This window comes from Neovison vison, chromosome 10 (genome assembly GCF_020171115.1).
Source record: "Neovison vison isolate M4711 chromosome 10, ASM_NN_V1, whole genome shotgun sequence".
Taxonomy (NCBI): domain Eukaryota; kingdom Metazoa; phylum Chordata; class Mammalia; order Carnivora; family Mustelidae; genus Neogale; species Neogale vison.
In genome coordinates, this window is record NC_058100.1 from 67,925,369 (window position 1) to 68,197,539 (window position 272,171).

The 272,171-nt window shown below is 36.7% G+C and overlaps 1 protein-coding gene across 4 annotated transcripts; it reads left to right on the forward strand.

The window, feature by feature from the left end:
- The first annotated feature begins 41,181 nt into the window (after nt 1-41,181).
- PTPRC (protein tyrosine phosphatase receptor type C) lies at nt 41,182-166,822 on the forward strand. Of its 4 annotated transcripts, XM_044267547.1 has the most exons (33): nt 41,182-41,282; nt 41,364-41,479; nt 98,998-99,021; nt 103,146-103,343; nt 105,770-105,904; nt 108,621-108,764; nt 109,536-109,601; nt 110,766-110,792; nt 112,590-112,802; nt 114,768-114,896; nt 116,044-116,184; nt 123,416-123,532; nt 128,229-128,381; nt 129,777-129,988; nt 134,447-134,507; nt 139,083-139,191; nt 139,885-139,919; nt 142,419-142,528; nt 143,097-143,187; nt 143,278-143,354; nt 147,255-147,291; nt 147,388-147,485; nt 148,209-148,334; nt 150,618-150,775; nt 150,981-151,116; nt 152,848-152,997; nt 157,400-157,490; nt 158,761-158,894; nt 159,860-159,994; nt 161,625-161,747; nt 161,969-162,144; nt 163,894-164,029; nt 165,731-166,822. In XM_044267547.1, the coding sequence occupies exons 2-33, from the start codon at nt 41,407-41,409 to the stop codon at nt 166,004-166,006; spliced, it is 3,891 nt and encodes a 1,296-aa protein (XP_044123482.1). In that variant the 5' UTR covers nt 41,182-41,282; nt 41,364-41,406; the 3' UTR covers nt 166,007-166,822. The 4 variants fall into 4 exon arrangements, with proteins under 4 accessions (XP_044123482.1, XP_044123483.1, XP_044123484.1 ...); XM_044267548.1 differs by lacking the exon at nt 108,621-108,764; XM_044267549.1 differs by lacking the exon at nt 103,146-103,343.
- Nucleotides 166,823-272,171: the final 105,349 nt, after the last annotated feature.

Here is a 272,171-nt window from a genome sequence, read left to right on the forward strand (position 1 = left end):
ACAATTCACAGGGATGGTAATTTACCTCAGAAAGCATACACTCATTAAAGATGATCTCTTGTCTCTCCATACTTACTCCAAAGTCAGTCATTTAAAGTACAGAGTCTTAATTAACCTTGAACTCTACTGTTATAGTTCTGCTGTTTCTGTTCATATTTGGTACCTCACAGATCCAGGCAATAGAACGCTGCCAATGGCAGTCACTAGGTACATAATGCTAATAAGCAAGCTTGCTTTCTTTCTTAAATCTGCACAGTAAAAGATCTTTTACAGAGATAAACTTTTGTTTCTGACATCACCCAGAAAATTCCCTCCGATATTACTCAGAAGCCCCTCATTCTACTTAATTTCACCTATCGCATGATGAAATTTATACTCCATATCACACTCCAGTTCCTAGAAAAGGTAACAATAATTAAAAACTATCTGCTTACTCTATAATTTTTACACTTTATTGCATACTAACAAAAATGTCCTTTACAATGAAAAGTTATTAAATGTAAAATATTGTATTTTTCAATGTCACTATTTCCTTTGATTCTGTATTATTCTATTTTTGTAATTATTCCACTTATTACATATCAATGCTGATTCTTTCCACCATAACTTTTCTTATGATTGATATATAGCAAATGGCCCTAGTTTAAGGTTTATGTGTCAAGAATAACGCTTGTAAAGTGCAATAGGTAAGCTCTATTTTAATCCTTTACTTGAATTAGATCGGAAATTACTAGTTGCATTGATAATGACACCATTTTATAGCATCAAAATGCACTTAGTGAAAAATACTTTGGGGGGATGTCTGGGTGTCTCAATTGGTTGAGCGTCCGCCTCTTGGTTCAGCTCAGGTCATGATTTCATGGGTCATGAGATTAAGCCCTGTGCAGGGCTCTGTGCTCAGTGGGGAGTCTGCTTGAAGTTTCTCTCCCTCTGCCCCTCCTTTCTCAAATAAATAAATAAATCTTTACAAAGAATATATTTTTAATGTATCGTATGTATTAGTGATGTAAAAACCACATTAATTAATTTAATTTTGGAGAATTTTATGTGGTATTGTTTGACAGTTGTTGCCCTGGAAATATTTTATATTTAGATCTTAAGTCATCTGGCTCCCTATTGTCCAATCACAAATGTATGATTGACGAGTTCACCTCATTTCCTGGTGCAGCTTTCCTCTGAAGCTCTCTGAAACACAGAGGTCCTGGACCTGATCAGGGAAAAATGAGAGAAGTATGTGTATCGAGTCTGTAACGACCAGAGAGAATTGTTATTTCTCCACTTATTGTTTAAATCACTCACAAAAAATGAAAACCTCTGATGTCCTACTGCATGGGTTTCTCTCCATTTCCTATCTCTCGGGATATTTGACAAAACTTTAAAATTAAGCCTATAAGAATTTTCCTTTCGGGGGCAAAAAGAAAAGCCATCTGATTTTGTGGTTATCATTGTTTATAGTAGTAAATGTGTAACAATCCTAAAGTTCCAGTACATAATCCAACGACAAGTACTCACTCTGAGCTGCCTCAGATCCGTGGTTCTCAATATTACCCGCAGACAACACTGGGCAATATCTGGAGAGAATTTTGGTTGTCACCCTTGGGGGTGAGGGGAGAGGTACTACCGGAGTCTAGTGGGGAGAGGCCAGCGGTTCTACTGAACATCCTTCGTGCCCAGAAACGTCTCCACAACAAAGAAAAGCAGACCATAATGTAAATAATGTAAAAAGCCCTTGTTGGATTGAAGGAAATCTATCGTTTTTTAAAAGTCATCAGAATGTGAAATTTCTGTGGAAGAAGTTAATTCTAAGAATACATCTTTTCTTTTTTAGAAATATCTCAAATTCCCATTGTTGAGATCCAGATGAAAGCTGCTCAGTGACCCACTCTGACAGATAGGGAATAATTTGGTGGAGGTGACAGAGTAGGGGGTATTTGTGGTGACTTTGGTAGGGCACAAACACAAAGCACCCCTATGAGCTGCCTTTTGAAGAAGGAAAAAAAACTGTCTCTCAAGCAGAGTGTATGTAGCTCATTAGTTACCTAACTGGACTCTCTGTTCTTTTTAAGAGAAACTTCCTCTGGGGTTGAGAGTGGGGGGAGGGGGGCACTCAAGGCATGGGAGGGGGTGGGCAGTTTGCAAGTCTGAGGAATACAAATCTTTGAGGTGACTAAATTAAAAACATGCTATGAAGCTATAAACTCACTACCGAAAACTGTGGCCTCGGGTCAGAGTCCCTGCAGGAGAGCGGTTTCCTCAATGCCTGCGCTTGTTAACATTTTCTGTAAGGAGCAGCCCAGGGCTAAGTCAGCTCTAAGCAGGACTCTGGAAGCCCACATCAAAAATGACAACAGGCGGGCCAGTGTGATGAGGCCTCGGTGGGAGGTTCACCCTGTGTGAGGATTCTGTCCTGGCACACCCCGGGAGGGTAGCAAGGACAAATGTAAATGTTCTGTTTCATTGAAAATCACTTTGGATTATACAAAGCCTATTCTTTTTCACTTGAAAAGCTACCCATTTTTGCATTCATATGTGCAAGAGATGATTGTCCTTGGGCCACAGAACTACCCAGTGACAATTCCTGGGCGTGTTTTCTCCCCGCAGTTGAGATGGCGTGATTTCACAGCGCTGCGTCCCGGTTATCGCGGATAACCGGGCGTCCTTCGTTTCTCCGGGGACTACGCTTCCTAGCTCTGGGAAAAGAAGACAAAGAATGGCATCATTTACCTATGTGAATAGAAAAATGGTTTTAAAGCAATGCCCGGTAAAAGACAATGTTCTCTTCCCGGTGTATTTTATTTATTTTAAAAAATTCCTAACACAATTCCTGGATTTCAACAGGGGGAAGGGAGGGACGATGGCTGTTTTACCTCCTCCCTGCCCCCTCTGCCCCACTCGAGCACAATCGGCACTATTTGGAGACATTTTTTGGTTATTGGGATTGGGGTTCTTACTGGGTTCTAGCAGGAAGAAGCCAGGAGTGCAGTTGAATATGCTGCAATGCTCAGAACAGACTTTCCCAACAAAGAATTATCCGACCACAGTATTGACAGGACAAGACTGAGAAAGCCAGGCCTAATCCAATGTCAAGGACATAAATGGAACTCAATGCTAAATATTCCAATTACTTATGAAGGAAACTCAGTAAGACTGTTGGGAGTGAAAAGATTTTGCATCAAAATCTCTGGACCTTTTAAAGATAATCATGTAGATTTTGAGCCTGGAGTAAGTTGAAAAATATTTTCAACTCACACCTACTCAGCCACACCACTTCAAGAACCATGAGAGACTATGGACTCTGAAAAACAATCTGAGGGGTTTGAAGTGGCGGGGGGTGGGAGGTTGGGGTACCAGGTGGTGGGTATTATAGAGGGCACGGCTTGCATGAAGCACTGGGTGTGGTGAAAAAATAATGAATAATGTTTTTCTGAAAATAAATAAATTGAAGAAAGAAAAAAAAAAAAAGAACACCTCTCTGTCCAAAAAAGAAAATTAGTTTAATTATAATTAAGTTATGAGTAATAAAGTCCTAGAATATCAACCTCAATATAAAGAAATATCAGGAGTTCATAAATGAATGAGTTATCTCTTTCATGTAACTGGATATGGCAGGTTTACCCATACTGCCAGCAATGCCACATTTAAATCCCTTTAGTCAGGTGCCTGGGTGGCTCTGTCACTTAAGTGGCTGCCTTTGGCTCAGGTCATGACCCCCAGGGTCCTGGGATTGAGTCTTGTGCTGGGCTCCTTGCTCAGCAGAGACCCTGTTTCTCCCTCTCCTCTGCTGTTCCCCTTGCTTATGATCTCTCTCTCTCTCTCTGTGTCAAATAAATAAATAAAATCTTAAAAAAATAAATATATCCCTTTATGTCATAATTATTGCATTAAAATTGAAAGTCACAAAGGCTCCAAACAGACCTAGACTATTATAATTTCAGCACACCTAGGTCAAAACTCAAAACAATAAATACTAACTTACAAATATAAGGGAATATCACATATTTGTTGTTTTCTTTTTAATATCTGCCTGCATTTTCACATTGCAAGACTGAGTATAGAAAAGCCAGAGGCCTGCGATGAAAATCATTTTCGAAAATACTCATTCTAAATCATTTTGACTTCAGGCCTGTGCACTGTTTTCTTGCACCAAATTGTTGGTCTTGATCCTATAAAATATAAAACTCACCGTCCACGGCTGGATTCATTATGAATTATGTAAATGCTCTATTGTTGCAATCACTTAGGTGGTCAGCATTGGTTATATGACACAGTGTTCAAAATATGTACTTTATGTAATTCATCATGCACTTGGCATTTTCTTGCCTTTAAGTGTTTATATTTTCTTTTATATTTGGAAGTGCTAAAATAAATGAGGCACATTTTCTGCCAAATTTAGCAAGCTCCCAACTAACAGCTTCTTATACACTGTATAAATAAAGTCTTTGTGCCAATGGGAGATGTATTTCACAACTTTCAGATTTCTAAAGGTAGAAGCACATGACTTAATGCTTGAAGCCCTCATGCCTGTCAAATCAACCTGTGCCATGTTGGGTAAAACACATGACAGCACTTGCTGTGAAATTTGAAGAACTATTTTTAATATTGTTCTCACTAAAACCCCTTTCAAGATGCATTGTTTTATTAGATGAATTTAGGAGCAGCCTTTGAGCTATGATCATGGGCCATCTCTATTTGGAGATGGGTTAACATCGTAACCACCTCCACACCAACTGCTCGCACCATCCACAAAGAGACAAGGGCCACTCCAATGAAGTCTGATTAAATGAAAAAGACAATTACAAAACCTTTCTTTTAGATAGTACCTGGAAATGGCACTCTCAAAATGTGATTCAACATCCACCTTGGACAATAATTAGTCATTAGCCATTGGCCTATGGGGATACGATCACTGGGCCTCAGTTGCCTCCCATGTAAAATGAACGTGCTGCATGAAACTGTCAACTCATCTCATTAAGCATATCCCTTAGAAAATCTTATCCTTTTAAAATAGTTGAGTTTTTGGAAGAGCTATTTTAAATTTGATGAACTATTGCCATTCTTGATGTCATTATATGCACAGCTGAATGTCTAATAGATAATCTTAACACTTAAAGCTCTTAAAATGGTTAGTGTTTTTAAAGTTACTATTTGAAATTTTAAGGCCTCTGTTATATTTTTAAGAGATCGAGAAAATATTTTAGATGTACTATTATAGACATTATTTGTGTTCATTTCTAAAAGGAAAACTGCATTGATTTCTTTACTCATAAAACGTGAGCAACTTAGTTCAGGCTTCCCGCAGAGCAAGGAGCCAGATTTGGACTCCAATCCCAAGATCCTGGGATCATGACCTGAGCAGAAGGTGGAAGCTTAACCGACTGAGCCACCCAGGCATCCCTTGAACAAGAATTCTTGTGATTATTATGATATTATTGATTTACAATGAACTACTTGTTATTATCAAACACAACACTGCTATTTGAGAATCATTGTATGGCATTGTCATAAAGAAAGAGAGAGCCGAAAATAAAAAGCAAAACAAAACCAACCAACCAACCAACCAACCAAACAAACAAACAAAAAAAGGCAGAGACTCTTAGGAGCTTTCGGTCTAGATGAGAAAAGCTCTTATTGCAGCAAATATTGAAATGTGTTTAATCACTAAGTTTCGTTGTATTTGCAGAAGGACATAAAAAAGTGAACACATGGTTTGTTGAAGTCCCTTCCCTCCATCTTATAAGTCTTTGTACCTCTCTCCACCATACATGTACCCAAGAAGAATTGTTAGCTAACCGAAATCACCTTACTGTCAAGTGCACACCATGGCCGAATGGTGTCTGTACTTCAGGGGACCCGACCTCTACCTTCAGTGTGCGCTGCTCTCTGTTATCACCGCTCATTGGAATTTAGGTGGCAGGCTGAGGGTTGGCCCAAGTTTCTTCTCAACCGGAACCTGAAAAATAACAGGATCGGAGGAGATTTTTTCAGCTTCTACAGCACATTTATTTTGTAAAGGGCAAAAGAAATCTCTGAGGGAATTTGGAATGAAGAAAAGACAGAGGTTAAAGCTCTAGCCAATATCAACAACCTCAAAGCTCTCACAGAGTAAGTCTGAAAAACTTAAGGCCCGCAGAGGGGGATGGAGGTGGGGGGTGATGGTAAACTAGCCCAGGTCACACGGTCCCCCATTCACATCTGGGCACACCCTGATCTATTCCTTTCCAGTCTTTGGGTCCGAAGTCTACTCACTCTTCTACTATCAGGAAAACTCTTTGTCTTCACAAAGGAAGAGATCTCAGTCTCAGGGACCTTTATGATTCTGGCATTAGAGGATTTTCTTTATGTTCCTTTTCATATTGAATATTCGTGCCCATTACAAATTAACTAAATTCTCTTTTGCTGGCTGTTCTTTCTCTATCTTCCCCATACTTAAACCCACATGGGCCTGTGCTTAGTGAATGTTGTCCTTTTTTTAATTGAGAGTCTTTTAAAAATAAGGATGATTGGGGAAGACTTGTCATTATCTTCTGCACATGGCTAATATATTTATAATAATATGAACAAACTGCATGCAAATAGGGACTTGTGCATTTTTGCCAAAATAATTTTAGTATAAAAAACAAAAAGAATATTCACTTGTACTCTCATAATTTAAACTCCTAAAATTAGCCATTTTAAAAAATAGTCTATTTTCCAAAGATTGCACTATTCTAATGTTCATGCTATTTTATGTTTAGCTGGCACTATTTAAATGTGTGAAGTAAATTATGTGGAAGAAAAGCAGATGTATTGGTGAACTGTTTTCTGACAAGCTTTTCATTTGGATGTCAAGAATTCAGGTCATTTGGGGAGCTGACGATTCTGTTACTTGGCAGCAATTTAAAAAAATATTTTTCTCCTATGAAATTGTAGTAGCTATTTTTGGAAAGTGCCCACGTTCTTAGAGAAAGCCTGTCTTTGGAACATACGTAAATTCAGTGTGACCCTCCCACTTTTCTTGATTTTTCTTTTTCTTATTTTTCTTTTTTCTTATTTTTTCTTATTTTTCTTTTTCTTATTTTTTTTCTTTTTCTTCTTATTTTTCTTTTTCCTTTCATGGTAGGAGCCTAAAGCTTTTTATGATCTGGTGGCTCTTCTTTATCAAAAGAAATACAGAAAGATCTTAACTTTGCAAATGTTACTAAAGTATACAAGCATGTAAACACCTTGCTAGGACCCTGAAGGGGACCTGTATAGGCCAGGAGCCCTGAAACCCACTTTAGTAGTTTCAACATAATTTCATTGTTTCTTTATTCCTGGACTTATGCACAGTGGGATTTAATACTTGCCTTTATTTCTTCCAGGTGGCAGAATGCTCATGAACAGGATACTTACCCGACTCCACAAAATTATTGTGAGATAAACACAAGGATTCTGATATAAGAAACTCTCTTCCTGGGGTGTCTGGGTGCCTCAGTCAGTTAAGACTCTGGCTTGGGCTCAGGTCATGATCCCTGCATGGGGTCGGGCTCTCTGTTCAACAGGGAGCCTGCTTCTCTCTCTCCCTCTACCGGCTGCTCTGCCTACTTGTGCGCTCTCTTTCTCTCTCTGTCAAATGAATAAATAAAAAAATCTTAAAAAAAAAAGAAAGAAAGAAAGAAAGAAAGAAAGAAAGAAAGAAAGAAAGAAACTGACTTCCTGATGTCTAGACTGTATATGACTCTTCCTATCTCCCTTTTCCCTCCCAGCACAATCCACATCTAGCCAAGTGATCTACTTGTTTTGTTGCGGGCATATATCAAAGGGGTCAGCTTGGGTGGGAAGTTTCTTTATCTCGGAGTATGCTCTCAAGTCTCAGCTGATTCAGTTCTGGATTCAACCCTGATATGTGTTTGGGAAGTATAAGTAAAAACAAAATCATCTTTGAACCCAGAAATCCTCTACACAAATGTAGTAGAACCCTCCCCCTCCGACTTTTATTAATGAATAAGCATTAAACCAGACTGTGACGTGTGTCACAAACAATCCACTAAGAGATTGTGATGACAGAAAGAAATCTCATTCCCTAATAGAAGCATACAGATATAATCCATTACATATACGTTTTCAAGATTCAAGATAAAAAATAACTAGTCCTCATGTAAGAGAAATTTGAAGTCGGGGCGCCTGGGTGGCTCAGTGGGTTAAAGCCTCTGCCTTCAGCTCAGGTCATGATCTCAGGGTCTTGGGATGGAGCCCCGCATCGAGCTCTCTGCTCAGCAGGGAGCCTGCTCCCCCCAACCCCCGCCAGCCTTTCTGCCTACTTGTGATCTCTATCTGTCAAATAAATAAATAAAATATTTTAAAAAAAGAGAGAGAACTTTGATAGTCACACATAGTTCATCCTAACTTTACCACAATTGAAGTCACTATCTATGGCAACTGTTTTGTTTTATTCAGAGGAGAAACAAACTCCTACTACCTTTATGACAGGAGGTAGTTTTGCAACTTGGAGGAGGATACCAATCACAGTTAGGTTATTACCCTCCCACAAAAACTGAAGATAGAGATACAATCTCCCTTAATGTTTACATTTCCAAATGATGGCTCCCAGGTCTGTAGGAGGGTCCTGGGTCATAAAGTTAACAAAAGGCCCATCTACTTTTCAAAAGGATATGTATGTGCATTTTAAGGAGAAAGTACTAAAAATGACAAGATTTCTAGGGTAAATACTCTAGGAAAAACGATGGGAGAAAATTGTTTTTCTTATTTTCAGTAGGAAAGATTAAGCCTTATATATTTAATGCATATTTGCTCTTACAATGTCTGACAAAAAATATAGGTCAATGATAGAGGATTTTGTTAGAAGTATCTCATAAATCCTCTGTTGCAAAGACTTGTCCTATTGAAGCTTCCCTTGTCTAGATGTTGTTTTTCTTAGAGGTTTTTTAAATTTTTTTTATTTTTTTGAGAAACAGAGATTATGAGTGGGGTGGGGAGCAGAAAGAGAGAGAGAGAGAGAATCTTAAGCAGGCCCCATGCCCAGTGTAGAGCCAAACACAGGGCTTGATCTCATCACCTGAACTGAATTCAAGAGTTGGACATCAAACCAACTGAGCCCCTTCTTAGATTTTTTTATACCAATTATTTTCAAGGATTTTTTGATATTAAAAACCAAAGTAATGTATTTATTTTTTGCTATACGCAATGATCTTTTTTGACCCTGTACCATGTCTGTATCTCTGTAGTTCTATAATTCTATAGTTATCTATAGTTATAAAAAAGAGGACTTAGTACACCAAGTGTCAGTACTTGGTGACAAAGGTTTGTAGTTCCTACCCCTGCTATGACATTCTCCAACTATACAATGCCATTGAAGATGTCTTGCTGCACAGAGTTCCCTATCTACTTGAGAAAAGCATAGAATCCATTTAAAACTATTCAAAAAACTATTGTAATTTGGCTCTCACCTTCAGTAATATAATGCTACTTGATTAAAAAATGTGTCACCCTTTTCTTAAGCTATACATTTTTAAGCTTTTTATAACATTTCATAATATTGATCATCATTTACTCTTTGAAACTTTGTTGTCAGAATAGAGAGGAACACTGGAAATAATCAGACCTTGTTTCTTGTGTTAGAGATGAGGAAAAAGTGGCCACAGAAGATGAAGAGTCTTGTCCAAGTTCACATACTTAGTAAGTATCAAGACACAACTTTCCCAGTTCTAGTCTCTTCTTAATCTCCTCCAGAAGATGCTTTTTACTTGGCAAGAAATAAGTGTCAGTCAAGTTTCTTTCTTTCACCTTTGCTTATCTATTACCTCATTCTACCAAAAGGCTTCTATGATCAACCCTATGTGACTACAAAAGACCATAGATAAAAGAATAAGACAGCTTGGATTTTAATCTTTGTTCTGTTATTTCTATTAACTTGTAAATGTGTCACACTGACTTGAACAAGTTTAGGGCCACTTAAAGGATTTGTAAACTCAAATTCTGTCAGTGATGAAGAAGGCAATATAAATGAATTAAGTTGGTGGTATAAGACAATATTAGATATTAAAAATCAATATCTAAGTTTCCATTTCAAGAAAATAGAAATGGATTGGCAAGTTAAATTGAAGTAAAGTACAAGAAACGAAAAATAATATATACATAAGAGCAAAACCAGGCCAACTAAATACAAAATAATTGTATGTGAGAAAATAAACAGAACACCCAAAACTGGTTCTTTGAAAAGATTAATATATATTTAGTAAAACTAATCAAGAAAAAAGGCAAAAAAGATAAAATATTAACACTGATAATATGAGTATCACTACAGATCTTACAAATTTTAAATTTTTTTCCGGTTCCACTGAAATACAGTTTAACATATAACACATTAGTTTGAAGTGTACAACATAATGATTTAATGTATGTATATGTTGTGAAATAATTACCGCAGTAAGTTTAGTTAACATACATCACCTTACATAGTTATAATTTTGTTTTCTTGTGATGACAACTGTTAAGATCTATTTTGGTAACAACTTTAAAATATACAATACTGTGCTGTTACCTATAGTCACCATTCTGGACATTATATCTCCAGAACTTACTACCTTATCACAGGAAGATTGTACCTTTTGATCACCTTACCCATTTCACCCACCATCACACCCATCCTTCACCATTCTATGTCATAACCACCAATATCTTTTCTGTATCTGTGAATTCAAAGGTTTGTGTGTGTTTGTGTGTGTGTGTGTCCATGCACATGTGTTTAGATTCTACATACAAATGAGATCATTTGGTATTGTTCTCTTCTGTCTGGCTTGTTTCACTTAGCATAATGACCTCAAAGTTCATCCATGCTGTTGCAAATGGCTAGATTTCCTTCTTTTTCATAGCTGAGTATGTACATACATTTTGTATGTATGTGTGTGTATACAGACACACACACACACACACACACACACACAAACATACCACATTTTTTTTTTAATCCATTCATCCACTGATGGACACTTAGGTTGTTTCCATGTCTTGGTTATTGTAAATAATGCTGTCATAAACATGAGTTTGTAAATATCTTTTTAGAAACAGTGAGGTTGTTTCTTTCAGATATGTATCCAAAAGTAGAATTGCTGGATTATATAGTAGCTCTATTTTTAATTTCTTGAGGAAACTTCATACTGTTTTTCATAGTGGTTGCACCAAATAGATCTTATGAACTTTAAAGAGATAGTAAAAGAGGGGCAGCTGGGTGGCTCAGTGGGTTAAGCCTCTGCCTTCAGCTCAGGTCACGATCTCAGGGTCCTGGGATTGAGCCCCGCATCGGGCTCTGCTCAGCGGGGAGCTTACTTCTGCATCTCTCTTTCTGCCTGCCTCTCTGCTTACTTGTGATCTCTGTCTGGAAAATAGGTTTTTTAAAGAAAAAGATAGTAAAAGAAAATTAAGTGCAATTTTGTATGAAGGTTGTCATAATGTCATAAAGTTGTCAATTTATATTAAATAAACAAATTTCTTGAAAACACTATGTATCAAAACTTCCTCTACAAGAATTAGACGATCTGAAAGTTTTTTTTTTTAATTTTATTTTTTTAATTGACAGAGAGATCACAGGCAGGCAGAGAGGCAGGCAGAGAGAGAGGGGGATTCAGGCTCTCTGCTGAGCAGAGAGTCCAATGAGGGGCTCGATCCTAGGACCCTGGAATCACAACCTGAGCCAAAGGCAGAGGCTTAACCCACTGAGCCACCCAGGTGCCCCGAAAAGTTTTTTTTTTTAAACAACAAGTTTATTCCATTATTAAAATCTTTGCTCTCCACTCCCTCAAATTCCTCTAGCCAAAGAAGTTCTCGTAAGTGGCACCAATCTTACACACAAACTCTTCAAGGAAATAGAAGAAAGAGAACAATTCCCATTTTATTTTAAGAAAAAAGCAAAATCTTGCTATCAAAGGCTTACTCTGGCATTACAAGAAAGGAAAAGTGAAAAAGAATGTAAAAATATTAAATAAAATATTAGCACACAAGCATAAAGAAATATAAAGAGGGAAATGTATATCATAATCATGTACACTTTAGCCCAAGAATGCAAGGGAAGTTTAGCATTCAAAAAACAATCAATGTATTCTACCACATAATTAAGAGAGACAAAGAGAGAGGGATCCCATAATCATCTCCTTAGATGCAGGAAAAATAAACACACTGTGACACAAAAAACTCAGTGAACTATGAAGAGAGAAGCACTTCCTTAATTTAAATATAGAACTTCTATAAAAAACCACAGCAGATACCATAGTTAATTGTACATTAATGAAAGACTTTCTCCTGAGTTTGGAGCTAAGAAACTTTTGCCCAGTATTATCAACAAGGTACTGGAGATCCAACCTAGTACAAAAGACAAGAAATGGAATAAAAGTGAATGAACTCAAGAATTGCTAAAATTCACAAGTGGATTTAACAACATGGAACTATAATTGCCTAATATGAGGTCATTGTAGAAAAACCAATTGCATTTCTACATATCAGAAGCAAACAAATAGAAAATGAAAGTAAAAACTCAATGTAACTTACAATAGTATCAAATAACATTAAATTTCTAAGAATGCAATAATAAAAATGTGCAAGACATCTACAATTAAAACACAGAACATTCCTGAGAAAAATTAAGCAATATCTAAATAAATGGAGGTATATACCATATTATTCATGATTTGGAAGACAAATAATGTAAAGATATAAATTATCACAAAATTGATTTATGCGATATAATGTAAGTCAAAATCCCACAATATATTTTGAGAAAATTGCCAAGCTATTTCTAAAATTTATGTGGAAATACAAATGACCAAAATTAGTCAAGGCAGGGGCACCTGGGTGGCTCAGCTAGTAATGCCTTCTGCTCAGGTCATGATCCCAGGGTCCTGGGATTGAGCCCTACATTGGGACTCCCCACTCAGCTGGAAGTCTGCTTCTCCCTCTCCCTGTCACTCTCTTTGCTGTACTCTCTCTGTTGAATAAAGAAACAAAATCTTTAAAAGAATTAATCAAGGCAATCTTATAGATCAACAGTGAAAGGCTTATATTTTCATATATCAATTTTTTCAATAAAGTTACAGTATTGAAGATACTGTAGTATAGAGAATATGCAAATAGTCAATAGACTTATGAAAAATACTCAGTTTTATTCTTTATCAACAGAATGCAGATTAAAAGAATGAATGATATTATTATACTCCTGTTGGAATAACTAAAAGGGAAAGGTAGGGGGAGGAAAAAAAAAAGAAAAAGAAGACAGCTCCAAGTATTGGTGAGAACTGGGAGCAGCTGCAATACTCACACACTTCTGATGGGAGTGTAAATTGGTACAATCATTTTGGAAATAGTTTTGACACCATCTAACAAAGCTGAATACATGCATAACATACGACCCAGAAATTCTAGTTTGAGATTAATTCTCACAAGAAATTGCGTGTATGTTCACCAAAAGATAGGCACCAGGATATTACAGCAGCATTATTTGCAATAGCCAGTAACCGGAAAAGAGCCAGATGTCTATCAATAATTGAATGAAGAGACACAACTGATAAACTCTGAATGAAATTGTAGAACACAGCTAGAATGAACAAGGTACAAAGATAGTGCAACAGGAACGAATCTCAAAAATACAATGATGAGGAGCGCCTGGGTGGCTCAGTGGGTTAAAGCCTCTGCCTTTGGCTCTGGTCACGACCTGGGATTGAGCCCCTCGTTGGGCTCTCTGCTCAGCGGGGAGCCTGCTTCCCTCTGTCTGTCTGCCTGCCTCTCTGCCTACTTGTGATCTCTGTCTGTCAAATAAATAAATAAAATCTTAAAAAAAAAATACATGATGAGTGATAGAAACCATACACACACACACACACACACACACACACACACACACCCCAAATGGCATATTATTTACGTAAAATTTAAAAACAAGAAAAGTAATCTATTGTGCTAGAGTTAAGACAGTGACCTTTGGGGTGGAGACCCAAATTTGGAGGGGGGGATTACTAGGAAGAAAATCAAGGGGGGATTGGAAATGTTGCTAATGATCTATTTATTTTATCTTGGTTTTCTAAAAATTAATTTTGCACTAACTTTCCAAAAATTCATCAAGCTGTGATTTTTGTGTGTGTTTTTCTAAAAAATATATTGGTGGGCAGCTGGATGCTTGAGTTACAGCAGGTATCAGTCACTCAGCTTTAACATATGATTCTTATGCAAAAATTAGACTCCAGTGAAGTACAGTTTTCTAGGTTTCCAAGAAAAAATTAAAATGTGAATTTTAAGTAAATCCTCCTTTTCTTTTAATTCCAATATAGCTAATGTAATTAAATATTTTTAAATGTAAGCAACCAATTCAGATCAAAACAACCACAAAACCAGCAATGTGGGTCAAAAGATAATAATAACAGCCACAAGTTTATAGTGTTTGCTTTGAGATCCATCTCTCAGTTTTGTAACAGGGATAATACCACACTACACAATAGTGATTTCAACATTTGAACGAAAAATTGTGTGGAGGGGTTTATTAAAATGTCTGGTGTATAACAAGTGATTGATATATGGTGGCTATAGACATGTTGTTGTTTGAAACCATAACGTGTCTCTTAAAATTTATCTTAATGATCCTTTATTTTGGTGGACCTTTTACTGAAATGCCACACCTTTACTGTAGTAGCTTTGCATCAACCACAGAGTAGATATTCAATACAAATTTGTGGCTTAAATATATGTGAATTGATTGATTAATAATGATGTATATTTACATAATTGAGAGTTTCAGCATAGTTGACATTATTTCTATAGCATATGTCATATCATGGAATGTTGTAATAATGTTAGGATTCTGGAGATCATGGGAAATGTAAAGACTAATTATAGATGGTTTAGACTAGTTATAGACAATTTTCAGGTAGCTGGAGTTAAATAAGTATATCTTAAAACACATGTAAAAGTGTTTCCTACTCTATCCTAGGCAGGTGGTAAGAATTGGTTCACAATATCCCCCTTTTGCCATTTGTGAGCTCCGTCTCGCATTCTTCATACTCTTTTCAAATGGTTCTGAGCTTGGGGCAGGAAAGGCATGTACCGCCACTGCCATTGACTCATTCATTTACACCACCCCTCCACCATCGTTGGTCTTGGTTATTTTCCGCTCTTCACTCCAGTCCCTGCTGAAAGTTCTGATGCTGCTAGGACCTGTCGCTGCTGCTGAAATCCACAGACATACACATCGGGACAGCCAACGTACACCACTGAGGGTGTCCATATCTATGTCAAGGGCCAATGAGTCTTATCACAGTAGAAGCTATCAGCATCATATCCTATTGCTGTAGAAGCAGCCAGAAGCATTCTCTGACACCTAGTACCATAGCACGTTTAGATTTCAGTTGCATGTTTGCTGTAATCCTCTTTCCAATAAAGGAATCCAAGGCAGTTGAACTGGTGCTAGATCTTAGCAAGCAACATCCAGTATTATGCAGGGAAGAGGGAATGGCTGGAGGGAGATGTCAAGTTAAAAACAAAACAAAACAAAACAAAGAGACAAAGAGGGATGGAAAAAACCTTTAGCCACAGGGAGGAAAAAAAATGGCTTCAAAAGAGAATCGAAGTCATACTCTAATGTTAGGATTTCAACCAGTTTACCTACTGTCCCTGACACAAACAACCAAGAGAGGGGATCCTTGAGTTAGGGGCTTAGAACTCAGTTGCCTTGAACTGATATAGAAGAGACCTGCCAGCATCTGATTTACCCGCTGGGGCTGGACGCAGCTCCAGAACCTGGTTGTGCTGAATTGTCCTTGTGCACCATGTTCCTCTACTCAGGGGAAATTGACCCTTCCACTTTAACAGTGTTTTCCAGATTTGAACATTGGCACAGAAGAACTTGAGAAACCCACAAGTCCAAAGCATCCATCTTGTCAATTACAAAGTTGCCAGTCACTCAGAGAAGTTAACTAATTTGTAGAAATCATTCAGCTAATTATAGCAGAAATAGAACTAGATTCTAGATCTTTGATTTTCAGTGGAGGACTCCACCACTCTGTCACTATGACAGAATTTTTCTGATCCTTTCTTGAGAATGGGTTTACTCAGAAGAATGACTAGAACAAACTAGAAAGAAAGGCACTAGGAATGGTGTCATTTCACTGTTTCTTGCTTGAACTACACTGCATATATTTCCATGAACAACACTGCACACATTCTAATCCACTGAGGAAGAAAGTAGAGAAAGTGATCTCTCTCCTTTTCAAGCAAAAACCAGTATTTGTTTGTTGCACGTTGCTAACTTTTTAGATATGTAAGTGTGTTACTTTCTAAATGGGGTCCAAGGGGAGCCACGGTGAGTATCTAATAAATATGACAGCAGATGTTAAAATTTAAGAATAAATTTCTTCACCTCAATTAACATGATGAAAGAAAGTATTGGGGCACCTGGGTGGCTCAATAGGTTAAAGCCTCTGCCTTTGGCTCAGGTAATGATCTCAGGGTCCTGGGATCGAGCCCCGCATCGGGCTCTCTGCTCAGCAGGGAGCCTGCTTCCCCCTCTCTCTCTGCCTGTCTCTCTGCCTGCTTGTGATCTCTGTCTGTCAAATAAATAAATAAAATCTTAAAAAAAAAAAAAGAAAGTATCAACTAGGCAATCGTGTGATTTTGAATTTATTCAATTTCATATTTAGGTACACCTCTATGAAAGCAATTCATGTGTCATTCATTTGTAAGATATGCCTTGAGGTGGGAGTGGAAGGCAAATGTCAGCTCTCTGGTTAAGCTTAGGCTAGCTTCGCTAATGATACTTCAAATGAGCAGAAAGAGATTTTCCCTTGAAAATGTAAGAGTCAGCTTGACTTAACTTCTCTTATGATTAAGCCTGCCTCCAGTATCTGAATAATTCTTTCCTTAGATAGGGAAGAAAATACAGTGTTAAGGAAGTTATTTATTTAGAATGTCAAATTCTTTGAAATAAAAACCACACTGTTAAATGCCATCCTGAGTGAAAAAGGGAAAGAAATGTGAGCATACGCACAACCTTAAAAAGAGCTTAATGTCATTGTGTTTTTCTTGAGAAAGTCAACATCATGCATGTGCGTGGTGCATAGAATATGTTGTTGGCCAATAAGTTCATGCATGTTACAAATAGGACCGCATTAAAGTCAATGTCTTCTCGATGTGCCATAAGCCCTTTTAAAAGTTGTGTCTTTTAAAATGATATAACTCTCATTATCAAAAAAATGAATGAGACTAAAATGTACAAAAAAGAGAATACAGGCCCTCAACAATCTGACGTTCAGAGATAATCAGTGTTTTCCTCTTGGGACATGGACCTCTGGACATCTCTCCACGCACACGTTTGTGTTCACACACACACACACACACACACACACATACGCACACACACTCTTATATGAATGCAATCTTACAAAATACGCTCTGCAGAACCTACTTTCCCCAACCATGAATAAACTTGCCCATTTCACAGGAAGATGGATAAAGTCTCCATGAATGTGTGTTTGAAAGTGTCCTCTTTCTTTGTTTTTAAAGATTTTGACAGAGATCACAAGAAGGCAGAGAGGCAGGCAGAGAGAGAGAGAGGAGGAAGCAGGCTCCCTGCTGAGCAGAAAGCCGCATGCGGGACTCACATCCCAGGACCCTGAGATCTGAAGGCAGAGGCTTTAACGCACTGAGCCACCCAGGCGTCCCAGAAAGTGTCCTCTTTCTTAACGGAGCGTCAGCACACAGGAGCCCCGTGAGTACTACTGCATTATGCAACACTGATAATATTTTAGAGGGTGAATATCATATAGTTTTGATAAGATACTATTAGCTGAAAGCCCCACCTGTGAGCTAAATTTGCATGTTTCTTACACTTACTCTTTTTTAGGATTTTTATTATGAAAATTTAAGCAAAAAGAAAAGAATTCTACAGTGACCATCCACACACCTGTACTTTGATTCACCCATTGCTCACAGGTTGCTGTGTTTTCTTTGCGTACTGATGAAACTCTCAGCTTAATCTCTTTGATTTTTTTTCTGAAGCATTATAAAACAACATGACACTTTGCTATTAAAGACTTCAGCCCGAGTAAACAAAAAATTATCAACATTCTCTTACATTTACATTCATATTATCATACTATTACGTGTAGAACAGTAAGATTTTTTTATAATGTCATGATGAACTTTCGTCAAGCGAAAATTGGGTGATGTGAATTTTGCACAAAGTTTACTTTGCACTTTATTTTTTATACACATAGAGAACCCACAGGGTGTCAACATTGATTAACTAGAAAAGAGCTGTTTATATCCTTTGACATGGAAGCATTATGTTTGCCTAATTAGCCCCTCTTGTATTCAGAAAACCTAGATTCACTTACATCCCTTTAAAACTATTACCACAGAACATCAGGTCACCATCTTCAAACACAGTACAACGTGCACCTGGTTCTTATAAAGCTAAGAAACAAAGATTAAAGCCATAGACAGCAAATATGAGCTGGCTTCCAGGGATTTTATTCACCTGAATCCTTTGGGATCATAAGGATAAATGTGATAGAAGGGAGTTCCTTCAGCAGTCCTGAATCAACTCATGAGGATCAAAGTATGTATTTTTCTTCATAATACACTTGAGGAGATAGAGTCACTTTCGTCATTGATATGATCTTCTCCCCCACACTTTTTCTCTTTTCCGTCTTTCGTTTACCATTGCAGTGACGATCCACAACGTGGTTACAAGGAAAGAGGTCTTTCCTTATTGATGGATTTCTAGGCATCGAAGCCATTTGCCACTCATCCTAGGTGTTCTCCAATCATGCATTATTAGTTTAATAATAATAAACTATTATTAGTTGTCAGGCAGCTGTCTCGAGTTAGGATGGATTTATTAGCCGGGGTCAGGGACTGCAGGAGCTTTATATGGGTGTGATGGGAGGGAAGCGGGTCTGTCCTGTTGAAGAGGGGCTGCTTGGAACAGCTGTATGAATGCTCATCTGCCATCCTGAGAAAGGACGATGGCTTGTGCTGCTCTCCTCTACAGCGACATGGGGACTCTTAACCGGGGCATTGAACTCAGCTCTGCTAGCTGTGAGATTGGAGCTCTGCCTCACCCTTGAGCAAACCTATGCTGTGACACTCCGATGACTGCTTCCTGCCCCACAACCCGTCCTGCACTCAGCCATTGGAAAGAAGTTCCACGGGAGGGCAGGGCAAAGACAACAGCTCCTGAGCACGTCCAATGCAGAGGAGTTGTATGAGGCAGTAGCTGCAGACGAAACTGCCAGCAGGTATGGTTAAAAAGGGAACCACTGACTTCCTGTGAGCACGCGTTCCAGTCTGCAAAGTTGAGGCTGTTTAGTTCATCACAAAGGAAGTGCTCTCAGCACCCTGGAGGTGCAGCTCCCAGGGGTTTTGAGTTGTGGGTGGAGGAAGGCATGCTGAGATGAAAGGCTACCTTCCCATTGTTAAGGTCACCGTGCCTCTGGTTGGGTTTGTCCCTGACTTACGGCCGTAAGTCATGGATGTGTGGCCCTCAGAGTCTTGCTTACAAGGTTCACAGCACACACTCTGCAGCTGCACCACCCAGCGAGGAGGAGTGAAACCAGTGGAGCCTTGTCGGCTGAGCTCATTTCCGCCCACATCAGAAACAACAGAGCAGTTTGTGGAGAGCTACACTTGAGCCCTCCATTAGCTGTTTTACATCTTCTAGACCAAGATGCCACTTCCTATACCCTGTGTAAGCGGGGAACCATGTGGACACAAAGTCGTAGGAGGACCTAGCCCTAAATGTGCTAAGGCATTGAGAAGGCTTTCCTTATTCACACTTGCTTTCCAGCGACACTCTTCACAAATAAACTCCACTCCCTTCTCCCTCCTGGGATTTTATGACACTAGACACATTTTGAGTGCATGGAGAAAAGAAGAGGAGAGGAGAGGAGGGGAAGCCAGAAGACGAGGGAAAGACAGGGGGAGAGACAGGAGAGAATGTGCCAACCGAAGGTTTAGGGGTGCCTGGGTGGTTCAGTAGGTTGAGCATCTTACTCTTGGTTTCAACTCAGGTCATGATCTCCTGGGTCCTGAGATCAAGTCCTTTCTGGGGCTCTGAGCACAGCAGGGAGTCTGCTCGCAGATTCTCTCCCTCTGCTGCTCCCTTTACTCTCTCTCTCACACTCTCAAATAAATAAGTAAATCTTAAAAAAAGAAGATAGAATTTTTAAAACGATATGTTACAAAGTCACACATTCTTTTTTGAATGAAAATAAAAATGAGTTGGTAGTGAAAAAGCAAAAAGGAAGCATTTAAAACATACAAAACAGCGGAAGATGGGATAGAGTGAGAAAGGGAGATCTTTACTTTTACCCAATTTACCATACCTTATAGGTCTGACCAGTATAAATACTGGTGAATACTCGGTTTTTCATCCCATTGAAATCGACACTCTCAAATGCATTGATGAGACCTCTTTAAGACCTTCCACTTCTGGTTCCTGCCATCAGCTCCATAGCTTTTCCTTTGGTTCTGGCCCTCACCATGGTGTTGTGATTATGGTCCCTTCACTCAGTCAGATCTACTCTATGCTATTGACAAGAAGATTTAGTAAAAATAAATTTTATTATATCCCTCCCCTCCTTAGATGGCTTTGATTCTTCTTTACCCACAGACTGAGATCCAAACTACTAGTAAAACAGCCAAGGCTTTTCCTGGTCCAGGAATGGCCTACCTCCCCATATTCCCACCTTTGCATACCCATGATTCTGTGAATTGAAGAGTTTGTTGGAAACCTCTGTGCAGTACATTTGTACCTGTTGTTCCTCTAACCCTCCCCCGCAGCTCAATAACCTTGTCTGTGCACCTTCTACTCCCCACTCAAGCATAATTGATCACTTCCTCCTTCATGCCACAGTGCCATACTTTATCACTCCGTGTTTTAATTATTTGTTTATAAGTCTGTTTGCCTACTAGATAGTAAGCTGCTGGTGGGTATAAGCTTTGTTCCTACTTATTTTTGTGTTCTTATATCCTATTGGTAATAAGATATTGCCTGGAACATACTAGATATAATTCTAAAAGTATTTGTAGAAGAGTAAATCATTGAACATTCCACTGTAAGAAAGTCTTGTTCCATGTGGTTATTCAGGGCACTTTCTGTTGCAAGTGACACAAAATTGGACTTTATCTCATTTAAGCAAAGAGGTAAATTATTAGTTAATGTTAGATAAAACACTTAGGGTAATTATTAGATTAGAAATAACTAGACTTGACACATGAAAATATCGTGTTTTTCACACATCTTGGTTCTCCTACCCATGGTTGCATTTAGGCTGTTTTGGCTTTAGCTTTAGAAATGGTATGGTAGCAAGAGAAGGTCCAAACTCCAGCCTTTTTAATTTTTTCAATTTTCAGTGCAGCAGGGGAAAAAGGGGGGGGGTGGGTAGAGTTCTTTCCCAGAAATACCAGTTAAATTCACCTGAGCCAAATGTACTCTAATTGGGTTATGTGCCCATTATGGAGCCAGTTTCTCTGGCAAGAAGACAGCTCTACCCTGATGGACTTAAGGCCAAATGGTGTGCTCTACCATTTGGTTTTGGTGTTTCTTCAGGGTCACAGGGGGCTGACAGTGGAGAGGGGAACATAGTCACAGAGTCACCAGAAGGAGGAAGAATGAAACTGGGTGGCAAAAACAATGGGTCAATTATAGGGTTATGAAGGAAATATTTGGTTCCTTTAAACCAAGATTTGGGAAGTTGGGAGCTTCATTTCTTGCTTAATTTCTAATGAGAAAATCCAAAAAGTCATCTCCTACTTGATTTTTGTGTAACTCTTACCACTCAGTGTAGATCTTTTAAATGGAAACTTTGTTCATTTTGATATTGGAGTTGAATTTATGGCACAAGAAAACTAATTATTTTGATCAACACAGTCAAAATTGTTGATTCACATGGCCCGGTGGGGAAAGACATTTGTAAGGGATAAACCTAGTGAAATAGTCACAGTTGTTTCTTTTTTTTTTTTTTTTAATTAAATGTGACTTTTCGCCATCATGTTGAAGAGCTGCCCTGGTTGTCCATTATTGTCTAACAAACTATGCCAAAAATTACAGCTTAAAACAATTTATTATTATCATATCTCATGATTCTGGGGACCAAGAATTTAGATAGGACATGGTACAGATGACTCATTGTGCCCTGCTATCTGCGGCCTCAGCTGAGGTCACACAAATGTCTGAGGGCTAGAAATATTGAAGACTGCTGAGTGTCTCTTTTTCTCTCAAGATCTCACTCTGCCAAACCCAGTCTGCAGCCTATTGTATAGCCCATGAGCTAAGATTTTAAAATGTTTTAATATTTAAAAAATCTGAAAAAAATCTGAAGAACAATGTACCTTTCAAGTCTAAAGCATTTTTGTATCTCTAAATAAAGCTTTATTAGAACACAGCAACACATATCTGTTTAAATATTGTCTATTCTCTGCAACCATATATCCTATGGTTTAGCAAAACCGAAGATATCTATTTGACCCTTAAAAGGAATAATTTGCTGACTTCTACTTTAAATGACTTCTACATGTGGCTGCCTTAGGAGTAAGGCATCAAGAGCAAGTAGTCACAGGACAGGAAATGGAAGGGGCCATTTTCTTCAAGTCTTTTCTGTTGTTCAAGTAATGTCACAGAATGAGTAGCTGGGGCTCCTGTGTGCTGTCTGTCAAGCGGCCAACTTCTGATTTTTGGTTCATGTCATCTCAGGGTCCTGAGATCAAGCTCCACCCCTCATCAGGCATAGAACCTACTTAAGATTTTCTCTCTCCCTCTCCTTTTGTCCCCCTTTCCCCATGGATTATCCAGTCATTAGCTGAGGAAGCTAAGGTTTGACAGATAATTTTATAAATAGGAAGAGATGAATAATTTTCCTAAGCAGGGAAATTTAAAAAAAGAATGGCTACATGGTCAGAGAGCAAATGAGTGGGAAACGCAAGAACAGAAAGAAGGTCTTGTTCGTGGATCAATGCTTAGATCACAAGCTGTGTTCTCTAAAGAACTAACAGTAGCTGAGCCCTTTCCATGTATAAGGCATTATGCTAGATGCTTGGCATATCATTTCATTTAGTTCACATTCTAATGCTAGAAAGTAGTAACTACCATTTTATATTGAGGAAACTGTGCTAAGGAAAAGGTGCCAGTAAATGCAGATAACAAAATAACTTTCCATAAAGTCTCAAAACTTGGCAGCAGCATTTAAATTTTTAGGAAAGAAAGCTGACTCGAAAGCACAAGCTACCGATGTATTACACCAAATCTCTATCTAATGAAGTTACTTGTATGTTAAAGTTTCCTCATGTGGGAAGAAGAAATGCACATTTTTCATGTATTCATGTGTTAATCTACTTGTTCATTTAGACCATTATTCTCTGCTTTACTGACAGATATGTACTGGGCATCTTCTAGAAGACAGGCCCTGTTCCTGGCACCATGACTTAATGGTGGGCAAGACAAGTAGGCCCTTTGCCCTTATGGAGTTTACATTTGAGTGGAACACTAGCCAGATGAAAGGCTAGTAAATAAAATAAACATATACATAAAATATCACAATTACTGAAAAATGTTACAAAGGGAAAGACTGAGAGGTTGAGATGAAGGAGAGAATGAGAGTTGGTCATCCTCTTCAGAACCTTCTTCTTCAGTGACCTAAATCCTTTCTGATAGTTAAGCCATGATGTAAAATTGAGAAGGATTTGATGATGGGAGGTCAGAGGAAAAGAGCATTGTTCAAGGAAGCAGCATATGTAACCACCAAAGTGGGACCAAAATAAATCCTGGAGAACAAAGTGAGAGTCTGGAGGGTCAAGTGGGAGAACCAGGCTGGAGCTAAAATTTACAATCTAGCTGTCCTCCAAAAGTTACTTTCCATAGTAAGCTGGCTGGTAGATGTTCAGCTGGAGACTGGATTTTACCATTTCTCCTTTTCCTGTATGGAGGCCTGACAATGCGGCAAGTTATTGTCAAAAGAGTGGATGGTAAAGTGGTATGTGTCAATTGCCGGCTTTGTGGGTTCTGATAAGGAGTTTGGATTTTATTTGAATTGCAAATAGAACCCATTGACAGTTCTTAGGACACAACAGCGGCATATATACATTTTAAGAAACTCTTGTTGCCTTGTGGAGAAGGAAGAACAGAAGCGGAAGGTTAAGATGCTGTATTAGGGTTCTAGGAAAGGAGTGGTGTCCTATAGACATAGTCGCAGAAGTGGGAAGAAGGAGATGAGACAGATATGCATCATAGACCCTCAACTGAGAAAATGTGTTTCTGGATTGGGCTTGCTAGCTCGACGTGAAGATGAAGAATGAAGAAAAAGATGAGGATACAAGGTGATCTGCAGGTATCTGACTCGAGAGTGACAGGTAGATGGCTGTACCCTACATCAAGGTAGGGAAGGATGCTGGGCCAGGAGAGCAGCAGGGTGGCATGGTGAAGTCAAGGGTTCAGATTCAACATGGTTGTCTATGGAACACACATGTGCCTTGACATTTCAGGCAATAGGAAACAGGGACACAGAGGTAAGGTTTGGACTGAGCATAGAAAGTATGAATGGATCTCTGAATCCATGGAAATCCCCGGTTTTTCAGTTCAGGGCACTGAACTATAATATTTAAAAGCTGGATAGAAGAGCTTAAGGAGGAGACCCTTGAAAAATTGCTTTTTTGGTATTACATGCATTAACCCTGTTGATTACTTCTAAGAGACAGGTAGGTAGGTTTGATTAAAAATGTTACTTGAGTCGGGGTCATTTCTGTTTCCATCTGAGTTACATAGATGTATATTTATTCGTAGAATTTGGGGGAGTTGGGTGCAGCTTCAGATTTATAAATTCAGAACTTGGGTTCGAATTTAGAATCTGTCTCTTATAAATGAACGAAGGAAAGTTTCTTTCCTAATCCGGGCCTGTTCACTCATCTAAGGAAATGACACAATACTCCCTCATACAGGTGCAAAGATCAAAAGGGTAAATTCACATTAGTGCTTAGCACAATGCTCTGTACATAGTAGGTACTGAATCTATCACCACCTTACCACCATGACTCTGTCCAAGCAGGATGCTGTGGTTAGTAGTAGCAGTATTTGAGAAAACATAACTAATTAGAGCTGAAACTTCCCCCTTGGTACTTTAATTTATATTCTTGTTCTATCGACTTGCACAGGTACATGATATGTTTCCATTTTTGCTTTAGTTCGCTCACTACTATGGTGTCCTTGTTATGGTGCTTAGTTTACATTTGTTTTGCTTAAAATATTTGTTTCTTTTAAAAAAAATTTTTTTTTAATTTTAATTCAGCTAATTAACATATATTATTAGTTTCAAAGGTAGGGGTTAGTGATCCATTAGTCTTTTTTTTTTTTCCCCAATTTATTTATTTTCAGAAAAACAGTATTCATTATTTTTTCACCACACCCAGTGCTCCATGCAAGCTGTACCCTCTATAATACCCACCACCTGGTACCCCAACCTCCCACCCCCCCCCCACTTCAAACCCCTCAGACTGTTTTTCAGAGTCCATAGTCTCTCATGGTTCACCTCCCCTTCCAATTTACCCAAATTCCCTACTCCTCTCTAACGCCCCTTGTCCTCCATGCTATTGGTTATGCTCCACAAATGAGTGAAACCATATGATAATTGACTCTCTCTGCTTGACTGATTTCACTCAGCATAATCTCTTCCAGTCCCGTCCATGTTGCTACAAAAGTTGGATATTCGTCCTTTCTGATGGAGGCATAATACTCCATAGTGTATATGGACCACATCTTCCTTATCCATTCATCCGTTGAAGGGCATCTTGGTTCTTTCCATAGTTTGGCGACTGTGGCCATTGCTGCTATAAACATTGGGGTACAGATGGCCCTTCTTTTCACGACATCTGTATCTTTGGGGTAAATACCCAGGAGTGCAATTGCAGGGTCGTAGGGAAGCTCTATTTTTAATTTCTTGAGGAATCTCCACACTGTTCTCCAAAGAGGCTGCACCAACTTGCATTCCCACCAACAGTGGAAGAGGGTTCCCCTTTCTCCACATCCTCTCCAACACATGTTGTTTCCTGTTTTGTTAATTTTGGCCATTCTAACTGGTGTAAGGTGATATCTCAATGTGGTTTTAATTTGAATCTCCCTGAGGGCTAATGATGATGAGCATTTTTTCATGTGTCTGATAGCCATTTGTATGTCTTGATTGGAGAAGTGTCTGTTCATATCTTCTGTTCATATCTTATTTTTTGATGTGTTTGTCTGTTTCGTGTGGGTTGAGTTTGAGGAGTTCATTATAGATCCTGGATATCAACCTTTTGTCTGTACTGTCATTTGCAAATATCTTCTCCCATTCCGTGGGTTGCCTCTTTGTTTTTTTGACTGTTTCCTTTGCTGTGCAGAAGCTTTTGATTTTGATGAAGTCCCAGAAGTCTATTTTCGCTTTTGTTTCCTTTGCCTTTGGAGACGTATCTTGAAAGAAGTTGCTGTGGCTGATATCGAAGAGATTACTGCCTATGTTCTCCTCTAAGATTCTGATAGATTCCTGTCTCACGTTGAGGTCTTTTATCCATTTTGAGTTGATCTTTGTGTACGGTGTAAGAGAATGGTCGAGTTTCATTCTTCTACATATAGCTGTCCAGTTTTCCCAGCACCATTTATTGAAGAGACTGTCTTTTTTCCACTGTATATTTTTTCCTGTTTTGTCGAAGATTAATTGACCATAGAGTTGAGGGTCCATATCAGGGCTCTCTACTCTGTTCCACTGGTCTATGTGTCTGTTTTTATGCCAGTACCATGCTGTCTTGGTGATCACAGCTTTGTAATAAAGCTTGAAATCAGGTAAGGTGATGCCGCCAGCTTTATTTTTGTTTTTCAATGTTTCCTTAGCGATTCGGGGTCTCTTCTGATTCCATACAAATTTTTGGATTATTTGCTCCAGCTCTTTGAAGAATGCCGGTGGAATTTTGATCGGAATGGCATTAAAAGTATAGATTGCTCTAGGCAGTATAGACATTTTAACGATGTTTATTCTTCCGATCCAAGAGCATGGAATGGTCTTCCATCTTTTTGTGTCTTCTTCAATTTCTTTCATGAGTGTTCTATAGTTCCTCAAGTATAGATCCTTTACCTCTTTAGTTAGGTTTATTCCCAGGTATCTTATGGTTCTTGGTGCTATAGTAAATGGAATCGATTCTCTAATTTCCCTTTCTGTATTTTCATTGTTAGTGTATAAGAAAGCCACTGATTTCTGCACATTGACTTTGTATCCTGCCACGCTGCTGAATTGCTCTATGAGTTCTAGTAGTTTGGGGGTGGAGTCTTTTGGGTTTTCCATATAAAGAATCATGTCATCTGCGAAGAGAGAGAGTTTGACTTCTTCATTACCAATTTGGATACCTTTTATTTCTCTCTGTTGTCTGATTGCTGTTGCTAGGACTTCTAATACTATGTTGAACAAGAGTGGTGAAAGTGGGCATCCTTGTCTTGTTCCTGATCTCAACGGGAAGGCTGCAAGCTTTTTCCCATTGAGGATGATATTTGCTGTGGGTCTTTCATAGATAGATTTGATGAGGTTCAGGAATGTTCCCTCTATCCCTATACTTTGAAGCGTTTTAATCAGGAACGGATGTTGGATTTTGTCAAATGCTTTTTCTGCATCAATTGAGAGGACCATGTGGTTCTTCTCTCTTCTCCTATTAATTTGTTGTATCACATTGATTGATTTACGAATGTTGAACCATCCTTGTAGCCCAGGGATGAATCCCACCTGATCATGGTGGATAATCTTTTTAATGTGTTGTTGGATCCTGTTGGCTAGGATCTTGTTGAGAATCTTAGCATCCATATTCATCAGTGATATTGGTCTGAAATTCTCCTTTTTGGTATGGTCCTTGCCTGGTTTGGGGATCAGGGTAATGCTGGCTTCATAGAAAGAGTCTGGAAGTTTTCCTTCTGCTTCAATTTTTTGAAACAGCTTCAGGAGAATAGGTGTTATTTCTTCTTGGAAGGTTTGGTAGAATTCCCCAGGGAATCCGTCAGGTCCTGGGCTCTTGTTTTTTGGGAGATTTTTGATCACTGCTTCAATCTCGTTATTAGATATCGGTCTATTCAGGTTGTCGATTTCTTCCTGGTTCAATTTTGGTAGTTTATATTTTTCCAGGAATGCATCCATTTCATCAAGGTTGCTAAGCTTATTGGCATATAACTGTTCGTAGTAACTTCTGATGATTGTTTCTACTTCCTTGGTGTTAGTTGTGATCTCTCCCCTTTCATTCATAATTTTATGAATTTGGGATTTCTCTCTTTTCTTTTGGATTAGTGTAGCCAGTGGCTTATCGATCTTATTGATTCTTTCAAAAAACCAGCTTCTAGTTTCATTGATACGTTCTACTGTATCTCTGGTTTCTCCCTCATTGATCTCAGCTCTAATCTTGATGATTTCCCTTCTTATGTGTGGAGTTGGTTTGATTTGTTGTTGATCCTCCAGTTCTTTAAGGTGTAGAGACAGCTGGTGTGTTCTGGATTTTTCAATTTTTTTGAGCAAGGCTTGGATGGCTATATATTTTCCCCTTAGGACCGCCTTTGCTGTATCCCATAGGTTTTGGACCGAAGTGTCTTCATTCTCATTGGTTTCCATGAATTGTTTCAGTTCTTCTTTGATCTCCTGGTTGATCCAAGCATTCTTAAGCAAGGTGGTCTTTAGCTTCCAGGTGTTTGAGTTCCTTCGGAACTTTTCCTTGTGATTGAGCTCCAGTTTCAAAGCATTGTGATCTGAGAATATGCAGGGAATAATCTCAGTCTTTTGGTATCGGCTGAGTCCTGATTTGTGACCCAGTATGTGGTCTATTCTGGAGAAGGTTCCGTGTGCACTTGAGAAGAATGAGTATTCTGCTGTTTTAGGGTGGAATGTTCTGTATATATCTATGAGGTCCATCTGGTCCAATGTGTCGTTCAATGCTCTTGTTTCTTTATTGATTTTCTGCTTCGATGATCTGTCTAATTCTGAAAGAGGCGTGTTAAGATCACCTACGATTAGTGTATTCATATCAATATGACTCTTTATCTTGATTAACAGTTTTCTTAAGTAATTGGCTGCTCCCATATTGGGAGCATAGATATTTACAATTGTTAGATCATCTTGGTGGATAGTCCCTTTAAGGATTATGTAGTGTCCTTCTGTATCTCTGACTACAGTCTTTAGTTTGAAGTCTAATTTATCTGATATGAGAATCGCTACCCCAGCCTTCTTTTGAGTCCCATTGGCATGAAAGATGCTTCTCCACCCCTTCACTTTCAGTCTGCGTGTATCTTTAGGTTCAAAATGGGTCTCTTGTAGACAGCATATGGATGGGTCCTGTCGTTTTATCCAATCTGCAACCCTGTGCCGTTTTATGGGTGCATTGAGGCCATTCACATTGAGAGTGATTATTGATAGATACGTTTTTATTGACATCGAGTTACCTTTGAAGTCTTTCTTTCTGTAGACTGTCTCTATATTTCTGTTCAATGCTATTCTTGGGATTTTTCCTCTTTTATAGAACCCCCCTTAATATTTCCTGCAGTATCGGCTTGGTGGTTGCATAGTCTTTTAAGTCTTGCCGGTCTTGGAAACTCTTTATCTCTCCATCCATTTTGAATGTCAGTCTTGCTGGATAAAGTATTCTTGGCTGCATGTTCTTCTCATTTAGTGCCCTGAATATATCTTGCCAGCCTCTTCTGGCTTGCCAGGTCTCTGTGGACAGGTCTGACGTTATTCTGATGGGCTTCCCTCTGTAAGTAAGGAGCCTCTTTGCCCTGGCAGCTTTCAAGAGATTATACCTACAATTATAATTTCTCAATTTGACTATCAGGTGTCGTGATGTTTTTTTGGAGTGTATAATCTTGGGTGGAGACCGTTCAGCCTCTAGTACATGAACGCTGGTTTCATTCGCGAGATTCGGAAAGTTTTCATGAAGGACTTGTTCCACGACATCTTCTAGACTTCTTTCTTTCTCCTCCCCTTCAGGAATTCCAATAATTCTGACGTTGGAACGCTTCATGGCATCACTTATTTCCCTAATTCTGCTTTCGTGGGATCTAAGCTGTTTGTTCCAGGCTTCCTCCTGATCCTTTCTCTCTATCTGTTTGTCTTCCAGATCACTAATTCTATCTTCTGTCTCAGTTACCCTAGCTTTGAGAGAGTTTAGATTGGATTGGAACTCATTGAGAGCATTGTGGACCTCCTCCCTGGTAGCTTTAAGCTCCGCCCTAACATTGTGAACATCCTGTCTGGTCGCTTTCAGTTCGGCTCTAATCAATTCTGTTTGGTCATCCATGGCTTTCTCCAACCTAGCTATTGCCTGGATAATTGTTAGCCTGAATTCTCTTTCCGACATATTGTCTATGTTGATAGCCGTTAGCTCTGTTGCGGAAGGTCCATCCTCTGTATTTTTCTTCTGTTGGGCATTCCTCCTCCTAGTCATTTTGGTGGGAGAAGACTGAACAGATGTAGCTGGATGTATCAACTCTGGTGCAGTCAAGGTGCACCCTGGAACACTTCCTGATCTCCGTCTCAGAAGCCTCAGTCTGGGTGCAGAAGCTGAATAAATTCCCCCTTGGATGCTGGCAGTGCAGGTTCCAAGTTAAAGACCCTGGGGGCGCAGGATCTTTTGCTCGTCCCCAAAGCCAAGGCAGTGGCGGCTGTCTGGGAGCTCCTGACCGCCAGAGAGGTTCCAAGCAGCGATCGCACACTGAGATTTTGCCGCTGGCCGGGGCTGGGAGTGCTCGGCTTGCGCGCACCTCTTTTCAGAGGCGGCTGTGTGATCCATTAGTCTTACATGAGACCCAGTGCCCATTACATCACGTGTTCTCCCCAATGTCCATCACCCAGTTATCCCATCCCCCCACACCCTTCCCTCCAGCAACCTACAATTTTTTTAAGCATGAAAATTTGTTACTTTACATATTAAATAGGTCAGCAATCCTTAAAAATGGCAGTACCAAGATTACCTGACAAGTAATAAGTATTCACAAATACTATGCTTCTCCTGTAAAACAAGTAACTTTTTAAAGATAATATTCCTTCAGTACCAAAAAACCCCAATGCTTGACAATCATCTGAAAGAAAACTAAGCAATTCTTAAGACCGAAGTATGCCCTGAAGATTTGAACTGTCTTATATTCATCAAAAAATTGAACCCCACACAGACACACACATTTGTTCATACATATATCACCTACATACATCATATTATATTACACTATAGTTAGTTGTGCATTTGTCATTTTTCTCCCTGACCTGAATTCCTACAGGGTGTGGATAATATTTTACTTATTTCTTATAAGCACTGTATTCCACACATTGTACAATGTTTTGGCACTCTTGTTTCTGCTCCTTTAAGTTTTCACGGGAATTTTTTTCTTATCCAAAGTCAGAGTATTTTTGGTAGAAATGTCTAGCTGTCCTCCAAAAGTTACATTCCATGGTAAGCTGGCTGGTAGATGTTCAGCCCGAGACCGGATTTTCCCATTTCTCCTTTCCCCCTGTATGGGGTTCTGACAATGTGGCAAGTTACCGTCAAAAGAGTGGTAGGCAAAGTGGTATGTGTCAATTGCAGGCTAGGTTTTTAAAACTTGGTGTGTGCCTTACTCATGCTTTCTCTCCCCTTCTGCCACTTAACGAAGATAATAGCAAGGCCCAGAAACTGTGAAGGCTCAAGGTAGAAAGGACCCATTCCCTGAATCACTACATGGAGAAGACCAACAGCCGACCTCGGAACGGTAGCCTGGTCTGTTTTGTGAAAAATAAGCTCCGTCTGTGTTTGAGCTTTTATCACTGTGTGTTGCTATTAGTTCCAGGAGGTAGCATTAACCCGAACAAGCCCAGGACTCAGAAGACTTGCATTAAGACAGAGCTACATCTTTGGAAGCTGAGTTTGGCTTTACATGCTTATTCTATTTCCTTCTACATAGAGTGCAGAAAAATGAATTTGTCTTTGTAAACAGGAAGAATAAAGGTGCCCAACTAAGCAAGTATAGCAGATATTATTTTGTAACCTTAATCCAGGTGTTCAAAACTTGTCACACTTCTGTATTTCCTGTAACTCAATCTAGCTCTAAACCTCTGCCAATTTTATTACCAAAAAGGACAGCACATTTCATTTCCATGTCAGGGCTGCAAAAGAGTTCTGTCCATCTTGGGCTACCCAGACACATTAAGAAGGATGCTGTGGCTATTTATGCATTTTAACAGTGAATTACAGTACACCTCTGCCCATGGGCTCAGGTGGCCATCCTTATTAAACATAAGTTTTGGTGGGAAAAACAGACAGAAATTAAATAATTACCCAAACAATGAGTCTTCTTATACACAAGAAAAATAGATTCTACCTATAGGACTGGGAGAATATTGCCAGATAGGAGAGTTTTTAAAGTAGAGAGGGCACTGTATATAAAGTCTCTTACGTGATAAGGCTAAGGTAAACAGGAAGGAGTGAGCCAGTGCCTCCTGACTGGGGAGAAGTGAAATGGTAAAAAACGGGCTTATAGAGGAAGGAAAACATTGGGCCTGGTAGGGCCTTGGGGGGTTCTCTTAAGCATTTTTCTTTAAATCCAGATTCAGTGGAGAAGTATTGACAGGATGAGACAAAGGTGCACAAGATACAATTTTGTTGAGGAAAGACCTCTCCGACTAAAGAGCCGAGAAGGGATTGGGGAGTGAGAAACCATATCAGGGCAGATATAGGCAAAAGTGTTAGAAGGCCATTTTAGTTGTTTATTCAACTTATGTTAGTAGTTGGACAAAGATGGTGGTGGTGTACATGGCGACACGTTGACAAATCGAAGATATATTTAGGAAGTAATGTGGAGAGAAGCTTGTGATGGATTGGAGCAATTAAGTTTTGAGAGTGACCCGAGGTCTCTATTTTCACAATGGAATGGCTGGTGGTACCACAGCCTGAGTTAGAGAACCCTAGAACAAAATTTTATTGGGGGAAGAAAGATGACGAATTTAATTTTAACCTCCTCTCTTCCACGGTTCTCTCCCAGTGTGTCCACTGCGTCCGTTTTCTAAGCCTGTCCGGTCCCTGGAATTGTAGCTACATGGCTAGAGTTCTAATTATTTTACCAGATGCTCTCGTGACCTCGTGGGGCACTCTCCCTTTAACTACAGTGGCCAGAGTAAAGCATACGAAAGCAGAGTCAGAAACGAAACTCCCAGAAGACCAGACCAAATGGAGAGCTGAACGTGGGTCTCTGCACACGTGACTCACAAGGGTATGCACCACACATCTCTTCTCACTCTCCAGAGGAGTTTGGGTTCTCAGAAATCACACCAAGAAGTAATTTGCCCGATTCAGTGGCCCAAGCAGCAGGTTTTCTCACCTTTTTATTCTCAGAAGCAGCAGCTCTGATGCCTAGTGAGGCAGTCGTACAGCCATTGAACTCTCTCTTTACTGGTTTGTAAAATAATACGTGGACCCTCGAAGCCCATGGCATTGGCCTGGCTCCTTCTGGGCGGAGTTACCCCTAGAGGGTTTGTTATGAAGCACTCCATCTTGGCGTGGGCACAAGCCTAACGTGACCATCACCCTGCACACAGGGCTTAGCAGGCAGGGGCTGGGTGACCAGGATTTTCTTAGAGGAAGTGGCATATTTATGTTTTCCAATTTTTTAAAAAAAAATAATACAGAATCCCCCCCCCCTCCATTGCATGTTGTATCCCATGTTGTCAACCTGAGGAAGAATTTAAGATTGCGTCTAACTAAACCTGCCTAACCAGAGCTAATGTGTTAAAGACTTCCAACAAATCAGAGTAGAGAATGAATCTTTTTTAATGTGTTTCAGTGATTGGCCAAAGCAATCTGCAATGGCTTTAAGATGCCAAGAACATGACGGTTAAGAATTGTACCAGATTGAAGTTCTAAGAACTCATTACATCCAACTTGCGTATTTCCTCATGTATTTCGCCCTTGTTTTACTTAATTTAGTTTTATTTAATTTAATTTTGCAGAGTCCAATCCATAGCTCATCTAACACTGTTTACTCTGACTCTGTACTAAAATTTGGGAACGTCGGCGCCGATCTTCTTTGAAATATAAATCTGCTATTAGCTTTTTTTGAAAAAGCATTTTTGTTGTTTTGTTTGTTTTTGCAGTCTGTTATCTATATGCACCACTTTCAAGCTGGATGCAGAAATTGTAACTTAAAATAGCATGTTTTACCACTTTGTTTCGTTTATGACACTGTCTACTGGCTATTTATTGATAGTGTTATGCTGCTATTCCACAGTGCTGCTTGAACCACCATGGGATTCACAGATGGGCTTCCAGAAATGTTTTATAAAAATAGGAAAAAACAAAACAAAACAAAACAAAAAAACAAAAAAAAAACCTAGACTACTGCTTTACATCACTTTCAAGTAATCCCAGCTACCAAGAAAGACGCTACCACCAACCCCCACTTCCTATTAAATTGATGAAAAATTGGAGGGTTGTTTAAACGATAGACACCTGTATGTAAGGACAAACACATCCATGCCCATCCCCTCCATGTGCAGGACTCCAGCTGGATACACAGAGTGTGAGGGAGGCATCAGTCATGATTAAGATACAACAAAGTGTGTATCATCTTCCTTTTTTATTTTCTGTTGAGAAAGTAATAATACTATTTGAATGTTGTTGTGGAAGAAAGTTAACTAATTAAGCAAGCATGCGATAATTATTACAATTACTTTACCAGATGCTCTCGTGATGTCTCAGTGAGCCTGTTCTAATTAAAGCATACGCCAAAGGTCATACATGGAGTCATGACTGCCATTGTACCTCATCGTCCTATTTTCCAACATTTTATTTCATCATAAATTCAAAAGCTGATACATCTCCTGTGCTATATTTGGTACGTGTGATATGTATGTGTCTAGCAATGCAATTGGAATAGTCCAGAAAAGAAAGTCATCCATTGCCAGGAGCCAGTATAGAAAGAAGTGTGGAGTGAGAGTTCAGCTTCCTGACATCTTCAAAGAAATCTACCAATGTTAAGCATGTCTTGTAATCAGTAATGTGGGGCCTGAAGTAAAACATACACATCTCAGCTTAGTCCTTTTGGAATAAGAACAATGTGGAATCCATGGAAGATCAGGTCAGAATGGAATATTCTCTTAGTTTGTTAAAGGTTACAAATATTTTGGAGGCAGATTTGGAAATCGGTATGAGAACTCATTGCCTGTATCATAGTTCTTCATATACCTGTTCATTAAACAGTCTGAGCTCACTTGGATATAAACAAAATCTTTATATTTTTTCCCCTGCCACTGGTCAGCTATCCTGCCACATTCCATTGATTTTAAGATGCACCTTTTATAAAATATATTTTAACACCACTGAAATCAAGATGCATCTTGCAATTAACAGTGCCTTTAAGCCAATGAAAGAAAACAGAATAGTGAATTTCATTTTTTTATGTCTTAACAATAAATAGGGCAGTTCTCATAACTTTCTAATTACTTTTTGGTATAAAAAAAGATTTGTTCCAGCATATCAAACTCTGTCATTTCATATTCAATTCAATATTCATATTCAATTCAATATCATATTTCAAATTCAAAAATCCTTCACCTCTGTCAGAATGCTGCCTGTATGATTTGCAGAAGGGAACTGGTAGGGGCAGGTCCTAGGGGCGCTCCTCCGTCCTTTGGGTCTCTATTTCTCTTTTTTGCTGGGGCTGAAAAGAGGGCTGGAATACATATTCTATTGTATATTCTTTAAATTCTAACCCAGTGTGTTTACTCTGCAATGTTAGTTGGTTGTTTTCTTCATTAATTAATTTCGTTCTGAAAGCAACACTGAGGTAGTACGATTAGTTCCGTATTGGAGAGATTAAATATTTGTAAGAACTCAGGTTTAATTCTGTTTCTTGACCACTAGGAAAAAATACATAGACCTCAGTATTGTATTTTGTGCATCAGTTGGCATTGATGTATAGGAATGCATGGGTCAGGTTTACCTACACTCACCAGGAGAGTTAAAGTTCTGGTGCTCAGAGTGAGAACACCTGTCAAGACAGTGCCACCTCTCCCTTTACACAGCTTGATGTTAGTGAGACTTATTTTTGTCTGGATTTGCATTTTACATAAAGACAGAGGGGCAGATATATCAAATAATATGGATTTCTCTGCTCCATACCCAAGTTTTCAAAAGGCAAAAATGGCAGAACACAAGAATGTATTTTTAGAGCAAATCATAAAAATGTAGTATGCCCTCCTTTGTGCCCTTAAAATATTTTGTTAATTGATCACAGTAGATACTAAGTTTTATAATTGCTGGTGTTCAGTAATTCAGTCATTTATTTCACTGGTAAACATTTCTGCTGCCATCACGCCTTTCCTGTGATACAGCAAACTTCCCCACACTTTTGATGGCTCTAGTCTTGCCAACTCTCAATATGTTGACCACATCACAGCTTCATATGTAAGTCTTTTCACTCATTCTTTCAACAAATATCATTTATGGCAACCACTGTAATAAGCACCCCTTATCCGTCATAGTTTACCATCCAGAACATAGGTTTATGTTCTAGTGGGGAAGGTGGCTATGAATAAACAAATATGTCCCCAGATTTGGAAAAAACAAACATGATTTTGAAATAGAGAAGAACATGGAAGGGCCAATTTAGTGTAAACAAGGTGGAAAGGGGCATTACATGAGTTGAGAATGTGTACCAAAGCTGGATTTTATTCAACATGTAAAGTGAAAACCATTGAGAGGTGTTAAGGATCTATCATAATTTAACTTGTATTTAGAAAAGATAAAATCTATTTCTTGTGGAGGAAATACTGAAGGGATATAAGATAGAAGCTCAAAGATCAGTTAAAAGCCTGTTTCAACAGTGATGGCGGCTTGTTCCCAAATGATATAACTGGAAATGGAGCACAGTTAAGATGGTAGAGATAGAATAAATTGAATGCAATTGTGACAGAACAAGAGAAGTAAAAAATAATACTGATGTTTCTGGCATAAGTTATTTGATATATATTGGCATGTTTGCATATATGGATAAGATCAGGAGCTAGGGAAGGTTTAAAAAGACTTTCACATTCAATTGAGTTGGTCATGAGGCAATGTAGTGTACATGTCAAGAAGGCAGGACCAAATGTGAATCCAGAGACCTGAATGGCAGATCTGGCTGGAGGTATATATCTGTGAGTCATCAGCATGAAAGAGCTTACCCAGGAAGAGAGAAGTAGACCCAGAACTGGGCTTCAATGTATCACAATCCTTAGAAGTCAGGTAGAGGAACAGGGCTCAACATGGCAGCTGCTAGGGATATTACAGTGAGGGTCAAGAAAAATCAGGAGGCGATGGTATTTTGGAAACTGGCAAAAGATAAGGATTAGGGGAGAGTTAACCATATTTAGTGCTCCTGAGAAATCATGTAAGATAAAAACAGAGAAATAAGTGATGGTATAAGATCTGGCAAAGTGAATTTCATTGGCAAGAAGATTCATTCTTAAAAAGTTTCAATAGCTCCCCGTATCTCTTAAGTAAGCTTAAATTCTTAGAACCACAAAGCCTAGCACAGCTTGGCTATCATCTCCCTCAGAACCCATATGTGTTTTGTTTGTTTGTTTGTTTCTTTCTTTTATGTCTCCTTTTTAAAAAATTGAGATATAATTGATATTGTGGAAGTTTAAGGTATATAATGTGTTGATTTGATATATTCATATATTGCAACATTCCAAGCTCTGCTTCTCTTTATCCTAGCAACACATGTCTTGTTCAGTTCCTTGAACACACTCTCCTTCTTTCAATATATGGTTCTTTCTGCCCGGAATGCTCTTTTGTTTTTCTCCCCATGCCCACTCAACTTCCATTACTTTTTTAGGTCTACTTTCATTGCTGTTTATTTCAGGAAAATGTCACCTTACAACTAATCCAAATACCTTATTATTCGCTTAAATCAAGTATGTCCTGTGTGTTGAATTTGTCACTAGAATTAGTTAATGAATTACTGTCTCTTCCACTAAAATGGAATAGAGTGGGAGCACGTCTGTTCTGCTTACCATTCTTTCCTTGTATTAGAGAAAATAAATGTCTTATATGCTAGGAAATAACTACATATTTGTTGAATGCATGAATGGATAATGTCTGCTTCTGCTGTTAATCTCATGTAATCTGTTTCTATTCTTTCTTTAAAAAAGTATTTATTTGAGAGAAAGAGCATGTGCGAGAGAGGAAGAGGGAGTTGGGGGAGGAAATGGCAGAAGGACAAGGAGAGAAACTCTTAAGTGGATTCCGTACTAAGCTTGGAGCTTGACAGTAAGCTTGGAGCCTGACACGGAGCTTGATCTCACCACCCTGAGATCAGACTTGAGCTGAAACCAAGAGTCCAGTGCTCAACCTATTGTGCCACCCAGGTGCCCCTCTGTTCTTTACAAAACCTTTATTATATGTGACTGAAAGGTTTAGGAAATGATGATTAATTTAAATAAAATATTATTTACTTATTTACTATTACGGCTTTTAGACTCTCTTGTGAGTCAGATAGGATTATTTGAAAATTTTATTGATCAAGCTTTGTGGCCATTCTGGCTACAGACTATTTCAACCACTCAAGAAGTACCACTGTCTTTACTACATTTAAATTCTGATGTTCCCTGGTCCCTTCCCAGCCTCAGTTGTTCTCAGTCGTTCTTAAATACACACGTTTATCAGCAGCCTGCCCACTCTCCCAGAATCAAGAGAGTAGATCACATCAGTTTGTCACAAAGAGTCCTATTTCTGTAAGAGAGTTCTGCTTCTCCTGTCTAGGGTTTGGATGCTAGACCCATACATGATAGAGTTCCTCACTACTAACCAGACTTCTGCTAGATAATCCAGTCTGGAGCTGTCCACTCTCAAAGAGAGGCTGTGCTCTTTCCCCCAGCAAACTGCTAGGGTCTTCCTTGTTGTCTCCCTCCTTGCTCTTTGCATCTCAAGGAGTATCAATCCTCTGGCTCACCATGGCCATTCCGAGAATATGTGAACTGAGTGCAAATCTATCCATTGCTTTCGGTCTACATTAGGCTCTATTTCTGTATACCTTTGCAGTATACAATATAAATTTTGCTACTCGAAGTCTAATATTTCCTATAGACAGTAGATTCATTTTTAATACATTAAAACAAAATGTATAACTCAACTCGGGTATTCCTAATTAATCTCAGTGTTTGCTGGGCAGAATCTCTCTGCCCATTTGTCTAAAATGGAATTTAATCTAAGTTCTTACTGTTTCTTCAAACTCATGATCTACAAAGCTCCATTAAAAATCTCTCTTTAAGGCTTCTAAACGCCTCCTTGCTTTAGCTTGTTGGAGAGCGTACTTCTTATACTTAACTCCCTTGAGCGTCATACAAGGGACATGTCTTCCTGGCCTCTAGTTTTGCCAAATAGCTGCCATAGGAGCAAGCTAAGAGAACACAAGTATTTGCTTACAGGTAGATAAAGCTAACTCCTGGAGAGTTTTCCATTGCAAATGTATTTGGAGAAATAAATTTGCAAGCTGAGCACTTGAACTTGTGCCTCCTGACACATGTTTCTCACGAAGCTTACCTCCTGAAGAGCAGTGTTTATATTCGCAGCAATTTTATTTGAAAAGACACTTGCAAAAAGAGAAGAGCATCCTTTTTATGGAATCAATGTTCTAACTCTGAGAGATTAAAATTTTTAAAAATACATAGTAAAAGAGACTGGAGAAAGAAGTGAGAAAAACAAAGAAGGTTAGTAAAGCAAGAAAGGAAAGTAACATGAAACTTAGAAATTTCAAAACACAACTTTTCTACTTTTTAGCTGTGAGAACGTGGACATACCACCTAAACCCTCTGAACCAGATGGGTAAAATGGGGAGTAATAACATTATTTGTCTCAAGCATTGTTGTACAAATAGATTATGCAGTTAAAGTGTTAAGCATATTTCGGGACGTAGTAAAAACCCAGTAAGTTAACTATGGTATGGTAATAATCAAAATAAAATAAAAATCATACCAAAAATCTCATTATGATGTTAGTATTCAGAATTTCAGATGTGGGATTATTTTCATTTGCTCAAAGGGTATACAAATTTGGCTGTGTAAGTTCCCAGTAGCCAGTGACGAGTAAAATAATGAGTTTGTAAATATGAAAAGATCTATTCACTGAAATACAAGAACCCTTAAATTGTGCTTTCTACCTGAGGATTGTACAGTTACTGCAAGGGTTCTGTTTGTAAGTCCCTTACTTACTGTATATGGCTCAAATCAGTGTCTTGTGCACATGCGCACTATTGGTTTTAAATGAACCGGATATTGTGATAATGATACCAATTTATTTAATTGTGTGACTGAATTCACTGTAGCTTTTTGCCAGTCTGCATTTTCCTAATTGATGGACTTGCTAAGAGTACCATCAGAATCATGAAGAAGGCTATATATTAATTTGCTGTCTTTTCATCAAAAAGATTGGGAGTATATTGCTGAGGAGGAAAAAAAAAAGGGTTAGCTTTGTGAAAACAACAACAAAACCAGCAACAACGTCCCAGCTCTTGATTCATTGCCCTTCATACCCTCATCAACAGCCTAAAGACCTCTCAAGTCACAGAAGCATTCTTTTTTTGAAGCAGGATTTGCTGCTGTAGACGTGACTTTCTGATTCCATTGCTAACCCCATGAGGATGTCTATGAAAGATCTGGGGCAAAGCTGTTAAGCTTTCTGAGGGTGCTTTTGCATAGAGAATGGGTTTGACTGCTAAAACTGTTATATTGGTAGGGTTTGAATGTCTGCCTAGTAAATGATACTGGTTGCAAAAAATAACCATATAGGTAATTTTTCCTTGCTCCTTTGGTCATTTTGAATCAAATACAGGTATTTTCTACTAATTCAATCCTTGTGTCATCTTGCCAACCCCGTTTTGGTATACCCACCCTGGATCTGATTTATCAACTCTTAGGTGAGAGAATTATTGAATTTTTTGGGATGGGGATAGGACTTTTTTTTTTTTTTAAGTTGTAATGAAATATTGTAAGAGAGTATTATTTAAAGCTTTAGAAAACATCTTCCTTGAAGGAAAAAAAATCTTTTAAAAGGCCTACTAACTTGGCCTAATTACTTGAATTAAGGAAGTAAGACACTTTTGCACTGACTTTGAACAACTTTCTTGACTTCCTGCAAAGAGGAGTCTTGACAGTATTTTTGGAGAAGTTAGTAAAACCGAATCTGACATCACTACCTAGCAGTTTCTGTAGCTACCAGAGTGGTTTGTTCTTAGGGTAACAGAGGAGGAAATTGCTCCCTGTGTGATAAGACAACAGCAAAGAGTATGCATTCATTTCTTTTATTTTTGACTCAATTTCACAAAGAAAACCTTTTGCAGAGATAACTATTATTTTGCCTTTCAGAAGGACGCATGCTGTTTCATAGGAATATAGCTGATTTCCAGATATGACCATGTACTTGTGGCTTAAACTTTGGGCATTTGCCTTTGCCTTTCTGGATGCAGGAGTGTTTGTTACCGGTAAGTACAAGTATGTTAATGTATTCTTAGTAATATTTTTTTTTTCCTTATGGAGAGACATGGGTTTGAAGTAGACATAAAAATAAGTTAAGTGTTGGTGATTGAAAATGAGGAAGCTCACTCTAAAATGATCAAGGCTATTGTAGTTCAGAGAGACAAGTCTTGCTATGTGACAGAATACATTGTTACTGTTTTAAAAGGCATAAATGTTTTGGGGGAAAATCACAATTTAAAAGAAACGTTGTCTATCTGTATCTTTGTTTATAAACTATTCAAGGATATTACAAAAGCAATGTTGTTACTTAACCCTCAAATATGTGAATATAAGTTTATGAAAGTCTGAGGAAATCTTAATGACAAAGTAAGTGAATTTTCATCCTTTTAACAAAAAATGATTTTTTTAAAGTCATAATATAGCTTTGGTTGCATATAAGCCATTCTTTTTTGAACTGGAGTTTGCTTCCTCAAAAGTAAATTACTACTGAAATAGTTTTATTAAATACTTAGCTATATGATAGCTTAAAATAATATACTTGGGAATTTACAAAATATTAATTTTATGCATATTCTTAGCACAGAATGTATTTTAAAACAAGTTTTTGGTTTCCTCCTAATAGTTTTAATGGTCATTTGCTTCGGAAATTTTTACAGGGCCACCGCCCTTCCTGGGTGTGGGTAAATAGTAGAGCCTTGATGAGATTAAAAATGCTTAAATTCTTAAGAGTCATGCAAATGCTGTATTCTATAGGAAAATGTAATGGGAATCTCAAGTACTCATTTAATTTGAAGATCTTGGCATATTTATTATCTATTTAATGGACATTTATTGAACAGTTTCGGTTTGGGTCATGAGTGCATCTCCGTTGATTGTTAAATGTAACTAATAAATTGATATTTAATATTACTCCTTATGATGTAGTATCTAAAAGCTGTTATTCATTATTGAAAGGATATTAAAAATGGCATTTTTGTAGACATTTCAAATAAGTTTTTAAAAAGGGGGAAAAATTTTTTTTGAAAGTGTCGCTTACTGGAAGTCACTCTGAAATCTGTTTTTGACTTTCCGCTACTCTTCTTTCCTCTAAAAGGCAGGATAGTAGCTACCTCTAGAGCTTGTTATATTGTCAGTTGATATTTTGTGTAACCGAGAAGAGTGGAAAGCGCTGTAAGATACTGTTTTGTTTTTAACTGCAAAGATGGGTTAAAATTTGTTTATAGAGAAACAACATTTTGTCTTAATACAGAAAATGTTTTTCAAGTTACCTTTTCTATAAAGTTAGTTATCATGACCAAGACCAAATTATAACAAATAATGATTTTAACCAGGCGATACTATGTATATTATCATAAATCAGAGTGAATATTCATTGAAAATTCCCACTTAAGAACTGTTGCAAAGCATTTTTAAATAAGCACAAAGAAACACTGAAGTATTTTGTAGGACACAGAACAAATCAACATAAAAATTTCAACTCACTCTATTAGGGATTTTTACCATAAGAAATTTCTTTCAATTTATGATCAAAATAAAAATATAAAACTATCCAGAAACATTTAAATCAATTGTGCTGAATAATTTGTCCTAAATAAATGGATAGGTATACATAGATTTATTTTGAAGGATCAAGTTTTTCTACACTTGTTTGTACAAATATCAAGAGCTAATACTTTTTCTAAAAGGCATTGAAATGTGTACATATTTTTGGAAAAAACAAAAGAATCATATTATCTGTGTCTACAAACCTTATTTAACATATAAGTATAATTATCTGTGTCTGCAAATCTTACATTCCATCCTTTTAAGTTCAGAGAGACATTTTGTGATTCAATGTATGATTTGGGAAGTTATTAATCTTTTAAATTATATATATTTCCTTATTATCAGCTAATGAGTTTGATTGTATGCTTGATTTTAATGTGTTACAATTGAGTTCAGTGAGCATAGGAAGTATGCTCTTTAAGGGAATAAAAACCAGAGCCAAATGTAGAGAGACATCAATTAATAGATAAATATATGTACAACTCAGATGTGTTATTTAATACCTAAAATAAAAATAGTGGCAAGGCAAAATGAAGCTTTGCCATGGCAACAATGCTGGGTTGGGTTTTACACAAAAGTTTGTAATCTCTGTGCCTCTTTGCCATGATAACTGGAAAACTTAGTTGAACATTTCTAAATAATTCTAGGGAATGATGATTGTTTTTAGAACTCAGGTAGGGATGAGTGTTTTCTGACTTTAAAAAAGGAGTAAAGCTAGGTAAATCTATCAGTCTATAACATACCAGCCAGGGTATACAAGTTATATTATGTGAGTCATAACAGTTTAGATTCATTTCCTGCTCATAATTCTCCATTTTCCCAGCTACATTAAAATAAATATCTCACATTATAAACATGTATTATGCTTGCACATCTCAGACTTTCAGTGCAAATTGAATTTAATAAGCAACCTTACTAAGATCTAAATACTCCACAATTTAGAGATTTAAGGATATGAAAGTTATTTTTTATGAATCTTGTACATGTATTTATTTTTTATAAAAATCTGTCTGTGATCCTTATCATTGCTAGAATTTGAAATGCATTTTTTGATGGGGGGAGGGAAAGGGTAAGATGGACTTAAGGGTCTGTCTTTCCTTTTCCTATCTTTTTCTATATAAGTAAGTAGAAGGGCAGTGTGGTTAGTCTGAGCTAGGTCTTTTCTCTGTTCTGGGGTACCTACATATTGATATACAAGCACATATCTATTCTAGTGTTTATCTGTGAATCATAAAGTACACACATACACATATCTACTTATCTACCTTCTGGTTCTTCATATTTGTCTACTTTTAAACATTGGGTTTTTATGGGCTTTAATCCTTGGCCAGTTTTATTCTTATTTTCTTGTTTTCTGTTCTCAGAGTTTGATATCATTACCTGCTAAATATTGGTGATCCTGATTTCCCATTTCCAGACTCATTCCTCTGAGGGGCAAAAAAAAAGGGGGGGGAAGAGAAAAATGAAAAAAAACTGAGATATATTTAAATGCTCCTCAAGTCTTATAATTTTGCTTTTTAATAATCTCTAAAATCTTTTCCCCCTTCTTCATCTCCATTGACATCACCTTAATTCATGCCTTTATCACTTTTTGCTTGGAGTATTATAGTTTCCTAATCTATCTGCAGTCTCATCCATTTCTTTCTATACTCTACACCTTAAAAATATAAAATGAAAGGAAGAAAAAAAACCCTCTGATATCTTCTTATTGTCTTTGGCATACATGCTAAACTCCTCGTCAGAGCCACTGGGTTCGGTGAACTAGGAGCTGGGCCTGGACTTGGGCCTGGAGCTGGGCAGAGAGTATTTTGTCTTTTTTTTTTTTTGTATGATTCATTAGCCCACAGGAGGCAGTTTCAACACTCTGTTTCACTCATCTACACTTCCTCAGGACCTGGAAGGCTCTGTGCAAGTCCTATTTCCTCTTGAATGTTTTCTTCGGTCACTCATGCCAGAAAATCTCTCTACCGAAATTGTACATGTTTTGCCAACTTTCCGTGGCATTTTTTCAAATACTATTTCAATTTTGTTGTTGGTGGTGGTGTTAGCGTTATTATTTACCAATCAGTGATTACCATTACTTCCATTGTAACTGGTGTGTAAGCACAGACTATGTCTTATGCCTTTTTCTGTATCCTCTGTACCTGATTTCTTACCAGACACTAAAAAGTTATGGATGTTTTTTGAAAAGACCAAAGATTATAATAATGAAGGGGAAAGAGGAAGAATACAAAAAAAAAAAAAAATTCCAAAACAAAGGATCAAGGAAGAGAGAAATGAGAAAAAAAAAAACAAAACAAAACATTGAGCGGAAGGATAGAGGGAGTTAGACAATGTCATCAAGGTTAAATAAAATCATTTTGGATCTGGATTTTTATAGGTTTTGATTTTTAAAAATTTGATTTATTCTTATTATTATTATTTTGCTATTTCCTTCATTCATCTCCCTATTTTCCCTCTTATCTGGAAGACCTTCCTAATTTCTCAAAAATCCATAGCTCAAGAATGTTATTCCTAAATACTTCTTGGCCTACTCTTGGACATTTTTAGTAATGGCATTTCATTTGGTGGGTTAATTTTGTTCTTCAGATAGAGATGACTGTAAGAAGAGAAGTAAGGAATCAGGTGGGAGAGGAGATACTTCTCTACCATGGGGACCAAAACCCAGGGAGTCAGGTCCAGTCCTTGCAGATAGAGTCGTGGACACTGGTAGTGTTTTGGGACTGCTTTCGAGGGCTCACTCTATGCACTGCATTCTGGGCACACAAAAAGCTTGTTGGGAGTTTGGGCATCATTTCTTACTAAGATAACATGATAGTGAATTTAAGTTTGAGTAGGTAAAAAGCAAATATTTATAATTAGGTTGATTAATTTTGTAGGTGAAAGCATAGTGTTAACACACACACACAGCATTCTGATCAGATCATGTATGTGTCCGTCACCTTGGTGCAGAGAAAAAGATTTGTCATCACTGAACACCTTTGATCTTTTTCAGTCATCTTATAAATTTATGGGAATATTTACACAGGAGAAAATTGGAATGGAAATTGAACTTAATCTCAATTTAAACTTAGTTTCATTCTAGTCTTAATATCTGTGTCTGTATTAGATACCCAGCTCTATACTAATTGCCTATTATTAAAGGATTAATGCTCTAGTTTTATATACATAAAGATAATACTCTGTAGGGAAGGATGAGGAAAAAAATGAAATAAGACAAATCATAAGTGACTCTTAATCTCACAAAACAAACTGAGGGTTGCTGGGGGAGGGGGATTGGGAGAAGGGGGGTGGGGTTATGGACATTGGGGAGGGTATGTGCTTTGGTGAGTGCTGTGAAGTATGTAAACCTGGCGATTCACAGACCTGTACCCCTGGGGATAAAAATATATGTTTATAAAAAATTAAAAAATTTAATAAAAAATATAATTTATAATTATAAATTATTAAAAAATATAAATTTTTTTGGAAAAAAAAGAAATATTGCAAGCTATTCATTCAGCCATATGATGTGATATCTATTTCTCCATAATACTGAACTATATAGATCTATTTTGTATACAAGGTCATAACCAATATTTAGATAAGAAATATCTAATCATTGCTTAAAAATTTTAATTTGCATTCATTTTTATATGTCTAGGTGCTACCTCAGTTTCGGTCTGTCAAGAGTCTGGGGGAGGACTACTGTAAGCAGAGTATTGTGGGTTCAGGAATAACAGCAAAAACAAGAAAAGATAAACAGAACTTGGACATAAATACAAAATATAAAGTCAGTGTTAGTGAACTACATAAGCACCTTCCATGTGCGTTCATATCTTTAACTGACTGAAAAAATAATCAGTAAGATTATCAATGCTTTTATTAGATTCTTTTTTAAAAATATTTTATTTATTTATTTGACAGAGAGAGAGAGCGCGATCACAAGTAGGCAAAGAGGCAGGCAGAGAGAGAAAAGGCTCCCTGCTGGGCAGAGAGCCCCATGTGGGGCTCGATCCCAGGACCCTGGGATCATGACCTGAGCCAAAGGCAGAGGCTTAACCCACTGAGCCACCCAGGCACCCCCTTTTATTAGATTCTTTACTGAAGACCCACTCAAACAACTTTAACATCTTCCATGGTGCTTAGCTATATATACAGTGTTTAAAGATTCAACATCTATTTCCTAGTAAAAATGAGCCACAAATACCTGAAATGAAAAAGTTATTTTACTAAAACTTCAATTTCTCTTATATATACTGCATGTGTAATAAAATTATAACTACATGCAATGATATTCCAATGAAAATGATTGCCATTCATATATTTAAAAAACTACTTCCAACCCAAATGTGAACAACTGCAGGAAAATCATCAGCCCTCAAAAGAGGTGATCTGCTAATAGTGAGGCACAAATCAAGAACAAAGGGCAACTCAGCATCAACACATATGTATTAGAAAATGAACAGCTACTCTAGCAAACATAACAAAAAGCTCTAATGTGCTAGAAGAAATGCGGCATTGTAAATATTAATAATAATTAATTGTCCTGATAGTCATAGAAAATAGATTAGAGAATCCTATATAAATAATAATGATGTTAAGAGATAACAAAGGGATGAAATCATGGCAATAAAATGTGGTTACCATATTTTAAATATCTCCATTTAAAGAAAAAAAACAGTAATTTGTTTAGTGATAAAATCATCACTAAGCATCATAGGAAATGAGGTAGGTGCCATTCTGTGTTGGAGATGGCATTTAGATCGAGAAGCATTTTAAAAATCAAATTAAATGAATTGTATGATCTCAGTTCAAATCACTTTCCATCTCTGATACACAGTGTCCTCATCTATAAAGTCCTATAAGCATTAACATTGAGAATATTTGTGAAATGCTTTGAAAACTATGAGATGTCCTGCAGAGTTACGTATTATATTTACACAATCCCATAAAATCACAGCAGTAGCTATTTATTATTGACACAGGATTCCAAATTACATCTCTTTCCTTGAATGGCTCGGAGGAGATACAGTTTAAGGCTATGAGGTAAAGGAATAAACCCTTAGAGATCTTTGAATTCTTTGAACTTTCCATCCCGTTTTAGGGATTTTTCAGGCTATTCTGGATGTCACCTCTTAAATAGTTTGTAAATCCAACTTTTTGCTAGAGATTCTTAAGTTTTCTTATTGTGACAATAGCCTGCAATTTTGCCTCCCTTCAATCCCTAGTGTGTTCTTACTTACTTGTACTAGGATAATCTCTGTAAAAGGCGAAACTTACCTTTGTATAATTTTCATTCAGTGGCTCCCTATTGGATAGAGAATAACTGATCCCATGATTTTGATCCCAAGGATGTTTAAGAAAGTAAACATTTTATTAGAATATACCTATATTTATGAGTTTTCCTTGAGAACTGCTTTCAGAGAAAACAAAACAAAACAAAACAAACTCATTAAGCGAAACTAATTCCCTGAGCATTTTTATATAACCTGATTAAATCATTACCAATTTTTTCATTAAAAGAATTTTACTGAACTTATGTTCCATAGCATGACTTTTCATTCAATTTTTATAATTAATATTAAATTCATGAATCAATTTTTTTAATCCACATCCAATTTTACTGATTATAGACATGCCTCTGATAATTTTCCTTTATGCTTATGATATTTCTACGTGAATTTTTTTTGGTCAAATAATGCAGATCTAAATTTCCTAAAAAGTTTTAATTCTTCTATTTAGCCAGAAACAGCATTACTTCTGCACAATTTTAGCCATTGCTTCTTTCTTTTTTTTATTTACATTTCAATATGACACAAAATGTAATTGATCTAATGTATTTACCTCCATCAAATCTTAAGTTGTGCAGTATTAGACATTTTCTAATTTATATTGTGCTGATATAGCTATCATTAACAATCATTTTGTGATTGAGAGCTACATTTTGAGATTTCAAGTGTTTTGATTACTTCTCAAGTAACCAGTGCAAACTTCAGAAGTACTTACAAGACTGCTGTATAGTCTAGAATCGCATTTTAACTCTCATTCATTTGCATAGCATTCTTCTTATTAGCTTACACACCTTATGCCAACTTCTTACTGGTTGGTACAGCAAAAATTAGAGAGATTAATTAATGTTTTCAATATACATAGTAGGTGAGATCAAAATAAGGTGTCAAATCATCCTACTCTTGTCTCTGCATTTAGAAAAAATAAAGCTATTAGCATGGTATACACAACTTTAATTTAATCCCGCCAGATTTTTATAGCTTTATCTGTAACTTTGTGACATGTACTATACAGTTGACCCTAAACAATGGAGATTAGAGAGACTGATGCCCTACACAGTCAAAACTCTATGTATAATTTTGATTCCCCCAGAATTTAACTACTAATAGTCTACTATTGACCATAAGACTTCCTGATAACATAAAAGTTGATTAATGCATATTTTGTATGTCATATGTATTATATATTGTATTCTTGTGATAAAGTAAACTTGAGAAAAGAAATGTTAAGAAAATCATAAGGAAAAAAAATCAGTAATACTGTATTTATCAGAAAAAGTCCACATCAGAAATAGACCTACACAGTTCAAATCAGTGTTGTTCAAAGGTCAACTGTATACTCCTGTTGTAACTTGGATTTTCCTAAAAATATAATGTTTTCTTTTCTTCAAACTGCTGACCAGGCTGTTTCTTTTTACCTCCACTTTTTTTCTTTTTTTTAAACTGGGCAAATTATAATGCTCTTTAAACTTTAATTCAAGGGTCACTTCCAATGGGCAGCCCTCTTGCATGTTGCCTGCTTTTCCAGTCCTTTCACACCTGGGCAGGTGTTCATGATGATCCCATGAATAACCCTCTTGGAGATCTCTTTACCTGGCTTTCTCTCATATAGCTGGTGAGCTTGTGTAGATCATCATTGGGTCTCTGCTTATTTATCAGTAAGCCCCTGCAGGTCCTTGAAACTTGTTTGTTAAATGAGTGGATAGGTGTGAGTATAATCTAACCCTGTATGAAGAAAGCACTTAACAACCCACAAAAGTGATTTTAAATCTGTCCTTTTGTTGTCATTATTACAGTATTTATAGTAAAGTTTCTACATGATGGAAAAGTTCAGGAAATAGAAGGAAGAAAAAATTGCTTAAAATCCTTGCTCACCCTTTTTCTTTCCTTCTTGCCTTCTATCTCTGTTTTGATTAGTTCTGTGTGTAAAATGATTAAGTGCTATTTGTAGAATTGCACATTACATTTTTTTCTCTAAGTGAACCATGATTATTCTAGGCAACTTGAGAAACACAGAAATGAATAAATAGGAAAGTAAAAATCTCAGGATTCTTGAAACCCATCACTAAAAACTTTCTGAATATTTTATTTCACCAGTCTAGCTAAATCTGTTTATTTGCTCATTCATTAATTCATATCATGAACAAATATTTTATGAGTACTTTCCCTGTACCTTCAGCTGGGAATGCCATATTCTATGCCCATCTTTGGGAAGTCTATACTCTCATTGTGGCAGTGGCTGCTTGAAGATGGGGTTTTAAATCTTCCAACTTTTCCATAAGCTTTCTCCTCAAAGTAATAACATACCTTGCAACAGATGATTAATTCTTTTTTTTTTAAAGATTTTATTTATTTATTTGACAGAGAGAGAGAGATCACAAGTAGGCAGAGAGAGAGAGAGAGAGAGAGAGGAGGGGAAGCAGGTTCCCTGCTGAACAGAGAGCCCAACGCAGTGTTCGATCCCAGGACCCTGGGATCATGACCTGAGCCGAAGGCAGAGGGTTAACCCACTGAGCCACCCAAGCGCCCCCAGATGATTAATTCTTTTCTCAATCTATACAAATTATAGATTAAAAATTATTATTTAAAATCTGCATATAATACACTCTTTAAATAAAAACTCTTTTCTTACCAGACCACATCTAGGCCCCTGTTTTAGATTTCTTCTGCAGGCTTTCAGTTATAGAAGTTCTGAATCTGCCAGAGTTGTGCAGGTTATTATTAGATATTTAATAAATAAAGGTGATAGATGTGAAGACAAAAGTCCCAATTCTCTTTGGTTTGTTTGCTTTATGATTTGGCCTGAAAATAAAAGCTTTATTTAGAGAGACATGTTAAAACATACACATGTGCATAGCATGCAAATAAACACTTAAATTATTTTGGTGCTCTTCCCTAACGGTTTTCCAAGGTTTTCGGCTAATAAGGGCTGATATTTCATCCTGGGTCAGTCTGATTCTTGGTCCATTCTTTTTCGACTGGGTTACTCAGACTTCTTTGTGGTTAGCCTAGTGACCAGGTGATTGAGGACATGACCATTTGATGGTAGGCAAATCACACCAAGACTGCACAGTGGTTGGTAGTTTCTCAGAGGTCATTTGTGTGAAACATACATTTCAGCCCCATGCAGTTTAGTTAGCTACATAGGTAAAACACTGGGCACCCAGCCACTTCAATATTTTTAGCAAGATCTAAGTCACCTAAGATTTTGTCTCTTATTAAAAAACAAAAGACATCTTTGATTAATTCATATTTACTATGAATGTTGATGCTGCATTAATAATACAAAAGTAATGTTGCCATCATCTTGAAATGGAGCTTAAGAAGGTACACCACTGAGTCTGTCTGAGGGTGAGTGATATGATGGAAAGAATGGATTTTCCCCAAACTAATTTGTTTTTTATATTACATAAAGTGAAAGCCATTGAATAATTTACCAAAGTATCTAGAATTTTTTTTGTTTTTGAAGTGCAGGGGAAGTAACTTGACCTTTGTTAAATACTTTGATCATGGAAAACACATGAGGTTCTCATCTTATTCCAGGAAGTGTAGACACTAGATAAGCTTTTTATGGTTATCCAAGAGGCATATTAAATGAATCTGGTAAAGCTGTCTTATAGTTTTCTACTCCAGGGACAGGTTGGCTAAAACTCAAGGGAGAGGAAAGAATAAAAAAATATGTTTATTGTTTGGTTACTGTGATAAATGTGGGCTGTCAATGAAATGACTTAGGTCAAGTATTCTACCTTGAATTCTTAGACTTAGGTTTCCAAATCCCTTTTTTAGTTTCTAACCTAAGATTTTTAACTTATGCCCTAATAAGTCCTAAGTCTTTCTATTTTTTTAGTGACCATGTTTTTATTTTCTGAATTTACTGATGGAAGCTTTAGGTATGTTCAAAGTACATTGTAGCTAAGAAAAATTAATTAAGCAAAAGATACCAGTTCAAAGCATTGACTGTGGGAGAGAGTGATGATATGTAGGAGGTAGGTAAGCAAAAGAAAAGGGCCAGGGAGCTGATGAAAATAATTTAAAGAAATAATACTAGAAATATTGGATTCAAATCAGCTCTGACCTTCAATGTGCTTAAGAAATCAGTCTTTGAAATGTTGCTTGGATTCCATTCTGAGCTGTCCAATTAGAAACATTACCTTTTAAATCCTCAGTTCCTTATCTGTATAATAGGAACAATGGCAGTAGCTATTAGATGAGATAATTTACTCATTGATTTAGCCATTTTTAAAATAGAATCCCTATTATGTACTAGGAACTATTCTAAGTGGTGACACAGTGATAAATAAAACAGAAAAGGTACCAACTTTCAAGGAGCTTAATCTTAGTAAAAGAGATAACAAAACTAAGTAAATAACTGAGAAAGTTTCAGATATTGATAAGTGCTGTGAAATAAAACAGTGTAACATGATAGAGACAGGCCAAATTGGGGAGTGACTGGTCTTTTAGACAGTGATCAAAGAAGACCTCTTAAAAGTAGTGTCATTGGGCTGCTGATATTGGGTGATAAGATTTGTAAAGATTTTTGTAAAGAAGAACGGGCAGGTGCAAAGTTTCTTCATAAAAAGCAAAAACTTGGTGGGTTCAAAGCAAGGAAAGGAGGTCAGGTGCTTGCAGTATGGTGGGTAAAGACTGAGTGGTTTGTGGTGAAGCTGGAGAGATATGTAGAAGGGGCAGGTCCTACAGGGCCTTGTTGGCAATGGAAAGACTTTGGATTTTTACCTTAAGCATAAAGAGAGTAAGCTATTTAGAAGTTTTAAGTGGAGAATGAGATAATCTTTCATCCATGTTAAAGAGACTATTCTGGCTTCTGTGAGAATAGATTGGATGTGAGTTATAACCTGGAGACAAGTTAGGAGCCAGTTGAATTGGCGGAAAGAAGAAAAGGGGTGGTATCTGGACTAGGTGCTGACAGTGGTGGTGGAAAGAAAGGACACATGTATATAGAATCAAGAGAAGTTGCTGTGTGGAAAAAAAAAATAGGAAGTTATATAGAACGCCTCATCTTTTCCTCATGAGCAATTAAGATGAGAAACACCCCAGTTGGGGTAGGCAATCAAGGGTTCTGTTTTATCCATATTAATGTTTGAATTCTCATTAGACACTCAACTAGAGATATTAGAAATTGATTGGAATTAAGAGTGTGGGACTCACTAGGACTAGATTGTAGTCAGACATTTGGAAGTCACTATATAGAGATGGAATTTAAAGCCAAGGAACTGAGGACCTAATTCTGAGCCCTGGGACACATCATATTTGGAGGAGTTAAGAGCAGGGATTAGGAAAAGAAAAAGTGAGAAGGGGTAGCCAAAGTGAAAAAGGGAAAAAAAATTTGCTATGGATATTGAGAAAAAAAGCTGATGATTTAATGAGAATCCTGCCAATTTCACATAAAAGTCGAAATTTGTGTCTTTTGAAAGTTTGGTTGAATAGTAATTATAAGCATACTAATTATTGTCAAATATCCTTATTTAACTTTAATACTGGCACAAAAGTAAGTTATGAAAATAATTTGTAACAATATTCATAAGAATTAAATATATATGTATATTTGTGTGTGTGTGTGTATATATATATATTTACATGTATAATATTTATCTCCCTTGCTAGCTCAGCTATTCGAAAAAAGGGGTATCACTTAAAATAATATTTTAATAAAATTTGTGTAAAACATATTGAAAGACTAATATGAATTATTAATTTAATTGAAAATGTCTTGAAAAGGTAACACTATTGAATTTCTTGTTTGGTATATTTTGTTTTGGTACACCTTGATAAAAATCTTTAAAGATCCTATTTAAGCTAATAGATGGACAGGTTAGGAGGTTTGTTGAATATTAATTATTTCATAAAAGGCTTATTTCTAAAACAAATTTTAAATCTTTCATTTCTTTGAGAAATTTGAAAAACAATTGCTTATTACTTAGGCTTATATTCAGTAGGACCAAAGAGCCTTGATAAAGAGTTTACAAATCAGAATTTGTCCTTTTGGGGACATATCTATGTTTCTGAATATGTTTATATATTTATATACATATATATGCTTATATAAATATATATATTTAATAAGATGAATTGTTAATAAGGAAAATAGTGCTACCATGTGCCATGTGTTTTCAACACTGTATAAATGTGATCTCATTTAACTTAAGTATACATATACAAATCATTATGGAGTCTAGCTTATACGTATCTTATATCAGTAAAGTTGTTAATTTGTTTCCAGATATTTTATCATAAAACTTACTGATTATAATATCCCCAAAGGGAATAGCTAAGCTTAATTTTTCTCATTCTAATTTTAAACACTAAAATTGAGAAAGAAGGAGTGAAGAAAGGAAAGTACTAATGAGCTCCTCCCATGTGCTTGGTACTAAGATGCTTCACCTGCATTGTGCTGTTCAACCTTATCTTTCTTTCTGTATTTTGTTTCTAATGGTTTGGAATATTAAATAAATGTTCAGATAAACCTCAGTCACCAGTGTGAACAGAGGAAAACAGAATTATGGTTAAACCCAAAGAATAAGCGATCTAAATATTATTGACATTTGTTGTTCTATTAGGGTATTTTGTTCAAGTTCAAAAATGGGCACATCAGATGTTTGGGTAGTTTACTCTGAGTTCAAAAATGAGCTCATATTGAAAAGGCTTAGCACGGGAGAAAGTTGTGCAGCTTTCTCTTTCTGCCTGGCTTCATTTTCACAAGGATATAAAGCCATCGTTTAAGTCCATCTGCCTCAAAGCTTGTGAGAGACAAAGAGAGAAGAGAAGGGTGGGGGGCAGAGAGAATGAATGAGAGAAGGTGAATCCATTTATTGCAAACAATATTTTAGTGTGTGGAAAATAGATAATCATGTATGCAGGCACTAACATCAGTGAGTTCGAGAGCATAATTTGCTGTAATGCAGAAAATCTAGCTGTATGTAAATAGGGACATAAAAAGCCTAGTAAACCTAAGTAATCCATTTTAAGATGTGTGAGCTCAATTATGCAAGAAAATGTCACTATTTCTCTGCCCCCTACTTTGAGGATAAAAGTTGGAATGATGGAAATAACTTACAATCAAAAAAAAAAAAAAAAGAAGAGAAAAGAGAGGAGTCAGTATCATTTCAGTGTGCAGAGTTGTGATACCACATGGCAACTTAAGAACAAATGGAACCCACAAGTCCATCTTCAGGTTCAAGAAGGAGAGGTTCTCACACAGAGGAAGATTAAACATATTTTCAGGGTGATCTAAAACAGAAAATCACCAAAGCCTTTGAAATAAAAAATTATCCCTGTTCTAAGAATAGAAGGTGGTTTTATGTTGAGGGCAGCTAGAAGGCATGGTGGAAGAACTATAGAGAATGGCTAGTGGGAGATCAAAGGCAAGTAGAAGCTCAAAATTCTGGAAGTGGAACAAGTCAGATACAACAGAAGGAGTACTTCAAAGACAAGGAAGCAAGAATAATAAAAATATCTTTAGTTGTCAAATGTAAAATTTGTGCCAGTTTTGTCACATTTTATTTTTCAAGAGCACTGTAAAACCAAAGACATTTTCTGTTCACATCAATCTGATGATACATATTTTTCTCATCTATCTGAATTAGTCAATTTTCCAAAAGAAAAAAAATGCATCTTGCTCAGAGTCCAAAATGTCTTTTCTTGGTTATCCTTAATAGAATGCCTTTTCTTAAACTAAATTTTAATATTTACATTTCTAAGTATAGGGTGGCCATAGAAAATGAATGAGAAATCACTTCTTGTAGTAGAATGAAATGGAATGAAAAAGGGATGGTTGTATTCTTTAAGCATCTGCAAAACTATACAGGAGTGCCCGAGTTCTGTTATTACTATTATAATTAGCTTCTCTTTTGGTGTTTCGCTTTAAGAGTTGGAATCTTGAGATAAGGAATAAGAAATAGTTTGCATATTAATCTAGAAATCAAAGTACAGAAATATAGAATGTTCAAACCACCGTCATGTGGATTCTTATTTTGTAACTAAGTCACCCTACAAAGATCTGTATTTGTTAAAGAGGTGATAGACTAAAGAGAAGAATCAGTGCAATCTACGATGCCTTGATTTTGTAGAATCTTTGTTCTGGTATATGTTTTGTCAATTTATGAAAGACAGTGCTTACCATGGACTTGTTTTTTGCTAAAATATGACCTTTATCACCTATTTAGATTTTAAACAAAAAATATGTACATAATGGTGTTTCTGAAAAAAAAACAAACAAACCATGAATATATTTCTATAATTCCTTTAAAACTAAAACATGATTCATTTAAAAATTTATTCTGGCTTTCCTTATCCATGATTTTTCTCTGAATTTACACTTCTGAAAGATATCTGATACCATAACTTGTCCTTCTTCGAGGTCTCCATTTTATGAGTTAATATCTGGATTTGATGGCCAAGAAAACATTTCCTTCCACTGACTTTTCTAATAATCTTCTCTAACAGATACACATGCTTCATGTTTGTCAGTAAAACTGATATAATTTTCATGCCCAATATTTTACTACATGATTAGGGAATTTTTTTGGCTAGTTTTTAAAATACATTTTAATTTTGTATGAAAACAATATTAAGAGCCAATCTAAAAAATATTAGAACCACAGATGTTTTCCTTTACTGTGTTCATTGATTTAAGATCCACCAGCATGTTGTTAAAATGTCCAGAGGTTAACAATAATGATGGCAAATGGGGCAGATTAAAATTCTTTTTTGTAAAAAAAAAAAATTTTTTTTGTTTAAATTTTATTTAAATACCTTATTTTAATTTATTTTCTTCTGACTGAAAAAAAATGGAAGGAAACACTCTGACACCTAAAATTTCTCTCTCGCGTTTTATAATAAGAGGGAATTTGAAATTAGGATTTGGGGGTTATAAGGCACCCCCAAAATTTATTCACACAAGTTACAAGTACTAGTTTTGTTTTCAGTGAGGAGAGGACAAGGATACATTTTCTCTTAATGTCTATTGTCCTATTTTACAACTGTAGCAATTGATCTTACTGAACACTTCAGTAAGTAAAATACAACAGGTAATAAACAACTTTGGTCCCTCTCTCCCTCTAAATACAGGAGTATAAAAATGAAAAATTTTAAAAACTGATCAATGTTTCTTATCTATAATATTTAAATTGCTAAGAATGAATTTACAGATCCATAAATACTTTGGAGAATTTTATCTCAGAAAATATATCAGTGGGTATCAGTGAATTAATTAACCCATTCAGTGAGTTAATTAACAACACTGCTGTTTACATGACATATTTTTTTATTTTTATAGTCTTTGTGTTGCAGATATATAGTCAAAATCATTTAATATATACACAGGATATAAAAGGACAATAAAAACTTGTCTTCACATTAAAAAATAGTGAAGTTGTTTTTAATTTTTTGATAATGCATTTAAATTTTATTATGTTCTTCACTGTTTACTGAGAGTCAAGCATAGTTCAAGACACAGGATTCTATCGAAGTAGCAACAATATTTCCTGCCTTTATTTGGGTTTGTATTCCTAGAGAAGAAATTTTAAAGAAAGAGAAGGAGAATTTGGAAATTCGGAGACCACAGTAACACAAGCCATCAGTAATGACACAATAGTACAGTTTTAGAGAAAAAGGAGACTGGAAATCATCTAGTTTAACTCATCTATTTTATAAAAAATGTGAAACTGAAACTCAAAAACATTTAATGACTTGCCCCATGTTTTACTGAAAATGAAGGAACGTGGTCCAGCATTCCTCTAGTGTACCACGAGGTTTTACCCACTTATCAGGTTTGCCTGATATAATGAAATGAGATTCAGATTGGACATTCAGGGACAAGTTTTGAATCCTTCATCTATCACTAATTCATTTTCACTAGACTTAGACTTTGGAGGTGTTTGATAAATTATTTAACTTACTTAAACCTCAATGAAATTTTTTCAGTGAAATTAATTGCTTAGTTCAATTTCTCAGTCTCAACTTGATTGATAGGTTGGCTTGGATAAATGAGCCATCCCAGTGCATCGAAGGATGTCCGTATCCCTGACCTTTACAAACTGGAGGCAGTAGCTCACCTTCGTCCTCTCCTCCCGCAACAGTCATGACGAGCAACAAAAATGTCTGCAGGCAATCAGTGTCTCTTGAAGACAAAATTGTCAGCCCGCACCAGCTTTCTTTAGAAATACTAATTCATTTGAAATCATTTCTTTAGGACTTACCCACCTGTAACACTGTGCTGTTCTAGACCACATCTTTAACTCTTGGATGCTTCATTAGAAAGCACTCTCTACTAAGCATTATTCCCTGAAGTTTGTTGTATACTTGTTACAGTGACCAAAGGGAGCATGATATAAAATTTGGAAACAAACAAACAAAAAAAACTGGAAACAAAATAAAAGAGCAGGGACTCCAGTATGAAGCATGGGGCCTACTTAAAAAAAAAAAAAAAAAAAAAAAAGAGAGAGAGATCAGAGATCAGAAATATTCACAAGTAAGAAATTTATAATAGTAATGAAATATTAAATATTAGAAAGGTTTAGGAAGACTTAACAAATGATATTAAGGTTTTCAAGGTAATTGGAAAAATTTTTTTTCATGTAAGTATTAATCTATGTATTTACCAGTTGTACTGAAAGGTACAATGACAATTTAGTCATCCTAGAGACTCATTCCAAATCTTAGGTGTCCACTATGCATATTTCCTTCTAAGACCGCTTTAGCTGTGTGGGGCAGTGATTTCTGGTAAGATTTGCTAGAATAAATATGAAGTATTTCATAGTGAAAAAGGTCACATCCTTTCTTCCTTTGCACAGGGAAGAAATAGATTCCTATTACCCTCAGTTTTAAATTACCAGATTTGGTTGCTTCCTCTTCTTTCTCTCCTCCACCCACATTTTTCCCCCAAGTGGGTCCAGACACCTGCCAACAGAAGATGAGAGCCTCCTACAGAAACAGTGTATGCAGGGGTGCCTGGGTGGCTCAGTGGGTTAAGCCTCTGCCTTCGGCTCATGTCATGATCCCAGGGTCTTGGGATTGAGCCCCACATTGGGCTCTCTGCTCAGCAGGGAGTCTGCTTCCCCCACCTCCCTGCCTGCCTCCCTGCCTACTTATGGTCTCTGTCTGTCAAATAAATAATCTTCAAAAAAAAAAAAAAAAAAGGAAACGAAAAGAGAAGACAAGAAAAGAAACAGTGTATGCACAGGAGATACAAAGGGACATTGGGAATTTGTGTCTAGCAGTTGATACCTGAACAGAGAGCTAGTCTGATGAGCTGGGCTTTGCACCACAGAGTGACTCTGTCATACCTTGCTACAAATTGCCCCCAAGGAGGTTTACCCACTTGTTTTGGGAGAAATACGCGTCATGGCAGTGGTGTGGAGGGTGGGTGCACAAGGAAAATTTAGTTGTTAAAAAACGAGAGCTGAGAGCTCAAATAGGTTGGTTATGTTTTGCCAGATGAAGATAAAACTTGAGGCAGCCACATCCTGTGACTAGAAATTGTTAAAGTAGGCAGACTTTTATCCAGAAGTAATAGTGAAGTGCCCAAGAGAAGGAGACTAAATTAGAGAGAGGAAATCAATTTTTTTAAATTGGAAGATCTTTTTCTTGGTTTTATGGAATATTTTAACACCATGAGGGAATCAAGATCAGGTCTCGCTTATCATATGTATGTGTATTCCTATCTAAAATAAATATTGCAATTTGTCTTTTTTCCAGTAAAGCAAAGTTTGGACTAAAGTCCAAAATATTTCATTACTGTAGCAGAGAGAATGAGCTTAGTCTTTTTACCAATTACAGGGTTGATAATTAATATTTCAGGAATGTAATTCTTCTAATTTTATTAGTTGATAAAAAATGAATGGAGAAAAAAATCTTTTTCTGATATCCAATACTGTCATCGGGTTACTGGTGTTTTAGATTTTTTTTTCCATTAAAGAAATTCAACTTTTATAAGCCTTACTATTTTCTGTTTTTACTGGTGCCAAACAGTAGAGATTTAATTTTCCTCCCAAGCTAAAATAAAGGATGGCATGAATAAACTACTTTTTAATTTTAAATAAAATAGATTCAATATAGATATTCACCTAAAATCCCAAACATACCTGAATTAAATTATAGTCAGTTTTATGGATGAAAATCAACTGTCATTTAAAAAAATAAACAATATTTTCATTTTTATCTCTGTTGCTACTTCTGGGTTCTGACTGAGTCCGGAAGCAGAAGTTGCAAAACATTGTGAGAAAATTTTTGCCTTTTTTTTTTTTTCTCCACCCAAATGGAAATACCAGAAGTCTAAGAGGAAAGTCCATTTTTGCTAAACACCCAATTCAGTGTTGCATCTCTGTTGCCGTCTTCAGTTACCTCTTTACAACTACCCTCTATCCATTCAGAATTGCTGCTCATGTTTTAACATCCCCGTCCTCATTCTGAGAGAATTCTTTTGGGTTTCTTGTTGCCATTGGCTACCTCTGTACCCCATGAAAAACAAATGCACTGGTAGCATCTTTTCCATAATTATACAGAAATATTCTAATTATAGTTACCCGATGAATGTGTTAAACTGAGCTTATCCACATAATCAGCTTTGTGGAATAGCACAGTTTTTTGTTTTGTTTTGTTTTTGTTTTTTCCTTTTTCCAGGGAAGAGTTGTAAAGTCATATGGATTGCTGTCATCCTATGTGCCCACAGGGGTGTCTTTCTGATCCCTGTCTCACTGGGATGCCCTTCTACTTACTTTTTAGTTACTCTGTATGATATTATAAGCTCCACTGAGACAGAAACTTTTCTTTTGAGAGAGAAACTTTTCTTTATTTGCTTCTGTATCCTCAGTGCCTGACATTGGAGAGTAGTTTTTAAACACGTATTTACTGAATTAATAATGAAATGGATGAGTGAATGAATGAATGAATGAATGAAGCCCTATAACTCTTTGAGACAATTTGGTATCATGGGAATATTTTGGACTGTTTTGTGTAGATAGACCGATAGTCATGACTGACTGATATTCTGATAGAAGAACGGCAAACTACTGAATTTGAATATTATTTTATTATGTTACTTTCTTATATAAGGAGGGGATAAAATAAGGGAATATATGGATAATGGTATTCATGAAAGAAACACAGTACCACAAATGCTTCACTTCCTTGAGACAGAATGACATGGATAGCCTAGAAAGTTCACTCTGATTTATCAATCTTTGGTATATGAAAAAAAAATTCTATGTAAAGTGGTACAAGTTGTGACACTTTTTTGCTTGACCTTTTACAGATGAAGATAACACATTTTCTATGCGTCTTCCACACTTTCCTGTCCCTCTCACCCCCCAAAAAGGTGGTTAACACTTTGGTATTTGTGATACTGAGTGGAACATATCACACACACACACACACACACACACACGTGCACACACAAACATACACACACATAAATACCTATGGCAACATGACAAGACTTAAAAGAATTGCCTTTATGTTCTTCTTATTCTACTTTTTGGAAAATTGTGATAATTTGGGCCTCCAGTGAAGACTTTAGAGAGACTAGCCAGTTTTCTGATTGTTTTTCATAATAATCAGAAAAGAATACTAGTTCTCCCTTCCCTTTGAAGTAAAAGTCTTTAGAAGAAGAAGTAATTTTTACCCCAACCATTGGAGAATGTTAAGTTGAATACATGATATGGTCCTACCTTCCAAAAGCATATAGCAGATACCTACCCTGGCAGCCAGCATTCTGCCTTTGGTGTGGTACATGAACAAAAATTTTTCTTTTCTTCCAGATAAGATTTTTCAAAATTAACATTTTTTAAAAATTCATAATGATGAATTTAAATCAAGGACCAAGTTACTTCAAGTACAACGAAACTTTCAGAGACGTGACATTATATTTCATTAAGGTTAGAAACTTGGAGGCTAATTAAGATGGACCAATGACACTGGGGCCTAAAGTAGGATCCAAGTTAAGTCTTTAAGAAAGAGGTAGAAGCTTCTTCATAATTTGACTTCTGCTTGTCACCACCAGGCACAGGCTATGTCATAGTAAATCATTTGCTTATTTCGTAGGAAAGACATCTTTCCTACAAACCGTCAATATACGTATCACTTGATGCCAGGGAACCGAATACAAAGCAGTGATAAGACACGTGCCCCTCCCCATGTGCAACTTCTTGTGTAGGCTCCCCCCACCCCCAGACCGTGGAGGTGTTCCACTGTGGAGAAACGGAAGAGACCCACGCTTACTCCTAGGCCACCGTAGGTGGGGACTATCTGAAGGAATGAACAACGTATGTTTGATGACCAAGCCAATTTGGGCCTGAAGGATATTTTGCTTAATTTTTCTGTGGAACTAGTGCATTAGTTTCCAGGCAAAAAAGAATATTTTGGCAGTTTTTCCTTAAAATGCATATAATTATATGGAACCCCTGTCCGTAGACATATGACCGTTTCTTTAAGAGAGGGTCCTGGACTTGGAATGACTGTGCCAAAGACCAGGAACATTTTAAGTCTCTTCATGCATATTAATAAATGGCTCTTCAGAATATTTTTCTTGCCTTGCAATATCTGAGTTTCCTTTTGCACGTACTTGCTAGAGTTTAATTCATCATTTTAAAACGTATGTTAATTTTATAAGTGCAACTGGTCTTTCTGAAAGTTTCTGCCTTATGTTTAATTTGACTTCTATTGTTTTTTCATATACCTGTCATCACGTGCATCCCTTCTGTGAATCACATTCATGTGGTTTACATGTTTGTCTTTTGTGCAGCGGTGTTTAATTTTTTTATCCCAAGTTTTATAGAAGAGGAGAGGAATAGATGTTTTCTGAGTTGATACAAATGTTAGAACCGTAAGTCGAGGTTGTCAGCTGTGATGGAGTCTAGGGGAGGAATCGTACGTGCTTCTGTCAATGTTCCTTTTTGAAAAACTCTTGACTATTAGTTTCTGGAATGTTCAGGGAATACTTGGAAACCATGATGGAGAACAGCATCCATCTGCCTAGGAAGAGATCCCCTTATGAATTCTAGGTGACCTTGGCAGTAGCCCTTGAACCTTCTTATCTTCTTCAGAGAACTTAGCAATAGCACAATGACTCAAAGTGCACTGGGTCTTGCACTGGGATTCTTCACTTTTGGCTTCACTCCAAAACTCCCACCCCTAACCACATGCCTATCTACCAACTTTCACAGCAGCCTTATGAGGACAATATTCTCTGTAAGCTCCTTTCTCAATTCCTGTTGGAGGGGCATTGTACCATCTGGATGAAAGAAATCTTAGAGGCCACAAATGCCAATGTGTGCAATCCCTTTTACTGCAAACCCTCACTGTTTGAATATAAATCTAACTACTTTTTAAAATGAAAAGCATAGTTTAATGGTGACGAGCTCAAATTACTTGAAATTTGTGGCTTCCATATCTCCTATGCCATGACTGAAACTGATGGTTCTCAAACATTTGAATCTCAATATACTGTAAATGGTTTTAAAAAGAAAATAAACTCCATTCTTAAACATAATTATAGACCCTGAGGAATTTTTCTTGATTTGGGTTATATGTTTATTTATTGTAATGAATATTAAAATGGAAAAATTTTAAAATACTTATTTACTATTTAATAATAGTAAACTTGATACATGTTAATATAAATGGCATATTTTTATAAAAGATAATGACATCACAAAGCAAAGGTTTGATAAGAATTGTGGCACTAGTATACATTTTTACAAGTCTCTTTAATGTCTGTCTCAGTAGAAGGATATCTGGAGTCTCATATCTGCTTTTACATTCTGTCTGATGCAATATCATATGCCATGCAGCCTCTAAAAGGACCCATTTTCTACTAGTAAGGGGAAAAAAGGTCTATAGTATCTTAGTATAAAAATAACTTGAGGGGCACCTGGGTGGCTCAGTGGGTTAAAGCCTCTGCCTTTGACTCAGATCATGATCCCAGGGTCCTGGGATCGAGCCCCACTTCGGGCTCTCTGTTCAGCAGGGAGCCTGCTTCCTCCTCTCTCTCTCTGCCTGCTTCTCTGCCTACTTGTGATTTCTGTCTGTCAAATAAATAAATAAAATATTTTAAAAAAATTTTGACCTTGAAATCACCTTGGGGAGATCACAAGGTGATCTTCACAAGGGGAGAACCCCTTTTGTTTCCAGAATACATTTTGAGAGCCAATGACTTAAACCAATTAGATAAAACTCTTTCCCTCACAGCTGCATAGACTAGGATTATACCTTCTGCCATGTAATACTATTTGAAGTGTTCAAATGTATTTCTTGTATCCTCACACACCTCTTTTTTAGAAAAAGATATCTTACATTTTCATATAAATTACATATGGCATGTTATACATCATCCCTTCCTACCTCCTGCCCTCGGGTTAACCTCTTCTAAGTATTCCTAGATTTCAATTCCATTCTTAAAGTAAGAGATCCTAGACTGAACATAGCAATTCAAGGATCTGTGATTGATTCAACAAACACATGCATTCCAAAAACTGGCTGTCGAGAAGCTACCATGTCCATCTGGTTAGCCAACTTTTTATATTGTATTAAATACTAACAATCTCAGAGTCAGACCTTATTAGGTTCGAGTAGTGTGTTTCTTCCATACTGTATTGGTTACTTTAAGAATAACATCAATAAGACTAATCATTAAAATTATTAGACAAAAGTTAGTACTTGACACGTGCTGGATGCTGTACTTAATGCATATATTCATTCACTCATCTAAATCTTACAATAATCCCATGTACATATATTTATTTCTCCCCTTTTATAGATAAAGAATGAGAGGTACAGAGAAATTAGATAAATTGTTTAAGATTACATAGCTAATAGAAAACAAAGCCAGGATTTGATCCCAAACAACTCAATCCCAGAGTCATTTCAGGTAGAAATTTTCTGGGAGCTATGTGTTTAGATAAACATATAAAATTATAAACCTACATTAGTATAAACACAAATATCAGTATTTATTTAAAGATTTATTTATTATTTTAGAGGGAGAGAGAGAATGCAAGCAGGGGGAGGAACAGAAGGGAGGGAGAGGGGCAGAAGGGAGGGAAGGAAACAAGCAGACTGCCCACTGAGCAGGAGCCCTACACCTGATTTGGGGTCTCCATCTCAGGACTCTGAAATTATGACCTGAGCCGAAATCAAGAGTCAGCCACCTAACCGGCTGCACCGGTCAGGCACCCATTATTTTAAACTGGAATGTCATACCTAAGAGTGGCTTATTTGGCAGCAATGAGACAAACAGAAGTGGTTGGAAAGAGAGAAAGAGAAAGAGGAAAGAAAAAAGGAATTATGAAGACTGCTAAACCTAAAAAAGCATCCTCTCCTTATTCTGGATACTCTTGCCTTCCCCCCGCTTCCCCCGCCCAGCTCTAAATCCAGAGTGATTCTCCCCACATTGACCAGTTTCCCTCCCTCGCTTGTAAGGACGACCTTCCAGATTGCAGATATTCTTAGCTATTCGACAGCTGCATTTGTGTTCTTTAAGCATACCTGCATCTGTAAATGTCGCATTTAGATGTTTTCACAGGAATCATGAATATTGTGGTTTCTCCTTTAACGTTGAGGACTTTGTTCTGGACTAACCACTCCTTTTGCGCAGTTGCTATAACTATGCCCTGTGCCCATTGTGCAAATGTGGGAGAGAGGAGCCACATTACCATGGTCCCAGCTTGAGCAGTAAGCCCTTTGCCATGAGAGATATGGAGCATGTGTGCCTTACTTCCCAGGTCTCTGCACCTAGGAAATGCAACAGACTCCCAAGTCTGCGATCACTCCATTGTCGACTGAAGATATTCTCCCAATACAATAGCACTGCAGGCAGGATTGAATTTACAGTGGCTTCTTCTGTGTAATTCTGAATTCCCTAGACCTGAGACATGCTGAGTACACCTGCTCCCCTCTCTACCTTGCGTCATTTCATTCTTTTCAGTCCATTAATGGAGCCAACCCAAGCTGGAAGTGGTAACAATTTGAATAATAATGGTCTTTAACTTTTTATCTTTCCTTATAAAACACACACACACACACACACACACACACACACAATTCTGAGAGCACTTTTAGCTATAAGGTTTTTCTATCTCATTAAATGAGCTTAAACTTCTTGTGAAGTGTAAAACGGCACAGGTGGGTTTGTGGAAGTAGAAGGAAATAATCCTGAGTCTGAACAACTTGAGGGACTGGTAGGCTTCTGGAATCAGTCAAAGGAAACTTCGCTTCAGAACTTCCTTAGTCTAACAGATAATGCCCTGACCTGGACACTGAGGACATGGTTGATTAAAATGCTGGACTTTATTTTTAATTTTTTAATTTTTTTTAAAGATTTTTAAATTTATTCATGGGAGACAGAAAGAGAGAGAGATTGGCAGAGAGAGAGAAGCAGGCTCCCCGTGGAGCCAGTACCCCGACGCAGGACTGGATCCCAGGACCCTGGGATCATGACCTGGACCCAAGGTAGATGCTTAACTGACTGAGCCACCCAGGAGCCCCTATTTTTCATTTTTTTTTAGAGGGTGGACTTTAAAATCTAGACTTCCTGGGTTTAAAATGCAGCTCTACCACTCTGTATTTCTTTGGAAAAGGTGCTTAACCTCTATGCCTCATCAGTAAGTGGCGATAATCTGAGTAGCTACCTCACAGGTACTAAGGAATAAATGATGAGCACAAAGAAAGTCTTAAATTTATGTTAGTAATTATTATGATCATTGCTATGCTATTATTATTTTCATTTTTATTCCTTTTTGCATGACAGCATGTTACCTCTCTACCAACAGGAGAATACAAATGAAATAACTTTTCAATATTAGTAATAGCAATAAACACATTCAGTGCTTTGGAACTATGCCTCTCCCTCCCCCACCCCCCTTCACATGCCTTAAGGTCATCTAAGGAATAGGATGTGAAATAACCAGATGATACCCAGGCAACAAGGAAGGAAATTGTATCATTTAAGGCAGTGTCTACTATCACTTTTGTATATCCAGTTAGGCTTACATGTTTTAAGAGAGTTGTTCTGGGGATAATTGAGGTGAAAGTGTGAGTTTTCAGTTTGTTTCTTTAAGATAGTGCCTGTGGCCTGAGAAATAAGGAAGAGACCATCTTCCCACAATTGAAAGGGAAATGTGTAACAATGGGAAAATATTTATTCAAAACAAAACAGCTGTTTGACATGAAGTTTGCTGTAATTGTGAAGTATTTTGACAGCATCAAAAATTATTTGGTTGGTGAGAAAAGATTTAAAGTTGCTATGTGTGTAGAAAAATCAAGTCCCTACATCTATTTCTGAGAACAGGTTCCAGAGAACATGGTTTTTTTCCTTGTACCTTATAACTATCTCATTGAGACCTACTGTAGGAGCTGTTTCCCTTTAGAAAACAACTGTTTTTTCCCCTTTGTCAACTAACAATTTTTTAAAAGATTTTATTTATTTATTTGATAGACAGAGATTACAAGTAGGCAGAGAGGCAGGCAGAGAGAGAGGAGGAAGCAGGTTTCCTGCTGAGCAGAGAGCCCGATGCGAGGCTTGATCCCAGGACCCTGAGACCACGACCTGAGCCGAAGGCAGAGGCTTCAACCTACTGAGCCACCCAGGCGCCCCTCAACTAATAATTTTTAATAGTCATGTTACTTGATGACAACATCAAGTAGAATGGTAATACTTTTTGAAAATTTTGAAAATTCCAACTCAGATATGCCATGAGCTGTTTTCCATCTTTGTCTCAGGAATTTATGTCAGGCTTGTGTGTGCAAAGCTCTGGAACAGGCTGTTGGGAAAAGAACACAAAATCTCCTTTCTGAAGCCAACTTGACCCTGAGGGTTGCCAGATTGTAGGAGAAGGTCTTACTCTCCCACTGGCCTGGCTCTCCTCTGCATGTTCTGTATAGTTATAACACCGGCTGAAGTGCTTGCACAGCCTTTTCCTTTTGACCCCGCGATACTCACATGGCAACAGTGGTTAATGATAAGAGGAAGAAAAAGTACAATCTTTATCCTCTTGAAGCTGATGTTCTGGGAGACCCATGATAAAAAACTCAGGTCTCCCAATTTGGAGAATATCTTTGGATTCTGAATGGGATTGAAGCCAGTACAATGGGGACTCTCTTGGAGTATTCTTGCAGCCTTTTAGGGCAATCTGATAGATCATAGGAATATATTTCATAAGGGAATGCATTCTATTATTTATTATAATTTTGATGGACATGTTTTGGCATCAGGATGGGCCAAAGTATGCAAGTTAATCACGAGTGGAGTGAGAGCCAGGTAGAGGCAAAGACAGTATGCAGTGCCAGGATCCAAACCCCCAGAGCACATGCAGAGACATTCTGCAGCGGCCACTTCTCACGGCAGTGTGAGCCAGATTCCCATCTTAAGGTAACGAGAGCAACTATAATGATATATTCATGCCAATGTCTCCAACCCCTATGTGTCTCTAAGAACAGAAAAACTCTGAACCTAGTTCATGTGTCCCCCTTCCTTGGTTCCTTATCATTTGATAAACACGGGAGAAACGTTCAAGTATGTCCCGTAGATGCACAGCAATAAATACCATGGCACAGACTGAGAGGCGTATTTGGCAAAGTGTTGCATTGCTGGCAAATAAAATTGGGTTGACCCACTTAGGATAAAATGAGAAGACGGAGACATCCGAGTGATTCTCTTCGCAGTCCTGGAAAGAAGGCTCAAGTGCACACACTTTATTTTGCCATTAGCCATCTTTATCTACAAAGGACAGCTCATTATCTCTCAATCTGCTCAAATGTTCACACTGAAAGATGTAGGGAGAGTTGTGGACATCCACTCATAGATGTCTGAACAGTAGGAGACAAACGTGTGTCTGGAGTAGTAGGTTTTTCTACTCGTGTCAGAAAGAGAGGTCAAGAACAAGGAAAAGGTCCTTCTGGTGATCATGGTGGTTTCAAAACAGGTTCTTGGGACTTAGCAGATCTTTTCAGGGCCAAGATTTTTTAAGAAACTATTTGTAAGACTGCTCTATTTTATGAAGCAAAGGAATTAATTAAAGCATTTGCTAAACATGTCTAGATACTGAAGTAAAGGTAAGACTAACAGTTCTGTTAATCTATGAAAATTAGTTTTTTTGTGTTCTTTTCCCAAAATTAGTTTAAGAGATGATGTAAGAGTGGGTTTTACACATGCAGGGGTCTGTAACAGAGACAGTAGTGAACAGATTTTACCCAGCCTTAGTGAGACCAGACACAGACGTTAACAGCATAGTATATCCCACGAGCAAAGTGATCTTAACATACCACTATTTTCAAAATAGACTATAAATACTTCTACCATGGATCTACTTTTTAAAATAGTAGCTTCATTTTTATTTATCTTTATAAGTTAAATGCATTCTATCTTGAAAACAGATGACTGCAAGAACTTCAGTAATAATCCTATAGGTTACTGTATCAGTCAGCCTTGTATTCATTTAGCATACAACATAAACTCATGGTTTAAATAAAGAGGAGCTATACAACTAGAGATCTGGAGAAATGTAATCCCTGAGTGGCACAGAGGCATCAGGATGACTTAAACAGCCCACCCCCTTTCATGTTTCGCTTCTCCATCCTGTTCTATAGGCTTTTGTCCTTGTGCTATCTATCTCATGTCTCTTGATGGCTGCTGGGAATCCACACCTTTCATCTGCATTCCAGGCAGGAAGAAAGAGAAGGACAAAGTGGCAAGAGAATTTTCCTAATGAGCTTCTTTCTGCCTTTTTATTCAGGGATGAAAACTTTCCCCCAAAACTTCGTGTACTCTTACTGGCCAGAAATACATCATTTGGTCATCCATTACTGTAATGGATGGGAAGGAAGCCTTGAGAAAGAAAAATGTTAGCTTTTTCTTTAGAAAATGTTAGCTTTTTCTTTTTCTGTAGAGTTAGACAAAAAAAGAATGGGGTTATGAATAGCTTTTGAGTACTTGAGTGCAGTTGCTGTAGCTGGTAGTCACTGCATATGATTGAACCTATATTATGCCTTTTTATCAGACAAGCTTCTCATTGTACAAGATCAAAGAAAAGTAGTAAGCTTGCTTAAGATGGGAACAATTCTATTTTACAATTAGTAATGATGTAAGATCCCAGCTTCTTCAGCCAAATGAGTTTGCAAAGCCAAGAGTTTGGCCTGCTTGCATTACCAATGGACTACAGAAAATGGGGCCATTTATCCGTTCATTCAGTCAGTCTAGCTGTGTTTTTGAATTCTCACTAACCACAAAGCAGTGAGCTCAATTCTAGGAAGAGCACAGAGGAAAAAAAGTCACAGTGTCTGCCTTGAAAATGCATTTCTATTTGTTGGACAAGACACATACACATGTATGCAAACCAGCAGTTCACAACATGCCACAGAAATATAGAAAAAGATGCCAACAAAAGCTGGAATGTTCAGAGAAATATTCAAGTAACTGATAGAATTTAAATCTTAAGATGTCATAGGCATTGTAGGCAGTAAACGGCATGAGAAAATACGCTAATAAAAGCAAACTCAAGGGAGAGTGAACAAACTGGTATTATATTTGTTTGCAGAGTAAATGAGGAAATGTTAGAAAATTACTCATGGATTTAGCCTGTAGCAAACCCTGGATGCAGAATTCAGAATTAGAAGGTGCTTTCAAAACAGTGGACCATTAATTGTAACTTGGTCAGCATGACCTTACAGAAGGAGACACTGGACAAAGAACAGAAGCATAGAAGGTCAACCATGTGGTTAGCTGGGGGAAAAGGATTCCAGTACTCAAATCGAAGGTTAAAACACAGTGTGGTGAGTTTTATGTAAGCATATGCACAGAGTGACACCATAGCATAATACAGTATCCTCTAACTTAGGGTTTTACAGACCATACAGGAATTAAGTCGATAAAGAGGACGGGGAGGACATAGCACACAGAAGAAAGAGACATCACTAAGACATCTGAAGTATGGACTCGCTTACAGACTGAGTAATTCAGTTTTGCTAAGCACCTCCCAGAACGCTACTGAGAATGGACAGTATTCAGAAAAAGGAAGTAAGGGGACCTAAGGGCTTACAAGAGGCCCCTTGCTTTGGGCAAGCAAATACCAAATGAGGGTAATAATCCCAATAGCATGGTTTGAAGGAAAGACAGATGATTATGGTTAAGGTGAGAATGGGTGAGATGGCATTAGGTAGATTCTGTAGCAGGAAAAATGATTTTTTAAAAAGATTTTATTTATTTATTTGACAGAGAGAGTGATAGAGGACAAGCAGGGGAAGCAGTAGAGGGAGAGGGAGAAGCAGGCTTCCCGACAAGCAGAGAGCCCGAAGTGGGACTCCATCCCAGGAATCTGGGATCACGACCTGAGCTGAAGGTAGATGCTTAAACATCTGACCCACCCACGTGCCGCAGGAAAGGTGATTTTAGTAGGGAAGCCAGAACTATAGTGACAACTACAATGTACATCAGGAAAAATCAGACTTCTTCAGATTAGGTGGGAAGGGTATATGTTTAAGTGCAGAAGGAAAGAGCAGCGAATACTAAGACTGTCTACATTCTAGAGGAGGAGATAAACTTGGAGTCACAGAGATCTGAGACCCCAAAGGGCAAAGGTAAATGTTCTAGCCTTTCAGGATTGAGGAATCCATTTCTCCCAAAGGAAGATTTGGAGCCCTATGGCAAACAGATACGTATTGAAGGGAGATTAAGGAATTTAACAAAAGCCTGCCATCCATACCCAATGCCAGCAGCAACAAGACCACTGGAGGGCTATGGTACATTTAGCTGGAAGGCATTTTCATGTGTTCACTGGGTGACATGTGACATAGAGACTGCAATATGTGGAATTGATATGTGGTCCTCGTTGGTGACCTACAAAGAAACGCTTTTGTATGTTCAGCCTGATGGGAATAGTTTCAAAGGAGTGACTTCTGTGCAAACAACAGGGTTGAAACAGTACCCACAACGATCACACCGGGCAAAAATTACAAAGAAATAGCTAAGTGTTTGCATAGTAACCACAAAAAATGAACACACTTATTTTCAGAATTCAAATCGGGGTAGATTTTAGAGTATGTTTGGAAATGACTAATTCTTAGCCTTGTTTCCTCTGGCGCCAAATTCCTATGCAAGTTTCTTTATCTCTGACTGGTCATGTTCCCATTGGTCAGCTGCCAGCTTTTCCGGTGTCACACCCACCCACCTGCACCCAACATCCTCCTTTTAAGCTTTCTGCCTTCCTTGTTTGCACCATGTGGGCCTCCTTATTACCTGATCTGCTGTGTCCTCAGAAAACTAGATTTTTTGAAAACCTTGAGTATCTTTCTTCTTCATCTTCATAAGTCTCTAATAGTACATCTAGCCAATTGCTAATGAATTGCTCTTTTTAGCAGATGAAGACTATGTTTGCTTGTGGGGATGCATGTGTTTATAAAGCAAATGATAACAGATTTGGTTTTGACCATATAGAAGCTATTATATGCTTAGAAAAAAATTTCAACATAATATGAGGATGAGCACTTTGAGTGTTTGGAGATAGTGTGGACTATAATAAATTTATAGTGATTCCACTGGTTGTCTTAACTTTATGCTGAAATTATTATATGCTTAGAAAAAAATAACTTATTTGATTCTCTAAGAAATAAGTTGATGTCTTAGAAACTCTACCTTACAGACTTCATTTATGGAGGGAGTAGGAGATAATGGAATTGTTTGATCAAGATTTTTTTTAGAATCACCAAGTCTGTGGTGTAAATTGACTTACTTCTTTTAAAAGAAATTATATAATTAGATTTTAAAGTTTAATATTTAAAAAGATATTTTCCTTTGCTTTTAGAGTTTCACATTTTTAAAGTTTAAACTTTAACTGTTGTGAAACGTCCCACTGCTGAATCCTATGGAAAGCAAGGCTATGGTGAATGCTTGATTCACCCATTCCATTCGAAGCAGAGCCAGCTTTTCATCCAGGACCCCTGACCATCACTCCAGAACCCCTATTTCCCCCCAGCAAATGAAAAACCTATTTCTTGGGCAATGATAAACAATGGGGGAATTTTTAAAAAATCAAGTTGCATTTTAACTGAACTAATAACTTAGTCTTTGAGCTGAAAAGTCCAACGAATAACAAGTCATTTTTTTCCAAACGTAACCCTCTTCTGCACCTTTCTTTGCCTTCTTATCATCCTGAAAATTACTTTTGTAAAGAGAATAAATTTCAATCAGATATTTCTTTGGCCTCTCTGAAAAGACCTTAGTAAAGTTAATATATGTTCCCCTTTTATTTTTCTGTTTCGAGCATCTTAATTCAGAACTTTAAGAGTAAATGCTATTTTTTTCATGCTAAGGGAACTCAAGTATTATTATTAGCTTCTGCTTTGAATTTACTTTTATACTTCTCTCAGGAGTTTTGACAGTGATATAGACATTTTATAAATCAGGTCACGAGTGAAAAACACTCCTGGCATAGCTCAGCTAGGGTCCACATGACAGACTCAGCCTTAAATGCTAAATATGAATGTTTCCATTGTTGACTTCCTTTAGCATTTTAAGGCAAAGGCACTGAAAGTCAAAATCTCCATGACAACATTTTTGTAATAATTTATTATTGTTATCCGACCCTAGTAGGTACAAAAACTCCTAAATATGAAACTTGATCAGTTTGGGATTTAAAGATTGGCAATAAAAAGAAACACCACTGAAGGAATACATAGAACACAGGATCCAAGATAATTTTGGACACATCAATACTTAAAATCAAAGACTCAAAAAAAAAAAAAAAATCCACAACCCAAAACCTTTAAAGAAATTCCCTAATGGATTTATTGTATACTAAAAACATTAGGGTATTTCTTTGAAATTGTTTAAGGTGTTTTAATTTTAAATTATATTTGTTAAATGTAAAGCTTTGCTTCCATAGACTCTAACACCGTTTATAAATACAATCATCAAAACTGAATTTTGAGACAAGACAATGAGTACAATTAACAAATAAGTAAGTACCATGTCTTCGCTCTATCAAATTATTCTTCTCTAGCTCTTTCTTCTCCTTCGCAGACTTTTTAATATATATTTTTTTTAAGTAGGTTCCATGCCTAACCGTGGGACTTGAATAATGGCCCTGAGATGGAATGTTCTGCCAGCTGAGCCAGCCAGGCTCCCCACCTTCACAGACACCTCCTCCCCCCACAGCCTCACAGTCTACATTCTCTCACTTCCCATTCACTTACCCACCTACTGCTTTCTGGCTTTTTCTCCCAGCACACCACTGAAACTACATACATTAGTGTCACCGTCCCTGCCCCCACATTCTAAGAAATTAAATCCAAAGCATTTACTTTTCCTTCACCTCTCAGACACCTTGGGCATTATTGACAATTTCCTTCGTTTTGAAACTCTTTCCTTAGCTGGTTTCCCTAAAACTTAACATCCCCTTTTCTGGGTTTTCTTATTTATCTCAGTCCCTGGGCTCCTCTCTCTGGAATAGCTCCTTAGACGTTGGGGTTGGTATCTTTCTGGGTGATATCACTCACTCCCGTTGCTTCATTTGTCTTCTGTCTAGTGGTGGCTTCCATATCGACGTCGCTAGCTTTGTTCTCTCTTCTGCACTGGAGGCTCATTTGTCTAGCTAGTCATCATTTGTGCTGGGCATCTTTCGTATCTCACTGGCATCGAGAGCACAGCATTACCAAAACTGAACTCAGAATCTGCTTCCATTAACCTGCTTTGCTCTCATTTTCCCTGTACCAGTGAACTCTAGTAGCTTCCATACCATTGTCACCCAAGCCAGAAACTTCACACCTGTTCTGAATTTCTTCCTATCTCTTGACATACTCTCTTCTATTTCCTTTGCCACAAACTTGATCCAGACCACTTTGCTTCCTGCCATAGTCTCTGAGATTGTTAACCTCCACACACTGTGTATTCTAGCTAATGGAACCTTCATTTTTTTTTAAATGACTTTATTTTGTAATTATTTAATTATTTAGTTCTTTATGCCTTCCTATGTGACTTGAAGTTCAATTCGAGCTTGCTGTTTCTGTGGGACCTAAGCTTAGGTGTTGATTGGTCAACATGAATAATGGTCACTATATTCTCTTTGACAGTGATGCAGTTTAGAGCAGTAAAACCTAAAGGGAGTTGGGGGAAACTGTCCTTCATCTTAAAAGGAAACAAAAGGAAGCCAAGACCCCTTTCCTGGCTCCAGCTGTTATTTTATGAAAACGTGACACCTTGTCATTTTGACACTCTTCAGGGCAGTTAGGCCCATACCCTGTGAATGTCACAGAAAAAACATGGAAGAAATCTGGACTCCGGTACCGTTATTCAGGCACAGAACTAATCCTTTTTGGGGAAATAATAAACTCCTATGTGTGTATTCTGTTTGAGGTCTGTCATTTTTTCTTCTGTTAGTTGTGGCTGGAAGTATATTAATACCATTTAAAAAAACATTTTATGGCCTCCTAGCCCATACCCCTGTCCTGCGTGCCTCACCTTGACTCTGCCAACCAGGAGTGGGATTGCTCCCTGCTTAAATCTCAGCAGTAATTCCAATTGCCTGGGGATAATGTTCCAACCTCGTAGTGTACAATAGGATGTCTTCGCCAGCAGCATTGCATCCCCTTCCAAAAACATTTCTTGCCCCTTTTGCACCTTACATCCTGTTTTCTAGCCACGAAGAACTTTTACTTTCTGAAAATGTACTAGGTTCTCAGCTCTAGACCATACTGTTCTCCTTCTCTGAAGGACCAACTTCCCTTCCTGCCCAATTCCTTTCCAGCTTAGACATTTTTTTTTCAGGGAGGCTTCCATTGTTACCCCAAGAATGGATTAGGCACTCCTTCTCTCTCTGCTTCCATAGTACACTCTGCTTATCACCACGAGAGCACTTAGCACATTGCAAATGTGGTTATAGCCAAGTGGCCGGAAGAATTGACTTTGAGCTTGTCTTTGCCACTCACGAGCTGAATGATCTTGGACAAGTTCTTGGATGCGCCTTATTGGCTTTCCTCATCTCTTAAAGCAGGATGGTAATTATACATGCTTCATATGGTTACAATGATTGAGGAACCTTATATATGTGGTACAAATTCATGAATATTATAGGTAGCCTGGAGTACTGTTTGGTGCATAGTGAGTGCCATGTACACAATAGTTGTTACTGTAACTGTGCCTATGTAACTTGCTGTTTCTGTTAGGCTGTAAGTTGGTTGAAATCACATTGTGTGTCCATAGCACCAAACATGGTGTCTTACACATAATAGAGATTTGAAAATATTTTTTTGAGTGAATCAAGTGTTTCCTTTAAATAAATGAAAACACCTTGTATTTGATAGTTTCCATGACAGAGGCAAAACTTGCTTTCCATATCCTCAATTCATTAGTCACAAAAATGAAAGAGTTAATTTTTATCACTCTTCCAGTGATATTATGGAAAACAATCTCTTTGGAAAATAAAATATAATGAAAGAATATAGAATAATATACTCTCAGAGTAAAAAAAAAATCCTTAGGAGGACAGTAGAATAAATCTTTTGATTCATAATTTTTTTTCTTTTTACTTGATAATATTTTTAAAGAGCAGACTCAGGACAGGGCTATCTGGCTGGCTCAGTCAGTTAAAGTATCTGCTTTCAGTTCAGTTCATGATCCCACAGTCCTGGAATTGAGCCCTGTATTGGGCTCTCTGCTCAGTGGGGGCCTGCTTCTCCCTCTCCCTGCTGCTCCCCCTGCTGTACTTTCTCTCTGTCAAATAAATAAATAAAACCTTTTTTTTTTTCTCAAAAAAAAAGCAAACTCAAATTTAAGAATTTTGAAGTCATGAGATGCCCACAATATACTTCTCTTCAAACATTGTCTTAATTCAGTAATTTTTATGCTATGGGTAAATCATGTATTCATATGGGGGCAAAAACCCTAGAACCAAGCTTCTTTAATTGATCAATAAACTTCTATGTATTGATTTGGCATACCACAAAGTAGCAATCAAGATTTTTTTTTAATTGCATTTAGACACTTCAAACTTAATCTAGGTTTATCTTCTTAGACCAAAGACCTTTATTTCCCAGCAATTGCTTTTTCCTTACATGCAGTAAAAATGACACTTCCTCTCTAACTAATGACCATGTCCTTTTTGATGTGACCAGAACAGCATCTCATGTTCATTGCCATGTCAGTTTTAGATAATGAAATACTATAGACATCCATAAAAAGCTGTGACTGAATTCTCAATAAAGATGTTTAAGAATGAACTCACAATTAGAGAGTAGGGATTTTTCCTTTTTTTACATTGAATTATAATTCACACACAAGGTTGTATTAGCTTCAGGTTCCAATATGCCAGTTCAATACTTTCATTCATCCCTCAATGCTCACCACTACCGGGATACTCACCATCTGTCACCAAACAACGTTACTGCAGTATTATTGACTATATTCCCTCTGTTGTATTTTTTATCTCAGTGAATTATTTCTGTACCTCTTCTGGGTAACTTAAGTCTCTACTTCTTAATGCCCCTCAGCTTTTTCACCCAATCACCTACCCACCTGTCCCCTGTAGGGATTTTATGAAACAGTTTCATGTATTAGGCAGGTGCTTAAGTAAGCTTTATTTTATCTCTCAGTTGTAACCATTTGGACTCCTTAAACATGGCATGACATAGAACATTGTCTTTTTAGGATTGTTACTTACAACATCTATGTTATGACTGTACCATGACTGGAACCATGATTGAAAACCTGTTATCAGATGTGTGAGGAAAGTGCCCAGTGTCAAAAGTATCTACTTTAAAAAGAAAGGACAGTTGTTTTATCTTTCTCTGAACTACAGAAATATTTTTTTTAATAACCTTGAGGGGTGCCTGGGTGACTCAGTTGGTTAAGTGTCTGCCTTGGGCTCAGGTCATGATCCCAGGGTCCTGAGATCTAGTCCTGCATTGGGCTCCTTCTCCATTTCCCTCTGACTGCTGTTTCCCCTGCTTGTGTTCTATATTGCATGCATGTGTCAAATAAATAAAATAAAACCTCTTAAAGACCTTTAAGAATAATTTCAGATTTACAGAAAAGTTGCACATAAAGTTCCCACTTGCTTTTTTAAAAAAAGATTTTATTTATTTATTAGAGAGAGAATGTGAAAGAGACAGAAGGAGCAGGGGAGGGGCAGAAGGAGAAGGGGAAAAGTAGGCTCCCTGCTGGGCAGGGAGCCTGATGTGGGACTCAATCCCAGGGCCCCAGGATCATGACCTGAGCCTAAGGCAGACATTTAACAGACTGAGTCACCCAGGCATCCCTCCCATTTACTTTTTACATATCTTTCTAATGTTAACATTTAAAAAATTTTTTTAAATTCTTTTTTCAACGTGCCAAGATTCATTATTTATGCAACACACCCAGTGCTCCATGCAATATGTGCCGTCCTTAATTCACACCACCAACATTTTACAAAACATTTGTCAAAACTAAGAAATAATCATTCAGATTTTAACTACTTTTCCACCATTGTTGAATCCATAACTTTTATGCTATTGTATTGAATGTAAAACACCACTTTGGATTTCTTCCTCCTGTCCCTTTGGTGTCCTTGGATCTGTGAAAGTTTTTCAGTCTTTCATTGTTTTTCATGATCTTGAAACTTTTTAAGAGTTACTGGTCAGATATTTTGTAGAACATCCTTGAATTTGGGTTTATCTGAGGTACAGACTGAATTGTGATACTCTTGAATGTAGATGCTAATCATAAATAATTTTCAAGAGAATTTTACTAAAGCTAACATTTTTTAGGACTGAGTACTTTACAATATTATCACTAACAGTACACCATTTGATTTTCACAATGACCCTGACATTCAGAGAGCTGTGACTCCTGATCTCATCTTCCTCTTCTGCTGTATCGTTAGCCTTGCTGTTTTTTCTCATCAACACTACATTCACTTTCCCTCTGTGAAATTCACACATACATCACATACATTGATCATACATCACAGATTCGATTCCACAAATATTAGTGAATTCAAATTTCCTTACAGAAACTCCCAGTCAAAATTTGCTGTAGCTTTTCTGCAGCTGGTCATTTCCTACTTCAAATTTGCATCTCTGGTAACGAAGACAGCCGTCTATTACTTGGAATGCCTTCTACAGATCTGACACTTTGCATATGTCTAATCTTTACCACACCACTGCAAGATAGGTATTATCTCCCCAGTTTTCAGATAAGAAAGCAAACCTTACTCTACGGGCTTTGTTCCAGCAGTAGTAAGAGACAGAACCTTTACCATATTACCATGGATAGAGGACCATGTACTCTGTCTATATGGCGCTCTAGTTGAGGGTAATTGTAGCATACTGTCTAGCCTCTCCCAGGACGTATATTAAAGAGATACTGATCTTGAAGAGATACTAGGTTGAGACATATATGAGGGAACAATAAGGGAAGGGAATTATCACTACCAAAGAATGTGTAGAAAGTGACATGAGGGGAGGCCATCAGTGTAATATTTGCACATAGTGAGGACTCAGTATTAACTATCGTCATTACTATTACAGCCACTATCTCAACTACCAGGGATAAGCTCCAAGGGATTTCAAGTATTTTCTCATTTTCCTAATTCTGCCATTTTATATCCTCCATCTTCAAAGTATGTTTCTCTGGGTTCTGAGATACTGAGTGGAGCCACTGCTCTGAATTATTAAAAATGTGTCAGCATATTATTTAGGCATCTACAAATTAAAGGTACCATGAAACATAATCCTTACCTTCTAAAAGCATCTATGTTTCTTTTTTGTTTTCTTTCAATCATTCTGTCAAAACCAATTAGCAGAAAATAATAGAGATTAAATATGGTTTTAAATAAATTTCTCTCAGACACATACAATCAACATTAATTTTCTAATTAAAAATCTAATAGGTTCATTTTAACAATTTAAACAGAAATATGTGAGTTAGATGGATAATAATGTTAACAGTTTATCATGTTTAAGAGTTAATGTTAATATAATGTTGCATGTGTTTCTAGACTTCCTTCTCCATGTATGCATCAAAGTGTCTGTTTTTAATTTACCAAACTACTAATTATACTGTATATGGTAAAACTACTCTACTGGAACTCACACTCCACTTTCAGAGACGGATCATTGTCACCATTAGTTTGCAAAACCTTTTAAAATTTATTAAACTCGCAGAGTATGTGAATTTCACCACTTTCTGATCTGAAGGCCTGATTTCAAGGGTTTAACGAATGACTCTAACAAATTTTGCAGTCATCTTTGGAAAATTGAATATTTCTCAGTTCTATTCATTTTGTGAATATAGGAATTGTAGTTTTTTTTTTTTAAGATTTTATTTATTTATTTATTTGAGAGAGAGGGCACATGCACGTAAGAGTACTGGCAGGGGAAAAGCAGAGGAGGAGGAAGAGGGAGGGAAAGAATCTTAAGCAGACTCCTCAATGAGCGTGGAGTCCAGGGCAGCCTTGATCTTGTGACCTTGGGATCATGACCTTGGCTGAAACCAAGTGAGATGCTTAACTGACTGAGCCACCCAGCCATCCCATAATTGTATTTATTGACATGGAATTAATGTTTATGAGAAACAAACAACTACATTTTAAAGAAAATGTAATTTTGTTGAAGTAGGTTGTAGTCTATGAAAAAATTTTAAAGAAAATGTAATTTTGTTGAAGTAGGTGATAGACTATGAAAAAAGTATCTTTTTTTATTATGATATGTTAGTCACCATACAATTCATCATTAATTTTTGATGTAGTGTTCCAGGAGTCATTATTTGCAACAGTGCTCCATGCAATACATGCCCTCCTTAACACCCATCACCAGGCTTACCCATCTTCCCACCCCCTTGCCTCTAAAACCCTCTGTTTGTTTCCCGGAGTCCATAGTCTCCCATGGTTCGTCTCCCCCTCTGATTTCCCACACTTCATTTTTCCCTTCCTTCTCCTAAGGTCCTCCATGCTATTCTTTATGTTTCACAAATAAGTAAAACCATATGATAAACGACTTTCTCTGCTTGACTTATTTAACTCAGCATAATCTCCTCCAGTTCCATCCATGTTGGTGCAAAAGTTGGGTATTCATCCTTCCTGATGGCTGAGTATTATTCTATTGTGTATACGGACCACATCTTCTTTACCCATTCATCTGTTGAAGGACATCTCAGCTCTTTCCTCAGTTTGGCTATTGTGGACATCACTGCTGTGAACATTGGGGTGCATGTGACCCTTCTTTTCACTACATCTGTATCTTTGGGGTAAATACCTAGCAGTGTAATTATTGGGTCATAGGGTAGCTCTATTTTTAACTTTTTGAGGAAATCCTACACTGTTTTCCAAAGTATCGGCACCAACTTACATTCTCACCAGCACTGTAAGAGGGTTCCTCTTTCTCCACAATCTTGCTGGTATTTATTGTTTCTTGCCTTGTCAATTTTTGTCATTCTAACTGTTGTAAAATGGTATCTCAATGTGGGATTGATTTGAATTTCCCTGGGACTAATGATGATGAACATTGAAAAAAGTATTTATTATTAGAAAATCTTAGGGGCGCCTGGGTGGCTCAGTGGGTTAAGCCACTGCCTTCGGCTCAGGTCATGATCTCGGGGTCCTGGGATCGAGCCCCACATCGGGCTCTCTGCTCTGCGGGGAGCCTGCTTCCTCCTCTCTGCCTGCCTCTCTGCCTACTTGTGATCTCTGTCTGTCAAATAAATAAATAAAATCTTTAAAAAAAAAAAAAAGAAAAAAGAAAATCCTAAAGTTTTCTCAATAAATGTGTCTCAAATTTACCTTTATTTCATTATCAATATTTAGCTTTTTTTCTTCTAAAAAGTATATGCCATTGGTAATATCTCATTAAGAATAAGAACCTACTTAATTTTAGTCCCACTTCATTAGGATCAAGTGGAAAATCATAAAGAGATAAAGTAATGCAAAAAGAAAAAAAAATTAAATCTATGAACTTTTTATAAGATTTCTCATAAGAATTATTTCAGCCTAAATTTACTCTGTTTCATAACATGAAATGACATATTGTGTCAAGAGCCAGATTTCCCTTGTCATAGATCAGGCATAAAAATATTTTTCTATTAATATCTATAGCTTAGACATAAGTTATGAAAATGCTAATAAGCTGATAATTCAAAAATTGGGGTCTTTTTTCTCTTAGGAGGTTTTATTACTATGAAAGGGATGCAGGTGTCTCCTTCCTTCATGTTTAGCTTCATCTGACCAATGACTACATTCCTCGATCTGAAATGAGGGGGTTAATTTTTGTGGTAACTGCTGATTTCATTTAAAAGGATAACTAGAGAATATTAGAAGATTTATCCTAGAACTGTGCCAATGACCAGTATACTATTCCTGCCTCAAAATCAAGGACTACTCTCCTCAAATGGAGGCTGTGGGTATTATATAAGATTACAATTTTACCTTAAGGATAAAAATGAGTAAAAGAAATGGTTGAAATGAGAACTAGACGAGTAATGGGTCTTTTTATTCAGGCCATTGCATTTCCACGAGGATCTCCAAATGTGGCTGAAGGAATTGTAATTGCTGTGGTTGCTTTTAAATAACTTAATTCAGTCAAGGGGTGCCTGGGTGGCTCAGAAGGGTAAAGCCTCTGCCTTTGGCTCAGGTCATGATCCCAGGGTCCTGAGATGGAGCCCCACATTTGGCTCTCAGCTCAGCAGGGAGCCTGCTTCCTCCTCTCTCTCTGCCTGCCTCTCTGCCTACTTGTGAGCTCTCTCTGTGTCAAATAAGTAAATAAAATCTTTAAAAAATAAATAAATAAGAATAAATAAATAACTTAATTCAGTCAAACCAGACACGGTACTGATGTGTTCTATGAGGTCCAGGTTAGCACTGGATACTATGAGGACCCAAGCCCAAAGGAGCCATGTCCCAAGATTTTAAAATGGTGGCTGTTTCAGCGTAGGCATAATATAAGCCTAAGGTGTTCTTTTGACTTTTGAGAATGCCTCAGTCAACCAATAAGAAGGAAAAGTAAACGAAATATGAAGTAGAAAGGGGGTCACATCCTTTTCCATCCAGTCATGAAAAACTGTTTGTGTCCAGATGTCAAACTTAAGAAACAGATGGTAGATCTCTATCAGTCAGTGAAAGAGTTCTGAGGCAGTTTTGGGGATGGTTGCTAGGAAGCTGGCCCTCAAGACTGCAACGCACAGGCATCATCTAAATACCATTGTGAGGGCAACTCTGGATTCAACCCTGTGGGATGCAGCCATTTCCATTGCTTGCATGAAGATAGAGTCCTAGATGATAGGTCATTGGAAAATCATGTGTTTTTGGTGGTTGAGATCTTTACTGTGACTCCAAAGAATTTGATAAAATTTCTTCGAAGCCCTCCAAAGGACGAGGATGAGTGCAAACGGAATATGATAAAATACAGCAGCAGATGTGATAATCACATTCAAGCTAAGGGGACATGCTAAATCCCATAATCTGACAATGTAACTTTCTTATTCCTTGCTGAGCAAAAACTGCATCAGCATAGAAAAATTATGCCCAATTCTAGAATTGGAGACAGTAGCCACATGGAGATTCTTACCCAACTCATAATTAAAAAGAAAAGGAGATTTTGTGTGCTGATTATACAAATAGATGGCTCAGCCCTGATAGGTTCTTAAAAGAGTTTTAACTATTACTGGATTTCTGAATCTCATTTGAAAATTATCCACTGATGGACAGCATGTGGAAAGGGCAGAGGAATGGACTGGTACTAACTGCAAAGAACATTTATTTAACATCACCTGTATGTTTGCTATCCATTTTGTAAAGCCCTCTGCAAATATTACTCCATCTAATCCTCATACCAACCTATACTCCAGTAGTTATGACGATCCTATCTCTACATACAAGGAGAATGAAGTTCCCAAGCATTGTTTAACCATGCAAGGCCCTAGTTGGCTGGGCTAGGATTCAAACCCTTGTCAGTTTGAGTACAATGCAAAGCCCAGCTCTTTCTGGGTAGAGTTTTGCATTTTGTTATTTGTTGCACGACATAAATATAGATACATATGAAAATTTGAGAACATATGAAAATGCCAAGAGGAAATGCAATGCCATCTTATGAAAGGACAAATTACACGTGTCACATCTTACAATGAGTTTCAAAATTATGTTGCTCAAAGTTCTCTTAACCTGGGACTATAGGCCCAAACAATATTAAGACTAAAACCATGAATATTTTTCAGGATAAAAGGGATGCCAACGTCACCAGTGCCCTTAAGAAACATGAATAGAGTTAATATGTCAGTGCCTAAAGGTGGTAATTATGATGTTGAACAACAATGATTAGTGCCAGTTACTGAGTTCCAAGTGAGGAGGTGCTCTGTGCTTGCTTACTTACTAGGTATCTCGCATTGTCCTGTCTTATTTAATAACCATAACAACCTTATGAGTAGATATTATAAATTAACTGATGAGGAACAGATGCTTAGAGACAGTCGTTTTCCCCAAGGCCACATAGCTAAAGAGTTGCAATGGAGAGAACCAAATTCTTGTGTGTTGCTTTCAAAGTCTATGATCTTAACTGGAACACTCCATGTAAAAAGATAGCTAATCACATAAGTCAATGTATGGTATGTATCCCTATGAGTGGTCTATGTGATCCTCGCTCTAAACATTAGGAGAAGTAGGTGGTCTGGGGAGACCAGGAAAACTGGCATGGAGTTGGAATTTGAACCACATCCAGAAAATGGCTATGATTTAGGATCATTAAAAGAAGGCATGATATTCCAGGATAGGGTCATGTTGAACTGAAAGGGAGAGAGAGAGAAGGCACGTGCTGAAATCTTATTGGGCTACAAGAAATTGCCTTTGAACTGAGTTTGAAATGAAAAAAGTGATTTCATTTAAGCATATTGATAACGTCATTGGAAAGGCAGGTTGGAAATGGGGTGTGAAGGGCTTTCCATAATAAGAATAAAGATTTTGGAATTTGCTACTAAAATATTTTAACAGGAAACATATCAGTGCTTTTAAAAAGCAGGCTGATGTGGCAACCTCTAGCTTGCATGGGGAAGGGAGGGAGGAAGTTGCAGTTTAGAAACTGAGTTTAAAAGTCAGTAAAATCAAGGCACCTGGCTGGCTCAGTCAGCAAAGGACGTGACTCTTGATCTCTAGTCAGTCCTGAGTTCAAACCCTAGATTCAGCATAGAGCTCACCCAACAAACAAACAAACAAACAAGTCAGTGAAACAGAACATGACCAGTTCTTGGACTACAGTAGAAACAGTGGAAAGAGAAAGGAAGCACAGACCCTGGGTGTTAGATATTCAACGATTTGGTACTGAAGTTGACAACGATGCTATAAAATGAATGCTCTGAATCCTGTCCTCCCACTTTCCCCAACGTGGTTACTGGAAAGTGTAGGAGCTTTGGCATCTCATGGGCCTGGGATGGGGCTTTTTTTTTGCATTGTTACTCTCTACTGGAACAATTTATATAAACTGTCAATGTCTTCATTTCCTCATTTCTAAAACAAGAGTAATATTTAGCTCATACAGATATTATAAGAAGAGGAGTTCTTCAAAAAATGTTTCTTTTTTACTCTACAGAGAGGACAAATTTTCTGACATGAAAGGGGCATGAAAAACTGATCCAATATAAATTCTTCTAAAGAAGTTAAATAAAAAATTATCTCATGCCTTTTCCAGGATACATAATTAATGGATATTAATATATTATTTAAATATTTTCTCTATCATGAACAATTGTTTTTAGTCAAAATATGAGACAATTGGTAGAAATTCTCAGCTTGGAAAGTTGTTGCAAGCCAGGGCTGAAGCATGCCTGGTACTGTGAAGGAAGCAAGATGCTCCCATACATTTTTGTGTTTTCTGGCACTACCTTTCATGAGACTTCAAGTGTGGTATTAAGGAAGTCACTCAGCTCATTTACATTTGCCTGCAGAGGGTACGACGCAGAATGTCCTAGTGGTAGAGCAGCGCTCATGCGTGCTGATGAGGGATTCGGCACACATTGGAAATGTCCTTCCTTGTCTCTGTTTGGTCATTTCTTCATTTTGAAGTAAAAAGAACATGAAATCTATTTACGAATAAGCACATTTCTCTTATTTTTTTTATTGTTTGTCATCTACTTTCTTCAAGTTTCATTATGTGACTAATTAGTCAAATTTAGTTGTTGGCCAAAGAGATGCTGACTTTTTATGTTATGAAAGATAAGTTTGAATCTTTTTTTTCTCACTAAAATATCATTAGTAAACATTTTTCAAACGAAGTCTTTTTTCAGTGAAACAAATCACCACCATAATAATCAACCTTTTCTTTGAAGTACCTTTTCAGTGAAGCAAAAACAAACCAAACTGAAATTCAGTTCTTTCTTTTTTTCTTTCTTTCTCCCTTTCTCCTTTCCTCCCTCCCTCCTTCTCTCCTTTCTTCCTTCCTTTTTTTCTTTTTCCCTTCCTCCCTCTGTCCTTTCCATCCATCCTTCCTTCCTTCCTTTCTCTCTCTCTCCCTCCCTCCCTCCCCTCCCTTCCTTCCTTTTCTTTCTTTCTTTCTTTTCTTTCTTTCTCTCTCTTTCTTTCTTTCTCTTTTTGTCTTTCTGTCTTTTTCCTTTTTCTTTTCTTCTTTCTTTCTTTTATTTTGTAGCAGTTAAATGTCTAATCAGACAGCTTCAACGTAAACTGGAGAAGTTGCGGTTTAACCCTGAGATAGAGCCGATTATGCCGGTGCTATGGCAACCCGTTTCACCATGCGGACTGCTTGTGTGCTTAACCGCAGGAGCTGCACCTCTTCCTTTCCTATAAAGACTTAGAATCAGAAAAACAGAAGTACACCGAAGAGAAGAAACCACAAGAGCAGTAAAGACACTGCTGTTAGCTTTTAGCTGTGCAAACAGCACACTTGTGAGAACAACATACTGAAAACCTTTTCTATTTGAAAGTGTAGCTTTTCCCGTTAAGCCTGGGATTCCTTTAATGATTCTGAAAGTAAATCAAAGGTTCTGTTCAGAGTTTTCATTAAGGGGAAATGAGAAGTTAGTGGTGCATTTATCAGCCTTTGCTTTTATTACCCTTCCCTTCAGGAGAGAAGGCTTTTGTGCAATGCGTGTAGAGTGTGATTCTGTTTGTGAGATAAGAGCCCAGTTTGGTAGGCGGTCTCCCCCAAACATAGTATTTATTTTCTGCTTAGTTCTTATTATCTTGCATTTACTTCTCTCTCTCTCTCTCTCTCTCTCTCTCTCTCACACACACACACACACACACACAATGTCTATCATTTAAAGTTCAGTCCCTGTTCATTTAAAAAGGTTTGTGGGTGATGCTGTAAGTCACTGACTTCAGAAGTAAAGTAAACGCCCAGTATCCCCCTTCCTCGCTGGCTTCCTGCCCCACACGGCGCCTTACCTATCCATTCACTCTTGCATCCTTTGCTTCTACAAGATACAGATTTCTTTCTTTTTTAAAAGAGCATTTTTTTAAAAAAGATTTATTTATTTGTTTATTTGAGAGAGAGAGTATACAGGGGGAGGGACAGAGTGTGATGGGGGAGAGAATTCCAAGCTGACTCCAAGCATGCAGGGGTGGAGCCTCATTCAGGCAGGGGTGGATCCCACCACCCTGATCTCATGACCTAAGCCAAAACCAAGAGTCGGAGGCTTCACCAACTGAGCATAGATTTCATCAGCGCAAGCTTTTGTGTTGGTTTGTTTTGCTTTAAAGCATGGACATAGTAAGAGTAAACCATTTTCAAGCACGTTTTATTTTTCCTTTCTTGAGGATTTGGGTAAAAATAAGTCCTTACTTTGGTGTTACTTTGTCACAGGCCTGTCCACACACTCCCCCGAGTTTTTTTTCCCTAAAGAAATGTTTTCTTCCTAATTCTTTTATAGTCATTGTTCAGCAATTGCATATCTTAAAAATAAATTTTAATGTCTGATTTAACTCCGAATACTAACGTAATGCTTCATCCATGATGATTTTCTCATGTCTGGGTCTCTGATAGGACTTTCACACAACTACTGGATTTAGCATACACAGTTTTCCCTTAGAGCACAGTATATTTGAATAAGCATGAGATTTTTGGTATCAGATGTGCATTTAAAACCAAGCTCTTTAGCCTTGCACAAATCTATTTATTTTTTTGAGGCTTCATCTGTAAAAAGAAGACAATGCTCTCTAATCACAGGGTTTCTGCAAGAATTATATGAAGTAATATGTAAAATTATTTCGTGTAGTGCCATCTACATAGCAGCTGATTATTATAACAGTAACTATCATGAATGCTACTAAGGACACTAATAAAACAATTTCACCACTTGTACAAACATCCTTTATTGATTATTTGCATTTCTTTGACCATAATCTTATTCTAATCCTAGAGAAAGCCACAGCTGCAAAAGCGTACACCTACTAAGGGATTAATATAATTAGATAGTTTTTGCTAGCTGAGATATATTTTATAAATAAGGTACTTATTCCTGGGTTTAGATAAATAAACATTGACATTATTTTAAGAAACAAAAAGACATTTAATGTGAGAATACAGGCATCCTTCATTTCATTGTACATTGATTCACTGTACTTTCCAGACACTAGATTTTTTTTTTTTCGACAAATGGGAGGTTTGTGATGATCTTGCTTCCAGCAAATCTATTGGCATCATTTTTCTAACAGCATTTACTCAATTCATGTCTCTGTGTCACACTTTGGTAATTTTTGCAACATTTCAAACTTTTTCATTATTATTATATTTGTTATGGTGATCTGTGATCAGGGCCTACAATTCACCGAAGCTCACATAGTGACTAGAAGTTTTTAGAAATAAAAGTATTTTTAAATTAAAGTATGTACATTTTTGCCATATGGTATTGCACACTTCATAGACTACAACATCATGTAAACATAACATAAGCACCTGGGAAACAACAAAAAAATTCATTTGACTCTCTTATTGTACTATTTATTTTATTGTGGTGGTCTGGAAGTGAACCTGCAGTATCTCTGAGGAATGGACTATAAATTTATTCAGGGAAATGTTTTCAGAGTACAGTTGACCCTTGAATGATGAAGGGACAAAGGGTACTAACTGTCTTCTACCATCAAAAATCCAAGTATAACTTTTGGCTCTCCCAATACTTAACTGGAGAAAGTGTAGCTTTTCCAGTTAAGCTGGAAACCTTCTGGTAACAAAAACAGTCTATTGGCACATATTTTATATCTTATGTGTATTATGTGTATTATATGTATTATTATTATGTGTATTACTGTATTATTACAATAAAGTCAGCTAGAGAAAAGAAAATGCTATTAAGAAAATTACAAAGACAATACATTAACAACACTGTACTACAAAAAATCTGCACATAAGTGACCTGGGCAGTTCAAATCTGTGTTGTTCAAGGGTTAATTGTACATAGATAAGGGAAGTATCTTTACCAATCATTCTTAATCCTTGCCTCCCCCACCTTATCTCCCCATAAGCATCATTAGAGCTTTAAGAAAATACTAGTGCACAAATCACACCTTAAATTTACTGAATCAGAACTTGGAGAGGTGGAGCCCAGAATTTTGAATTTAAACTGAAATTTTAGTCTGGTGCAAATACAAGTCCTGATTTTGTATTAATTGGAATTATAATACTGTTCATTCTTTCTCTCTCTCTCTTTATAAATATGTAAAGTTTTATGTAACTAATACAAGCGAGGGTCATAAACTGTGTTCCACTGAATTTCTGCAGGGCTCTTGTTTCATGACAGTGTCTATACTATGTCCATGGGAAAAAAATGGGTTGTTAGCAAATTCTTCTGGAAGATTCTGAGTCAAATAAAACTACACAAATTTCTCTTTGCCTTTGATTTGTTAACACGTTATAAAGGTCTTTGAGGAACATGTAGCGTGAAATACTTCTGAAACAAATTTGAATGTGGGACTTTTTTTAAAACTTATGAATCTAAATCAAAGACCTCAGAAAGACCATCATTACACAGGAAGAGATAATCTAGCTTTTTTTTTTCTTTCCCTGTGACTTAGAGATAAATATTTTAAGATAAAAATTCAGGCAAAGTAACCAATCTTTTATAGATGGTCATCTTATGTTTATTAATGTTTTGTTGTGATTTGTTTAATCAACATGGCTGAAATTGATAATATGTTTTAAACCAAACATGAAAGACATATGAATGCATGCCTGGTTTTAGAGGTGAAAGTGTTTGCATACTCATATGTACGATAATTGAATGAGAATATTTGTGATGTTTCATATAAAAATTCTTTAGGAGAAAGTTATGTATGATTTCTATATGTATGTATTTATTTATTTATTTTTAAAGATTATTTATTTATTTGACAGACAGAGATCACAAGTAGGCAGAAAGGCAGGCAGAGAGAGAGGGGGAAGCAGGCTCCCTGCTGAGCAGAGAGTCTGATGTGGGGCTCGATCCCAGGACCCTAGGATCATGACCTGACCCGAAGGCAGAGGCTTAACCCACTGAGCCACCCAGGTGCCCCTATTTCTATATTTAAAGATAATGATCTCCTTGATTTTATTCTATCCCAGGCCTTATGCTTTTGCCCTCTTTACCCTCAACTTAATTTTACATACTGATAACTTTATTTGTATTTTTATTCAAATTGTGTGTGTGTGTGTAGATTTGAAAGTTTGAATTGTACTATTAGGTTTATAGTAAAGAAGATCAGTCCTTTGTCCCCATCCTGCTTCCCATCCTCAATTCCGGCTTTCCAGAAGCAAACATAAACACTTTGAGATATTTTGGCATTTTAAATGGTGCTTTCTATTGTGCTCTGTTTTTTTTTTTTTTTTTCAAATATTTTATCCAGTTTCTATTGGCTTCCTTTCTTAATCTTGAAATGTTGCTTTTTTTTTTTAAAGATTTTTATTTATTTATTTGACAGAAAGAGATCACAGTAGGCAGAGAGGCAGGCAGAGAGAGGGGAAGGGAAGCAGGACCCTGCTGAGCAGAGAGCCCGACGTGGGACTCGATCCCAGGACCCTGAGATCATGACTTGAGCCGATGGCAGCGGCTTAACCCACTGAGCCACCCAGGCGCCCCGAAATGTTGCTTTTTAATACCCTTTGCTCTTGTCATGGATGCCATGTTGTCTCATTTCTGAGAAATGAATTACTGGTTTCAGGGTTTCTTCTGCTCTATGCATTGTCTCTGTTTCTCTTAGATCCCTCTTCTGTTTATCTTGGTCTCTGTCTTTCTTTTTAGAGGCTTTGATCTAGTGTTTCTTGAATGTCCATTGTTTTTAAAGTATGTTGCAACTCTATGGTGATTGGTGAAGCTTGGAAATCATGGGTCTTGCTAAATTACATGAAATGAGAAAGGCACTGAAGCTCCCCAAGTTTTAGTTTCCTTATCTATCAAATGAAATACATGTCAGTAGATACTAGCATCCTCTGTTTCCATAGGACTAGAAATCTCTAACATTATTTTCTGGTGGTAAGCAGTAGCTGTTTTATCCATGAGATTCCAGGCATAATAACAATACAACAAATGTTTTAACATAAAGTTCAAGTAAAGAAAGGGGAAATTATGATGAGACAAACACTCCTTCAAATCTAACACTTCCTAGGTATGTGACTATGAGCAATTTACTAAACTCCGAGTCTGCTTCATTCCCTATAAAATGGGAAAAACACTTGCTAATGCACCCGCTTGCTTTGATGACTAAATGCAAAAACATGCAAGGTTGTTAGCATGTCTCATTAATACCATTTCAGTAAATTGCTGCTGTCATCATTATATTTATTAATAAGCTAATGAAGGAAGGACTATTTCCTATGTTTCCCTGAAATCCAGATAAAACCTTGTTTGCCCCTTGCACAGAGTGCTTACTCCATAGATAGTCATTATTTTGATAGGATTTGCAAATCCTAGAATTTGCAAAATTCTAGTGGACCACATACCAGGTTTACAGAGTAAGTAAAAGTAGAGTACTTTTACTTTTATTTTTGTGCTTGATTACTATCATGCCTTACTAAATAAAGAAAACCATGCATATGACCCTTTCTTTTTTTCTTTTGGTCTTGTGCTTATTTCACTTTTCACTTTTTCACTTTTTGTATGGCCTTTGTATTTATAGAGGTCAGATAAGTATTCTCAGCCTTCAAAACATGCCACTGTTAATTTTAGGGCAGATGCTGAGATTAAGTATTTATTTCATCTATTCTGTTTCACCCTTCTGCCCTTGTACTTTTCTTAGATTTGCTGAACTAGACACGTTTAAATCCCTTTGGAAATGACATTCTATTTCACTTTGGGGGGGTTGGGGATTGGGGGTAGAGGTGATGGTGAGAACGGGTGGTGTTTAAAGCCCAACTATGCCTTTTGAAATGCCATTTTCACTCAACTGATTCCCAGTTTTTACTGAAATTTCTGATCAGGGACTTAGGAGTGTGACTTCAAGGTAACTTTGATATGTGATCACTTAAACATTTTGAGTCCTAAAGGAAACATATTGGGAAAGGTAAATTCAGTAACAATACATCTGTTAGAATAACACAGCTTTGAAGATCAAGTGCTCTGTTATCTACATTTTCATCTGTTTAATGTATTTAGTCAATTCCACTGGTGATTCACAACAGAATTGTAATGGAAATGAGTGCTTGCTCAATGATTTACAGATTTTTGGAGCTACGGTGCCACCTACTGGAATATTTCTAAATATTCCCTTGTCTTAATAATGAAAAATAGGCACTTACCTTAAAAAATAAATGTAGAAAATGTTGTCCCGGAAGAGTGAAGTAAAAAGGTAATATATAAAAACACCGAGTTTTACTATGCTCTGCAGATGTTTATTTGCTTTTTCCATGTCGATTTGAGTCCACTAACAATATATAATGGCTTTAAGTCATACACGAACTAGGGCATAAAGGGTGCAGTGCTGTCTGCCTGTGCCAAACAGCTGAGATAACTCCATTAGTTCTCTTGCTTGGCACTGGCTGAGGAGATCACTCTGTCACCATATACTGAAGCAGAGTGAGTAAGTCATGAATTAACTAAGTATTTCATGCAACCAGTCTGATCAGGTCTTCTTGTTCAACAATGAAGCTTCAGGGGCGCCTGGGTGGCTCAGTGGGTTAAGCCACTGCCTTGTCTCAGGCCATGATCTCAGGGTCCTGGGATCAAGTCCTCTGCTCAGCGGGGAGCCTGCTTCCCGCTCTCTGGCTCTCTCTGCCTGCCTCTCCGTCTACTTGTGATCTCTGTCTGTCAAATAAATAAACAAAATCTTAAAAAACAACAACAACAATGAAGCTTCAGCATAGTCACTTCTATGACTTGGGTAACATTCTGATAATGTCTGCATATGTAAAATACAGTAGACAATTGAAGTCATTGCTCATATAATTTAGGAAATGTTACAAAATGTGATGGGAGATATGGACAAAAGTATTGCAGACATTTGGCAGTCTCCTCTCTAAATATTTGGGTGAGTTCTCTATCTACCATATCTGAAACAGGTTTCTACCTAGGTAGACAATCTCCATGGATATGTATTTGTTCCTGTACTGCTTATATTTATGTAAATCATTAGAGTGGTTTTTTGAGAGGATATGTTTTTTAGATAGTAGTTAGATTTTTAATGAGGCTATTTCATATAGGTTATCTTTTTTTTTTAAGATTTTATTTATTTATTTGTCAGAGATCACAAGTAGGCAGAGAGGCAGGCAGAGAGAGGGGTAAGCAGGCTCCCTGCCAAGCAGAGAGTCCATTGTGGGGCTCCATCCCAGTACCCTGGGATCATGACCTCAGGTGAAGGCAGAGGCTTTAACCCACTGAGCCACTCAGGTGCCCCATCATGTAGGTTATCTTTATATATATTCCTTCTTTGAGATTTGTAGTTAAGTTTTTTGATATTTTTAAAGTCACTGAAAATCTTTTAAATTTATGTAATCTAGTAGATATGGTTTATTGAAATTAATGTCATTTCAAGTTGCAGTGCTGTAGTTCCCAAATATTTTCTTATGGACAATAACTTAAATTTGGAAGTGGTTTCTATTTTTCAAATGTTATTTAAGTGTGTTTCTGTAAGATTTATTGAGTGCCTAAGTAATTTTCTTGTGATTTGTCATGTTGACTGAAAGTGTTACAGAGAGCGAAAATCTGTTTATAGAGATTTTGTGACAATGAGAATAAGTAAGTTTAGCTTTATATTGAGTCTGAATTGTAATTTGAAGACTTGGAATTTTCTTTCAAAGGGATAAAAGACTTCTGTGTGTGTGTAATACTTTAAAAAGAAAATGAAATAAAACAAAATAAGCTACAGTGTTTCAAAATAGCCTGAAAATCAGTCAGCAGAGGAATTTAGAATTAGATCCTGAGATAAATGATGATAAAGGAAAAGACATATTCAATTTGGGAAGCCTTTATGGAAAGTAAGTATGAACACAGAGGAAAGGAAGATGTGATCCCTCTTTAGATGTTATGCTGTTTGCCATGGATGCTAATTTTTTTTTTTTTTTTGCATTGAAAATTAAAGGACTTGGGGAAATGTTGAATGGGGCCATGATTAGACCAGAAATACATAGATGTAGATAAACATATAGAGAGAAGCTATTTTTCTGTTTCCAATCTACAGAAGTCTTTTCACAGATAAACACAAAGTCTGTGAGTTACAATACTTTTGTTGATGTCACTGTAGTTTGGTTGACTTTCCTGTCAAAATAATATTCTGTAGTAAATTAAATTGACATACCTCTGATTTTTCTCTAGTATTTACCTATACCATACATAGAGCATTTATCCAGCAGATTATAATTTAACCAAAATGTCTATATTTAAGGTCAAGTTTGTTTTAGCATTCATAGCACTATTAGTAATTTATTTCATAGTCTAATCCTGATTAAGATGCTTTTTTATTTAGCTTATGAGCTTTTAATAAATACCGATTTCTATATAACTTAAAACATTGGCTAAAAGAATTTCCATGCTGAGAGGTTAGATGGAGAGGAAAGGTGGTAAGGACAAATTAAAGAGGAAAGCAGGAGGCCAGGCGGTAGACAGCATTATCTGCAGAGTCTGACAGGCTCAGGTTCAAGCCTGGGCTAGCATATACTAGCCTTGTGAACTTAGCCGAGGCACTTGACTTCTCTAAGCTTCTTAGGGTGTTGTGATCCCTATGAGAGAAAATGTAAGCTACAGGCTTACTATAGTACCGGGCATACCATGACCACTCAATACATATTAGCAATTAATAATAATAAAAATATCATTTCTGAATTTTTCTTTTAAAAAATATACACCTGTACAAGTTGTCTTCCCCATTTTGGTAATTTACCCTGCTCTCCTTTTCAATACTTGGATTAAAATACTATATATCACATATGTCTTTTATTATTTTTTTTACATATTTCTTTTAAAAAGATTCATTTTTTTTAAGAATTTATTAATTTGTTTATTTATTTATTTATTTATTTATTTGGAGAATGAGTGTGGGGAGAGGCAGAGAGAGAGGGAGAGAGAATCCCAAACTGACTCCACATTGAGTGGGGAGCCCGATGCTCAATCCCAGGGCCCTGAGATCATGACTTGATCCGAAATCAAAAGTCAGACGCTTAACTTACTGAGCCACCCAGGCACCTCTAAAAACATTCATTGTGTTTGAAGCAGTTAGAATTAAACTACTATCTCTAGGGCATTTAAAATACATGTGGCTGATGGATAGTCTACTGTTTAGAAACATTTCTGGCATATGTACTCTAGTATTGATAGTTCTTATGTTAAAATGAAAGCTTCCTTATTATCCCAATATTCCTTTTTCATTTCCATAATAAATATGTAACAAATTGTAAACTTTTTATAACATGTTGTATGTCATTGGTGCTACACGTTTTGGTGGCAACAAACCAGTAACCCAGAACAACAGAGCATAGTGGTTGGTGGAATTAGTGATGGCTAATTAGTGATGGCTATTGTGTGACTCTTGCTGATCTCCAATGGAAGGAATTTTAGTTATTAGTCCTAATCGAGTTCATCTATGACCTAAATGTCTTTGCAGACTCTTGGAGATTTCTATCAGTATGGATATAGATATATCACAGATGGTAATTTTTCCCAGAGCAAAGGACCATGCCTTTGACATGTTCAAACCTAGCACCTAGTATCATGCCAGAAAAGCAACAAATATATATTTTTTTTTACTTAACTGAATCAAATAAATTTGTTTGAATTTGCAAGGAATTGGGTGTTTATACTGAGAAGGGACATATCAAAAATAGTTTTAGATATTTAAAAGACTACATACTTCTTAGATAAAGAGAGAGATGTATTAGATAGAATATGTAGATGTATTATATCTAGTACACTCAAACTAACTTGAATATTTTGAATGTAGCAATATGCTAAACTATCTACATTTATCATGAAGATAATTTTTTTTCACTTAAAATGCAAGAGCTGTTAAAAACTCCCATAATTTTTTTTTCTTATTACTTCTTTTACAAATCAACACAATTTTAAGAACTGAATCTAGAAGGAAATAAAAACACATGAAAAGAGAGAAGACTACTAATAGGAAAATGAAAATAAAAAATAAAAATATTTTATGTGAGCTAAAAAGTAAAAACTGACTAAACAAGAGGAGGAACAAAAATCCACATCATGTAAATTAAAAACAGTATTTAAGTTTGAATGATGAAAAACAGTAGAGAACTATAATGAGAAAGTAAGAAAATATTTGATACAATATATATTTTAATAATTACACTTTTACATATGATATACATAACATATATATAATGTATAACACACAGATACTTTTTTATCAAGGAATAAGTCAGGGAATGTCATTGAAGAATACTAGGGGTCAGACACATCTGATGGCACTTCTGAGGGGAGAAAATTTTTTCAGAGCGGAAAAAGGAAGGTTCCTTAAATACTAGCCAAGCTGTTCTTTTATCCAGTGCTTGATTCCTTTTCACATCAGTTGACTATCATTTGGGAAAGAGCTTTATGATCTTTTTAATAGTCATTTTCAAAGAGGGGGAATGAAAACATGTTTCACTTCCCTACAGACTGAATCCAGTTCCCAACACAACAATAAAGCCGGCCTCTCCAGCATTTCCATGAACCTCATTGAGAAGTCCAATGTTAGCTCTCATCTCATTTGATTTCATTTTTCCTTCTTTTTTTAAAAAGATATTATTTATTTATTTAAGAGAGAGAGAGCACAAGCAGGGGAGAAGGGTAGAGGTAGAGGGAGAAGCAGGCTCCCTGCTGAGCAGAAAGCCCAACGCAGGACTTGATCGCAGGACTTGATCCCAGGACCGTGGGATCATGACCTGAGCCGAAGTCAGACACTTAACAGACTGAGCCACCCAGGAGCTGCTTGTTAACTTCCTTCTTGAAACACCCTCTACTCATAACCCTTGTTGACTTCAAATTCCCTCCTACATAGAAAATTAGGTCACTTTTGCAGTCCCTCTCCTTTAACATCTATTCAACTTCAGAATTCTATCTTGGACACTCTTCTTTTTTTTTAATGACTGGGAGTCTCCTTCACCTTCTTACCTACAATATTCATCTATATGCTAATCCGTAGCCTTAGTCCAGATGTATATCCTGAGCTACCAACCTCCACCTCCAAATATTACCAAACATTTTTACATACAAGTCACAAGCATACCAAATTTTCCTCTTTGTCTTTTATTTCTTCTTCAGCTTAATGAAAGCTTCCAAAATCTACCTAATGCATTTGCCTAGTTTGTTGAGTTATCAACCTGAATGCTTTTCCTTCTTACTCAGTCTCTGCCCTCCTTTAGTTGTAGAACATTTACAAAGTCATGATGACTACTTTCAAAGTGTTTCACAGATTTTTTTCATGTCTTTTCTTTCTTTCTTTTTTTTTTTTCCTCATATAAAACATCATCTTCCTCATATACTTTCCTTTTAGTCTCCTGATGTTTCTGTCCCCAGCTTTGCCATCTGATAAACTATTTTCCATTTTATAACAAGGTCAATAAAAAAATTAAATTGCTTTTCCATTAGACCTCCCCTTAAACACCCTCCTCTGAAGGTTTTCTAAAGCCTCTAAGACAAATCCCAGTTTCTTATTCCTCTAGCACTAAGCTAAAACTGTCCATAATTCTTTAGATCACAGCTTAATGCATCCAAGAAACCTCTCTGTCACCTCCTCCCCCAGCTGGTCACCAACCCCAGAAGACTAAATTAGCTAATCTTCCTATGTGGTTCTATAACACATTCTGTCTCATTGGTCATCACACTGTATGACGACGACTTCTTCTTCTTCTTCTTTTTATTTGAACTGTATTTCACTCTGAATTCAGCTCACTGAGGCCAGGAAATTCCTGTATCTTGGTTGTATTATAGCCCTAGAATGTGGCCTGATATCTAGCACTTAGAAGGCACTCAGTAAATAATCATTATCTAAATAAATGAATGCATTTGGGGGTAAATGTCTAAGGTCTTTTGCAAGCTTAAAATTAATTCTAATAGTTCTCCTTTATTCTATTATTTTTCTTATTTTACCTGAGAATTCAAAAGCTAATAGCACAACTTTAATGTTTATTTCGGCTTTGTGAACATGACCTTAAGAGAAGGAATGTAGTTTCAGTGGGGAAAAGGGTAATGAAAATTGCTACTTTGTGAATATTCACTAACATAGAGTTGAATATATATATGTGTATATACATATATATATACATATATATCTAACTTATATTTATATAAGTATGTGTGAAAATTGAAATTTTCTAAGAGTTTTTTTTCCTTTTTTCAGGAGAAGACCCTAGTTCCTCTACTGGTAAGAATTAATATTTGCATTTTACTTATTTTATTTTTTTTCTTTCAAAGTTTATATATTTAATTTTGATAGAATTTTCTATTATTATCCAGTAAAATCATTTTATAAGGATGAATGTTATAATTATTAATGGTTCTTGATATTTTCTTGTTCTTAATATTCTTGCTTATAAGATGTAAAGATTGACAACTACTTGAAAGTATTTGTATATATGTTATTGTGTATAAATTATAGCTTTTCTTAAACTTGACAATAAATTGCATGGCGGACTCCGATCTCTTTTTAAATTTTAACATTACAAACAATTCAAGTTAGATCACAAAATTTCATGATTCAAAAGTTGGTTAAGGAGTTATCTGAGAAATCAGAGCTCTAAACATATTATATATGTTATACATATATACATATGTATATAAAAGAAGCACTTTGAGAATAGTAAGAAATTTTATAATAATCATTTCCAAATTCTGTTGTCACAATGGAATTAAAGGGGAGGTGAACCATGAGAGACTATGGACTCTGAAAAACAATCTGAGGGTTTTGAAGGGGCGGGGGGTGGGAGGTTGGGGTACCAGGTGGTGGGTATTGGAGAGGGCACAGATTGCATGGAGCCCTGGGTGTGATGCAAAAATAATGAATACTGTTAGGCTGAAAAAATGAAAAATTTATAAATAAATAAATAAATAAAAATTTAAAAAAAATCTTAATGAGTATTCTAATCCTGAGGTAAATTAAATTTAAACAATGAAAATGTTAAAAATAAATTCACACATACTACATGCAAAATAAGAGAGAAAATAAGTTATATCTCTTAAACGTTATTGCCATTTAAAATTTATTACTGATTTCCTGATTCATCATATGGTTGACAGTATGCATTAAGAAGGTAAGTAAAGCCACTAAGATAATTCTGTTTTGATGATTAAAATGCACAGTTCTGCTTAGGTTCATTCAAAATATTCTGAGAATCGGGTAATTAAAGGAATTTTTTAAATTAAATGAAAATTCACTTCAAACTATGGAAACAAAGAACTATGTGGAAACTAACAAAATGTTCCTGAATCTGCATAAGAAACATACTCTCTTATTTTTTTTTAAAAGATGTAGTATTAGGATATTATCATTGTATAGTACAGCAGAGAATTTTTATAAATGCATAAAAAAGTATTTAATGCATAGTAGACGTGATTGGTTTATGCCAGCTACTCTCAGGCATTGTAGCACCTCCACTTTTTACAAATAATTAAGTTCATTTCAATCATATAAATTGATTATTGTTTCAGGAGGGAGTGGGAATGGGTAGAATGGGGAGTGAATGTTTACCATGGTAGATGACTCATCTTACTGAGTTTCCATTATCTCTGCACTGACTATTAAAACAATCCTCCAAATGATGACATCAGGTAAGTCAAAATAGCGAGCCCAAATGCAAATGAGAATGTCTTCTTGCAAATACTGCCAAAAAGAAAATGATCAGTGGAAACCAGTAGTATCTCCGAAGTAAAGATGAAGGACAGTATAGAAGTGGCAACTGGAGTGTGCTTTCTAACTGTGAATTAAATTCTTCTTCATTGAATTAAGGAGTGCGCACTGAGCTTAAGTCATGTGCAAGCATATTAAGGCGTCTAGGTAGGAGGGTAGTTTTCTGAACATCCTTTTTGCATAGACCTTGGGGTGGATTTGCTTGATGGGATGTAATCTTTAGGAATGCTATCTTCAACAAAGCCTAGCACAATTTACTAGGTATTTGGAACGATATTCCCTTCACTCTCTTTGTAATTCAAATCTAAAAAAAATGTGATAAAGGGAAAATATCACCACATTTCTCTTAAAGCAGAACAGATCATCAAAATCCTGCCCAAACCAAAGACAGTTTAACCTAAAAACAACAAATTAGTAATCGTTAAGTCTATAATGATGAAAGTGCATTAATGTTATTGTGCAGAATTTTAAGCTCCTCCCTCTCTCCCTTCCCTGTTCTCTCTCCTTCTCTTTCTTCTTGCTGTCTTTTCCTTTTCCCACCTCCCTTCCTTTTATTCAACAAAGAGCACAGGTGAGAGAATAAGTCAAGTTAGACTTAGAATTTTACACGGAAGCCAGAAGGAGTTACTTGCCTATTACATAGCTAGATGTGTTGGCCTGTATTATGGGTGAAAGTTTGCTAGTAAATATATTGATTTGTGAGTGACTGGGTCATGAAATTCTAGAGATCTTGGAAATATTCCTTGGAAAACAAGGACTGTAACAACTGTACTATCACTTTGGATTTCTGAACCACAGCAGAGTTCCACCTTATTTCATGTGCACGGCCTCGGGGAAGTTCAACGGGGTTTAGATTTTTTTTTTAAGATTTTATTTATTTATATGACAGAGAGATCACAAGTAGGCAGAGAGGCAGGCAGAGAGAGAGGGGGAAGCTGGCTCCCCGCTGAGCAGAGAGCCCGATGCGGGGGTTGATCCCAGGACCCTGGGATCATGACCTGAGCTGAAGGCAGAGGCTTAACCCACTGAGCCACCCAGGTGCCCCGGGTTTAGATGGGTTTTAATCTATATTTCGTAAACACTGATTTCACTTCACCTTTGACATTAAATGAATGAAGCAAGGACTTCTGTGTGTCCTTTCACTTCTATTTTCTTAATTCCCTATTCAGTAATCCTTTAATTTCGCTGCTTAATTCTTATCACTTCTACTCATTTCCAGTTTCTCCCCTTCTTCCTCTTCTCATGTTCATGCTATTTTCTCTTACCCACTCTTGTTGCACTGAATGGCTGAAATACTTGTGTGACATAATTCAATTTTTATTAATTAAATATTGAAAAACATCAATTTGCCTATTCATAAAAGTGAATACATGTAAAACACAGATGCTTTAGAAAAAACACATCACTATAACCTCAATATCCAGAAGTCACAATGTGTTTTTTTTTAAAAACAAACTTTGGTGTATTCTTCACAACCCCCCCTCCCCCCAATTCTTTAATAAAGAAATCCACATTCTGAGTAAGAGACCACCAAAAATTTAAAGGCCTTTAACACAGGTGCTGATGTGCCTGCAGGAAGGTTTTTGTTGTTGTTGTTGTTGTTTTTTAATCAAATGTATACTTCAATCAGCTGTACCTGTACCTATTTCAACACTGCCTTGTGACATTGTTTTTCTTCTGAGGTGAATTGAAACTGTGGAAAAAGTTATTTCAATATCTCAAATTGTATGTCTTATATCATCAAAAAATTGAAAACATTTTTGTAGACTTGGGTCATTTGTGTATCTGTTTGAGACCTTTGTTTCCCTGCCTTTTACTTAATCTGCTTTGACTTTGATTTATTAAAAAATAATCACTTTGTCCCTAGGACTTTATCTTTCAATTTTTTTTTTTTTTTCCTCCTGGAACACTTGTCCTCCTAAATCTCCTTTGGAGTTTATCTTTCTCTATTCTTCATTAATAAGTCCTTTACATTTCTCTTTTTACAATTTCTGTTCATCAATTTTCTTTGTGTGTGTGTTCCATCCTTATTTTATTTTATTTATTTAATTTAAATTCATTTACCACACATATAGTACATTAGTTTTTAACATAGTGTTCAATGATTCGTTAGGTCCGTCTAATACCCAGTGCTCATCACATCACATGCTCTCCTTAGTGCCCATCCCCCAGTCACCCCATCCCCCCACCCACCTCCCTTTGCACAACCCTCAGTTTGTTTCTCAGAGTCCTTCTGAACCCATTTGCCTTGGACAGTTGAGAGTCCAGCAATGGAAAGGGAAGAAGGCAGGGAATAGTTGCTTTCAATTTCATTTCCCCATTTGTATCTTTAGCCTCTGTTCTGTAACTTGTTTTATATCTAAGTTTACATATCTACACCTCTGTATGCATCTATATTTATATATATGCATGTATATATGTATATGTATTTACTAATATATACACACATGGTGTATACACATATACACACACCATAGATCTTGTCTATGTTGTGCATGTATATACACATATATATATTTATATATTTATATACATGCTATAATGGACTGGGAAGTTAATAAATTCAGATGAGTATATGTTGCAGGATATGATTCACATATTTTGTTTTGTTTTCTTTCTTCCATCTCCTATGAATACAATAGGACTGAAGTTAACAGAAGAGCCCAGTGCTCTGACTTCTGGCGACCCCTTACCTGCCCGCACCACTGCATTCTCATTCCCAAGCATCTCTGAAAGAGAAAATAACTCCTCAGAGACCACCCCACTTCCTCCTAATCCAGACAGTACTCCAACTGAAAGATCCTGGAGCCATTTGGATAATAATACTCTTGCTGTGACAGGTTGGCACAGAGATGTTAACTGAAATGAGTTTAGGAGAACTAATCTTTCTTTTTGAATTCTAAAGTTATCAAAACGGTTTTTCTTTAAATTACATGTGCAGTTTCTATGTACGTGATTTTATTCAGGCGTGTTAAGGGTGGGACATCTAGGTGCTCATGAAATATGCTCGCTGTCGAGGAGACGTCGGAAAGGGTTGGGGTGGGGAAGCCCCCACAAGGAACTTTGTGTGGGAGAGGGATTCTCCCTGGCTGGAATTCCAAAGCAAATTCTTTCTTTGTTCTACTCCAGATTCTCAATATCACAAAATTACTGGAGACATACAATTTAGTTTTTAAAAAACCACCCTGAGGATTAGTAATCCAGCTTTGCTACTTGGATTTCCCCCAGGGATATTTGCATTATTTAAAAAAAAATTAATCAAGGTTGTGGGTCCTAATGGTAGAATTTAAGGTAACGTGGTGACATTCATAGCAAATATCAGTGATGTGGGGGCATTTTCGCCAGGGAAGATCACTGAGACTCTTCAGAATCCCAATAAATCTGTAATGTGTTCATTTTTTATATATCGTTAGGTCTGCCAGTGTATTTGGTACATAAATCAACTCTCAAAGAGGGTTGCTCATGTCTTTTCTGAAAGAATGCACTATATTGTCATTTTCTGAGGCAAACAGGTTTGTAGACATATTCTGATTAGAAATTAAGCTAATTGTTTGACAGGGCCATTAATCTTGATTTGGAAAACAAGTATGTCTAACACTTTCTCAAAACTTTGGGGGGGAGTACATGATAATGTTTGGAGTATCATACTGATGAAGTTTATTAGCTATCATAAGCAGTTAAATAAATGATAAATGCCTCTGCATGTTGATTACAGGACTGTACATCCACTCTTTCCTCCCATTTTCCCCGTTACCCTAGCAGAGCAGCAGCTAGGACCTATCTAAACATTGCAAGCATTTGAATTCATTGCCCGGAATTTTAACAAAAAGAATGTGAGGAGGAGGATGTTGACGGTTAGGCAGAACAGTTCAGGCTAAACTTTTTTACTAACTTTTTTACTGAGAAAATGTCACGCAGAGTTTTCAATTTCAGTTTCCACATTTCATTTCTTGTACACAAATACATGCATACAACATTCCAGATGAAGCAAAATGTGAGAAGAAATGTTTAAAAGGGAATAGATTAGGGTGAATAATAATAAAAATATTATAGTAATATTAAAATGCTAACTTGCTCTGGCACAATAATACTGATGGTGAAATTAGCTTGGAAGGTTTCTTACACTTTTAAATAAAAAAATAAACTTTGCCCCCTAGAAAAAAGTCTTGCTATCAGGTGATATTTTAATTATCTACTGGGATAAATCTATATATGTTATTTAATTTTTGTTTGTAATTGATGTCTATTGTGGAATACAATAAAATATTCAGGCTTACAGATATATGTAGTGAAAAAATCCTTTGATCCATTTTCCTAACACAGTAATGTTCTCATACATTTTCAAAATTACTCAAAAATCAATAAACTTCATTATGAAGCAAAATCATTAAAAAATCTTTAAGCTTAATTTTACAAAAATATTTTATGCATGTTGTGAAATATCAGTATAGAAGCATATACAAAGTATATACTTATGCTTATTAATACTAAAATGTATACATATAGTATTTCTATAAATACATATATTTATTTGTATAAGTATATATATATATGTATTTGTTTCACATACAAACACAATGAAAATACTATTTCTCCAAATCCTGATTCTTAAAGATATTGTTTTATCTGTGTTATAACCTCCAGACTCTGGACATGGGATTCTGTGAGAGAGAGTGTTTGTATATGTGTGTGCAACTGTTTCCCCACATCTTTTCTAGTACTAGATATTAATTAATCTTTTACAACTCTGCCAGGACGACAGTTAAAATACTACATTTGTACATTGAAACAAATTTCATACTGACGAGCATTTTTTCCATATACTTTTTGGCCACTGCATATATTAGATGTCTATTACATGTCTGGTTCATTTTTTTTTCTTATTTTTTTTTAATGATTTGTCTATTGTATATTGAGGGATTTGTTATTGATTCTGCCTACAAAGAAATATACCAGTTTTCAGTTTGTAAAGTTGCAGGAGGGTGCACAAAGATCATAGGGACGTAGAGGTTAAAAAAAAAAAAAAGCCACCTGGAAACCTGAGTCATCTGTGACTTCGTGGCCCAGAAGGAGCCTCTGGGAATATGTAAATCAAGAACACAGGTGCCACCTTCCTGCCAGGCCAATTTGACTAGAGGCAGACAAACATATTAATAGACTGAGTCATTTCACGGTTTGGTAAACAAATATACTTATAACCTCCTAGTATTTGTATTTTTCATCTAGAGTGAGGAAACACTGAAATGATTTCACTTTCTTACCTTAGGTGTTACACAGCCGCCGCTCCACCCCACGCACGCAGTCTCGCAGACGTCCTCTGCCGGATCTGACACGCAGACACCCAGCAGCGCTGCTGCCCTTCCCCCACTCACCCGTGCTCTGGGCGGGAATGACACATCAGGTTTGCGGGGCTGTTAGACTTGCGCAGATAGGAAGAGAGCGTGACAACTGCCTGTGTTTAAGAACAGTGTGTGGGAATCCAACCACCTGTTAAACGTGTAGCACTTGCTAGTTGGTGAATGTGGAATTTCATATTTCCATAGTTACTGTAGTTGGTGAGGCCACATAACTAGTTCCTTGGAATACAGACGAAATCATAAAGAATGAGACTTACAAGAATAAAAGAAAGACCTGTTCCAGAGGAAACGGTTTTTTAGGATACTCTCTATGTTTCTTTGTATCTGGGGCAAGTATCATTGCAAAAAAAGTGAGAACTTTTTTGCTGCTAATAAAGAATAATATATATGAATTATTGCTTAAAGATCCCTGACCAATAAACAAAATCATGAAGACTGGATGATTTCCATCATCAATGAAGGGCAGTAAGAAATTGTAACTACAATTTAATTATTTTTCTTAAGTGGAAAAAAAGAAGTAGATGCTTTGTACGCCCCATTTAAACATTAAGATTCTCTGAACTTAGCATCTCTGTATATAAAGCAATGCAAAATATTCCCTCCCTTGTCTTTCCAAAATCAGCGTCTAAGTCACTTCATGGTGCCTTTTTTTTTTTTTTTTTTTTGGTCCCCAAAAATAAAAATCCACACAGACACATATGAAATTGCAGGAGCCTGAGTCCTGAAGGTTAAAGATAGAAATGGGGCAGCCTACAGAGCTGGGGCTAAGGTGGCCTGGCTCTAAGTATGAATCAAACATGGAAGTCAAACCTATCCAATAGAATGATCATTATTTTGTGAGGGATTAAACCCTTCCCTTGGCACAAAAATCCTTAGAGGCAATGTGCAAGCTTAAAACAACTGAGGACAGAGCTGCCCTTGCCTGCCCGCCTCGTTCTATCTACTCCAGCTGCCATGAGAACCTCAGGCAAAAGATTTGGAGCTTTTAGCAAATCCACAGATGCAGAAGTCGTGGATGGGAAGGAGCTGTAAAAGAATTAAGGGGGACTGACCTGAGGGGGCTGATAGTCACAAATCCACTCTATTTGCCCTCCCGAAGAAATTCTTCAAAGTGGCTAATTCCACTAATTAAAAATTGATTGGGATTAATTAACCTAAAATAAAATGGTAAAAGCCACTTCTAAACCAGCACTGAGACTACCTACACAAGGGAGTAGTAGTTTTCACATGAAGGAGGAAGGTAGGGAATTTGGGGGGAGGAGGGGGGGTTCAGAAGAGCAGGAGGGCAAGGGACTCAGGGGAGGTGAAGAGAACAAGCTTGTGAAAGAGAAGTAGGGAAGAATATGGAAGGAAGCAAAAGATAAACTTTTTTAAAGCATGGCAGAGGGCCAGTTCTGGCTCTAATTTTTTTTTTTTTTTTTTTTAAGAAGAAAAAAAAAACGACTTTCTTGCCCTTCTCCTTGTTCTGTTGGAGCCCTTCTCTGGGGATCCAGAACTGAAGAAGTGATGTTTATGTCATTCATTCTTCTCTATGGTTTAGTGAAATGGGGGGATGGGGAGTGGATTAGGAAGACTGAGCTGAGAACCCGAAGTCAAATTTTTAGAAGATGCCTTTTCAATTCTAATGGATGTAGATGAGAAGTCATAGACTGTTCTCAGTGTGTAATTGGAGGGTGTCTGCATGCAGGCCTCGAAACCATTTTCAGAATACGCGTGCATGTTTCACTCTGCTCAGACACTGTGAATCTTACTGCAAATGCAAGGCTGATATCCTATCATTGAACTGAGGACCCCAGGGAGCCTGATGGTGAAATAACCAAACAAGCTTAGAGAGAGGCTTGTCAATATTCCTGTTATTTCTGCCATGACAACTGTCAGAGTGCTAGTCATCTAAAAGGTATCCAAAGCATACATGTTGGTGGCTTGCGCCATAATTCTGGGTGTGATGTCTGCAGGAAGATGTCGTATGCGGGAGATGCTTGACAATGAAAAGTCCTAACCAAATACATTGCGCTGTTTCTTCAGCAGCGACACCTGATTCTATTCCAGTTGGCTTAGATGTTCTTGGAAAATAAAGGAAATGGTGTCATGATAATGTGAAAGTTCTTTGGTTCTTTGGTTCTAAGCTGGTTTGGTTTTGATTTTTCCTGGCCAGGGCTTTTTCCCTACATAGGGAAAGTCCAATTGTAATCTTCAGCTGGAAAGGAATTACCCTGAGCTCAGCAGGTGCACAGGGAAGAAGCCCATTCAGCTCTGATTTCAGAAAAGTAGACCTCAGCACCTGCACCCAGAAATTCCTCCCCAGAGAGGTGCACCCTCGTGAGGCTTTTAGCACATGGCAGATTGCGCTTCCTCTTCTGCCAACCTTAACATAGACTTTTACAGCCAGAGGTCCACTCCCATCTCTGTGGTGTCTGCACCCGCAAGCCAGCACCCCACTCTGTCGCCTCGGTGCACTCTCTTTGTACTGCATTCTCACTCCCCTCAGTCAGGGAGCTTGGCTTCCCTGAGTTGTGAAGGCTGGCACTTTTAACATTTGTGCTCTGATGACAGTGCTGCACAGGTTCTGAGTCATCTGACGTTAAACTTGCCTCTGCCACAAAGCTTGCTGCATTTCATTCAGTTTTGCAGAATGCATAGTGCAAAGGGTCTGACTGTTGCTTGGCCTTCGCTTCAAGAATCTGCGTATGTTGACTGTTTGGCCATTGCTCTTGGAGGGGCAGAAATAGATGACCGTGACCATGGCCTTTCTGATTGCAGGCTCCCCAGGAGAGTGGACCACAACCAGCATCTTCCATGTAGACCCAACTTTCACACAAGCAGCCACCCTCAGCCCTGCACACAGCAGCTCTGCTGCCTTACCTTCACGCATCTCCAGCACCACCACCAATGATAGCTCCTCAGGTTTGACCACGATGCTCGAGGTGTCTTAGGTTATGGATAATGAGATGGAAACTTGAAACTTTAACGCAGCTCTTTTGCTTCATACCAAATATTATTGACAGGTTTCCTGTTTTACCGAGTTTCCTATATTGATAATAAATTAGACAAACTTGCCAGTAAGCTTTTTTTTGGGGGGGGGAGCATACTTTATTTTGTTATTCATAGTAGAAACGTTGATGGCAAAGAAGAAAGATAATAGACTTTAGAGTCATATAGCCCTGGGATCAAATCCTTAACTTTCTGGATGACTTTAGCACATGCTACTAATAATTTGTGTGTCAGCTTTCCCTTCTGTGAAATGGGTATTATAATATTCATTTTATAGGATTGATGTGAGAACTGAGTATGTTAAAAAAAAAAAAGGCTGGTAGGCAGTGAATATTAAAAAAAGAGTAAGTGGTATCATTGTTAGTAATTAAAATAAGGAAGCTGTAATTGAAGGAGAAAGCAGTAGTTTGGCCATCAGGTAAGAATTACACCAAGGAATCAATAGTTTCTCTCAACTTATTCAATGTCATGTTCTAATTATTTGAACTATTGTTTATCTTCAAGGGCTATGGGTAGATGACACTTTGATTCACTTTTTTATTTTAAAGAGGAGCAAGTGTTAATTTCAGTGAAGTCTCCTGTAGTAAAGATTCGGTTGGGAAAGTATCTTTGCTGAAGAGTTTTTCCCTTGTCCTTCATTATGACAAACTCATTAACTTTGATTCTCTGTTCATTTCCTTGCAGATGTGTCTCTTACGTCCACTTCACCTGCAACAAGCACTAACCATGCAACTGCTCCCACAACAATAGGTGACAATCTTACTCTCAACCACACAGTCATGCCACCATCATGAACCTGCGATGTGCTCATAGAGGGGTCTTCCATTTTCTGTACACTGGGTTCTCTTTTTCTGAGAAGTTCCATTGAGTATTCTAATCATGGGGGCTGTGGAGTAGCGGTCAGTCTTGTAACCCTTATTTTAGCAAGGCCACAACTGGTGAGGTTGGGGCAGAATGTCACTGTCATAACCTATCAAGTCATTATAACATCCTCTAAGAGTTGTGTACTTTATGCAAATGCATAGAAAAATATTCAAGTATTCTAGGACTTCCTTCTCTAGGAGTGGGTTTAGGTGTTAGTAGGTAACAGAAAAATTCTATCAGTGGGATTCTCCATTCCAAGGGGTGATTCACAGAGGATTGATTGTAGAGCCCCAGTCAGGTAACATGGAGCATGGAAGCAAAGCGAGGGGCCTGTAGGGAATGAGCCGAGAGAAGGGCAATGTCAGTCAGTGGGTCGGCCATGGCAGAGCCTGCAAGCCCACTGTTCTCTCCTAAATTCTTCCAACTCAAAGACTGGATTAGCAGAGATCTCTCAGCTTTCACAAAACACATCTCCACTCATTCTTCAGTGAAATACATATGCTTCACCCATGATATGTTTCAATTCATTAAAAGAGCTATTAATTGCTCTGGATCCAGTGTATGTGCAAAGAACTTAACAAAAGATTAAACTAGGGAATGAAGCATCCTTTGCCTGTTTTCTGATGTTTTTAAACAAAGGTGGAAACTGAAATGTCTAGGGATCATAATTCTATAAATCTACTTGGAGATTAATCAAGGGGATGAGTATCTTTAAATGTTCTGGCTGCGTGTATGGTTAGCTATGTCCCCACACCATAATAAAATGTGTGCTCAAAAATACCAATATTGTAATTATCATAATCATGTTCATTGGGTAATTTCATGAAATGTTTTATAGACCTAGCCCATTAGTTTTTAACACCTGAAGTTTTGAGATTAAAACATTGTACTGGGCATCGCAAACCCTGCACCGTCTGTTAAACCTAACGTATAGACATTACAATATATGAAGTTGAAACATTGTAAAACCATCCTTTCCCAAAGTGACTATAGCAGAGATACTGTAAAGGAAATTTTAATAATTTACATTCTTTTTTTTTTCTATTGCAGTTTCTGCAACATCTAAGCCAGCATGTGGTAAGTTTTTTTTTTTAATCTAGAGGGAGGATATATCACTTTAGAATATTGCTTAAATTATTTCCTTCTTCATTCTAAGCCTCCAAACCCACTAGCAAGCTAACTTTACTGGCTCCCACTTCCCAGCTATGAATATTTCCACATTTTAAGAGCCAGTGTCCTTAATAAACCAAACTATGGAAAGAACCTAGATGTCCATCAAGAGATGAATGGATAAAGAAGATGTGGTATATATATACAATGGAATACTATGTAGCCATCAAAAAACATGAAATCTTGCAATTTGCAATGACGTGAATGGAACTAAAGGGTATCATGCTAAGCAAAATAAGTCAATCAGAGAAAGATAATTACCATCTGATCTCTCTGATATGAGGAATTTGAGAGGCAGGGTGGAGGTTCATGGGGGGAAGGGAGGAAAAAATGAAACAAGATGGGACCAGGGAGGGAGACAAACCATAAGAGACTCTTAATCTCAGAAAACAAACTGAGGTTGCTGGGTGGAGGAGAGGGATAGGGTGGTTGGGCTATGGACACTGGGGAGGGTATGTGCTATGGTGAGTGCTATGGAGTGTGTAAGCCTGATGATTCACAGACCTGTACCCCTTGGGCAAATAATACATTATATGTTAACTTTAAAAAAAATAAAAAGAGCCCATGTCCTTCAGGAGCAAGAAGCTTTGATGTTATATTCAGACATAGTTTTGAGTGTCAGGATTAAGAATTACTAGCTAATGATACATGTGAAATGTGGAGAATACCTTCCAGGCTTGTGAAGAAAATGAATCTGTATTTGTCTCCGCCTCTCTGTCTTTCTGTCTTGTCAGAGTTTTGGCTCAAAGCAGGTGCTTGAATACTTACCTGGCAGGGGAGACACCATGATCAATCAAAGCAGGTGCTTGAGAACAGTTTATGCAACGCTGTCCCCATTTTCCTATCCTCTTCTCAGTGAGGTCTTTCATGGCGGGGGCTTCACCCTCCATGTTTGTGAGTCTCCCTGCGGAAGTCTCTGCCTTCAGTAGCTCCCCATACATTTAACATAAAGATCAGTCTTCAAAAGTTTGCTTAATTAATATGGTCTCTTATGCTCATGTTCATCCTATATTATTGCCTCCTTACACTCTTCCCTTAACTAATCTGAAACTACTTATCTAGCATTTGTGGAAAAAAATATATTTTTACCAGTCAACTGAATTTGTTTAAATAAAGGAGAGAATGTGACATGTCACCAAGGGGAGGTCCTTAGGAGGGTTTATTATTGATAATTTTACCAAGGTAAAGGAATAATGAGGCCTGTGGTCCCTGAATTAATTAATGTCCCTGGAGAAACAGGTAACCAAGAACTGCATTTTAGAAGGAAAGAGAAATGATAAAGCAAGGAGAAGACATTTGTCAGATACTTCATTCATTTTTGCATCAATTCAACAAGCAATTCAAACAAATAAGCCCCTACTAATGACAGCTTTTACGCAACAACTTGGATTTATGTTGATGCTCAAAGTAAACTGGCCGTCACTGCCATAGAATATACAGTTCAGTCAGGAAGACAGACATTAATCTGTTAATCCTCCTAGGATAAACTTAAAAGCTGAGGTCCTTGATAGGATATAAAGGGAATTTTGAAAATTAATTATGGACACACCTGATATGTTTCTTCTCTTTTTCATGTTCCTGGGGATATTTTGTTAGATTTTCATATTTTTGAAAATCTCTACTAAAGTGTTCACATTTGTTGTAAGTTTATTTTTTCTGAAATTCTTCTTAAAAAAGGTAATCCTCTCTTTCATTTTCTTTCAGATGAAAATAAAAATATCTCTGTGGAATATCATTATAAAGAAAATAACTCATTTGAAGCACGACTAAATGCTGCTGATTCAGTGAGTTGTGAAAATGTCACATGTGAAAACAATACGATCTATAACCTAACAGAATGTTCACATGCAAGTTTTACTATAAGTCACGAATCATGTGTTGGTCCGAAAAAAATTTTAACCCTGGAGGTACCACCAGGTAAATATAAATTGGTTTCTATTTGTATATTTACAAAACTGTACAATTCCACATGTGAATTGTAGAATTCCACATTCTAGTGGTTGCAGGAATCTGTCAGGTAATCCTCAGCAAGGATGAGGGACAGGAAGTCTGCAGGAGGCAAGTGGATGAGCTTTCTGCTCTCCTAACCCAGTGAGGTTAGGAACCCTTATAAGCCTTCTTAATTCTTTTCTCCTCCCTACACTTTTTCTACGCAGTGTTTTATGTAGATTAAGTATTATTTATCCCACTGTGGATAATCGATTATCCACAAGCTTTCTCCCCCCCACACACACTTAATTCAAGTCATTAAGTATATATGTGCACATACATATCCTACTAAATGAATACAGGTGGGTCTGGAGTATATAGAGGGAAAACACAGAGTCAAGGATTTGATGGTTGTGGAAAAAACAAGGATACTTTCACACACAAGAAGGAGAGTTATGATCATGTTAAGGTGACCAAGCCAGTTTTGCCAGCTCAGCTCCTGCGGGAAAGGAGAAGGGACCAGGGTATCAAGCCCACCCCTCTAAAGTGTATCTTAACAGAATACGTTTTGGAAAAGAGATTTAGGAGCTGTAAATTTGTTGACTCTCTCACATCATATAATAATTCAAAAATATTGATTTGTTAACATTTCAGTAGGTTAAAGTTTGCTTTCCTATATTGGCTATTGTAAATAATGCTGATTTAAACATAGGAGTATACTTTTGAATTAATGCTCTTATATTCTTTGGGTAAATATTCATCAGTGAGATTGCTGGATCATAAAATAGTCTATTTTTAACTTTTTGAGGAACTGCCATATTGTTTTCCACAGTGGCTACACAAGTTTGCATTCCCTCCAACAGTTCATGAGGAGTGCTTTTTCTCCACATCCTCACCAACACCTGTTGTTTCTCATATTGTTGATTTTAGCCATTTTGACAGGTGTGAGGTGATATCTCATTGTAATTTTGATTTGCATTTCCCTGATGATAAGTGATGATGAACATCTTTTCATGTGCCTGTTGGCCATCTGCATGACTTCTTTGGAGAAATGTCTGTTCATGCCTTCTGTCCATTTTTCAATTGAATTATTTGTTTTTGGGTGTTGATTTGTATAAATTCTTTATATATTTTGGATACTAACTTTTTATTGAATATGTCATTTACAACAATATGGATGTAGCTAGAGAGTATATGAGAGAGTATAATGCTAAGCAAAATAGAGAAAGACAAATATTATACGACTTCATTCATATGGAATTTAAGAAAAAAACAAACAAGGGAAAAAATAAGAGAGAGAGAGAAAGCAAGAAACAGACTTTTAATATAGAGAACAGACTGATGGTTACCACAGGGGAAGGAGATTTAATAGGTGATGGGAATTAAGGAGTGCACCTGTTATTGTAGGGAATTGTTGAATTGCTATATTGAAACTAATATTATACTGTATTAACCAACTAGAATTAAAATAAAAACTTAAAAAAATACATAGGTTAAAGTGATTTTCTTGAAAAATTATTGAAATAAATAATTAGAAACAGAAATGAAATTTAAAAAACACATTCCCCAAGACAGAGCCCCACATACTCTGTGTAATAATCATTTAATAAAAAAAATCAAGAGTCAATAAAAAAAATTGCTGGCATACTTAAGAAAAGGAATGAAGTGAGTGTGTTAAAATGCAAAATATGCAATATCATCTAGACATTTGCTTGGGTCCCATCTTTTAAAGGAAGATAAATTCTAAATAAAATGCTGCCAAAATGTGTGATATTAAAAAGAATAAGCTAAATAATGGAGATGGACAAACCCCTGAATTATTAGATTTCTTCAAAATCACTCTAAATACTTGCCAAAGACAGTATCATGCATATAATTTCAGTCACTTGAATTGAGCATATGACACACATTATGAAACATTAAACATCTATTTCTATATCTTCTTTTTGACAGATCCAAAAAGATTTTCTTTGGAAGATTGTACAAAGGAGGAAAAAGCAGATACTTCTCTTCATTTAAAAGTAAAAATACAAAACAACTTCACTTGTGATAAAAATAAAATTACATACAGATTTAAATGTGGTAAGAATATAGCTTTGATTAGAGTATTTTTCTGGTGGAGAGTTGTTCTAGATATATCTAATCCTTCCTTCCTTCCCCCCCTACTATTCCCTCCTTTCTTTCTTTCTTTCTTTCTTTCTTTCTTTCTTTCTTTCTTTCTTTCTTTCCTTCTTTCTCCCCCTTTCCTTTCCCTGCTACTCTCTCTCTCCCTCCTCCCCTTTCCTTTTTTTTTTTGAGTCAAAATATTATATTCTTTATACCACTCAAATTCACAAAAAATAACCTTTTCCTAAAAGGTTTCCCTTTCCCTAAAATATAACCTTTGAAAAAGTAAAAGTCAACTAATTTACAAGGATTTTCTTGGCAACTATTATACACAAGGTATTGCTAAGGGATCATCAGAGAAGGATGTTATAGAAAAATAAAATGCACATACTGTTAAAATAAAAACAAGCATAAGATCATATGATTCAAGAGTTTATGTGGTCGGCCCTCAATCACCAAAATTCATAGACAACCTCAAGAACACATACATGAAAGACAAGTGGGAAAAATGCAGTAATTGCCTCTAAGAATATGGGTTTGTATTCATATGGGAGGCAAAGTTGAGATACCAGTTATTTTTAATAATTAATGACTTAGTGAATTTTTATTCCTTTTTATTTGAATTTATTAAGATGGAAGCTCCTTCCTTGGCATAAAGCCATCTGCTAAGCCATATACGGCAAGACACACACACACACACACAAAGGATGCAGTGTGATAATGGTTGTAATCATCATGTTATAAAGAAGATTAATGGCTATGATATAAGTAGTACAAGGAAAGCAAGAACAAACTGATGAACTGATGGTAGAACAATGATGTATCTAAAATATTTATTGAACAAAAGTTAACTCAAGTGCAATCTCAGTTTCTGAACAGAGAACTCATTCCATCAGTAAAATTAGAGATACTCTCAAATTCAGTTAGACTTTTTAACATTTTCTTTAAAATGGAGTATGGCAAAACCATGCATTAGGATGGTAGTTTTTAGTATCTTTTACTTATTTACTATTTGCAAAAGCTTTCAAACTGATCGATACTAAGTTATTATAGATATGAAATCTAAAGACAAAGTGTGATATATTGTATTCATTTACTGATATGTGATACTTATTTCTTTCAGAAAATTGTACTCCATCTACTGGGGAGGAAATTAACTGTGAAGGCTTTTTACCTCAGAGAAAGTATTACTGTGATTTACAAGCATACTATGATGGCCATAAGTTTTTGTCCTTAAACAAAACTATTGAAACAGATTTGGGAAGTGAGTATATTACTTACATGTATATGTAAAATTTCTTCTTATGTGCTTGCAATTCTTTGAGAATCACAGGAAATGATGCTGTAGATTTGGAGAAAGGGTTTCAGAAAAATAGATATATATCCATTTTTAAAGCAAAATTTCAAAATGAATGACAGAAGATCCAAAGCTTTGTCAAATTTTTTGTGTGTTTTTTTTGGTTTTGTTTGTTTGTTGTTGTTGTTTCAACTGTGAATTGTAGGCCCTGTGAAATTATGGTGGAAACAAAACCAAGATAGATGATATGGTTTCTTCATGCATTTCCCGTCTCCTCAGGTGCCTCATTCCCTTCGTGGTGTCATGTTGCACCCTCTGCCCCTCTATCAAACCCTGCCTTCGACAGAAGTGAGCACAGGGCTATTAAAACACAGCAGCAAATCTAAATATTGGTGGCAAGTTAGTATGTAGCATGAATAAAATGCTAACAATATAAATATTAACAAGACTATAATAGCTAATCACTGTTGGAAAGTACCATTCTGGAAAATAATAGCATTTGGGAGCTGGAGCGGAGAAGGAAGGGAATAGTGCTAAAATTCCACTCTTATTCAGTGGAAGTATGGAGATTCTGATGACATGTGGAATCTGCTAGGGAAAAAAAAATGTTAATTATATGTATGACAACTTATGAGTAACCACCAAAGAAAGAGAGAGGAGGAAAAGGTAGTGAAGAAAAAGAGGAGGAGGAAACAGAAGGAGAGGAAAGAGGAGGAACAAGAAGAAGAGGAAAAGAGAAAGATTGAGGAAGAAGGAGAAAGAAGGAAGAGGTAGAGGATGTGGAAGCGATAGGGAGGGAAAGAGAAAGGGTGAGAAGAAATAGTAGTAGAAAGCTAAATAGGTAAGACAGCACAAATAGGCCATGGTATATCAAAAGTCAAAAATCATAAATACAAATGGCCTCAATTTACCCTTTGAAACGCAGATACTCAGATCTGAGTAAAGACATGTTGTGGAGGAATTTCACAGCCTGAAGGAAGACCAAGTGGTATTTTAGGAGAAATGTTATCATTTTGCTGTATGCTGAGTGACAGTCAATGGACAGTGCTTGTAAGAATGAAAACAACAAATGCAAAAATGGTAGAAGGGAGAAGATAGCTAAGTTTATAATACTAAGTTATTGAAAGAAGATAGGAAATTATATTAAGAATTTATTCACAAACTTAAAGGCTTGATTTTTAAAAGAATGCTAAAATAGACCTCTAGCAAAAAATGAAACCTCCCTATTGATTAAAAAAAAACCCCTAAAAGTAGATATTTAACAAATTATAAAGCCACTTTTCATCCAATATGAAAAGTTAGATAAAATAATTTTCTAGAACTTATGAATTATGAAAATTTACTGGGGAAGAATTAAAAAATTGGAATTAAATGTATAGTCCAATGTCTCTCTACTCATTTCACAGTCACTGTCTACTTCCCTCACTGCCCTTAAGAAAATATGAAGACAAATTTGCCACATGTTCAAAGAACGGTTGGTTTCTATCTTATCCAAACTACTCAACAGGGCAGAAGACACAGAAGTCTATCAATTCATTTTAATTATTCTTAGGGTTTAGGATAGGCTTAGGGTAAACATTCAGTGGATTTGCAACTTGAGTAAAACGGAGGCAACTATAGGCCAGTTTCTCCTATGAACATAGATACTAGATAATAATTTAAGCATTAGAAAATTGGATCCTTTAGTGTATTAAAAATATATAATCACCAAAAAAGAGATACAAATGACAAATAAGAATATGAAAAGATGCTCTACATCGTATGCTGTCAGAGAAATTCAAGTGAAAACCAGAATGAGACACACTACATGTCTATTAGAATGTCCAGAATCTGAAAAACTCACAACACCAAATATTTGGAATATGTGGGACAATGTTGCAATCCAAAACAAAATCATTCGTTGCTAGTAAGAATGCAAAGTGGTACAGCTACTCTGGAAGACATTTTGGTGGTTTCTGCAAAATGAAACACACTATTACCATACAATCCATACTCCTTGGTGTTTACTCAAAGGAGCTGAAAAGTTATGTCCACACAAAAACCTGCACAAGGATGTTTATAGCAGCTTTATTCATAATTTCCAAAACTCGGAGGCAACCAAGATGTCCTTCAGTAGGTAAATGAGTAAACTATAGGAGAACCAGACAATGGAATATTATTCAGCAGTAAAAAGAAATGAGCCGTCAAGCCATGGGAAGACATGACAGAACTTTACATGCATATTACTAAGTGAAAGAAGTCAATTTGGAAATACTGCATACTGTATGGTTCTGACTATATGATGTGCCAAAAAAAGATGAAACTATAAAAGCAGTAAAAAGATCAGTGGTTGCCAGGAGCTGAAGAGGAGGGAAAATAAATAGAGCACACAGGATTTTTAGGGCAGTAAAAATACTCTGTATGATAACATAATGATCGATACATGTCATATGATACATTTGCTCAAACCCATAGAATATAGGATACCAAGAGTGAACCCTAATATGAGCTTTGGATTCAGAGATTGTGATGTGTCAGTGGTTAATGCACCAACTTTATGATTTACCCATTTAAAGTATATAATTCAATGTTTTAAAAAATAATATGTTATGACTATATTAAGAGTTGTGCAATCACCACCGGAATCAACTTTACAACAATTTCATCACAACAAAAAGAAACCCCTTAACTGTTAGCAGTCGATCCCTATTTACCTCCTACTTTCCACACCTAAACAATTACCAATCTACTTTCTGCCCCAATGAATTTGCCTATTTGGAAATTTCATATAAATGGAATCATATAATATGTCATCTTTTGGGACTGCCTTCTTTCACTTAGCTTAATGTCTTCAGGGTGCTTCTATGTTATAAAATGTATCAATACTTCCATTTTCATATGTATGCCAATATTTATTGCCTGATAATATTCTATTGTATGGATATACCTTATTTTTTTGTTCACTCATCAGTTGATTAGGTTGTTTCCACATTTTCATTATTACGAATAATGCTGCTATGAACATCTATTTACAAGTTTTGTGAAGACTTGTGTTTTCATTACTCTTGTATCCAAACCAAGGATTGGAATTTGGGGATCATAAGGCAACCTTACATTTTGAATTTTGAAGAATTGTCAATCTGTTTTACAAAGTGGTTGCATCACTTTACATTTCCATGAACAATGTGTGAGGTTTCTAATTAACCCACACCTTCACCAACACTCATTATTGTCTATTTTATTATAGTTATCCCAGTGGGTATAAAGTGGTATCCCACTGTGATGTGGATTAATGACTGATGATTTTGAGCATGGCTTCAGGTGTCTATTGGCCATCTGTATATCTTTTATCTATCTACTCAAATTCTTTACCAATTTTTATATTATTTTTATTAAGTTGTAAGAGTTCTTTATATTTCTAGACACAAGTCCTGTGTCAGAGATATGACTTGCAAATATTGTTTTCCATTCTGTGGGTTGTCATTTTACTTTGTTGATAATTTTTGAAACCTATAAGATTTTAATTTTGATGCAGTCCAACTTAATAATTTTTCCTTTTGCTTATGCTTTGGTATCACCTTTAAAAAAACAATTCCAAAACCAAAATAATGCAGATTTATTCTTATGTTCTCTTCTAATAGTTTTATAGTTTTATCTCCTACTAAATATAACACTATTAACCATTTTGAGTTAATATTTGTATACAGTATGAGGTGAGGTTCAATTTCATACTTTTGATGTGGCTATCCACTTGTTCTAGCACCATTTTAACTATAATGATGGGCTTATTTATGGACACTAAGGTCTATTCCATTGATCTACAGATCTATTCTTACACTATTATCACTGTTGATTTCTATTGCTTCATATAAGTTTTGATATCAGAAAGTGTGATTTCTTCAACTTTTTCTTCAAAATTATTTTGGCTATTCAAGTTTCCATGAAATTATATGCCAATTTTAGGATCAACTAGTCCATTTTTACAAATAAGCCAGTTAGGATTCTGATAGTAGTTGCAATGAACCTGTTTAAATCAATTTAGAGAGTAATGCCATCTCAACAATGTTAGTACTTCAGTCCATGAATATGGGGTGATTTCCCATTAATTTAAGTCTTCTTTAATCTATTAAAATTTTTTGTAGTTCATAAAATTTGCACTTCTTTTGTTGAATTTATGACTAGTTTTAAATTTATTCTTACTTATATGGTAGAATTTTCTTAATTTAATTTAATTTGTTTATCTCTAGTATATATACATACAGTTGGTTTTCTGTGTTGATCTTGCAGTCAGCCATATTACTGAACTTGTTTATTAATGATAATATCACAGAATTTTTGATACACCATACTAACGTGATTCTAAATTTCATATGGAAGGGCTAACTAAGGACTAAGGGAGTTGCCTAAATCTGCCTCCTGATAACCCTCCAAAACAAATTCACAAGAAGAAAAATGAAACTACATTAAAATTGTGTTCCTAGCATACCTAAAAAATTTAATACTTTTTGAATATTAATTACCAAAATTGTTGCAATCTTTATAAATAAATAAAAGAAAACAGAAATCCTAGGAACATTTTTTGTAAGTAAAAGTATATTTTATCTATAAAAAGTATGGAGGAAAGGGTAGTCTTTTTCAACAAATGATCCAGGTATCCCTATAGAAGAAAAAATGAACATCAGTCTTTACCTCTCAATTAACACAAAAATTAACTCAAAATGGATTGCAGATGTAAACATTAGAATTAAAACTATAAAATGTCTAGACAAAGACAGTAGAAAAAAATCTTTGCTACTTTGGTCCAGGCAAAGATTTCCTAGTTCTCAAAAAGCAAGAATAATAAAGAAAAAATTTATAAATTAGACCTCATTAAAATTGGATGTTTTTCTCTTTAAATAAAGCCATCAAGGAAATAAAAAGCAATCAAGCCACCATAGGAAAATATCCACAGTTAATTTTTCAACAGAAGAAGTTTCTCCAGAATATATAGGGAACTCTTCCAAATACAAAATTAGACACCAACTGACCAAATTAAAAATACTCAAACATTTTGAACATATGTTTCACAAAAGAAGATATGAAAGTGGCCAATAAGCACATATAAAGATGCTCAATATCATTAGTCATCTGGGAAATGCAATTTAAAACAACTATGACAGGATGATGACATTACACCCCCACTAAAATGGATAACGTCAAAAAGACTGACAATACTACTGGTGGAGGATGTAAGGTAATAACTTAGAAATTTTACTCCAGGTATTTGCTAAAGAGAAAAAAAAAAAAACATGGGGGCATTTGGGTGGCTCGGTTGGTTAAGCCTCTGCCTTTAACTCAGGTCATGATCCCAGGACCCTGGGATCGAGCCCCACGTCGTTGGGCTCTCTGCTCAGCGGGGAGCCTCCTTCCTCCCCTCTCTCTCTGCCTGCTTGTGTTCTCTCTCTCTCTCTGTCAAATAAATAAATTAAATATTTAAAAAAATAGAAAAAAATATGTCCTCACAGTGACTTCTAAACAAAGATTCATAGCAGATTGACCCACAGTAGCCGAAAGTCTGGAAGTAACCCCAATGTCCCAATAATAGTCGATGAATAGATAAAATGTAGTGTATACTCACAGTGGAATACTACTCGTGAAATGAAAGAACCAACTCCTGATATATGCAACAACATGAATGACTCTCTAGAACATTATATCGAGTGCCATATGCTAAACATAAAAAACCACTTACTACTTGATTTTTTCTATGTGAAATGAGTGAAAAAATGAATTTAATCTATAGGAACAGAAAGCAGTTCAGAGGATGTTGGGATTAGGCAAGGGAGCTGAGTTGATGGGGAAGTGTGACAGAACTTTCTGGGGATGATAGAGATAGTTTAGGTCTTAACTGTGGTGGTGGTTAGGTAGATGCATATATTTGTCAGAAGTCATACATTTTTTACCTCAAATTAGTATGTCTTACTGTAAATTGTACCTGATAAATTTGATCTAGGCATTTACATTCTCCATCTCAAGTTATGATGACTAGTTATTGGAGGCTTCCAAATAATGACAGTTGAGTTTATCAGTACTACCAATGACAGATTTTCAGCACAGTGGAATCTAGAAATCCCAAGATGAATCATAATATATATAAGAGGAAGAGGATATTCTTGGAGGTCTTCAGGTCAGTGGACTCTTTCAGGTCCACGGTGCCACTTTAGAGTGACATTTCCTCTGTTAAGGGACCTCGAAAGCAAATTGGGTAAGACCAGATGTCTTTCTTTTAATTTCACGATTAATTCATAGTTAAAATATGGTTAGCCCTCAGGGAGATTCAAATTAAAACCACATTGAGATATCACCTTACACCAGTTAGAATGGCCAAAATTAACAAAACAGGAAACAACATGTGTTGGAGAGGATGTGGAGAAAGGGGAACCCTCTTACACTGTTGGTGGGAATGCAAGTTGGTGCAGCCTCTTTGGAGAACAGTGTGGAGATTCCTCAAGAAATTAAAAATAGAGCTTCCCTATGACCCTGCAATTGCACTCCTGGGTATTTACCCCAAAGACACAGATGTCGTGAAAAGAAGGGCCATCTGTACCCCAATGTTTATAGCAGCAATGGCCATGGTCGCCAAACTATGGAAAGAACCAAGATGCCCTTCAACGGATGAATGGATAAGGAAGATGTGGTCCATATACACTATGGAGTATTATGCCTCCATCAGAAAGGATGAATACCCAACTTTTGTAGCAACGTGGACGGGACTGGAAGAGATTATGCTGAGTGAAATAAGTCCAGCAGAGAGAGCCAATTATCATATGGTCTCACTTATTTGTGGAGCATAACAAATAGCATGGAGGACAAGGGGTGTTAGAGAGGAGAAGGGAGTTGGGGTAAATTGGATAGGGAGGTGAACCACGAGAGACTATGGACCCTGAAAAACAATCTGAGGGGTTTGAAGTGGCGGGGGGGTGGGAGGTTGGGGTACCAGGTGGTGGGTATTATAGAGGGCACGGCTTGCATGGAGCACTGGGTGTGGTGAAAAAATAATGAATACTGTTTTTCTGAAAATAAATAAATTGAAAAAATAAAATTAATTAAATAAATAAATATAGGATACTATACACCAAAAAAAAAAAAAAAAGGTTATTGATCATCATAATTATAATAGGAAGAATGGTTTTTTCCATGTCTTTTTTTTTCATATTTTATATTCTTATTCTTTTAACAGGCCCAGGCTCACCTCGGAATTTTAACTGCAGTGATAAAAGTGCAACCAGCATCCTGCTCACCTGGAAACCCCCTATGGATACTTTTCATAATTATACTCTTTGTTTTGAGAATACAGGTAATTTGTGTAAGACATAATTCCGTATCAGGAAAGATAATTCCGGAAGTGAAAAACACCAGAAATGGGGGTTGAGCTAGTGAGTGACTGTGATGTCTTCCACTCTCTGTGGGCTCTCCAGTCTCTGACATGACTAACGCCTAGAACGTCCCCAATATTTGCTTGTCTTTCTTGATCTGCTTTAGTTCAAATCTTTCCAATCCAAAGCCTGGAGGAAAAAAAAAAAATATCTGCAAATAATACTCATTATTATTTTCCAAATATTATGTAAGTTGCATGGTTCAAACTCCTTATTCAGGCTCACAAAGAAACAAATACCTCTCAAAACTTGCTCCTGGTGGTATGCACAAAATATTGGATGAATAAATAGGAAGGCTTGCCTAATTTAGCCATGGAAGCCAGTTTAATGGCAGAGGAATCTTGGAACATAGTTCTAGTTAGACTTTGTAGAAATAAATGTCATTCAAAAAATGTGCTATGACCAGTTCAGCCATGAGCCCTCCAAATGAGAGTCTATTTAAGGGGAAAAAAACATCTCCTGGATAACTTAAAGTATCCAAAACGCTTGTAGAAAACTGTAGGCATCACTGGACCAACTCAGCATGTGAGAGCTCACTTGCCAATCCTTTACTTGTAGCTTAAAGTAGGCCTGAGCTGAATATCGTACAGAATTCCATCTCTTTGCTTGGTAGGAAAGAAACCCACATACAGTTAAAATTCTGAAATGGCTTGTTTCTAGCGTATTAGTTTATATTTTGATAACATTGTTCCTGCTGGTTGTTTGACTCTTAATAATGAAACTACTAAAGCAGAGTTAAATACACATGCATTTTCAAATTAGCATGCATTTTCAAATTAAGAGGATTCAAAGGCTGTGGAGAAGAAATACAAGCCTTCTACTTGCTGTAATGGTAATTTCAAAAGTTAGGTCTATGGGAAAAGAAAATTGAAATTACTGGAAGATAAAACAGCAAGACAATTAGATACTTGCTCAGACCCTATTTGTACAAACTTCCTTGGTTTGGATTCTGTATGAACACATTGTTTGGATTTCTTTTCTCTTCTCTGAGTCGTCTACTCACTATTCCTTACTGTACTCTTCCTTTTCCAAACTCTCTCCTATGGAGTATTTTGAATGGAAGAGTATACGGTAAAAATTTATGAGTGGTGTTTATTGCTCCTTTGTACTCTGCACAGCTTTTAAAAAATGTCTACTTTAATAATCAGGTTAAAGAGGATGTAATTATTAGCAGTCTGACAAGTTTTGTTTTATTTTAGTTTTATTTTCTTTGCAACTAGTACAGCTCCTTTTTATTTAGTGCCACCAAATACATGGCTATCTAAATGTAACATTTGAACAGGATTGGGGGGAAAAGAAGGGAGAGCTGGCCAATATCAGGCTATGTGTGTCCTTCTATTTCACCTTTCATATTTTCCTCCATTTCCCCCCAAATCAACTGTCATAAGAAGAAAGGTGTTCTGCTGTTCTATTCATCTCAAACATATGCCATGAGATCCTCTTCAATTTTTTCAGGGAGTTGATAGGATTTTAACATTGTTAAAATGAGTATTTTAACTACTTTCATTATTTCAAGTAATATCACTATTAAAAATCCACAGGAATAAAGTCTATGAAGTACTATTGTAGATTGTATTGCTTTTTAGTTGGGTATTACATTTGATTTCATTATTTCATAATCCAATCATTTCAGTGTCTCTGAAAGCTACATATTGAAGGAGAACGAAAATATAGTTTCCTACATTTACTTAGTTTCCTCTTCGTGGGGTGTTTTCATAATATTTTAAGATTTTGTTAAGCATTTCAATAATAACTCTGAAAAAATAAATGTAGCCATTGTTCATGTGATGCAACTCAGGATCACAGAACTTCTGATAAATGTTCAAATTCAACAGCTTGAACTGTGGTCTTTTGGCTACTGTGTTGTCCATATTTTTGGCATGAGCTACTTTGAGAAACTGCAGTATTTTATATTAACTTAAGGATGACAAGTGATAAGACGTTCCCCCACTAATGGGAAAGAGCCATCTATGCTTTGTTATATCCAAAGTACTGTGTGTGTGTGTGTGTGTGTGTGTGTTTGTGAAGGGTAGGCAGGTGGAGGGGCAAAGAGAGGGGGAGAGGGTGAATCCGAAGCAGATTCCATGCTCAATGCAGAGACCAACACAGGGTCCAATCTCAGGACCCGAGAACCAGGCACCCCAAGTACTATTTTCAGAGGTTACTGAAACCAGTGTGTACCCTTCAAGACCACAACAATGTTGCTGGAAGTTTTATGTATTCCTTTTTTTTTAAAAGAAGAAAGATATTTTTCCCCCTTCCAGCACAAAATTCTTTGGGGATCAATAGGTTTATACTCTTTGGCATAGTGTTCAAGAAGATATTCAGAGTAGTCTTAGAAGCTGTGGATTTCCCAAGGTATTTTTTTTTCTTCTTAAACAAAGAAGTGACAAGTGAGAAAGCCAGTGTCTTTCTAACCCTTTCCAGTCAACATGCATGCCTTAAAATTTCATGTCTCTGTTGCTCTAAGAAAAGACATTTCAAGCACTAAATCAAATAAGTCCTTAATGTGTTTCATATTGTACTTCTGCTGTCAAAGTCCTGAGAAAAATTGTTCAAATATGTGGAAGAGGCAGAGATAGTCATATAAAGTATTTCGACATTTCAACCAAAGCTTGAAACCCTTTGCAATTAGAAATGAACATTCCTGGGACGCCTGGGTGGCTCAGTTGGTTAAGCAGCTGCCTTCGGCTCAGGTCATGATCCCAGGGTCCTGGGATCGAGTCTCACATCGGGCTCCTTGCTCAGCAGGGAGCCTGCTTCTCCCTCTGCCTCTGCCTGCCTCTTTGTCTGCCTGTGCTCGCTCGCTCTCTCTCCCTCTGTCTCTGGCAAATAAATAAATAAAATCTTTAAAAAAAAAAAAAAAAAAGAAATGAACATTCCCAACCACCCTTCTAAGCACTGAAAACTTTAATCCCAAACAGCAGTATCTTTTGAACAACACATTCTTATAAATTAAATCATCAATTTGACTTCTATCAAATTTGCTAAGATAAAATCTTTACAGAAGTACATAAATCAATCATTTTGAAGCAGAATGGTTTTCAGGTTACATAAGCAAACATACAAAATTAGGTCACTAAATGGGAGCCAGAGGGACCTTGAAAATAGCATCTTGATGTTTAGATTTTATCTGGTATTGTTCTAACAGTCATATCCTATATAAGGAGTGAGTAGAAGTTTTGAGTGAGGGGTCAGGGAGAGTTATACCTGCCCCTCTCTTGAGCTAACACCTTTCCTGACCTCACATAGAATTCTCACTAGGGATAGAGTAGAACTGAGCTGTCAGGTATAAATCAATTAACTCCCGCTTTGGGGATTTCTGAGAAAATAGACATTTAATCAGTTTAGAAGAGTCATTTTGTCTTACTTATTTAGCATTCCATGGTAAGGTCGAGATATTACTACAATCTCAATACTATGGATAAGTAACTGAGACAAGAAATTAACGGATTAGATCTTATACTGTTTCTGCAAATCCATAGGCATGTCAAGCTGGACCAGAAAAGTGAAGTATCCAGGTTCAAAACCAGCTTGGCCCCACTGCAAACCTTTGTCCCTTCTTCCACAGCAGACAGTATGCACAGTGGTGAAGGCAAGAGCATAGACCCTAGAACCTCAATGCTTGGGTCTCATCCTCACTCTGTTCCTCCTTTCCTGTGAGATCATAGACTGATTGCTTCACATTTCTATGGCTCAGTTTTCTCATCTGTAAAATTGGATGAAACTAAGAGAGCCAGCCTATAGAATTGTGGTGATGGCTAATTCATTCATGTATACCAAGTAAAATCGTGCTTGGCACACAGAATGATCTAGTCATTATCTTTTATCATCAACCTTATTATTATTATTACTATTATCACTCTAATTGCTGGCCAGCATCATGCTGCCAACTTTAATCTTCCTTTAATTACATCCTGGTTGTCTTTTAATAAGTTTTGATTGATACCTTTGGCTACTCAAAAATGGTGGCTAGTGAATTTTCAATTCAACAAATGCTAACTCTTCTGCTTGAATGCCAAACATATTTAAACAAGATCCTACCTGCCCTAAAAAGTACTCTTTCTAAAACAATACAACTCAAGACTTTCATAAAAGTCATTGTGGGCTGTGTTTTCTCAGAAAGGAAGGACACCACCTTCACAAATATACTTGAACTTGTTAAATATTTTATGTTCCAAATCAATTATATGAAATTATATTTTTGAATATTTGAGTTTTTTTTATAATAAATGAATTTGTTCAATACATTTGTTAATAATTGTATATACAGTACTTCTGAATACCAAGGATGTATATCTTTCTCAATCTCTCAGTTTGGAGTTGGTTCAAAATGATTTAATGTAGAGGGGCACCTGGGTGGCTCAGTCGTTAAGCTTCTGACTTCTGCTCAGAGCCCCGCATCAGGCTCCCTGCTTGGCGGGAAGTCTGCTTCTCCCTCTTCACTCCCCCTGCTTGTGTTCCCTCTCTCACTGTCTTTCTCTCTCTCTCTGTCAAAATAAATACATAAAATTTTTTAAAAAATAATTTAATGTAGAGTCCAAATTAAATATGTGGCAATCCTGACTTTTAATGACTTAATAAATGTTTACGTTTTTCCCCATGATAAAAATAAAGAATGCATAAATCTGGATTATATGAAGACCCAATATAGATTGTCAAATTTGGTACCTTATGAAAACTACAAGGTATCATTAAATGCGTATGCCACTGGAAAAGTACAACGTTATGGAATTCCTGTGGAGATTGTATGTCGAACAGCAGCAATAGGTAAGTTCTATGCTTTGATGCTTCTTTCTGTGAATGGCAAGGTGCAAAGTGTAAAATTTTGAGTATACAATCCATCTGTCTTTATGCTTCATTTAGGAAACACATTGAGATGGCACATGTGTTAACATCTAGGGTTTATAATAATTTAAAATACAGTAATTTCACAACTGTTATCCTGGTTTTTCTGTGTATCTCATATATCATCATGGGATTGTAAGAATGAAGCAGAGGGCATATTAACAGGTACAATTTTTAAGGTTTCAGGCAATTTAGGTACCTAATCAACTTAGATAGAAATGCATTATCTGTTGTTTTCTTTATCATCTAGAAATATCAATTGTAGTCAGACACCTAATAATGTCTCACTTTGAAAGCAAAGTGTTCACTTGCTGACCTCTGCTTACCTCACAATACGTCCTATAAAACATAACATTTTATTGGCATTTTCTTCTCTTTGTTATACTGAACTACCTACTCTTTTATTTTTTTGGCACATTTTCCATTTGAGGTTTCCTTTCAAAGGCATTTGCCTCTTGCCACCTGTATGATGTTTCCATAGTTTCCAAGATCTAAAGCTAGATCTATCTCTGAGGTGAATGTTAACTCCACTAAGTCAGGAAGGAAGAAATAGCCCTGTGTAAGGTACAGAGATCCTAACTGGCACCAGGCTTATGAAGAAAATTTTGTCATTTAGGGCTGGGCGCAGAATGCTCTTAGTGAAATTTAAAGTCATTCAGTTTCTGGTTTTAAAAGTCCAGATCCTTGAACTTTATGGTTTTATTATTTTTCTAAATCTCTGTGAAGTCACAAAAGATGAAGATAATTTGTTGCTGCTCCTAAAGAATGCAGCCAGGTAGGTGGTTACTAGGATAACATAAGCTTCTCAAGGATGGAGAAGCTGGGACATCTGGCTGGTTCAGTTGGTACAGTGCAACTCTTGATTTTGGGATTGGGAGTTTGAGCCCCATGTTGGGTGTGGAGGTTACTGAAAAATCAAAATCTTAAAACAATGCAGGTGCTGGACTGTATGTAAACCTTCAGAGTCCCCATATCATCCTTTCTTTTCTCCTTGCCCTTTTCTTCCCCTCCCCTTCACCTTCCTTCACCTTCCTCTCTTTCCTTCTATTCTATAATTCTACATACTCCCCATAGGGGATAGCATAAACTCTCATGATTTCAAGTACAACACAGATGCTAATATTCACTGAATGACTAGGTGATTTATTTTTAGGTGTTTTGGTACAACATTTTGATGGATGTACTATTATAACTTTCTCATCTATAACCACCAAATTCACACTTACAATAATTTACATTGTACATTTACATTGCCAAGTAATTTTAATATGCATTTACAAAGTGATTCAAGTAACAAATCTTTCTTCATTTTGATAGCTCCAGACCCAGTCAACAACCTACAAGCTTTACTGAAAACAGATAATAGTATAATTGTGACTTGTAAGCCTCCTACCAGATATAATGGCCCCAACAATGGCAGCTACCATCTGAAAGTCAAAACTGGAGGTAGTGATGTTAAAAATAATAAATCACAATCTTGTAATTTCTATGTAGAAGATCTTCAATATTCAACAACATATGAATTTGAGGTAAGATTTTAATTTCTATAATCACTATAGTACTGATATACATTATAACGATTGTCATGTCATATGTAAATCATACTAAGACCAGTGTTCATGTGAGTTTGGAAACTGTGTCTAATGAAATCAAACTTTGAAGTCTTAAATATTTGACTTCAATCTTTGAATCCCTAGTTCTAAAAACAGTGGTTTCAAACAAATATTTTGGGGGGAATATTTTTGACCTTCAATATTATTTACTTAAAGCAAAATTATTGCTCCTCTGTCAAGAAGCACAACATTTTCATGCAGTGGATTATTAATTTGTCAAACCTTTCCTTTACCTTGAATTTATCTTTATTAACATGACTTTTTTAATTACAAAATATTTTACAGGTACACTGAGGTTGGAAAAGAGTAGAAATAAATATTAAGAAATACAGGTCAACATAGAGAATTAAAAAATTCATCTATAAGCTTACTGTGCACTGATCCTATTTTGTGAATGTACTCCTAAAATGAAAAAACTCAGTCTTTCGCCTGGTTGTAGGGGAAAACCTCAGTTCAGTCTTCTCTTGTGTGTTCTTCTCTGTGAGTCTCCTGTACTCTTCACATGCAACACTAAACTGACACTTCCAGTCACAAAATGTGTGGAGCCTTTTCTCTACATCAACAAGTCTTTGTGGCACCAGCTGGGTGTCCTACAATTTAATTCAAATCTGACACTACGTATCTGGAGACAGTGGCAGATTCCACTGGTGAAGGGATTGGTCCCACCAGACTGTTCCTATTCCTCTTCAGATGCCAACTGCAAGTAGCTGGTCCCTAGGTTACCCTCAACTTTTGTTCAGTGTGGTAAATTGGGCATTCCCATGACCCTCTCCTCAGGTCTGACTGTTTGCGTGGCCCACAGAACTCAGGGAAACTCTTATTCACATTTATTTATTTATTTATTTATACCAATTTATTAAAGGATGTGATAAAGGATATAGATGCAGTCAGATGAAGAGAAAGGGTGATGTCTGAGAAGGCCCCTTCAGAAGTACAGCACCGTCTGTCTCCATGAAGTTGGGATGTACCATTCTCCCGATGTAGATGTGTTCACCAACCTGATAGCTCCCCAAATCTTGGAGCTATCTTGGAGATTTTAAGGAGCCTTCATCATGTAGATGTGCTCAATCATTAACTTCATTTTCAGCCCTTCTACCTTCTCAAGAGAATGAGAGGTGGGACTGAAAATTCCAAACTTCTACTCATGGCTTTATCTTTCCAGTGACTAATCACCTCGTTAGAATGAAAGACACTCGTACCACCAGGGAAATTATAAGGATTTCAGAAATTCTATGCCAGGAACCAAGGGCAAAGACCAGTATATATTTTCCATTACCTCACAACTTCCATAATGTGTAATGCATATTTATATACATTCAGCACATATATTATCAATATTTTGAACAATAGTTTTTTACATATCTCTATATCATGAACAGTTTTCCATGTTAAATATTCTGCTACTATGCAATTTTTAATTGCTGTGTAAGATTCTATCCTAGGGCTTCATCACATTCTATTAACTGTGCTTGTTTTCATCTCCGTTGTAGACAATAATCAATAAACACACTTACTGGTAAACAGAAAATTCTTTGAATCTGTCTTTAATCACTTCAGTTTAAATAAATTCCTGGAAATAAATGTATTGGTTTAAAAATAATTTACATGTATTTTAAGAATTTTTGTGATAATTTTTTTCCCTCTAAGTTACCAAATTACTCTTCTCATAACAGTATATGAAGTGACTGCTGTTAAGTCTCACAATACTGGGCATGCCCTTCTTTTTCTTTGATGTGTAGTAGGTGAAATATACTATTTACATCTCTTTTTGTTTGAATGGAGTTTCTTTATTTACTGATGAAGATAAACATGGTTTTTGTTGTTGCTGTTATTGGTCTTGTGTTACCATACTTTTTACCTCCTTTGCCCAGTTTTATTTGGGAAAGTTGGATATTGATGATATGAAAGTCTTTGTTCATATAAGTTGCAAATTTTGTTTCTGACTTGCAGTTTGCTTTTTAATTTTATTTAGAACACTAAGTCATATACAATTTTTCCTTTTCTTTTTATTCAGTCAAATTTATCAGTTTTATTTCTGATTTGATGGACATTTAAACAGTCTACAGTTGACTGTTCAATATAATGTTGGCAACTGGCTTCATATCTTTAATCATTTAAAGAAATGTTTATGTATATATAATAATATATATAAATATATAAACTTTCTTGTTGTTTCTCTGTTTAATCAGAGATATAGGTTAGACTTTATCACATGTTTTTATTGTACTATATTAGATGATGCCATGGTTGTGATGACATGATGTTATTTGTTTATATGGTGAATTATAGTAATAGGTTTTGTAATGCTAAACCATGTCACATTCTAAGAAAAAAATCTTGCTCTGTTGTTATGTATTATTTCCTGAAAGTATTATTGAATTCAATGGCTTAATTTTTTTAAGTCTTTATGAATGGATATTCATAAATGAGACCATTCAATAAGTGGGTAGAAGTAGTGGGCATAGCCATTTGGTATAGGTGTGGGCATGCTCCATTCTTAATATATTTTGGTACAAAGGTTATGCTAACCTGATAAAGCATATCAGAGACATTTTCCTGTTTTTGTACATTTTATAACTTTAATATAGGGATGATTTGTTCTCTGAATAATTTGTTTTAATCCTTTTAACACAGGAATTCCTTCTGAACCATTTACATTTTCTTCCAATATTATTGTTCTTTACACATATTTTACACTTTGTGAAGGTGATATTTATTTTTTCAAGGAATAGTCCATGTAAAAGAAATATTTTGTTATTGCATTTCACGTCCATTATACGTCATCTCCCATTAGTTTTCTAGCACCCATTAAGCTACGTTTCTTTTCAGTTTCTCAACCACATCTGTACAGGTACTTTACTTGATGCTCTTCTCTCTTTCTAGAATTTTCTTTTCCCATTTGTCAATATAAGTTACTCTGGAAAAATATATATAAACATCATATTAAAATACAATCTTCAAATTCAAATTAGTATATTATTATCTAGTTATCCATTTTTCCCTACCCTCCAAAAGATTGTCTCTTGCTTTCTTCATTGCATGTACCATAATTCATTTTCATGTTTCTTTCTGTTTCTGCTACAACATTTATGCCATCACAAGGTACCAGTCATTTTGGTTTTCATCATCACTGTGATCTCTGGTTGATAGAATAATAAAGTTGTTTTTATCATTCTTAATTTATTACTTTTCTTTTTTGTAGATTTATTTTTATGTTTTGGTAATTTAAAATTGAAAGTGGTTTTTTGTCCATTTCTTTCCTTTTTTATTTTCTAAAAACAAAACAAAACAAAAGAAATCTATGAACTGTCCTTTGGTAAAATTTTGGCTGTAAACCATATCTGTGATATTTATTACAGATAAATTTTTGAATGACTGACATAAAATTTAACAAGTAGATTTTTAGAGTAGAATGTTTTTATTATTGATAATTTCCAAGGAATTTATAACTGCAATTAGGAAGAATTTTTCATTTATCTGTTTTTAAAGAGAGTGTTTTTACATGTTTGGTGCTTGGATTTTTATTATTATTAATTGTTAGATTTTAAAAGATATTTAGCTTTTACAATTCCTACTTTTTGGAATTTATAAAGTATTTTTTACAGCTCAATATATCATGAATGTTTTTAAATATTCCGTGAGTACTATATTTGTCAAATCTTACCAAAGGGTAAAAACTTAGATATATATTTTCCGAATTTGTCATGTTTACCTTTTAATGATACTATTCAGATTTATTTTTACTTAAATTTGTTTCTTGCCAAAGCCTCTTATTGCTTTCTTGCTCCTTTCAGCTTTCCTTGTATCACTAAATTGTGTTGGTTTTATTTGTATTCAGTATTACGGACACAGATAGTTATGCTAATTAGGTCAACACTAGATTTTAATCTATGTCACTTGAGGGTGCCAATCTTTATCATTTTAATCCTTGTGAATTAAATATCACTTTATTATAAATATTGTGATTCTTATTTCTACTTATTTTTATAAATTGTGTGTGCATTTTATTTATAAATCTTATAAACAGTGTATGATAGAATTTCCCTTTTAAAGAAAATGTAAAGATATAAGGTAAGATTTGAATATTTTGTTGTGTTGGATTTTATTCCTTCAGTTTCACTTATTCTTGTTGATTATAACCATTATTATTATTATGATTATAGCTAAATAGGTTGAGATTTCTTTTATCTTTTTCACTGTTAAATAATGTCTTTAAAAAATATTTGATAACAAAATGTTGCCATAATCTTGGTTTCAACTTGAAAGTTAACCTGTATATTTAAATTAAAATAAATAGCATTGTAATATATGTGTTTCAATATGATAAATAAATTTACATTAGAAAATTTTTTCTCTTTTACTACTGAAATTCAGGTCTACTATAACAATATGGACTTTGATGGACCTGCAAAAAGAGTTTCTCGGTCAACATCTTGTAAGTCATTACGTGGCTGTTTATTATATTTTATTTACATCAAAACATATATTAACACAAAGTTTTATTTTTCATTCATACTAATATTTAATTTTTAAATGTTCACATTTCCCATAAACAATATTTTAAGTTGCCTGTAAAGATGTAAAGGTAAATAAAATACAATATTTTATTTTATTTTTAATTTTTGAGTATAGTTGACATACAATGTTACATTATTTTCAGGTGTACAACATAGTGATTTAACAACGATACTTTACTATGTTCACCTCAAGTGTGGCTACCATCTATCACCATGCAACACTATTACAATATCACTGGCTCTATTCCTTATGCTGTGCCTTTTGCTCAGGTGATTAATTCATTTCATAACTGAAAGCCTGTGCCTCCCACTCCCCTCACTGGTTTTACTCATCCCGTCACCCCTCTTCTCACAGACAACCATCAGTTTGTTCCCTGTGAAATACAATATTTTAAATTCCATTAGGAGATTCAAGGATTCAAGGATTGTTGATTTCATAAAATAATTCACAAGAGGATTTATCTATATAGACTTAAATTATGATTAGGTTTATGACACTTTTTCATGTTTGTTTTGTGTACTGTTTGGAGATTGTTACTTATTTTATCTTATTCTGTCAGTCCAAGGTAAGCTTGGTAGAAGTAGGCATTAGAAAAAAATCTGTCCTGATTTACATAACTAAAGCCAAGATAATGCTTAATAACAATATGCCTATTTGATTTTTTTATCATTAATATTTTACATATTTAAATCAAAATAAAGTTGCAGACAGAAAAAAAAAATCACCTAGGGGCACCTGCGTGGCTCTGTGAGTTAAAGCCTCTGCCTTCAGCTCAGGTCATGATCTCAGGGTCCTGGGATCGAGCCCCGCATCGGGCTCTCTGCTCAGCAGGGAGCCTGCTTCCTCTTCTCTCTCTGCCTGCCTCTCTGCCTACTTGTGTCTCTGTCTGCCAAATAAATAAATAAAATCTTTTTAAAAATCACTTAAATTTAAATGTCATCGTGATAATGAAAATAACAGGTACCTGTCACCACTCCCCACTCTCTGTCCTGCTTCCAGATGTGACAACAGGGCCAGGGCCAGAAATGAGATGTGCCCTGGGTTACTCCATTCAGGAAAACCTAAAGCTAGGCTTTCCCCCAGGACCGTGTAGTTGGTACAAAAACTTCCCTATCCATCTGCAGTTTAGCAATCAGGGATCATTTTCACCATTGGCAATGTAGCCTTTTAACACAGGTAATATTTCACTTCTCTCAGATTTCCCTGTCAGTGGGGCTAGAGAGTTATCCCAAGGTCCTTTTTCCGTAACGCAGAAAAAGTTATTGACTTTTTGCTCCCAATGGCATTGTCATTAGAGATAAACAGTAAGACACTATTTTAAAAATTTAAATTCAATTAGCCAAGGTATAGTTATAATGACATTTTAATAGTGATATCTTCTCCAGGAGAGGTCTGGGGCTGGCACTTGCCAACCAGAAATACTAGAAAAGTATTGCTGAGCTTCCCCAGCATAAGATTTCCTCATTTATATTTTGACAACATTTCCAATTGAACTCCTGGGGCCCCTTTCTTCTTGTTCTGATTTGGACTCCCTAGATGTACAGTTAAGCCGCTGAGGTAAAATTTTCCTTCATTAGTTTCCCCTTTTAGAATTGCTACATCTGAATCTAACTTTAAAAAAAATTTACTTGTATATATTCTCTAGTGAAAGGAGAAAATATTTTAATGCTTGCACATATAAAAATGAAATGCTTGATTCTACCCTGGCACTTGATCAATATTTTGACCTGGCATAGAATTCTAAGTTAAAAAATCAAGAATTTAAAAAGGATTTCTGTTTTGTTCTCCTGCATCCAGCATTACTTTCTTTTTATTCTTCTTTTTTTAAAATTTTATTTATTTATTTGACAGACAGAGAGAGAGACAGATCACAAGTAGGCAGAGAGGCCGGCAGCGGGGCAGTGGGGGGGATCAATCCCAGGACTCTGAGATCATGACCTGAGCCAAAGGCAGAGGCTTATCACACTGAGCCACTCAGTCGCTGCCAGCATTACGTACTAATCTCTTCCCATTTTTCAATCTTTTTCTATATTCTCATATTTTTGTTCTCTTGGGAACTTTTAGGGTTTCCTCTTTATTCTTGGTCTTGCATTGGTCTTTTTTTTTCATTTCTTTTCCTGGATACTATTGGTTTTTTTGTCCTGGAGACTTATATCTCTGAGAAATTTTCTTTGCTCTCTCTCTTTTTTTTTTTTTTCTGTAGTCCTTTTGGCACTTCTGTTAGTCACATTTTGGAAACTATAAATCAGTTTATTATTTTGGAATCCCCCTCTCTTGTTGAGAGTTTCCTTAAGAGTGTGGTTCTTAGCAGCAGTCTGATCAAAGCCATAGTGAGACAATAGGAGAAGTTGATTAGAGAAGTGCTGTGATCCTTAGAGGAGCTGTTGACTGAGGATTCTTTGTATTATTATTTTTTCTGTTTATTAAAATAGAATTTTACTTTATTATTTACTTATATAACATCTATTTTTTATTTCTTTTTTTAAAAAATTTGTCCAAGTTTTATTTAAATTCAAGTTAGTTAACATATAGTGTATGTAGTACTGGTTTTAGGAGTAGAATTTAGTAACTCATCACTTACATATAACACTCAGTGCTCATCACAGTGCCCTCCTTAACGCCCATTACCCATTTAGTCCATCCCACCACTCACCTCCCCTCCAGCAACCCTCAGTTTGTTTCCTACTGTTAAGAGTCTCTTACAGTTTGCCTCTATCTCTGTTTCTACCTTATTTTATTTTTCCTTCTCTTTCCCTATGTTCATCTGTTTTGTTTCTTAAATTCCACACATGAGTGAAATCATATGGTATTTGTCTTTCTCTGACTTATTTCATTTAGCCCACTAGCTCCATCCTCATCATTGCAAATGGCAAGATTTCATTCTTTTTGATGGCCAAGTAATATTCCATCATATATGTAATAAACAAATTTATATATGAATATATATATATTTTTTTCACATCTTCTTTATTCATTCATGAGTTGATGACACATGGACTCTTTCCAGAGTTTAGGTATTTTGATAATGCTGCTATAAACATCAGGGCGCATGTGCCCCTTCAAATCTGTATTTTTATATCCTTTAGATAAATACCTTGTAGTACAATTGCTGGGTGGTAGGGTAGTTCTATTTTTAGCTTCTTGGGGAATATCCATACTGTTTTCCAGAGTGGCTGCGCCAGTTTGCATTCCCACCAATAGTGTGTGAGGGTTCCTTTTTCTCTGCCTCCTCACCAACATCTGTTGTTTCCTGTGTTGTTAATTTTAGAGTCATTCTGACAGGTGTGAGGTGTTATCTCATTGTGGTTTTGACTTGTATTTCCATAATGATGAGTGATGTTGAGCATCTTTTCATTTGTCTGTTAGCCATCTGGATATCTTCTTTGGAAAAATGTCTATGTTTCTGCCCATTTCTTAATGGGATTATTTTGGGGGGGGGGGTGTTGAGTTTGAGAAATTCTTTATCAATTTTGGATCCTAACACTTTATCAGATATGTCATTTATAAATATCTTCTCCCATTCCATAGGCTGCCTTTTGGCTCTGTTGATTGTTTCCTTCACTGTGCAGAAGGTTTTAATCTTGACGAAGTCCCAATAATTTGTTTTTGTTTCTCTTGCCTCTGGTAATGTGTCTAATAAGAAGTTGCTACTGCTGAGGTCAAAGAGTTTACTGCCTGTGGTTCTCCACGAGTATTCTCTTTCGTCTTCCTTTTCTCCAGGAAAGGGCATGATTTCATGTTAAACTCTGGTGAGAATTTACATCAGGATAAGTAATCCTAATGGTAGAATGAGACAGTTTTTGTCCCTTGGTTAATTGATTTTATGCCTTAGTGAGTGGATGAGAAGTTTTATCTTTGTAGAACAGAAGTCTTTCTGATCCTTTTGGGAAGCTATCTGCTTCTGCACAGAAGTTAAACTATGTGAGTTTTTCTCCGAGATTTGTAATAACTAGATTATCTCTCTTATCCCTTCAAAATGGAATGCTGAAAGAAAGAGAATTAAGCCTAAAGGATTGTGTTGCATAAAGGAACAGTATCTGGTGGAAGAAAAGAGTTTCTCTTTTATATTCTAATTATTCCCTTAAAATATTAGGTGTTTTTGTTTGTTTTGAGTAATGTAGGCAAAATACACAAAATCAAGAATTTTTTCTATTTGGTCTCATTCTAAAAACTTTATTTTTTGAAAACTTCAAAAGAAGATAACATATTAAAATGAAAGTATTTTTTTTTAAAGATTTTATTTGACAGAGAGATCACAAGTAGGCAGCGAGGCAGGCAGAGAGGGGGGGAATACAGGTTCCTCACTGAGCAGAGAGTCCAATGTGGGGCTCGATCCCAGGACCCTGAGATCATGACCTGAGCTAAAGGCAGAGGCTTAACCCACCGAGCCACCCAGATACCCCAAAATGAAAGTACTTTAAAGTGATATTAAAAAATCCACTTAAATATTTGTCATAATAAACCTTCTTCATGTGTTATTTTTTACTTCTAGATAATTCTAGAGCACTGATTACATTTCTGGTATTTCTGATCATTGTGACATTCCTAGCCCTCCTCGTTGTTCTCTATAAAATCTATGACCTTCGCAACAAGAGGTCCAGGTAAGAGTTGATTTCAAAATGAAAAATAATAGTAATAATGATGAAAGCACCCATATATGGGGCAACTTTAGAACCCGTTAAGTAAAGAAGGGGAAGTAGCATGAAGTTCAGTTCATCAGTGAACTTTCGATCAAAAACTTAGTGTGGTCTTCTTGGTTTTTAGTAAATACTAATTGTTTCTACATTTACTAATAATGTTATGGATTTTTAAAAATAATAGCCAATGAAATGAATAAATATTTATTCTTTTAGTACAAAGTAGGTCAGAGGGATCTAGAAATGATAAAGGCAAAAAGGAAAGAGAGAACTATCTAAGGAATTATATACATTCCCTTGGCCAGGAACAGCTACATTTTATGAAAAACAAGAATTGAAAAACAAAAAAATTAGTCACTTAATTGCATTTAACAGACAACTCCTAGTTGGTTTCTTCTTCCCTTAATTTTTCTTTTCTCCTCTCTCTCTCCAACATCTCCTCTCCTTCATTCTTTCCGCCCTTCCCTGCCATATTCCTCCTCCCTTCTCTCCCCTTCCCTTCCTCCCTTCCCCTCCTCTCTTCTCCTTCCTGTCTCCATTATCCTCCCTGTCTCCATTCCCTCCTTCCTCAACACATTCACTAAATATAAATTGAATCCCAACTGAACTCTATGCTTCTTTAAAATATATATAAACTTCCATTTCTTATTTTCACAGCAATATGGAAGAAGAGGTTATACTTGTTGAAAGGGGTAAGTGGAGATATTTTTTACTGGTGAATATCCCCTTCACATTTGAATCCATTCATTTTAAATAAGAATTCAACATTTTAAAAAATATAATTTGGACTTCCTCTGTTGATACAATCATGAAACTTAAATTCATTTATTCTCTCTCTTTGTCTCTCTCTCTCTCTATATATATATGTAAAATATAAATAAAATAAATATATATTATATATATATATTCTATTTAGATCAATAAGTACTATGAATTTCCCAGCATATGCCAAATATTGTGCCAGCATTGAAAACATGGCAATTATAGGCCATAGACTCTGCTCTTAAAAGGTTTACACTTTAATAGAGGAAAACAGAAATATCGAGAAAGTATGAAAGCCATTTGGTAAATGCCATAGTGATTGAATGTATATGATGCTATGGAAAGATAGAAGGCTGCGTGGGAAAGGCAGGCATCTGGGTCTTCTAAGATTGTGGGGAGACATTAGATCAACAAATGAGGGAGTGGGGTATGGAAGACCAGATGGAAAGTCTCATAGAGGAGGAAGTGGTAAGTGTGGTCAAGTCTCTGCCAGGATGGGATGGTGGCTTTTCCCTAAAGGCTCATTCATGAGCATGACAAAAAAATTGCAATTTGACTTAGGTGAGAAAAAGGAATTCTATTTTTTCTCTTCTTTTTCAACTTTTACACTATTTCTTTAATTCTTTCAATGTGATCTTGGATCTGGTAAAAGGAGATGGAGATAAAGATTGAAACTATGTTTACAATAAAGAAAATGATTTGTTGTCTCATATTCAAGACCACAAAAATTTAAGAACTCCTCTGTCTTATTTGAACTTCTGACAGGTTTTCCTCTGTAAGAGCAGGTTCTAAATCAGTAAGCAAAAGCTTATTTTGCTCACTGATTGGTTCTTTAGAGTTCCTTGACTTTATTTTCCATTGCAAAATCTATCACTACCTGATATTGTATTATATATTTTACTTGTTTGATAACTCTCCTCACCTAACTAGAATGTACGCTAGGGATATGAAGACAGGGAGATTTTTCTTTCTCGTTTCACTGCTCTATCCCCAGTACCTGAGTATATGACATTCAAAGCATGTCTTTGAATACATGCATGAATAAGGTAAAATGTTCTAAATGTTAGTTCTGATAGACAGAGGGAAGAATGAAGAGTACAAGAATTACAAGTCCCTAAGTAGAGAAGGGGAATGAATTTCAGGGTGTCAGTGCAGAATAGGAGGGGTCAAAGAAGCCTTTTATGTCAAAGTTGATACTGATTGTCCGTTTGCATGCATTAGAACTTACCCAAACTCCATTTAACCTCAATGGTGGCTCTAAGTTCAGAACAAATGAATATCAGAGATCCCCAACAACCCAAAGAAACAACTGCACATGGCTAATTTGTTAAGAGTATTTGGATAGACTGTTTCCACAGACAATAAGATAAATGTGCAATCCTAACAGACATCTTCTTTCTTTACCTGATAGAGAACATTAACCTGAAGAGAAGAAACATATTTTTCATATGTGTGACAGTTTACATTCTCTTATTCTTCTGAAACTGTTGTTTTTTAGGAGCAATGCACAACTGTAGCTCTCTATATATTTTACTCCTTACTAAGTTATTAAAAAAGCGTAGCATATAATGTGTTTTGTACCCTCGAGGCATAACAGATAAGCACAACTTGTTTAGAGTTTAGTGTGAAGGGACTATCGAATGAAGCTGAATCCTGACTATCAGGGTATTAACCATATGCTCTTATCTGCACAAAATTTCATAATAACTTAAAAAAGGAAAAAGGAAAAAATAATAACTATAATATAGGCACATAAGTATAGTAACTGTTTTATTAATGAAGTAGTCAAACATTAGATTTAGGCAATGGAACACTAATAATAGTGTTACAATTTTTTAACAAGTGGAGTTACCTGCTCATGTTGGTATTTCAGAAGACTAATTTTGGGGGCAGTTTAAAAGAAAAGTCAGCATAAGGAAAAACTAGAGACAAGGAGAGGAGTTGGGAAGATGTAGTTGCGTGCATGAGGAGGACTGTCTGCCCCTGACCACTCACAGAGCGATCGAAAGCACCCAGTGACCTACTGGGTATGGAGATGAAGGGGGATATCTTGGATCATGTGGAAGTTTCGATCTTAAGTTACTTTGTGAATGGTGATCTTGTTTACTGAGATTTGAAGTACTAGAGTCAAGGAAACATGATTTTTACTTTGAACATTTTGACTTTGAGATACATGTGGGATAACTGTATGGAAAATCTGGGAGATGGTCTGAAAGGTTAATATAAAGCCCAAAAGAGGGCTGGAGCCCGAAATTTAGAAATCATGGGTTTGTAGGTGAATCTTTGTAGGCAAGGGAGATTTTCCAGATGGAATATGCGTGAGGAGGAAAGGAGCAAAGGGTTAATCCAAGCTACAAATTTAATGGAATTTGTATGAACACTTGAAAGATAGATATAACCCTGGTCATGAATCCTTAATATGTTTAAAGATGATGAAAAACAGCTGATGAGTGTAGAGCCAATCCATGCCGATATTTTGCTGGAAACTTACAAGAGGAAGATTGCTGATGAAGGAAGACTTTTTCTGGCTGAATTTCAGGTGCGTGCTCCTCTTGATATATGATGAGAAATTTACTCAATTGTCAAGATCATTCCATTTCAAATGTATTACATAACTATTTGCCTTTGTAGTTTATCCCACTTAATACTGCAGCATAGTCAAAGCAGAGATTATTAAGAAATTTCAGAACAGAAGAGATACTTATAGTCATGAAATAAGTAAACATTTCAAAAATAATTCTTCATTGTATCATTATCAGTTTTGAGGTTGTGACACAAAACATATTTGGCCAGTTTTGTACTTATAGTCTAGGTAAATATCCAAGTTTGTGTTTCTAAATGAATTTTACAGTGGTAATTAATTCTGAATTTACTCTCACTTGTGGGTTTTACTCTCAAAGTGGCCAGCCCAACATTCATTTTTTAGGTTTTTTTTTTTTTTTTGCATAATTTCTAAAAATGTTAATTTCAATTACATGACACAGCTTGCTTATCAGCATGAAGGAAATACGTTTTAGGATGTTTCTTTTGCTCAAAATGACAAGTGTCAAGGGGAAAATTATATTTCTTGAATCTGCCTGGACTCAAAGTATCTTTATGTCTTTCAGAGCATTCCACGGGTGTTCAGCAAGTTTTCTATCAAGGATGCTCGAAAACCCTTTAACCAGAATAAAAACCGTTATGTTGACATCCTTCCTTGTACGTACTCATTGAGAATGGGATTTCCATATATTTAGGCTATTTGATTTTTCATTATTTCATTTATTTATATTTCTTTTCTTTGGACAGATGATTATAACCGTGTTGAACTCTCTGATATAAATGGAGACGCAGGGTCAAATTATATAAATGCCAGCTATATTGATGTGAGTAAAAATGCATAACTGCCAGATGATTTTATATCTTTGTTGTTTTGTCATTGACCATTTTCATTTTTCTTGTATCTATGCATTCCATTCAGTTCCTTTTTTATCATGGCATAATTTTAGAAATATTATTAGAAATAGTTTGAAGTTAACCCCTAAGGTTGCTGAGATAAACAACAAAATCATTAATAACCGCAAGTATAGTTATTATTTGTTATCGGTACCAGGTATTTTATAGAATTTTTTTCTACAAAAAAGATGATACTAATACTTAAAATATTCTGGTACCTACTATGTGCTGGATATTAGACTAAATGGTCTATGTATATACTGCTCATGAGAGCTCCACTTTGCCCTGGCCATGTGTACCATTCATGCTCACTGTATGACAGGTGAGGGTTGGGAGGCTCTGGGGAAGTAGTTGTCCTTGTCCTCGTTCAATTAGTAAAAGGTTGACTTGGAATTCAAACCCAGGTCAGCCTGACTCCAAACTATGATGCTTCAATTGTATCACATTTCATGTCAGCAGAGATGTTCTTCATTGACCTGGCTCATGTGTTCATTGTATTTACCCAAAACCAAATACTCCATATGGTTAATGTATCCATAATATTTAAAAATGTTATTTATTATATAATTGTTAAATAAATAATGTACCGCACAATTTTTTAAAAAATTAAGTGGTGTAACAATAGAGAGAGACTGAAAAAATTCCCATTCCACACAATCCACCATTTGCCCCATGTCTCCGTTTACCAGAACAGGTAACCTTTACGTTGTTTCTTATTGATCCAGCCAGTTTCTTTATAAACAAGAGAATGCCAACTTTTTTATCCTCTTCTTTATCTAAAAATGTTAGCATAATATTCATATTGTTCTGTGCCATGCTTTGTATACATATGTAAGATTTTTATATATATGTATGTGTATATGTATGTATATATACACATATATGTATACGTGTGTGTATGTGTGTGTATACACAGAAAAAATTAATATATATAATCACTACAAGAAAAGGGATTGGCAAATTTTTTCTGTAAGGGGCCTAACAACAAATATTTTGGGTTTTCAGGACATAGCACTTCTGTCACAATTACTTAGGTCTGAAGTTTAGTGGCCACATCCAGAGATAATACACAATGTGAATGTATTCAATTTTTATTTTCCCCAAAATCAGACACAGGGCACCTGGGTGGCTCAGTGGGTTAAGCTTCTGCCTTCGGCTCACATCATGATCTCCGGGTCCTGGGATTGAGCCCCATATCGGTCTCAGTGGGGAGCCTGCTTCCTCCTCTCTCTCCTCTGTCTGCCTTTCTGCCTACTTGCGATCTCTCTTGATCTCTGTCAAATAAATAAATAAAATCTTAAAAAAAAATCAGACACAAGTTGTAGCTTGCTGACCCTGGACATAGAGTATTTCTATACCTTTCTCTCAGACTTTATAAGTCATTCATGGTTATAGCTGAATTGTGATTTAGTTAATCATTTCCTGTATTAATGGACATTAAATGCCTTTTCTAATCTTCTGCTTTTACAAACAAATGGTTCAATGAATAATCTTGACTCATTATTTTACACTGGGCTTTAGTATATATAGGATAAATTCCTAAAAGAAGAATTTCTAAGTCAAAGAGAATATGAATTTGAAATTTTAAAAGACATTTCCAAATGGTCCTTCACTAGGGTGGTACCAATTTACATGCCACCAGCAGTGTATGAAGAGGGCTTATTTCCACAGACCGCCAAAAGAGTAATCAACAAAAAATTGTTTTGACAGTCAAATGGTTGACAAAGTGTATATCATGTTACTCTCTATGCTGGTTTATGAGGTAATTCACAAACTTTTCTTAAAGAAAAAAATTGAAATCAAAGTTTGTTTTGATCTACTTGAATATATAAACTTTCAGTGGAATAGGTAAAATGGTCAAATCGTATTTATTTACTTATAAACATGATGTGTTAGTTTCCTAGGGCTGACATAACAAAACACCACAAACTGGGTGGCCTAAAACAACATAAATTTATTCTCTCAAAGTTCTGGAAGGCAAGAAGTCTGAAATCCAGGTATCAGCAGAGCCATGCTCCCTCCGTAGTATCTGAGGGAAACCCTCCCTTGCCTCTTCTAGCTTCTAGTAGCTCCTGATAATCCTTGGCCTTCATTGGCTTGCAGCTATTATCACCCTAATCTGTGCTTCCATCATCACATGACCTTCTTTCTTGTGTGATTCCACATCACTATGCCCCCTTTCTCTCGTAAAGACTCCAGTCATTAGAATGAGAGCCCATCTTCAGTCCGTAGAACCTCATCTTCCACAAAGATCTTCTTCGCAAATGAAATCATATTTTGACATTCTGACTGGATATGAGGTTTTGAAGAATGCTATTCAATCCTCTACGCACAGATAATGTAAAATTACAGCAAAACTTTAAAATTTTGGATCATTTATGAAACATGCACCTTCACCATTTTTGCAAGTAAAAGCAGAGCTGGGATTTATCTTCTCGGGCATTCTGTCCCTTGAGTTGGCACTCTGACCAATACATATATCCTGCCTCCCATCCACTTTGTTTAATACATGACAATTTTTGTATCTTTGCTTACTGTTGTCTCTGCAAGTTTGATCCCAAGCAACAAATACCTCTTTCATCAACATATACTCATGATATCCACAATAAAATGTCTTACTTTATTCCTTTTTAATATGATCAACAAAAGACTTATTTATAATAATGAGCAACACTTACAAATGTGAGGTCATAGTCTAAAGATAATTATGAGTACTGCATCATAATTTTGACCTCTATTTTAACTGATTCTGTAAGTAACTTCTGCAGGCTTTCACAACGATCACTGATTAACTTTATTTTAGTACATAGTGTTTCACATTGTTTTTGGAAGAAAATTGAGAACAGATTTTATAAGAATTTAGCTGGTCTCTGAAAAAAAAAAACTTATATTCTCTATTCAAATATCTATGGTAATTATGGTATTGAATTAATACTTATTTTTCTCCACCAGAGCTGGGAGCTCCCAAAAAGCATGTCTTCAGCTTTTGGATAGTTACTTGACATACTGTAGTCCCTCAATAAATAAGTGTTAAATAAGTTAATATATGACTAACACTATGTCATGAGATAGACGTTTCAAGAAGTTATTGATTTAATCCCAAATTTTTGTGGCCCATGTAACCATATTTCATCGAATGGGCAAAGGTTATCTCTCTGAAGGCTTCTCTGCTTGCTGAGGTAAATTTAAGGAATATGGGATAATTTGGAAGATATTAGCACAATATCTTATCTGCCTCTGTACTCCTTCTTTACTTTGGTAATAGGAGTGGAAAAAGCAGATATGTAGGTAATGAAATGAAAGTTATTGTATCTTTTATCTACAATGGCAGAGAAGGAGTCTAGGGAATCTGTGGTCTATCCCAGCACCAGTTAAAAGGTAGAAATGTGGGGATCATCTCAGAATGATTTATTGAAAGAAATTGAGTAAAAATCCCAAAAGCAAATATACGGTTTGTACAAAGGTTTAAATTGTAACAGATGGTTTTGTAAGAGTTGGCAGAACATAAAATATAAGAATGTCTGGATTACTTTTATAAATTGCTGCACCACCCCAGATGAGGATGAAATCTGATTTCTAAAATTGTTTTGGGTATATGGGAAAGATACATGAAAGCCATGAATATGGTTTGTAAATGCTAACATGTTTGACACAGTTTAATGGGTGATCACGAGTTAATAAAATCCCCCCTTATAATTTGAAAATGTTCAGAAAAATCTACAACCAAGAAATGGTGGCTCTAAATCAACCTCCTTTAACACACAATTTTGCATGTAAATGAGTAATTGAGGGGTCACTAAATGATACACCTTTGTATGTGTTTTGAACAGGGCTTCAAAGAACCCAGGAAATACATTGCTGCACAAGGTAATTTACCTGATAGTCTAACATTCTTTTTGAAAAAATGTTTTATAGTTCTTTTATCAGAAGATATTTATCAGTTAGTATTTATTTACCTCCTAGGTCCCAGGGATGAAACTGTTGATGATTTCTGGAGGATGATCTGGGAACAGAAAGCCACGGTCATTGTCATGGTCACTCGATGTGAAGAAGGAAACAGGGTAAATGACATAGGATGAAGATGGGGGTTAGGAAAAGAGCATGTTGAATCGCATTTCAAAATACAAAACAAAACACACATATTGCTTGATGACAAAAACAGACAGTTCTCTATTTTAATCAGTGTAACACTTGACTTAAACATTTCATACATGTAGAATAATAAATTATGTACATACTTAAATATATGTATATATGAATGAAGTTTAAGTGTTTGTGCTTAATTGCTGGCCTTACATTTGATTCCCATTTCTTCGCAGTATTGTTATAAGTTTAGTGCATTGTTATGAGTTTAATGCATTTCAGTGTGCTGATTTCACAAGCACTCATGAATACTTAAAACAAGACTGTCCTTGGGCAGATAGGTGGTAATTCATGTAATAGGACTTTAGGAAGCGTGAAAACCTCCCTACCCTGCAGCCTGAAATTAACTGCATGCAACCACATCATTTCTGCTGACAACTGAGCCCATCCTCTTTTAATATGCAGCTAAGCCTAGGAAGAGCATCCTTCTGCTAGGTAGCATGGAGAAATCTTTCAGGACATGTTAATGGGAAATGAAATACTTTTCAAACATCACAGCTTGAGGTGTATATGTGCTCGAAGAAGAATACACAAATGTTGTGAGACTTTCAGATGAATATTTTTTGTTTTGTGTTTTTAATTTCAATAAACAAATTTATTTAAATGAAAAACCAAAATTCTTAATATTTTTTGAAATATAGAACAAGTGTGCAGAATACTGGCCATCAATGGAAGAGGGCACACGGGCTTTTGGAGATGTCATTGTAAAGATCACCGAGTACAAAAGATGTCCAGATTATATCATTCAGAAGTTAAACATTACAAATGTGAGTTTGTTTCATTATATGATTTTTATTTTCATATAGGTTGTCTAAAAATACAATTATGGAATGAAATTAAATGTAAGAAATTATAATCTATCTAAGAAAAACTATTTTAACAAACTACAGGAGGAGGGGTTGCCCTAGAACAGTAACACAAGCCAACAGGGTCAAGTTAAATGACTGGAGAAAGTAGTATTTGTCCAAGTCATATCAAAAGTATCTGTAGGGGCACCTGAGGGGCTTAGTTGGTTAATTGTTCAACTCTTAATTTTGGTTCAGGTCATGATCTCAGGGTTGTGGGATCAAACCCCTGCGTTGGGCTCCATGCTAGTCATATTCTCTCTTCCTCTTTTTCCCACCCCAGTCTCCCACTCAAATATATATAGTAATGTTGTGACTCTTGACATAAAGAGAAGAGACCATTAATAGTGTTGAATAAATGATTGGATTATTGAGTGAAAGATAAAGTGGCCCTTTTCTCAATGGGTCTATTACCATTACCATTATGGAGAGAATACTTAACCAAATGGCACAATTAGAGAGCTCTTTCTGCCTACAGATCCTGGCCTCGTACTTTAATAAAATTACCTTTTAGCACCAAAAAAAACACAAAAAAGCAAAACAAAAAGAAAAACAAAAGCAAATGGCACAATTAGAGACTACTGTAAGAAATACAAAGTTCTGGGGCACCAGGGTGGCTCACTGGGGTAAGCCTCTGTTTTCCTCTCTGGTCATGATCTCAGAGTCCTGGGATCAAGCCCCACATCGGACTTTCTGCTCAGCACCCCCCAACCTCTGCCTGTCTCTCTGCCTACTTGTGATCTCTGCCTGTCAAGTAAATTAATAAAATCTTAAAAAAAAAAAAAAAAAGAAATACAAAGTTCTAACTATGTAGCAAAGATATTATCCTTAGATAATAGTTAAAATGGAGGTCCTCACACATGTTATAGGATTCCGAGTTTTTTGGGTTTTTTGGAGTTTTTGTATTATTATTATTATTTAATTTATTTTTAAAGTAGGCTTCATTCCCAGCATGGAGCACAATGTGGGCCTTGAACCCACCACCTTGGGATCAAGACCTGAGCTGAGATCAGGAGTTAGACACTCAACTGGCTGAGCCACCCAGGCACCCCCTAGGATTCTATTTTTATGAAGAGTCCAGAATAGGCAAATTTATGGAGACAGAACATTGATTAGAATTGCTTGAAATTGAGGGGGGGTGGGAAGCAGGAGGAGGGATGACTGCTAATCAGTAAGGGTTTCTTTGGGGAGGTCATGAAAATGTCTTGTAATTAGCTAGCGGTAGGATTTTACGACTCTGAGAATATAATAAAACACTTTATCATTTAAATGAATGAATTTTATGGTATGTGAATATATTTTAAAGAGGGATAAAGATGCAAAACATACCCCTACCCCTTGTGTTATTTCTTCCAAGGCCTTCTTAGCCTACCATGGCATTACTGTTATAACCACAGAGGGCTGTGGGGCAATGGTTCCACCACCGATAGTTCATGGTAAAATACATGAAGGACTTAGGCATGAGACCCCCCAGTCCATATATATGGGTCTTATGTAGATCAGGTTACATCGATTGGTCTCATTATTATTCTTAATTAATATAATTATTTCCTACCAGAAGAGTACAACCAACCAAGTTTTGTTGTTTCTTCTGCTATCTAAATGTAGGTGGTTCTTCTTCGTACCAGCTCAGGGAAGTATGATTTATTCATCTTGTAGGGGTTATCTTGAAGTTGAGACAAATATGAGCCATAGTTTGGGGCTGACTTTCCTCAGTTGTCTCCCCACAGTCTGAGCTAACATTTCTAATATAAGACGCCTACAAAACATAGCATTAACCAAATAATTTATCAGACTTTCTTCACTTGAAGAAAATTTACTGGTCTATCAAACAGAATTATTTCAGAATAATTGAGAATAATTTGAGAATGGCCTTTGCTTTATATCTTTTTCTACCCACCCACACCCCCATTTTTGTGCATGCGTGTGTTTCTGTTGTTTGTTTCTGGCATGGCAGCATGGAAGTTCCTTGAAGCCTCAGCTCACTTACCACAGCTTATTACCTTCCTGGTAAGTTCTTGCTTACCAGTTAGTGCTTGCCAACCCTGCATGATGTCTCAACAGCTGGTTATCCATTGGAAAGGAAAATGTCACTATGGTTGAAAAAACTTGCGTGAGGAGTTCTTGGTCCTGCCCCTCCTTTCAATTACTTGTCAGGTAGTTTGCTTAAAAAAAAAAAAATCAAAGAAAATATCTTTTGCCTAGAAAAAAGAGAAAGCCACGGGAAGAGAGGTGACTCACATTCAGTTCACCAGCTGGCCGGACCATGGGGTGCCTGAAGACCCTCACCTCCTCCTCAAGCTGCGGAGGAGAGTGAACGCTTTCAGCAACTTCTTCAGCGGCCCCATTGTGGTGCACTGCAGGTAAATGGAGCCCCACGGGACGTGCCAGAGCTATCCCAGTCCTCCCCTTGAGGCTGGTAGGGACATCCTTCCCTTTGGCAGTTGCTGCTTTGGGCAACAGTCTGTGAGGAGAAACTTACCTTCTTTCCTCTGCTTCACCCTGTCAGCTTTTCCCTTCACTTCCCTGCCACGATCACGCCCTCACTTTGTTTGTTTGCTTTGTCAGTGCTGGTGTTGGACGCACGGGCACTTATATTGGAATTGATGCCATGCTAGAAGGTCTGGAAGCAGAAAACAAAGTAGATGTTTATGGTTATGTCGTTAAGCTACGGCGACAGAGATGCCTGATGGTTCAAGTGGAGGTATGAGCCAACCTTCAACCCCCAATATCCCTTTTGCTTTTTGACGGAAATTTTCCTGTCGGGGGAACAGTGATCTTAAAAGAAATCCTGAGTCTTCGAAATTTTAAACAGTGGGTGAAAATAGTTTTCTTTTAATTTCCTGAAAACTAAATCAATTGGTAAGCACCCGTTAGAAGTATTTTGCATTAGTGGTTAAAAAGTACAGTAGAAGAAGGATGATTCTAAATTATATAAACAAACACATACATAAATAATAAAATGCCATTTACAGGTGTCAGAAAGGAAAAAAGAATAAATTAAACACTGAAAACCAGTTTGGCAGAATCTCATAAAATTAATACCAGGGAGGACAATATAGTATAATGAGTAGAGCCTAAATTTTGGACCTACACTTCCAAGGTTCATATCTTGCCTTTAATTCTTAACATTGTGTATCCTTTCACAAGTTTTTAATATTTCTGTGCCTTTGTTAAGTCATGTGTAAAATGGAGGTAATGACCTATTCACTCTATGGAGTTTTGATGAAAAGGTATTCCAAGGAAAGTATGTAGGCAAGTCCCCGGGACATGTATGTAGCCAGTACTTGTAAGTGATGGTTATTATTGAAACTGTCTGCACTTGACCCAGCAATTCCACATGTATGTTTATGCCCAGGAGAAGCACCTGCAAATGTGCACATTTAGAAAGGTGTGCAAGAATGTTCATTGAATTAAACATTGATAGAATAACCAAAAAAAAAAAAAGAAAAGAAAGAAAAAGAAGAAAGAAAGAGAGAGAAAGAAGGAGAGAGAGAAAGAAGGAAAGACAAGACAAGACAAGACTTTATTCATAATTATGGAGAAAGGGGAGAAATGTAGACATACAGATGCCCTACAACGCATGCTATACAGTTGAAAGGGATAATCTTTGTCTGTATCCATCCATGTGGTTAGATGCTCAGATGAAAACCATGAGTGAATAAAATCACTGAATGAAACGTGTAAGATAAAATGTATAGAATTTTAAAGAAGCACATAAAAATGTTTATAGATACATAAATATAAGTGCAGAAGTATAAAGATAGATTGTTAACCAGGAAAAAAAAATAGTTCCTATGGAAAAAGTAAATGGGGTAAAAGGATACAGTCAAAGTCAGGGCGCTGGAGTTAGTGGTTAAAGAGGCTTGAACTTTATCAGAAATATGTCATTTATTTAACAATAGTAGATTCAAATATGATAAAAAGCTAGTTGTTAAATGTTGATTTGGCCTAGTGCTTTTTTTAAAAAATAATTTCCTCTATTTTAAATAACTCTAGGAAACTCTTTTTAAAAAATGTGTTCTAGGGAATATCAACTTGCATTCTTTTCCTCTTAAGTACAGTGCAAAATTTATTATAGTTTTATTTATTGGTGAATTGAGTTAATGGATCAATAATAATTACTGAAGGAAATAACAGACAATGCTTTCTGATTTTTAAAAATAAAATAAAAGTCATGCACTATATAGTAGATATTTAATCTATTTAGGCAAGCTATTTTTTCCTGGGGAAAAAACTGTCATGGAATTTGCCCACATTCTAGAGAACTGTGAGAGCCAAATTCCACAATATTCAAGTGTTATAGGTATCAGTTTTCTTTTGCATGCATTGTCCCAATATGAGGAAAGTTATAGAGATGTATAATTTATTTAAATGTGATTTATAGGACTGTGAGTTGTCAGTTAATTATCTATATTTTTCTTTGGAATTGTAGGCACAGTATATCCTGATCCATCAGGCCCTGGTGGAATACAATCAATTTGGGGAAACAGAAGTGAGTTTGTCTGAATTACATCCATATCTATTTAACATGAAGAAAAGAGATCCACCCAGTGAGCCATCTCCACTAGAGGCTGAATTCCAGGTAATAATAGTGACTATGGATAATAGTAATAATAATAATTATCCATAGTGACTATGGATAATAATAATAACTATGGATAACTTTCACTGAGGGCTATTTTCTAGTGCTGCGCTTTATGTTTGACATGGTTCTTGAATTTGGGCCTTCCCACAACCAATGGGGCACAGATGAGGAAACTAAGACATAGAGAGTTTAAGAGAAATGCCCAAAAGTGAAAAGCTCTTACAAAGGAAACTTGTTTAAACCTAGAAATGTGTCTACAGCCCACACTTTTAACAATTTCTCATTAAGGTGGTATAAAATATAGTGTCAAAATAATAGATAGTATATATGTACAAAATTGGTCTGCCAAAGGCAATGTAGCATCTCACCTTTTAAAACTACATCTGGTTTTGGTTTAGAAAGGAAATAATTAGAGGAGTTTATGACTAAGAAAGTTTAACTGGCTGGAGCTGGTAGACAGAAACTAAAGGATAAATACATGTGTCCTAACCTATTTATTGGGCTATTACTTGGAAAGCTAGCTTAGGATATAGTTCACTCACTCAGAGAATTCTCACAGCTATCTCCAAATCGTTCAGTTGTTAAAAAAAAAAAAATTGCAACTTTTTTCTTATGATTTCCAGTTTACTGAAATGAATTGTAAACTACCAAACTGGCCAAATTGGAGAGTTTCACGAGACCAGGAATACATCTTTAATCAGATGCAGAATTGGTTAATGTTTTGGTTCAAAATGAGGATGAGGTGTGGAGGAGGGGGTAGGTAGAGCATCCAATAATCAGCAGGGAACACAATCCCCTAGAAGACCCAAGCATAGTGGAAGGACCAGCAGCCTGCCAGAGTAATCTTGAGTGGAAGGATGTTTAATTGCTTTTTTCTTGCTCTTTTAGCTGACAGATCAACCACCTATCAGTACACTAACTCTGCTAAACCACATATACATATATTTGATCCATGTTTGGAAATATTCATAAATGTAATTTAAACATTCACATGTAAAGTCACTAAAAGAAAGAGTAAATTCTGTGACTGAACAAATATGATGAGGTTTTTGCCCTGTGTCGAGTACAGTTTTGGGTACAAGAGTCAGAGTGATTTGCAGTGGACATGGTGAGAGTGTGTAACCCAGGTCACAGCTAGTGACTATAACTTATAGAAATAGTGAAATTATTTCGTTTAAGCATAAAGGAAGAAAAGAAATGAGAGGAAAGATGTAAGTTACTTGCTAGATTTGGTGATAGGAAGTTAAGGCTGTTCCTGTCAATTGTCTTTTCTTTCTAAAGAGGGTATGAAGCAAGATCATCAGTTAAAAGTTCAGCGGGGCAGGAGTGAGTAGGGCAAAGAAACACTTATACTTGAGGAAGGAGAAAGTAGATGGAACAGCTATGTCAAAGTAGGAAAGCCATCTTCCTAGGCAAAGTAGTAGTAGTAGTAGTAGATTGTTACATCATTTCAAATTTATGGTCATGAACTTAAAAAGAGTCCTTTGGTTTTATTGTTTTCTACAGAAACATTGAAAATAGGGGCTATGTATACAAGTTGGGTTAAGCCCATCTAGGATTTCTTGAAGTGACTATTTGAAAGTCGGGGGCAAAGTAATTGAGGGTGTTTGCAAATGTATGATATAGTGGTGGATGATAAAGAGCAAATTGGCTGCAGAAGGGCGTGGGGCACTTCAGGACAGTGGTAAGGGTGGTATGTGGAAGATTTTGATAGGATTGGAGATACTAGAATAAATGACTAGGAAGAAAAGAGGTAATCTTCAATAATGAGATGATTGAAATTGTAATTTTTAAATGGATGCTGGAAATGAAACTTACAAAGGTAGAATGGAGAAAGTGGTTGGTAGAAGAGTGGAGGGAAAGGTCATAGGAGGTAAAGAAGCTAAGAAGAGACTAGAGCATTGCATAGATCATCCTTGTCAATATTGAAGTAACCAAGAATGATGATAGACCTGGGAAGAAAAATTAGGCAAGTCTAAAACTAAATGAGATGGAACGATCCAGGAATCAGTACCTGGAGCCTCTAACAAAGGTCAAAGCTATATGACATGGCATCAGGAAAATTGAAGTAGTTGGACTTTTTGAAAGAGAAATGAGTAGAACTCATAAGGAGAAATGAGTAGATGAGGAGGAGAAATAAGTAGAAACAAGTAGCAAAGACAGAACATATCTTTCCTTCAAGCTGTGATGTATGTGGGGAATTCGGGGTTTTTTTTTGTTTGTTTGTTTTTTGTTTTTCCAAAACAAAAGGTGTTCTCAAGAGACCCTTGGGTTTCACCTGGTGCACCCCTACTCCCCCAAGCATAAAAGGTGAAGGAACTGTTGGGAGAAAAGCATTTAGCTGGGTGACAGTTTACTGATGACAGACCCTGAGTACCAGAGAGCAGAGAGGAAGACATTGACTGGTGAGATGGAAGAGACGGAGTTGTAATTTGAGAATAACGATTTAGATAATTATTTAGTAGTAGAGCTCTAGCAGATATGGATGCGCTTGGAAGCTGAGACTGAGGTGTGAAAAGCCCTTCCTGTCTTAGATGAGGGTAAGCCATTAGTTTTATCTATAATAGTGGGTATTGGCTAGAGGGCAGGGGCCACTGGGTGACCATTCTGACAGACAAAAAGTCTGATGCTTTCCAAAGCATCAGCCTCCATGAGTTCAAATGGCCTGGTATTCAAAAATGAGGTTTTCTTTCTTTCTTTTTTTTTTTTTTTTAAGTTTTTATTTATTTATTTGACAGAGAGAGAGAGATCACAGGTAGGCAGAGAGAGAGAGGGGGAAGCAGGCTCCCCACTGAGCAGAGAGCCAGATGTGGGACTCGATCCTAGGACCCCGAGATTGTGACCTGAGCCGAAGGCAGAGGTTCAACCCACTGAGCCACCCAGGCGCCCTGAAAAATGAGGTTTTCATTCACTCAGTTACACAGCAATGCAGGGGGTTTGATACGGGGTGCCATATTTAGTTTGAAAGAGCGTCCCATATTTAAAAAATATATATATGTGTGTGTGTGTGTGTGTGTACACACACATATAATATAAAGAGCATACCATATTTAAAAAATATATATATATATACATATATATGTACACACACATCCCATGCACATATGTTTGCATGTGTATAAAATCCTAATGAACTGTTTATGATGAGCTCTTTCGGTTTAGATTATTCATTCATTTGACAAATACTTAAGAACAAATGCAAAGAAAGGGCTACAGGCAGAGAGATCTTCCAGAATAAATGGCATTTAAACTGATAGTTAGGGACCCCCGGGTCGCTCAGTTGGTTAAGCCTCTGCCTTCGGCTCAGGTCATATCCCAGAGTCCTGGGATCAGCCCCACACCGGGCTCCTTGCTCAGCCGAGAGACTGCTTTTCCCTCTGCCTCTGCCTGCCGCTCTGCCTACTTGTGCTCTCCCTCTATCTCTCTGTCAAATAAATAAATAAATCTTTAAACTGAGAGTTAAAAGGCAAGTCTGAAATGAGCAGAGTGACAAGAGAAAAGGGTAGCCCAGGCCTAGAACTCACAAAGTTAAAGGACAACTCAGCCCCTTATCAGAGTCAAGAAGTTGGTTGGCTGAAGTGGAAGGGAACCATCATAGGGTGAGGCTGGTCCCAGCAATTAACAGTGCAGCCCTGAAGGGTTTTTGGTGCAGTTGAATGCTTCCTAGTGAAGGCAAACAGCTGAGGAGCCTCAGCGGGACTCTGTTTCCTGTTTTAAAAGGATTAGAGCAAGTGAGATTGATTGAAGATAAAGAGACCAGTTAAGAAACTGTTGATGTTTTCAAGTGAGAAATGGAAGTGCACGGTAAAAAGCAGAAACAGAAATGCAAAAGGGTTTGAGAGCTTCCCCCGCAGACGCAGACGGAGAGGTCTTGTTGCTGGATCATCTACTGTGAATGGGAGGGAAAGCGGTCCGGAAGGTGTAAGCAAATGAAGCATCAATTATTTGAAGCAGGAGCCAAGTCTTCTGCGAATGCTGTATCTGGAGAGTTTATTACTGATCATTCCCAGTAATATACCACTGCCTTTTGTAATACTGATCATTCCCAGTAATATACCACTGCCTTTTGTAATATGGATAATCATCAACATGGATACAGTAGTGCTTCGGTTATATAGGACCAAACCATTGCTATTTTGCTCTCCAGCAACTCTTAAGTGGGAAACCTATTTTGTTAAACGATTGTATATCTTGAGTTCAAACTCACCATGTCAAAAAGATGAAATGCCTGAAAAATTAAAAAGAAAACTTAAAACTTGTGAACTATAGGCAATGAATACACATTTTCACAAAATTTGATATAATACTTTTCTTTAGGGAACATCTTTTGCCACAATAATAAACAAAAGCACAACTAGAATTTTAAAAGCAGTGTTCCGTTCTGTTTTTTCACTCTCAGAGACTTCCTTCGTATAGGAGCTGGAGGACACAGCACATTGGAAATCAAGAACAGAATAAAAGTAAAAACAGGAATTCTTACATCATTCCATGTATGTAGCATTCTATGTATTCTTTGGTATCAGATAAAATTAAACTCTTTTTTGCATGCACACACACACAAATGATTTTGAAGCAAGTTTTCAACATCGGGTTCAGAGTAGGGAATAGCTAATGGGCTATTTAAATTTAATTATAGAAAATATTTTGCACCCCATACATTCACAATGGACTTTGGAGGATAGACTGTATACAATACTTTCTACAGATTTAGTATTTTCTATCAATTATTTCAGAAATGGGTTTTCAGAAAGGTGTAATCTCTGAAGCTGGGAGAAAAAAGGCCAAGTCCACTTTACTATTTCTCTCTCATCTTGAGTTTATTTCAGTTATTTGTTTCAGGGTAATTGCCAATAGCAACCATTACTTCCTTTTTTTCCTTTATGTTTTCTTTTTCCCTTCCTTCTATCTGGGAGATTGACAGTAGGTAAAAAGCACCCCATAAACTGTTAATCATCAGACTTAGTAGACTAACAACATCTGTACAGTTTCAATATTTGAATTCTGTTATTTAAGAATTTTATAGGATCATGCCTGGTACAACTCTCATTTTATTCATTTGCATAAACTAGCATGGAGAAATTTGCATAAATCAGCATGGAGAAAATATAACAAACTAACAAACTAGACAACCAAATAAATCATATCGATGTATATTTGGCTGAAGTCCTTCTAAATATTAATTCAAAATCTAGAATTGATGATGATATAGCTAATCGGATCATTTGTCAGGATATTATAGATTAAAGAAATTGAGAAACACAGAAATTATGCACTAAATAATTTTCTTGATTGAATAATAAGTCACCTGAGATACCTATGTAATTAAGATTGTTAATTTGATATTAACAGGATATAAATGAGAAATTAGGTTTTTACCTAAGCTATGTATTTTTTCAAACTTATGTATGTATTTTTAAACGTATCTAGCAGAATGATTTTCCGTGGAAAACTAGTTTTCCATTTTCCTTGGAAACCTAAGTATATGTGTCAGAGACTGAATGCTTATATTATATCTATTTATTGTTTAACATGGTGCTATATCCCATTTTTTCCTAGGAACTTTTTGGAAAGCTGCTTTTTCTTAGATTTCTTTTTTGTGATTTTGTTAATCAATACACACTGAATTTTATGTAGGGTCTCATTTCATGTACCTCAGTAAATTTACACTATGCCGTCTGTTACTTCACTAATTTCTACATGACAATCAAGAGGGTATTTGATTTTTTAAAGAAAGACTTACTACTAATTTATTTTACGTAGATGACTTTAACAGAGTGCCACTCAAACATGAACTGGAGATGAGCAAAGAGAGTGAGCATGATTCAGATGAATCTTCTGATGATGACAGTGACTCAGAGGAAACAAGTAGATACATCAATGCATCTTTTGTAATGGTAGGTACTTGCATTTCCCAAGCCCAGGATCTAACCCTTTAAAAAATGCATTGTAGAATACATTATAAAAATCTATATTTTTATGGTCATTCATTAAGTGATTTTATAAAAGAATGATGGCGTGACAATAACTATTGATCGACACAAAATTTCCTTTATTAATACTATATTTTAGCTTACTGAAAGACTTAAAGATATTAAAACCTAGTGTGTTGATACAAAATAAGACAATGCTTATTATTTACAATTTATGAACGGTAGAACTCTTCCAAATAATACAGATAATACAATTTGAGCAAATATAAGTATTTGAAAATGTTTCTACTTACCCAGATACCCAAATTTTAGACAAATAAGAATTTGCATATTTGCATAGCTAAAAAATTTCATTCAGATTATCTAAAATATTAAAGAGTCTGTTGCATAACTTTTTTTTTTCAGTAAACAGAAAATTCTAACAAGGAACCATAGTCATTCAGTAAATACTTTTTGCATGTACATGAAGTTGGATTTATTTTCCAAATTTTTCTAAGACACACTTGTAGAATATTAGTTTAATTCGGAGTTATCATAAGACTGTGTAGGTAGCAATTAAAGTGGAGACATGGTGAAGATAATCTGAAATGCTTACATATTTTCTTTTTACAACCACATTTACTTTTTTTTTCAACTTAGTTTTGGAAGGAAAAACTTGTTAGTTTTGTTAAGATCATATGTTCTAAACTTGATTTCACACTATTAGCTAAATATTATCATTAACTAAGTATCATTAAGTAACTACATATAGATATCACATTGTTTCTTGGTTCTAAGGATCTTAATATTTTTATGTTACAGATTTGATATCAAATTAACTGACAATATTTCCAAATGATTATTTTTAAGAATCCATTGCTCTCTCATCAGTGAGCAAGAGTAACAGAATCTCTCTCTCTCTCTCAATCTGTCTCTCTTTCTTATTAAAGAGTTACTGGAAACCCGAAGTGATGATTGCTGCTCAGGGACCACTAAAAGAGACCATTGGTGACTTTTGGCAGATGGTATTCCAAAGAAAAGTCAGAGTTATTGTTATGCTGACACAGCTGAAGAATGGAGACCAGGTTTGTACTTCTAAGAATATATATATTTTTTGTATTTCTGTCATAAAATATCATTCTCCATTCTTGGATTATTTTCCTGATTCTCAGGAATTACTTTCCTGATTCTCAACTCAACCCTAGGATTTTTGACCCTTCTGTCACAAAGTTGCCTTTGTTCATTCTTACGACCTTCCATGCAAGTGTTAGTCTTTGGAATCTCATGTCTGGGTTTTGACAGTCTCTCATGCTACTGTTTCTCCAGTCCTACCCACCATCAATGGATCAACTCATGCAGAGCAAACCCAGTGTTACTGCTTGCTACAAACAACAAACAACAGACACATTTTTCTTCTGTTTTCCTCAGATGAAAATCAAACTCCTTAGTGTGTTGTTTAAGACCCTCAATAGCCAGACCCTCAAAAATAATTCCATTTTCTTCATATTTTTATGTTTTCCATGATTTCTATTCTGGACAAGTAGGTTTTCTGACTGAATCTTGACACACCATTTGCATTTTCATCACTGAGACTTAATTTACTGGAATTCCTATGTCTAAAAGTGTCCTTTATTTCCATTTTGATCCTTTTCTTCTAGAACTCCTGAAAAATTTATCTAAATCCTGCCTTCTTTATGTTCATGTAATATTTATTATTACAAAATTTTATAGTTGGAGGTGAACCTAAGATCTAATTTGATCTGTTTAATGACTGTGACATTTATTTGATCTTTTCCTTAGTACCTTGGGTTATCAAAATCTCACTAGTAGTAGATTTTATTTAGTTTTAGTACCTAACATATTATCTGGCATATGTTACAGCTTATTTAGTGAATATTCTCATAAGCATGCAACTATATGCCTTTTCTTTGGTGCCTTACGCCTGGATATAGGACATGTTTTATTTTATGATTTTTTTAAAAAAATTTTTTTAAAAAAGAAGTAACATGTTCAGATTTCCAGCATGGAATTCCAGCACTCTTTTCTTTCACCTAAATTGTGAAAGCCAGGAACTAAAACGCTAGTTTAGGCAGGAATGCCTAACACTGTCAGCAACTGATGGTAATGGGTGCAGAACCATGTGCAGAGAGAACATTCTTCTGTGGTCCACCTGCTTTTCAGTCTGACTCTTTACTTAGGTGTGGAGTCAACTTATATAAGGGTGCTCAGGGTGTTGGTCTTCAAAATATGGAGACAAAACTCCAAAAGATGAAGTCTCCTTCCACAAGGACCACTGGAAAGATAGTGACACTTCTTGCAAGGGTCATGATCAACATCAGCTCAATCTATAAATTTTGAGGAAGTGTTGATAATAAGGGTATGGAAGGAAGAAACAGATCTCCAAGACCTACACTAGTGGCGATAGAGCCGTTCCTGTGGTGTCCTGGCCACTTTGGTTATTTCTCAGTTCCCTTGATTCGCACAAGGAAACACCAGATGTTGTGAAATGGATGTCCACCATACTGAAGTTAGATTTTAGAGTTTTATGTGTGGCTTTCCATTTTAGAACACAGTTAGTAATTTCAATCTAATAGAATGCAGGGAAAGAGAGAGAGGGCAAAGAGAGACAGAGACAGTAAGAGATGTTCTGAATATGTTAAAAAGCAAACAGAACCCTTGTGTGGGGGTTGTTGAATTGTGTTCTTTGTCATCCAGGAAGCCTGTGCTCAGTACTGGGAAGAAGAAAAGCAAACATATGGAGATATACAAGTTGATATGAAAGATACCAAAGAATCTCCAGCTTACACCCTCCGTGTATTTGAACTGAGACATTCCAAGGTATGTAAATAATTTCAGGAGTACGTATTTTTGTTCTGGTAACTGATCTGGTGAAAAAACTAATATAATTAACTCTATAAAAGCAAAGAGAAATTTGTATAATGTTTTTAGAGTAAACCTTTAAGGGTTAAATGAAAGCAATTGTGAAGACAGTGTGACTATTAAATTATTAAATGGACTGAACGTTACTTGAATTAATGTTCCTTCTTTTCTGGTTTCAGAGGAAAGATTCTCGGACTGTGTACCAGTACCAGTATAATAACTGGAATGTGACAGAGCTTCCTGCAGAGCCCAAAGAATTGATCTCTATGATTCAGACTCTCAAAGAAAATCTTCCCAAGAATTCCCCTGAAGGGAATAAGCATCACAAGAGTGCTCCTCTGCTCATTCACTGCAGGTGGGTGGGATTTGATAAGATATTCTCTAAAAATCAGCATAATGCTTGACTTCATGGTTTACACTTCCTGTTAAAGTCTATTTATCCTGATATATAAAATGCATGACCACAACAAAAGCTTCTTGTGGAATCAGTCACTCTCAGTTTTGCTTGCACATACAGAGCAATTTCTATGACTGTTATAGAAATAATGATAGCAATGATTATATTATAGTGCAGTAGTTTTAGTCTATAAGTTTCTTAATACCAGTGTCACATTGACTCCCAGTGCCTCACACTGAATCTGAGTGTCTTATGGCCTGGATGAATTAATGAATAAGTGGCAGGATGCATGAACAGACAGGTGGATGGATATCAATTTTGTTTATGCTTATATGCATTGATCCACCCTATCGGGTCTTAAGACAATCTGAAGGAATGGATGCTTTGCCTTCAGTAAACATTTCAAGTTATATATTACCTGAAAAGACTTTAATATTATATATAATAATTTTTGACTTTATTAATTTCTACTATGTAGACCCTTGACTTTCTTTTTTTTAAGTATTTTTTTAAGACGTTATTTATTTATTTGACAGACAGAGATCACAAGTAGGCATAGAGGCAGGCAGAGAGAGAAAGGAAGGGAAGCAGGCTCCTTGCTAAACAGAGAGCCTGATGTGGGACTCGAATCCAGAACCCTGAGATCATGACCTGAGCTGAAGGCAGAGGCTTTAACCCACTGACCCACCCAGACGCCCCGACCCTTGACTTTCATGTGTGAGAGATGCCTACATAGCTACCTTAAATAAGAGATATTGAAAGAAGGATGCATAATATAAAATATTTACATAAAAATATTAAAGTAAATGCAAAATAAAAATAAAAAGGAAAATGAGAAATGTAAATTTACAGAGATGCTTTTAGAAATTTCAAGAAAGCTTCATTATTATTATTAGAATTGCATACACTAGTATCAAGTCCTTACAGATGCACGACTTTTCAGTCTTTATTAGAGTTTTCAAAGGTGATATTTGTGCAAAAGAAAGCTAAAGTAGGCAAGGTTAAACTTCAAAATTATATGTGTTTCTTAAGATATGGCTGAATATCTATTATATGTCCCTTAGTTATGTAAAATAAATAAAATCCTGCTAATAACATAATTGAATCTTTATTATAATGTAACATGTTTCTTATAGGTAAGTAAATCATTGAATTGTCCTCTATTATTGAATAATTATAGCAGGTATCATTTTTCTATTGATACAGAAACATGGACATTTATAAAAAGCATTAGAGAGGCATAAGAGAGAAAGAGAGAAGGCATGTATTCTAGCAATATACAAAATATTTGGTCCCATATTTCTGGTTTTATTGCTTTCTGGGCATGTCTCTATCTATCTTCCCTAAGTCTTGATGTCCTCATCTGTCAAATTGGCATTACAATATTTGTCCTAACAACTTCCTTAAAACTTCAGATGTAAATAAAAATGCATTATAATCTATAAGGGACTAAACAGAAGAAAAAATATTTATGAAGCTTGAGACAAGTATTTTTAAACTATAAGATTATTATATTCTCAAACTGAAAAAAGTTTTCCAAAAAATGCATTTAGCGGAAACGTTTTGCTCTTAAGAGATTGGAATGACATAATTACAATAAACATGAAGTGAAGAATGCATTTCATCTCTCTCAGTTTTTATTCTAATATCGTCTTCTCCATAAAATGTAGCATTATTTTCTTTTTAAAACTTTTCTTCATTTTATAGAGATGGATCTCAGCAAACAGGACTATTTTGTGCTTTGCTAAATCTCTTGGAAAGCGCAGAAACAGAAGAAGTAATAGATGTTTTTCAAGTAGTAAAATCTCTCCGCAGAGCTAGACCAGGAATGGTTCCCACGCTTGTAAGTAGATCCCACAGCTGCTTTCGATGTCTTTTGCATTTTTATTTTAACAGTTTCTTCTCTTTCTTTCCTTCCCTCCTTGTCTTCCCTATTCCTCAACTTTTCTCTTCTTCTCTTCTATTTAGCTTTCTATTTTTCTTTCCTATCTTCCCTTTCTACATGATAATTCACCTTAAATTATTATATTTTATTTTTTAAAGATTTCATTTATTTATCTGAGAGACAGCACAACCTGGTGGAGTGGCAGATAGAGGGAGAAGGAGAAGCAGGCTCCCCACTGAGCAGGGAACCCCACATGGGACTCGATTCCAGGACCCCAAGATCATGACCTGAGCTGAAGGCAGATGCTTAACTGACTGATCCACCCAGGCTCCCCTAGATTATTATTAATGTAAATAAAAGAACTAACTAGAGCTTGCTAGCAGTTTGTTGTGGCAGTTCATAAAGAACTTCTCCTCAAATGCTCATGAATTCCCTAATTTTCCCCATCTTTAATTTGTATTGCTGTGTAACAAACCACCTCAAAATTAGTGGCAGAAAAAAAAAAAGAACTATTATAGTTCAATAGTCTATTGGCGCAATGAAATAGTTCTGCCAATCACATCAGCATCAACCAGTGTGGGCAAGGCTCACTTACTGGTTTGCCACTGCTAATGTATCTGCTGGGATTTGCCTCATCCAAAGTGATCCCTACCACTAACAGATTGGCAGTTGCAAGACTTTAGCTCTGGCAACAAGAGTGAGTAGAACGCAGGTGCCTTCTTCTCTGGAGGACTAGCCCAGGCACATTCCCATTAAGGCAACAGAGTTCTGAGAAGCAGGGCAGCAGTATGCGAGACCTCTTGAGGACCAGGCTCGGAAACTGGCACAATCTGTCGTCCTCTGCATTTTCTTATCCAAACAAGTCACCACGCTAGCTCAGATTCAAGGAATGGGGAAATTGACTCCACTTCTTGTTGAATGGGTCTGCAAAGTCACCTTGCCAAGAAGCGTGGATCCAGTGAGACTAGCAAGTGTGGCATTTTGTAATCAATCTAACCTGGATGTTCCAGGCAGTCCAGAAATTCATAACTAGTCACCATATAAGCTTAACCTCAGATCTATGCAGCTTTTAATGGTGCAGGACACTGAGCTTGCATACAGTTGATTATAAAAATGTCCTGAGCGCCTACTGTGTGCTCTTGCCAATAAGAGACTCACAGTTTAGTATGAGGAAAATGTGGATATTTATTAAACAATGTAGTAATTGAAATGACAGAGAGATTATACGAAGAACATAAATAGGGGCACTGAATTTAACCTATGGGGATCTGCACAGGCTTTCCCGAAGCAAGTGATTTCTGCTCTGATACTTAGAGGAATGATGCTTAGGCATTAAACCAAGAAGGATAAGCCCAGAAAGTGGCGTCATGGGCCAAGGCAAAGAAATGAGACCCCACGTGGCCTGGGAGGGGAATGAACATGTTTGATGTTACTCCAAGGTAAACTTTGAGGAATGCCCTGCAGTCAATCCTTTGAACTATAGGGGGACTAAGCCATTTAAAATGTTCTTTTTATAAAAACAAAAAAGAGTAGTTTTCTGCTATCCAAGACTTCCAAGGAGATGACCAGTTCTTGGTAATTTTCAACTGACATGAAAATAAATACGTAAACTTTCTTTATAATAATTACATAAGCTTTTTTGCTTCTTTCTTTTACTAGGAGCAATACCAATTCCTGTATGATGTCATTGCTAGCACTTATCCTGCCCAGAATGGACAAATAAAGAAAAGCAACAACCAAGAAGATAAAATCGAATTTGATAATGAATTGGACAAAGCAAAACAGGGTGCTAATTGTGTTGGTTCAACTGGTGCCCTTGATAAGGCCAATGAAGGAAACAAAGAAGATGAAGGTACTAAAGTCACGAATGGCCCTGAAGAGCCAGAACATTCTGCCAATGGTCCTCCGAGTCCAGGTTTAACTCAAAGTGCATAGGAAAGACATATACAGGACTCAAAACATTGTATTAAGTATTATTTCTATTTTTCTAAAAGTAGGAGGATAAAATAGATATACAGTGGATTAATGAATGAAGTACTTTGGACAGATGTTTGAGAAGTTTTTTTTTTTACTACTGTGGTAACATATTTAAGACAGTTTTGCTAAAACATTTGTACAGTTTTATTCATATTTTAAAATTTTACCTGTCAGTCATCAAAAAAATATCTTCTTTGTAGTCTTTGGATGTGTGTATGTGTGTGTGTGTGTGAGACAGAAACAGCAACAGAAATGGGAGAGAGGGTACTTTTAAGTAAATTTAAATGTTTTTGAGAAATTTTGCCCTTTTATTTGAAGAAAAAACACATTTTATACTGAATATATTAACTTAGTTTAAATGACCTATTTTTTAAATCATGAATTGTGTGTGAGACCTAAGAAAAAAATGTGCATTTCTAGAATGACCTCAAGATGTCCTCCTTGTTCTACTCATATATATCTTGTAGTTTACTATTTTATTTTTAGAAATAGACATAAAAGTAGTATGTGTGTGTAGTTACTACAAGAAAGTTAACTAAATTAACATTTGGAAATCTTACATTCCATATGTTAGCATTTAGTCCTTACCTTTCAAGCTCATTTAATCTAATTTAAAATTTTTAAGCAAGCTTATCTTGTTATATTCATATGGTGTTTATAATTTTGTAGCATGGACTATTCCCTATGAATGAATATATGAAATTCATTGCTTGATGCTTTTGACCAAGTATTATGTTTGTTGCAGCTGAATTTAAATAAACACCTTTAAACAAATGCCCTTTATATTAATATTCATGGAATACAAATAGAATTATGCAAACATATTTGTGTGAAATATTTAATTTGAAACCTGATCTATTTTTATGGAATACAACACTGATATGAGAAATATAATATTGCACATGTATACTTTCCATTTTAAAATTCATGCTTAACTTTCACCCAAGTGCATTTACTTTGTTATTTTTTTTATCTATTTTATTTTAATATAATTCCAGTATAGTTAATATACAGTGTTTACTAGTTTCAGGTGTACAATATATTGATTCAACAATTCTATTTATCACAACAGAAGTGCATTGACTTTGAATTTCTCAAATGCTTAGATTATAATAGCTTAATTATGGAAAAAGCCCATGTCCATTGATTGATGAATGGATAAAGAACTTATGGTATATATACACAATGGAATACTACTCAGCCATAAAAAGGAATGAAATCTTGCCATTTGCAATGACCTGGTGGAGCTAGAGACTATTATACTAAGGGAAATAAGTCAGTCAGAGAAAGATAAATACCACATGTATAGACAAAATAAATAAGCAAAGGCAAGAAAGAGAGGCAAACCAAGAAAAAGACTCTTTTTTTTTCTTTTTTATTAACATATAAGGTATTTGTTGCTTCAAGAGTACAGGTCTGTGAATCATTAGTCTTACACAATTCACAGCACTCACCATAACACATATCCTCCCCAGTGTCCATCACCCAGCTACCCTATCCTTCTCCCTACCCCCAGCAGCCTTCAGTTTGTTTTCTGAGATTAAGAGTCTCTTACGGTTTGTCTCCCACCCTGGTCCCATCTTGTTTCACTTTTCCTTCCCTTTCCCCCATGGACCCCCACACTGCCTCTCAAATTCCTCATATCAGAGATAGCATATGATAATTGTCTTTGTCTGATTGACTTATTTCGCTTAGCATAATACCCTCTAGTTCCATCCACATCATTGCAAGTGGCAAGATTTCTTTTTTTCGACAGCTGCATAGTATTCCATTGTATATGTATACCACATCTTCTTTATCCATTCATCTGTTGATGGACATCTAGGTTCTTTCCATAGTTTGGCTATTGTGGACATAGCTGCTATAAACTTTTGGGTGCACGTGCCCCTTTGGATCACTACATTTGTATCTCTAGGGCAAATACCCAGTAGTGTCATTGCTCGGTTGTAGGGTAGCTCTATTTTCAACTTTTTAAGGAAACTCTATACTGTTTTCCAGAGCAGCTGTTCCAGCTTGCAAAGAAACAGACTCTTTTTTTTTTTTAAAGATTTTATTTATTTATTAGACACAGAGAGAGATCACAAGTAGGCAGAGAGGCAGGCAGAGAGAGAGGGAGAAGCAGGCCCCCTTCTGAGCAGAGAGCCCGATGCGGGGCTCCATCCCGGGACCTGAGATCCTGACCTGAGCTGAAGGCAGAGGCTTAATCCACTGAGCCACCCAAGCATCCCAAGAAACAGACTCTTTTTTTTCTTTAAAGATTTTATTTTATTTGACAGATAGAGATCATAAGTAGGCAGAGAGGCAGGCAGAGAGAGAGAGAGGAGGAAGCAGGCTCCCTGCCAAGCAGAGAGCCTGAAGCGGCGCTTGATCCCAGGATCCTGGGATCATGACCTGAGCCGATGGCAGAGGCTTTAACCCACTGAGCCACCCAGGCGCCCCACCAAGAAACAGACTCTTAACTATAGAGAACAAACTGCTGGTTACAAGAAGGGAAGTGGGTAGGGGATGGGTAAAATAAGTGATGGGCATTATGGAGAATGTTTGTTGTGATGAGCACTGGGTGATGTAATGAAGTGAATCACTGTATTGTATACCTGATAGTAATATTACACTCTGGGTTAACTAACTGGAGTTTTAAATCAAAACTTAAAAAAATATATTAGACTGCTTTTACCAGAAATTGACATTAATAATCATAATAAAATCCAATAATTGTCTTCTCATATATAATATATTATGTTATGTATTCCTATATGAATTATATAAGCACATATTAAAACACAGGCTTCATGCAATGAACCTTTGTAGGTTCACAGATCTCAATTTTTTTTGAAGCTTATTTTTTTTTATTATTTGAGAGAAAGTGTGTGCATTCACAAGGAACTGGGGCAGAGGGAGAGAAAGAATCTTGAGCAGACTCCCAACTGAGTGCCCAGGCCAATATGGGGCTCGATCCCTCAACCCTAATATCATGACCCGAGCTAGAATCAAGAGTCGGATGCTTAACTGACTGCGACACCCAGATGCCTGTCACAAGTCTCAATTTTCTTTTAAAAGATCCATAGTCTAAAAATTGTTTAGAATCATAAAAAATTGAAGAAAAATGGCATTTTTCAAACCTAACGAACACTCTTTTTGGTGAATTCTGCATGAGGTTATTGCATTAGTCACACACTGCATTTAGGCTAACTTGGTTTTCTAAATCTTCACTCTCTGACTGATTTTAAGTGTCTTAACTATGTATCATCAATTGCTTTCCATTCAACTCAATTTATCTTGTGTTCATCTTTCTAATTCTCTTATTAGAAATGTGAAATTAGCAATTAATTATTACTTTTTTGGATAGTACCTTGTTAACATATGAAAAGAAGTGAATTTTAAAATGAAACATTAGTTTCTAATTTATACTGAGTTTACATACTATCTCCTTACTTATTAATGAGAAAAGGGGGTCTAGAATCATCCAGTATGGGTACCATGAAGAAAGAAAACTTGCTTTCACTTCTCTCATTACTCACTCAAACTTTCATTTTATTATGTTTTTAGTCAATCAAACTTTTAATGCCTTGATTTCTCCAACTAACATACAATCAGTTGCCATTTACTAGGTAACGTTAAGATGTACAGTTTTTGTATGTGGCAAACTAGTGTTACAGGAGCCCGTTTTATTTGCGAGCTTCTTCAAAATATGAACAGCAGGATTTTTGAATTTTAAATAGTCTACAAGTGCAGTGTCCCTCTGAGGTTTTAGGGGCAAGTGACATCTTCCAAATGGGGCTGTTGTGTGTTTTTGATGTGTATTTTCCACTTGAGTCTACCCTTTTGAGAAGACACAAAATAAATACTTACAAAATAGAGCCATGGCAATTTCTGTTATTTTAAGAAGCAAGTTGGAAACTTTATTTTTTCTTTTTTAAATGAGAAGTTGTAAAGGAATAACTAGAATAGGGAGGTCAGAAGGACCTTTACTCTGTGAGAATATCTATCAATCAGAAGGTGGGGCCCATTGCATTAGAACATGGAATTATATGTATATGATTTTTATTTTTAAAAAGAAAATCATATGTGAATTATAGACCCATGACTAAGATCACATTCCTAGAGAATCTATCATGAGATATAAAAGATGCATCTTCTAAAGTTTGGCATTGCCATTAGTAATTCCAAGGCCTAGTTAGAGAAATTAAACAAAAATTTCCAATTTAATAAAGGCTGGTCCATTCTAGGGTTAAGGCTCTGGATATCATTGTACATTTATTGGGCAAAAAAGAGACTATGTTTCTTTTAAAGTTTATTTTATTTCTGGTACCAGGATTCATTGGAAATAAAAGATACATTTACTGTTCTTAAAATTCAGCTCCCAAGCCATTTATTTTTTATAACAAATAAATATTTGCAGAAAACAGACATATATTGTAATAGTCCCTTGAAATTATAATTAATTGAATTATAGTGATGAGCTGAATGTCTTTGCAATGATAGTTTAGAAATATAAGCTTTTATTTAATTTATTTATTTATTTTTTTAAGATTTTATTTATTTATTTGACAGAGAGAGATCACAAGTAGGCAGAGAGGCAGGCAGAGAGAGAGGAGGAAGCAGGCTCCCTGCTGAGCAGAGAGCCCGATGCGGGACTCGATCCCAGGACCCGGAGATCATGACCTGAGCCGAAAGCAGCGGCCTAACGCACTGAGCCACCCAGGCGCCCGAAATATAAGCTTTTAATCAAAACTCTCATACATGTGCAGTGAAACTTTCACGTCTTTGCTTGCTCTGTTCCCCCTAAAACACCGAATACAAAGTTTATTGTTTCTTTTAACCAACTGGGACTGATCTTAATTTTTAATTTACACCAGAGATTTGTTTTAAAATGTTCTCATTGCAGTATATTAGGTCAAATTAAATGTGTGGTAATTGCTCCTGCTTAACTTTAACATGTTTCTTGACATATCAAATGTACAACTTCAAAGGAAAAGAATATTTGTTCAAATGAGTAGAATAGGCTATGCTTTCGTTCTCCTATACAAACTTTACAAGTGGAACAAGCTGAAGGTTCTTCAAAGAGACACATTCAGAACTGAGCTTTTTCATTTCCTATTTCAGGTGAAAAGATTCATATTGTTAAGGGTCTATTTTCCATAATCATTCTTTTGTAAGCCTCCTTACATGTCTCTTTACATTTTCTTGGCACTTTTTTTGTTGTTGTTGTTCACTACTGTCCCAGTGAAAGGGTGTGCAGGCTGTGTCATTACTTCTAAATTTAACAATGAATCCTGGAACACTGAAAAAAAATAAAATTACAATATTTTTTGAAAAGCAATAATTATTGTAATAGCTAATGTTTATTGAGGCATAATACATGCTAGCTACTTTATTAATTCTTACCTATGTTTGTTTATCAAGACAGATTCTATGCCACACAGACTCTTAGTATCTCCACTTTGTAGACAAGGAACCGAGGCTTAGTAAAGTTTGGTAGCCAGCCTGTTTACTACATCTAGTAAAGGGCAGAGTCAAGATTTGAACCAGCCCTTGCTGGCACCGTAGGCTGCATTCATAACCTTTTGCTCTTTTGGGTCTGAGTATCAATGTTGTTCATGTGTTTGGAAAAATTAGTGGAGAAAATAATGAATTTATTTTATGTCTTTTCTCTATCCATGATTAAAACAAAAACAAAACCACGTGTTACACACTCTCAACAGCACTGCACAACAGAATAAGCTTAGCTGAATTCACAACATTGAAGTTATTGTACAAAATAAACACACTCTTAAACATCCATGGGAAAGGATTATTCTCATAATACATATGAACAAAGATCACTTCATCGCTAAAGTGAGTGCCAGGAAATAAAGCCTAACAATAAATCACAAATGTCACTGTTCCATTGTCTCTCAATTTGGTAATCAGAACAAGTTCTTACCGTTTGGATCACATTTCAGTATGTTTGTCAGAGAACCCATCAATCAGTATTTGAAACAAGTTAACAGGGCACCATAAAATGCAAACCACATTTATGGTAAGTATGACTCATTCACTCTCTCTGGTTAGTCCAAGGGAGCTTGGTTTTTTGTTTTTTTGTGTTTTTTTTTGACCTAGCCGTCCCCAAACTTAGGAGACCATGTAACTGGAAATGGACATCCTATGTAAAGTCACACATGCATTTCCCTCTAGAAAAACCAGTGCTTTCTTGATTCATATGCACCTTCTCAGCATAGTAAAAGTGGGACCTGTGGTACACATAGTTAATTTTCCTAGAAAGGAGAGCTTACAGGGTCCATTAATATCACTCACATATAGTAGACAATCCAGATCTGCAGAGGCTGATGAACTATCAAAGGAGAAAAGTATTGTCTTGAATTTTTATGCTTGCATAATCTTTTTTCAGGCTGGGAAGTGGGGAAAAGATGCGGCACTAGAAAGGGAAATAATCTGCCTGTTATTAATACATGGAATGAAAAGTAGGGTCGTACCAGGACACGCACAGAATCTGCCCCCCTCCCACACTAGCTGACACAGACTCAAAGCAGGGATTTCTTTGCAGTATACATAGGGAACTGTGTACTGAGAATTTTTACCAGTAATCAATAATTCAGCTTTTTCATTAACTCAGACTCTATTATCCCCCATGAATTACATTTCATGGCTTTTGTTATGTGTTATAAGTCATAAAACAGAAAGGGGAGAAATGAATTATTATATTTATAAGAAATTCACATGTAGTAAATCCCTTTATAAAGGAGTTTCCATTTATATTTAATTACTTGCTTCCATTGCATCGACACCTTAACCTAAAGACAGGCAGGGTTGGTAAACAAAGGATATGCAGAGGATTTAATACCATAAATTTGGATATTTTTTCATAATTAATGGAAATTTTAAAAAGTAAACTTAATGGTCATCTATTATCTGTTTTGAGTTACTTTAAATTGCTTTGGCCAAGAATCACATGGGTGGCTTCATCAGTGATTCTGGCTCTGGTCATAATCTCAGGGTCGTGGGATTGAGCCCCACGTCAGGCTCCATGTTCAGTGGAGAGTCCGCTTGAGATTCTCTTCCTTTCCCTCTGTCCCTCCCCACCTCGCTCGCTCTCTCTCAAATAAATATTTTCCAAAAAGTTAAAAAATAAGTTGCTTTGGCCAGTAAATCTCGGGATGGACCATCATAAAGAATAGCAAACAGTTGTTAGCTATTTAAAGTTGAGCACTCTGTGGAACATTTTAACAATTATTATTTTGACATCATCTTTTTTTTTTTTTTTTAAAGATTTTTATTTATTCATTTGACAGAGAGAGATCACAAGTAGACAGAGAATCAGGCAGAGAGAGAGAGAGGAAGGGAAGCAGGCTCCCCACCGAGCAGAGAGCCCGATGTGGGACTCGATCCCAGGATCCTGAGATCATGACCCAAGCTGAAGGCAGCGGCCTAATCCACTGAGCCACCCAGGCGCCCCTTGACATCATCTTTTAAGAGCACGCTTTCCTTCTCCCACACACTATTCTTTTCCCATAGGGATACATGCCGATTAGGTGACAAGTACTTAATAATCCATGAGATCTTTGTCCTGGAAGCTGTACCTTGACTTTGATCCCCATAATATCTTTGAATATCCAGTCATTCTAAATAACTCTGCATCCCTATTGAAGGACACCATAAAGGATCACACTTGTTTCAATATACAAGAAGCACTTTTTCCAACAGCTAGGGATATGTTAATTATGTGAGCAAATATATATCAGTGATATAAATGCAGAGAACTTTGGTCTGGATTTTTCAGTGTGTGTGTGCAAGTATGTGGGTTTCCCTTAAGATGGTCTAATGTTTCTCATCTGGGATCATAGTCCTTTTTAGTTTTATGAAATGACTTCTTAAATGAAACAAGTTATTTTTGCAAATAAAACATGATTTGGCAGTTTTCTTTTTGTTTAAAGTAGCATTAAATCATGGAAGTCAAATTTCTTTTTGATGAGAATCAGTAGGAAATGAGCTCTATTTGTTCTTTCAAGAGGTAGCAAAATATTTGTTCACAATTTAAATGCAGGAAGTTAGTAAAAGGTCAAAATCAGTCAACTCAATGGTAAGTTTAGTCGAATTACTAAAACCCACTGAATTTCTACAGTTTTTTTTTGTTCTTAGTATGTTTCAATTCAATGCCCTGTAGTTATTCAGGGAACGTGTGAATTTTAGAAACAATACCAACCCTACATTTACACAACGTTAAAGAGAGAGACTAATTTTATGTAGCATTGCAAGATGATACACTTTGTAGGCTATTCATTGTCTAACATAATTCCATGGGGATTTACATATAAGATATTTCTCTGGGACTATCATCTGAGCTTTATGTTTGGTGATTTTGTGTAGCTTCTGAAATTATTACAAGTGCAAGACATGTTTTGGTATTAAGTTTCACCAAAAAAAAAGGAAGAAGAACTGGGTATGGTCTGGGATTTCTTGGTACTCCATGGATAACACTAATCTTTCTTCCTACCTTGATTCTTCTTTTCTTTCTGTACCCTGACTTCAAACATTTATGCAACAGTATCATCAGGTCCTTGCATTACCTTGGCCCACAAATACTCCTTTTCAACTGACCATTAAGTGTGCGTTCAACTGATTTCTCCCATCTGTTCCCATTTCCAGTTCCGCAGCTTCTCTGCTTGGGACTATTATTATTTAAGACGATGACAACAGCAACAAACACTTAAATTACCTATTGGTATCATTAAATATGGATAGTTCCAAACTTGATTCAGGACCACAATGTGATGAATGGAATATTTTCTGCTATAAACTGATCTGTTTCACTGTCTTCCTTGGTGTTCTTCCAAACTTGAACCAACCCCAAGTCTCCTACTTTCATCAAATGTCATTAACTGTTTTCTAAAGAAGAAGGAGGAGGAGGAGAAGGGGAAGAAGAAAACGAAGAGGAGGAGGAAGCAGCAGCCACTCACCTGAATTTCTTCTTATTCACTTAAAAATATATATTCCCAATTAAAAAAAAAATATATATATATATATATTCCCATCCTTATCATACTCACTTTTTCTTTCCTTTATCAGAGGAGGTTTTCCTGTACTTTATCAGGCCAAATTCTTTATTCATGAGTCTGTATGTTTTTTTAGAATAAGCACTGTTTTATAAAGTTGATACATTCTTACATAAAAACTAGCAATCAGAAAAGAACCAATAAAAAGTAAAAAAAAAAAAAATTATTCCAAATCCAACTGAAAATGAGTGAAGAGAGTTCACAAAACATGTGAACTACAAAAATCCCTAAACATAAGAAGAGATACTCAAACTCACTCATGGAAGAAAGATGCAAATTAAAACGACATTGAAATAGTTCATAATGATAAATATACAAAAGCTTGTCCATATGCTGTTCTCAGGGCTGTGCGGAAATAAGGACCAGTACAGAGGAACGGCCCTACAATAGGCAATGTGACCACAGCTGCCAAATTTACAGACGAGTTTATGCGTTTAGCCTAGAAACACCACACCTCTTAATTAACCATCCAGAAATATCTGTAAAGTTACAAAATGTTACATATACACATTATTATATCTTTCTTGTAAACTGGAAATTATTAGAAACAACCCAAGTGTCCATCTATAGATAGCTGGATAAATAACCTAAGGTACTACCATTCAAGGAAATTTGTATTTACCTAGAGGGGCTAGTGAGGAAGGGTGACATGACTAGGAGCTTGTATATCTTAGCATACTGTTTTGGATTTTAACTGAATCTTACCTATTTGAAAAACAGCGCATTTTAACTTAAAAATTCCCGAACAGACTTTAGATATAAATATCATGACAATTTGGTGAATATTGTTGTAGTCATTTCTCCATATATACATAGAAGTTAGGAATGAAGGAAGAAATGAGGCAAAGAAGGAAGGAAGAAAGTCTAAATAAGAATTTTTTTAGACTAGAAAAAAATGTAGAGAAATTTAGAATAACAAAAATTTGACAACAGAGATTTTCTTTTTATTTTTATAAAAGGGATTATGTTTAATTCAATTGAATTTATTCAAAAAGGGACTTGAATGAGTTGAAATAAATTTTGACCCATACTTAAATTTTCTTTTTCAGGGAAGCCACCTTTTTTAGGTGGCTCAGTTGGTTAAGTGTCTGCCTTGGGCTCAGATCATGATCCCAGGGTCCCAGGATGGAGTCCCACATAGAGCTCTTTGCTCAGTAGGGAACATGCTTCTGCCTCTTCCAGTCCCTCCTCCTGCTTTTTTTCTCTCTCCTTCTAACAATAAAAATACAAAATCTTTTTTAAACACACACATACACATATATATACACACATACACACACATGCACACACACATACACAAATGTCCTAAAATTGGATTATGATGATAACTGCACAGCATGTAAGTTTAATAAAACACAGGTATGTGTAAACTTAAAGAAAATCAGATCTTTTTAAAAAAAATTTTTTCTTTACAACATATATTAAATTTAAATGACTTTACATTGAACTTAAGGCAAAGTTCATAAAAATTTGTTTTAACTTCCCTAGCTGTTATTTAACTCTCTGCTATTAGAGGTAAAAAATCGTCATGTCCACATTTCCTCCAACATCGACTTTCTGCCTCTTGATACTTCTCTTATTTGTATTGCTAATTTCACAATACAAGTTGACTGGTAGTGAATTCGACCTCTATTTGAACTGAGCTGGAGTCTAGAATCCTTACTAGGGCTTCTAAATTTCTGAATTTCTTCTTTGGATTCATCTCTAATTAGCTTGATTTCATTGTAAAAGGAGTCTTATCAGATATTCTTTATGAAGCTGTTTCCCTCTGATCTGGTAGAGTTGTCTTTACACTGGAAGGAGAGTATGCAGGAGGCATAAAACACAGGAGTCACATTTTTGATTCCAAAGAATTTTATAGAATGTGTTTCACTGAGTTCTGTCTTTGATGCAGTGGAATGTTGGCGCCAACCCAAACGTTTCTTCTTTTAAGCATTAACTTGTGTTTTCTTTCTGGATAATTTCATGATTCTTTCTTGATCTTTGAAATTCAGAACATCATTCTGCCAAATCTTAGTCTTGATCTATCGTATGAAGTCTTCCTGGGGCACAGTGATTACTTTCAGTCTTTAGGTACAGATTTTAATGTTTTCATTTTTTTTTTTCAATTAATGAATCTTTGAATTTTTTTGTCCATGTTTTCGGTTTCCTTCAGGGAATCTTGTTCAACTTTCCACATCTATAGGATTCTTCCAGATTCTTAAAGGCACTTCCCTTGTTCTCCAGCATTGTCTTTTGCTTCTGAGAATAAATTCCTGAAGCCACTTCCCTCCTGATTCCTGGTTTCTGACCTGTTTTTGTTTTTGTTTTTATTCCAAAATCTTGGGGATCTATTCTTTGCCATCAATTAAGTTTTCACAAGGTGACAAGATGTGGGCAGGTTTTGTTTATTTATGTTTGATTTCATTGTTTTACTCTCTTGGCAGACTCATTTATATGAAAATGAATGTTGTTCAGTTTGGATAAATTTCCCTAAATTATTTCCTTCCCTGTTTCCTTCCCATTCTTTAACTCTTAGTCTTTCTTTCCTCTCCCCTCCCTCCATCTTGTCATTTTTTTGTTTTGTATATTTGTTCGGGGTAGGTGAGGGTTGCCTTTTTTTTTTTTTTTTTTAATTGAATCTCCAAATCCCCTTTCTTACACTTACTTTGTTGTTTTTCTAATCTTGGTGTCTTTTTAGTATCTCTCTGAGAGTCCTCAACTTTATTTTTCTAGCTAATATTGATGTATTCCCTCTAAAATATAATTTTATAATTTTATAAGAATTCTTGTTTAATTTTTGAGTTTATTCATTTATTTCAGAGAGACAGAGACAGCACATGAGCAACGGCGAGGAGACAGAGGGAGAAGCAGACTCTCCGCTGAGCAGGAAGGCAGACACAGGGGTTCCATCCCAGGAGCCTGAGATCATGACCTGAGCTAAAGGCAGAGGCTTAACCAACTGAGCCACCCAGGAACCCTAAGAATTCTTATTTACTGATTTATTTATTTATCTTCAAAAATCTTCATTTTTAATGTTGACTAAACATTAAGTATCACGTTGATACTTTATGATTAATTACAATTTTTATCCTATCCCAAATATTGTCTTTGTTTTAATCTATGTTATCTTTGCTTCACTCCAGACTTTTCTCCTTTTCTGATGTGATAACTTAAGTTCTCACCACTGATGGCTAAATATTTATGTTAAGACACATTACAAATATCACTAAACTTTTAAATATCTCCTTATTACCTTGACCAGAGTTTATTGCTCCCTTCATCTGATTCGTACACCACAGTGATTATAACTCTACCATAGTACAGATCACGTTCCATTGTAACATTTGTATAAGTGTCTCTCTCTGGGAACATAGCTTCTCAAAATCAGGAACTATATCTGAACCCACCTGTGTATCCTTTCTGCAGCAACTTGCAGTAGCAAGATTATTGGAATGGATTATTGGCATGGTTTTTTGTTGTTGTTGTTGTTGTTGTTTTAAAGATTTTATTTATTTATTTATTTGATAGACAGAAATCACAAGTAGGCAGAGCAGCAGGCAGAGAGAGAGGGGGAAGCAGGTTCCCTGCTGAGCAAAGAGCCCCATGTGGGGCTTGATTCCAGGACCCTGGGATCATGACTGGAGCCGAAGGCAGAAGCTTAAACCACTGAGCCACCCAGGCGCCCCGCGGGTAGGCATGTTTTAAAGGCTATAAGTTATCATTTATTTCCGTCATGGTGTTCCTTTTTTTTTTTTTTAAAGTATAAATTTATGTCAACCTCAATTGAAATATTTACTATAGATGATCCTCAAATGGATACCATGTTTTTTCAGTCAAGTACCCCACACTGAAGTTCTGTGTTTTAGAGCAAGGGTTGTGCTCTTCTCCTGCTTCTAGAGTTCTTAACTGCTTTCATTCTCCCCCACCGCCGATCATTTCCAACACCTCCTCTAGCCCCTGGGCCTTTGCCTCATCATGGTTTATCTTCACAGAGCTCAAGCCTCAGGGTGCTTGTCCATTGTATTTCAAGGACCTATCACGTGGTAGACTCCAGGGACTTTTTAATGAAAGGGTGATTAGGTGGAAGGAAGCAAGTTTGTGGGGGACTCTGTGGTCTGCCACAAACCCCATCCAGAAAGCAGAGCTTAACTGCTCAGGAGACACCGTGGCCTGCAGCCTCGGGCCATCTTCCTGCCTTCACACCGGAAGCGGAGGGATCAGTGAGGAACTCAGAGAGGAACTTAAGGGAGTGACTTAATGATGCTAAATACACTTAGAACTGCTGTACTGCGCCTCGTTCTGTTAGGACTTTTTGTCCTGGGGGAAAGCTTTTGGGTTTTAGGTCCTTTCTCCCCAGTGTTCTTATCTCACAAATAATTCCACATTTACTTACACATTTTAAGATAAGAAATGGGGATTGCTTGGAAACAGCTACTAAAATACAATGCCTCAGATGTTCCAATGGCGTTTCCCAACCCCTCATCAGACATGTGCAAAATTAAATATGTGATTAACTTCCAGATAATGTAATGTTGTATGAATTTTACAGGATCTTGGTGAAGTGATATTACTACTGACCAGGCTTTTAAAACATTGGTGATTCTTTCATAAGTATTTTTAATAAAACAGGCACTTATAAGTTGATCTATATATCCTTCTTATAGAAATAATCTTCAAAATAAATGAATTTCACGAAGGGAAAGTATAATTTCTTTGCAGTATTAAAAAAATAAGGCTTTAAAATTTTATTTATTTGTTCATTTATTAAAGACTTTATTTATTTATTTGACAGACAGAGAATCACAAGTAGGCAGAGAGGCAGAGAGGAGGAAGCAGGCTCCCCGCTGAGCAGAAAGCCCTGTAGGGCTCCATCCCAGGACCCTGAGACCATGACCCAAGCCGAAGGCAGAGGCCTTAACCCACTGAACCCCTAAAAAAAATTTTTTTTAATTGTAAAAACTCTCCAGTTTGGGCCATGGCCAGCCCATGAGATAGTGCTACATATTCCACTCCAGTTTCAGTGTAATAGTCATTTTTCAATTATTGAAATTGTCATATTTCACAAGTAATTCTTAACACAAATTTGTTAACTCAGAAATAAGCTGCTATTTAATGCTTTAAAAATCATACCAAATCTTTAAAGAAAATGTAAAGATCACCGAAGAGGTAGGGCTGCAGATTCATAACAATTGGAACGAGGAGATTCTGGGCTTTACTGATACACTTGCTTAATAAAAATTTTCTTCAAAAACTATAAAAACATCCTAGAAGAAGATTCGAAATTCTTAGGCTTAAACAGTTCTGACCCCAATAATTTGTAATCTAAAATGTCAGAGGAAATGTCTCTGAATCCTCCCTGGAAAGTAAATCTTTTCTATGTTGGCAGCCCGAGCCTTATCTCAGTCATTTTGGCTATTCTATCCCTTGCTTTATGAAAAATAAAAAACTTTTTTTTTTAAAGCTTATGAACTTCACACATAACATAAATGATTTTACTGGGATTTGCAGGCTATGATAAGAAAATCAGACAAATCATACAATTATTTTAAACTTTTTTATTAGGTTAAATGCAATGTTCTCTTACTAGTAGAACAAAATATAAATATTCAGTGTTTAAATCTGGACTTTCTAAAATTTTTCCTTGTATAAACAAACTACCATCAACTTATTTTTAAACTGCAACTTCTCCTTTTTTTGACTAAGACCAAATCATTAGTTTAAAAAAATTTTTTTAAATCAATTCTATCGAAATAGCTAACTCTCTGCAAAAAGAAAAAAAAAAGTCTGTGAAAACTGGACTTTTGGCCAGATACTTCTTCATCTAAAATACATATTTTCTTTCTGAATGCATGCTCAATAAAAACAAATCTGAAAAAATATGTTTATTTTACTGACCTATGCTCATATTTTAACATTAAGTAACAGAACAGTAAATTCTACAAGACCAATTTGCACTTTTTCTGCTATAATTTTCTTAAGCTGAAGTGTTTGTACATGTATTTGAATGCTTTCCATTACCTTATTGTAGAATGACCACCAGGTTGTGCTAAAACCTTTGCAATGGTTTTATTCAGAAGGAGGCGGGAGGGGGTGCTTCTAAATGCTACAACTTATATGTGTGTTAGGTCTGAAAACTATGTTGTACATTCAGACATGTTTGCATTCCATGTGCATGCTGGTATTTTATAACATCAAGCTCAATCCCACTTACTTAAGAATGGTACTACTAAGATAAACCAATCATATTCTTTCTGCAGAAAATTATTTTTCTGTAGACCATATTCCATACAATCATTCCAAAGGGGGCCAGGTATGAGATCTCCATTTACCCATTATAGAAATCCACTTCATCTCACTGTTCTGAGATCAGGAACCACTGGGAAGAGAGTACCTTTCAGGATCAGACTTCCATGGGTAGACCTCATCTCTCTCTAATCTTTATAAGTGTATTCCTGTATCTGTCCCATATATTATCTCCTTTCTATCAAAAAAAATATAAGGAGCTCCAGGCTGACTCATATTTTGCTTTGCCCCAAATCAGAACAGTGTTACAAAAACCTGCATATCTAACAAGGTATAGAAATACACCCACTGAAGCCAATTTATACTGTATATTTTGGGATACTTGGAAGACTCACCCAAGGACTGTTTCTGCCAAGACAATTAGACATTTATCAGATGGTGGATTGAGTCTGTGTAAATTTAGGTACTTCAACATCCTCTTTGGATACCTTTTGAAATGAAAGAATTGAAGAGAACGAAATAAAATATGATGGTAATTTAGATACCAGTTTTGAAAAGATAATTTAGGAGTATAGTTTTTAGGGAAAATATGTGTGTATAAACCTGTGTGTTTTATTATAAAAATTTTGAAACTGTTATGATAACCCTTAGTATCAGTATTTCCATATTAGAAATCATTTCTGCCTTCATGCTTATTGTCATCTTGTGTTCGTACATTCCTTTCCTTAAGTTCCAAACTTATCTCTGCGGGGCTGACCATCTTTAGAGGTCATGCCTCTAAAAACGCTGGCTTCAAGGCCTTCCCAGAACTGCTTGAAAGCTAGAGTGTACAATCTCAGATATCTTCAAAGTTTAGAAACATTTTTTTTTTTTGGAAAAAAAAATGAATGAAAAAGGTTTATAAAATATTAAGTAGTGGCAGCTTCAAAAACAGAAAAAATGCATGTCCTACCCACAAAAGCACTCCAATTCAATTATTTTGAAAACATGGCTCTGGCCTTGACAAAACACACCGGCAGCCTGAACATTTCCCATCTCTGCACTGCATTTTACAAATGCTTTTTTCCATTGTATGAAACTGTGGCTGTCGGTCCACTGGGCTGCTCTTCTTTTCATCTGTCTCTGAACATTTGTACACGGTACGTTCCACATGCTGAAAAAGAACGGGAACAAGAAGAGGGAAAGGAAGGGCAGAAGAAGAGTGTCTCCATCTCCATTCAAAGAACTGTGACTCCTTTTGCTGTACTTTGAACTTGAAAAACCTCTTTAATCCATGCTGGGCTCGGTTTCTCTCTACAACAGTTTTCAGGGCTTTTATTTAACTTTGATATTTGTTTCTACCTCTTCTAATATGTGGATATTTGCCTCTGAGGGTAATTATCTCAGGAGATCTCCAACCTTCCCCTAAGGCAAAACTTCCCAAACAGGTGGGTGGGACACGTTCATGTACCTTGACATTGATCTTCTGTATCCTCATAGGCTTCTGAAGCCACAAGAATCTTCAGGCTGGTCATCTGCAGGGATAAGAATCTGCGTGTAAAAACTCTGACTTCTTCGATTTGCTGTTTACTCCAGTGTGCCTTTTAACTACTTTTATTTGCTCTCTGCTCATGGGGTGGTCAAGTTTGGGAAGCAGTACCTTATTAGGGACTGTCATCAGTTATCACTTGGGTCAAGGGATTGTGGTCTGCAGAGTATCTTAGGATCAATCCATGTGTCCTTAAGAACTGTACTGATTTGGGTCTCGCTATTGCATATATGTGCCTCTGATTTATAGATCCTAATGATCCAGACTTTGTGTTTGAGGGTCTATGGTCTCTCCCATCCGTGCTGAGGACTATTTGCACCTACTGACCTCAGGCCTGGGGAGGAAAGAGACTTTCATCCTGAGGTGTGGAGAAGTATGCCCTGAGGAGAGAGACCCTTTCCTTTAAGGTGTTTTTCCTATTTCCCAAACATTCTCCCCTTTGCCACCCCTTCCTGCCAAAAGGAAAATGACCTTGCCTTTTATACAAATGCATTTTCTCTGAGCAGCTGCTGTCTCAGGAGAAGGATATCCTTTTTATCAGTTCTAAGTACTGTTAAGTTTTCCTTAATGCACTATTCATGACTGGCACTTTGAACCAACCGATTTCACAGCTTGGATTTTAGACCTTTCACTACTTTTGTATTTATAACTTCCTCACTCTTTATTTTAGGGTTTTATTTGCCCTTCCGACCCCTTGCCTGTTCTATACTCAAGTAGTTGTCCACTGCTTTACTCTTTACTCTCACTATTTAGATATCCAAGTATCTAATTCTTTAAAAAAAGAAACTTTTATTTATTTATTAGACAGAGAGAGAGAGAGATCAGAAGTAGGCAGAAAGGCAGGCAGAGAGAGAGGGCGGAAACAGGCTCCTGGATGAGCAGAGAGCCGATGCGGGACTCGATCTCAGGATCCTGGGACCATAACCTGAACCAAAGGCAGAGGCTTAACCCACTGAGCCACCCAAGTGCCCCCAAGTATCTAATTCTTTTCTGCTTGATTCTTGAAAATTTTAACTCTTGCCTTGTTTTCTTGGAGCATCTCCTTTTAGTCTCCCAAACCCTTCCATACTGAATGGTCTCTGACTACGTTCTGGGTTTCCAGAAAGTCTAAGCATCTGTCTTGAACTCTACCCACGTTCCTCTAAAAATGATTCCTGGAGCATTAAGATAAACGAGTGTAGAGGAAATCTGCTCTCTCTCCCATGTGAATGTTCTTCTGAGAAAATAAATTTTGCTTAAAGGTAAAATGTCAGATCTTGTTTTCTTCTGTTTCCTTCCCAGCTCTGCCTCATTTTCAGTTTTAGGAATCAGGACTCGCCTGGCTCCTGCTCACTCTCCTTTCCTAATGGGGAGTTTTGGAGGCCAGAGGGGAGCTTCTGCCTCCAGCTTCCTTTGCTTAGTTAGAGTCATTTATATTCATGCACGTTGGGGTAGGGAAATTAGTCAGTAGCATGAAGTTCATTAAGTCATGTAAAACATAAGGGAATTTGACTTTATTATGTATATATATATATATATATATACATATTTTAAAAGAGGGTAATTGTTCAGATTGTTTCAGAAAGCTTTGTGTTGAAACAATAGACTTTTTTTTTTTTTTAGTGGAGGCAAAGCATCTTAAGTGTTTAATTATACTTTTTAACTGTATTGATTTTTTTCCTCTAATGTGTTCAGATCTTCGTTTCTATCTATATTACAGCTGTATACAGCCATTGATTCTTAGAGAAATTGCTTGACTTTACCTCTCACCTTTGGCTAAAAATATAAATAAATAAAGAGTTACTTAACTCTTTACATAGATTTTTCTTTAATCCTAAGTAAGGTATTAACTAGCTTTTTATCCAAAAGAAACTCATGAAGAGAACTGGAAAGAAAAAAATATATAGCCTATAGTTTTTATCTGCTTTTAGAACCCAAATTAATGAATTAGATGAGACCAAGGTCTATGTATTAATCTCACAAACTAAATATACGACACACAGAATAGGTTTAGACATCTTCCCTCCACCAAGTTTATTTAAGGTTCTTTGGCAGGAACTCGTGCTGGAACAGGCAGCTTCTTGGATGCTTTCTACTTGCAATTTGACACCTAATGGTTTTCCTCTTGGCTGAGAAACTCCATAAACAGAAGTGAGGAGAGATCATGTGACCCCAGCACTCCAGGCGGCTTGGATTTGTGGAAAGGAGGGGCGTCAGCAGCACTGGGACAGAGACTGCTCTTGGCTGCTGTGTTTAAGATGCATCAAACAACAAAAACATCCTCTCTAAAAAGGATAAGGTCGTGTCCTTAAGAATCTGGGCATTCTGTTGAACTTCTGAGAGCTGGTTGAACATGGCTGCTCCGTTCTGGTGAGAGGGCTGCTTCAAGCAACTGGACACTCTTGAGGTGCAAAGCAGAGTGTGGGGGTAGGTAAAGGCTTTGCAGCTGAAAGCTGGGGCCTTATCCTGCTAACCCAGTCACATGACTGGGAGAAAGCTACTTCACTGTTCTTAGCTTCAATCTTTCTCATCTCTATAATTGGGACAATATTAAAAAACTACCATTTTTTCAAGACAACAGCCTGAGCACTGTATTAAGCACTTTAGATTTTCTCATTTGATCCTAAACGGAAAAGCAACCAAGTGGTAGAGTTTGATGGTGGTCCTATTCTTTGACCTCTCCAAGCCCCAGTTGTCTCTACTGCAACCAAGAAATTACATGAGTTCTTACCTCCCAGGGTTGTTGTGAAGGCTACCCGATAAAATGGACAAAAATGTTTACAAGAGTGATTGACTTATAATGAGAACTCAGTGCATAAAAGCTCTTATTAACAATCCTCAATAGGTAGTTATTATCCCCACTTTAAAGATGTGGAAGTTGGTATCAGTAACAGTTGCTAAGTAATAGAGATCTGGGATTCAAGCATAGGGTCATCGGTTATTAAAACTGAGCTCCCATCACCAGACACATAAATCCGTGCTGCAGGCACCCTCTCGTTTCCTTTGCCTCATTTCCCACCCCCACTGCCTTAGCTGGGCCCACTGGTCTCTATGAATCATGCAAACATTCCACTACCGTCTTCTGGTTTCCAGTCCTATCCTGACTTGAGGGAGGAAGTTCCAAACCAGACTCAGCTTCTCCATCCTTTGAGGCTGGCTATTGAGTCACTCTTCCTGTTACTGTGAATTCAGGACAAAGAGTTCCAGCACTGACCACAAAGTCCTGTCTTGTTCACTAGGGAAACCCCCGCAATGGTCTCAGAGAAGAGAGGAAAACCTCCCAATGCTGGCCACCGTGCGGGTCCCAAGCGTCAGTGGCCTCTCCACCTTTCCCGTCCCTAGTCCTTCCCACTCTGCAGCTCACAACAAACCAGGCTCCATTTGCTGTTGACAAGAATGTGATTGGGATTGGCACTTTGTATCCATCCCCACCAATGTGAATTCTATCCCTCAAGGCAATGGTAAGTATCTCAAAGTTAAGTTGAGGAAACAAACTTAAAATGATTAAATTAATGTGCTCAAGGTCACAGGATTATTAACATTTTTAACAGTCTTTTGCATTCATTATTCACTGATAAGTCTAAATCACCTAGAAGAGAGTTTCTCAAGCTTGGTGCTATTCATGTTACATTCTAGTGGGAAGTGAGAAGGGGAGGAGGGTGTGCCACTGTCCTTCCATGGCATAATGCAGAAGCAGAACACGTGGATTCTCCCCACATTTCATTGCCTTCACTCTTATCCCAGTAGCCAGAACTTAGCTATATGGCCACACCTAGCTTAAAGAAAAAAAGGGGGGGCGCACATGTGATCTTTATTTGTGTGCAATCAAAACTTGGGGTTGTGATTGTTCATTTTGTGTGTCAACTTGCCAGGACTAAGGGATGCCCAAACAGCTGGCAAAATATTATTTCTGGGGTTGTTTGTGAAGATATTTCTGAAAGAGATTAACATTTGATTCAGCTGACTAAATTAACAAGATCCGCTCTCACCCATATAAGCAGGCATCATCCCATCCATTGAGGACCCAAGCGAACAAAACTATCCATCTTCTCCTACCCTCAGACATCAGAACTCCTGGTTCTCAAGCCTTTGGACTTGGACTAAATTATACCACTGACTTTTCCCATTCTCCAGCCTACAGGTGGCAGATTATGGGCCTTTGTGGCTTCCATAAACTTGTGACAAATCTCTATTATTCTCTGATCTACAGATCTACAGAGTTTTTGGGGGGTTTTTGTTTGTTTGTTTTGTTTTTATGTTTGTGTTACATTGTATTTATTTATTTGAGAAAGAGAGTGAGAGATGAGAGAGTGCACACAGAGGGCGAAGCAGGGAGCCTGATGTGGAACTTGGTCCCACCAACCTGGGATCATGAACTTGAGTCAAAGGCAGATGCTTACCTGACTGAGCCAAGCAGGCACCCCTATCCACACCTACATCTATCTATACCTCCTACTGATACTTATCTCTGTCTATATCCTATTGGTTCTGTTTCTCTGGTGAATCCTGACAAATACAGAAACTTCATTGCTATGGGGGAAAAAAAAACACATAGAAATGGGAGCCAACTAGCAATTTCAGCCACCACACTTCAGTGTTGTCCCAAGAATCAATTGCATTGTACACCTGCGAGTTCTCTGTGGTCCCTAAGCAAAAACACTGAGCTAACAGGAATTGCAGACTTCCTCTAAAGAAACCGTTATCCCACCGATCTTGAAATTGTCCCAACTCATCAACAGAAGTCAAATGTAGCAACAACCACATCGAGCTTCCCCGGAAGCACCAACTGTCACGTCAGCCGGGAGCTGCCGCCGAAGCCTGCATAGACCCTGCTGCCGAACGATCGCGGGAATTCTGAATTTAGGAGGAGTTACCATTGGCGGGGCTGCGAGTCCTTTGACTTTCACGTAGGTCATCGTCTCTGGATTGGAGCCAAAAAAGGACCTGGCTTCCTGCGGCTCTGGTCACGTGACCAGCCACACAAAGGCGGCTGCGGATGACGCAGTTCCTGCGACACCGCTTCAACGTGGGAACTGACTTTGTCGAGGATGATAATGATCTGCTTCGACGACGCCCAGCTATGGGTCCCATCTTCGCTTTTCTTATCTGCACAACTAAGGCAAAGAAATTTGAAGACTCCATCTTCAATTTCCACCGCTGCAGTAGCATTCTCTAGATCTTGGTCTCTCACGCCACAACATGAAAGTCAAGACGCAAGGGCGGCGGGGACAGTGCCAGAAGCTCCGTTTCGGTGGTCTGAATACTGCAGTGTGGCTCACACAGCAGTCATCGCCCGGCTGGCACTCTTGGTTCAGCTGAGGTCCAGGCATAACAGGCCCGCCCTGCGGCCCCTGACCGAGGTGTACTCAGGGAGACGCGTGTGGGTGTTTACACAGGACCTGGCTCATGCCGGCCTAAGCCTCTCACTTCTCTGAGAACTGGAATTCCCCAAATTTTCCCCCAAATTAAAAGAACTAACAAAATGTATTACAAAAACAAACAGAATTTGTTTTTCTTTTAACAAATAGAAGCTAATTTATGCGAAGGCTTTGTTGCCTTGAATCAAGCCAACCGCATTATCCACTGCCAACGCTTTTCTGTATTAACTTCTCAAGTTCGTCAAGCTTAGCCCTTGCTGGAAAAAGTATAGGGTTTGCAAGCCACTAATTGGCCTAAAATGCTCCTCGATTTTATATAAACACACAGCATAGTATCAAAAATAGAGTTGTATTCATTAGCCTAAAAATCCAGCTTCCCGTGTGAAGCCTTTTTTTATACCCCTCGAGATTTAGGTCTGCCTCTAGAGTTAAAGGAAAACTTGTTTTTTAAACGGGTACTCTGTAATTTCACATTAAAGAGAGAGAGAGAGAGGGATGGCTTTGATTTCTATTTTTGCCTATTAACATATTCTATAAGCGCTGAGGCAGAAAACCGAAATCTTTCCCTCCACTACTCAGTGCTGATATTATTAGGGAAGTAAATCTCTGAAATTACGAACAAATGTAACAATAATAACAAACCAACAGCAATAATAAAAAAAAAAGAGAGAGAGAGAGAGAGAAATAGAGAAATAGATGTGTGCTTGTGGGTTCCACCACAGATCGGTGATTAAATCGCTATCACATTTTGCAGAGCTATTGTTTGCAATCCTTTGTGAGTCTCCGGCATCAAGTCCACCCACCCCCTTACTACTCAAAGCAGATGACTCTTCCTTCTGCTTCACTGAGAGCAGGATGATTCCATGTGTCTCCTTGGCAAGCCTTCTCCTAACTCAGAATCGCTCTCTTAATTCCTTCAGCCTCCTTCTTCCTGGGATATGAGGTGTTGCTTCTCAATCCTTTTTTTCCATAGGACCCCTTTACCTCTGTATCCTTTGTCCCAGGGCCTCACATCCCCTCAAAAACTTTATCAGCCTCTACTTCTTCAAATGTGTTTCTTCCTTGCTCTTGCTGAACTACAAATGAGTTTTCTCCCATTCTAAGCACAGTTTTCTCCTTTACCATTCCCCCCAGCTCCTCCCATTGTAGCTTCCTCTTGATCAACTCCAAATTCTCCAAATAGTGGCATAAATCAGCTGTCTAGATGTCTTCATTCATTACCAACTTTTCAAATCTTTGAAATTTATTGTCTATCCCAAAATCAACTCTTGACACCAACCTTTCCAAATTAAATAACCTCAGGATTGTCAAATTTAGTGATTTCTTTTAGTCCTGTGATATTTGACTTCCATAGCAAATGACACTATACACATTGATTCCTCCCTCCCTGTTGCCCACTAACCTGGGCCTAGAGACACCAGCAGCCCACTACTCTTTTTTCAATATCATGGCCTGGAAACTGAGCATTGGACCTAGAAGAAAGGCATTGATTTCCCCAAGAACGATAGGTCTTGTTAGCCTTTTCCTTATTATAGGATGATGACACCAATTTTGACCATATTCATTGATGAAGTGAATTTTTCCTTAGCTTCCTCTATAATACAGTATTTCTTTTAACATGGTATATTTCAATGAACAAAAGTTCTAACTTTTAAAGTAATAAAATGTATGATTGTTTTTTCCTTTATGGATGGTGCTATTTGTGTCATACATTTTGGTTTAGAGGCCATAAATATGATCATCAGAAAGACCAAACGAAGAACTTGTATCACCAGATATGAACAGATATGTTAAAGCTCTTTGGTTTAATATAGTGTGGTGGTGAGCCATGATAGACCAATAGACATATATATTGGCTTCTAAACCAAAATGTATGACATCAGCTGCTGCTCTGAGACACCAAACTTTCATTTGCAATTTAATACTAGGTATTCCCCTTTTACCTTGGTAAATGGACTTGAAAATCTCCCAGAGTTCCAGGATGATGTCTTCTTTGTTGTCTTTGATTTACTACTCTCCCTTACTGCCCAGGATCACCAAAACTAGTTGATTCTCCTTTTTCAAAGGACCAGGCAGATATCCATTACTTTGATACCTGCTATGAAAGCCCTGTAGAAGTTCTTACTACCTTTTGACTAGACTATATCAATACCAGTTTATGGTATCCTGGATGCCATTTGCTCTTATCACTTGTTTATCCAAAACTTTACTATCCAGTAATATTCCTATAATACATCTCTGATCATAACATTATGTTTTTGAGGTTCTCCAATGGTTCACAAGAGAAGGTCATTAATGTCACTCTCGTGGTGACTTGACACCTGACCATCTACACCCTATGTACTAGCTGAACTGTCTACTTACTGCATACTCATTATCATCTATCTTTTATATTCCTAGAACTTATTTCAGTGTATTCTCCTGCTTAGAAGGCTTTGACCATAGAGATGTGCCCTGTAAAAGTGACCTGTCATTTTAAGTCCTAACAAAAATGCTGTCTACTACGAGAATCATTTATGGATTCTGTTTCCCTCTTCTTTTGGATTTATCCATCTTGGAAGTGATTTCTCCTCCAACTCAAATCTCACTCATGTTTTTATCTCCCACTCAGTTGGCATTTATTGGAGTGGCAAGCCAGTTCTTACTGACGTCAAGAATAAATTAATGGAATGGGCATCTGAGAATAAAGTAGGAAGGAGGAGAAAAGGTGAGATGGAGAAAGGAAATAGAATGAACTGTAAGAAGAGAAGAAAAAGGGAATGGAGTGATGTGGGGGAAGAGAAAGGAAGAAGAGAGAAGGAAAAATATGGGAGAAGAATAAGTTGGGGGACGGAGGTAGAAGAAAGGGGACCACAAAGATGAAGGACAGAGATGATCATCAGAAAGACCAAATGAAGAACTTGTATCATTAGATATGAACATGTGTATTAAAGCTATTCAGTTTAATACAGTGTAGTGGTTAGCCATGATGGACCAATAGAACAGATATATGCATATGTGGGAGACGTAATTCATGGTAGACCTGGCAAAGCAGATCAATGGGGGAAACTGCCAAGGTAATTAGTCAGATGACAAAGAATTAAATTGTATCTCATATCATATCATACACAAACATTAACTCCATTAACTCCATTTAGTATAGGGATTTAAATGCAAAAGGAGGAAATTTAAACTTTTAGATAAATAAATAGGAGCATAAATTCATTGGGTAGTATAGAAAGATTTTCACTGCATTAGAAATATCAACTTCTGTTCATAGAAACATACTGTGTTAAGAGTGAAAAGATGAGTCAAACTTGGAGTATAAACTTGTCACATATATGACCAATGCAGAAGTAATATCTAAATACTAATGCACATATGCTCACAGATACAAACATACACATATTTATAAACCCTATGAAAAGTGGAAAAAACAACAAAAAGAGTTAGGAAGGTTTTATACAATAATGAGTGGGAAATAAATGGTTTCTAAATATGTGAGAGACTATTTAGCCTTATTAGTAATAAGAAAAAAAATTAAAGATATTACCCAAAGGCTGGTGAGGAACAAGAAGAACTCTCGGCTACTGCTGTGATGTTCCTTGATGCAACTGCTGTGACAAACACTTAGTTTTAAACGTGCAAATTTTAAGATGTACATGCTTTATAACCTAGGGATTTCATAGATGCTTGAAAGCCTCTTACATAATTATAAAATGAATGAAAATGAGAGAATGACAGCTACAGGTATGAAAAAGAAAGTAAAGAAAAAGCAACTGTGGAAGAGTATTTACTGAATCTTTGTTTAAGATTTTGTTATTTGTTCATTTGAGAGATAGAGAGCAAACAAGAACATGAGTGGGGGAGGCGCAGAGGGAGAGGAAGAAGACTCTCCGCTGAGCGGGGAACCCAGTATGGGACTCGATCCCAGAACCATGGGATCATGACCTGAGCTGAAGGCAGACGCTTAACTGAGTGAGCCACCCAGACACCCCCCCCAATCATTTAATTTTTACAAAGTCCAAAGACAAGTAAAAGTAAATAATTTACAGCTTAAAGATTATATATATGTATGAATCTGTGCATGTATGCAGACATGTAGGATATAAATAAAAACAAGTAAATCAATGATACAACCTCAGGGCACACTTACATTTGGCTATGGGAAAGGAGCATACAGTTGATGAAAACACACAGTGGCATCAAAGGTACTGTTAATATTCTATTTCTTAAGGTGGATGTTGGTTACTGAATGTTTATTTTATTTTTCTTTGAATAGGACTCAGACATGTTGTGCCTTCTTTTACTTACATTATATATTTAGTGTGTGTTTGTATATATATTATATATATATGTTGCTTTTATAATATGTAAGTGAATACACAACATAGGTAAACATTTATCTATGTGATATATATGAAGATTTATATATAATATATATCTAACTCCATCCATACATACATGAGAAGAGAAGATTTATTCTGATGCTATACAATACTTCAAGAAGTAATTGAAGCTCTTAAAATATTGATATTACTGATTATTACAGAAATTTGAACTTCAGGATATAAGAAAACAACCAGGGTAAATGAAAACATTAGAAGAGACCACTGGGGAAAACAGTGGAAAAGCACATGTATTGCATGTCCCCAAGGGTTAAAACTACTGACTTACTGTTTGGGAAAATGATTTTGGAGCATGTTGCTGCCTGTGGGAAAGACCTGAGGGTAAAGAAGGGTGAGGAGAGATGGGGGAAGAAGACAGAAGAGAGAAGGACACTGAAGGCTGTGACGGAGTGTATACCGAAAACACATGTCTAGGAGGAGACAGGAAGTGTGCAGTATGTCATCTCGGCAATGGGGAAGCAGAGTGCAGGATATGGGATTTACAAGTTGTGACCAGCTGCTGATGTTTACCAGCTGACAATATAAGGAAAGTGTAACTGGATTTTTTTTTTTTTAATGCATAGACATAAAACCTCGCATTGGAGAACATTCCACTGAGGGCAAGTAAGCTTCCTCATGCCCTGACTCTTCTCTCACAATGTTCTTCCAAAAATTGATGGTGCCTTCAAATACTCAAAAAGGATACAACATAGTATGTAGACACAAATATGACTTGGAAAGAGAAGAAGGAATGACAAAAGAGAGTGGTCATTGAAGAATACAGGTGTGAAAAAATTTCACCACTAAGAAATTGTTGGAGAACATGCCCAAAGATATTCCCTAGTAACTCAAAGGGATTTGTGAAAAGATCTATTAAATCTACTGTTTATAGTACCTTTGGCCCTTATTTATGATCATTCAACTTATGATTTTTCAGTTTTAGGATGGTGCGGACCTGATACTCATTCAGTAGAAACCATACTTTGGATTTTGAATTTGGTTCTTTTCCCAGGCTAGCCATTTGTGACAAGATACTCTCTCATGTTGCTGGGCAGGGACAGCCAGTGGCAGCTCCCAGTCAACCACGTGATCAGGAAGCTACACAGCTGATACACTTGTAACCACTCTGTACACATACAACCATGCTGTTTTTCCCCCTCAGCACAGTAGTCAATAAATTACATGAGATATTCAACACTTTGTTATAAAAGTAGGCTTTGCATTAAATGATTTTGCCCAATTGTAGCCTAATATAAGTGTTCTGAACATATTTAAGGTACCCTAGGCTAAGCTATGCTGTTTAGTAAGTAGGTGTATTAAGTGCATTAACTTGTATTTTCTTTCTTTTTTTTTAAGATTGTATTTATTTATTTGACAGAGAGAGATGCAGTGAGAGGGAACACACCAAACAGGGAGTATGATATGAGGCTAGATCCCAGGACCCTGGGATCATGACCTGAGCCAAAGGTAAACACTTAACTGAGCCACCCAGGCACCCGACTTATGATATTTTCAACTTAAAATATGTTTGTTGGGACTTAGGACCATTGTTAGCTGAGGAAAACTTGTAGAGCTCAAAGAAAAACATGACATTTAAAATGTCGGATGGGAAGATGCCAGAAAGTAAATAAAGGAGGAAAATAAAGACATCAAGAAGCAAAATGCAAAAGAAGTTGAACACCTAATTAGGAACATGGGGAAATTTCAAGGGAGAAAAATGAAAGTTAAAAAATATCTATATTTTAAAATAATTTAAGTAATAAGGAAACATGATAGTTACAGAAAGTAAACAATGGCATCCAATCTACCAAAAAAAAAAAAATGTGCTTAATAAAAAGAGAAATGGAAGAAGGTGAATACTGAAGCACAGTTTTGTGAAATACTGGGAGACGAAATTCTGGATGTCTAGGGTAGACAGTGCCTGGCAAATAGTGAAGGTGAATGGCAACCACATCCCCTCCCTACCTCCAGGCCACTTCTCACATCAAGAGGTGGAGGGATTTCCCACCTGCTGGAATCAAAGCTTACCTGTGCCTGGCTCCTACCAATAACCTGTGGTAGAACTGATATTCTGGAACTTTCAAGCCCTGGCCTTAAGAGACCTAACTGCTTTCACATCAGCTGAGAGGAAACCACCTCAGGGAAGAGTAAGGATTCCCCTAATGCCCAGCAGCTACAGAGAATTGTGCATATTTCCATTTTAGAATTCATTACATTGCAGGGTTCCCCTGCCTACATCAGCATAATCATTTTAAGATTTTTGTCAGATAAGTAAATGGATCGATGGATGAAAGAAGTAATTGCATAGAAGTAGCTGTGACCAGCATTGGAGAGAAGAACACCTGCTAAAGATAGATTATGAAGAATGAATAAACTATATTTAGAGGATAAAACGTAGCCTTAAGAATAAAACAACTTGGTCAACTAGATCTTGGATAAGCATGCGAATGCTTAAAAATATTAGCAGTCTCAGAAGGAAGTAATAGAGGCCAGTTAAAAAAGGGAGCTAATTCACAGATTGACTTACCCCCATATGAGCTTACGTATATAAAAAAGATAACCAAACAGTAAGACTTCAAAAACTTGCTAAAAGCTGTCTTTTGCTCCTACTTTGGACCTAGGTATTCAGTTATTCCCACTTATTGCTCAGACCTTAAATAATTAACTGATTTCCTCTAGAGTAAATTATAGATATAAATCTATGCATATTATATCTGTATATCTCTATGTACAATTATGTATATAATCATCAGGTTATATGTTTTCAGGGCATAAGCAAGCTCAATCATTTTTTCATGGTTCAGACATTCATCAGGTTACTGGCCATTTCTTCACCAGAATAATTATATAATTATACTGCTCATCTTGATAATACCAATTTATTCATTCATTTATTTAGTAAATAATTATTGAACACCTCGTAAATGCCATCTCCAGCTTGTTAGCTGGAGAAACAAAAGTAAGCTATATAAACATAATCTCTTGTAGTTGTCAGGGAACAGACTAAGCTTCTATAACAAAGAGACATCGAAGTATAGAAAAATGAATTAGAAAATTGGGGCGCTTGGGTGGCTCAGTGGGTTAAGGCCCTGCCTTCAGCTCAGGTCACGATCTCAGAGTGCTGGGACCAAGTCCCGCCTCAAGCCCTGCATCGGGCTCTCTGCTCAGCAGGGAGCCTGCTTCCTCCTCTCTACCTGACTCTCTGCCTACTTGTGATCTCTCTCTCTCTCTGCCTAAAAAGAAAGAAATAGAAAATGTTTATTTCTATTCATAGACTGGCAGGATCACCCTCAACACTCATAGACCCAAGAAGTCTGCCCTAATTTTTGCCATATTTCCACTAATGCAAAGGGAGAGGTCATGAAGAGAGACCATATGTACAATCATATATGTGGAAAAGACCCGAGAGGATCATGCATTCATCTATTCATATGTTTTTGATAAGAATATAGCCACATGGTCTCATGTGGCTAGCTGCAGGAGAGCTGGAAGATGTGATTTTTCACCTGCTGGCTCTGTGGTCAGCTAAAAGTCTACTGTATGTAAATGGAGAAGAATGGAGATTGGGTAATCAGTAGTAGTCGACCATTCCTCTTGTCAGTCATCCTATAAACTTCATGGTAGCTATAATAGTAAGTGATATATAGTGATCTATGCCTTTAAGACAGGCTTTGGGGCCTATGGAGGTTTACCTGAATAAAACTCATTTAAACTGTGACTCTTAGGATATTTAAGAATTATCAGATAAAAAGGCAAAAGGAAAAGTATTCAAAGGTCAAGATATTAGGGCAAGTAGGACTACTCATGGAAAGTTTCACTGAATCCTAGATAGCTCTCTGGTGCCTAAGAGTCCCTGTCATATACCAGACATGCCATACATATATATATGGAATGAATAAACAAATAATCCATTGAGTTCAAATACCAACAACTCTATAATATTCCCAGCAGATGAGTTTCCAATCCCTGAATACTTCCAGTAGTAGAGAATTGTTATTAAATGTATTTTCTATCTATTTATTCAGCCAATCAGTTAGTAGGTCAGCCAGTCATTCAATGAACTAGGATCTATTATAAATCCTATTGTAGACCTTGGGACATGAAACAATGAGCCCAAAGGGAGACCTCATTCAAATTTCAGCGAGGGAAGGGGAGGAACAAACTGGTCAGTTAAAAACACAAAATTGATACTGTATCAAAAATATTAAATGATGCTATAAGAACTTGTCCTAGGAATTGCTCTAGCAAAGGAAGACCAACAAAGCTTTCCTGAAGCTGGAATTAAATGGACTTCGAAGAATACAGAAGAATTTTCTCCTTAAGATGGGAAGGAAAACAGCATGTGATGAGGCCCTCTGTAGAGTGGAATCCTGGTGTTGTATAACAGAAAAAGAGAAATCCAGTTTGGCTGGATTGGGGCTGAAAAAGTTGTTAAAAAATAAATCAAATTCTGGATTATAACACATTAACGAGTTTGTTAGAGACTGTTAGATCGTGCCCAATTTTCCTGTGTTCTTCCACATACATATGAATGAAGGCTAGATGAGTAATTCTTTTTTTTTTTTTAAAGAATTTATTTATTTGACAGAGAGTGAGAGAAGGAGAGAGAGCACAAGCAGGGGGAGGAGCAGAAGAAGAGGGGGAAGCAGGCTCCCCGCTCAGCAGGGAGCCCAATGCGGGACTCGATCCCAGGACCCTGAGATCATGACCTGAGCTGAAGGCAGAGGCTCAATCCACTGAGCGACCCAGGTGCCCCAAGATGAGTAATTCTTACCCATAGACTATGAGCAGCACACTTCTGGCCAATGTACCTAACAAAAGGTATACCTACTCCTCCTCCTTTCAACCACACACCTGGAGCTAAAGGACCCCGAGCAGCATGCCTGAACTAGCTCGGGTGCCTAATGTGCTGCTTGTAGGAAGGTGATTTACACTCTTATTCATCAACTCCTTCTCTCTTTGGATTAGAAGATCCTCCTATCAGGGTATTATGCTGAGTGGAATAAGTCAGTTATAGAAATACAATTACTCTGAAACTAATGAGGTACTAGATGTTGGCCAATTGAATTTAAGTTAAAAAAGTATAAAAAAGGGATGCCTGGGTGGCTCAGTTGGTTAGGCAGCTGCCTTTGGCTCAGGTCATGATCCCAGCGTCCTGGGATAGAGTCCCGCATCAGGCTCCTTGCTCGGCAGGGAGCCTGCTTCTCCCTCTGCCTCTGCCTGCCATTCTGTCTGCCTGTGCTCGCTCGCTCTCCCTCTCTCTCTCTGATAAATAAGTAAAATCTTAAAAAATATATATTAAAAAAAAGTATTAAAAAGCCCTCCTTTCTCTAATCTACTTACCATCTTTTGTTCCCATCCATTTCTCTCCCTTTGGAGGGCTTGTCCCATCATTGATTCCATTACTTTGTGGTGTGTGGCTCTGGTTCTTGCTCCTCACATATTCTCTTCCACCCATGATACAATGATGGCATTTTTTTTTTTTTAAGATTTTACTTACTTATTTGATAAAGGGAGTGAGAGAGGGAGAGCACAGGCAGGGGGAGTGGGAGAGGGAGAAGCAGGTTCCCTGCTGACCAGGGACCCAATGTGGGGCTCGATCCCAGAGTTCTTGGATCATGACCTGAGGTAGATGCTTAACTGAGCCACCCTGATGCCCTCACAATCACGTAAAAGACTTTACAAATAGATTACAATGGTGAGATGAAGGGAACACACTCTGAGCCCAGACTGTCTGAATTTAAATCACAGCTGTCATCACTGGACTCGCTTTGTAATAGTCAGCCAATAGTGTAGCCTCTCTGAGTCTGAGTTGGTATTAATAATAAAAATCCTTAGTTTTATGCTTGATGTAAGGACTAAGCGAGTATATATATATATATATATATATGCATATACACACACACACTTATGTGTAGTATATACATATGTATGTGTGTGTATATATATATTCACAGTATCTGACATGTGATGTATACATCACACGTATACATATGTATATAGTGTGTATATAGTATATACATATGTATACATGTGTATATATATATATATATATACACAGTATTTGACACATCATAAGCTCTCAAAATAAGTGTTAGCTATTAATCTTGTTTTCCTTATTAAATATTGATGAAGAAATAAGTTAATAATGACACAACTAAAACAAAAAAGAAAACAAAAAACAAAATAAAACTTGCCCTCGAGGCTAAAGATATTGTTCATTTCCTGGTCCAATCAAGATTTTTCTTTCTTTGGTATGCCAGAATCCGACGTTTCCTGGACAGATATTGATCTAGATTGGAAGGCCAGTTCCTTATTTTAGGTCCCTCATGGTTATTTGTAAAAAATTGCCCATTCAGTGTATTTATTCTTTGTTTTTAACTGAGTTATTTTCTTCCAGTAAATCTTGGAAAGGCTGCCACTTGTTAATTATCAACACTGGAATGGTCTTTCTGTTTGTGTGGCTCTCCTCTCCGCTTTGTATCTTTTTCCCCCTCCCATCCCAATGGCCTGCACCTTAGTTGAAATGATTTTTTTCCTGTCCTGACTTTTTCAGAAAGAACAGATGACCACTTACATTAGAGACACAAAAATGAGATGACACTAAATTGGTAACACAATTAAGCAACCCTTTCTACCAATGTACCTTAACATAGTTGTTTCATGTTTTTAATTTGGAATAAAGCACAATAGGAATTCCAAGTGGGAAGTCTATTTGGGTGGGGGAGGGATGGCATGAGAGAATGAGTGGGGCAAACTTGAGGAAAGAAGCAACATTTGAAATATGATTAGAATTTTCTCAGGAAGAGAAAAAGCACATTCTAGACAAAAGGTCACTAGGACACCCCTACCCCTCTCAGTAGCTGTGGCCTCTCTCTGGTTGCCTGGGTAATGTATTGAAGGCACACACCAATCTGGCTCACACTGTCTAAGGAAACTTTATTGACCTCATGATATACACTGGCAACATGAAATTAAGCGGTGTAACATCTCAAGCTCTTCACAAAGGAAACCACTTTTACAAAGTTTATAGAGGTTAAGGGCCTCTCCACATTGCAACAGCTGTCACAATTCCCTCCCAGGTCAGCGGCCCTCTAGGATAACCATAGCAACCCTTCTCCCCCAGTCAGCGGTGTGGCCGGTCTCTGCAGAAGAGGACAGGACACACCTCCAATCAACCTGAGCTCCCCCTCCTGAGAGATTGCATCTAGTGATGTTATGGGAGCCAAATGCTAAAATAGAAGTCATTTGGGGTCTTTATTGAGTTCTCACTGTCTTGGTTGTTGTCTCTATTGTACTTTACAACACATCAGAAAGTCATATCAGCCCACATACAGGAAAGGACTTCATATCAAGTGATATTCAAATATAAATAAAAGTATTCAAATATAAATATCCAATACATAAGGAGAGTGAACTACTTTGCACATTTAGCTTATAAGGAAAAATTACAGAGAAAATATTCCAAACACATCTCGCAAGTCTAGTCTGCAGACTCTCTGCTTTCTTTCCTTTCTTGTCCAGCTTTTTCAAAGGTGCTGTGCAAACCCCTCTCATTTTCATGAAGCCCCCCCACTTAAGGCTGCTGGGGGCTGGTGAGAGGGATCAGAGGATGCCAGTGAGAAACAATTCAGCCAGTAATTATGAAAGTGAGTAAGTTTGCAAAGAGATAAAAATTAATTGGAGAAAATGCTTTGCATACCATAGACAGGAATTGTTTTAGGTTATCTGCACACCACTAAGCAAAATATTTTCTTTCTTCTTCTTCTTCTTTTTTTTTTTTTTTAAGATTTCATTTATTTATTTGAGAGAGAGAGAGAGAGAGCATGAGAAGGGGGATGGGACAGAAGGAGCGGGAGAAGCAGACTCCCCAATGAGCAGGGAGCCCAGAGAGGGGCTAGATCCTAGGACCCTGCCATCATAACCCGAGCCAAAGGCAGACGCTTAACTGACTGAGCCACCCAGCTGCCCATCGTGGAATGTTTTCTGAAGAAGGAAACGTAATGCTCTATGGATCACGGTTTCCAGCTATCAAATTAGATCAACACTGGAACTCTCAATCTCCTTGATGAATAGGACTGATCTGCACTTATCTTGTGCCTTTGGATAAAAATCTTTTTCAGTTAAGCCCTTCTTCTATCAACTTTGAAATCATCTACCACCCTAGCTACCAGATTATGATAAAAAAAAAAAAAGTAAAATGAGATAATATAAGGGGAAAAAAAAAACCCTCTGAGCACTTCTAGGAGACTTAAACATAAATAATACTATGAAAAAGCATATCCCAAGTAAATTTTGCATCTGTGCAAGAAAGCAGTATGTATTATTTATTTTACAGTAATTGATTTTAGGATAAGACCAAAGACTAGATGTATTTTCTTCAATCTCAACAAACTATAACAAATCTTTAGCTAAACAACTTGTTTTCCTCAAGAGTACAAAAACGAACCTGTTAATCCAGATATTACTGACTTTAGTTCATTTTCCTAATTTTGTGCATTTGTTTTTGGGAGTGTTGTGAATTTATTTCTCAGAATTATGTACTATGGCCCATCAGTTGATGAGCATATTGATATGTCATACCGTGTTATTCATGGCACTAACTGGCAAAATACATGTTGTATTGGGCAATCCTGTCCTCTTCCAGGGTGTCAAAAAGCATTTTCTGATTCCCAAATTGCTATCTTCAAGAGAAGCCAAGACTGGCCAATTTCTCATCAGTTCTGTTTCCTGGAGTCCCAGCTAGAATCTATAGTCCCCACCTTCCTTGCCGTGAAATGTGGCCAAGCACTTGCATTCTCCCATCTGAACAGGAAGGCGAGGGACGTGTAGATCTTTCCGGCTGGTCAAGCACGCTCCTCTACGTCCTTCCTCTTCCGCAGCCTGAGGCTCAGGCGCCAGGGCTGACCTTGCTGAGGCCACCAGTCAGAGAAACTTCCAGTGATCCACTGAGTAAGAATACTTGTTGCAGACTTTACACGAGGGGAAAAAAAAAAAAATGCCTGCAGGTGAAGGCATTGAAATCTAGGAATTTATCTATCAAAAAGGTATGTACTACCTTAACCAGTGGTCCATTCCAACTCCTGTCTTGAGGTCCAGACCCCTATTTCTAAATATTTACATGGCTACTCTTTCGAAGTCAAGTACAATGTATCTAAAATTATCTTGGTCTCCAAACATACCTTTCTCATTATTTAAAAGATTTTATTTATTTTTTACTTATTTATTTGTTTGAGAGAGAAGCGTGTGTGTACTTGCACATGAGCAGGGAGGGGGCAGAGGGAGAGAGACAAGCAGACTCCCTGCTGAGTGGGGAGCCCCCATGCAGGGCTCGATCCCAGGACCCTATGCTGAAGATGTGTCACGGACTGAGCCACCCAGACATCTAAACCTTTCTTCTTTTCAATCGCATTCCACTCTACTCACCAGCTTAGACATCTGTGCTTTCTATCAGTGCTTCTACAACAGTGGCATGCATACCGATCAGTGGCGGACTTGTTCCAACAGCAGTCTGGGGGCTCTCCCCATCTGTCCCAGCCCCAAGGTTTCTGATTCAGAGAGTCTGGGGTGTGGACTGAGACTCTCAGGTGACGCCGATGCCACTGCTCCGCAGATCACACTTTGAGTAGCCCTGTAAGCACCCTGCCCCCAACCAACTCACCTTCCAATTTGCTGAGTGCTAAGTAGTGTACCTTGGATTTACCTCTGAAATAGGTCTTCTTTCCATTGTCACGTGGCCTATTTTCAGCCTCTGTTCCCTCTCACATAAATTGTTCCATTGACCTCACAAGTGGTCTGTCTTCCTCAAACCCTTCCTTGGCACACCTGTCAGAATGGCTTTAAGAACTAACCAGCCAACCACAAACAGAAACGTTGTCTATCTGTGGTTTTCCCACTTCAAAATATTTAATAGAATGATTTTTCAACTTCTTCCTTTATTTATTTATTTATTTATTTATTCATTTATTCATTTTTTACACAGCAGGGCTCTTTCTTTAATAACATTTTGTGAGTAAGTAAAGTTCACCTCTGGCTGAAATCTGAAGGGGGGTGGTGTATTCCTGGAGCTTATTTCTTTTTTCATCTCATCCATTTGGAAGTCTCTGGTGAGTCTCTTGATGAATCCTACGGCCTCTCAAAGCAGAGTTTGAAAATGATTTATTCAGGGGCACCTGGGTGGCTCAGTGGGTTAAAGCCTCTACCTTCGACTCAGATCATGATCTCAGGGTTCTGGGATCGAGCCCCGCATTGGGCTCTCTGCTCACCAGGGAGCCTGCTTCCTCTGCCTACTTGTGATCTCTCTCTCTGTCAAATAAATAAATAAATCTTTAAAAAAAGAAAAAGAAAATGATGTATTCAGATGGAGTCTCAATGTTTGTTTTAAAATGTTAAAATAGGGGTGCCCAGGTGACTCAGTTGTTTAAGCATCTGCTTCCAGCTCAGGTCACGATCCTGGAGTCCAAGGATTGAGCCCCAATTTGGGATCCCTGTTCTGCTTCTCCCTCCCCTCCTCTGCCCCTTGTTCCCACTCTTGCTCTCTCACTCACTCACTCTCTCTCTCAAATAAATAAATACAATCTTTAAAAAAAAACAAAAATAGAAAAATTGAAACCTGAGGGCCTGGCATTAATCACTATACATAACACAATCCAGCTCCAACTTAGGTGTTCACCTTCATGTTCTTTCTCCTTCCTTCTAAGGATATGAGTACCACAGAGCCACGCTGGAAGCTCACAGTTGTCCGCCTTGCCACTGGTTACACACTTTTCCATCCCTAGTCAGCCTTGTACACACATAGCCCAGTCCAGCACAAACATCCCATCACCTGTAAAGCTCTTCAGGTTCTCAGCCCACTATCTTCCCACCACACCAACACAGAAATCATTGTTCTCTCTTCATTTCCATTGGCATCCCGGTTGCAATTGTTGGTTTGTCTTCTGACTGAGCTCTAGAAAAGCAAAGCCCATGTCCTTCTATATCTTTGTATATTCATCATTTTTGGAGGTAGGTTATGGGCACATATGTTTGCAATAAATATTTGTTGTGCTCCTGAGCAGGGTATGGTGGTTAGCAATCACGATGATTCTCATAAATATAGTAGGATAATTTAGAGTCATTACAATAAATAATTTCCTATTACAACTAAGAAATTAAGGACCATGTAATATTCATGTCTCTAATTATTGTAAGCCTTTTATTTATAATAAACAAGGGGAAATATAAATTAGTTGTTTGGGTTGTTGAAGAGGAATTCTTTCTGACTGGAAATCTGTCTTTAAAAGGAATTATTAATTTTAGCCATCACACATGAAACATTATCACCACCATGGTCTCAATGGATATGACACTGGGGGAAGCAGGCCCATTCTGCATACTCCTGGGGTGCGAGTTATTTTACCAGAGAGTCACATGTAAATTTAATTCTCTTTCAATCTTATTGGACACCAATGATTCTTCTGTGACCAGTTCTAAGAGCAAATGATTGATGAATTAAGAAATATCCTGGGCTCTAAGTGAATACTTTTTACCTCCTTAATTTGGAACAACATGCCCTCGTTCAGTGCAAGACTTTTTAGTGTGATGCCATTATATCTTAGCATGGAAAGGTAAATGTTACAGACCTGACAAGTAGTCTCCAAGAAAGCTTGAGGTTAATTCAAAACAGGAGTAGCCTCTTCCCCAGTGAATGTAAAATTGCCACAATTCCTAATGTTCTCACTCCCACATGGATTATTAATTTCCAATAGCATGAGTGGGAATTGCATGGAACTTAGGAAGGAATAGGATCCCCAAAGTTTGAGAACTCATTCTGTTCAGTGATTAAAATATATGGTGCTTCTGCATTTTCCTGACTTTATGTAGGAACTGTTTTTCTCTTCCTTCCTTCCTTCCTTTCTTTCTTTCTTTCTTTCTTTCTTTCTTTCTTTCTTTCTTTCTTTCTTGTTTTCACCCACTTCACATCACATTAAATGTATCAGTTTGAATACATGACGCAACCTGCGTTGTTTTCTCCAGGCTTCCAAACATGTGGGACCATTTATGTTGTTCATAGCATAGCACTTTACACATGAATAGTGTTTACAGTGCTCAGTACAGTTTTGTCTCTTTAAATTTTGAATTGGTTGCCGGTACCAAGCTGGTGCATTCTGAGCAATAACTTTCCATCAACTGATCCAAAGGCATTCTTTCTCCCTTTTGAAAATCATGGCTGATTAGAAGTCTAATGCAACAGCTGTTAGTGATCATGTGATTGATATGTTTTTAAAGACAGATGTGGAGTATTAGAAGCAGAGCCCTTCAGATGTCTCTGTCGTCCGTGAATATTTTTGAATGGCTGCTGCTTTCGTTCTCCCTTCTCCATTTGACTTCTCCTCCTTTTTCTTTCCTTCCCTTTTTTCTTTCTTTTTTTTCTCTTTTTTCTTTCCTTTTCTTTTTTCTTTTCTTTTCTCTTCTTGTCTCATCTTACCCTGCTTTTTCTTTGTCTTGTCTAGCAGAAATAGTTTTAATAAAATGAATTATTTAGAAATATATGCAATACCCATTCTCCAAAACAAGTACTGGAATAAAATCCATCCTTGATGGTGAAGAGCTTTCCAAATTCCTTTTTAAGAAAATATTTTTAGGTTCTGACTAAAAACATAGATCCAGTGGAATCCAGGGACTATGTAGTGCTCAGCTGGGAACTTTCTAGATGACCTAAAGTGCCCTAAAACTGAATACATGTTAATTAGAAACCATACGTCTAAATAACTCTGATTTTCTATGTTATGGCTTTCTTAACATATTCTTTCACAAATTAACCCTCATATTAGAGAAATATTTAAAAGACATAACAAAGGCACTACATTGAACTCTCTTTGAATTTTTAAAATCACCGCGCTTTAACTTCTTTTTACATATTCAGACTTTGTTACCGCTGATCCTGATCCTGTGGCTCTTATCTTAAAGTTCTTCTGTCTGGATATATGACAGGAGGGTGATTTCTAATATGATGTTGGTGATAGCTCAGGAATTGATTCATCTGGCAGCGTCTACTAGAGGGAAGAAATTGTGCTGTGAAAAAGAGAAACCATATTACCTACCGAGAATCACAGCATTTTAGAATGGCAGAGAGCTTTGGAATCACTTCAGGAAGAGTATTTAAAACACTTGATATTCAATGTAAAGGCTTAGGAGTGAAAGGTGATCAATCAACATAAACCACAGGGCCCACAGGATTCTAGGACAGCACACTTACCGTGGTGTTTGGAACCTTCTATTATTCTAGTTTGGGCAGTCCTGTAGGATCCCACCCCCTCCTACTGGTTATCCAGCAAGAATGGAAAAGCCATTAGCTAAGCCCAGAGGAAATCACCATGGAAGTTATAAGGCCTAGTCTCTTGATAAATGCTGTGCATTTATGTAGTACGCTTCACCCTTAAATCATCTGTAGATTGACCCAATATTATTCCCACTTCATATATAGAGAGTGAAACAGTAACTTATCAAGGTGAATAAATAACTTAAGATTGCTGTGAATAAAAGTATATTATTAAAAAGCAAGTTATGGGGGCCCCTGAGTGGTGTAGTCAGTGAAGCATCTGACTCTTGGTTTCAGCCCAAATCATGATTTCAAGGTCATGAGATCGACCCCATGTGAACTCCATGCTTAACGTAGAGTCTGCTTGAGCTTCTCTCTCCCTCTCCCTCTGGTCCTCCCCACCACCACCCGGTGGTTGCTCTCTCTCTCTCTCTCTCTCTCTCTCAAATAAGTAAATGAACTTAAAAAAAATAATAAAAAATAAAAAGCAAGTTTCAATTTATCTCAGTTCTTAAAAAACAACTACTCAAAAGAAAAGCAAGAATGTACACATTCAGCTCAGGGGGAAAAATCAGTATATCTTGCTTTTTCCTCATCAGTATTCATATGCTGTGTGTAATTTACATGGATTTCACATCTCTACTCATGTCATTACTATTATCCTCAGCATCAAAATTAGTTTTCATTCAGTCTGCATGAATTTAGAGCATTTCTCAAAAATTTCCACAACCTTTTTATATCTATTGGTTTTGTTTTGACATGCACAATATTTGGTCTGGGACTAATAACTTATTGTTGCTCTCAAGTTATAAAGAGCAGTAATTGTCAATAAGACCATTTTCATCAACAAAGGTTGATTGAGTAGGACGCTGTTCCAGGCATATTATCAAAGAATGTGCTCAGGGGGGGCATTTAAGTCAAGTCTGAGCTCTGCAAGAAACCATTTCCCACCTGATCAATGAGTATACTTTGTTCTGAGCATCGGTTAATCTACATCAATTTCCTGGCACTTTTAGTGAGGTTGTGGCCTCTTAAAACACGTTAGCTGGGAAATCAAGTGCTTGAGAATATTATTTATATTTAAAGATTGTACCAACATTTGACTTTTCTGCAATTTTCAGTGAATTTAATTTAAACATAATCCTAAACTATAACACTTTGATGATCGCTAAAACATTTATTGTTCCTACTCAAAGGTTCCTTCGATTTCGATCAATGAAGAATTCAAAATACTCAACCTCTGTGCCACAGCTGAAAATATTTTTAATCATGAGCAAAGACGCCATAGAAATTCTCTTTTTCCACAAACAATTTTATTTACATTTAATAGTTTCATTTCGTTGCTAAAACAAACAAACAAACAAAACCTGTGACTACTGCTAAATCTAATTCACCGTTTGCTAATTTTGGAAATACTGCCATTTGGGGTTGAATAAGTCTTTGTTGTAGGGGTTTATCCTGTCACAGAGGGTTCCTTAGCGACATCTTTGACCTCTAGTCAAAGATCTTTGAACTCTAGTCAAAGATCACCCAGGGTTCCTTAGCGACATCTTTGACCGCTAGTCACTAGATGCCAGGTACATATTGTTAAAAGATAGACTGAAGCCTATTAAAAATTATAAGCAATAATTTGAGCAAAAATTGATTCAAACTCAGCAGCACCCAAGCTAATAAATAGAAAAGAACCCCAAGTACAAAATGAAATATTTTCAAAAGCAGAAGTCAGCAGGAAAAAGGAAGTTACACTATGAAAAAATTGTGATGGTCATTGCAAGGTTACTTTCCTTTAGGCGATGGCAGGGATCTATCATGAGATTACCCCCCAGGGTTCATCAGGCGATTCCTGGTTGACTGGTTTAAGATCCCACTTCTGCAAGACCTAAAACTACACTAAGTTAAATCTCTGGTGAGGTGGAGTTTAGCATAAGCAACTCCTTTTTGTTTGGGTCAGTTGTATTTTTGTTTGTTTGTTTGTTTGTTTTTAACAATGTCCAAGTTGTGACATATCACATAGAAATATCTCTAGACATTGCCAAACGTACCCTGGGCATAGACTCCCTCCCTGCTCCCTCACCCCGAGGCTGATAACCACTGGTCTACTACGTAAATTTATGTTTCCAGTGTTCAATGTTGGTATCCTCTCTTAATATATGGCATCTACATTGTCAAGGTGCTTCAAGACCACTGGTCCATGCAGATTTCCAAAGTGAAAGACATGACTTTAATTTCTGTATCTTTTATCACTAATCCCAAGCAATAATTGTTCTCAAATGTCATCATAGATAGATTGTTTTAGAAACAGTCACTGACTGGTTTTAGGCAATCAGGCTTAAGCCTCAGAGATTTTTGTTTGTTTGTTAAATTATACAGCTGAAGGCTAAAGTAATACACAATAGCTTCCAGAAGTCATGATTTCTTGTGATTTAACATGTGTATATATTAGAAAACTTATACTTTGCAAATCTCAATTAAAAATACCAAATTACAAAAGTCTGACAAATTTAGGGAAGTGTCAGAGTAAAGGAGATAAATTCTGATTTTTTTCTAGTAGCATTTGATTTTTATTCAGGTTTAGTTTTATTATTCTTCCATTAAAATATATAACTATATTTTATAGCACTATAAGGGTTGTCCCACCCAAGACTCATCATTTCATTAAATTAAAAAATCAATAAGCTGCAATTTTTCTCTGGTTTCACCCCATTTTATGGTAACATTCACTTGATATATTTGCCAGAATGAAGCTTGTACACAAAGAGCCTCTTGCCTTTTTGAAATTCTCCAACAACAGATGCATGTAAGCCTTGAATAAAAAACAGTTCTTTTGAAAATCTAAAGTCAAGCAGCTGTTTTGCTGGAAGCCAGTGCAATCTGAGTTGGATTTGAGAAATCTGGATTTTATTACTTAATGCAAAATTAATCTCAGTTTTTCCATCTGTAAAATGGTAAAAATATCCGCTTTGAAAACATTTAGGGAGAATAATGTGATCATTGTGATGTGTGAGTTGTGCTTCCAACTCTCTCCAAGAGAAGCAATAGTCACTGTGCTCCTTTTATGTTTGCACATCTAACAAGAGTAGACCCAAAACTTTAAACTGTTGAACTTAGCTACTTAATAAATGTCCTTTGATGACTGTAAGAATTTTAATTCATTCAAAATGTCATTACATTTGTGTTTCTATAGAGTTGGCATGTTAAAATGCAAGTTTGTATTTCTCATTCTGTCACTTCAGATTGGGTGGGAAAGGCCTGTTTTTTATGATCTGGAACAATAATAGTGAAATCAGGTATAAGCTATATTCACATAACAAAAAAGGCTTGATATACTCACTTACGGTTCCTGTTGGTTCCCAGTTGGTCGTAGCTACAGGGTTTGCCTATTGTCTTTGTGATAGCTCCACTCATTCTAGTTTGGGGATAGTGTTCTCAGACTAATCATGTTCAAATTAGATAAAAGAAAGGCTTAGATGAATTGCTTTGGGTTTTTGTGGACAGTTAGTGAATAAATGGATGAGAAGAAGATAATACCAGGAAGATATTTTATATATTTAATATTATATCTAGCTTATATATGCTGTATTTCTATACTACATATTTATATAAGTTTATATAAAATTATGTCATTTTATATAAAATTATATAATTTTATATAAGTTATAAATTTTATATAAGTTATAAATATTTTATATAAGTTATAAATTATATAATTTTATATAAATATGTACTATAAATATATTTATTGACATATGTAAATTTATAAATTTATTTAAATTTATGAAAATGATATATTAAATATAAATTATATAAATTTATTTAAATTTATACAAATATATAACATATGATTAATACATGTTCTGTATATACATGATATACTTGTTTATCTGTTTATACATTTTATATATTGTGCTGAAAATAGTTTTCTTACCATGGTGCCCTGATGCATATGAGAGGAGCTTAGTAAACACTTGTGAATTATCTATCAAATGTATCAAAAGTGAAGAATATGTATGCAAAAGGACAAGAATTATTGAAATATAAGTAAGTGATAAGTTATGGTAAAACTCAGAATGTTGGTTTTAACTTTGGCTCTGGGTTTCAACCCATACTCTATAGAGAGTGGTCTTTATTCTTAAGGTGTGATCTTTCCAGAGACTCACCTGAATGCCCTTGTCCTCGGCAAGGCTTATTCTCCATGGCTGGCCATACTGCACTACATCTGGTATCTCTATTCATCACCACACTGTGCTGAGCCTGCAGAATCCTGCTTGTGGGGTGTGTGAGTGTGTGTGTGTGAGAGTGTGTGTGTGTGTGTGTGTGTGTGTATGTATAAACCCACCCTCAGCTGAAAGCCTGAGAGGGAATCCCATGAACACTGTAGACACCTCTCACTCTGGGTAATTCCCTCCTTTCTGATATCTTGCCCTACAAATTCCAGCTGTCTCATCAACCCAGACCCCAATCTAAGCCTCTTTACTAGAGTGAGTCCCTGTTCTCCACATGGTCTCTATCTCCTTATACTCCGCAGTCTGGAAAGATCCTCCATGCAAAACCTGGCTGGACCATGGAGTTCCTTGAGTATATTCCTTTCTCTCATGGATCACACCCTTCTGTTTTCTGTTGTCCCATACCTTACAGTGTTGCTTTTCATATTTTATTCAGCTGTAAGGTTATTTGCTGTGGCGAGGACTGAGGAGGTGGTCAGGACCAAAAGCAGAACTGCATCATGTCTGAAAGTGGAAGTTGAATGTGACATTGTTAGAGGTTAGGTCTGATTTCATGGACTACTACAATTTCTGTTTACTTGAGAATCTTGATGAGGATTTATTGAAAGAAACTTCCCCTCTTTTTATGTGAGAGTCTTACCTTCACCTCTGAAAAATTAGAACAAAGTTGATGCCACCATCTCTTGGCAAATGCTGTGTATGTGCCCATTTTTTCTTTGCTCCAACTCAAGCAAGTTGATCTTTTCTTGTTTATTTGATATGATAACTGAGTATGGCTTTGAGCATGAGAATAACAATGATAGACATAAAAATAAATGCAAATTAAAGAAAATAAAGGTCTCATGAGAGGCTTGATTCTTCAGAAACAAAATTATATGAACCATACATAACCCATGGAGGCAGAATACATAGTCGCAATAAAATAGTTCAAAGAGAAGTCTGGTTTCTTCTTGAATCTACCTTCAGTCTGACATGTTCATAATGTCTGCAAAAGGCAACAGATGGTATCAGAATGGTAAGTTACATTAAAATATGTGTTCCAATGTGAGTATTATGTTTGTTTATTTATTTAGTCACAAGTTCTGTTTAAAAATAAAGTCACTTAGCATGTCAGGTGTAGCTTAAGTAAAAAATCATAAACTTGCAGGTCTATTTCAGATTTTAAGAAAGCAGATCCCACATTAGGACTGATAAAACTGAAATGTCCTTCCACAAAATGTGGCTTTTTTGGCAGTGAGTTGTTTTCTATCCAAGGGTTAATAATATCCTCTAGATAAGGAAATAATATAAGGCTACCAAGTTGCCTTTAGCAGTGCATATATTTTTGTTTGTTTCTCAGAATTTGAAACGGATTTGGGTTAATTCACCCATACTTGTGTTTCAAAGTACCTTGGTGAGTTTAAGGATTTAACCTAGAGTCATGGAACATAAACTTACTGGTTCACAGTACAATAAATATATTTTGCTGGACTCAATAGTTCAGTGTAATTAGGAGCATGAAATAACCAGCTAACTACCTACAGAGAGATGCTGTATCTACTTCTTTCTGCTTACATGAAGGAGATTTGACAGCAGAATCAAAAAACTTCCAAGAAGTCAAGACCATAGATGGTCAGATCTTGGGTGGTTACAGAGTCAAGGCCTCTAGGTCCAAAAGAGACTCACGCATCTCTTGTTTCAACTAAATTCTAGTTCCTTGCCAGATGGTTCCCAACCCATGAAAGTTTTTAGAAACTTGGAAAAATGTGCCTTATGGTAGGCTGCATGATTTCAGAGGAAAAACATGAAATACAGAAATTATTGAGTTTAATTTAAACTTTGTTGCTTCCTAGTTTTCTCACCTGTCAAATGAATTCAACAAAGTGTCCCTCTTTAATAAAATGAGCACTCTTTCTGAGAAGATGAAATGAGAATGTCTTTATTGCTTCTTCAAATGTAGGAGATAAATACTATTGTTATCTTTAGTAAATAGTGAAGAAACTGCAGCTCACAGGAGGTAAATGAATTACTCCATGTCCATCCTGTGCTCTCCTGAGCCCTTACTCTTCATGGATGTTTAAAAGGTACTTGGAGTGTTCACAGAGTAAGTTCCCCACATGGAGGGAGTCCTACTGTTGATGCTCCTATGAAAGAAATTGGCCTCTATCCTACTCAGACCACTTCGTACATGTCTTTTTTTTTTTTTAAGATTTTATTTATTTATTTGACAGAGAGAGAGATCACAAGTAAGCAGAGAGGCAGGCAGAGAGAGGAAGGAAAGCAGGCTCCCTGCTGAGCAGAGAGCCCGATGCGGGGCTCGATCCCAGGACCCTGAGATCATGACCCAAGCTGAAGGCAGAGGCTTTAACCCACTGAGCCACTCAGGCGCCCCCACTTCACACATGTCTTGTTGTGTGTGGAAAGTAGCACCTGCAGGACATTTCAAATCCCCTTTTCAGCACTTTCTCTATTAGGCCAAGTCCTTATTAACAGGAAGTTAATGCCCTAAATTGCTCTGTGACATAGTGGTTAGTCATATGCTCTTGTGTTCAATGCCAGGGTTCAAGGCCAAGTTCTACCACTCACTGAGTATGCTGCCTTTGGAAATTTATTTATTTATTTATTTATTTACTCTCCCCTTCTCAGATTTTAAATGAGGATGGTAACACTCAATTCCCAGGATGATTATGTGGATGACATTTGATGATTCCTATGATTGGAAGTGATTGGAAGAGAGTATCTGGTAAATGCTGGCCATTCCTATTATTTCCCTGCACCAAGCACAAAACTGGGACAGGTTCTCTGATGTACTTCACAAACAATGAAACAAGAAGATGGCCTACTGATAGGTTGGGTTTTTTCTTATAATGAATGATACTCTTTCCACATAGGGTCCCTCTTTCCTGTAATATTCTATGACAACAGTACCATTTACCTGGTACCAAGAAGGTACAAGTCACTAAAGATGCAGTTCAGGAAAAGGTACAAGTTCGTTCACAGATATCTCTGGGATCAAGCCTCCTTGGTTAGTGTATCTTATTTCCTCACTTCTCAGACTTAAATTAGCAAAGCTAAGAAACTTTTAAGATAGGTATAATGAATATATCAGAAGCACTCACATATACTCATTCCCTTGGGTTATCTGACAGATTACGGACTTGCCTGACTAATCATTTTCCTCGCAAAGTGCATTTTCTGTCTAATGCTAACACCCCAACGACGTCATACTACAGATGACTGTGGTAATTTCAGCGCATGGTAGTTCACTAGCCACATTCATTTTTAATATATTAATTTCACATTTTCATGTTCTTCCAGAAAGACTAACAGTTTCTGATCACAGCCTGGAACACATGTCTCTAATAACAGCTCCCGTTGTGCCAAATTTTTTTTCTTTAACATAAAGATACATGGGTTGTTGAGTAGCTTAGATATTCTGAGATTAAACTGATGAGATCAGGCAAGCCTGACTGCTTTGTTTTCTAGAAGTCAAACAGACTGCAAATTTACAGGATATAAGTAGTTCAGTTAGACAGCGAGGCACCACCGGGGAGACAAGTGCTTATTAAGTTCATGGATTAATGCAGAAGCAGTGTGGAGAACAGTGGTTCAAGGCTGAGGCTTTCAGCTGTGTGATTTGAACATCACAGTTGTGGTGGTTGTGACAGGATGCCGGCTGACACGGAGTCAGTGTGCAGGGCAGTTAATAAAACCCCTACAAATGAGTTTTGCTTTTGTTTGCTTGTTGAGAGTTCGGTGTATATAAGTTTTTTCTTTTTTTAATGAATTTATTCAGCTCTTTCAGACTGAAATCTGTATAATAACAAAAATGGTTTGAGTGGGATTCTAAAGTAGCAAAGGATTAATCATAGGGAAAGATGGTGAACATTTCACGACCAAAGTTACATTTTCCCCTAATTCTTGGATTAATGGTAGATAATAAATAACCTTTCTTTTCATGTTCCATAGAATTAGCCAGTAAGGGAAGAAAAAAAAAAGAAAGCAAAAGAATACTCTGAAAACAGAGGATAAATTTCTTTTCTAGCCGGCCTTTGCTTTCTTCCTTTTTTCCTTACTTACTTCTTCTCATTTTATGCTTTTTGTATTATTTTTCTTCCTACAGGTCTTTATTTTGATTTGTCTCTAATCCCACACCTTGTTTTGCTAAATGTTTGCCCATCCATGCACCTGCTACCAGGATAAAGAACATTTGGATGGAGGAAAAATGAGCCTGTGGACTAAAGAGATCCAGTTCTATGTGCAACTCTAATGCGAGAGTGTTACCTGGTATTATGGGCTGAATAGCAACCCCTCTCACCAGATTCATTCGCCGAAGTCCTATCCCTCCCTAGTGCCCCAAAATGTATTTGAAGACAGGGCCTTCTAAGAGGTGATTATATTTAAGATGAGACCTTTAGACACATCTCATCACAGTAACCAAGACAGGAAGCCAGGGATTCCCACTTTCATGGATCTCACCAAAATCATTCCATGCAAAGTGCGTTGTAAATAAAATTGTTAAACACATTTATTACTATTTATCATATTACTGGAAATATTTTTATTTCCAAAAGCATTAGTGGAAAGGGCTGCATTAATAAGGTAGTCAAATGCTAAAGCTTGAGATTATTACATGTGTTTGGCTCCATAGTAATGGTTAACATTTATTGAGCACTTACTATTTCAAAAGCTTTGTTAGCAATAGTTTAATTTATTTTTGTAACAACACAAATGAGTAGATACTCATACTTTGCTCACTATACAGATAGGAAAAGTGGGACAAAGAGAATTTAAATAACTGGCCCAAGATCACACAGCTAAAAATAGCCACAAGTAACAAATCATTATGAGGAAGTTGAAAACAGAATCTTAGCACAATAAAGCCAGCAAGTAATGAAGATTGGTCAGAAATAACAGTTGGAAATGCTTCACTGGAGGGAGTCTTCCAATGAGTCAGTCTCCGACCTTGGCTGCATGGGCAGCATACTTCAAATACCAAAAACATGGTCAGGGAAAAGAATAAGATGAAATTGGGGAAAGGGTGAGATTATTTTGTTTGCTGATCATTTTCAAAATGCATCTTCAGGAGTAGATGCATAAAGAGGATGAGAAAGGAGATAGTAAAAGAGAGAGTGCAAAATAATCATATAATCAGCAGAAAGTTTACATATATACTCCCCCAAAACTGTGTCAGTGGGGCTTTTTAAATATCAGGTGACAGAGAGGAAGGAGCAAGACTCTCTAATGGTCTCCAATCCTGCTTCTTCTAGAGAATCGCTTTATAAAAGTGGTTAATTTCTGATCATTCCCAATTCTTAACTGGCTAATGAAAAGATAATGAGATTTTAATATAGGTTGAGTAGAAGACAGACTTTATGTATATAATTAAAGCAGTATTAAAAAGCCCTATTAAGAATGCTCTCTAGAGTATATATGTGTTTATGTGTAAGTTTCTTCCCGCTTAAAAAACAAAACAAAGCCACCACAAACATTGGAAAACCATCATTAGTTGGTTTTAAATATGTAGCAAAACTGTAAGTTCATTTTCCTCTAGTACAATTTTTTCCTCTCCTTCAACTAAGGAACTTAAGTCTTTGGAAGGCTATAAAGCTAACATGCCCTAAATTATTTAAATATTTTAAGTAGCACAGGTGTGATATCAACGTTCAAGAAACTCAAATATTGCAAGACTGAAATAATGATATGCAAAACAAGCGACACATTTTCCATTTACAGAAGTGTTAGCTTTCCTATGGGGCTAATTTGTTATTGCTTTGCAGAAAGCCATGTTCATGCCCATGTATTGAACAAATACCATGCTTTACAGCCCCTTTTAAAAGGTGGAACTTCAAGTTTAAAAAATTGTACACATAACCCAGATCAGTTGTGCGGGTTAAGAGAGAAGTGAGAACAGTCATGATCTATTGGGAGGAAATGAGGGACAAGCTTGGCAGAGGTTGTTGCACAGTTGAGGACAATCCAGTGAACAGAATATGGTGGTTCTGTTGTTTTAAGGGGTAGAAATTTAGCCAGAGTTTGTAGAAAGCTGGACTAGCATTTAATACTACTTTCTTTCCTCTACATAAAGACAGCCAGTCAATAATGATACTTGGGTATGACACGATCGGACTGTTATTTAAATGTCATCAGCCAGAAGCCCTTATTTTTCTTATGGTACCACTGCTTTGTTAAATTTTCATAAAAATATTACTGCAATTGATTGGTTTTGTCACTAGTTATGTGATACTTTCTCTATAAGAGGCTTGTACTTCTTGTCCCATAGAATTCAGATTTGGCCGTGTGATTCGTTTTGGCCAATAAATGGGAGTGGAAGGGAAGAGTGCTTTTTTTTTTTTTAAGCTTAAAAAATCCTCAGGTGGTTTCACCTTTTGCTCTTTTCCTTTAAGGATGACATATCCTGAATAGAGGCTGCTCCTTCAGTCTTCACATTAAAAATTGTGAAGCAGACACAAAACCAAACCATGCTGGATGTTTAATTTAAATTTGAAGAAAAATTCATTGTTGCTGGTGTACAGCCCTCATAATTTGGGGGTCACTTATTACTGAGCATAATCTAGTTTAAGCTGATTGATACACTATTGCAAATGAAGTATCTGATTTGGTCCAAATAAAGTTCAGATACTAAGAGGAGTCACATGACCTAGAGTCTAGGATTGGTTCTGCTCCTCCTTTCTTCCTTCTTTTTTTCCCTCTTGGTTGCTTTCTGTGAATAGTTCTGGAATGATAAGTTCTTTGTTGGTATGTTTATAGTCCCTGAGTGTACCAGCAAAGTTCAGTAAGGGTCCTCACATATACAAAAAACAAAAACAAAAACAAAACAAACAAACAAAGAAATAAGCAAAAAACAAATTTTTAAAACAAAAAAACAACCCCAAACAAACAACTATAAAACATGATTAGAGTTAATCTGATTTGATCCCCTCATTACACAGAGGCCTATAAGCTCAAGTCCAGAGATACACATTGCTTTGTCCAAGTTCCTGCAGCAAGGGAGTGACAAAGTAAACTAGAAGGCTAATATCAAGGCTCTTGGTCCAAGATGGTTTCCATTAGAGGCTTCAGCCTTCTCAAGGAATTTCAAGATGCTGCAATGAGATCTGACACAATATTTTTGTCTTTTAAACATTTGGAAAATGACTCATATATATAACAGACACAGCAGGAAAACAGACATGAAGGATTTAGGGAACAAAACTATAACTTCTCGGTCTGTTTCCAGGGATGGAGAGGAGACCCTGGAGAGGCAGGAAGAGAAGCAGTATTGGCTACCTACCCTTGCTGGAGCAAATAGAAAGCTCATCAAGACAAACTCTGTGGAGCCCATGGACATAGGACTCTCCCCATACTGTTATTTCTCTACCACAAAAGAAAAAGGAGGCAGCACAAATATACAATGAAGACTCATTTTCTGGTTTCACTTCACCTGGGAAAATTAAACTTTTCCCTCTAATGGTTATAATAAATGTGTTGGCACCATTATTTTTCAACTCATCTCTTCTCCCTCATTTCTCTTATATTATTTTATATAAAATGACATGGACCTACCCTTAAATTTTGTGGCCTTCTTCCAGAGAATCAGAACATGAGAATTAGCATGACAGGTTTATTCAGAATCTACAGCCAGGACCTCCAAGTTCTGTCAGTAAAGGGCACAGCTCTGGCTCATCCTGGTCTCACTGCCTACTCTTCCAAAGTCCACTTGGAGTAAAAATAGAAATTAATGCGTTTTTCAGAGGCTGTCTAGTAACAACCTTCTGATTCTCTTCAAGGACCCTGGCTCATGCTCTCTCCTTTCTTAGTCTATGCCTTGTAAGGATACATCCTCAAATTTTACACGTAATACAGACTGAGTTTTACTACTCAAATGAAAAGGTCCATTTTATTGAAGTGCAGTATAAGATGAGGTAAGGCAGGAAAAAAATATCTCTAAGTTACCAGAAGCTGAAACTCCACAAACTTTAGTATTTAGGAATGTTTTAAAGTGTGTGTATTCCCTTTATAAAGTATTATTCCAGTCATGCCATTTCACATAGCCCAAACTGTTAATGACCCCAACTGCCCGTGCTAATAAGCACACGCTTCTTATTCTGGTGTTCTGGAATCTTCCCCGCCCAGCATATCTGATTTTTATATGCCCCTGCTTTCTCAGGCTAGAATTGATGTGTTATTTTCCCACACCCTCACACCTTTTCCTCCCACAACCCACATATACGCAGGTGCTCTCTCTGAAGGAGTTAAAGCCTGTATTCCTTTTTCTTTCTATTCACTTGCATGACTTATACCTCACTGCCATTTATCCTCTGGACCTGATAAATAGTCTCCAAACTAAATCAAATCTTGCCCCCATCCAACCCATCTGCAACCCATAGACTCATCTTTTGAAAATATAACTCCTACCATGTCAGCCTTCTGGATCAACCATCAGTCTTCCCCTAGACCTTAGGGCAAAATCCTAGAAGTGGTCTCCAAGTCCTGATTTCATGTAACTTTTTTCTAAAACACAGCTTCATCTTCCTTCTCTCTCCTGAGTTCCAGCCATACTGGATTTCTCTCAGATCTCCAAACAGACTGTGTTTTCTCTCACTCCAGGGTTTTCATACATTATTTTCGTTGGCTGGAGTGTTTCTTCCATCATCTTCCCCTTATTTGTTCTTCAGGTCTCACTTTCCTCTAGGTATCTCTGGCCAAATGCTTCACCAGTAGAATCTCACACATTGTATAGTATTCATTATATGTATACATATGTTTAATAGTGTGGAAAGGGGGGTATCCATCCTGTCTGTGGATGTGTCTCCAGGAGCTAGCAAAATGCCTAGAATATAATAGCCACTTAAAAGTACATTTGGTGTGTGGCTGTTTTATAAAATTGTCACCATCTTCCTCAGATTTCATTACAAATATTAGTTTTCAGGAAGCCTTTGCAAAGAGAAGATTATTAGCTGGGGTGTGGTGAGAATGCAAAGGAATAATAGAGGGACAGTGGATTTATAATGATGAAGATATAGAGGATAAGCACAACAAAGCCCAATGGAAGATGTACTTATGGTAAGTAAGCCTTAAAGACAAAGGAGAAAATGCAAAAAGGGTTGTTGACCCAAAAAGTGGGGATGGAAAAAGGACTCTGAAGAACAAGAAAAACCCTTACAGTTAATTGATTTTAGTAGTTCTTGCTTTCTCTAAGAAATTTGAGCAATACCCAGAAATCAGCCTAGAAAGAAACTCAGTGTTCCAGGCCACTAAACAGAGCTTCCAGGGTCTGTGTGTCTGTTAATTCCCCACATCCCAGACTGGAAAAACACAGTCAGAGAAGCACAGGCTGCTCTACAGTTCATCAGGCATAAAATGCCTGACAGCTCTCTTGGGATCTCCATATCGACAAGCAAAGCAGCCCAGCTTGTCAGATATTATCATTCCTAGCTCAGTCAGCACTGTGGGTACCTGGCCGTGTGCTATTCCATGGGGTACTGTACATCTAGACTAGATAATTTAAGTACTCACCATGTATTCCTAAGATTCCCATGTTTTAACTTTATGATTTCAAATCTTTCATTAGAGGTTACATCTATTTACTGCATTGGAAGATAGAAAATCCCATTATCTAAAGTCTATACACACAAAATATTTAATAGCTGCCAAAATAGTCCTAGGCTATAGAATATCATCTTGTGTGTGACAAGATAGTACACTTAAATGGGAATTAACACTTATTATACATAGTGTTATGTAACTGGCAGTGTGTTAAACATTTTCATATTTACAGGTAAAGTACCAACTATTCTTTTTCCCAATTAATTACATATCTTTGACTAGATATTCATTCTGTTTTTAACTAAACACTGGGTATTGTTTATTCAGATTACAACTCAACACTAGATATCCAAAACAATCTTGAGAAAGAACAAAGTTGGAGAATCCACATTTCCCAACTTCGATATTTACTACAAAGCAACAATACTCAAAATAGTATATTACTGGTCTAAAGTTAGAAGTGTAGGCCAATGGAAACTACAATGTTCTCTAGATCGAAGTAGCTTTTATTGAGCGAAACTGCAAAATTGCATTACAAAGGGCGTAGAGGACACAGTGAAAGATTGTGGGCACTTTTTTCATCGATAGGCAATAATCAACCTTCTGTCATAGCTACTCATATCCTTTCCACGTACAAAATTCCTCCATCTCCTTCCAGTACCCACAAATTGTTATTCAGTTGCAGCATGAGATACAAAATTCAGTATCTTGGTTTCTACATCAGATCCTGATATCGTACCTCTTGGTTCAGAGATTTAAGAATCAAAAAGACAAGAATTCTACCCTACATCATCTTAACACACAAACGTGGAAAAGGAGCTTGATATCCTTAATAAGCATTCTTATTTGAAAAGGTGATGAGTAAGAGGCATTTCAGTCACTGATTCATAGCTCTCTGAAATCTTAATGAGTAAAGATTATCAGATTCTGGGCTCTGATAGTGAAGAGTATTCCTTGATTAGGTCCTGGTTCTTTTATCTGGAAATATTTCCTAAGTCAATTGTTCCCTATGACTTTTGGTTTCCCCTGTAGGATCTTGGCTTTGCTCTCTGAGCCTTACTGCCTTTTCTTCCCTCCTTAAACACTTCTGAAGACAACACTAAAAAATACAGACTTTGAAGAAATTTGTCAGTTCTTTCTTGCCAATAGAAAGTCGAAAGCCAAGAAGCCTTTTTGTTTTTTGAATAGCTTCAGTTTTGGTGTGGCAGCACTTTTGCCGATATAACTCCCTTAAAAACATCTTTGGTTTTCTATGAATCTGGTTCCACCCAATTCTAATTGTGCAAAGCCCACACCTACAGTTTGAGAGATAAACCTTTCTCTTCAGGTTTAATGATAGCTATTTAGGGCGTATCAAATCCTTGTGGGATAATAGCCTTAAGATTTCTGAGGTCCTTTTTCCTAAGTGAGATGGCCCACTGGGAACAAACCTAGATTTTTCAAAAGTATTACCAGGGCCTGTTCAAGCACCCACTTTAGTTAAACTCTACCTAAACCCTATTTGATTTTTTAGAATCTTTTGTTTGCTATATTTCCAAGGCAATAAGACCTTTCTCCTCTATAGTTCTTTTTTTTTTTTTTAAAGATTTTATTTATTTATTTGAGAGAGAGAGACAGTGAGAGAGAGCATGAGCAAAGAGAAGGTCAGAGAGCGAAGCAGACTCCCCATGGAGCTGGGAGCCTGATGTGGGACTCAATCCTGGGACTCCAGGATCACGCCCTGAGCCGAAGGCAGTCGTCCAAACAACTGAGCCACCCAGGCGTCTCCTCTATAGTTCTTACAAAATCATTTTGTTCTACAAACTTCAGATCTTTCTTCAGTTCATCTATTTTTATGGCTTATCATATGCAGCTGGAAGTAACCAATTGACACTTTCAATATTCTATGTGGAGGTCTTCTTAACCAAATCTGAAAGGTCATTAGGTGGCTTTTTTTTTTTTAATTTTAAAGTTTTTTTTCCATTTTCCAAGTGAACACAGATTTTTCTGCTACTACTGCATAAGCTGGCCCTCCTTTTTTCCATCCTTATATACCTTTTCTTGGTTTTTTTCCCCCAAATTTTGTGGCCATTTTCTCAATTTCTTCCTGCCACTTGGTCCCAAAGCCAAGGCCATATTTTAAGTTTTTGTTATGGCATCATTCCTTTCAGGAATTAATTTCTGTTTACATTATTTATTGCCACAATAAGCCACACTAACACCCCAAGCATAATGGCCCAAGTAGCAAATATTTATTTAATTCAGAAGTCTGCTTCTCTACATTGATCTAGGCTGATGACTTACTCATGCGTCTACAGTCAGCAAGGTGACCAACTGGGGACTCTCATCCTTTAGCAGGTTACCCTTGGCTTGTTCCTTGGCACTCTTAGTGTTCCAAGAGGGTGACTAGAAGTGTACATACCTCTTGAGACCAAGCTACAAAATGGCACCCAGTCACTTCTGCTTCATTCTATTTACCCAACAAAGTCATAAGGCTAACGCTGACTCAAAAGGAAATAAACTCCAACAGTATTGCTTCTGGCATATATAAAGACACAGGTAAGGAAGTTCGGCCAATTTTGCAGCCACTGTACCACAACTCCTCTTATTTTCTCATAATTCCATAGACAAATCTTAATGGGAAATTCCTATTGACTCTTCCTTCAAAATACAAAGTTCAACTTTCACTCCCTTTATTTACACTCAAGTCACCTTCTTTTGTCCTTGACTTCCTATTATTTATTTTTTCTGCATCAGATCACATCTTTAAATTCACAATATGAAGTCAGATTATACCACTGACCAGATTAAAATCATTGAGTAATCTTTCATCTTAGGCATAATGAAACGCAAGTTGTCTATAATTGCCTACAAGTGCTCCAAGTCTGGCCGTCTCTCTACTGTCTGAGGTTCTCTCCTGTTGTTCTCATCCTTGTTGGCTGCTCACCATCATACCAGTCTCTGTGCCCTTCCTTGAGTAGTCTAACACCTCACAGAACCTTTGTGCTTGTCATTTCTTCCATTCAGAATGTTCATTCCCTCACTTCTTTCAGATTTCTATCCAAAAATAACTTTTTCAGAGATACCTTTTCTGACCCTATATAAAAAAATCATCCCTATCATAGCCTATACCTGTGATCCCACTCTATTTCCCTTTGGACTTGCCTGATACATTACATACTTTTTTTTTAAATTTTTTATAGTACAACTCCTAGAAAAGTAAGATCCTTGAGTGTGGTAATTATGCATCTTTTTATTTAAATTGCTAGAACTGTAGTGCTAAAAGAGTACCTGGCACATAACAAGTACACAAAAAATAGTATGAATGAATGAATGAATGAATGAATGGAGTTGATGGAAACTTCAGGCAAAAGCATGGACTGATAAAGCTGTTGTACTTAAGAATTTTAAGTTATAGCAGCTGGGGCTTTTAGGCAACTCCTGGTGAGAGCTAAAAGGTCCCTGAGAACATCTGAGAGTTTAATAGTTTATTAGTATTTTGTGTAGGTGTAGAAACAACGCATAACCCTCTAAAAATATTACAGTTTCTCTAGGGTCTGCCTAATTTTCTTAGCAATGTCATTACATCTACACAGAAATGCAAAATACATGCATCCATGTATTAGCACTTAACTGCTTATCTTTTCTGCCTATTTTGATGAGTTATGGGTATTTTCAACTCAGCCTGACCCAGTCTACACTTATGTTCTTTCCACTGAATCTGGTAGTCCTTTAGCAGTCTCTGTAGATGACACCACCATGTCCCTGGCTATTTAAGCCACAGATGTAGATGTCACCTTTCTCCTGTCCCTTCTATATCCAACTTCTAAATCCTCTGATCTGTCAACTTCTCATGCTCTCTAGAGTCATAAACCCACCTTTTATCTGTTCTTCATATTCTTTATTCTGTGTTGTGTTTTCAATAGGGGATCGTGTATCATAGGCATTACATAATTTTGAAATCCTTTTCCTCCTTATAAAATTTTAAAACAGCAAAGCATACTTTCTGCTTTTGATTTATTATATTAATAATTATAAAAATAATAAATTAACAAAATTAGTAAATTATGGATAATTATTTGTTATAATTTTCTATATTCTGGATTATGTTTCAAAAAGATTATTTATCATAAATATTACAAATTTTGGAATTTTTTCTTTATGAAATTTTAAAATAACAAAGCAAACATTTTTCTTTTATAGGAATTACCAAATAGGTTTTTTTTTCCCTCTAAAAGAGGCAGGGCCTAACTTGACTTAAATAAAATTAAATAGACTTCTTGAAAGCATTTTCTTTATTTATGAATGCTATTATACTACAATAGTTAGAACTGAGTTTAATCTGATCTCTATTATTCTGCTTTGGGCCACTATTTTTTTTTAGTATTTTGTTTATTTATTTGACACAGAGAGACACAGTGAGAAAGGGAACACAAGCAGGGGGAGTGGGAGAGGGAGAAGCAGGCTTCCTGCTGAGCAGAGCGCCTAATGCGGGGCTCCATCCCAGGACCCTGAGATCATGACCTGAGCTGAAGGCAGATACTTAGGGACTGAGCCACCCAAGCACTCCTGAACCATTATTTTATAAGAAACTTTATACCATTTTTTGGCTTGAAGAATATAATGTTCTTTGTAAATTTACCTACCAACAAATTTCTTATGATTTGTATCAACTGTCAGTCTATTCTCTATTGAAACAATCAAAAGTCTGTTTTGTATATGAGATTAATAGCTGTCACCATCATTATTAATTTCTACATCATTTTACTAATAATAAATATATATTTTTCTTTTGATGAATAGAATTTCAATGTATTTATGGATGAAGAGAGTTTTTTTTTTGTCAACTCAAATTCTGTATAGATTGCTTATCTATTTATGTTTGAATGGGAGTAGGTATTAAGGACAAATCTTAAGACATTCCTTGCTTATATTACTAATGTTGAGATAACCAGCAGTTATGATGGAAACCTCTGTGATCACACAATATTTGATCATACATAAATAACATAGCAATGCCTCTAAAGACAATGCTGTAGGCTTTCTTAGGGTATTAATGGTCCTCCAAAGGCTGAGGCTAAAGCTGAATGGAAATTTGGGTCCCAAACTCTCTTTTTCTACATGTTCTCTAACAGTAACTCACAATGACCCTTGAGGACCATATTATCATTCCATTCCATTACAGATGAGATTCAAAAATGTAGGATGATGTGGCTGAAGTTGCTGAGTTGGTAAGAGGTGGGGCCAGGACTCAACCGGTTAAAACCTGTTTTCTTATCTATTATCTTAGTAGATAATCGTCTAGTGAGAGGGACAAATATAAGATGACAAATAATTATAACACAGACTGGACAGTAATGAGAGCCACAATAGTTCCAAACTAGTATCTCTTTTCGTAGTGGAGTTGGTGACCTCACCTTGCCTTCATTTTTCATGGTGTCTCCTATCCTTATCAACTCAGATCTGCATAGCACCTGGCAGATCATCAATAGATCTATCTATACACCTATCATCTATCTATTGTCTATCTAACTATCCACCAATCATCTATGTATCCACATCACATACTGCCTTAATTTGGTGTCTAATCCAATGTTTATTTTCATTTAAACCGCATAGAAAGCTCTTAGATGCCAAATTCAAGCAAATTCAGCTCATTTCTAATCTGCAAATCCTCTGAGTTAAGGACTGAGCTAAGCCTGGCCTGGCTGCTTGGAGAAATGTGTCTGTTGATTTTAGCAGTCTAATAGAACTAAAAGTAGGGCAACCAGTTGAATAAAACTCCTAGAAAATTTGAAGTTAATCCAAGGACCAGAAAGATGGTCCCCACATGTTTCCAATTTCAATTTTCTGTTCTGTCTAATCATTTTTATATCATTATCATGAGGTTAAAATCATCGTAATAAGTCTTAATTCATTTTATTATAGTTCTGTCATTATGCAAAGTGGACATAATGATGATTTCTTTTAGTAAATAAGTATGCTAAAAGGATTAACTTTATTAATAGTTTACAGAGATCTGTGGAGCAACAAAAAAAATTTTTTTTTCAGACATAGTAAATAGTGTTTCCATCGACATGTTCTTCCTAAGTTTTAGACACATGTCAAATCACCTGAGGTCTATCAGATTGCTGCTCCAGAGTTCAGGGTGAAAAGACAAGTTGATGAATTATGTAGAGAAGAGACAAGGTCAAAATTATTTAGATAATATGTTGCATTTGACAAGCAATTTTCAAAAATTCACACAGATTGTCACAAATACATTCACTCGTGGGGCTATGTCCTGACAGGGAAGTTGAGCATATGTTTGCTCTATGCTGAGGTATTTTTGGAAGTCAGCAAAAGGCTGAAAGTAAGGATTTGGACTTCAGAAGCAGGAAAGCAAAAAGGTCAGTAAAATACTTTGAAATTCCTTTTAAACAAAGAGTGGATATAAAGCGTGGTTTAGTATCACGTGTTCATGATTTCTTCCACAAAAGAAAATCTACTGAAGACTCAAATTGTTAGGGGTCAAAGTCAGTTGACTTACCATTATTATGCATAGGATGTACAGAAGACAGAAAGCTCTCCCAGGGAGGGTGGTTGTGATAGCTATGTTGACTAATTAGTACTTAAAAACTTGTCAAAATGACATTTTATTTATTTATGTTAGTTTAAAACTTGATATGATTAACTTTCTATGCATGCCAACAAGTTAAAATTTAAGATAAGTAGAAACTTAAAATTTTGCCTGTAGATGTTCATGAATTCTGATCACAAATAGGACTGTCCTTCTTGGCCCATAGTCATTAAACTGTGTACTTTCAAGGCTGATTTTGCAAAGTGAGGTCTCCAGTTTGTGGAACATTCTTAATGTGTGTCCTCACTAGCGGGGGAGGAGGGGTGAGAGCGCTTTCCATGGCCCTTGGACAGAAGTTGCTCATCTATCACCTCAGCTCCACTCTTGCTCTACCCTGGGAATGGTTCCTATAAGGGTTTCCATTAGGTCCTATGCACGTTGGGTTTTAACAGGTATCATTGCTTTTTAGTTTCACTTCACTTGACTGCTATTTTCTTTTAAATCTGCCCCAATGCAAACCCAATGAAGTCATTCTCCATGGTTCCTTATTGTTCAAATTCCTCAGAATGGCAGATAAATTCTTTGAGGCTCTGAGCACCTCCTGTAGCCTAATTTCACCTTCTGCACATAGGTATCTCTTTCTCACATGTATCTTACATTTCATTCCGGTAAACTTGCCATTCTCCTTCTAGCCTTAATGCATTAGAATGTATTGCTCCACTTGATGGAAATGCACCATCTCTGATCCTTCTACCTTATTAAAAATTCAAAGCCAACCTAAGTCCTCAATTATTTTCCTAGTATTGCTGTAACAAATTTCCTTAAATTAGTTTCATTCAACAATGCAAATATATTATCTTACAGTTCTGAAAGAAAGAACTAGAAAATGGGATTTACTCAGCTAAAGTCAAGGTGTCGACAAGGCTATCTTCCTTCTGAAGGCCCCAGGAGACAATGTGTTTCCTTTGCTTTTCCAGCTTCTAGAGGTCACTTGCATTTCTTGTCTCATGGAATAGATGGATTCCTTTCTTCATCCTCAAAGTCAGAAGCATGACATCTACAAAGCTCTCTACCCAGCTCTGACTTCCTTGTTCTACTTGTAAGAACCTTTGAGATTACATTGGGCCCACCCAGATAATCTTCTTATCCTCTAATTTTTCACATCTAGAACTATATTCTACATTTATTGTATATGCAAAATAGGTCATTCGTAAGATCTATTTAGATCAAAATAATGACAAGAGATTTGATCTGCTGTCATTCATTACAGAGTTTATTATTTATCTCTGATAAAGCTTAACATTATTTTAAAATCTTCAGGGTAGAATCTCTGTTATTATGGAAAATTTCAAAAGAGAGCAAAAAAAAAAAAAAATCCAGGTCTTGCCATGATAAAATTAAGGAACACTCTGAAGTTTTTCTATGTCTTAGAGAAACGAGAAATACCTCTGATTAGAGAACGGGTTCTGGAGCAGGACATTGAATATGAGCTGACCTGAGAGACATCAGCATCCGGGTCCCCAGTGGGTGTTCCCTGCTCACAGGTTCAGGCAACCTTTGCTCTTACCAAACATTAAAAGCGAATCCAGGCTTCGGGGCTGAGTTTCTTGAACATATTGTCTTTGTACCACTTTAATATAATGAAAAGGCTTTTTGTACCATTTTCCTGCCATAGCCTATTTAAAGTCAACAAAAACAATTATTAATTGCTATGTTTTAATCCAAATAGTCATTACAGAGCTAATTTTCTTAAGAATAGAAAACACATGTTTAAAAAGTGTGTGTGTGTGCATGTGTGTGTGTGTGTGTGTGTTTATGAGAAACCACATTTGTGAGTGTCTTTGGAAATTGCCCACAAATGACAGAGCTTGATTTGTGTTACGTCTTTGCACAGATGGTAGGTATGTGTGGGGGAAATGGACTCACTGACTTTAAGCTACTGTTAGAGCTTACTTTTGTCTACGGGCGTTATTTCACTAGACAATGGGGTGTGGCCTTATATAATAGAAATCCCAAATGATAATAACTTAAATAAAAATCAGAGTTTATTTATTCTCTCGCTCATTTACAAATCCATTCACTCATTTGGTGCTAATAAGAAACTAAGAGGTAGGCAGTTCATGGCTGGTGCGGGAGCTTAGTGCTATCCTGACTGAAGATGTTTGTCTTTTCTTGCCCTTTCCCTCATTTCTGCTGCACCTCCAATCATCCTGCCAGCATTCCAGACAAAGAGAAAGGGAAAGCAAAGAACATGAGTTGGTTCTCTTTACTTTAAGAAACTTTGAAAAGTTTCTTTACATAAATAGAGTTTCTCGGCAAACCTACTCAGAGTCTCCTGTTTATATCTTACTGGTGAGAAAATAATGGCTTCCCTTAGCTTCAAAGGAAGCGAGAAACACTTGTGAATTGTTTCTGTTAATGTTTTGTGTTTTTTGGCGGGGGTGGGTGTTGTGTGTTTCTTTTTTATTTTACATTTTTAAAAAAGATTTTATTTATTTTTATTTGAAGAGAGAGAGAGACTGTGTGCATGAGTAGGGGATTGGAGGGACAGAGGGAGAGAGAATCAGATTCCCTGCAGAGCAGGGAGCCCAACACAAAGCTCGATCCCAAAGACCCTGAAATCAATACCCGATCTGAAGGCAGATGCCCAACCAACTGAGCCACCCAGGAGCCCCTATTTTACATTTTTTAATTCAATCTTTTTTGGGAGGCTCGCCTGAGTGGCTCATTTGTTAAGCGCCTGTCTTTGGCTCAGGTCCCAGGGTCCTGGGATGGAGCCTCATATCAGGCTCCCTGCTCAGAGGGAAGCCTGCTTCTCTCTCTCCCACTCCCCCTGCTTGTGTTCCCTCTCTCACCATCTGTGTCAAATAAATAAATAAAACCTTAAAAAATTAAAATAAATAAATAAATAAAATCTTTTTTACAAAAATTCCAGTTAGTTAACAAACAGTGTACAATTAGTTTCAGGCGTACAACACAGTGATTCAACACCTCCACACGTGTCCCCTGGTGCTCATCACAGTGCTTAATCCCCGCCACCTATTATAGTCAATGTTTATTTACTTTCTTATTAATTTTTAAATTAATTTGTAAATTTGAGGCTGGACACATTAACTTGCAACATCCAGTCTACACAGGAGAATGTAGCAATCTCTCAAACTAGCAACCTGCTACGTTATTTTACTTTATGGTATTTTAACTTTTGATTTTGACACTGAATCATAGTGTAAAAATATAAGCTGCTAGTTAAGATAACTCTCGAATGATGTTCCTCAAGAAGATTTTTTTTTTTTTAAGATTTTATTTATTTATTTGACAGAGAGAGAGAGATCACAAGTAGGCAGAGAGGCAGGCAGAGAGAGGAGGAAGCAGGCTCACCCTGATGCAGGGCTCGATCCCAGAACCTTGAGATCATGACCTGAGCTAAAGGTAGAGGCTTAACCCACTGAGCCACCCAGGTGCCCCTCCTCAAGAAGTTTTTTATAGAATTCCTTTGTAAGCTTGGTTTCTCCAATGATCTTTAATCAGTAAGAGAAGGAATTGCGAAAAATGATTTTGAGGGGAAAAGGACTTATCTACAGGACGCCTGGGTGGCTCAGTCAGTTAAGCTTGTGCCTTCAGCTCAGGTCATGATCCCAGGGTTCTGGGATGGAGCCCCGCATTGGGCTTCTTGCTCTGAGGGGAGTCTGCTTCTCCCTCTACCTTCAGCTCCCCCTGCTTGTGCTTGCTCTCTCTCTCTCTCTCTTTCTTTCTGACAAATAAATAAATAAAATCTTACCAAAAAAAAAAGAACTGGTTAACAAATTGGGCCCTCATTTTTATAATTAATTCTGTGTTGGCTTAGAAGCTTTCAGAAAACTTCAGCATCAAAGAGAAAAAGTTCCAGTACTTTTAAAGGTGATTTGAGATTATTTTAAAGTATTTTCTTTCTGTGCTCTCTTTTCCTCATGAGGGAAAGTGTTCCACTGAGATGGGCTAAGAGGGGATACTCCAGTTCATGGATGAACAAAGCACAGTTATTTTGTCTATTCTCTTAGAGGAAAACAAGAGACTGAGAATTAGAGGACAGAGTATCTATTCTTCCTTTGCTGAAACTTTTCTTTAAAACTCACTTTCTACTTTCGTGAGTAAGAGTTGTAATATTTAGCTTCCTGACATCACAAAGTTGTTGTAAATATAAGGTAAGATGTGTAAAAACACATCAAAAAATTTTAAAGTGCTATGTAAATTATAGGAAATTACTGACTTCTCAGGATAGTTTATAAAATGCTTCTTAGAGACAAGAAGAGTACTTTACATTAACTTCCCCATAAATGTTTTATTGTGAGAAACAGAAAGTAAAGGAGTAAGTCTATCTCCCAGGCAATGTAAATTGCAATGTAAATTGCAGTGGGGAGAAATAGTGCATTACATTGATTATTTATACCTCAGTTAACAGTCACGTATCTTGAAATGTAGTAATCGCCCCAGGAAAAGCTTTATCACTAACTTATATTTTCCAAGTTTTAAAGGAATGTTCATAACCACCATAACAATAATTCTCAGTGAAGATTCAGTTAATCATTATAACAATTTTGTGGCATAAGTGCTATTATTATCTTCATATTACAAAAAAGGAAATTGAAACAGAGATGTTAAGGAACTTGCATAATGTCACAAAGCTAAAAAAGTATCGAAGGCAGGATGGTCTCTTAAACTTCCTGCTCTATAGCTTGAGCTATTTATCAGTGAGAACTACATACACAGTTAAAAGCTTTCTTTTATATTACTGGAAGATAGGTTTAATATTAATCATTGATTGAGGAAGCTTATTAAACCTGCTCTGTATTTCTTCAGTTTCCTGAATTTATACTCACAATGCTGTGTTACTCAAATCTCTGGTCTATTTAGCTAGCTAGGAATCTGGCTTCATTTAGTTCCTGAAGTGTTTTGGATAGTATGGTCTTTATGCCTGAGACACCACAAGGAAGTGCTAAAATAGCTATAGAATAGCTAATAGGCTTTGAGGCTTAGGGAAACAACCTACACAATTCTGCTCTGCTCTCAAAAGCCTAGGGTAGGATTTATATTGTTACCCAATGCCTGACCTTGTCAGATCCCTCGTGAGTTCCGGGTCACAGCTTCCTTATCTGTAAAATAGAGATAGTGGTACCCAACCTACAGGGTTGTTGGGGATTCGATGAGATAAAAACATACAGTATGGTTTCTATTAGATGGAAAGCTCTTAAGGAGTGTTGGGTGAATTGTAGCAAACTCCTCTTTGGAAATGGGGTGATTCTACAATCGGTGTTGTCAAATTGATTGACTTGGATTTTTTTCTTGTTAGTCAAGTGAGTAAAAATAGAACCACCAAAGCACAACAGGAGGAGCCTATAGAATTAAACTCTCTTTTAAAAATAGATTCTAACAGAGCAAATATAACAGCCATTAACACTTTTCCAAAACATGTGATACAAAGTAACTTGATCAAATCCTCTTCAAGCATATGTTGTACAGGAGAGTTCATGATTTGATTCTGAAAGGAATTCCCAATCTGAGAAAGAATATCAAACTGTCACTTGCAACATTCACCATATCTGACTAGATATAAATAAGCTATTTTAAATATTCTGGAATATAATCATATAATCAGCTTTAGACACCAGCTTAGGAGATCAAGTCAAGAGTAGAAAGAATTTGCAGCATTCTCAAAATGCAACGAGCAAACGGCACTAAGTTAAGCCTCTTCTCTTATGCGTAGGACTGAATTTTCTCTGCCAAGGGACTTTTGAGTTAAATGAGTTGAAGGAGTCCAAATGCTGGGTCTCCGAACATTAAAAGACACCCATATGCCTGTATGTGCTTATGCACATTCAAACTGAAATGGCAGCTCTACAATCAGGAAATAATTTTATATGCAAATATCTAGTGGGACTCTAACTCTGTACTCTTTTCCCTTGTTCATCCAAATGTAATTCTCCTGATTAAAAATGAACTCTGATACTGTATCTTATTTAGAGTCTAGTGGACAGATTGGGAATTGGGAATCTGGCCAAAACTTAAAACAAGCAAACCTGATCATCAGGACTTTCCTAGTTTTTGGTTTATAGCACCTTCTTTTTCCTTCCACAGCGCTTGTCTCTAGGCCTATAAAGGTTCTGGACTCAGATGGATCCAGACAGTTTCTTAACCTCATTGAGTTCTATTTGCTGATCTGGAAGATTTGACTAATAACAGCTGTTTCTGAAGGTTGTGAAACTGATCTCACAAAGTTACCTGGTACGATGTCAGCATTCACAAAATAGTATTTATATCATCCACTCTGGCTTGCCTGGAGTTACAGCTTGGTCAGGTTTATGTGATGCTGGATTTTACCAAAGGACACACACCCACAAACACACACACATATCCACAAAAACATACGGAAACAGAAAACATATATCCAGATGCTAAGCAGTGTGTTTTATCAGCCGTTACAAAACCAACACGAACCTATGACTAAAACACAGTTTCTACCATGGAAGCAGTTCACAACTAATAGAGGAGACAGCAGCTAAACAAATGAATTAATTCAGATGCAGGTGGTCCCATGAGTAGGCTAACACATCGTGTACACGAGCACTTATCAGGAGTGAACTAGGAAGGGGATAGAAGTGGAGAGGGGATGTCAGAACCAGGCAACAATTGTCATGTTGAGAGACAAGGAAGGACTCAGACTGCCCTGAGGTTTTTATCCTTTATGTCTCACCATGGAAAACAGTATGGAGCTTCCTCAGAAAACTAAAAATAGAACTACTGTATAGTCCAGCAATTCTACTCCCGAATATTTAGCCAATGAACACAAAAACACTAATTTGAAAAGATGTATGCACCCTTATGTTCATTGCAGCATTAATCATGGTAGCCAAGACAGGGAAATGAGTAAAATATCCATGAGTGGAGATATATATATATATATATATATATATATATATATATGAAATGAGGAATACTACTCAGCCCTAAAAATGAATGAAATCTTGCCATTTGGGACAACATAGTAGTATTATGCTAAGTGAAAAGAGCTAGACAAAGACATATGCTGTATGGTTTCATTTATTTGTGGAATCTGAAAAACAAAACAAACAAAATAGAACAAACAGAACTCAGATGCAGAAAACAGATAAGCTGTTGCCAGAAGGGAAGTTTGTTGGGGGTTGGTGGAACAGGAGAAGGCGGTCAAGATGTAGAAGCCTCTGGTCCTAAAACAGATAAGTCATGGGGAGGAAATATATAGCGTGTGACTATAGTTAATAATACAGGGGAATTAGGACAGGGGAAACTAGGTCTCTTGTAGTGATCATTTCACAGTACATACAAATATTGAATCACTGTGTTGTACATCTGAAACTAACATAATATCATATGTCAATTATACCTCAACTAAAAAACAAAACAAAACAAAACACAGTGCATTGGTTCCCTAAAAGTGCCAGATGAGTTTTGTCAGTTTTTGAAAGCCCAGAGAGACTAAGTGGAGTAGGTAAGTATAGATAAATCCCTGCATGTTGTACTTAAACCCTCAAATATCAGCCAATTAGGATTCAAGTCTACCAGTATCGGTCTGCCTAGTCACCAAGCAGATAGAATAAACTGTGGGAGAGAGACCTATCACTGCTCTTTTCAAAACCTGGTCCTACCTTCAAATTTGCTCCAAATCTACTTTTAATTATATGTGAATGAAATAAAAGATGGCCTAGAACCATTGTTTATTTTATAAAGATTATCCTCATCTCAGAAGAGCACTAAACTTTCGTCATTTATCGAAAGTTACAATTGCATTGATTGGTAGTGGTTTGCCAAAATTTCTTCGTCCTTGTTTGAACTCAGCAACAAGAGTGCTGAGTTCAAGAATCACCAGGTCTCCCAGCAGTTGTGAGAGGGAGAAAGGCAGCTCCTGTGAGAACAGATTCGGTCGTCTGATCTGAGGTTTATGGCTTTCTGGGCTCAGGCTGGATCAGAAGCAGTCTCTGGGCGGACACCACATAACCACCCATCCCGCTGAACTCTCCTATGTATCATATCATACACATCTGTTAGGGCAAATATTTTCCTTCTTATTTCTACACATTTTTTGAGTGTTTGCTGTTATATTGCAATTGGCAGGTTCCTTTTATGAGTATCAAACAGAGCAGGCCAGCCTTCCACCACAAGAGCAGAGATCTCCCAGAAAATTATGAAAGCTTCACAATCACCCTGAAAATTGTGCTACAAAGACCTGTCAATACTATGAACCACAGGTAAGTGGTTCCTGGAATTGGTCAAATACAAACATTTAAAAATGCATGAAAGGAAGGGACAAGGGGCCTTTTATCATAACTCCATTACAAAACCCTAAAACACAAACACATTCAGTTCCAAGTAAATTTCTTTTCACACGTAAGAAAGGGATGAGAAGGGAAAAAGTTTAAATTTCTTTGTAGTTTCTTCTGTAGTGGAAAGTGTAATACCTGGTCATTGCTACAGAGTACACTGGCTTTTATGCAAACATGAAGTCAAACACCATAAAATGATGTTATTGTGTTACAATTAATTCTATCACATTCCTAACACTGTGGAGGGAAAGAATTCGGTTGAATTCTCTCTCTTGGCTCAGCATAAAAATTGGCAAAATGTATAGATCTTGTTTTACATTAGGGGAACCCTCTCAGCCTTCTGGCACGTTTTAATCATATAAACGTGGTCAACTTTCAAATGTCTACTAGTAATAATCAGTTTGTGAATTACATGCACTATGATGTTTTTCTCCCTTCATACCATTCCCTGTCGCTTAGTCTTTGTTGTTGTTTGTTTCTGTTCTTGCCGGATGGCTTAACTGTGCAGCGGTGTCTCCAGAAATAGAGTAAAAACAAATAGAACAAACAAACAAACAAACAAAAAAAAACAGGCTTTGGGAGTTTTTTTGGTTTTGTTTTGTTTTTATGTTTCGGTTTGGGATTTTTTTTTTTTTTTCTTTATTAAGGCCTAAGTTAAAGCAGTCTCTAGAGAATCTTGAAGCTTCAATCAATGCCGGTTAGTCAGGTTTTTCCTGACCGCCCTCCGTCTTCCTGGTCTCCAAACAGAAGGCCATTGCCATGAATGAGAGTTGACTGGAGAACTGGCAGAGTGGCCTCAGAAAAAAATAGCATTCCCTGAAACGTGGGGACTAGTTACCCTTAATTTATTGTCACACTTTTTCATGTATATCACCTCCTTTGTTTTCAAAGTGAGGCACACCAACACTAATTCCAGAGGGTAACACACCTGTAAATGGCAAACTGTGATTTCTACTCTAAGGCAAAGCCAGCTCTCTCTCCTCGCCTCCATGCTGATTTCTTCTGAAAGTGAACAACAGCAGCAGTAAATATCAAATCAGGTTTAATAATGTGTCTGAAGATCTCTATGTATATCAAATTTGGTTTTGTTGATCTCTCAGGTCCCGAAGTCTAGATCTAGTCTCCAAATCAAAGTTTATGTCTCCCTATTGTTTTAATTGTGTTTTCACGTAATATTTCAAGATATTTTTTAAATTTATTTGACAGAGAGACAGAGATCACAAGTAGGCAGAGAGGCAGGCAGAGAGAGGGGGGGAAGCAGCCTCCCTGCTGAGGAGAGAGCCCGATGCAGGGCTCAATCCAGGACCCTGGGATCATGACCTGAGCTGAAGGCAGAGGCTTTAACCCACTGAGCCACCCGGGTGCCCCTCACATAGTATTTCAAATATGTGTTTTTAAGAACATACTAGAAAACTGTCTTTGATAGTGAACTTTTATTTTCCAAATAATGTTTAGTCAGATAATATGCAGAAGAGTTTCTGGGAGATTAAATGCCTTCTATTCTAGCTGGAATTTAGGGGTGAATTTGGGTCTCTCATCAAAAGTGTATTTTCTTTGTTTCTGGTTTTTTTTTTTTCTTAAGGATTTACTTATTATTTTGAGAGAGAGCACATGTGCATGCATGGCGGGGTGGGGGGTAGTGATGGGTTTGAGGGGGAGAGGGGGAGGGAGAGAGAATCTCAAGCAGACTCCCTGCTGAATTCAGAGCCTAATGCAGAGCCAGTCTTATGACACTGAGATCGTGACCTGAGCTGAGATCAAGAGTCAGAGGCTTAACTGACTGAGCCAGCCAGGCGCCTCAAACGTGTATTTTCACTAGCTCTCCTATTAATCTATAACTCACTAGTTTTGCTAACTGTAGTATATGAAACCCCCTCCCTTCCCCTGGAGTAAAGAGAAATGTCATTTTAATACAAAGACATGATGCTAACAGTTGGTTGATGCTTATAAAATTTGACTATTTTTCATAATGACATTTCAACCTCATTTATTGTTTAAAAGTTAAAATTAAGACATTTTTAGAGATACCAATAGTATCTCTATGTTCAGATCATGATTTTCAGAAACGAATTCTAGGATAAATTCAACATATTCTCATTTCTTCTCATTAAAAAACTTCGTAGATTGTGAAAGTCAAAACATAACTATTTTTATGAAAAGAATTAAATATAATATTGTCGTTTCCCAGAAAATAATAGTTGAATAATGAAATAGCCATTTAACTGTTTTTTAAAAAAAAAATCACAGAAACTAACATTTATGTAGTACTAAGCCATCATTTAAATTATAATATTTAATCTTCCCAGTTACAAATGGGGCAAACGAGGCCAAGAAGGATTGAAAAATTCCAAGTTCACACAGCTCGTAATTGCTGTGTACTTGTTCTCAATCCTACATCTTGGCACAGGTTCCCCTCTACTATATCCCTCTGACTCTTCCTCTCTCCTCAAGATAAGGAAATTAGGGCCAGTGGCCAAGAAAGAAAAATCCTGCGAAATAAAATGGTTCAGTGTGGTGCATTTTTCTCAGAACTGGGCATAGATTTCAGTTAAAAAGTCTCATCTTCAAAAACACTTACCACTTGGAAATATTTGTATAAAGTGCATTTGTGACTGATAAAATGACAGCAGTTGCCAAATCAGTTTTTAATGCATACATATTATTGGAAAACATAGGAATTACCATCTTAGGAGGGAGGACTGAATTCCAACTAAATCTGAAGGGAAGAGGAAGCACCACGTTTGTGCCGCTTTTCTCATTCCAAGGATAATGCCTTGATTAATGCGCCTGTGTTGAACTGAGGAGTAAGTACTTGAAAGTGTATTTACCGAGTTTGTTTTCAAGTGTGAGATTCATGAAATTCAAATATATTTATGAGCAGATAAACACGTTTATGTCTACCAAGGATTATTCAAATTAAGTATAACTCTTGTAACCCTGGTTTTAACCCGTCTGCTGCTTCAAAACCTTGGGTTCCCTTTAACTTGTCATTCAACCTGGCTGAAGCGTTCCTAAGGTGAGTTGTGTGTGTCCAGCATTACCTTATCCTCCCCTATTTGCCCATTTCCTCTTCTCCTGACTGGGGCCCCTGAGGTGGGAGGTATCTTCTCAACATCCCGCTGCTTGCCTCTGGCCCTAATACTGCTGTTGGTCGGAGACAAAAAGGCTGAGGTCCCTAAGTCCTGTCTTCTGATGCCACCACCAGAAACAGCCATGCTGAGACTGCTGATACATTGGAGATCGTAAGCTAGATAGTGACTCCCCAAAGAAAGATCTCAAGGCTTCTCTATGATCCTTTCTCCACTGACTACCTCCCCAAGGAGAAGAAATTTGATAGACTGGTCAGTTTCTAGCCCTCAATTTGGGCTACATTTTCTGTGGGATGATATTTTAAAGAAAATAAAAATATAAACCCTCCTCATCAGAATTTCTTTCCTCCAACCAGCCTAAGAGCTGAGGTAGTCTAGCCAAAGAGTCAGCCATTCTCTCTGTTCTGAGCAGTTGTCATTTTGACCCATTGGGCATCTAGGCCAGAGTTACCACCAGTTGGGCTCTAGGTAGGAAGGCAGACACTTGCTTTTTGTCTTTCTCTTTGATTCCTGCTCTTCTGGCATTGCTGGAGAGGCTTTGGGTCAACCTTATCCTACCATTGCAGTGGTAGGATCTGCCACTTTCTAAAGAAAGCCAATTGTTTTCTCTCTCAAGTCCACTCAGGTAGGTTAGTTTTCTATGGCTGCATAACGGATTACCACAACCATAGCACCTTAAAGTAATATCCATTTATTGTCTCACTTTCATTAGGTCAGATGCCTAGGAGGGCTCACCTTGGTTTTCTGTATGGGGTTTCACAACACAGAAATCAAAATATTGGCTAGATTAAGCCCTTATTTAGAAGCCCTGGGGAAGAATCCACTTCTAGGTTACTGGCAGAATTTAGTCCCTTGTGGTAGTGGGACTGACGTTCCAGCCTTCTTTCCAGCCCAGGGTCACTTTAATTCCTAGAAGTCTACTTACAGAGCCTTCTGTCACCACCCCCTCAACCCAGTTCTGCAATGAATCTATCTTTGGTCAAATCCATCTTAAACTTCAAATCTCCCTGGCTCCCTCTTCTACCAGCAGCTGGAGAAAACTTTTTATTTTTAAAAGCCTCGTATAATTAGATTGACCAATCTGGAGAATCTCCTTCTTAAGGTCCACTGATTAATAACCCTATTTGTATCTCTAAAATTACTTTGCCATGTACTATAATCAGGATAGTGACACCTTATTAAATGCACAGGGAGTCATTCTAAAATGCTGCTTACCGCAGAAGTTCTTTTGAGGAGGCTTCCTTCAGCTCCTGCTGCCTGCCTCTCCTGGGCCCCTAGGCGCCCTTCGCTTCTTCCTCAGCTTTGCCCCATACAGAACACTTTTCTAAATTCATCAAAAATATTGCAAATAAAAAACTCATGTATGTAATGCACTTTACTCCCAGTAGGGGTATTAGTATGAGATTTTATCAAAGCATAATAAATACAAAAGAAATATAAATAAATATGAGAAAGTACTAAACCTTCTTCCTGGTCAAGTCCTAGTACTTGGTTCATGACCATCTTCTCAGGGTCAGTTCTTCTTCATAAAGACCTTTTCTTCCTTCTTCCATGCTATCTATGACTATCTATGACTTCTTTAGAAGACAAGGTCAGAGTTTGTCGCCTATCCAAATTATCCAAAGTTACCCAGACACACATTCTGGAATTTTCTTCAGCAAAAGATGCATCAGGCTAGTCCTCATTCTCAACAATGGTCTCCTTCCCTTCCCTCACTTCCAGTAAAATATAGAAAAGGGGTTTTTTGTTCTGTTTTGGTTTGGTTTCTTTTTCAAAAACATTTAATCTAGCCCTATACAGCAAAACATTAGAAATAGTAGATTTTTTTGGTTTGTTTGTTTTCTTCCATGTAAAAAAACTCACAATCTGTCCCACCAGTGTCTTAGTGGAGCAGTGAAAGCTGAAACCCTCATGCACCAAAGCCTCATGTGTGTAAGAGACCTAGAAAATTCCTCTCTGTACCTTGGTGCTCTATCATGTTCCCTGAAGCACTGCCTTGTGACCTGTGTCTGCACTTTACTATTAAATAGTTCTCTCGTTTCTCCTTGGAGGCCTCTTTCTAGAATACACGTGGGTCTTTTAGACCCATAGATGGGTCTCCTGACATGAAGAAGGAAACTGACAGATGTGATATCCTACCTTCTCCTCACAATGGAGGCTTGGTGGGATGGCCTATTCCTTAGCATTCTTTATTCACAAGAGGTTTCCCCAGCCCCTCATGTGAACCAGTTCCTGGGGGTGCCCCATGGCAGCCAACCAAGAATTCACAAACATGCCTGAAATGCTGCAAAGAATACAGACTGTGCTGGTTCTGGGATCACCTACACAGAGGAATTTGCAAATTGTTCTTTTCCCCCATGTACCTAGACATACAGTCTTTTAATCCCAGCATGTAAGTGCTTTACCAGTTTTATTGGTCAGATTTGCAATTTCTGGTTTATATGGTTGAGGTCAGAATGTTAAGTTTTATGGGTTAAATATAAGAGACTCACTGTTCCCTCTTGTTTTTCTTGTCATAAAGAGTACAGTACTGGAGTGGCAGGACTTAATGAATCGGGTCTTTCGACTGACATCCAGACCAGCACCTGCCGGCAGCTGGAAGTGATGCTGCTGTAAACCTTCTACCCCATGGTCAGGTGGTGCTCACACGGGAGTCTGGTTAACTCAATACTCTTTAGGCGGATGATAAATGCTCTTTTTTTTTTTTTAAATAAGGTGTTTTAGATCCGAATTTTGTTTTCCACATGTTGGTTCCATTGGTGCTATCAGCGCTAATTTCAGTAACAACAGAAAAGTCATAGTGAGTTGCTTTGTGTGTGTGTCTTTTTATTACAACCGCAAAGATTTACATCTTTCCTCTGCCCTGTCCATGTTATGTTAATACCTAAAGTAAACACGGGAATGGGATTCTTTCTGAGAAGTCTTGCAGTGGCCAGAGAGAAGAAAGAAACTGACAGACATGGGATTGGATCCTGTCCCTGCAGCAGAAGCTCTGGTCAAGTGGCCTTTCCCTGACCATATTTTTCTACCCATGAGGGTTCCCCAGTCCCTCTAGTAAACCAGCTCCTGGGAGAGGGGCATGTTGGCAGCCTTACAGACATTCCCAAGATGCTGCAAATGACACAGACCATCCCTGTTCCCGGATCACCTACTCAGAGGAATTTTCAAATTGTTCTTTATCCCCTTTATCCCAAGTGGGAAACCAAAGACCTGCAAATTCTAGAAGGGCTGGTTATGATTCTTATGCTCTGACAAGCCTCACCTGTCACAAACACTGAGGAATTGAATAGTTGGCTTGACATGAAGAAAATCTTTTCTTTTTTCAAATCAGCAACATGTGAAATTCTCTCTTTTGTTAGTCTCCTAATGAAATTCATGTAAGAAATGTGACAGTTAATTCTTCAAAATCTTCAAAATAAAGTATGGTAATTTTTTTTTTTAAGACATTCTCTCTCTCTCTCTCTTTTTGCCTTCCCTTTCCTTTCTTTTTTTTTTATTTTGTTATGTTAGTCACCATACAGTACATCATTAGTTTTTGATGTCAGATAAAGACAGCCTATAAGACAACTGAAAGGATGTGCTACTCACCCACAGGCAGAAAAATTATAGTACAACCAGTCTTGCTTCGAGAAGATGTTCATGAAAAATCTTTCTACAACAAAAATTTTATCATCGTGTAAATAAGCACGAGATATGATAAACAAAAATCCTCAAATTATATTTCTTCATTAAAACCTAATTATTTTTAGGATTCATATAAAAATTCATATAGTTTTATAATTATTTAGTTTTTTTTTTAAAGATTTTATTTATTTATTTGACAGAGACAGATCATAAGTAGGCAGAGAGGCAGGCAGAGAGAGAGAGGAGAAAGCAGGCTCCCCGCTGAGCAGAGAGCCCGATGTGGGACTCGATCCCAGGACCCCGAGATCATGACCTGAGCCAAAGGCAGCGGCTTAACCCACTGAGCCACCCAGGCACTATATATACACATATATAAATATATACGGTTTATATATATATTATAGTTAATATTTATTCTACATGACAAAAATAGTAGTTTCTTCTCTTTTTTTAAAGATTTTATTTATTTATTTTTGAGAGAGAGAGCATGAGCATGGGGCGAGTCAAAGGGAGAATTGAGAATCCTAATGCGGGACTCAATTCTGGGACGCCAGGATCATGATCTGAGCCGAAGGCAGTCACTTAACGATCTGAGCCACCCAGGCACCCAAAAATAGTAGTTTCAATGCTGCAGTGACCCCAGAATTTATTCTGAGCAAATTAAGAACAAAAATATTTATTAGTGTTTTCTCTGTGCCAGGAACTGTGATAGTTGCTGTGAGATACATTATTTTATGTGAGCCTCACAAAATCACAGCAAGATATGCATTTATCCATTCATTTGTCCAGTCAACCAAGATTTTATTTATTTCCTGCTATGCACCAAGCAGTACTCAAGTTAGTGTGCAGAACGTGAAGAAAGCACATATCTCTGCACTCAAGAAGCTTACGTTCTAGTCGTGGAAGAGGAAAAATATTCAATAAGCATATGTAATATACACATAAATTATGTAATATATTAAGAAAGGCCAAATGTATGGAGAAAAGCAAAATATAAGGGGGATTTGGAAGGTAGAGTAGGAAATAGTTTGCCTAATAAAATAGCATGATCAGAGTAGACCTTTTTTGAAAAAGATAAGGAAGTCAGCTATAAGATTACCTGTGGGAAGGTTCTATAGGCACTGGCCACAGCTCACAATAGATGTTAAGTCAAAAGTATAACTGACCTGTACACATAATAGCACAATGCCCAGTACGGCTAGAGGGAGGTAAACAAGGTGAAGAGCAGTGAGAGATGAAGTCAGAATGCCACGTAGGGTCTCGTCAGTCATGAGAGGAACTTTCTTTCTGGGTAAAATGGGGCACCGTTGCTGGCTTTCAAGCACAGGAGTGGACATAATCAGATTTACATTTCAAAAAAAGATTCCTCTGATTACCTTATGAAGAGAAGACTATAGACGGTAGCCCAAGGAAACAGGGAGCCAGAGAGATGAGGTTAGAAGCTATCACAATGATTCATGCAGAAATGAGGGTGGCCCTGACCAGCACGGTAGCCTTTGTAGGGAATAACAGACAATGGGATTCCATGCCTGACTTGATTTCAAGGGCGAAAAGTGGCATCAAGGCTGACTTTAAAGTTTTGTTGTAAACCACTATCATGACATAGTTGGTTTTTTTTTAAATTTTTTTTAAAGATTTTTTATTTATTTATTTGACAGAGAGAGATTACAAGTAGGCAGAGAGGCAGGCAGAGAGAGAGAGAGGAGGAAGCAGCCTCCCTGCTGAGCAGAGAGCCCGATGCGGGACTCGATCCCAGCACCCTGAGATCATGACCTGAGCCGAAGGCAGCGGCCCAACCCACTGAGCCACCCAGGCGCCCATGACATAGTTGTTTGAATTGAGATGGGAAAACTTGTACAAGGAAAAGATTTAGAGGTGAAAATCAAGGACTTTGATTTTGGACATGCCGGAAGTACTGAAAATTACATAGGAAATTCCATGGATGCAGTTGGATATACAAGTCCGGAGTGAGGAAGAGGGCTGGGCTAGAGAAGTATTCTGGGAACTGCTGGCATATAGATACTATTCAAAGTCTTTAGTCTGGTTGAGATCATTGAGTGAATTCCGCAAATAAAGCCTATGATCAAGATCTGGGCCCTGGGGGGACTACATGGAGAAGAGGTGAGAAAGAAGAGGAATCATCGAAGAGGGCTGGAAGGAGGTAGGAGGTTAAGCCATGAAGATGACTAGGGAAGTATATGATATTCTCAAAGTAACCTGAATTCAATGAAGAACCTATTTATCATACATGTGGCACAAAAGTTTAGCAATTATATTAAATTTTATAGAACTAGTAGGTAGTAGAAATTGGGCTTAAAACCAGCTCTTTGCCGTCAAATCCATAGCTTATACTCTAGAAAATTAAAGTATAAGTTATATTTGTTATACCCATTTTAGAAAGCTATAAACATGAGTTACAAGACAGAAGTGTTTTCTTGTCTGCAACAAGAAACTCAAACCAAATTTAGGCCAGAAAAATGAGAGCAATTCACTGATTATTGAGACTGACCCATTGATGATTACTTAATATGAACACTTTGTGTAATTTTTTCATCCTTTAAAGTGGTTTCTTACGTGGCTTACTGATTAGTCTATTTAAAATTAACTAAGACTCATTTAAAAGTATATTTTAAGAAGAGGTAAAGTGGAGAAGAGACAGAATATATAGTAGAGAACAGAAAAGGTGAAAGGTGGTAAAGAACTTCTATGGTACCCTAAGTGTACTTAAGTTCAGAGAAGTGGACTATCTAGTTGAAATACTTGACTAGAAACAAAAAAGGCTTGAGGAAATCTGAATCTTCATGAGTTCTTTTCCATTTTGACCAAAGAAGCATCACTGATATCTATTTTGCCTGGTAAGATTTCTTTTTCCTAAAGAGCCTCGAAAACAACTTACCAGTAAATTTTTTTTAAAAATTGAGGACCCAAAAAGTCTGTGACTTATGCAATATCATGGCTATTAATAGTGGGCTGAAGCCCAGTTGAATCTTAGGATCCCAAATCAAAGTGTGAGTGTGAGTGTGTGTGTGTGTGAGTGTGTGTCTACTTTCTTATCAACTTGATGGGGAAGTAGGGAAACCCTACCCTTTCTATTCTTTAAAAGAGGCACACAAAATACTCACTGACTGGCCAAGCAACATCCATGTTTAGATTTTAGTTAAAAGCAGCTATTGAGTAAACTCAGGAAAGTATACAATTTACATGGAATTATGACTTCTGCATTATGCTGTCTAATAAGATACCGCATGGCAAAAATCTCAGAAGTCCATCTCAAAACCTGTGTGGGAAGCTTTGGGCACTGTGGCACCCAAGCCAATTCTATAGTTACTATAGGGCTTTTCATGGTAATGAAATACTGTAGGAAAATGTCACCATTGGTGCCTCTCCAATTCTCGAATTCTTTGCCTCCCTTTTAGTTTTTCCATTGCTGCTTCAGAGCACCTGACTCCTGCTAAGAGTAATAGTTAATACTTTTCAGGTTTTATTATATGCAAGGCACACTCTGTGTTTTCTATATATTCTTTATTTAAATTCACCACAGCCTCATGAGGTTAGTTTTAAAAGCACTTGTAGCTTGGAAGTGTGGAAACCAAAGCAGAGTGTGAAGGAACTTGCTCAAGATCTCATCACTGGAATTCAAATCTGATATTCTAATTCGAAAGACTGACATTTAACCAGTATGTGCATGTGGGAACAGTCCTGTTCCTCCTGAGCCCTACCACATGCTTCATGTTTTATGAGTTACTTCTTTCTAAGGATAATAGTTTTGTTTTTTATAGGACTTCATGCTTTGATATTTTCCCTAAGCATCACATCACAAAAATAGGCATTAAAACTCTCACTATATAACTTATTCCATCCAAGCCTTTCCTTGACTAGATGGCTAATCTAAGAAACCAATGAGGGACGTTATTAATATTTATAATGGGATAATGTACAATCCCCCTACTTTGCACCTGCCCTTTATTACAGTTGGAAAGAGCCTTACCTAAACCAAACATGAAATAACTGTGGAAAATTTAGACTCCAGGATAGGATCGAGAATGAATATAGTTCCGATTTTGCTAATCTCGAATCACACCATCTGAACACATATTTCTGCTATCTATGAGGAAGGGCATATCCTAAAAGCACTCACTTTATAAACCACTCAACTTGTATTCCCTAATAGGTCATTGTAGGACGTTGTAACTGGGATGTTTCCTGTACTTCAGTGTATCTTCTTGTCTGCAGAGGACTCACAGTGCCCCCTCCCTCCCATCCTTCTGGAAAATGATCTTCCCCACATTGTTGATTAGAGGCTTGCTGTTGGAATGGTTGTGGACTTAACATGACTGTGACCTTAGCCCCTCAGATCGTGATCGTTGAGTGGCCTAGATTGCCTGATTCAGCAAGAGTCCTACCCTAAGGTTTTCGAATTTGAGTACATTGAGTCATTCTTAGTCTCATTCTGTTTGCAGAGCTGGGAGAAGTATGTTTTGGTAGCTAGGAGGTCATAACACCTACTGCGTAGAGAACTTGTGTCTGAAAAAATAAAGTCAGTCTGAAAAGAGAATCTGCAATGAGGGAACTGGTTGATTCTGGCATCCTTCAAATGACTGAAGCCAGCCACACCCTTGTCATCCTACAAGTTAGAGGCAGGATAGAGGGCAGCCAGAGCAGTACATGCCCAGGAGATTCCCCTGCTAGACCCCCTACATCCATCTCTCCCTGAGTTTTCTGTGGAAGGAAACTGTAGCCAGAAGCTGAAAGAATTTTCTTCTTATGAGGAAAATTCTGAAACCTTTAGTTATGAGTGGTGGGAATGAGGGGCAGCCACCCCAGTTACTCCTGAGAACCATATAGCATCCGTTTAGCACCAATTTGTTAAGTCACAGTCAAGTCATTAGTGGCTTTGGCAAGAGCGCCCTTGGAAAGGACACCAGAACCTTCATAGTTGAGACTGACAGCAGGGCTCAGAGAGAAGGAGAACGGAACTGTTACTGGAATCCTGTGAAATATCTCAGAGACTCCCAGAAATAATTTTGTGAAGTTTCAGGCTGGGGAATAATAAGGCCATGGTGGTGGCAGAGCTCCTTTAGTGAATGCGATGTCATGCAAGCACGAGTTATTAAAACAAACGTGACTTGTTAGCTCCATCTCGAACGAGTAAAAAAGAGATGAAGCTAGTGCAATTTCATTTTATATTTTTAAAAAATTTTTTTCATAAAATGACATAAATCCTGGTTTTAAAAAGGTTAAATTATATAGAAGGGTTTGTAAGTAAGATAGTATTAATCTCTCCAAGTTTCACTTCTCAGAAATAATCATTTTTTAAAATTTTTGTTGTCTTCCCTGTGTTTGTAAATGGTATCTTCATGCAATTACTTATTGATGTATCCACCATTAGCATAATTTATTGATGGCTCCCTATCATTCTCCCTAACTCCTTCCTCCCCACCTTTTAGCATATGGCTCCTCTGTTGGTAATCTTGTGGCTTTAAGAAATATACTGAAATTGCTGTTTCTTTTTTCATCATTATTGACAGTGTATTGTAACCCGCTACTTCTTCAAATGAAGATCTAAATGCCTCCCAACTGCTATTCTCTAACTTTTCTTCTACCTCCCACATTCTAGCAGGCTTACTGTTCCTTTCAAATTATCAAGGGTGGTAAAACGCATATTTTAAAAGTTCTGGAAACCCAGCTGACTCTTACATGCATTGCCGCAAAGCTGAAAATAACATTTACATTACTATGAATCTATTAGTATTATTTGCATTGGAATCCAGTGGTATAATAGTCTATAGTGATCCTCTTCTATTACTGTAATGTGTTCTCTAAGGAAAACAACCATATGGATTCTCCATTCTGTGGTCTACTAATTGCTCCAAATCACGACAGATGTTTAATTTTTCAACAGGTCTTTATTTTACAAGTTCTGTTATTCCTACAAAATCTCATCACTATCCTTTTTTGTCTTTATTCTTATTTGTTCTTAGGCTGGAAGATTTTGTGTGTGTGTGTGTGTGTGTGTGTGTGTGTGAACATGCACATTTTACTACATCCATATTATTTTCCAGTATCTTGTCAATTCTACCTACTTGATGGAATGTTCTTGTAAAATCTTGTTCTGAAGACTTTTGAATGCTTGTTCCATTCTGAGCTGGTTATATTACATTTAGAGCATTACAAAAAAACTTGAGCGTCTCCTTTATAATAACTTTTTTTACTTTATTCTGTGTCTTTATAAACTCAGATTCCCCCTCCCCCCCGAAACAGAATTCAATTTAAAAATTAGAATACTCAGAACTCTCTCCTGCATCTTTTTTTGTTGTTGTTATTCAGGTCCTCCTTCTCCTTATAGCCTCTATCTGCATTCTCCATCTAGAATAGTTGTTCCGTTTTGGGTTCAATGATTCCTGTAGATCATTTTAGAAAGTATGTGGGAGGTAAATGTCTGGTCCTCAGCTCCTGAAAATGTCTTTTCTGTAGTTTCATACTTAATTTATTGTCGATAAATTTGTCTGGGTTTGGAAATTAAGACTGAAGAATGTATTTTTCCTCTCATATCATGAAGGTATTGTTTCCATTCTTTTCTTGTATCTTGTGTTGATAAGAATTGAGTGCTAGATTAATTCTCATGCTTTTTAAGACTTCTTCTTCTTCTTCTTTTTTGGATCAGCTTTAGGTTCGAAGCAAAAACAAGAGAAAGATACAGAGCTATCCCATATACTCCCTGCTCCTACAGATGCATAGCCTGCTTCATGATCCACAACCCCCACCGGAGTAGTGCATTTGTTAAATTGATGAAGTTACATTGATACGTCATTATCAATCAAAGTCCCTAGTTTACATTACTTTTCACTCTTGGTGTTACACATTCTATGGCTTTGGACAAATGTGTAATGATATGTGTCCATAATTATAATGCAGAGTATTTTCACTGCCCTAAAAATCTGCTATGCTCTACCCTATTCAACCAGATCGGCTTCTTTCACTTACATGGATTTTAGGCTCCTCTGTGTCTTTTCATGGCTTGATAGCTCACTCATCTTTAGTGCTAAATAATATTCTATTGTTTGGATATGCCACAGTTTATTCATATTCACTTGCCTACTTGAGGTCGCTTGGCCATTATGAATAAAGCTACTATAGTCCATGTGCAGGTTTTTGTCTGGTATAAAGTTTTAATTTCTTTGAGTGATCACGGAAACTGATTTCTGCATTGTAGGGGGGGAAATTATGCTTAGTTTTGTAAGAAACTGCCAAACTGTCTTCCAAAGTAGCTGTACCATGTTTCATACTAACAGTGAATTGGAGTTCCTGTTGCTCCATATCCTTGCCAGCATTTGGTGCTGTTCTGGAGTTTGGTTACTCTGATACCTATGATGTGATACATTGTTGCTGTTTTATTTGCATTTCCCTGATGACATGTTGTGGAGCATCTTTTCATCTGTCTATTTGTCACCCACCAATCTCCTCTGTGAGGTCTATTGTTTAATGTTTGTCTTTTTTCTTATAGTTGATTTTTAAATTCTTCTTTATTTTGGATAACAGTTCTTACTAGATATGTTTTTGGCAAATATTTTATCCCAATCTGTGGCTTATCTTTTCACTCACTCGACAGCAAAATTTTGAGGGTAGAAATTTTTAATTTTCATGAAATTTTCAATTTTCATTAAGCCCAGCTTATCGATTCTTTCTTTCATGGATCAAGCCTCTGGTGTTGTATCTAGAATGTTTACCAAGCCCAAGTTCATCTAGATTATCTCCTATGTTATCTTCTTGGAGTTTAATAGTTTTTTTTTAATTTTACATTTAGGCCTGTGATGCATTTTAAGTTAATTTTTGTGAATGATCCAATTTCTGTGTCTGGATTCATTGTTTTGCATGTGAATCTAGTTGTCCTAATACCATTTAGGATCTGTGCTCACTCTACCATATTGAAATCCTACCCTACTTTAAAATATTAAATGTTTTAAGATGGTGAAAAATAATTACCAAGCAGGCTGTGTCTCCTTTCAAGGCTTCCCCATAATCCTTTTTTATTTTGTAAATTGTGGAGTTTAATAATAAAGACATGTGGGGACTCCCGGTGGCTCAGTGTGTTAAAGCCTCTGCCTTCAGCTCAGGTCATGATCCCAGGTCCTGGGATCAAGCCCCACATCGGGCTCACTGCTCAGCTGGGAACCTGCTTCCTCCTCTCTCTCTGCCTGCCTCTCTGCCTACTTGTGATTTCTATCTGTCAAATAAATAAATAAAATGTTAAAAAAAAAAAAAAAAAAGACATGTGAAGGTGCCAGGCCAGTGTATCTCATGGGCACTTAACAGTTCACTGGAACATAGTCTACCCCAGACAGAAGACATTCCTCTAGAGAGACACTTCCCAAATTTTTCTATGGAAAATCTGTATCTTAGAATGTTAATAAGTGTTTCTTGAGAACATAGAATATGTGATTTTCAAAAATAAATGACATTTTTAATAGATTCTTTTTAGTCACTTAATTTTTTTTTATATTTAAGGTAGCTCACATACATCTTGAGGGTTGTTTTGCTGACAAACAGGGGTTCAGAATAACTTCTATTTGAGATATATCTTTTATTTTAACAAAGTTTAAATATCTGAAATAATTTATCCCGATTTATATAGCCAGGATGTAAAAATTCAACAATATGTGAAAAATCATCTTCTCTCATTAATTTATTCTTCCTCTGCTCTATCCTCACTAAAAGGATCTTCTCTGAGGTACCCAAGTTGATTTCTGGTTTCTTATTCAGCAGAGACGTCCACAATTACTTTCCACTGGGGCGGGCATTGTTCCTTCAGCATCTTTTCATCTCTCAGATACCCTTTGTATTCCAGAGCCACAGAAGATCCACAGAATTTTTCCTATTTGCCCAACATTTTGAAACCACAGTCAAATACTCATAACAAAGATCCCATGGCAACTATTGAAAATTTAACTACCAATTCCCTAAGTAATATTTATCCAGTAAACATGCTATGCCCAGAACTCAAGTGAAAATGCTACATAATACCAATATACCATTTAGTACAACTTGAATTTAGTCATAGTCCCAGGACAGAATTAGTGTTATATATAAAGAAATGGGAAAGAAGAGAAAAATCAGAAAAGAGAAAATCAATGTCTTTTGATCAGAGTTTACCGGTCATGATCATAAAGCTCAGCCAAGAAAACTCTCCCATCAAGGGATGAATGATGACTCTCAACATTCCCACACCTTGAGAGTAAATCCATCCTATATATACACTCTCTGCTCAGAAACTGTAATTGGAAAAAATAATAGAAAACAAAAAACAGTGTTTTCCTGGAAAAATTTTAAAACATCTTTCCCAGTTGTCTTTCCCCCTTTATATATTTGAACCTCAAACTGTCTCTTCACATTTAAATTAGGTCCCTGAATTGTTGAGGCAGCTTGCTGACAATGCCTCCTCTTTTTGAGCTGAATACCTTGCACATTATGTAGGCATTTCTCCAAGCTGTGGTTGTGCTCTTCCTGGAAAGTTTGCTTCTTCCACAAGAAGGGGTGTCTGAGAGAGGTTCTGCAGGAATGGATCTAGTAGAAAGAGACAGATAATGGTTTGAACAAATAATGCAATTTACCAAGATTGTTGTTATTTTTTGGCTTTGCTGTGGACAGAATTTGGGGGAACGTCTTTTGGCTTTTAAGACGTGTTTATACTAATAGCTACAATTAAAATACAGCATTACATAATTTTTAATTAAATTCTTTGATTTTATATTTGTACTTCTTTACTTCTATTCTGAAAATCTTGGTTCTAATAATATTAATGTATTATGGTATTTTTGTAATTATTTATATTATTCTGTAATTTATATAAAATAGTTTTCTAATACCAAATTACTAAAGAATTAAACCACTGAGTGAAATTTACAGGTCTGTATCGCTCTGTGAAATATATTCCATAAAGGTGGTACTTTCACAATATCATGTACTATGTTAAGTTGCTAGGAAATAATTATTTTTTCTACCAACTGGATATGCAATTAGCTTGATTCATTTCAGTTAATTTTTAATTTTGTGAACTGTTTCTTTAGTATTTTAATTATATTTAATGCGTATATCATTCTATTAGATATTGCCCAATTCTTTTTCACTGGGGCTGTACTATTTTGCATTCGCATCTGCAATATTTGATGGTGCCAGTCTTTCTCTCAGTCTAAGCTCATTGGTCCATGTTCCTAATTTAATGAAGGAATTCTTCAAAAAATTTTGGAGTATGAATAACACCTTTTCCTATTTTTTCAATTGTGCTTTACTCTTAGTTCCTTTTGGGCATTTCAGCAAAGATTTGCAAGAGGAGCAAGTTACTCTTGTGGAATCAAAGTGCCAAATTTTCCCCCGGTGCTTGACATTTCCTTCTGATGGCACTGAGTCAAGTAGAACAGAGTTTGTATACCCATGCAAATACTATAAAAGAACAAGTAAATATTTAACAATGAAATTGTGCTTCATGATAACTCACATGTTAAATTATTTGGCATGTTTTACTTACATCGGAGGTGCCCTTGGTAGAACACAGGTTAGTTAGCAATAAAAGTATTGTGAATCATTTGATGCCCAGGCTTGAAATCAGGAGTCTAAATCATTCCTCCTATTTCAATTAGCTTGGAATGAGATTTCAACCACATTGGGAATTACAAGTGTGAAGAAAACAGCAAAAACTGTAACCTGCTGTTGACTTTCTCAAAATGTGGAAATGAAATGAAACCCAAAATGGAAATTTGGGGATTATCTTTGTTCCCTTTGCTCTTACTGTCATTTTTTTTAATACCCCCTTATACTTGTCCTGCTTTAATAAAAATTTTTCATTTGATTTTCTTTGAAGTTTTGCTCTTTAAAAAATCTCTATTTATTTTAAAGTGATCAGTCTGATTATTGACATAAACCAACAAATACTTTCTCCTCTCTTTATGTCTCTGTTTAATAAATGGCATAATGGGTGCCTAGGTTGTTCACTAAGTTAAGCACCCAACTTTTGATTTTGGCTCAGGTCATGATCTCAGGGTCATGGGATAGAGCCCCAAGAACTGTTTGCGATTCTCTCTCTCTTTCTCTCTCAAAGGAAATAAGTAAGTAAGTAAGTAAATTAAATAAATAAATGGTTTAAAATTGATGAAAATAAAAAAAAATTCTAATATCAGTAAAAGTAAATGTAAAACAAAGTTTCTAAGATACATACATATAATTGTTTGGCTAAATAACTTCTTAAAATTTTTCTTTTTCTTTCAATTCAATCTTACAGATTTAGAGTTGCAAGGGATTTTTGATATCTATTATTCCAGAAATATTATTTAAAGATGAGGAAATCATTTGGCATGGAAGATTCTGGAAGAATAGTCAATCTTATTTGCATCAAAGAAATAGTTCATGAATTGTTTTTTTTTTTTTTTGAAGATTTTATTTATTTATTTGTCAGAGACAGAGGGAGAGAGAGCGAGCGAGCACAGGCAGACAGAGAGGCAGGCAGAGGCAGAGGGAGAAGCAGGCTCCCCGGCGAGCAAGGAGCCGCATGCGGGACTCGATCCCAGGACCCTGGGATCATGACCCGAGCCGAAGGCAGCTGCTTAACCAACTGAGCCACCCAGGCATCCCAATTCTCCCAATTTCTTAATTCAGTGTTCATATCGGGAAAGTTAAGGTATTTACTATTTCTATTGTCATTGTAGCTGTTGTTGTTAACAGGAACAATTAAAGAGTAAAGGATTACTTAACTGGTGTTTTATGGAACCACTCTGAGCTCAGGTAGTCACCTTTGCAGACCAGTTTGAAGCTAAGTAGTTGCCTTTGCTGTGATTTAGGTGATTCTCCCTATGCCTTCCCAGAAATCTATTGTATGAAGAGCTGAGGAACTTCCTCACAGACAGCTTCATTCTAAGAAAGGAAAAGAAAGAAAGGATTTTTAGGGTTGGCCAATCCTAAATCCTTAGCCTCTGTCTTAGCCTTAACACAAAAGACAGTTCTGAATTTAGCAAAGTGCTTGTTGTGTATGTCAATGAGTCTGTTGGCTTCACCTTATGGATTTATGCTTGAGTCTCTGAATAAACAGAAGGAATGACTGCATTACAACTTCATGTGGAACTGGAAAAAATGCAGTTCTTTGGTAGCATTTTACTGGAGTGTGACACTGAAAAATGAAAGAAATTCTCTAGCTTTCCATATTGTGAAGCTTTGGCAGCTTGAGTCAGCACTGCAGGGGAGAAGTGGTACCCAGAAATGGCAGAATTTGGCAGCCATGTTGTTGTTACCCAATGAGATTGCTCTGTCAGCAGGAGAAAGCAGTGTCTGCTGGGTGTGACTACATGCAGCCAAAAGAACAGTGGTGCTAAATACGAATGGTTCTAATTCCACAGAAAGGAGAAGTGAAGAAGGTGGGTAGTACAACATAAGATTTGAAATCTCCCAGAACCTCCATGAAATCTTTTGAGGTAGGGCTAGAGATGGGGAAGGAATTGCTGAAGGCTCAAGTCCTGCAGTATCCAGAGAGCAAAATTTTCATGGAAATAACTTAATTTTATATTTCCTAAATGCCCAGTTCATTCTTATTTTTTAGTAGTCAGTATTATGAACAAGATACAGAAAAGGTCTCTCTCCTATCATAATATAATTATAGCATAAAATGGAAGGCAGTTACTTTTGCTTAATTAGTACAACTGGAGTTTTACTAAACATAACTAAAATTCACTAAAACAGAGAAGATAAATGTAGTTCTAGTTCTTTCCATTTATCTATTCTTTGAGAGAGTCAAATTTACTGAGGCAGAATACCTCCTAGCCTTATAATAGAGGTGAGTTTATAAATATATCACATTCTCATTCTTTTCTCTTTTATCATATTTGAAATCATTCAAACTTAAATTATTTAAATTTTCTATCATGTCTGCACACCGATTTCAGTAAAAATAGCATTTTAAGAAGATTCAGTAAGAAAAGAAACAAGAAATAATATAGTGAAGGAATGTAAAGTAGTGCACCTGGAGCTTTATTTATTTTTTTAATGAAAGTGACTTAAAAAGGGTAAATTCTTTGCTTAATGCTAGTCACCAATTGCTGTGTAACAAAGCACCCCAATCTTCCCAACTTAAAAGAATAAAGACATTATCTCACAGTTTCTGGAATCAGGAATCTGGCATGGTTTGTCTGGGTTCCTCTTGGCTTGAGGTCTTTTGTAAGGCTAAGATCAAGATGTCCATACTGCTTCAGTCATCCAGAGATCTGACTACAGGAGGACCCCCTGACAAGCTCTCTCAAGTGGCTACTGGCAGGCCTCAGTCCCCTGCCACAGGAGCCTTTCCATGAGACTGTTTTATGATATGGCAAGTGGTTCTTCCCACGGTGTGATTCAGGAGAGAGCAAAAGAGAGAAACCAAGACAGAAACTACATTTATTTTTGGTAACCTGATCTTGAAAATGATGCTGTCACCTCCCCACATTCAATTTGTTAGAATTAAGTCACTAGGTCCAACCCTGACTCAAGAATAGGCGTATTTTTGTACATCAGAATGGATAAATCAGTCGATGAGGATCTTTGGGGCCCATTTTGAGAAGCTGCAAAGCAATAGTCTCTAAGACAGGGAAATGGATCAGGAATTAGGTATTATGTTGATGAATGATAGGACAGTTTGAAACTTAGGTGTCCTGATTATCATTTCCCCTCACATTATCCCTCTCTTTCAATGTTGAAATCATCCATATTTACCAGAACACCCTCTGTTTTAAATTCTGTCATCTCTGTTGTAGACAATGTTGATTGCTTCCTAAGTGCTATAGAAGCAGCTCAACTAGTGAAAACTTCAGTTCATCTTTCACACTGTAACTAGGGATTTTTTTGAAACACAAATCAGATCATCCACTACCCTCCAGCCTCCTTTGTTTTAAAGACTCTTCAGTAGACTCTTATAGTTTTTAGGACAGTACACCAAAATTTCTAACATGGCTTATATATTTTGTATGGCCTTTCCCTAGCCCACTTCCTCAACCTCAAATGACAGTATTCTCCCTATAGGTTCTGCTCCATCCACACAGTACGGGCCTCTAACCTTTCCTTGAACTGTCTTTCTTATCTCATGATCGATGTCTGCACATGTCATTCTCGCATGTCTGCTAGGATGCTCTGTCTTCCTTCCCTGACTTCTCCTACTCCAACTCCTTTACTGATTATCTTTCACATCGGTAAATGGAAATTTTTCCACCAGAGCAGCACTTGCCTGAATGACATAAAAATTAAATTTCATCATAACTAGTTCAAACCAGCTGAAACTTATAAAAATGATGAAACTTTGAATGACCTTGGTACACCAAACCCTTACTTGACCTAACTGAAAACCCATTACTGACCAACAAATTATAAGATATTTTTCCCCCCCAACCATGCAGAGACATCTTATCCAGAGAGCTAGTTTTCAAGACTTACTTAGCACATCATTAAAATACTCCTATCTAGCACTTAAAAAGTCTGTAACTTTTCCATGTTGGTGAATGACCCAGTGAGTTTCTTCACTGGTATATCTTCTCTTGCATCATAAGTCAAGTAAGATGCAACTTTGGTCTTTCTTTCTTTCTTTCTTCTTTCTTTCTTTTTAAGTTCTATGGTCTTCCTTTTATTCTCTAGTCCTTTACTTTAGAGCTCTCTAGTTATGCAACTATGTGATGAATCTTTCTCTGCCACTAGACTGCAGGTTCCCAGGAAGTAGTAACTGTGCTTACCATGGTATCCACCAGCACTTAGCAAAATGCCAATAAATAAATAGGCTCCCAACACATATTTATTTAGTGGATGAGGAAATAGCTTTCATTTTATGGCCTTATATTCTAAACCAAGAAAGTACATAGTGTGAACTCTGTTTCTTTTCTTTTCTTTTTCTTCTTCTTCTTCTTTTTTTTTTTTCTTTGTTGGTTAGGTCTGAGGTTTTCAGGCAATGAGTGGCATTTTACAAAAATTTAAAAGACACTCTTTTAACTATTTTAACTGTGTTTACCAGTTGTAAAAGGCATGAAATGATTTGGAGAAGGTGATCTCTCTTCTCCTTCCTTCTGACATTACCAATAATGTGCTTGGCCAGCTATGCAGCACTATCCGTGTGTACAGAAATTCCTTTCTGAAAAGTACAGGTGATCATGTTACACCCTGAAGCCTGAGATCTGATTACTCTTATTATAGTAGCCTGAGAAGTTACAAATGCCATTAGTAGTCATTAAATTACTCTACTTGGCTTTCTAAAAGGAGCTCTGGTATTTGACTCAGAGATCTCTTATGACTGTAAATTCCACATTTTGAACATTCACTTTCATGGGGCTGCATATTCTTTGACAGATCCTATGTATTATTGCTCCGAAAGTTTCTCTCAGTAATGGAAGTAGAACCTGAACCCAAGAATTCTAATGGAAATTCATGGAAATACAAGTCTTGGAATTAAGTGTGTGTGAGTATTGGCATGCCCAGATTGTCTTCTCCACCCTTACACTACCTCTTTCGTTTTTGCTGTGTTCAAGCAATTTAATTCTGCATCTAATTTTAATCTGTAAACCATATCCCTTCCTGCAGTTGTAAAGCATGTGTTAGTACTTAACCAGCAGGAGGGGGTTGCCTAAGGTAAGAGGATTGATAGCATAGACCAAGCATCTTAAAAATGGCTTTGTGTGATTTGGCGCCACTAGCTGAGGCATGGCGTGCATGGGTCCAATCTGTCTGTCCAGGGTTGAGAGAGATTCAGGCAGTGAATATAGTGGAATCTTTTATTCTTATTACTTGGTGTTGATTTTTCAGGAAAATTGGCATAGGCACGGGTGGTTCAAAGGAGTCTGAAGGAACTCACGATTGCTTTCTTAGAGAGAGCAAGAACAATAAGTGAATTTGTCTAAAGAGGATGGGGAGTGACTTAGAAAACATTGATGAAGACCTGTTAAAATTATACTGTATTGTGATGGCACTGTCTAAAGTAAAAGAAAGGATTTGTGCAATATAAATTTGGCTGCTAAGTAAATGCAGTCTCTTCTTACTAGGCTATAATTTATAGCATTAAAAATTAAGAAAAAACTGTTCATATACCTAAGATTTATTTTTACCTTAAGGTCAAGGGGAATGTTAGATTTTAAAATTCGCATAGCATCTATAATAAAAATCATGTATAACTAAAGCAACCCTTGAAAATCCTTAAAACACACGTGAAATTCAAAACGTGTTTCCTTTGTGGTCAATGGTGGGAAAAAATTGACGTCATTCCCAAAACTTCACCATTTTTTTTCTTACTTGAATTATCTTTTCAGATATATTTGTATTTGTTGTTTAATATAAGGAATGCAACCCATCAGTTGTGGGGGTCTGAGGATAATTACTGTATTTCATTGACTTTAAGATGAATCTTTTCTTTTTTTTTTTTACATTTTAACATATCTGAAATTGAGATGTGTCTTAAAATTGAAGGCATTTTTAAGATGATATTGATCAGGGTTTGTTCCTTCTTTCTTTTTAAAAATATATTTATACACTTATTAATTTATTCCTTTGTTATGTCTTACCCTCCACCACAATGCAGGTTTCTGAGAACAAACACTTGTTTTCTGTTATATCTCCAATGTCTAGAATGGTTTCTAGTATAAAGAAGGCACTTAAATCTTATTGGGTGAGTGAATATAGCAGATATTCTATTAGTTTTGTTTCCTTCTCAGACTTCTCTCTCCTAGAATCTTCTGTCCACTTGCTCCACTCTGGCCATGGATCATGGATCATTTCCTTCAAGATTTTGAAAACAATTTTCCATTGTTTTCTGACTTTTAGTATTGTTGTTAAGAAGCGTGGTGTCATTTAAATTCCAGATCCCTAGAGGTCAGCTGATTTTAATTCCTTGCAGACTTTTGAATGTTCTCTTTATCCTCAGTGTTCTGAATTTTCATGTGAATCAGGGAATAGTTTTGATAAACCAGTCTAATTTTAGGCTCTACTATTTTATGTCCTGTTAACTGGGCTCTCTCATTACTTCATTATTCTAGTTTGAATCATCTGTCTGTCTTCATTTAGGTTGCTATAAGAAAATGCAAATACTGGGTTGCTTATAAACAACAGAAATTTTTTTCTCATAGTTCTGGAGGCTGGGAAATCCAAGATCAAGGCATCAGCAGGGTTACGTTCTGATGACAGCCCGCTTCCTGGTTCAACCCAGCACCTTCTTACTGTTTCCTCATATGATAAAACAGCTCAGGACATTCTAGATCTTTTCTCTTTTCTTTCCTTTCTGTATTTTTTTCTTTGATTTTTCATCTCTTTTCTTTTTCTTTCTTTCTTCCTTTTCTCATTACTCTAGACAATCATGGTTTGTCTTGTCATTAATTGTCTATTAGATTGGAAGAAATATAGTAGTTAAATTCATATGTGGTAAACACATAAGTAAATGTTAGGACGCCACTTCTGTATTAATTTTCAGAAAAAACTACTTTTCAAAGAGACTCAACTTTGACTCATAGCATCTAGTCTGAAGTATTATATGAGTCAGTCATTGCAGGTACTGCTTGCTGAGTATCTGTGTTCATGACTCATTAATTCAACTAATAACTGATGAGCTCTTATCATGTGTTTGACATTGCTCTTAATGCCAGGTTGGAGCAACAAAAAAAAGTGGGTAAGTGGGTGAAGGCTCTGACATTTGGAGACTATTTTCTCTGTTGAACAAACAAACAAACAAACAAACAAAAACAGGTCTTAAATCACTTATAGTACCATTCTTCCAAATATGGAGTCTGAGAATATAAAACTTTTTCTCAGATCATATCTTTATGCTTTACATAAATCCCAACAAAAGTTAATTTTGGCCTAGCTATTGTTTTGAAAGGAATACACTATCTTTTCTCAGAAACAGTTATTCACTGAAGGCTAGATTCTCAAAATTTCTATTTAAACTGGGTAGTTTAGAGCCATTCCTCTGCTGCTGCTGTGACAGCAGTATACTACTTATTGTCTTGTCCCCGTATTCAAAATAGTATTTTCTTTCTCAAATGGTTCTTGTGAAGATAGCAGGACACATAGATCATTGTGAAATTCAATAAAGTAAATGATAATTCTATTTAACTTTATTTCTTTTTGCAATTGACCAAGACCTACTTTTTTTTTTTTTAATGTTTTTGTTTTTGTTTTAGAGAGAGAGAGAGAGAGTGTGTCCATTTGAGTGGCAGGGGTGGGGGTGGAGTTGTGGCAGAGGGAGAGAGAGAATCTTAAGCAGGTTCCATGCTCAGCAGGAGCCCACAATGGGGCTTGATCTCACTACCCTGAGATCATGATCTGAGCCAAAATCAAGATCAGGTGTTTAACCAACTGAGCTACCCAGGTGCCCCAGACCTGCTGTCTTTTAGGACAGTAAAGAAATATGTGTTATTAGCTTGAAACAAAACAAAACAAAAATATAACAAAGCAGACAAAAGAGAAGAAAAGATATAATGCATTTGAAAAGAAAAATCACCAAAATTTCAGCACTAAGAATTACATAAAAATAATAAGTGTCATACATAAGATAGAGTTCATTGCAAATACTCAATATTTTTTAATTGTCAAAAATTACTCTCAAGTCACTACATGATTTATTTTATTTATCCTCAAAACAATACTATCAGGTAAGAAATTTACCAACTGTACAGCTGAGAAAATTGAGGCTTCGGAAGGCTAACTAATTTCTTCACAGCTTTGAGATTTAATCCTCAGCCTGAGTTTTCTTAATTATAAGCAGGCTCTCCATTCATTAAAACATTTTGGGGTTATAATTATTTTCTATCATATTCCTGTCATAATTCACTGCCCTCTTCTCTACTGTTGAATATGTAGCTTGCTTCCATTATTAAATTTCTAGATTTCTAAATATTGTTTTGAATATATTCATATGTGCATACATTAAAGAGAATCCTGGAAATATAGTTATTGATTCAAATTTATGAACATTTTACAATTCTTGATATAATGCCAAATTGTTACCATAAATTTGGCATCAGTTCAAACACTTATGATTATATGGTTCTGAAGGCAAAGGATAGACACCAGCCTTAGCTAACAAATAAACTAGGGGTTATTTAAAGACTTCAGTCATTTTCTAGACATCTAAAAGCCACCAAAAAAACAGCAAAGACAGCTGGGAAAATGAGTTCTAGACCTGGAACTTTGTGGACTGAAGTTGCTCCAGCCATTTCTCAGGGAGCTATATAATATCTCACACCTGCTTCTTATTGTTGCTCTTCATTGACCACCTTCTACTTCTGATTTATTGATATGTAATCAGGGTAAAAATGTCAATCCACCCCTTATCTTCATGACATTATAGATCTTGTACACACCTACTACCTCCTGACTGATTTAGTATATTTTAGTTCAAATTCCTAAGAAAAAAATATAAAAGTTCTACAAAACCTATAAATTGGTTCCCCTTGGGACAAGTGTATACCACTGGTCCAATCAGGCACTGCTGGGGAGATCACATGTTTAAAAAAAGGCAGTAAGATCAATTTTGGAAGTTAAGTATCAGGAGAAACCAAAGATAATTATATCTAGTATATAAGAACATTCATTTCAGTATCACTCATTTGCATTTTTTCTGTGACTTTGCTGTTTGGTTCTGTTGTTCATTTATCTTTTGAGGTGTTAATTTTCCCCTCATTGCTTTTTCTATAGTGAGAACATTTTTAAATTTTTCATTTGTCTTTCTTATTGATCATATTCATTTCCATTTTGACATTTGTCTTTTTATTGTGTTTTTTTGACATGCTACAGATTGAAGATTAAGATCTTCCCATTTTTTTTCTTTTTGCTTTGTGTTAATATTGAAAAAGTTCTTCACTATTTCAAGATTAATAAGTCTTCAACTACATTAACTTCAGAAGACTTTTTATAATTTCAACTAATTCCTTACAAGTAAATCTGGAGGGATTATGTGAAATTCCAGGTTAAAATTTCATTTTTTCCTACTTAGCTAATATTCACTTTTTTTCCCATCAGAACAATCCATCTGTTAAATATATTAGAAAGCTTTATTCAGAGGACATTATACAAGTTTCTAATTTAAAAATATATATATTGTTGAGAAAATATTGAACAGATGGTTGATTGTAGATAGGAATAAATTAGGAGACTGTTGGAATGGTCCAAGTAAGAAGTATGAGTTTCTAAACTAGGTAATACAAGTACACAGAACAATTAGAATTTTAGTTCACAAGAAGTGAGCATCTTTTTTTTTTTTTTTTAAAGTTTTATTTGTTCAGGTAATCTCTGAACAAAGATTTTTTTTAAAAAATCTCTGAACAAATAGGGCTTGAACTCATGGTCCTGAGATCAAGAGTCACATGCTCTTTCAACTGAGTCAGCCAGGTGTTCCAAGAAGGACACATCTTTAGGATATTATGATTATATGTTCAGAAGAGAACAGAAAGCAAGAGACAGGAGATGCAATGATATGAAGGTTTCTGGCTTTGACTGTCAAGTAGATGAAAGGTGTTATTCCTTGGGGGAATGCTGAATGATGAGTTTGCTGCGGTCATGGATGAACTTGGGTCTATGGGAAGAGAGGAAGACAATTAGATATGCAGATTCGGGATATTTAGACTGGAGACAAAGTTTTCAGTATCAGCAGAATCTAAGTAGGTATAAGTATCATACATGTGAGGAGATTGTGAAGATTGTAAAGCATGAGAAGAAAAGATACTCTGAAATTTCAGTTGACAATGTGTCTCACAAGAAAACATAATGGTAGATTAAACAGATTCAGATAGGCTTCTAAAAAAGAAAAAGGACATCATTGTTATAAAGACAGAAAAATTCAAATGAGATTAAGGTAACAAAATTCAATGGAGACTAGACTTTAAAGAAGGAAGAAGTGTCAGTAGTGACAGACATCAAGGGGAGTCCAAGCAGGAAAGTATGATTTGTATTTGTCAATAGAGAGCTTGCTGGTGATTTGGTCAAGAGCAGTTTCAGTAGAACAATAGCATACAGGGGTGGAGAGAGGAATGGAAGAAGAAGACAAATTACAGGTAGTTGTGAAAATAGGAAACCACTAAATTTAAACAATGCTATATACTATTTTCAAAGTCTTAGCTTTAAAGAGGAGAAACAAATGGGATGAAGCAAGTACAGAGGAGATTTTTCTTAAATTTCCTTGAGAATAGAGAAAACTAAATGCTGTAAGTTTCTTTTTAAAGATTTATTTATTTGAGAGCTAGAGAGAGAATGAATGAGCAGTGGGAGGGGCAGAGGAAGAGGAAGAAAGAGGAAGAAGCAGACTCCCCACTGAGCATGGAGCCCAATGTGGGGCTTGATCTCATGACCCTGAGATCATGACCTGAGCCAAAATCAAGAGGCAAATGCTTAATCAACTGGGCCACCTAGATACTCCAACCTTGTCCTATGTTAAATGGAAAGAACCAGTACAGTGAATGAGTAGAGGGATATATGTCCTGAGCAAAGCAAGAGGAAGGTAACTATGGGGCAGGAGACTATATGTACAGTATAGATTAGGAAATTGAGGGAGCAATTTGATGGACTAAAGCTACTCAGTGAAAACCACAGTTTAGTTCAACCATTGGAAATGGAATGATGAAGCAGTTGAGACAGGAGGAAAACATTTGAGCTAACTATGGGGGGGTGGGTAGGAGAATGCTAGGTCAGAGTTGAGGAACTGAGGAACTTGGAAGCCCATATCAGATATGTACTAACATGCATCCTTATGATTGTGTGACTTTTTTTTTTTCCCCCCAGCAACACCAAAACTGAAAGGACAGTCACCTTGTAAATAAAAGAGTGAGAAACCAGAATGGTAGGAAATGATAGGCAGAAAGTGAGATACCACAGTTTAGATCTTGGATGTGGAGAAATATCTAATGGTCATGAAGAGATCTGAAGCCGGGTCCCAGGAATGGGTTTCTGCAATGGGACTTGAAGGAAAATAAAATTGAAAAGGTCAAGGAATGGAAAGAATAATGTATTTGACAGATTTTAAAATATTGAATATCCAAGTCTTCCAAATAATCCAAACATAAACAATCTTGAAGGATTTATGTGATTATAATTACTATTATTATACAAAATAATACAAAAATTATTATTTCAAATGAAAAGCTTAAAACTGCTACAGAAGAATGCAGTGACAATAGTTCAATATAAAAACAGAGAGCCAAACTAGTTCTGAAAAACCATGACATACATAGCCTTTCTGTGAAGAAGTCAGATGAGTAATATGAGGCAATTAATAGACCACAGTTGTAAGTCTGATAACACAGAGTGGCATCTTGGAAGGCAAAGCACAAAGAAAGTGGGAAAGTTTAATCTTACAGTTGGATTTAATTAGAGAAATCAATCTACCATATGAGTCGCACAACTGTCCTGATAGTTATGTAGTTATTTATACATTTTTTTCTCCTTAGCAAATACCATAGCAAGAGGAAGGATTACTTGAGTCCGTCCCCACCCAGAGCAACAGAAATAGAAAATGACTGTGTCTTTCTGTCTTAATTTGACCAAGAAATCTAGTAAAAGATAGAATGAGATTTTTAAGTGCTGTTGTTATTAAGGGTATGGGTGCCAGATGGCCTTTGTTTCCTTCCGTCTTCTTGTCCACCCACACCGAGACAGTAGGAAGGTGAGCTATCTTAAATGATTATCTTTTAGATGCTATGAATAAAACAGGTTACTTTTTTTCTAAGTGCTCTGTACCATTCAGAAATGTAAAGAAGTATTATTCTTGCTTAAGCTAAAGCCTTTTTCATCTGAATCTGGTCATTATGATAAAAATTGAGTAAGTAAACCAGAAGATGCTGCCGATTGGAAACATTAAAGATCAATATTACTACATTCAATATATCTTTCAAAGGTGGGGTATCTCTTGATTGTGTCTGCAAAAAGTGGGGCCACAGTTGCATTCATTGTTCAGTGAGCTTGTCCACACAGTTCAACCCACCGACAGCAATGAATGTTGATTGTGACCTTTTATAAAATAATCTTTGCATGGGGAAGAAAACATCCTTGGGTGTCCTGGTTCAGTTTTCCATCTTCTGCAAATTCTGAAAGCCGTGGAGTAGTAGATGATGGTAGATGATGGTTAGCCATAGGGTACAATCAACGGTCGATGGTTTTGATTTTAATTCCAAACTCACCGACAGCGTTGAATGTTCACTGAAGCAACCTCTAAACTCAGAATTCTGCTGGCTTTATAGGATCTGTAAATATTGGAAGGGGGCAGGAGACAGAAACAACAGAGTAACTTTAGTCATACATTTATACATTTAAAGCCATTTCAAAAGAATATGAAAGAAGAATGTGATTCTTCCAACCAAGAGTTTGGCGAACCTCCACATCACATTGTGTGAAAGGAAAGGATCTGTTTCACTGATCTAAAAAAAAAAAAAAAAAAAAGCCTATTTTGGCTTAGTTTCAGAAATGAAATTATCTCACTCTCAATGACAGGGAGAATTTGTTATTCAAATGAGCTTGAAGTATCAAATCAAAACAATATCTTATAATTTAAATATTGCTATGCTTATAGTAGGTAAACATGAAGTATTTAGATTATACAAATTAAACAGAATTTTTGTAAACTTCCTAAAATCATATTAATGTTATACCCTTTTGTATTTAGTATTTTTTTCTAAAGTAAGGTTATAGAAAAATAAAGTTTAAAAAGGCTATAAAAATTAATACGATTAAAAAAATTCTTATTTAGAAACTACTGAACAAATAAGTGAAGAAACCAGCTCAATACATCTTTTCTTAGCTTACGAAACCAAGATTTCATTAAAATGGAAAAAAGCAAAAACAATCCAGGTATGTTAAAACACCATTCATTTCTATTTTGAATATGAAAACCCTAACACTTTTAGGGAGCTCTTTTCATATTCCTTTTATCCAAGAGTGCTTTGTGACTTATGCTTATTTTTTAAATCATTGTAAACTCTGTTGAATATATTTTTAAAACCACTTTCAATAATTTTTAATCATCAGTTTAAAAAAAAAAGTCACTTTGTATGTTTCAAAACCAGGATAGAAAATCACTATTTCATACACTTAAGTGGGTCCCAGTTGGTTACAATTATCTGTGGGGGAGATGACCCACAACAATTCAGAATAGTGTTTTGAAGGTGACCATGGTCTGTTCAACCAAGGCAACTGTCCTTGAAATATAAGTGAAATATATACTCTAAATGGTTATATATTTTAATATTTCACTCACACAGAATATTTTAAAGGCACTGCTTGTTTAATGCCTTCTAGATAAAACATTTAGGTGGAAACTATCTTTTTTTTTTTTTTTTTAGAAATCTGTGGGGAGTATATACTGAGGTGACGATCTTAGACTATAAGATAATGATTAATCTGAATTTTGCAGTGTTTAATTCTTTAAAAATAACCAAATTTTTCCTACAAAATAAAACTTTTTAGGAGAATGCTTTATCTGTAGGTATTTCTGGGTTGCTGCTGGAAAGCGTATTATCAAGGGACTGTGGATTCCTTTGTTTGTGTTATCAATGACAACTGAAGGCACATCGCTCGTGCTCCGTTGCCTGAAAGTCATGATATTAGTGGCAGGTCAATACACAACCATTTTCAGTCATGGCTCTTCTTCTCTTGCTACATATGTTAATACTCGTATAATAGGGATGCTGTGACAAAAGACTCTAACTTGCATTAACACAAAATATGCTTTGGGCTTATTAATAAGCAAAACTCTAGGGCAGTTACAATTAATTGCAATGCATAACCGTGTTCTTATTTGTGTTCCAAAATGTTTTCCTACTAGTCCTTTATAGACTGTAATTAACTTAAAATTCCTAACTATAAAAATGATTCACTTACAACAATAAGAAATTACATTAGATATCTTGCCATACACACATAAAAATAGCAAATGATAAATACAGTGATTAATTTCTTTCCTTGGAATAAACTAGGTGCATGCTTCATATAGTTATAGTTTGTTGAAGTAAAAAATCTCATCTCTGAGCAGTGTAAATGTCCCAAAACTGGAAATAAGATGTGTGTGTTCTTACTTATAGGTTCCCTTGTGTCAGACAAGAGAATAAAGTTTAGATTATTTTTATTCCATATGGAAAAAGTGTTCCACTTGCTGGTCAGCTTAATTTTTTGCTAATTCATGTGTGCTTTCAATTATTATTATCTCCTATCTTCTAAATCTCTCTCTTCCATTTTTTTTTTTAATTTCCATGACTTAATCCTTGGCTATAAAACATTGATCTTTGAAACACTGAGATTCACCAGTACCAAAATTTGCAGTATCATATTTTTTTAAAACACGTTGTTCCTAATTCCAGAATTCTAAGTTGATGGTAGCAATCTGCACACTTGCGTGTTTTTCCCTGAATGAAAGGAGCCTTAGCAGTGGCTCATACTGGACCCACAGCAGTGCGTCATTTATGGATCAATATCTTTCTCTCCACCTCTTCATAACTTTGGAGGGTTGTGTGGACAGAGTAAGACCAACTTGCAAAAGGCCAGATTTATTTTAGCCTTTATTTCTCATTTCTAGGCTTGCGAGAACATTAAATATTTCGTTTCGCTTAAGGTTAGTAGGTCATAAATAAACCAAAGCAATTTCTTTGCTTTGAGCAAGAGGGTCACAGAACACATGAAATACACTTTTCAACACAGCACACTCTAACATGAATTGACAGAGGAACATGAAGAAGCAGTGTGATGTGCCTCAGTAAAAGGCCATAGGGATTTGGGATGCTGAAGTTGTCTGTTTTAAGAATAGATTATGTATCTTGTCTGATGACCTGTATTTAATTTAAGTGACTGCCTCTGCCAGTCCTTCCAGAGGGCAAGTGTGTGAAATAGAGCATCTCAATGTCAGTCTCCAGTCCTTTCCTCTGCCTGATGCCTTGACCTAAATTGAGCATGTGGGCATTGATCTGGACAAACGAAAGAGAATGAGATTTTGCAATCACGTGAGTTTTATTAATTTCAGTTGGTTTGAATATTTTAGGGACAGAACATATCCATGAACAGATTTGTATTTTAATCCCTTTCATTTTCTGTTTATGAAAATGAATCTTCGCTTCAATACTTTAAAAGTATTAAATGTTGTGTTAGAAAAATAGCCATGGCATTTCCCTCCCCGCTCTCCTGGAAGAAAGTGACACCATCTCTGAAACTCAGGACAAATGAGATGCCCGTTTAAGTGGTATTTGGAGGGCCCTAGATTCCTTTCTCAGATTCATACCCATTTTCTTGGAAGATTTCTTCCTCTATCCAGGACATGAAATCTCTTAAAATGTTTCAGCAGTAACATTTTCACCTTACCAATTATACAGTTAAAGTGCCTATTACAGAAATGCTCATTCTTGGTATTTATCATTGCAATTATTGGGACTTCTGGCTACTTCAGGAGAAAGAGTGAAAGCATCAAAGAGGTCAGAAACTGACTCAATTCAAAGAGAGCCAAGTTGAATACTTGGACCTGGTTCTACACCGAGAAAGCAGAAAAACCAGGGCGAGTCATGCCAGAGCTTTGGCACAGACTAGACATCTTTTACTACTGAAATACTGACACCCCAGAGGGGCCTATAATTTTGTTTTCCGACAGCTTTGTAATTCCTGATAGCCCTTAACCCCTGGTGACAGCAGAGGACCTGAACATTTCTGGTTTTCCTTCCTTCCCCAAACTGTAGAAACAATTCCACACCATTCACTTTGTAAAATGTCTTATGAATTTGCTTTGGAGAAGAGACACATTTCCAGCACAGCCTTTGTGCTATTTGGAAATGTCACTCACAATTGAATAAAAAAAAAATGATGACCTTTTAAAATACATATTAACTGGATTTATATATAAGTAACCCATATAGCGTGTATGTTCCAAAACAAACTGTGAATGATTTTAAAATACTTTTCACAGACAAATTAGTCCAACGGACACTTACTGAGCTCTTATAATTTTAAAAGGAAAATTTCATTTTCTGGAAAGACTGTGAAATCTACAGACTAGCCATTTTTGTGCTGTTTGCTCTTGGAAATGTTCAGAGACATAAATATTGGTGTGTTTGTTTAAAAACCATATACTATCTCAAATCAAAGTTTAATCTAATAGAGGAGGTTAAAGAAAAGAACCTCCATAACTCCAACATGAACGCCACTTTTAATAAAAGCCTAGAATTAGTCATATTTTTTGCTTTTCTTACTTTCCTTCTATTAATCATTTATTATCACTAACTGGATTAAAACTCTTTTTTGGGGACGCCTGGGTGGCGCAGTTGGTTGGACGACTGCCTTTGGCTCAGGGCGTGATCCTGGAGTCCCGGGATCGAGTCCCACATCGGGCTCCCAGCTCCATGGGGAGTCTGCTTCGCTCTCTGACCTTCTCCTCGCTCATGCTCTCTCTCACTGTCTCTCTCTCTCAAATAAATAAATAAAATCTTTAAAAAAAAAAAAAACTCTTTTTTGGTAGAGAGTGTATACAAACTATGTTTATATGCAGAAAGGCTTTCCAGGTGTGTGTATTGTGGCAATTTGAAAGGTATTCTTTATTGGACGGCACAAGAAGATAACTAACGAGCAGGAAAACTGGGTCAGTGGACTGGGATCTGCCACACACTGCCTGGTTACATAACTTCTCTGAGCTTTAATTTCCTAGATAAAATCTGGATAATAAAATCATCCTCACTACACTAGTTCAATTTATTTCCAAATAATCCTTTAGAATAGATATTCTGCAAAGGCTAGCATAATATTCCTTATTTTTTTAAAGATAGAGGTTTTTATCTAGATCCTCCAGGATTACAATGTTTCTTCCCTTCAAAAAGTGCTGCTTTCCCAATTCTATGATGGGAAAAGAAGAGAGAGAGAAATGTTAGATTTCTTTTCTAAATAACCTCGAGATATATCATTTAAAAAAAAAACAGGACAATGACGTTGTTCCCAGTATGATCAGCCCTCTGCTGTGTTTTTTCCTTACCTGGTAGGTGGTACTGACTGACAGGTAGGGAGAGCTCTTCCAAGACAGACAGTTTTAAAGAGGATTGATGTCTACTTTAAAAGTTACAATTAATCTTAAACTCTTCTGAAGTTAGGAGCCCTTGATTAACCTAATGCATCCCTGTCTTAATCCCCATTAATACAGTGTGGGGACTAGAGTGGATTTAGGACGATTTTCCATCTTTTAAAATAGTTTCTTGTTTTTGAGGTTATTCGTAAATTATTTTAAATCAAATAAGTACGTAATTGACTATGCATAGAATTAGATTAGTGTTTCAGTATTATTGTATTTTTAAACATTCATAAAATCTTCATAGTTTTTAATGTTTAAAGGTTTGTCTACTGGAAAATATTTCAGTGTTTCTTTGCTCTGAAATTTAACCTTCTTCCTGAAGCAAAGAAAAAAAAAAAAGAAAGGAAGAAAAGGAAATATATCTTTTATTACATTTTTCCAAAACCCACGGGCATATTTTGTAATTGAATTATATCGGGCTTTTATAAACTATCCCTTTATGAATAATTAATCATGTAAATAACCAATTTATAAAAAAATTCTTTTTTTTTTTTTACTAGAATAAAACCTCCTTTTATACATAAGGCATAATGCTAGTGTGAAGTTTGGAATGAGCTGAATAAAATGAAAAATTCAAGTCACAACTGAAGCTAAAAACTTCAGTTTAAACTTCATAAACTTCATAAAAAATTCATTATGCCAATAGTATAACCATTTTGACTTCCATAAACTGTAGTTGGCCATGCTTATTTTTAGCAAAGAAATACAGTGCCCTTGATCTGAGACTTTGCAGGAATGGTTGATTAATCCCTCAGTTTGGAAAGAATAGTCATGTTGACTGATATTTAAAATAATTTGAGAATTAAGCCCTAGTAAACATACCATGTCAGTTACACAACTTGTCTTATTATGCTGATATTCTTAAACAAGTAAATTAATTGTGAAAAATTAAGAGTAACACATACATTAAGAAAAATTAGTATTTTTTTCTAGAAAAAACATACCAGTTTTTGAATAAAGTCAGACCTTCCTTATATAGATTGCTTAAAATTTTTCTGTGGAGGAGATAAGAGATGCATAATTTTTTTTAAAAAGTTTTCATGTGAAACAATCAAATATTAAGTTGTGATATACTATGTTACATTACACATGAATGATTACAATAATATTTGTTGAATATTGATAACATCTTTCAAATTGTCTATGTTCCATTCAAAAGTCAGTCTACAATTTAAATTCTTCCAAGCTTTTGACTCCATTCCCCACAACTATGTTATTAAAATACCTTACTATTTTTGGAAGATATTGTGAAGGTATTTCTGGCTTCATAAATTATACAGGCATCTGTTCTTTCAATCAACAGGATACCAAATGTTTTTTACATCAATCTGTGTGAAACAATGTATATAATACTGTTTTATTTCCCATGAGCTTTTAGTAAGCACTGACTTGGTAGTAAAAAAATGTCTGAATGATTAGGGTGGTGGAAAGGGGAAGAAAAGGAATAAACAAAAAATGTATTACAAAGTACAGCCTACAAAAATTTAAAAAAGAAAATAGAATAAATAGACTAGGATAAGTAGACTAAAAATAGAAAATAAAAGGGAGAATTTATGGTATAAAAGTAGCTATGATACTTTTCTAGGTTTCTATTCTACATAGAAATTTAAAATTAATGAGATTAGCAGAACTTGACAATTTTAACTACAAAGCTGCCCCTCTATTAAAGGATTTTTTTTAATGGTTCTAATATTATGAAAAATACTATATTTGGAAAATACGGAAGTTTATAAATATTTTTGATATTAAGTTCAGATATGCATTACATGGATTTTGTTTTACTCCATCAAAATCATCTTTATAAGAATTCACGCTTTAAGAATGAAAAATCTAAAGCAAACTTGGACATGCAAGGACTTTACTAAGATAACCAGCAGGCTGCTATGTTCTCTCCACAGGTGACTTCAAGGCTGAGAAAGGATTCCAGTCACAAGTCAAGAATCCATTACAGTTAAATATCATATTGCTCAATAAACCTTATGAAAACGAAAGGCTGTAGCACAAGTTATCCATCAAATACATGCCATATGACATATTTGGATTAATTGTCTAAAGGACTTATGCATTGATTTGAAAAATGACCTTGTCTAGACCTAAGATTCTGTGATTTGTGTAGTTTTTATTCTATTTTTTATCTTTCTTAGTCAAAGAAAATAATTCCTAGAGAGTTTTATTCATATTTCCTCTACTCTGCATTTTTTAAAAAAAAATAGGCAAACCCCAATATTTAGTGACAAATGTCACAGTGTTTGTCTCTTCTAAGAAATATTAATAGATCAGTTTGTTTCTTGAACAATAAGACCATGTGGCAACTCAATCACTGAAATCATAATTGGAAAGAGGAAAGACAAAAGACCTCATTCAGAGGTTACTTTATGTTTGTACCAATGTAAGAATGTTCCTTATTAAATGTGTAGCAATAATCCAGATACGTTAACAATTTTATACAACTAATTGTTTCTTTATAACTGTTTCTTCTCCAAAAAAAAAGTTACGTGGAAATTATTGTATGTTAAAATATGTTTTGAGATTGGGAGAGAGACAGAAATAAGAAAATGACTTCATAGTAAGAAAGTTTCCTTCTCATTCAAATCTTCAAATCTTCATTTTTGGCTGCTTTCCTTTCATATTTACAGATCTGCGGAAAATTGGATGGCTTAAATTTGCAAAAAGTACCACGAAATATATGAAAGTCTATCAGACATGGAGTTACGCCATCGTCGATGTTCTTAGGTTAAAGTGGGAAACTGTAATTTGATTTAAGCTATCTTTATGAATTTAATATTTGCAACCCAGCAAAGACACCCCCCCCCCCAGCACCACTAATCCAGCTAGCAAACTCTTAGTCCCGGCAAATAGATACTATTTGTACTAGATTTTTGGAAATTATTCCTTTTGAACTTATTTTAC

Bases quoted from the DNA above. Each gene is read 5' to 3' on its own strand.
- PTPRC (XM_044267547.1), top strand. From the start codon at position 41,407: ATGACCATGTACTTGTGGCTTAAACTTTGGGCATTTGCCTTTGCCTTT. The intron at 142,529-143,096 runs GTGCGTGCTCCT...TATGTCTTTCAG, and splicing joins TTTTTCTGGCTGAATTTCAG to AGCATTCCACGGGTGTTCAG. The intron at 151,117-152,847 runs GTATGAGCCAAC...TTGGAATTGTAG, and splicing joins GCCTGATGGTTCAAGTGGAG to GCACAGTATATCCTGATCCA.